At 42.3% G+C, this 288,358-nt stretch overlaps 1 protein-coding gene across 1 annotated transcript; it reads left to right on the top strand.

Annotated features, from left to right (window-relative positions):
- The first annotated feature begins 60,731 nt into the window (after positions 1 to 60,731).
- LOC146625992 (sodium channel protein type 3 subunit alpha-like) lies at positions 60,732 to 267,133 on the top strand. Its single transcript, XM_085363113.1, has 31 exons — positions 60,732 to 60,854; positions 61,034 to 61,177; positions 63,108 to 63,226; positions 72,904 to 72,993; positions 73,879 to 74,007; positions 85,526 to 85,617; positions 88,710 to 88,952; positions 101,365 to 101,428; positions 141,646 to 141,787; positions 142,369 to 142,566; positions 143,487 to 143,669; positions 143,747 to 144,004; positions 144,359 to 144,484; positions 155,499 to 155,619; positions 161,055 to 161,293; positions 173,310 to 173,483; positions 176,894 to 177,055; positions 177,137 to 177,331; positions 191,783 to 191,923; positions 192,010 to 192,130; positions 193,570 to 193,757; positions 211,405 to 211,528; positions 239,294 to 239,448; positions 240,349 to 240,522; positions 245,064 to 245,186; positions 250,698 to 250,973; positions 257,349 to 257,402; positions 257,773 to 257,910; positions 258,102 to 258,206; positions 261,872 to 262,142; positions 265,830 to 267,133. Exons 1-31 carry the CDS (start codon positions 60,732 to 60,734, stop codon positions 267,131 to 267,133), a joined length of 5,976 nt encoding a protein of 1,991 aa, XP_085219239.1.
- The last annotated feature ends 21,225 nt before the right edge of the window (positions 267,134 to 288,358 follow it).

Here is a 288,358-nt window from a genome sequence, read left to right as displayed (position 1 = left end):
TCCAAGATTTTCAGGAGAGCGTTTTTGCTCAAAATTGCTGCTCAAATATTAACTTCAGTCTTCAATTTGTTTATTTGGGATTTTCTTTAATAATCTGACATGCCTCATTCGGTGTCTGTACAGAGGTTTGTAAGGTTGCCTCACAGTGAGAAAGTTCTGGGTTTGAGCCTTCGTGGGCGATTTGTTCTCTCTGTATCTCCATGTGAGAACTCAAAGGTGTTCTCCAGAGGTTTAGAGCAGCACTGGTTCTTCTAGATGTATTCTGACAAGTTCATCCTGTACCTGTCTTGCATATCAGAAAAGAAACAAGGTTTAAGTTTCTTTTCACCATTGCACTATGAGAAATTTGTTTTACAGCAACAATTCCCATTATAACAAGAAATACAACAGAAACTAATTACAGGAAATGGAAGAATTTCTACCAAGTAAGCAAAAAGAGCAAACGTGCTAGAGTAGAGACAGAAATACAAGCAAAGGCCTGTTTTCTATTAAGCATATTAATAACACTCAGAAGAAACGAGACATGGAGGGTTTCAGTCCTCCAAACAGCTCAGGGTAAAAACTCAAACTGTCCAGCAGTCGGTGGTTCAGACCAGCTCTGACTCTCTGTTCTTACAAATCCTTCAGTTTTAACTGCTTATTTATTAAAAGCTTTTATTGTTTATTTGGGGTGGGATTTCTCCATTCTCCCCACACAGCCAAACACAATCTGCTGATTCTCTCCTGGCTCTAAGGACTCAAAAACATGAAATTGGGTGGTTGTTACATGTACAAGATTCAAACTTGTAATTTGAACTAAATAATTTCATCTTTCTATGGTGAACGTAATTAAATCATATAGCATCTGCATGAACTTCAGCAACTTAATTTGTTCTTGTTGAGATGACCTGATACAATCTAGTAAGAGCGGTTATTTGCTGGACTCACGCAATTCACACGATCACATGAGATGTCAAACTGCAGGAAAATCACTAGACAGCTACACCCACACCACGTGTATGCTCTCGCTATTTATTGTGGTTTAACCTGTCAAGGACAAAAACGTACAGAGAAGTCTGCATCAAGCCTTGAAATCACAGCTTTCCTAGTTTTAAGCCTGGAGTGACAGCTTGGTGGTGTGATGGTCAGTGCTGGTGCCTCACAGCAAGAAGGGCCTGGGTTCAAATCCACAATCCAATCTAGAGTTATTGGTGATTCTAAACTACGCATGAATGCAAATGGTTGTCTGTCTCTATGAAATCATCAACCCCCATATTGGTTCATTAAGCAAGACTAGCCGTAATTGCCTTGATTAACAAAGTTGTTCAAACAACAAGATTTCATTGTGTTTTCCTGAAGTTTTTAACTTGTGCAGAATGAATTAAAACAAAATTCTGATTACATTAAACCACTAAATGCCAAACGTGTTGGTTTGACATGGTCAAAACTGGGTTATTGTACTTGGTTAAATCACGTGGAAAAAGGTGACACGATTAAATTGTGTTCATCCAACAACTGATTTTTTTGAGTGAGTGCAGACATGAGAAAAAGTGTTGAGCTGTCAGACTAGAAATGACTGGGTCATAAATTAATGTGGACCTGGTTTTGCACCTTTTTAACCTCCTGACATCCACCTGGTCACCATAAACCCCCCCTGAGGGCAAGGTTAGGGTTAGGTTGCATTTTAGCCACATGCTACACATGCATAGTTTCAGAAACTGGAAACAGTGGTGTCAAATTCAGTTCCAGGTCCGGGTGGCAGAGAAAAGCGCAGGGCCGCATAATTACGCTTAATAAATTGATTTCAAAATGTCTGCATAAGACGCAACATCCTCAACCGGCCCACAGGAAAAAACAGCGAGCGATGAAAGGAGCCGAACGATGGCTGTTTTGGAAGTTTGACTAATAACAGAAAAGTAAAAGATGGTAGTTTGTGCAGTTTGGCTGTAAGCTTTAGCTTTCTTTCTTTCAAGTTTTCAAAGTCTCTGAGTAATTGTGGTCGTGGTATTGACCATAATTGCAGCTATGATTTGTGCCCTGACTGAGCTGTTCTGCTTTCATAGAAGCTTTTTAGAGAAATGTTGGTAAACCAGTGCCTGAGAAACACTGATACAGCAAATGAAAATGCACCGATGGCTTTTTTGCGCTGCTGTGTGTGTGTGTGTGTGTGTGTTGCACTAACTGATCTACAGTCTCACACCTGCTTTGAGTTACCGTGGGAACCACTGTGAAAACCGCTGCATAAAGCTGACAAACAGATGCACCTTTAAAGATACAATAAATGTTTCTGACTTCTAGAAGCAGATTTGAAATCACCTCACGGTGCTGCTGAACACGTGCACCAGGTGTCGGTAACGGTTTAGTTTGCGCAAAGGTTCGAGGTTTTTTTTTCTCCTGAAAGGAACAAACGCAGCAACATTTAGAGCTGCAGTGTGTTAATTCAATTCACAAACTTTGACCTTCCACCTTCTGGATGAATGCCTCTCCGTCACAAACACCACCTGGCTGACTCGGATTATAATTCGCAGGTCAGCGGCGTGCAGTGTGACTGTTGTCGCCTGGTGATAAAATCTCATATAACTCACCTGATAAAGACATGAATGGGTTTATCATCACATGATTTATGTGCAGATTCATAAAATTAAAGAAGTGAAGTTAGTTTTATAACGTGAAAGCATGAGAATCAACAGTTTTATCTAGTTAACAGGAAGCGAGTTTAAATTATTAAAAGAATTATTATAAATGATTTGTAATCAACCAATTAACCATTTAGCTTATAAGAAATAAAAAAAAAGGCTAAAAATGTTGTTTCACTTCTTTTATTTTCTTCAACCACAAAGTTCAGAAACACAACTATATATTTGAGATATATTACTGCAGATACTTTCTCCACAATTTTCCATCAAAAAGTCTCAAATGGTGAACAGTAACAATATTTTTAATACTTTAATTGGATGAGTAAATAGATTAGAGCAGCAGTCCCCAACTTTTTTTGCGCCACGGACCGGTTTATGCCCACCAATATTTTCACGGCCTTTAAGGTGTCGCGGATAAATACAACAAAATAAAACTAGTACCGGTACCGATAAAAGAAGATTTATTCATAACACACGTGAAAAGACCCAGGAAAACCGAGTTAATGATAAAAACGATAACAAAATAACGCTGAAAACCGATAAAAACCCTGAAAACCAAACATTTCACACCTGAGCCTCAACTCTCGCAGCCCGGTACCAAACGACTCACGGACCGGTCCCAGGCCCGGGGGTTGGGGACCGCTGGATTGGAAGAAAAATGGCAGGTAATTAGCCAGAGTGCTATTTTAACCTCACATCAGGTCTCCTCTCCACTCCATCCCCCACCTCTGCGATGTGTCCTTGAGCGGGACGGCAGATGAAAGACTTGCAGCCTAAACGTGTTAACAAAGAACCAGGACCAGCTTTTGGACCACATAAACTAAACTCCCCGGCAGCTTTATCTTAATGGATCTCATTCAGCTCCAGCTGTGCGCAAACAAACTTTTTTTGTGATAAACTGAAGCACCTTTACTCCATTCCTGAATTCATCCACCCATTCCCATCTGCATATCTAATTCAGGGTGTGATGGGGCGAGAGGCAGGGTACAGCTGCGGCTAATTTAGCATCACTAACTAATCTAACATGCGTGTCTTGTGAGAGGAATCCAGAGTACCTGGAGAGAACCTACACAGGTACCGGGATATTATGTAAACTGCACACAGAACGGCCGCAGGCAGCAATCTCTCACTGCCACCTTCTAACCTCCCTGCATGGGTATGAAATAGTGCTGTTGTAGGTGTGAGGCTGTAGGTGCACAGGTGAGGTGTCTCTTGGTCGTTTGCTTCGGCTCTGCCGCTCTCAGCTTCAGATGTCCTGGTGTGCAGAGCTGCTTGGGCCTCTCAGTGCCTGGGAGAAGCTGCAGGCTTGCTGCTTCTGATACCTTATGGTCAAAAACACTGTTTCCTTTTTCATTTACATTAGACTTAAAACTCACGAGAATCTGCTGAAAAAGACAGGCAAGTCAAAGAAAATGAGAAGCTGCAAAGAAGAAGATTTGTTGGTGGAACAAACGCTGATGGAAGGTCAGAAAAGAATCCTCAGACTGAGAAGCTTCCGGTGGCACTGAAGATGCAGTTTCAGTGTCGCTTGGATTGCTTCAAAATATGTAAGAAAATAAATAAATAATCTGCAGTCCTGTGATCCCATTGCCTTCTGGATTCTGGATGGAGTGACGGTTACAGACAGAAGAGGCCATCAGGGGTTATTATACGCTTTACTGGAGCGTTAGGACGGCACCAGTTAGAGTGCTCGCAGAGAGTCTCTGGTCGTGATGTATTCAGCTCCACTCGCTTCTTCATCATGTTTTAGTTCCTGTTTACTGAACAGGATGTCTCAAAGCAACTGGCTTCTGAAGTCGATCCAGGAACGTCTGGGCACTAAGATTAATGAAGATATTTCTGTAAACGACGGCCGTTAGCTGAGAAAAAAATTAAAATAATAAAATAAAAGCGGTGTAGCTATTTTTTTTTTTTTTTTTTTTTTTTTTTTTTTGGAAAGAGCAGCAATATTAAAAAGAAATCTCAACACCTGACAGCCAAGAGTGTGAAACACTTGTTTGGGCTTCAGTGTGCAGAATGATGTGTGCAGCCGGTAAAGGAGTTTCAAACTAATCTGAAAGGCAAGCCTCTCGTAACGGGCAGTTTAGACCAGCATGAAGAGGAAACCTGAAACCTGTAATGTGCAAACATGAGAACAGACTGTCAGCGATACAGGGCAGGCCCTGCAGATAAAGTTTGAGGTGAAAATAAGAACCTTTATTTTTATAGCACTTATAAAAAAAATCAGTGTTTTACAAAAACTCACGTAACAGTTTCTAACAATGAATCATCGAACCGATATCAGTTTACAAAGGGTCGTGCTTTATAAAATATGATGGATTATTTATAAAAATTAAAATGTAGAGGGATACTACAGGGAGTGCAGAATTATTAGGCAAATGAGTATTTTGTCCACATCATCCTCTTCATGCATGTTGTCTTACTCCAAGCTGTATAGGCTCGAAAGCCTACTACCAATTAAGCATATTAGGTGATGTGCATCTCTGTAATGAGAAGGGGTGTGGTCTAATGACATCAACACCCTATATCAGGTGTGCATAATTATTAGGCAACGTCCTTTCCTTTGGCAAAATGGGTCAAAAGAAGGACTTGACAGGCTCAGAAAAGTCAAAAATAGTGAGATATCTTGCAGAGGGATGCAGCAGTCTCAAAATTGGAAAGCTTCTGAAGCGTGATCATCGAACAATCAAGCGTTTCATTCAAAATAGTCAACAGGGTCGCAAGTAGCGTGTGGAAAAACCAAGGCGCAAAATAACTGCCCATGAACTGAGAAAAGTCAAGCGTGCAGCTGCCAAGATGCCACTTGCCACCAGTTTGGCCATATTTCAGAGCTGCAACATCACTGGAGTGCCCAAAAGCACAAGGTGTGCAATACTCAGAGACATGGCCAAGGTAAGAAAGGCTGAAAGACGACCACCACTGAACAAGACACACAAGCTGAAACGTCAAGACTGGGCCAAGAAATATCTCAAGACTGGTTTTTCTAAGGTTTTATGGACTGATGAAATGAGAGTGAGTCTTGATGGGCCAGATGGATGGGCCCGTGGCTGGATTGGTAAAGGGCAGAGAGCTCCAGTACGACTCAGACGCCAGCAAGGTGGAGGTGGAGTACTGGTTTGGGCTGGTATCATCAAAGATGAGCTTGTGGGGCCTTTTCGGGTTGAGGATGGAGTCAAGCTCAACTCCCAGTCCTACTGCCAGTTTCTGGAAGACACCTTCTTCAAGCAGTGGTACAGGAAGAAGTCTGCATCCTTCAAGAAAAACATGATTTTCATGCAGGACAATGCTCCATCACACGTGTCCAAGTACTCCACAGCGTGGCTGGCAAGAAAGGGTATAAAAGAAGAAAACTAATGACATGGCCTCCTTGTTCACCTGATCTGAACCCCATTGAGAACCTGTGGTCCATCATCAAATGTGAGATTTACAAGGAGGGAAAACAGTACACCTCTCTGAACAGTGTCTGGGAGGCTGTGGTTGCTGCTGCACGCAATGTTGATGGTGAACAGATCAAAACACTGACAGAATCCATGGATGGCAGGCTTTTGAGTGTCCTTGCAAAGAAAGGTGGCTATATTGGTCGCTGATTTGTTTTTGTTTTGTTTTTGAATGTCAGAAATGTATATTTGTGAATGTGGAGATGTTATATTGGTTTCACTGGTAAAAATAAATCATTGAAATGGGTATATATTTGTTTTTTGTTAAGTTGCCTAATAATTATGCACAGTAATAGTCACCTGCACACACAGATATCCCCCTAAAATAGCTAAAACTAAAAACAAACTAAAACTACTTCCAAAAACATTCAGCTTTGATATTAATGAGTTTTTTGGGGTCATTGAGAACATGGTTGTTGTTCAATAATAAAATTATTCCTCAGAAATACAACTTGCCTAATAATTCTGCACTCCCTGTATATTCATATACTTATTTTTAAGGATTCTCACCAGACAAGTGAAGATTTTAATGAAAAACAGCACAAAGGTCTGCTTTATGTAAATGTTAACGTTTAAATAGTTAAATCATTTAAATATTTGCTGTGTGGCTGGTTTCAGTCAGGCTGTGTGGAGGAGGAGAAAGTTTCACATCCTAGAAATGATTATTTCTTGTCTGGAAATTGTGACTTTGTGGAGAATCAGTTGTATAGACCCAGATGGAGATTGTTTGCCGGTTCTTGTGCCACATTCGGTCTTACTTGACAGTTTGTCTCATTCAGACATAGGTCCAGCTTACCTGGACCAGATGTCAGCCATGGTTTCTGGGCCACATCTGGCTAACTCCACACTGGCTGGCACACCCAAAGTCTTATTTAAGGTCTTATTGGTATAAAATAGGTTATATTTGATAAACAGATGAAGCAACTCAATATCAGGAGCTCAGTTCATGAAGAAATGTGAGACTGGCCTATGCTCACCGTAATACCTGCAGATGGCACACATCTCCAGCTGTTTCCAGCTGTTGAATCAACGCCCCTGATATTCTTATGTAGAAGCCTCTCAGTGTGGTAAAGCTGACAGAAATTTAAATTCCCAACAGTTTTCTTAGACTTTCACAGGACTTTAGATCTACTTTGTAGACAGAAGCCCCAAAATTCACAAACTAAATATAGAATGACAAAAAGATGTTGAATAACCGATAAATGGCTTTTACTGCTATTTAAACATTCAGCATTTATTGTTGAATAAAATCATAATGAATAATTATTAGTTAAAAATTATTACTATGGTTAGAATTGACTTCTATTAATGAAAAAAAGCCTTGACTGTAAAAACTTAATAACTTGTGATACAAATTGTGATTTTATTTTGAAACAATGAAATATGTTGATTTATCAATAATGATGGGAGCTGAAGTCATGTTTGTGATGGTTGAGATAAAAAAAAAAGATTTGTAAGATGATACGAACGTTGTCTATCGCAGAAGCTTGGAAATGACAGCGTATCAACAGGAAATGCAACCACTGAAAGAATAAAGAAATACCTCAGTAAAAAGCTCAGATGTTATTGTAGCAAAATATTACTCTGTAATGTCATAAAAACTGCAATGAAAGCGCCACTTCAACAATCACTGTCCTTGCATATTCATATATTTTGCCAGGTGTGGTGTGGTGAGGGTGTGGCCTGTGTGCAGGTGCAGTAACAGGTGTAGGGGACCTTTAGAGAGCAGCGGTCAGTTTGCCTCGTCATGGTTGCAGCTCCTCCTCAAACAGCCTGTAGCTGCTGTGTCAACACCTCGCCGCCGCTCTGCTGCGGCCCACAACAGGTGTTCGAGTGCTGCACCGCCTGCCTCGCATGCATCACGTGTGTGTTTTTGTGTGTGTGTCTGTGCCTACATGGGTCCGTTCATGTCTGAACCCGTATTTGGTGCGTTTGTGTGTGTCCGGATGCCTCTCGGTGTGTTTCTGTGTGCGCGCGGTTGAAAAGCCCCACACGGCGTTGTGCTGTTTGTTCAGTGTTGGAGCAGCAGGCCTGACCTTTGCTGAGCAGGAGCTAAGACAACATGAGCTGCTGTTAGCCGGACGAGCTGCACTGCGGCTCTCTGACATCAGTCCTCAGGTTGGAACCAGCTTCCTGCTTATTACCTCTTACCTTTGTGCAGAAAAGGCACTACGGGAAACCCGAGAGCATCTCTATAGCTTTTATGGTCAAGCTTAGAAACCCACAGTCCACCTCTGAGCATTTGCTTAGCATTCATTTCCTTTGTTGTCTTCCTGCCGTTTGTTTTCATGGCCATTAACTCCCATGAAAGACGTAAATGTTCATGTCGTACCCTCTAAACAAAGCATGAAATGGTCTGGAACGCAAACCGCAACTTGTGGTTCCTGGCACTGCCGGCTGATTTCAGCGAAACAAACTTTTCTGAGAATCCAAACTCAGAACGATCACCTGCGCTCCAAAGAAATGACATTCGAACTCTCTTTTCATTTGGTCATATAAAAGCTTTAGGAGTTACACAAGTATTCACGGCAGGTCCATCTCAGTGTAGCAAATGCACTTTAAAAAGTTTTGCAAACTTTATATTCAAATGTAAAAATGTAGGAAGTGAAGACAGATTTAAACACATCAGTTATCTAAACATCTAAGAAGCTCATAAACACTGATTATTACCCATACCCAGCACACAGGTTGTTCATAGCTCATCCATAAAGCTCTATAGTTTATTATCAGCTGGTCACATATGAGCTCCTCTCATTGGTAGTTGCTTCAAACAGTTACCTAGACGTTTATCCCACAGTCTCTGGCTGCCTCGTCTCCATCAGCACATTGCACAATCTGCTTTCCAGAAGGAAACAAAGTCTAAACATAACTGAAGTAACGATCATGACACCGTTAAGCATTTTAATGTCAACAACAACAATAAAATGCACTCCTGCATCTCTACAGCATTTTCTAATCTGCTGAAGGACCTCTACAGTCTTTTAAAGGCCTTTTTGTCACCACTGCCAACAGTTAGGAGCTCTCTGAATAACTTTCTTCATTATCAGGAAGTTAGTCATACCTTTAAGCAGAAAATTGTCAAAAGAAAAACACATTCTTCTGAGTCTTAAGAGTCGTCCTTAAAGCTACTGTTAGCTGCTGGTGCTCTAGATTGTATTTATTGTGATTAACTGTATGTCACCACTTGTTGAGCTGCCTGGATTTCACTGCGTTTCCTCCAGCAGATCACCTGAGTCCCTGGTTCAGACCGAAGGCGGTGACTCAGCGGCACAGCAGCTCCGTGAGGAGGCTGAGTCAGGATGGACAGATCTGTTGCTTTAATCTCAGTGATCCTCTCTCCCAGAGAGCGCAGAGCTGACAGTTTAATTATCTGTAATTTCTCTGTTAAAGCAGCTTGCAGAGAAAGACTCTTAAAAGTGATGCCTTCTCTCCGTCCTTCAACAATTTTACTGCCCAAATCAGCAGAGCTTGTTTTTTTCAGATTAATGGATGCTCATATTGAATGAAATACACGCTCACTTGGCAGTTTATAGCACCTAGCTGAAACCAGCGCAGTCCAATCAAACGGCCCTGCAGTAAATCATGTTTCAGAGCTTTTAAAATTTAGTTCAATTCATCTTTGGGGCCATTATGGTCTGTGGTGCCGTTCAGCTGAACTGCATTATAAATAGAGGCGTGTCTTTTATTTGGATTGAATGGGATGATTGAAATAATAGCAACAGCACTACATATGCAGCCCATAAAAGTAACACTTTATAAAAGCAGTTCCAACAAACACTGAGCATTATAAGCTTCACGTAGGAGGATTTACTGCAACTGTATCACCTTCACGCACTCTGATGCATTAGTGGACATAAAATGAGTCTAATCAAGTTTTTCCAAATTAAAGTTAATTGTTAAACATATATATATATATACTTTTCAATCCCAGCAGGATACTTTCAAAGAAATACAAAGTGACATGGCAATATTCACTGTGATAACACGATGTGTCCTAATCAAAATGTGTTAAGAATCAGAGATGATCTATAGCAGAAGGATGTTTGAAAGCCTTAGTGTTAGACCTTTAGGGTGTTTTTTGGATCCTGAAATGAAAATATTTAGAAGAGCTGGAGCACAGGCTTCTTGAATTGCATTGCAGCCATATTATTGGTCAGATGATTACATTAAAAATGCTCCCAAAAGCTACAACAGCACAAAAATGGCCCAGAGGTCCAGTTTGGAGACCGTTAGCTGAGGTCTAGCAGGCAGCTAGCAGACTGTATTAGCATAAACCTGTCAGTAGGGTTGTCAACAATGCGATACTAATCGATACTAAAAATGACTTCTGGGTTACAAACTCGTCTTATTTGCAACAGTATTGATACCAACAGTGCATTCCTCTCTTCTATAATGTGTGTGTTATAAAAACATCCCTGTCCCTGTAAAGTTGCACAGGTCAGGTGAAACTATCCAAAGAGGCCAAAACAGTTTTTGCATCAGGCTGTAAGCGTGTTTATTTTTGCTGTAAAGTTGGACATTTGAACATGGGAGTCTATGGGGACTGACTCACTTTTGTGGCACTAGAGGAACTGCAGCGTTTGTGTTGTCTTTGTCTTGTTGGTGCTTGCTGAGCACCTGTAGCATCTTCAGAGCTCCTCATTAAGCTCCACCTGCTGCAGCAGACCATGAGACGCGGCTGAAACTCGAACAATTGACATTTTTTGGGTCTAATTGCTCTCGGGGCGGGTTACGTAACAACGCAGCCTCCGAGAATGTTCTCAGCCTGTACTTGAGACGTATTATCACAATGTCACAATCTTCACTGGGTGAAGACACAGTGAATACGCTGAATACATGGTGTCATGTGTCATCAGTGTGTGCGCATGTGTCTATTAATAAGCTACAGCAGCCTGCTGTTGTTTTAAAGCTTCTCAGCCTTTTATTAAAAACTTAAAACCACTTTTTATTCTGTGACTAAAAATAAAACATAAATACTTTGCCAGTACTGCCACCTGTGGAGTAATAGCATTGTTCTCACAGCACTTTGGACACATTGAAATTGCTGTTTTTTGCTTTGAAAGATCCACTTTCCCCCCCTCGTCCTGTAAAGGTGGGCTATAGATTTTTTTTTTTTTTGAAAACAAAAAAAAACTCTGACAGCCAAATCTTAAAGTCCCTTTTACTTATTGTGCCGCAATTAAATTGAGAGTACAAAAGCTTTTGTTTAAATGCTGCAGACGTTCTTTACAGGAGTCTGTGATATTCTTTAATGGCAGCTCCAAAGGCAGCTGCATCGGTGAGTCATATAAAGTAAAATACCAAAGAGCAGCATGTGTCAGCTTTAATAGAGGTCTGACAGTCAACATTTTTCTTAAGTGCCTGTTCAAGGCAGCATAAGGCAGCTTACGGAGGAACAAAGAGGCCAGATAGCTGCACCTTGAGCCGTTCGAGCTTTCGCCATAAAGGAAAACCGAACAAAAGGAAAAATCTTGGAAAGTATGATATTTTTTATTTTTTATTTTTTAGGAGAAGAGAAGGAAAAGAGGCATGGAAAGTATTCCAACCACTTTGCTTTTTTTAACACACCGAAACTTGATCCAAAAATAGATTTTAGGAAAAAGGTAAATCTCTACATGTCATTCTCATTCCTGACGGGTAAAATTAAATAAAATATTTCAGCGTTTCAGTTTTGCACAAGGTGTCATTTGACAGGGCTTATTATGGAGGGTCTGCCACTGCCAACTTGTTACTTTTTAAAATAAAGAGCACATTTTAACCAGAAACCTATCTGATTCATTTTTAGCACCTAAATCTGAGTTAATTTAATAGATCTAAGTTCACCTTAATATTTTTCAGAAAACACTCGAGGTGGGAAATAAGCTGCTTTTAGTTCAACAGCGTGCACATTGTTGAACTAAAAACTATAAGATCTTTGTTGTCTACTTGCAGTAACTTCAACTTCCACCAGGGGGCTCACTTCAGGAACCAGCCTGGACATGAGCTTTATGCAAATGAGGTGCTGGCAACTCAGTGCTCGTCTCAAAATACAACATAGTGTGTTGCACAGCTGGTTCACACACTCAGCAGGCAGCAAATCGGTGTTCCTCCCGGGATCAATAAAGTTTTTTCTGATTCTGACCCAGATGCTGGAACTGCCTCCTGAACTCACAGCTGTAATCAGTGCCAGCAGCAGACCCCCCCAGAGTCTTTCTTTACGTTCAGTGCGGGACTCTTTTCAATAATTCGGGATGAGCACAGCAGCGGCGGCGAGGAAGTGGACCGTGTTTGTTTTGATTACAGCGGAGACCCTGGGGTTTTCTGGCTTTTTAAATGAAGTTCAGTCACTTCAGTAACTTTATTCATTCTTTTATCTCTCTTCACCTTCGCTCTGTGTTTTCCCCACTCTAATCCTGTCAGGTTAAAACCAAGACATGGAGAAGGTGGTGAAATAACTGCTTTTCAGTTTTGCACACAATTACAGAACGTTAATTAAACCAAAGAAGGTCAATTTCATTTTGCATTGTTATTCTTTTCAATAACAATAATTATTACATCCTCTTTATTTATGTTCTCCACCAAATCATTACAGATAACAGTGAAGTGTAGCTAACAGTGCACATGATTTCTAGCCTTTTCTTTATTCATGACACAAAAGCCTTCTTGCATTTTGTTCGTATTGCTTTTCATGTTAAACAGATGTCACAAAAAACTTTGTGCTGAGATGAGGAGGTTGGGGCAGGTGGTGGGTTAATCAGGGGCACATCTGGCACATCCATGGACTCCTCCAACAATGTTCTCAATATATGAGTTCAGACCAGCTGTGGAGCGAGCTCGGGCTTGGAGGTCATTTTCTTGTACGGTCTGAAATGATCAGTCTAAGAAATGCTGAAATTACATGTTTCATATTGTTTCCAGTTTTAAAGGACCTTTGAGCTGCAGGCTGGAGTTCAAGGCTTCTCTTCACTCACTGTTTGAGTACGATCAGAAAAAGATCTTCTAAAAGGTTTCTTTGAAAAGCTGCTCGGGGGTTCAGAGAGTGCCTCCTGCACTCCCTGCAATGCTTAAGTATTTGTGGGAACAGGCCGCTCCCTGTCTAGAGTTGTCTGGAGTGTGACCTGGTGGAGATATTAGGGTGGAGATATTTTTGAGGAGCAAGACTTTTTTTTTTCCCCCATGAGTAATTCCACCTTTTATTGCTGGCTTCTTTAAAGTTGCCGACAACCAGCTTCAAATCGAGCTCTCATTTACCACAGCCAGTTCAAGGACTCCAGTAATGCAATAATCCAGTAATATTACAAGTCTGCAAACTAAAATCTGGAATAAAATTAATTTAAAAGTGCTTTTTAAATGTCGTTTTACCGTCATTAGATTTCTCAGAAGAACGATCTGCCTCTGATACTAAAAAATCCACGTTTCATTTGTCTTATGGGACCTTTATGTCTAATGGACACTTCCACAACGAAACCATCAGAATTATGACTTGTACAAAACATGCAAAGCATAAACATTTACGACTACATGGTTCTGTTTTATGTGGGAACAGGACAGTCCGGACGACCAGGAGTCAAATGAAGGACCTGTGAGGGCGGTTTGTAACCTGTGTGGTATTCTTGTTAACTATTCACTGGTCACTGGGTCAGCCCATAAAATTAACCTCTAACCTCTATTTGCACTGTCCCCCCGCCTCATGTGCAGACACCATCATCTACATGTTTGTTTACATGTGACACCAGCTTGTCATTAATCAAGACCAGTGTCAATTAAAATAGGAATGTGGGTTTATAATAAAGTGCAGTATACACACTACAAACCATAAAACTTTTTTAAAAAGTGGTATTCAAACAGTATTTTCTCTTTCAGTCACATATGTGTGTGAAGACATTTAAGGTAGCATGGCTGTGTAAACGACACAGGAAACAACAGATTTATTGTAGACTGTAGACAATACCTTCACCTTAAACACTCTCAAACCCGGCGGTTTATTGGCAGCAGCTCGGCCTCCGGCTGTTTGGTCAGTTGACCTTGGTGGCAGTTTGTCCATTTTGAGGTCTCGTGATTTATCAGGGACACATGGAGTCATTCGACCTCCTGTTAACACCACCCGCACTCCTTTGCTCCTCCTCCACCCGTTTAACCACCAGATGCCCATCCTTCTCAGTACTCTTCTTTCTTCTCAGAAATATTAAACCTCAATTCAGAATTTAGCTTTAATACAAGAGAAAAATCTTCTCTTCTTTGAACTAAATTGTTACTCTCAGTCTGTGCTGTCTGATTTTGGTAATAATGAGAACATTTAAAGGAGTTCTGCATAACTTCCAGAAAACTGCTCTGAACTGCAGTCGACATCCTGTAGCTCATGTTTGTCAGTAAGCATCGGTTAAAATAGATGGAGACATAAACAGGGCCGTGGTGCACTTACCATTGACTTTACATTTTGTTATGTAATTTTATGTTATGTTGACCTCATGGCCTTTTTGTTGTGCAGCATGTCTCTATGTTAGCTTGGTTAGCTATCATTAGCCAAAAAATATATATTTTAGGATCTGATTTGACCACAACTAAACAATCCATTCACAAATCAGACACCCTGCTGATATTGTTAGTTTTATTCTGTAGTTTTTTAGTAACCATGCACAAAAACATGAATCTTATAAAACGAAAAATGACATGTACCAAATTTAGCCACTTCCTGTTTTCCATCTGCAGTATTGACTGTAATTTTATGGCCACGTTTCCATTTATGTGGAATCTGGTCATTTGTTGACATTTGGACTTGATTTCTGAGGTGACGCTGCGTTGTTCAGTTTTAAGGTGGGATTGTTTCGAATTTTGTGGAAAATTCATCCAGATGATGAACCAGGAAGTGAGAGGCCGAGCCAAGAATGTCGTGGAAGGCCTTGTGTTTTCGCTACAGTCTGCTTACAAATTGGTAATAATAATATTAACTATGAAAAATATTTCTTATTCTGTTTTTTTTAAATTCTGTTTGTAATTTGAAAAGGTGGTGAGACATGAAACCATGGGACTGATGGGAAACGTGGTCTTCTTGTGTACCAACATTTGGTGGCCTAAGTGTTGCTCTGCCTGCTTTACAGTCGGCCGTCCGTCGGCAGCAGAAACATTAAATGCGACTCAGATCTACCAATGATTAAAAACGAACCTCATCGCAGTAAATCGCTGCTCTCAGCTGCAGGCCGACATTTGAAAACACTTTGCTGCTAGTGATTTATTTTGACGTGGGGCGGCCGTGTCAAACACTTCCGTCTCCCTCCTCTCTCTCCATGTTCTTCCTCCCTCCGTCTCTCATTTCTCCTCCTCCTCGATTTGTGAATCCGTAAAGAGGCCGCACATTTACACATGCGTCCCTTTCACTTATCGCCAGTTTCAGTCAGAATAAATTAGGGAAGTTATTAATTTATCAGAGAATAATTATTTCTACATTATTCTCCAGGGCCACACATGAAACTCCACGGTACTTTGAATTAATAATTCATCTTTTTTTTTAATGAATGAGTGAGAACATTTCAAATATGAAATAAGAGAATAAAATGTAATGAAATAACTCCACTGCAGTGGATATAAAGACTGCAAATATTGTTTGCTTTAGGAGGTGAAAAGCTGAGTGAATGAGCACAAATATAAATTAAAGAATTAATGACTGACAAGCAAATTTATAATGCAGGCAACATTGTTTGTCCAATAAGTGTGGACATTTGATATTTTCTCACCATGTCCTAATGTGTCCTACTGATGAGTCTCTCCACTATCCTTATCATTAATATTAAAGCATGTTGAACATTTGAGTAAGTTATTTGAAATTATAAAATTAAAAAATAAAATTTCCACGAAAGTAGCTGGAAAACGTGGTCACCGTAATATTTAAATAAATACTTAAATGTAGCAAACACTGACGATTAATACACCATAAAGTGAGGTATACTAGCTCGTTCATGTAACTCCTTGTTAATTACTACACACTCACAATGAACAAACTTGGTATACGTATAAGTTCAGAGGTTAACAAAGTCCAAGGAGGAGACGCAAAACAAAAAGAGCAACACAAACTAGGAAGTATAACAGATGCCTTTAAGGCCAAAGAGACGGCTGGACTATTTATACACCGAGAAGGCTGAAAGGGTAAGGCACCGCAGGGATGAGTGAGACACAGGTGCAGACAATCAGGGGAAAGCAGATAGAACAGTACAGTAACTAAAGACACGGGGAATGAAGAAGCTTTGTTTTGACTGCCCCCTCACTCACCAAGGGTCTCCACACAGATAGCTCCACATATCTGATTCTGACACAACCCCAAAGGGATATGTGTCTCCTCCTGGTCTCAAACCTGAGATCTGTCATCTCTAAACTGCTACAAAGCCACAACTAAACACACGAGGATTTACAAACTCAAAATAGAAACTGGAGCTAAGTGAAGGCCGAGAATTGAAAACTACAACTAGAGTAGTAAATGATGTAAACGGGTATCCACAACTTGATGAAAACCTGACAGGAACCAGAACTTCAATAATCCAGTAAGACTCAAACTCAACATTGTGAAGGCACCAAAACCACGAACCAAAGCAGAAATTTCATGTAGCAAAGACAGAAATCAAAGACAAAGAAATCTGACTTAAGTATAATAACGAAATCAGAACAGATGTCTAGAACTTCATAAATACCAAATTGTGACTAGAACTCAAATACCACAAGGAATAATACTCAAGATTACCTGTAGTCTATTAACTAGATAAGAACATTTAAATATCAAAGGTTAAAGTGCTGGAACAAAATCAGAGATGATAAAAACATGCTCTGTTTAATTTCAAACTTTATGCAAATATAATATAGTTATTTTTATAATCAATGAACTATTTAAACATGAGCGATGATTCAAGTTGACAGTAGAAATTTTATATTCAATGTTTACAGTCTTGGCACGGCACAGAGACCGAAACCTAAAGTTCACTAACATTTGATCAGATACCCTGAATATGATCACTGACCAGGAGCTGTTACTCACTACAGGGGTGTCAGTCACGGTCCTGTTAATCACAGAAGCTTTACAATATTTACATTATACATTTTGCTGCTGCATACACTGAACAGAGGCAGAAATACAGGTTTTGTTAACATTCGAAAAAGAACACAGACCCAGAGTCATAAATGACTGCAGGACTCAAAACCCTTACACGCAAGTGTTCAGAAATGGTGAGTGCTGTGAGTCTTTGTTTGCCATTACATAACATAAAACAAACTTACAGATTCATTCTTGTCTGTGTGCAAGCACAAAAACCAAGAAACAGAAAACTCAAAATAAGTTGGTAACATTACATTAACTTAAGTAAAGGGCACTAATTTAAAGGAAGAAAGGATATTGCTTCTCTTTTCAATGTAGATATTTTATATTAATATCCTTTTGACTGGTAAGCTACTTTTAAGTTTTACTTTCCTGGCTGCTGATGGCAGCATGTGAAAAAAAAATTGAATCTGGAAAAGTGAGACAAACCAATAACATGTTGGGTTTTTTTCTACTGTGCAGATTTCTGATCACACTTCAGGGCAGGAACTGAATGACAGTGATGATGACAGCAGTGGATTTGTTTGTAGCATCCTTTAAGGCCAATATATAATATATAAAAGACAGGCTGCTGTTTCTTCTTTTGTTGTTAGTGACCAATAAACACACAAAGTAAAGAAGTTATTCAAAAATGATCTTTACTTGTTATTCTCTGTCCTCCTCTCTTCTCTCACTGTTCTGTTTATTTATCCTTTGCACAGTGGCATCTGTAGTAAATGATAACAAGGACGTCAATCCAACAAGTATAAAGTAAACCAGGCAATAAAACCTAATCTCAAGTTAAATCATGTCTCCGTCAGTCTCCCCCAGTTTTTGACCTTTTCTCTTGATTTGTGTTATCTCTTTCAAATAACCATCACGGTGCACAATAACACACACGAGATACGGGAAGAGAAGAGCAATAACAATAAAAGCCGCTGATGACAATAAGAGTCAAGTTAAAAAGTGAGTGGCCATAAAAACAGTGCTATGATGGATATTATTTGAAGGTATCGGGTGGAGCAGGTGAATCGGTAATGCTGCCGGTAATGCTGTCGATTTGCACTTTGGCATTTTGAAGCTCCTCTTCCTTCAGCTCTGCGTCCCATGTGGAGGGCCGGTCGTTTGGCTGGCTCCATCACAGGCTGGGAGATGACCAGCGGACGCCAGCCAAACGCTGGTCCGGTTTTGGCCGCATTTGGGTTCCATTCTTTCCTGGCAGCCACGTTAGCGGCCTGCCAGCCATAATTTTGGAGTCCTAAAGAGGACTTCCAGGTGATGTAGCTTAGTCCCACTGACAGCTATGATGGAGGTCTGCTCTGGTGTGAATTCCAATTGTGTTTAGACATCCTATAGGAAAGATCAGCTGAGGAACTGGGGAAAGGGAGGCTGAAGACAGGCTGCTGCTTCTTCTTCTGTGGTTAGATTTGCTTCCGTTTGAGCTGCTGATGCTGCAGCAAAGTGTCTGGTTGGCTTCTAATAACCTTAAAGGTCAGACGGCAGCCAGCTTAGTGCCAAAGTTTTACATTTTTTACTGAAGCAGAGAAATTATATGCATCAAGGAAAAGAATAGAGGTCTATCAGAGCATTCAGTGGTGCACTTTGGCAAAGCTGTTTCTTAGACAGGCACAAGGTGTCCTTTGGACAAGAGCTCTTTGAAAAAGAACATGCGGTGTAGCTCATTCGAAAAGTTCTCCCCCATAAGCTCTTGTTAAGACTTGTATAAAATATCCAAGCTGTGATGGCTGAAATTCCTATGACTTACAGCTCCACTGATACTCCAACATCTATGGGCTCAAATTGTGGTCATAAATATTTTGTACTTGTAAATCAGTTTTGTATGTGTAAAAAGATTTGTGTGTGTGTCAAAAAGATTTGTGTGTGGACTTGGCCAAAAAATACGTGTGAAACTGCACTCAAGCCAAACACAGCTGTTCTCTGATTGGATTGTTAAACTTGTGATTGACATGACCTTGACCAATCAGATGAAAGGAAGAAAAATAGGGTCAAAATTCGTACTTGTAACTTGAAACTTGAGTGCAGAGTTTCACACGTATTTTTTGGCCAAGTCCACACACAAATCTTTTTACACACACAAAACTGATTTACAAGTACAAAATATTTATGACCACAATTTGAGCCCATAAACATCCCACACACATAGAAGAGAAAAGCCACTGACTGCCAGCCCCTTCTCGTTCCCGCGGTGTTAAATATTGTCACATCTAGCTGAACGCGTCCGTGCCCTTGCGTGCCGGGTTATGACATTAGTGAGACGGATCTGTCACTCCCAACTCGCAATTTTTCAACATGCGGTGTTACTGCTGTGAAGGGCCAACTCTAATATTTTTCTGACCCCTAAAAGATTAATTTCTAGTGAAAAAAACAAACAGATGAAACAGGAAGCATGCCATTATCTCTAGGCTGATAATCCAGCAGATTACATCACCTGCAAATCTCCAATTAGAGCAGCAGCATCAAATTACAGTTGTGCATATTGATGACATGCAGATGTTACACAATAGAGCTTTATTTGATATGCTAGGATGAGAAGTCGCTGGTGTAATGGCAGAGTTGGCAGTGCTCAGATGCATCGTACGGTTTGTTATCACAGTGTTTATGGGAGTAAATGTACTTCATTACTTCTCTTAGTTTGCAGCATCAGTAACCTGGATTAGCATGAGGTGTGTTCAGTGGCAGCAGCAGAGATGTGGATGTTGGGTTTAGCAGTTAGTAAAGCTGTCATGTTGGTATAGGGCTCACTCCTGTGTTTCAAAGATGGCTGCTGAGTGATGCTAAAAGAATCACACTGAACTGCATGAAAAAGGAGTTTTTGCAGTAGTTGTGTTAAATAAAGTGTTATACAAGGTCACTTGACTTTTCACAGGAAAGATCACAGGTATGAAAAGTAAAAGAATTAGTTTAGGAAATGGCTTCTGCAGCTCGCCTCCTCTGCCTCAGTACATCATACAGTGATGTAACAGCTGACCTTTGACCTTGGTTACTGACAGAAATGAGCTTAAGGCTGTGTCCCAATTAAGAGACCGCACGCTTGAAGTACACATTTTGAGTGCGATTACGTCACCGCCACGTGACGACGGCTGTCCCAATCCGAAGTGTACTTCAAATGCATCCTCCAAATGCGCTGTCGATTTCCCCAAATATCAAGCGTGGTCCGGTGCACGCTTCGTGGTCCCATATATTCCACAATTCATAGTGCTGCGGTGGGTGTGGATAATTTTGCCGCAAAATACGACAGAAGGGAGCGGACGAAGAGTGAACTGTCAAAAGTAAGTACTGAATATGATGTCACTTATTTATCTGCGAATTTTTAATAACGAAGAACATTAAAACATTACTGTTGGCCACATGTCGGCAAAGTTATGTGACATTAGCGATGTTTGTACTTTCAGCATTAACTTGGTTTTAAAGCCTCTACTTCTAAATATATAGATAGTCGACCTTAATCTTACAGAGAATGTGATGATTTTATGGATAATTAAAGTCAGTCATATATACACAAACACAACAGGCTGAAAGTCAGTGATGCTGCTCGGTTTGCAGTCCTGAACATCACGGCACAAGCAGGATTCACTGCACTGTTAATGTTAGCTGTGTTATATTGCTGCCTCTGTTCGGTGGTGTCGAGCCAAACGGACTTTAACGTGTGTTTGAACGAGCTGACGGTTCACTCGTTAAGCTGAAAGAAAGATGCTTTAATCACAGCAGTCACACATGTGTCCACTGCACCATCTGGGAACTCTTCTTGTTTCGTAATAACACAAACACTAAATCCTGCTTCTCTGTGCTGTTGTGTAGCAGTGTGTACACCTGAGACTGTCACCTGTCTGTCTGTCCTGCACTCTCTCTCTGTTTCTTTCTCTCTGATTGTGGAATAAAAGTATGAACATGTGTTTATAAGTTACACTTGTGTTTGAATCCTGCAGCTTATCACACATTTGATTTCCATGTGTGACGACTGCAAGTGTCCAGAGTGAGGACAGACTGAGGGACCCACTGCTGCACATCATCTGTGAGGCTTTGCAGCCCTGATGATCCACCAGGACAAACTCAGCAGTGTGTGAGGAAGAGGAGGAGGAAGAGCCAGCAGCAGCTGACAGATGGAGAGAATAGACAGACTGTTCCCTGTTTGTGAAGGACTGCTAGGAAAGTTTAACATAACTGTCTGTGCTGAATCAGTCTTATTAGGTAATGTTCAAATAATGTGATCATCCCAGTGTTTCCAGTGTGGGAGAAAGTACTCAGGGCCTTCAAGTTACACACTATGAAAGGCAGCAACAAGTTTAATGTTCAGAAACCTGAATATAACCTGAATGAGCTAAGTTGATCTATAGTGTTACATCATATTCTATAAGGATGTTATGTGTTTGTATACTTTCTGCCCAGTTTGACCCATTTAGCAGACGTCAGCCTGTTTAAGGCTCTGATATCTATTCTGTGTGACTTACAGCAGTTATGACATGGTCTGATTTTCTCACCCAATAAAGGAATAGTTCATATATCAGTCTACTCTTCATTCTATCAGACACAGTTATCACAGCTCGTACATTACGTTTTTACACATGTATGTAAGCATTGAGCCAAATGTAATAATGCCAACATATTAAAAGAACAATATTTGTCTCTTATATAAACATCTGTATACACACTGTCAAAGATACTTGTCTTTGAGTGAAGATTTAAGGTATAGGAAATATAAATAACTGCAACTTGAATCTTTGACACAGAGTTCAAGCTCACTGCTGTAATATTTCCTGTTATATATATATCTCATAATCATCATAATAATCTGTCATGACAAAAATGAATGACCAACAAAACATTTTTCTCCTTCATTTCTGTAAAACAAAGCTGTATGTAACGTTTCTCGCGGTTAGTATCATGGTTGTTAGGCAACCTGAACAGCACGACAGAGGCTAGACCGTCCCATTTCACAAGCCTCTCACTTCCGCACTTCTTGTACTTATAGTAGTGCGCGTACTTCAAGCGTGCGGTCTCTTAATTGGGACACAGCCTTAGTCTCTCTGTTGTTTGCAGTTTGCAGCTCTGTGTGCACTTGGAGAAAACTGCCTTGTGAATATCTGACATGCAGATGACATCACTTCCTGCCGTTGAGCCCGAGAGTTGGATTAAAAATACAAAACTGCAACAAAATAAAGAATTAACAGCAGACTGCGTGAGGCGGGTCAGGGCTGTTCAGCAGGGAGGAGATAACACGAGGAGACGGCTCTGAGTGTGTGTCTGTGTGTACCTTTGACATAACACGATAATATGTGGCTTCTTTCTGCAACATAAAACATTTTAGAACAAACTTTAACTAGAAAAACACCACCATACACATCATGTGGTTATTGTCTTCAACGGGAACAGGTCCTGGCTCATCTGCTCAAGAGACTAAAGTCTGAAGGGAACAAAACTCCAACAGCATGACCAGGATGAAGGCCCCACTCTGAAATGTGCTGGTCTAGCGTTAAAGTTAATCTATACGCTGTCGAGAAGGAGCAGGACACTCCTTAAACTCTTGTAGGAGAGTTGATGAAATGAACAACAATAGAAAACACTTAAGAGATGCATCTGCCAACAAAGACGAGCAAAATGTTCATATTGTTGCAACTTGGTCAAAAAAGAAGCTGTAATGTTACAAAAAGGTCTAAATTGAGTGATATGAAACAAGAAGAGATACAAATGTATAAAACAGATGCAATAAGAAATACAAATCTACCTGAAACAAGATCACATAAATACACTAAAAAGATACAAAGCAAACATAATGAAATACAAATGATCAACAAAAGGTGAAAAATTACAATGAAACATTGCAAGCTAACAGCTGTGTGTTTTCTTATCTGAACACTTTTACCTAACTCTGTCCTAAATGTGAAAAAAAGGCAACTCAGTGTGTCTGAAGTTCACATGAGACGCGTCGAAGGGAAAAGGGTGACAAAAGCAACGTGAAGCTAAAGCAGCAGAAATAAAATTGACCACAAGGTGACTCGAAACACAAGAAAACTGATCAATGATGGATGCAAATTGATCGTGTGATGCAGAAAGGAAAACAAACTGTTAACAAAGTGACACAAAATTATCACAAAGAGGGATGAAATCACTAAAAGCAAATTCAAAGACCCAGAAACAGGATGCGAAGTGAACATAAAATCGCAGAAGAAAAAATCATGGAGGGAACAACAACCACAGAGACGACTGGGACACAGGACACGTGTCTTCAGAGGTCTCAGGTTCTGTTCATGTATGTTGGCAGTGACATACAACCTTCAGCTGGCCTGTGTTTGTGTGTGTGTGTGAGTAGTCATGGGGTCATCTTGAGGTTGTTGCCGGGGTCGTTTGGGGTTAAGCTGGCGAATTGTCCCTCAGGACCAGAATACACTGCAGAGGATTCATAGCATGAGAAACATTAGCATTTATAGATCTCAGTGGAGAGCTAACATGCTAACCAGCTGACACACAGACACACACTCGGCTGAAGGTTCCTGAACGTGTCTCAGATTGGACAGGAAGCAGAGGTGACGCCTGCTGAACCTGAGCAGCAGAACTCAGTTTCAGACAGGAAGCTGTGCAGCCAGGCCACGTTTCACATCCTCACAGCAATAAGCCGAAGCCTGTAAATCAAAATTAATCTCTTTATTGATAAGTCTGCTGGGTCTCTAAACTGGATCAGAGGATGACTAAAGAGCAGTTTCTGTTTGCAGGGGCATTGCAACTCCAGGCTTGATTCTTCAATAAACATAACTGTGTGTGAATGTCTTGATTAATCACCATAAATTAGATTAATTAAAGTGTTACATGTCTCATCGGCTATACAGTTCAGTCTGTAGACTTTAACTTCGTCAAGCAACATTAATCATTATGCCTCTAATGTGACAGGGTGGGTATCAGCGCTGTTTGTGTCTTGCTGTTGGAGCCTTTTGGAGATTTCAATGCAGTTATTTGACCAGTAATATGGCTGCAGTGTGGTTCATTGTACTAACAACACTGTCTAACATGTCTGAGCTCCAGTGTGGGATTTTGTTTGGGTGTTAGCTGTAATTTCCAGGTACCTGTGTCTCTGTGTTTCAGCCATACAGTCTGTGGATGCAGCACGCCATAATGCACAAAGTGTTTCAAACCTGCCCATCACAACCCAGTGTGTGCTGTCACAGTGTCTACATCCATATTTTACGTTGAATCTGTGGTTGGGGATGAAAGATTTGACCTGACACTGTTTTTCTTGCTCCAACTTTCATTGTTTTCATCTGCTGTCAGAGCAGAATTAACAGCGAGCTAAAAAACTGTGTGTGTGACACGTGAGCGCAGCAGCAGCGTTTTAGAGCCGGTGTTTTCCTCTCAGAGCCTCATAGATGATCAGAGATGATGCACCGTGAGAGACAGAGATCGATGACAGGCAGCTATGTTCACCAGCATGCGATGGGCAAGGCCACCCTGTGTGTGTGTTTGTGTTTGTGTGTGTGTGTGTGTGTTTGTGTTTGTGTGTGTCCTTGAGGCTCATGTGAAGCTTCATCTGTTTACTGGTTCACCAGCAGCCTGAGCAGACAGGAAACAGTCAGTTAGACGGTCCTGAGTCCTGCAAATCATCCATCAGCTCTCCTACAGACTAACGATGTGGCCTTGTAGTGTGTGTGTGTGTGTGTGTGTGTGTGTGTGTGTGTGTGTACTACAAAGAAAACACTGTCTGGGATGGCGTCCTCTGCTTTATTATGGTTCTTTCTTGGTTTAGTGGTCTCTGTCTCTGAAACCTCTTAAACACAGATCAATCTGCCTTTTTTACACCACCTCTCTAAAGTTTAGGGTCACTTAGAAAGCTCTTTTCAAATGTTTTAAAAAGTATGCTGGTTTGTAAATTACAATTAATAATTAATGGAATCATTAACCATAAATCATTCATGTTTTTTTAATGGAATATGTGGACAGGCGCACAAAGCCCCATCACTCAGTGTTTTAATGGCACAATGTGGTCCCTCATTCATGTTCATGTTAATGTTGAAAGGCTGGCTGATCGTTAGGAAAGCCCTTCTCCAGTAATCTTCTCTGCTGATTAAATCAGTAGTAGAGCCGGATGCGTATCTGAAGCGTCGGCCTTCTCTGGTTCAGTTAAGGTCTCAAACTGGCCACAAGTGGAGCTTAACCCACAACTTGTGTCCCCGCAGCCAGTCTTATGATGCCATTTAAGCTGCCTATGGTTTCATCTGCAAGCTGCTTTGCAACCACTACCCCTCACCCTTTCTTTTTCTGTCATCGGCGCTGGTGTTGCTCTCGTTGCCTCAGACGGGGCCTCTCAGGCGGACTTCAAGCCAACATCAAAGAAATACGGCAGGAATGACTTCTGCACTGTGGTATCTGCAGCTGTCTGTGTCTGCGATTGCGTGTAATCCCCACCTTAGCCTTTACATGTGGCTACGTGTGAGAGTGGGAGGTCTCGGTATGGAGCCATACTGTCAGATAGAAATGACAAGCTTCTTCTGACTTTAGGGGTCCCTGTTAAATCTAGTCCAAGCTGAATATTTCATACTCACTGGACCTCATTCACTATTGGAGAATAGAATAACTTTATTTTATTCTACCACAATCAAACAAATCAATTCGGAATTAAAATACAGAGAAGTAAAATAAATAAAATGCTCAATAAAATTATCAGAATACATCATAACATCTTAATATTCAGTACACATATTCCCTCATATGCCTTTTTACTAGCTAGAAACATCCTATAATGTGGTCCTGATGAGGTTTGTTGTTGACCAGTGATTTTTCCTGCAGTCTGGGTTGTTGTTCTTTCCCACAGGCAGGTAACCGCACCAGACGTAAGGATGCTTTCAATCAAGCTGACACGAACTCTTTCCAGAATGTTTTGGCTCACTCAGAAGCCTCTTAACCTGGTAATCGCTTCCATATCGATGAACCATAAAATCCATAAAATTCATCTTCTCATCAATATATGTTCCCAGATACCTGAAGCTATTTAGGACTTCCTTAGGTGTGCAGAAATGTGCACGTGCAAGATTGTCTGATTCACGTGACGCGACGGCCAATTTTGTTCCTGCTTCAATGCGTGTTTGTGAGTCAGAGTCATTCGGAAGTCCGCCGACTTGTGCTTGCAACCTGTAATCTGGTACCGCCACACCCCCGACAGCAAATATGATGCTGACTGTTTAAACTGTTTCCATCTCTGAGTTTTAATTTTTGCAGAAAGAGATTTGAATAAAAACACTGGCAGCTGGGACGTGTTGACAAAACCGGAGAGAGAGAGATGGCGAGGGAGAGTGTGGTCCTAATAGAAACTGATTTAATCAGCCACAAGGGACGACAGGGAGAAGAACAAGAGAACAGCATGACACACACACACACACACACACACACACACACACACACACACACACACACACACACACACACACACACAGAAAGAATAACAGAATTGAAGAGACAAGGTGGGGAGGACAGGGACTCAAATAGGATGAATCTAACTGGGTCGCAGTGTGTGTGTGTGTGTGTGTGTGTGCGCGTATGTGTGTGTGTGTGTGTGTGTGTGTGTGTGTGTGTGTGTGTGTGTGTGTGCGCGTATGTGTGTGACGAGATGGCCAGAATCAATAGAAAGTCTATTAAGCTGATCGGCGTCACGCCACGGAGGTGCTCCCACATGAAACACGCGCTGACTCTTATCCAGGATGTAGCGTTTGTGACGACTTGTGCGTTTCTGCTCTTGTTGTCTCTTTGGTGACGTTTCTGCGGAGCTCCTGAACATTCGAGGAATAGTTTTGATATGAGGCGTCCGTGTGGTCCAGTCCAGGTGTAATTTAGGCTACTGCCAGTTTAAGGAAAGTCAGGCGGACATTATGGAGAGATGAAGGGGACAGCTCACATGCTGCATTCAGCTCTCATTGTTAAAGGCTGATCTCTGCTGCTGATGAGTTCCTGTATTTAAAAGATGGACATATTATTGGTCACAGCCACACCTGTTTCAACAGGTGAGCTATAAAAACAAATCACTCCTTGTACTGTTATTGTAACGGGGTGAACTTAGCACTCTGTTTTGTAGCTGTATGTGATATAAATTATAGGGGATCTCTATATGAGCACAGTCCCACCCACCTGCTGTTTAAACCTCCTGTTTGTGTGGGTCAGCCAATCACAAGAAAGCTGTCTTAAAGGTGCAGCAGCAGCCCACCTGATCCCGCCCGCTGATGGCCTTTTGTTTTGTATATCTAAAAAAACAAGCAAAGCTGTACCAAAGTCATACTATGAACATTTTCAGAGTTGCAGGCCATTGAAGTACAAAGAGGTCAGAATTTGGTGCTTTTATATTGTAATTTCCATCAAGTTTGAGTACTCGTAACTTCATAAATAGAGGTGATATCCTCCTGAAATTTTCAGTGTAGCAAAATATGTTTTAGCTCCTCTAAAATCAGCATTACAACTGCTCCCACTCCTAAACCCCAAATCTGTTTTGTTTGTTTTTTTCTGTGACCAGTTTCCAGTGTCAGTATCATGCGATCTATCACAGCTTTCATAGCAAAAGCACCAATTTAACGACCTGGGTGTAACTTTTTATGGAGATTAAAAGTGTTTTCATTTCTTTAAATTTCCCTGAAAATAGTGGCAAATTTTTACTTCACTATGAATTTCAATGGCCTGCACCTAAGAAAATATTCAGATTATAAAGTTCACAGTTTGCGCAGATTCATTAAATATATTAATGTTATTATAAAATGCTGCGACACACTGATTCTAGCAGGTCAGGTGGAAACTTCATTCAGATTTGACTGATTTTATACGGAATGACTCATCAGGATTTTAATGAACTCTTAATCAGTTTAAACTGCATGATTTTAAATAACAGTTTTTTGTTATTCTGCTGCACACTCGTTTGGGTTTCTCTGACGGTTATGGTAAGATCACAGATTTGTAGTTTAGTCAAAGTAATTTTTTTTCACTGCAGAAAGTGTGGCCTGTCGGAGCATTACGTGCATCACACTGTGCAGTAAATCTTAGCAGCAGCATCAGGACTTCTTGCTCATCCACCCGATACGATATTAGGACAAGCGTGCGAACAACAAGTTGGAGGTCTCTCTCTCTGTCAGTCACTCTGTGACAGCTGCAGTCGATTCACAGCCTCCTCCTCTGTCTTCTGCAGAAGTAGAGCAGAAAGACTGGTGTCTGCTTGAGTGTGTGTGTGTGTGTGTGTGTGTGTGTGTGTGTGTGTGTGTGTGTGTTAGCACGCATGACGAAGCTATAACAGGGTGATGAGCTCGCTCGTCTGACCTCCTTTGGTGCTAAATTAAAATGAACCTGAATATTGATGCCTAATGAAGGAAGGTGTGTGTGTGTGTGTGTGTGTGTGTGTGTGTGTGTGTGTGTGTGAGGCTGAGCGATGACGAGGCTTAAAGCCGGCCACTCTGGGAGATTACCTCGATATGAGTTTAAGGGAGAGGACACACACAAACACATGAGATTAGAAGCTTGTTTAGTTTGATTTTAAAAACACTTCCATGTTTGTGCTTTGGTTTGCTTGTTGGTGCACTTTGGATCTCGTTACCTGTCACAGAGGGGAAAATATTTACTTCTTTTATGCATTTTAAGCTGTAAACTCTTAACTTTGAAATCATCCCAAACTTAAAGTCAGCTATAAAATGGAGTCAGCTGTTTCTCCTAGCCAGAGATGATCATCCTGCTTGCTGACGTTTAGAATGATGATGATATATAAAATGAAATTAAAGTTTTATTTAGTATGACCTGAAATTTGCGAGCAGGCACATGAACTCATCAGGGAAGTGTTTGAGGCCGCAGAGCGATGAGCCACCGTCCAGTTTCTATGATCTATTAACAGGAAGTTATTTTGCAAGCATATGAGTCGCCCTCTGCTGGACAATAAAACAAACGCAGGTTTAAGGCACTTCTGGTTGGCTTCACTTGTCAGATTCAAAGCCACGCCCATCATTTATACAGTCTATATGGCCACATTACATGATATTCTCTAACCCTGTACAAACCCCACCATACTGCATTCCCTTCCTTAACAGCTACATGCTGGTTTGCACAGTTGGAGTTGGCTTTGGGCATAACCAGCACTGACTACCAAGATCCTCCATCACATTATATCACTCCTTTCCTATAGTCCAAGGAAAGGAAATCCTGTAGCAGAACACCACCCAGCCTCTATGTGCACCCCTCTTGCGGGGACTTTTTTGCATTCTCAAAATTATGCAGTGGGTGGAGTCGGGCTTGGAGCTGGGGGCGAAGTTGCTCTTTAATTTGTGCACACAAGTGCACATGCAGTGAACCAGCACAACGGACCAGGCTTTCTCCCCGAAGCGCGCAGTGCACCTGCTACTTAGCTGAAAAGTTATTCACATATTCAAACTTCTCAGATGAATAACTCATAAATGAAGGCTGGTAGAACACAAACAGCGTCTCTTTACACACTATGAGCAAAAGCACAGTTTAGATCGACACAAGCAGTTCTACAAGCTGAAGCAATGTTTGTAAAGTACAGCCAAAAACAGAGGCAGGCTGTGACAAATGAAAAATGAAAACACCGCACAGTAATGTCAGGAAAGCAGCACTGATAAAGTGACAAACCAGACATACAAAACAGGACAGAGGATGACCTGAGTGAGGAGGAAACGCACAGCAACACGATGCGAGCTGAGGTGAACTCAAGGCCCTCCTTTGGTTGGTGGACTGGTCCATGTGGCTAACTGGGCTGAACTCAACCAGACCCCAAATGCTATTGATGACTTTCTTCCCCCCCAGGCCTGGCTTATCGTGGGGTCTTGTGACCCCCATATGTGTGAAGTAACACCTGGTTTTTATCTTACCCAGAGCCAGTTTGCCTCGGGAGACCAAACCAGGTGCACATTGCACTGGACAGCATGGATTCTGGGATCACTAGGATAAGGGCACTGATATACTAATGACTGATGTGGTTGAAGCTGGGACCCGTCTGCATGTTGTTAGCTTTGTTACCACTGGATTAAAACTTTTGCTTCAGTGTGACGGCTGAATGTTTAAAATCATTTGAACTCAAAGAATCTGTAACTGATTGTTCAACTGGTTTGGTCGGGTACTGGTTTGTGACTCTTTCTTGGTAGAGTTGTAAGTGATGAGTGTCGGTAACAGTGAAATGTCTTGTTACCAAATACTGGAAACCAGCAGAGTTTATAGTGTGATCAGACATGATGTTAGACTGGCATTAACACGATTTACAGACATGTAAAGCACCGCTGCAGGTTCCTACATTTAACTCGCTTCAATCTGTTTTAACTCTTAAATACACATCCAAAGTAAAGTGGCTGAATCTATATGCAAAGGTGGGAAGTATTTATTTTTCCTGACTCATAACCCAAATATATGCGCTTTTAACACCATCGTGATGATGAATGAAACAAACTCTATGGTGGACTGGTGCTGGTTGGCTGTGCTGTTCATGGTCAGTGTTAGATTACATCAAAGCTGACAGAAATCCGTATAAAGTCATAAAGTTGCCCATCTTTTTACTGGCTTTATATAAAGGAGAGGTGGGAATCAGAGCTCATCTATCATTAGCTTGTTGAATTCACTTGACTGAAGCACAAAGGTCAGCTGATCACAGATGATCTACTGGAGCTCACAGTGGAAACTATTTGACTTATTCATGTGATTCTTTTCTCCACACTGCAGCGATCTTATGGTTCTCTATGTTTCTCATTATGTGTTGAGGCAAACTCGCCCCTTTGTTCTTCTCTGCTTGTGTTCTCAATAACAGATGTTCAAACTGAGAACACTCGTTAGAATATAGGTTGAAATAAAGCCGTATTCCCCTGCATTAATATTATTTTATTATGGTATCAAGATGATATGAGGTTCAGTTAGCTTAGCTGGTAGAAATGTCCTCCAAAAAGATACTTTGAGTACCTTTCAGAGCCTCTACTTTTCACTTTTACTTGAATAAATAATCAATACTGTAACTTTTACTACAGTATTTCACTACTTAAGTGAGGAACGTCTGTACTTTTGTAAGGAGTAAGGAGATGGAAACCTCCTCAGAGTTGTATGTGAACGATGTCAGAAAGACTCCAGGTGATGCAGAGACTGAGCAGCACCTCTTTGAAGTGAGGAGAAATTAAAAACTGAGGAGAAAAATGTGCTTCAGAGTAAATAACTGCCAGTGGCTTTGTGTCGGCGTGTGTCGAGGACAGCGTGTGGAGTGTTGTAAACAAAATGACTGCCTCAGTTTGGATGAAAATCTTACAAACTACGGGAGACGGTGGCTCTCCTAAGAGGATGTTTGGAAGGATTTATGGGAAGCAAATGATGTTCAAGGAATTTCTTTTATATCAGGTATTCAGGCGCTGTCAGAGTGAACGAATGTTATGAGACGGTTTGTCGGAAATGCAAATCTGTCCTAAAACCAACAACATGACCCTTTCCTTTCCTTTCTTGCACTGTGCAGAACATTTATACTTTATTTTTTTCACTACTTACGGACATCACAGGAAGACAAAGTTTGTGATGCAGCAAAATGTTCTTCAAGCGAACGTTGAAGGACAAAAGCTGAGAACTGACTGAAGGGGAAAAGCGAGTGGGTGAATAAGAGAGTGAGCGGATGAATAATGAATGTGTGAATGTGTGTCACTTTGTGTAAGCACCGCTCACCGGAGCCTGCGGGGTTCACCATAAATATCAGCTTTCCGCCGCCGGGCGTCCCGGCTCGGGGCCCGAATCGGGTGTGGCTGTGATGTCACAGTGTAACCTCACCTGAAAGGTGGTGCTGTTGGGGAAGGACAGACAATTCCATCACTTCCTGCTGCTCATCTGCAGAGCTACAAAACCTAGATTCCAACACACTAAATGCTTCAAAGCTTTAATTTCTTTTTAAATTAGTGGGAGCAGCAAGGTCACAGTCTCCTTCACAAGACTACAGAGTGTTTCCACACAACTCTTCTCTGGTTCTCAGGTTTTCACGTTTTAGTCTCCAGAGGCGATAATTGCCTCTCCTTGTCTCTAGCATGTACCTGCTGCCTTCTGGTGTGCGTGCACCTTGCATAGTTGGCTAACTTTAGTTCTTCCTAACTGAAGCTGGAGGCTGTTTTTAGCCACGTGCTAACAAACGTGACGAGTGAAGAAAAAAAGGGGCATCCCTGTCACTGAAGGCCAAAAACAGAAAGGTAGTGTGGGGTTGCCAGATTGGTGCAGGTGCCAGATTTGAGGTTATTATGCTTGGTACTCACACACACACACACACACACACACAGGGAGAAGCACACACACACCTCCACCTCTTCAGTATCTCAGGATGAACAAACAAACAGCTGCGGCATGCCGGGCTGCCAGGCCGATTTAGTTGCCAGGCTTTTGTTTATCCCCCCTTTTCTGTGTCAGGGTCATTTCTTCTGGCACGAGCTCCTCTGTGCACACACACAGAGTCATGTTTGTATCACTTCAGAGGCCATAATATTAACTCTCATTTATTTTCTGGAGAATTCTGCCTGTTACCGTGTTACCCTGAATCTAAACACTGAGCTTTACAGCAGTTTGGAGTAAACAGCAGAAGTCATGCAAACACAGACACGAGTGTAAAATATTCTGCAATAATATCGAGAGCTACAAAATTGAATTGAGCCCCGCCTGCAGCGAAAAGTAGAAATGGTGAGTCTGCTCACACCAACTGTCCCGTTCTGCTTCCTCCAATCAGCAAAATGTGAAAGGAATTTTTCCGAAAGCGTGTTTTGTGTCTGCAGCATGTGTGTTGTAGAGTCTGCAGAGGTGACATGTTGCCACGGCAACCAAGAGAACAGAGGTTTGTTAAAAAAACAAACAAAAAACAAACAAACCCCAACAGTGATCTTTTTCTGAGAGTAGTTCTTAATGCTGAAGTCTGAGCAGTTTTATTAAACACAACTGAGGAGTTTGTATGATCCACACCTAACACTAAAAACTATTAGTGTTACTGACGAAGCTTAATAAAGTAGCACAAAGGGCACACACTGATGAAGTAAAGCCAGAAGGAGTTCATGTATTCATATGTGAGTGCTCGATCTGAGACACACACACACACACACACACACACTGCAGTTGTTGTGAGCAGAGTTCCAGTCAGGCAGAAAAAATCTCTTCATGCAGATTTTCATCATTTTTTCTTCTTTTTCTGCTGCTTTTGGACATGATGGTGTTAATTACCCAGAATGCCATCTCCCCGACTGTGTGTGTGTGTGTGTGTGTGTGTGTGTGTGTGTGTGTGTGTGTGTGTGTGTGTGTGTGTGTGTGTGTGTGTGTGTGTGTGGTGACTGCAGGAGAGTTATTCTCCAAAATCAGCAGCTGATGACAGAGAAGCTGTTGGTAAATTTAAGACCTCCTCTTCAATCTCTCCTCGTTTCTTTTTCACTCCTTTTCTCTCCACGTGTCGAGTGTTTCCTCTATTTCCATTTCCTCTCACCTCCTTTGTCTCTTCTTTTCTTTCACCACTCTTCCTCTTTGGTTTCTCATTTCACTCTTTTCTCTTTCACATTGTTTTCTTTCCTTCTTGCTTCTTACTTTTTGCTCTCATCGCTTCCTCTGTCCTCGCCTCTCCTTTGTCGTCCTCTTCCTCTTCTCTCCACAGCTGATTTTATTCTCCGTTCTTTTTTTTTGACACTTCCTATTTTGTTTGTCATATTTCTGTTTACTTGCGCTTCTGTTTTTTCTGACACTTTCTGGGTTTTAAATGATTCTTTTCCTCTCTCTGTTCTCAGCTCGTCTCTTCCTCCCTTCTCTGCTGCACTAGTTGCTGTTATGCTTCCACTTCTTTTTCTTCCATCATCCTCTTTTTCTGGTTGTAATCTTTGATTTTTGCAAAAACAAAACAAAGAATCCCCTTTTTTTATTGACTCACAAATTTTGTTCCTTTGATCTCTGATGTTCCTTTTATAAATTCTTATTCTTACTGCTTTCTTATTATATTTATGTTTCCTCTCCTCTTGTCCTGATCAGTATCAGCCGGTCTTTTGGTGCTTGATTTGAATTCTTCAGCTATTTCCACACCTGTGGACACTGAACATCCACTCAAACATTCCAGGTGATTAAAGGTGTGATTAAATGGAGAGTTTAAGGCACATAACAAATTATGAATGTTCAATTATTTCAAACAACAATACAAATAACTAATAACTATTTCAAACAGAGATGACTTTCACTGTGGGTGGAGCTTCAGGCAGGTGACTAACAGGTGTTTTTACCTGGAGACAGAATAAATTGTTAGAACAACAAACACAGTTTGGATGAATGAGACGTTGAAGATGTCGACCCTGCGCTGTCTTAATGAAGCAGGAGTCAGGACCCATCTCTGTAGACCTGAGACAACAGAATGAACTAACTGTGAGCTCGTACTGGCTGATTTAAAGTCGATAAAGGAGCAGAACTTACACAAAAGCCAGGAGATAAATCACAAGACAAAATACTAAACAAAAAGACCAGGAAGTGAAAGTCAGCACAGATGTAAGAAAGGGAGGCAGAAGAAGAAAGAGACATGAAATAAGCAGAGTAAAAGAGAAAACGTGAACAGAACAATAACAATAATAACATTAATTTTAGTAAGTATATGAGTATCTCATCTAAGCTTCATGTATCTGTCCACACATCACTGTCACCTGATCTGCTTATAGACTTAAAGCATTCTTATAGGAGCTTATTTCAATAATTTGATCGATAATCCTCTTCTCCGTCTTGTCTTTCTTTTCTGTTTCCTTCCATCATTCGATGTGAAACGTTTCTGCAAACACACACATCTTCTTGGCCTCATCATCTGGATGTTTCCTGAATCTTTTCCAGACTCCTGATTGGCTGATAGCAGGGAGCCACAGGTGTCTGAGTCCTTGCCGTCTGTGTCCTCCTGATTTCTGATTTCCCCTGAGAACGTGTGTGTGTGTGTGTGTGTGTGTGTGTGTGTGTGTGTGTGTGAGAGAGTGTGTGTGTGAGTGAGTGAGTGAGTGAGTGAGTGTGTGGGTGTGTGTGTGTGTTAATTACTGCTCTGGTTGTGTCCAGTACCTTCATCCAACTGAGGATGGCTCTGATTTTCTAAATGTTTCTTGAATCTGAGCACGAGGGCAAAAAGTGTCTCTGCTGTGGGGTGAAGTATTAAAAATCTTTAGGAAACATTAGCTAGCTTGGTTAGAACGGTACATCCGGTACAAGCCGGTCGGAGTGGCACGCTCCATTTTGCATAACTATTTTTAAACCCCTGTAGAACCGGAACCACATAAGCTAACGCAATAATTTTTTTTTGCATATGAAACCAGAGGAGTTGTACTTACATCTTATGCCATCAGCTTGTCCTCAGTCACGGTTTCCTTCCACATATAGCTTTGCAAATATTACATATAAAGCGCTTGCAGGAACAAAAACATAATATTCCAGAAACTCCAAAACTTTGCCGATCTGATCAGCTGTTCGTAACACTTCCCACATTGAAACAGACGTCAGCGCGAACGGTTGCATGTCCACCATGACCTGCCCGAAACCAGAAGTGACGTCATTTTTGCGGAAAATGTAGTTTTTTACTTGTAGGCCTTAAAAGCCTATACTGGTGTTTTTATAAGTCATGTTTGACTTTATGCTTTTCTGAATAGTTGCTGGGATGCTTAGAACTCAAATTGCACTGATTAAAATAGTTTATTTTGATGCACATGCTGTTTTCTTTGCAAATTTGCATCATAGGATTGTTTTTCATTTTTCCTGCAGTATATAAAAATTGGTGTATCTCAAAAATAAAACTATAAAGACACTCAAAATAAATTTCCTGTTGTTGTAAACTATTTTTTGTAACTTTTTTCTATTTAAAGTTTTAAATTTCTCCAAGTAGAAATATATGTAAAAAAAACAAAAACGATTTTCAATTTTTTTGTAGTTTATTGCACTTTTTTGCAATTTATGTAGTTACTATGGACTTAATATACTATTAAAATATGGGCTATAACAGTTGTATTGATGTATAGCAACTTGAAATGCTCACAAAAATGGCACTACAGCATGTAAAAATATAAAGTAAGCTCTGGTGGCCTTGGTAGGTCTTAAAGGGTTAAAGTTGAACATTTTAACATGAGAGGCTGGTGGAACTCCATTAGAGGAACTGCAGTTTTTGGCACTTTAGTCATTCAGGGAATCCAGGAATCGAACCACCAACCTTCCGATCAGTAGATGACCTGCTCTACCGCCTGAGCTACAGCCACCCCACAGCTAAAAATTGACGCCTCTGACGGAGTGCAAAACAAGAAACGATATGTCAATAAAAATCAGCACTAATAGTAAGAGTCCACATAATAATGATGATCATGATGATCGAGGCCATGAGTCTGTTAATATGTTAGAAACTTCATAAAATCCAGCTGTGAACATCTGTGGGAGGTTTACTGATAGGTCTGAGAGGGTGGTGAGTATGAAGTGCAGTTTCTTGTGTTACCTGTAGTTATCAGAGATATCTGTGTAAGGAGGAAATGATCAGTCATGAGGAAGTTTAGAGACGGCTGCTAGAAGAGCTCAAGTTTTAACGGGAGCAGCGTGAAGAGGCAATCTCAGGAATGGGAGTTGGGGTGAGACCCTGGAACCTCGAGTGATTTACAGGTTACACAAACTTTTATCTCTTTTAGAAGTCAAACTGCAAACAGCAGCTTTGTGCTACCTAACAGCACCCGGTGTGTTTTACTTAGTTTTACTGCCAAAAGTCGGTTTCATTTATATTTCTGTAGTTGAGTGAAAATCTTACTTCGGTAAAGAAACGTGTTTGTGAAAGAAATGAGGACGAGCACCTTATATTCTAACAAGAAAAAAGGGAGACTCATGAATGTTTCCAACAAACATGCTAATAAATGATCAGCTGTAATTGTTAAACAGCTGAAAAAGTCATATTTAGTGTAATAATTTTGCAGTGATAACCACATCCCTCTGTTCATGAGGACAGACACAGAGAAGATCAAACACACTCACAGAGTGATGCATGCCTGCAGTACATGCAAGGACAAATAGCTTTCTATTTCTGTGTCTGTATCTCTTATTTCAGCCTGTTGTTCTCTCTTTATTGATTCACTTCTGCTCCGTTCACATTCATATTCGTATTTTCACAGCTGTCAGTCATAAACCAAACTCCTGAAGCTGTTTACAAAATGTTTTTCCATGTTGTCGTGTTCCTGTGTGAACGATGATGCAGCAAGTTAAAAACACAGACTTCCATCAGAAAGAAAGAAGAGTGCGGGTTAGTCTGATACTCGACAGCTGCAGCCTGAGACACTGACGCATGTTTCCTTTAATTTCAGTTTAACACAACAAACCTGCAGCTGAGCTGATAAAAAATACAGCGATAAAAAGTGACGATAAAGAGCATGCAAACAAGACACGCTAATGACTCAGATGGTTAGATGACGCTCAAGACAACCAGAGGTTCAGACAGACAGAGAGGAAAGGAGGGGCGGAGGAAGGAAGGAAGAGAAGTACAGAAAGGGGGGTGGAAGGTAAAGAGGGGAGATGAAGGGTTACAAGAAAGGAAGTGAAGGATGGAGGAGGGATAGGAGGGAGGGAGAGTGAAGGAAGGAAGAAGGAAGGAAGGAAAAGGTTAGGTTTAGGGCTTGAATACATGGCTGGAACGTGTATTACCACGGGACCGTCATTCCACTGGGATTCTTCCATAACCCAGCGCGTACCATAAGAACGCGAAAGGTGACCTCAGGAACGCTACGGGACGTGACAAAACGTGGGTATGCTGTGCCCGGGGAGTGAGAACGGCCTGAGGAAGGACAGGAGGAAGGAAGGAAGGAAGGAAGGAAGGAAGGAAAAGAGTGGCGATGAAGGGTTACAAATAAGGAAGGGAAGGATGGAGCAAGGAAAAGTGGAAACGTTTAAGCAAAGAAGGGAGGAGAGATTGGGCTGTAATCAAGGAAGCAAGTGAGGGGGAAAGAGTAAGAGAAGGAAGTAGAGGTGAGAAGAAGGAAGGAGGCAAGAAAGGAAGGGAGGAGAGATGAGGAAGGAAAAGGGAATGAAAGGAAGGAGTGGAGGGAGGAAGAAAGGAAAGGGAAAACGAATGAAAAAGGGGAGTAAGGGGGGGAGGAATAGGAGGAAGGGAGAGTGAAAGATGGAAGGAAGGAAGGAAAAGAGTGGAGATGAAGGGTTACAAGAAAGGAAGGGAAGGATGAAGCAAGGGGAAGTGGAAATGTGGAAGCAAATAAGGGAGGGAGGGAGGGAGATGAAAAGATTGGAAGAGAAGGAAGCAAAGAAGGGTAGGGGAGGGAAGCAAGGGAGTAAGGGAGAGAAAAAAGAAGGGAGAAGGAAAGAAGAAAGGGAGAAAGAAGGACAGATGAGAAGGCAGCAGGGAGGGAAAAAAGAGAAAAAGAAAAGAGGGGAGACGAAGCAAGCAAGGAAGGAGAGATTTGGTTGAAAGAAAGGAAAGGATGAGGAAAGGAGGAGACAATGAAGAGGAGATGGAAGAATGAAGCAAGCAAGGAAGGAAGGGAGGGGAGATAACAGTAAGGAAGGGAGGGAGGAGAGGAGGATGGAAAGAAAGAAGGGATAAAGATAAGAAGAGAAAAGAGAAAATGAAGGACAGGAAAAGGGAGGGATGAAAAACAGGAAATGAGGTAGAAGGAGTGAAGGAGCAAAGAATGAAAAATAGGACGGACAGAGAAAATTAAGAAAAGGTAGGACAAGAACTAAGGAATGGAGGAAGAGGAAAAGGAAGGAAGCATAGGAGATAATCAGAAAAACAGACGAAATAAAGAAAATGTGGAAAAGATGGAAAGGAAGACTTAAAAGGGAACCAACAAACAACAGAGGAAGTTATGATGGAAAGAAGGAAGGAAGATCGGACTACAGCTGCAGGGAGGGAAAAATGAAACACGAAAGGAAACAACAGCACAAAGGGAGGAAGAAACCAATGAAGGACAAGAGGATGTGAAGAAATATAAAGGAAACAAGGACTGAAGGAAGGAAACAAGCCAAAGGAATCAGAAATGAGAAAAGTGTGTGTGTGTGCGTAAATGAATTTTAGCTTTGCGAGGCGTTGAATGGCTGCTTTTTAGTTCGGAGGGTCGAGTGCGGTCCTTTACCGTCTGATGGGGATTTGACGACACCTATAACAGCTTTATCTTCGATACGACCTTGACCAGAACATGAACTGATACCAGCGCTCCGTCATTGTGTGTTAATAACCACAGACACACTCAGAGGAGACACTTAACTGAGACAGTGGCGGGAACTAATATAGAAATTATGATATGATGTGATTGGTCTGCACAAACACACCTTGATTCAAGTACACGCAGCCTGTGTGCCTAATGTCACCAAAACCACTGATCGCCCATTACAGCCTCCTGTAATATCGCACGGCAGGAGCAGCCGTGAGCCGAGGCGGGACTCTGAGGTGTCTTGTGCAGAGTTTCCCACACACGCTTCACATGGGTGGGCCAGGCTGGATTTATTAACAGCTGCCAGAGTACATTTGGTGATTCACCAAAGCATTTCCCTTTTTATCTCTCTGACAGAACAGCACCTCATTTGTGATCCTCTGGCTCTTATTTTGAAAGTTCATTTCCTGCTATCAAGCCAGTACTACATGTTTCCTGTCATAGCAGTCCTTAATATCTTTCAGCTGCTTTTCCAAGGAGTCTCTCATACCGTGGTAAATATAACTCCGACTCCCACCCCATCATAGCACTGAGGGCCGCACTATCGGTTGGAGCAATGTGCGGAGCATCGACCGCCATCTCCAGCTGCGGACTCCACAGTAGTGGAGTTATATATGCGCTAGTATTAGAAGGAAGCAAGAAAGGAGGTAAAGCAGTGTTAAGGAAAGAAACAGGAATGACAGAAGTAATTAGAAAAGAAAGGGAGAAAGATGAATGGATGGAGTATAAATGCAGGGAGGAATAAATAAGAAGAGAGACAATGAGCCAACAAAGGAAAGAAGAATAAGAAAGGGAAAGAGAAAAACAGGGAAAGCTAAATAATGAATGGATAAAAGGAAGAAACAAATTAGAAAACACAAGGGAGGGTAGGAGAGGAAAGAAGGGAAGTAACGATAGAAGGTTAGGGATAGATAAAGTATGGATGGAAGGAAGAAAAAGGGGAAGAATGACAGTTTAAGGTTGATAGATGAAAATATTTAAGGAATGGAAGAGGATACAAAAAGAGAAAAACAAGGACAGATGAAGGAGGAAGGATAAAAAGGGAAAAAGGAAGGTAGGAGACAGGATGATGGAAAGATAGAGGGAGGATGAAAGAAGAATAAGAAAGAATGAAAGAATAAGAAAAAAGGAGGCAGTAAGATGAGGAAAAAGGAATGAAGGTAAGAAGGGAGGGCAAATAAGCAGTTAAGAAATCGTGGCAGAGGCAGCAGTGATGGAGGAGACAAGGAAGGATGAAAATGGTTCTGGTGCACATTTTGTAAGTAATGTTTGAGTCAGGGGTTTGAAACAGTTTAGGCCGGCCTTCTTTGATTCTGAAAGGATTAAGCACCCTGTGTGAACACTGCAGACGACCGTGAAGAGCGACAGGTAACAAACAGCAGGACGGACTTGATGCTAACACGTCGAGAGCTCTGCGCCGGCCAGCGCACAGCTTCTAGGATGAAGTCATCGGCGTCCGAGCCGGCGAGGCCGGAGGACTTGCTAAACTAATGAGTCAGGTTGGCTCAGTGTGGAGGCGAGGGCCAGGACTGTCTGCAGCCCAAGCAACAACAAAGCACAATGAACCAACTACTGGCAGTCAGGGACAATCAGTCAACCCCACCGAGAAACAGAAAAGCACCTTCAGCAGCAGACTGATCCAACTCCCTCTGACGGGCGGGACGCAGGAAGCCAATTTAGGGCCAAACTGTCTGATAGAAGAGAATAGAAGAGAGAGCAGAGCCCTGTTTTTTAAAAAGACAAGATCACAGCTCTCCGGATCAGAAACTGGAGGAAGTGGAGTTTATATAATAATCCATTTGCAGGCCGACGGTGTTGCATTCACAGGTCGCTGTGGAAAGACTGAGCACATTTGTTGTGTTCTTTGCAGACCGGACTCACAGTTTAGCTCGGATTCAATGTTTTCCAAACAGCCTCTTTACCTGCGTTGCTGGATCATCGTTGTTTAGAGAAACAAAAGTTTTGACTGTTTTATTTTTAGTTGAATGTGAGACAATCTGAGAAATGAGGATTTTTCTTTAAGCACATAATATTGTTTACATCAGTTTTTACTGTTTGACCAGCAGAAACTATTTCTACATCCATTGTTTAGCTCCTCCTGTCTGTTGCTTCCAGGAGCTAGCAGCACTTTGAGATTTTTTTCCTTCCTTCTTTAATACAGAAAAGTCTGCAGAGGCTCCACATTGTACTTTATTAGCCAAAGCACGTAGCAACTGAATCCCTAGGACACAAGCCAACATCACAATGGCCAGCAGTGTGATATGTGATACATAAATGTAGCACTTAATTCATTAAAAAAGGTCCTGCATGAATGTAATTTTCAGGAGACAGGGTTCCACAAATGGCCTGAAATATGAAAATACGAAAGGGCGCATAATCAAAAGCACAGTTTATGTTATGATGGCGACACCACCGAGCCGAGGTGCGTGCGTCTGAAGCGCAAACACTGGAAGGTGGATTTTAAGTGTGTGTAGAGGTGTGAGGGACTGTCATCCAACACGCAGCTCTGACATGACACACGGAAGCGGCCGCATGTCAGGGTCACCCCCCTCATCTTTACCACCCACCCCAAACGGTCCCAGTGGTCCTCTGCCAGCTTGGCTTGGCGTTCTGCCCAACGTCAGTGAATCATTCCCTGTGCCGGGCAGCAGCTCCGCTGCGATCGCAGCAGCGGCACGGTGACAAAATGCGTTTCCTCCTCTCAGGCTAATTGAATTGAAGGTGCTGCATATTCACTGCTGCTGCTCCTGGACGGCGGCGTCCTCTCAGCAGAGGTTTTTCTGTGGGAGTTTTCGCTCTCCATCACCGAGCTGTGACAGGATGCTCTGCTTTCAGAGCCGAGCCAACAGAGCTGATGGGATTGGTCCTGAGTGCTGCCACACGTGCTCTGAGCTGCTCTCCTTCAGCCTCGTCTGTGCTGTATGGAGGGTGTGTTAAGACAAAAATACAAAAACAGAGTCAAAATTGTAGTTAACCTGCAAGGGAAGATCCGGAGAAGCATCCTGAAGTGATACAAATTCAGCCAGTGTCCATTTGTTCTGAGTTACTTTAACTTTGTCCCTTTTTTATGAATTAGAAACACAACATTAGCACTGTGGCTGTTTAGGTGTGTTTAAAGCAGGATTCCTGCCAATCAAACATCACAGAAACGTGATTAATGGTGTAAACTGATGAAGGCATTTATACCATTAAATGTAGAAGCACAAATTGTCATGGTCCTGGGTCATTTTGACCCAGTGTTCTTAGTTTTTCTGTAGTTTTGTATTTTGTTTCTTATGTCCATTGGATTGTTTGGTTTGGTATTTGGATTCCCCCTGTGTCCATGTTTTTATTGTGGTGTTTGCTCTGGTACCGTGTTCCCATCCTATGTGTTCTGTGTTCTCCTCATCCCCTCGTATTCATCCTTCTTCTCTGCCTCTCTCTCTGCCTCTCTCTCTCTGTGCTCATCTCTGTGTACTGTGTTGTGTTTAAGGTCCACATCTTGGTGTCAGTATCGTCAGTTTCGTGTCCTCCCTGCTCGGCCATGAGTAATTGTCTTCAGCTGTGTTCCCCGTGTGTTCCCACTTCCCTCGTTACCTTCTGTGTATTTATGTCAGAGTGTCCCTTTGTTCTGTGTTGCGTCGTCCCTCTAGGTTGTGTGCATTTTCCGTGTCTTCCCAGCGCCTCAGCTTTTAGTTGCTCCCAGTATAGTTTTATATGACTTCTTATGTTCCTGTTAATAAAGACCGGCCTTTGAGTTCATCCCCGTGTGTCTAGAGCCGTGCCTTTGGGTCCTCTCTTGCCTTCACACAGCCGCCGCATGACAGAACGACGCAACCACGAAATGGACCCAGCAGGCTCCGCCCGTGAGGGAGATATTCTCCGTGTACAGAGTCTGGTGCAACGAATAACCCACGCCTCGGACTCACGGACAATTTCCGTCGGACTTAACGCCATAAAGGCAATAATCGAGGGAAACCCTTTCCTTCAGCAGCTCACCTGCTATGAAGGCTTTATCGACGAATTGAGCCGAGCTAAGGAGGCATTACAAGCCCGTGAGCTGGCAGACAATGTCCGTTCCCGGGATTCCACGCCACAGCGACTGCAGACGGAGATCTCCGCCCATCAGCCGCCGCAGCAGCAGCAAACTAAGCTCGCCGCGACGGTACCGCAGCAGCAGACGGGGCTCTCGGTGTCGCAACAGCAGCTGCTAAAACGAGAAGGTTTTTTGGCGCCGCTGCCGCAGAGCCCTTCTCCATCCCCTCTCAGCTCTGACCGTCGCTCTCCCGCTGCTCTCCTAGCAGCGATGTGGTCGGATGATGAAGAGGAGACCGTCACCCCCGCATCATCACCGGTTTTCCCCGTCACCTCCGTTCCCTCATTAAGGAGGAGACGCCGTCGCCGGTCCTCTCCTCAGTCGGATTCCGGGACTACTGGGCAGCCGGCTGGGGTGAGTGACAAAGACACTTTCTCTGTTCACTCTGAGGCTAGTTCTCACTACTCTGAATGCAGGAATGCAAACTCTGTGACTCTTGCCGTAGACGCTAAAGGCTCACGGTCTGTAAACGTTGAATCTGAACCCGAACTTCTTATGAACCATTGTACTGCCCGGAGGGTCAACTCAGAGACAGTTTCTCCTACGTTTGGACTCATATTCGAGAAAGATCATCCTTCGCTAGTGTTTCCTAGGTCTAAAAACTCGAAGTCAGCATTTCCTGAGTTAGAGACACCTGTCTCTGTGCCCTTTACCTGTGTGTCTGCTGAGGATGATTGTTTTGCAGTTAAGCTCACCCCTGGGGCTTTACTACCTGCCCCCTTAGATGGTAAAACAGTAAAATCCAAGACTGTAAATGTTCCTGTGATAGCTCGACCCCAGCTCGTTGCTTCTGAGCCATCACCCCCGGGGATTGTCCATTCTGACGTATGTACTGATTCAAATGTTCTTGAGTCAGGGGGCTCTACACCCACCACTGTTTACCCTAGGTTTACTGCTTCCGGCGATCCGGTGGTAAAAGACTTTGTTTCATCTGCCTCTCCGGTGCACAGACCTATGTTTACATCGGCTATTAACCCCTCCTCTGTCAGTATAAGTACGGTTAGCTCCGAAGAAAGAAGCTCTAAGACTGTTGGTGCATCAGCTGATCACATTTCTCTAGAGTCTGTACACACTGAAGGTGATGCATTAGTGCCTGTAAGCTACAGCTTTAGTACACTTAACGCTACGAAGTCAGAGCGCTGTTCCTCATCCGCTCACTCAGGGCAGGGAATCGATCTCTTGCAGACTGTTCTTTCTAGGCCCGCCTCCCAGGCCCCTTGTGTTCTAGGGATAACTGCGGCCCAGCACTCACCTGCACCTGTCTCAATTCCCCAGGTGAGGGGGGCTGGCGCCCAGCTGGTCCCTGTTCCGGTTTCCGGGTCAACTGAGGCTCTGCTGGTCCCTGCACCCGTATCGGCTCCTCGGGTGGGGATAGCAGCCGCCCAGTCCCTGCCGAAATCTGTGCCAACCGCTGAGGTGGGGCCCGCCAGGACCCAGCCAGTCTCTGCACCTGTACCTACTCCTCAGGTGGGAGCGACTGGTGTCCAGCAGGTGCCTGCACCTTTCAACTGCGTTGTAGGCCCAGGGGAACTGACACTGCCACCTGTCCTACATCCGCCCCCACACCCATCATTGCACTCAGCTGCACAGGATGCCCCTCAGTCAGTCATTCGACCCATAACCCTGCCATTAATACACTCTGTAGCTGAGCCGTTAGCCGCCCGACCCGCAGCCACTTCAGCCACTCCTCCACCCGTCACACCTCCACTACAACCATCACTGCAGTCTCTAGCGCAGTCTCCTGCAGCTCTGCTTTCCCCAGTGCAGTCTCCAGTGTCCCCAGTGCAGCCTCCTTTAGCACAGTCACCCACTCAACCACCAGCACCACAACCATCACTACCTCTAGTTCATTCCCCTGTGAAGTCATTAACTCCACCACCTACTCCACTCTCACCACCACCGTTACTACAGACATCAGTTCAGTCCCCTGTGCAGTCATTTACTTCTCCACCGTTAGCAGCTCAGGTCCCCGTGTGTCCAGCAGCTCAGGTCCCCGTGTGTCCAGCAGCTCAGCTCGCACCTGAACCTTTGGCCCAGTTCCCCGTAGCAGTGCAGTTTTCTAGCCAGCTTAACGTTGAGCCCGGGGTCCCAATTCTCTCTGGCTCTATATCGGCTCCTGCTGGAAGCTCGGATGAGCTCATCCAGCACTCCGCGGCTCCCGTGCCGCCATCTACCTCGTCCGCTGGGGGTTCCAGTGAGCCCAGCCAGCACCTCCTCGTCTCCGCTGGAGGGTCCGAGGGGCCCGTTCAGCCTCCTGTCTCCGCTGGAGGGTCCGAGGAGCCCGTTCAGCCACCTGTCTCCGCTGGAGGGTCCGAGGAGCCCGTTCAGCCACCTGTCTCCGCTGGAGGGCCCGAGGAGCCCGTTCAGCCACCTGTCTCCGCTGGAGGGCCCGAGGAGCCCGTTCAGCCTCCTGTCTCCGCTGGAGGGTCCGAGGGGCCCGTTCAGCCTCCTGTCTCCGCTGGAGGGTCCGAGGGGCCCGTTCAGCCTCCTGTCTCCGCTGGAGGGTCCGAGGGGCCCGTCCAGCCTCACGCCTCGTCAGCTGGAGGGTCCGAGGGGCCCGTTCAGCCTCCTGTCTCCGCTGGAGGGTCCGAGGGGCCCGTTCAGCCTCACGCCGCATCAGCTGGAGGGCCCGAGGAGCCTGTCCAGCCGCCACCTGCGACCGCCTCGTCGTCGCCTGGTCCAGCTTCATCCGAGTCTTCGTCATCGCCTGGTCCGGCTGCATCCGAGTCTTCGTCATCGCCTGGTCCGGCTGCATCCGCCTGTGCTTCTGCTACGTCTGGTCCGGCCGCCTCCGCCTGTGCTTCTGCTACGCCTGGGCCAGCCTCTGCAGCTCCGCCTGGTCCAGCCTCAGCCTCTGTAGTTCCGCCTGGTCCAGCCTCAGCCTCTGCAGCTCCGCCTGGTCCGGCCTCCGAGTCTCCGTCCTCGTCTGGTCCAGCCTCCGAGTCTCCGTCCTCGTCTGGTCCAGCCTCCGAGTCTTCGTCCTCGTCTGGTCCAGCCTCAGCCTGTGCTTCGCCTTGTCCGGCCCCCGCATCGCCACCGTCTGGTCCTGCCTCGTCTGGTCCTGCCTCGTCTGGTCCTGCCTCGACTGGTCCTGTGCCCACCAGGCCATGGCCAGCACGCCTGAGACTGGAGGGCCGCCGCTGCCTTCCGCGCGGTCGGCCCCCTGAACTGCTCCGTCGTCTCCTTCGCCGCCGCCGCTGCCTTCCGCGCGGTCGGCCCCCTGAACTGCTCCGTCGTCGTCCCCCCCTTCGCCTTCACGGCTGCCTTCCGCACGGCCGGCCTCCGGACCAGCTCTGTCACCTGTGCCACCCACCTGGTCGGCCCCCCGACCGTGTGACCCGTGAACTCTTGTGCCTGTGGTCTCTGGGTCGGCCCCCTGAACTTTCTTTGACCTTTGGTCTTGTGCTCCTGTGTTTTCTGTTGTTCGTTTTTGTTTTTGTTCCGAGCCCTCCGTCCTAGGCCCCCGCCGCCCGCCCTGGGTCGTTTTCTGTTTGGTTTTTGTTTTCCTGTGTTTGGGCTGTCTGGAGCCAGCCCTTGAGGGGGGGGTACTGTCATGGTCCTGGGTCATTTTGACCCAGTGTTCTTAGTTTTTCTGTAGTTTTGTATTTTGTTTCTTATGTCCATTGGATTGTTTGGTTTGGTATTTGGATTCCCCCTGTGTCCATGTTTTTATTGTGGTGTTTGCTCTGGTACCGTGTTCCCATCCTATGTGTTCTGTGTTCTCCTCATCCCCTCGTATTCATCCTTCTTCTCTGCCTCTCTCTCTGCCTCTCTCTCTCCGTGCTCATCTCTGTGTACTGTGTTGTGTTTAAGGTCCACATCTTGGTGTCAGTATCGTCAGTTTCGTGTCCTCCCTGCTCGGCCATGAGTAATTGTCTTCAGCTGTGTTCCCCGTGTGTTCCCACTTCCCTCGTTACCTTCTGTGTATTTATGTCAGAGTGTCCCTTTGTTCTGTGTTGCGTCGTCCCTCTAGGTTGTGTGCATTTTCTGTGTCTTCCCAGCGCCTCAGCTTTTAGTTGCTCCCAGTATAGTTTTATATGACTTCTTATGTTCCTGTTAATAAAGACCGGCCTTTGAGTTCATCCCCGTGTGTCTAGAGCCGTGCCTTTGGGTCCTCTCTTGCCTTCACACAGCCGCCGCATGACACAAATGACTTGATCTTTTTATGTTCTTCTTCTAAAAATACTAAAATATTTTGGCATACATTCAGCTTCTTGTTAAAAATGACAGTAAGTCATCCCTGCAGTTTATTACTGAATGAGGAATTCAGTAGTGAGAGAGAAGTATGTGAGGGTGGTGCAGGACATGGTGAGGTGTGCGGTTGGAGGGACAAATGGATTCAAAGTGGAGGCGGGATTACATCAGGGATCTGCTCTGAGCCTCTTCTTGTCTGCAGTGGTGATGGACAGGCTGACAGATGAGGTCAGGCAGGAGTCTATATGGACTTTTATGGACTCGTTTGCAGACGACACTGTGATCTGAAGTGGGAGTAGGGAGCAGGTGGAGGAGGTGGAGGTATGGGCTGGAAAGAAAAGGAGAAACAGTGTGGAGGGCTACAACAAAAGACACCAACAATGTTCTGGAGGATGAGAACGATCTGGTCCTCGCTATCCATCTCACTGAAGATCAAGCAAGACATGCTTCCCTGCGAGAGGAAACCCGTTAAGTGTTTGGAACAGAACATCAGCTGGGACCAGGACCTCTGCCAAACTCTGGAAAGGTTGGAGAGCGTTGTTGTCTGATGTGACATCCAGGAGGCCGGGATCATTTTGTCTTTTTTCTCCATAAATCCTGGAATGTGGTGACAACATCATAATAAATTATTCTTTGAACTAACATTAACAGTGATGTTGTACAAACTGATATCCTGACAGCTCCGGTTTGAAAACACTTAAGAAACACTTACAAACTTTAGTACTTCCCAGGAGGGAGGTTAGCCCGTTTCTGTACAAGCAACGGAGCGTCCAGACAAGGTGAAGCCGCTCTGCACTGGAGTAGCTTCATGTTAGTTAGCAGAAGATGAAGCTTCACTTCCAGGTGAATTCCTGCGGAGTTTGCTCGGCTGCTCCCAGTTGGAGTTTGCATGCAATGTTTATAAACTGACAAAGCTGAGAATAAGCAGCACCGACACGACGGTGAGCCCGAATCCAGACGCACACTTGCAGTCTAAACTCAGCCTTCACCCTCCTAAATAATCTGTCCATGAATGCTTCATAATCTCCATCCACTGTTTGTTCACAGCGCGGGAGTCTGTGTAGTTTTGTCACTAACGAGCCTCCGTACTCCGGCAGCAGGAGCGCACCCCTCGAAATGATCACGTCTCCGGCCACAATAACATCTCAGTCTGAGTATTTAATTTACGTTTCTGTAAAGAACAGACATCTTTTTGTTTTGGTGTTTTAGTTTGACCTTATTCCACAAACAGGCTTCAGACAGGATGTGGAGACGCTGCACAGATACAGAGTTTGTAGCTTGCCAGAGGTTGGAAGAAACGCTCGAAGGAGAAAACAGCAAACCAAGCGTGCGGCCTTTCTACACACACACACACACACACACACACACACACACACACACACACACACACACACACACACAGCAGGGGGCGCACAGAGGCAGCTACTGTATCTGATGAATAGCTGAAATGGTATGGAAATAAAGGAGGACAGAATATGCATTCACCTAAGCCCAGTGAATACGAATACACACACACACACACACACACACACACACACACACACACACACACACACACACGGCTGATGAATGCCTGAAAAATGGAAATAAGGAGGAGAAACTCACTAAAGGAGCATTCTGTTGTTTTCAGCCGACTCTGCACGTCACTGTGTCTTTAACAGACTTGTGTGATGTCATAGAACAGCACAGGTGTGTGTCTTCATGCAGCAGGCGTGACCGAATGTGTCCCTCACCTTTTTATGAAAAAACTAGCTTCACCATGCAGAACATTTTCTTTGATCTTGTTGGTTTCTTGTCCTGTGCTTGAGTGTTGGAGCTGGATGCGGTGCTCAAACTTACGAAAGAAATTTGAAAACTGCTTCTTAACACGACAGGTCAACATGTTTTACTTTGCTTTATTTATTCATTGTCTTTGGTTTCCTGTCACAAACGACTTCAGCCGTGCTGTTTGGATGAGTGCTTCTCGGGAAAGCTGCCGTCTGCAGGGCCACGGTTTAAAGAGCTCACATTCGCTGCTAAAACTGTGTGTGTGACGTGTTCTTAGGGAGAAATCAACACGTCCTTTGTATGTCCTTTGTTGCTGACATTTATTGATAAAAACAGTACAAAAAACCAACCATTTGTACACATATTTACAAATGGCCTGCTGAGTGGTGCATGGAGCATGTTCATTGGTTCATGGACCTCCCTGAACTAATGGCATTTATGGCAGCAACAAAAGCGGTTAGCTTCCTTTTGTGTTTCATCTTGATGCATTCTCAATCATCCAGGGAAACAAATCTCCAAAAGTCACCAACTTGGAGTGTTTCAGTTTGCCATCTTAGGGAGAAATCAACACACATGGGTGTAGGTCCTTTGTTGCTGACATTTATTGATGAAAACAGTACAAAAAACCAACCATTTGTACACATATTTACAAATAATAATAAAAAGTGAGTGAGTACATTTCAACATTTTCAGCAATCACTCACAATCCTGGCACTGCCACGGTATCTGTCGTCTGCATTTACCACATGTGTACCTGTAGCAGTGAACACATCGCACAGTGGCCTGATTTTTTTTGCATCTGTGTACTTGGATTTTAGGTCGCAAGCCACCCAAAACTTGCTCCATGCACCACTCAGCAGGCCATTTGTAAATATGTGTACAAATGGTTGGTTTTTTGTACTGTTTTCATCAATAAATGTCAGCAACAAAGGACATACAAAGGACATGTGTTGATTTCTCCCTAAGATGGCAAACTGAAACACTCCACTCCCCCACCCCCTCAATCACTCACCCCCACTCCCCTCCCTCCAGAATTCCTAGGTAACGACCTAATATACATATGAATGACTCCAGCATTTGACTGACTGCTCTCCGGCTTTTAAAGGTAGAAACGCAAAATGATGACTCCGCAGGGGTCTAAGGTAGAAAACCAAAATGACTGCTCTCCGGGGGTCTAAGTGTTAACCCCGGGCCCTCCACATCCACATACACTACAGTGCTAACTTAACTCTAAGGGTTCTCCACTTTATTTACTGGTCTGATGTCCGTCAGTGAACAGGCCACAGCTGGACAGATGTCATTTTCTTCATGCATGTGTCATTTTTAAGCTTTACAGTTTTCTGTAGCAGCAGCAGTTTTTCCTTGTCAGGAACGACTGAAAACACACGGACTAAATACACACAGGAGACTAATGAGGGAAGTGGGAACACACGGGGAAACAGCTGAACACATGAACATAACGACGTCACGAGAGGTGGAGTAAAACTAAAAACATTAAACATAGGAACACAGGACCCCTTCAAAATAAAACAGGAAACATAATGAGACGCAGACATGACAACCTGAACTTGACAACGTAAGACACAGACATGAAACACATGAAGGGCTTAACAGGGGTTGGAAGACACAAGGGGAATTGAATAACAAATGAACTAGAAAAACTAATGAGCTTAACCATATACTATAAACATCAAAATAAACTAAAACTCAAAACACTTGGTCATGAGACCCAGGGTCGTGACACTATGGCTGCTGTTTCAATAAGTGTGTTCATTTCAGTTCCACCTCAAGGAGCCTCAAATAGCTTCATGTTGTAAAGTGAAGCCTCTCCAATATTAAAGAGAACCCTTAAAATCAAATGATTCTCTGCAGTATGAACTTGGCGACAGTGTGGAGGAAGAACTCCCTTTTAACAGGAAAAAACTCAAACCAGCTGAACCACTTGAATAAGCTGGTTGGTTGGTGAGATGGAAGATGGCACATGACCTGATGCTCCTGCTCATTCAGCAGGAAGGACTTTAAATTTAATGGTGTTGGATCATCTGAAGCTCACTTTTTGAGTTTCTTCATTCGGTTTCTTCTTCATTGATTATTTGCTGTGTGTAGTAATAGTTTCATTGTTTATTTTGAATAATTTTAGAGCACCACTGACATCGTTTCAGTCACTATTTTCACCCACTGTTTCAGCTTTGGTGATTTACCCTGAGAATGTGCCATCATGCTCATCCCCAGGTCTTCACCACAGACTCTGAGGTAACAAGACGTGATCAGGCAGCTGCTAGGGTTTGGATTATTTATCTGAAATATTATTTTTGAAACAAAAAGGAGATACAGTGAGTTTAAGGACATCAAAGTTGACTAACAGCAACCTATCTGATCTGAATTTACTAGCAGTAAATGTAGTTAATGGTGTCTGTGATGGTTTCAGAAAAGGATCTACTCAAATAAAGCGACTTTCCAATTTAAGATTGTTCATAAAGCCTCTGCTTTGCATTTATAATTATTTATAATGGTCTGATTGATGTATATGTAGGAAATAAACTGGAGGTGTTTTTTGTAGCTGCAGGTTTATTAACCAATGTTTCAGCCCTAATGTAAAAGTTGTGAAGCTTGTTTGCATGTTTGTGCTTGAATGTGACTTTCCTCGTGCATATTTGCATGTGTGTGTGCGTGTGCGTGTGTGTGTCCTTCCTGAGGGCGACACTTGTTTGGTTGTCTGTGTTGGCGTGGTGACCCAGAAATTCATCCAGTCTCCCCCATCTTCCTGTTTCATAACATCTTCACTTTTGGTGTCTGTAGTAAAAAAACCTCTGCTGTTGTTTCATGTTGTGCAGAATTAAAGCCTCAGATTGTTCTTGAGCAAGGCAGCCGAATGCTAATGGGCAGTCCTCAGTCTAGCTTCAGAGGTGAAACAGCTTGTTGCTGTGGTTGTACTCTCCAAGTTACTTTGTGGTTTTTGGCTCACAGAGGTTTAAATGTCTGGTGATAATACTGAAACTTAAAATAAGGATACAAAAACTGACTTTAAAGGGAAGCATTTTTGTTATTTTCATGTTCTATGTGCACATATATTTAGCAATTTTCTAGACTTACTGACTTTGCAGAGGAGGATGACTTTTAATTGTTGGAGGAAACCCACCAACACAGCCCAGCTGTCCCCAGTAGGAAATATGTTAATTATTATTAGCATAAGAAAAGCGATCTTTGTTGCGTTATTCACCTCTTAAGTGGATAACATTTCTAGATCCAAATGCTCCTTTCTTTTCCAAAAGCAACAAAACTCTGTGGCACCACTGACAGTTAAAAAAAACAAATCATGATTGCAATAAAGTTTAACATCAAGGCATCCATGAAAAAGAGTATTTACGAAGGTGGTCAGATAGCTAGTCTCAATCTAAAGATGATGTTCCAAATTCTGACTGATGATTCCTAAAAAAACACTCAGGAGACTGAAAGACTTTACCAACCCTCCAAACAGCAGTATAGTCAGCATAGGCAGTGGTAAAGTCAGACTGGTTGACATATAATGTGCTATCAGGTTCCATGATGTAAAATACTGAAAATCAACCAAATTGAAGCCAAAATAACGTCAGAGATTATCCAACCATAGGACGAGATTAGTCCTTAACACGTTGGTGCACGATTTCTTGCTACGAAAAAGTCCTGACCTTAAGGTTAAGGTCCGCACTGCAGCGTGCTAACAGGATGAGAGCCTCATCCAACACACGGCCGACACGTCATCACTTATTAAGGGGATTGCAGCATGCAGTATCGGCATTAAGCATTAGTTGGTTCAGCATTTCCTGAAACCTTAAGGTCTTGCTGTAGTGAGGAGCTGCAAAAGAATTAGTAGTAAACAACAATGCAAAGACACAATGAGCAGGGAACATAATTAAAAGCACGAAACACAGTTGAAGCTCTGCAGAGCAACGGATCTGTAATCATCTGTTCAGCCATTTGAAGTTTGTAGCAGTTCATTGTGGTTTAGCCTGAAGCTGCTGGAAGCAGTATGGAGGCTGATTAGTGTCTGAAAGAAGGGTAACATTAAATATATGACTCTGTCTGACTCTGAAGAAATATTTTCAGGTGATGCCAATTAGAGCATTCTTTGAGAGAAGTGCCTGGAAAAATGGCCAGAAGCCTTGAAAGATCAGAAGATCAGCTTGTAGGACTTTTACTGTGTTGGCTCATCTGTGTCTCATGCCCGTGCACCCTGCATCTTTTTCCAGAACGTGAAAGGACATGGGAGGAGGTAGTAAAGGAAAACAGACAGAAGGGAAAGGGTATAGGCAGGTCCACGACTATGAAGAAGTCAAACAGGAAGTTGTTAATGAAAAGACAATGGTAAAAAAAGGTGTAACAGGGTGCTGAAATATATGAGACGACAAAATAGAAATCAAAGAGTAAAGAACATTATAATGCATTTAAATGTCAGACGGAAGCGGTATTTGGTCTTTGCTTCTTAGGCACCATTACTAAAATGTACTAAAAGTCAAGTGTGACCAGTCACTGTGTTGTAATGGTTCTCCTGGCTGGTAATTTCAGAGCTGAATGTTCCTCTGATTATAAATTAGGTACAATAAATGTAGGAGTTTGTCAGAAGGTTGCTGGAAACAATCTTGTGGTCTTAAAAGGTCCTCAGAAAGCTGTGTGACTCAGGGAGCGGAACATTTTAGGCCTCTTTGATGTAATTTAGAGTTATGAATCATTCATAAAACACATGCGTCTGACAGCTTTCATTCACAACGTGGTTAAAATTAGGAGCTGACAGTGAGGTGTCCGAGATAAGATTACAGGCTGAATGCAGTGAGATTGTAGGCATGCATCGTGTTTTTTCAGACACGATTCAGACTGTAGACATTTAATCTGGCCCTGGCAGCATTTACCTTATTTAATGTGTATGTATTTTCTGTTCCAGTAGTGGATGCTCATATCAAACATGGCCAGAATTTTAAATATTGAGGTCAATGTATAGTGAACCAAGAACTCAGCGGTCATCCTTCTCTAACTACTCAGTTTAGAGCAGCTATTTCTTCTAATGGAGCTGATGGCATAGAAAGAGGGTATCTCCCATACTGTTATCTCAGGCAAATAAGCCCCCACAGCCTGCTGGTCAAAGAGAGAGGAGCTAAAGTGAAATCCATCCATCTTTTATGGCTGATCTGGAATTAGGCTGTAGAGGTAGCAAGTTAATTATACCATTCAAATCTTGTCTTCCCAAGATGTGTTTTATAATTCATCCTGATTGCAACATGATACACCAAGCAGTCAGCTGATCCCTCCATGAAACTCTTGGTCTACAACAGGACTTCCTTCCTCCAAGAGAAAGTTGCCAGGATATATCCTTATTAGATGTGTGGACACAATCATCAGGGCCTTTTTGGCATAAATTAGCTCCACTACAGCCGAATCACATTCTCGTTTTTTGGTCACTACTGTGAGCTAATGACCAGAACTGAGATCGACTTGCTCTTCGCCACGTTGGTCTGGTAGACTTGTATTACTGCAGAGCTCCATCTTATCTCGCTTAGGTTAGGGTAGGCTTGAAGGTTAAGCCCTGTAAACAAAGAAACTGATTTGCTTGCCCCACATTGCTTTAGCTGAGGGTTTATGGATGGTGGACACTCAAGCTGTTTGTATGTATGTATTTAACCTTTTAAAGCCGATCGGAGCAGACACGCTCCGTTTTGCGTAACTATTTTTAAATCCCTGTAGAACCGGAACCACATATGCTAGTGCAATAATTTTTTTTGCCTATTAAACCTGAGGAGTTGTACTTACATCTAATGCCATCAGCTTGTCCTCGGTCACGGTTTCCTTCCACGCATGGCTTTGCAAAAGCTGCATAAAAAGCGCTTGCAGGAACAAAAACATAATATTCCAGAAACATACTTTGCCGATCCGATCAGCTGTTCGTAACACTTCCTACGTTGGAATAGACGTCAGCGCGAACGATCACATGTCCGCCATTACCTGCCCGAAACCGGAAGTGACGTCATTTTGCGGAAATGTCGTTTTTTACTTGTAGGCCTTAGAAGCCTATACTGGTGTTTTTATAAGTCATGTCTGACTTTATGCTTTTCTGAATAGTTGCTGGGATGCTTAGTTAAAATAGTTTATTTTGATGCACATGCTGTTTTCTTTGCAAATTTGCATCATAAGACTGTTTTTCTTTTCCTGCAGTATATAAAAATTGGTGTATCTCAAAAATAAAACTATGAAAACACTCAAAATAAATTTCCTCTTGTTGTAAACAATTTTTTTCAACTTTTTAAAGTTAAAGTTAAATTTAAAGTTTTGAGGGATAAACCTCTTAAAATTTTCCAAGTAGAAATATATGTAAAAAACAAAACAAAAACGATTTTCAATGTTTTTTGTAGTTTATTGCACTTTTTTGCAATTTATGTCGTTATTATGGACTTAATGCATATTATTAAAATGTGGGCTATAACAGTTGTATTAATGTATAGCAACTTGAAATGCTCCCTAAAGCTCTGGCGGCCTTGGTTCTATGGTAGGTCTTAAAGGGTTAAGGTTGTGGCTTGTGTGGGTTAAGGTTCTTCATGGAGTTACTGGCTGCCAATTCCTGTGGTCTGGTCAACAGTATTCCTCTAACTTTGAAATGCATCACTGTTTTCCTGTAAATATTCAAGGACAATGAATATGAGTGTTAGGTTTAGAAAAAGCTGGTTTGGGTTTCCATTGTAGCGTGTCCCTGCTTTGTCTGTACAACAATGCTCCTGCAGACACAAAAGTTACTTCTTATACAAACAGATTTCTTACAAATTCCTGCTGACTGTGACGAATAAAAAGGATTCAATTGCCTCCATGAACATGAGACAACTTTGGGACCTTTTTCTTGATGATTTCTGGTTTTCTTGTGAGACCTGTTTGAGAAGAAAAACTTAAGATTTATTTGCTTTTCCAGCCTTTTTGTCATCTTTCAGTGTCGCTGATCTTTCCTAACTCAACTTGGGGAATTTTATTGTTTCAGCTGGGAGGGCCAACAAATCTCATGATGCCAATAAACGTGTACGTGACCAAGTGATGGAGTCAAATGGAAACCAGGACCAAGCAGCTCATCGGGAACTACTGTAGTTGGGGCACGTGTGTGAGAGAGAGACTGAGTGGATGACAGCTTTTGATAAGAATGGAAAACAGAGCTAGATCTTCCTTTGATGTGGACACACACACACACACACACACACACACACACACACACACACACACACACACACACACACACACACACACACTCTCTTCAGAAATCAGATTTGGGAGCTGTGAAGAATAAATGCATGAAGGGTTGAAAAACGAGGGCTGTCTAATCATTCAATTAGGATCCAAGGCAGATGGTCTGGACACACACACACACACACACACACACACACACACACACACACACACACACACACACACACACACACACACACACACACACACACAGACCTGTTACACACTCGCACTTTGTCAGTCTTGCTCTCTTGAAACTCTCAGTGTAATCCTATAGTCAGTCTCTCTCTTTCTCTCCTTCAGTGTAACCCTATACTCGATTGCCCCGTTTCTGAGTTTAATGAGACCATTGTTGGTCTGCACTTCATTATCTCAACTTCCCATAATTATCGGACTCTATACATGGAAACAAAACACCACACAAATAGCATGCTTTCGGAGTGTGTTTTCTTGTCTTTAGCTTCCTTTCAATATTAACTGCACCACAGTGACCTTCTTGCAGGAAACAGTCCTCTCCAACCTGCACATTAGCCCCTGGGCAGGCCTGGTGGACTCGTGCAGACTTCACTGCACTTGTTTCAGCTTACAACTAAACTATAAACAAGATGGATTTGATCTGTTTTATTAAACATACTTTTAATGGGTGTATGGCTGGAAAAAAAAGGAGGAGCAAATACAAATGTACACTTCAAATAAGTTGGTGAGGTGGATGAAGGGCGAAAAGAGAAACCCAAAGATTTCGTTTCACCAATCACATGGATGCTATTTCCTGAACAGACTCTTTTAAAAGCTCAAAAGAGCCAAAGAGAGTTTTCATGTTATATATTCCTGTTACACATTTTTCATCATTCAGTCCTACGTTATGTCTATTTCAAGGACTTTGTCTTCTTTGTTTTTTCCCTCTTTCCCCCTTTTTTTTGCCTCACTGACTTTCTTCAGTCTAAATCTGATGTTTCTTTTCTCTGTTTTAATATGTTTTCCTCCCATAGGGGAGCTCAGTTATGGCAAAAATCATAAATGCTGGAGTTTGTCTGGGAGATAGGCCGAGACTTGTGGCGCGTCCCTTGGAAAGGGCAGCTGTGTGTGTGGGTGCAGATGTGTGCAATAAGACCTGTGTGGTAGCTACATGGAGCAGTCCTGATTATCTTGTTTTCATTAATCATTAACAGGCAGGATTGTAATAGAGATTAAAACCTGGCTCTGGCATCCTGTGTCCTTTGTTTGGGTCCTTTCCCCCTGTGACCAATAACAAGTAGAGGTTGGCAGACCTGCAGACTCCTCTGGATCAGAAAGGAGGATACTTATCTATATTTATGTAATGCTTCCTCCTTTGTTGACTGCGTAATGATATTTAGCTTTAATTATTTTACATATTACTGTAAAACATGCGTGGCTTCTTCTCTGCAGTGATGAAGGAATGAAATAACGTCCCTAAGAGCGCTGCTGCTTCTCAATCTAAAGTGTAAATTAGCTTCGTCTGTGTGCTGTCTGTGAGTTAATTGTTTAATGTGATGCTGTCCTTGCTTGCCGTGAATGGCTCCATCAGGGATCAATAAAGTATTTGATTGATTTATTGATTGATGGAGAGGGGATTGGACTCTGGCTTGCTTTCTTCTTCATCGAGGATTCGCCTCCATGCAGCCTGTTAATGAGGTCTGGTGCCTTTGTTCAGCCATCAGTTGGTGTGTTTGATAGAGCTGAGGTTGGCGCTCTGTGCAGACCAGTCCGGTTCTTCCATCCCAAACTGGGATTGTATCTTCATGGAAACAGGCCACCATCATGTAGAAAAGGAAAAATGAGCAGTGTGATTGTCTTACCTGGACTAAATATGTAAAACGGATCAAAATCGAAAATTGTGCTCCTGTTGACTCGGTGTTCCATGCAGTAGTGTCATCTGGTTATTTGTAAAACACCTTGTGCAGCTGTTGACATCGCAGAGGTGTCAGGCAGAGTGGGAGGGGGGGCAGGTGTGATTGAGCTTCATCAGGTTGGAGTCGATCGTGGAGAGTTTTTCAGGCTGATTGCTGCCCTTTCAAAGGGCCCGAGCGGCCACTGAATGATGAGCGAAGTGAAGCTGGGGTTGTCCTGAGTGGCAGAACGCCGTCTCAGAGGACGTAATCATCCTGCGAGCGACGAGGCCGTTCAATCACAGCTCTGTCCCGATGCCCATAGACACTCCTGGCACTCAAATCAAACGCTCGTCAGCTCATGACTCGAGGATTCAAAATATACTCAACAAGTGTTTTCTATCATCAGTTTTGACCTAAAGAGGGAGGCCGCTTTTATTTGACTTCTTTACTAAAGCCTCTGCATCAGCACTGACGCATTTCGCAGCTCTATTACCATAAAATATGGAAGTTACAGCGTTATAGTCCTTAATTGTAATGTGCTCGGCAAGTTTATGCTTTGCAAATGTCACCAATGATTTTTTTTTAAAGTGAAGCTGAAATGGACAGATGTGAAAATAAAATTATGTCAAAACTAAAGTGATTAATCCCACAGTGGCAAACACAGTAAGCTGGATGTTGAGCATGCTCAGTGACTTCTTTACAAACAGCTGCTCTGAGATTCATAGTCGTTAACCCTTTAAAGCCGGTCAGAGCGGGCACGCTCCGTTTTGTGTAACTATTTATAAATCCCGGTAGCTCTGCAATCACGTGAGCTAGCGCAATAATTTTTTTTGCATATGAAACCGGAGGAGTTGTACTTACATCTGATGCCATCAGCTTGTCCTCGGTCACGGTTTCCTTCCACATATAGCTTTGAAAAAACTGCATAAAAAGCACTTGCAGCAACAAAAACATAATATTCCAGAAACACGCTTTGCTGATCCGATCAGCTGTTCATAACACTTCCTACGTTGGAATAGACGTCAGCGCGAACTATCGCATGTCCGCCATGACCTGCCCGAAACCGGAAGTGACGTCATTTTGCGAAAATGTAGTTTTTTACCATCAGGGCCTCATGAGCCTATACTGGTGTTTTTAAAAGTTATCTTTGACTTTATGACTTTCTGTGTCGTTTCTGGGATGCTGAGGACTCATATTGCACTGCTGGAAATAGTTTATTTTGATGCATATGCTGCTTTTTTGCAAATTTGCAGTATAATATTTATTTTCGTTTTTCCTGCAGTGTATAAAAATTGGTGTATTTCAAAAATAAAACTATGAAGACACTCAAAATAAATTTTAAGTGTCTAGTTTGTGCAACTTTTTTGTATTTACAGTTTTGAGGGATAAGCCTCTTAAATTTCTCTAACTAGAAATATATGTTAAAAAAAACTAAAACGATTTTCAATTTTTTTGTAGTTTATTGCACTTTTTTGCAATTTATGTAATTACTATGCACTTAATGCAGACATATTATTAAAATTTGGGCTATAATGGTTGTATTGGTGTATAGCAACTTGAAATGCTTCCATAAATGGCACTACAGCATGTAAAACTATAATATAAGCTCTGGCGGACTTGGTTCTATGGTAGGTCTTAAAGGGTTAATATTGGGAAAAATTATGATTCATAACACAACACGAGGATGTTGTTCTGGTGGTCAGTCAGCTGTTTTTTTTCTGACTATATGTGAGACGTCAGCAGATTTTGGGCTCGTGATTTACTTTTCAATCTACAGATTTCATATTCTGGTTTAATTTCAGCATTAGCAGTAAAAGCTAAAAATAACAATCATCATAATAATCCTGCTGTAAAGTTGAAGCTGCCATGCTGCTTATAATTATTAAAACCATTAAAGCTTTTGTAAACTTTGGAGAGGACTCAACAATGAAATGTGTCAGAAATATCTGAAATACTTCGTGTGTCATCTCTACATTTTTGATGTTTGCAAACATGCACTGGTTTAAATTTTGTTAAGTTTAAACATAATCGTATACAGCACAACTGGATCGATTTATATTTTGATTTACTGAACTGCTACAATGCTTTGCATTTCTTTTTCCTGTGACTTGATGAACGAGTTTCCAGCAGCAGCAGCTCTGCTGGGTTTTGGTGACAGTGTGTTGAAGTGTGTTCGGTTTGATTCAGCAGGTTGTGGGAATAGATTACTATGTTCAAACTGGAAGTTTAAAGTAGGAAGTCATTTTTCATAGCTAACCTCTGTCCTCTGTCCTCTGTGTGTGTGTGTGTGTGTGTGTGTGTGTGTGTGTGTGTGTGTGTGTGTGCGCAGCTGGTATACTGGGCCAGTCAGCAGCAGGATCAGGATGAGAAGATGGCTGGCTGTGTGTTTCCAATGGGACCAGAGAGCTTTCAGCGCTTCACGCCGGACTCCCTGGCGGCCATCGAGCAGCGCATCGCCCAGGAGGAGTCCCGACGCAACAAACACTACCAGGAGGTGCGTCAAAACAAACACACACACACACACACACACACACACACACACACACAGCTCACACACAGCTCACACAAGCACAAGATGCTGGAGGGTAAACGTGGAAATAAAGAAGTGAGCCGTTATAAGCAGACAGATGTGAGATATTTCAGATGTGGTTTGTGTGTCTGTGTGTGCGTCAGGACCTGGGCGACGTGGAGCTCCCCCGGCCCCGGCCCGATCTGGAGGCAGGAAAACAGCTGCCACGCATCTTCGCTGACATCCCATCTCATCTGGTGGGCGTTCCACTGGAAGACATCGACCCATACTACTTCAAAGACAAGAGGGTAGGTCACCCAGAGAGAAAGTGTGTGTGTGTTTCTGGATGTACCTTCTCCGCTGTTGGAGAGGATCCCTGGAAGATTCTCTGAGGACCACAGGAGAGTTACCTAGTGTGTGTGTGTGTGTGTGTGTGTGTGTGTGTGTGTGTGTGTGTGTGTGTGTGTCCTGGATTGCTCAAATCTGTTTACATGGTAATATTGTGGAGACCATGTAAATAGGACAAATCAGCTGACTTCAGACTTCATGTAACCAAAAATATTTAGTCAAAGCCGATCGATTCCACAAGCAAGCAGGTGGAAGCCATTTTTTATTCTTTTTTTAGTTATATTTGATAAGTTATCTGATTAATATCGTGGGTTGATGTGAGATACAAACCATCCCAGAAGTCCGTGCTTTGGTTTTGGTGAGTGGATTTCTATTATTTTTTAGTCTGCAATGGAGCAGACACTCTAGGACATAGGTGTCAAACTCTGGCCCGCGGGCCAAATTTGGCCCACAGCCTAATTACATTTGGCCCGCGAAGCCATACCAAATTACTATTAGAGCTGGCCTACTGGTATTATACAGCTAATATATATATATTGTTTAGTATTAAGCTTTGCTTTTTCCATATTCAGTTTTTCAGCTAAACGTGTTTGAGTCCATAAGAAAAGATTCATTCTTATATCTGGAGGAATAAATATATTTAAATAAATATTAACGTTAGCCCGCGACTTTGTTCCAGTTTTGAATTTTGACCCACTGTGTATTTGAGTTTGACACCCCTGCTCTAGGACGATATCCTCTCTGTGATTGGGAAAAGTTGGTGATTTTTCAGTGATTGCATTGAATTTTTCCTGATTCTGAGACAGAAAAGCTCTCAGACAGATTGGCGAAGGTTTGGAAATAACTGCCGTCTAACAGACTAACATGTTTCAGTCGGTCGGAGTCAATCTGCACCGATGAGCACAACTCATCTGCAATGCATCTCTTTGAAATAGTTCTCGATTGGTTGGTTCTGGTTATTTTCTGAGCCCCTCAGGAGGAGGCTCAGAAAATAACCTCTGTCTCAGATCTGAAGTTCTGGTTGTGAGTAGCTAATGTGAATTGCTTTTTGTATGTATATTTTAAGATTTTTGCAACACATCGCACAGTTTTGTGATTTTTGCCAGTTTTTCACAGTTAAACATGGTTTTATCACAAACTGATTGCATGTATATTTGCCAACTTAACCCCCTTCAATCACAAACTGATGGAAACACACTGATAGCACACCGACTTCATCCTGTTGCCACTTTATTGGCGTCTTGGTGAAAGTTGCTTTAAAGGATTTAAAAGTCATTTAGCTTAAACGTTTATTCCACATGGCTTTGATTGTTTTGGTTTTTCTGCAGTTGCCAGCCACTGTTTTCTCGCTGTAGATGTAGCTGTAGCATTATTTAGCACTAATTAGCCAATATGCTTTTCTCTAGCTAAGACTGTTAGCATTGGCCACAGATCTCCAAACCAGACGCTGGCTCATCCAGGTCTTATTCAGTCTTTGGGACTGACTAACTCAGCCTCCAGTAGAGCCTGCCAGGAACAATCTACATACTATTCTCAAAATTTATGTAAACTAAACTGCAAATCTACTGTTATAGAAAATACTACATGTATCAGATCTTATGGTTTGTTACATTTCAGAGAACTAAAATAATTTAAAGTAGATTAATCACTTCATTATTTACAGAAAGATTATACATGAAAAAATCTTAAAGCCATAGAGATGAACAGTTTACCCACCCTAAAACCACAAACCCAAGACACAGCACCCATATTATTTAGAAATAAATTCTAAGGAATAAAAATGGAGGCCTTGGCTCCCCGGTTCACTGCTTTAGTGCCTTTTTTGGCAGCACAGTGCATTATTAATAAAATCTGTGTATTTATGTATTTTTCTGTCTGGTTCTCCTGCAGACGTTCATAGTCCTGAACAAAGGGAAGGCCATCTTCCGTTTCAGTGCCACATCCGCCCTCTACATCTTCAGCCCCTTCCACCCTATCCGGAGACTCGCCATCAAGATCCTCGTGCACTCATATCCTTAAGTACACAAACTCTGCTGCTACTGTCTGTGCTTGCCTTATGATCTGCAGGGAAATGGCTGCGGGTGGGGGTCAGGGGTCAGTTACAGAGGAGCCTCCAGTGCTTTCAGTGTGTGCTGAAGGATGCTGTGTGAGAGAAGCCAGGCCACCCTGACGGCAACAGAAGCAGTTGTTGTGGTTGTTGTTCTGCCTTCGTCTGCTTCACTGCGTCTCATTGTGACTGACGGGGCAGCGATATCTCGGATACTGTTTTATTTTGATCACAACCATCAACACGCAGTCCCGTATAAAGAGACCATCACGCAGTTTCACAAGTAAAGATTAGAGGGTTAGAAAAGCTTAGCTTCATTCTTATCAGAAAATATTCAAATTAAAATCAGAAAATAAATATTAATATAAACTAAAAGTCAAGTTTAAAGAGCAGGAGGGTCTAAGACAAGGTTGCATCATGGGAAATGTAGGCTCCAGGAGATTTGAACGTAATGTTTTAGTCTCTGCTGCTTTTCTTAAACAAAGTCCAGTCACACCACAAACAAACAAATAGATAAATTAGATAAGGATTTTAATGATTAATTGTTATATGTGAGTATTTATTGGTAGTATAGGATTTCAGGTTGTTGAGCAGTGTTAGGATTTGTCATTGTTTCCTTATTTTAGAGGTACGAGAACGCGTGAGCTGATCACAATAACAATCCCAGTTGCACTGATGATGATAATTATTCATTATGCTCCTGCTTTTTACAGAATTTGCTAGGGCAGTTATGTGAGCATTGACTGTACAGCAGTACATCTAAGGTCCTTAAAGATAAAAGACAGGGGACAGCTTCCTGGTGTTCGTTGAATGTGCTGATTGGTTGGCACCACAAAAAGTCAAGATCCTGCAAATCTACGTATACATACCGTGTATGCATGTGGGCCTGGCACACAGCCTGATTAATGATGCTGTATGTTAACTGAAGAGGTGAGAGATAAAGGTTTAAAGGTCCAGCTCTGTGCTGACAGGTGAACGTACACAAAGTCTGTGTGATGGGTGGCATGCTAACTGCTCAGCTTATGTTATGTTGAAGGATAGCAGAACTAATGCTAACACGCTTTCAGTGTAAATCAAAACTCATTATTCTGCATGCCTGCTGGAAACACATGAAACGTATTTAACAGTTCGATAAGTTCCTCTCTCTGGCCAGAAGAGGGCAGCTCCTCTGGAAACAGTCACTGTGAACACAACCGTACTACTCACTTGATTTTTCTCTCTTAGAAAATATTTAATGTCAGTAAAATACTCAAGTAAATGTACTCTGATTCCTAACGGTCCTAATCATGCTCTGGTGTAATGGTGTAGGGGATCATTTGGTGTGGCAGCACCAGCCAATCATATGTTTGAAAGGAGTGGAGGTTGCTGCGTGTGGTAGGTGGGGGACTGTGCCACCCCCATGGTGTGGTGTGGATACTTCCCTGACAGTAGAGTAAAGCTCACATTTGAATACTCCAGTTGTGTTGGTGAACGTATCTTGTTAATTAAGGCACTAAGGTTCTCATAGCTTTCAAAAATGTTCCATATTTCACTGTAATCAAAGTTGCGTACGATTAAAATATCTGTTAGCTTAACTCACAGATGTGTAAAGTTAAAATAAGCAAGTGTTTGCTGTCGGTAGTTCAGATGATTTTTTTTTCAGCGAGGTTAGTTAAAAACTGCCATCCTCATTAATATCAGTTAAAAGCAGATGCTTTTTGCTAGCCAAGCCAGCTAGCTGGTCCAAAAGTGACGTCTAGTTTCAGACTGCTAAGATGATCCTGGGCTAAACGGGTCGGTCTACACAAAGTCTGTGTTAAGCTGATTCTTAACAAATCAGATCTGGCTGTAAACAGTCAGGGGATGCCTTTTATGAATAAAGTGAATACCTTGACCTATTCAGCTAAAGGCCAATTCCTGCATTTCTGTGCTCAAAACTCTTTAATTTCACAGATTAGAGCTTTTCTCATTGTAAAAAAATGGAAGCAGAAAAACAAAAATAAAGCGTTTTATGGAAAAAAGTTAAACAAATGTAAATTATTAATGTGAAATAAAAAGACTTTTTATTTGATAAAAATACATAAAATAGCATCACTCTTATCAGAATATATTTATGCAAGACATTACAGGTCTGCATACCAATAGTCATCAGATATTTGTCGGAGACATTAATGGTGTAATCGTTGTTTGGCTGCTTTAGACAGACAGACGTCTCTTTACATCCTCCAGTGGTGAGTTTATACTGGGTCCCACAGCTGGACGGTCTCCAGGCACACGCACAGTAATGACAGCATATTAAGCGATCATGTCAACTGACTGTGTGTGTGTGTGTGTGTGTGTGTGTGTGTGTGTGTGTGTGTGTGTGTGTGTGTGTGTGTGTGTGTGTGTGTGTGTGAGAGAGAGCGAGATAGAGAGAGAGAGACAGAATCAGAGGGCTCGTACTGTCGGTCGTATTTCTGAGCCAGGTATCATCTTGAGCTGTCTGGTGAGCCGTAAACATGGCCAGTAAATACTGCACAGCCTTCATCAAGGTGGCACACATGCACACACATGCACACAGGTGAATATACAGGCATTACAGGGACACACACACACAGAAATATTGTGACTATAATCTCTCTGCTGACCAAATCTCTGAGTTTGTTCCTGGAGGAGTGTCGACCTTTGACCTTTGACTTATAGCCTGTCAGGAGCTCTTAATATGTTTGCTTGTTGTGGTTTCTTAACACCTGTAGGCAAGCCGGAGTGTAGTCTGGATTTAAAAATTAAGAAGTCGTGAAAAAATCAGAAATATACATATCGTATATATACATGTGACAAATTAAAGGAAAATCTGAATAAATTAATGAATTTAAAAAAACCCACAATGAATGCAGGTGTTTCCACACAGGTGCTCTGCCTGTTGTAATTGAGCAGTTACCATCCATTCATGCTCTGTGGAGTGTGCACACCCAGCTGATCCTGATTTTGTTACAAGCTGTCATGAGGAAAAGGTCTAATTGACTCTGAAAAGGGGGCATTTATGTGACGAGCGTCACTGTCAGCTTCTGGCTCAGCTGCTTTCAGCAGGAATATAGATGGAGCTTCTGGGTCTTAAAACTGAATTCTTTCAGTTGCCACCAGGGGGCGATGCCTGCAGTTGGAGAAAGACTATAAAGTCTACACAAAAGCCTTTCCCTGACTTGAACTGACTTGAACTCTGTCTATGTTGTCACCTCAGTCGCTCATTTTGGGTCATATTGAAGGAAAAAAGAATCCATTTTTATAAATTTTATTTTAAGGTTCAGGAAAGAGGATTATCTGGGATCAGCCAATGAGCACTTGATTTCTCAGTAAGACCCGCCCATCTCTCGTATTGATGGGAAATATGAGTAATACAAAACTCCAGCATTCACAACAGGACTTAAGAAACTATAGTGGGTGACATCAGTGTGGCTGCATCAGGTCAAATTCAGATTTCACATTCAGATTGTCACGGCTAACGGGGTGAGCCGTGTAGAGGAAATAAATGAGGATACACTCACATAAGACACGGACCTTCACAATAAAACAGGAAACAATTCACGAGGACGCAGACTTGACACCAAACTAAATATACACTAAACACGAGGGCACAAGACACAAAACCTAAGAACAAAACCCTAAACCAGAATAAATTGAAACATAGGATATAATATTCAAAACAAGATAACAAAAGAATCATAAGTCATAATACAGAAGAATACTAAAACATAAGGAACTGAATGAAATGACCTAGAACCGTAACACAGATTCATTACATCACAGATCCATTGCTGAGCAAAATTATGTGACAAACAAGAAAACCTCCATAAAAACTGGAGCGGGTTTAAAAAGACTTTAAGGCAACCAATAAAATAAACAAATTCGTCTTTCATAGCATCTGTATTCCGGGACAATTTAAGCTACCGGTAGGAGTTTTCACCGTCACCATCCTGGTGTTTGAACTGGAAATGCAGACTGAACACTGAATGCTCATTGGCTGATGGAATATTGTTTCCTTTTTGACAAAATAACCGCCTAAAACACAATGTTGTGTTTACAAATACTGAGCTCTTAAAATCAAAAGAAAACAGTTTCCTTGAGGTTACAGGAAGTGAGGAGTCGCCCCCTGCTGGCAATTAACAAGAATGCAGAATTAAGTCACTTCAGTTTTGGGATCTGTAAGCTCCAACTTGGCGCTACTGTATTGTGGTATTGACTAATTTTTGCGGCCACACTCAAGAGGCCATTCGAGGAACAGAGTCAGCATGAGGCTGTCGTTATGAAAGCAAATGCACGTTTCGAGTTCAGTGGTTTCCAAACTGCAGATGCACTGGTTTACAAAAACCTGGGGAAAAAAGGCGATGAGTCATCGTTCTGCATACACTCGGCAAATCTGCGACTTCATGTGCGGCGAAGAGAACGATTCAGGCCTGAACGCTTGACTTCTGCGGTTAGGGGTCGAGGGTGACGGTGTTGTTCTGTAGGTGGGGCTGGTTTGGTGGTAAGAGTCACTTCAGATCAATTGTTGACCCCACCCCCTCCCCAATGTAAGGGGCACTTTCATTGTTTCTATAGATGCTACAGAAACCAGCTGGCTCTCCACAGAGAGAAATGATTGGTTCATTAATCATAGTTACTGGCAGGAAGTTTATGGCAGCAATTATGATAACATTTTTTAAGCACACAAATCACTCGATCCAGCCTCTGAATGGTGAAGATGTCTTAGTTTAACTTTCCCAGTTTGCTGTTACAATAAAGTCTAAGTTGTATTTTTTGTGTGTGGCTGCTATATGACTTTATTATGACTATATTTGCATAGCTAGATTATTAAAATAAAAGACACATGATTAATTTGCATAAAAATGGAACTAAACCACATTAAATGACTTTACAGTGAACAACAGCAGGTGATATGATCAGGAAAATGTACCCTTAGTGTTAGTTACAAAGAAATCCCAACTTTGGTTGTGTATAGTTTATGTTGGCCTGTTAGTTATACAGATCTGAGTTTAAACCCAGAGTGGAAAACATGCTCCACCTATAAGTGTGTAATCCAAACTACTGGAAAGATTTTCAAAGTGTGAAAGCTGCTTTGAAGAATTGAATATCTTCAAATTTTCAATCAAATTAATTATTAATGCTGGTTTCTGGTAGCAACAATAAAGCTACACGTGAAGGTTTTGCAGCTCCACTGAGGACTGTAAAAACATGTAATATGAAATTAACATCGCCTTGAAATTAAGATACCGTCATTAGATGTGAACCTTTAATTCTAAACGATGCACGAAAGTCAGCTTTTTCCCTACTGGTTTTACTGGTTGGTACCACGTATGATCAAACTGGGCTTTATGTTGGTCAGGGTTAAACTGCAACAATGAGTCATATCCTGTCTGGTTTCCATTTGATGCCATGAACGAGAGGAACTGAGTGACACACCGAGGACATGGCACACTCTGAAGGAAGCTCCCATCTTTAAGCATTCTCTGCTCTAAATGTCATCATAATTTACAAATGAAACATTTGTTTTTTATTTAATAAGCCTTTCAACTACAGATTAAGACCATAAATTCATCAGGAGAGCATTCACTGAGGTCAGAGATCAAGTTGAGCAGCAGGCTCGTTTTCTCATAGATTTCCATACCAAATGACTCGCCCCCTGCTGGACATCAGGAGGGTAGCAGTTCTAAGGCACTTTCAGCTAGTTATCTAGTTAATTTCAGACTTCAGATGATAACTGCTTCCATTGTGGATAGATTTTTTAGTTGAGTGCAGGGGCTGACATTAAATGTGAATCCAGATGTACTTTAGGACGCTTTACTGACTTTCGAAGTTAGAGGCTATAGCTGTGGGTTTTTGGCCCGTCGCCCGTGCACCAGCTCCACGCTGGCGTCCGCCTCAGGCCCCAGACGCCAGGCCAACATGACAGCTATTACTTCACACCCAAAACTCAACCCACCCCCCTTATCCTCACCTCACACCCGTCTATTTTTACCGTGGGAGGCGGCTGCTGGTGTTGAGAGACGTTGAGCTGGCGGACACGCTGCTGTTGTCAGGGGAATAAGTGGGTTCAAGAGGTCATCAATGGAGGTGCGGCGCTGCTGATGTCCACGTTGTGTGTGCGTGCTGTTCTGAGAGATGAAATAAAAATTAGTGTGTGTTGTGTGGAGGAGGTGCACGATGTAAGGGTACAAGCTGCGGTGCTGAAGTGGAGTTTTAGTACGTGTTTGTGCTTTAGAAGTGTTTGTGTGTGATCAAGTGTGTTCTGGATTTGTGCCCAACCACAGTGGCGCCACTATGACAAGCTGCTGTTTGAGGTGGACACACACACACACAAATACACTCATGAACCGCTGTGATATTAGAATACAGCGATTGTGTTTTTCTGAAGGCAAACCGTGTTATTTCCCATGGGGCCTTGCCCCTGAGGACAGTCATTTGATTTTTGCATCCCATGAGGCATTGCTGTGGGACTCAGAGCTGCTCTGCAGCCACCAGCTGCAGTGCCGTTGTGTTTTAATTGTGTTCACCAAAGTGAGTCAATAAGCTTTGTGTTTGTTGTGTGTTGTTGCTGAGTTGTTGTTGTGGATTTGTGTGAGCTTTAAAGTCATGTCTGTTAAACCTCTGAAGTCCAAGTCATCATAGTTGGTAACCCAATCCTCGCCCTATATTTTGGAGAATTGCGTTTTGGAAAGAAAAAGTGATTCATGTCAGTCAGAATAATTATTTTCTTTATTTCATGATTATCAAAATGTTGGGAGAACAAATCAATAAAAACAATATTCTGATTTGTTCTTATATATTATGACCAAAGTTAGGACCTTTATTTTTTTATATTAGCTTTTGAGGCAACAGAGAAAAACCCAACAATCATATGACCCCCTATGAGCAGCACTTTGGCGACAGTGGGAAGGAAAAACTCCCTTTTAACAGGAAGAAACCTCCGGCAGAACCAGGCTCAGGGAGGGGCGGGGCCATCTGCTGCGACCAGTTGGGGTGACAGAATGAAGTCAGAATAAAAGACATGCTGTGGAACTCTTCTGAGTTTATCCTTTTGGAATTTCCTCTTCCTAGCCCCTCTTTCAAAATAAAAGCCTTTAGGACAGGCAGTGGCATATGTTTAACTGGACAGCTCAACTGAAAGAGAGAAAAAATGAGGGAAGAATGGCGGAGATGGACAAATGTGGAAAGAGGGAGAGAAAAAATAAAACCGGGGTAGATTATAGACAGGAAGACAGATCCCGTGGTGGGTGTGGGAGGTATAATGATATTACCGGTATGGTGGCCTGGGAAGTCCATAACAGCAGGTCTATCATTACCCCATAATTAGCTTCTGGCTCTGTGGCGGCGGCGGCGGTGAGGGGACATTTGCGTTGTTTGTCAATTGGTAACAGTATTATCTCGCCGCCTGCCACAACGCTCCAGCAACATCATTACAGCCGGCACTCAATCAACAATTACCCCGCCGCTCAAACAAGTTTCAGCTGGAGTTTGGGCCGCTTTCACACAGGGAGTATGTTCCTTCTGCCAAATTACAATAATTATGATTCATTTATAGCTGTGATTGACAGCTGAGTGAGGTCTCATGAAGTCTCTCCCACCTCATCGAGCGCGGTGTGCTGAACGTGGCAGGTGAAGCTGATATTTAACATGTACTGTTGCCTTCTGACAGTTTGGAAAGTTACTGCTCCCCATTATATGATGATTAGACAAGAGTGGGCCTTTCCTCCCATCGCCGCTGTTAATGGCATATTAATTTGCTGTATTGAATGTGGCAGGCATTGGAGGGGAGCGCTGAAACACACATGCTAACTCGACACAGCCTTTCAGTTCACTTCATCTTTATTTAAGCCCTAATGGGAAATCAGTGAAAGGTATTTAAAAAAAAACGGCACATGTAAAATCACTTCAGCATGTTGTGGCAAAAAGAGACATTTTTACACTTACATTTCAGCCGTTTAGCTGACACACTCCAGAGAGACTCACAATGAGAGAACAAGTCATAAAAGCCTCGGTTCCTCGATCACCAGCGTCACACTGAAGTCATTTCCATTTTACATTTGAGCTGCTGCTTTTATCCGCACTGACTAGGAGCTGAAAATCACAGAAAAGTATACTAAATTGACTCTCTCGCAGTTCTCTTTTGTTCTCTGTGCTAAATTTCGACCTCTGTCCAGCCAACACACTTTACAAGACTATTTGCAAATTTAAGGTTGTTGCAGGTAAAATATCTGACTGTTTATCCCATCCAGGCTGTTTATCAAGAGCTTTGTAACACAAACTCAAGAACTATCATTTAGAATAGAATAGAATAGAATTCAACTTTATTGTCACTGCACATGTCACAGGTACAAGACAACGAAATGCAGTTTGCATCCATCCAGAAGTGCTTAAACTATACATATATAGAGAAACTATAAAGAATATGAAATAAAAAGCTATAGAGAAATGTGAACTATGCAGGTTATAAACAGTTGTAGAATTAAAAATTATCGTATGTACAGAATGATTATTTAGACAGTAGTGCAGTTAAGATAAGTGAGATATGTGGATAATTCCTACAGAGGCTATATAAAGTGCTAGTGGTTGTGTGTGTATGTTCAGTCCATGTGTTAACGTGGGTCAGATGTCAGGAGGCAGAGTTCAGGAGTCTGACAGCTGTGGAGAAGAAGCTGTTCCGGTACCTGGTGGTCTTAGTCCGGAGGCTCCTGTGGCGCCTCCCAGAGGGCAGGAGGGTGAAGAGTCCATGTGATGGGTGACTGGGGTCTGGTTGCTTTTGTGAACAATTTCACCTGATGACAAGCAACCTTCAGCAACCAGCTGCCAAACAGTTGGGGACTGGGTGCTGGTAGGGAGTTGGTGACTGGTCACTAGGCCTGGGTGACTGGGGCCTTATTAAAGTCACATATCAAGGTTGAAACACCTGGGAGGAGCTGATGGTTGATCTGTTCAACTGTATTAAAATATCTGATTCTTTATCACGAGTATCTAAATGACTTATTTAACATAAAGTTTAAAACACAGACAAAAATATTTCAGGTTGTACAATCTGCTCTTTTAGATTTTTTTTTAACATAATACACTTGATAATTCAGCTTCTCTCCTCAGCTTTGTTGGCTGTGCTGCTCACTCTCCTGGTTGCCAGTCTCTGCCAAACAAACCACTTCCATGTTGTCTAGATAGTTGTGTTTGGTATGTTTTCTCTCCAAAAGATACTCTTTTGATCAGCTACCATTCCTTCTGAAGGACACACACAGGAAACAAACTAAATCATCTGTGACGAGTAACCAGACATTTTTTCCCAGGCAAAGCAGTTGGGTTTAATACAGTATCATGCTGGTGTATATAGCAGTATACCAGGAGCAACTATAGTAAATTATGGGATTATGGGACCGTTTCCACTTTTACAGGTGTAGCTCGAAGCTAAAGTTATATTGAAGACTTGGAGTACTTCTACTTCTTGTTGGGAATCCCTCTATAATGTACAACAGGCTACGTAAGAAGACAGCAGGACCCAGATATAGTAGCAGGAGTCACTCCCACATTTGATGCCACTAGTCTTGATTTCTCCACACAGTGTGGGCTTTGTACTGAACTCTGATTCAAATGTAAAGTGTTTATTGTCTGATGGGAAATCTTTTCAGTCCTTAACCTGTTCACGTTATTCAGCTTGTTCATCATGTGCACCATCCTGACAAACTGTTGCTTCATGGCCATGTCCGAGCCGGAGTACTGGGCCAAATACCTGGAGTAAGTACACCTGGGATCTTTTCTTTCTTCTTCATCAGCCACAGGTGATTTATGTAAATTTACATTTAATCAATGATATTACTGGATATGCATTTCTTTCAAGTCATAGTAGCTATTGCAAAGTAATTCGAGGTAACAGAGGTAAATGGTTTGCAAATTTTAGTGTGTTTGTGTCAGTCGCAGACCCTTAAACTAATATGCTGTTAATGTTCAAAGTGCACTTAAGATGCTGCTGAATCGAAAAGTAAAAGCACGTCTTTGATGCTTTGGGACTGAATTCCATTTATTTCAATAGGACAGTTTTTTAAACTAAAGCTACCTTTGCAGCACATTCAGGGATCATTGGAAAAATGCATATTTTTGGTGAACAGACCCTTTAATGTACAGTAGTTCATCGCTGGCTTCCAGCTGTGGAGGCTGCTGCTGCTGCAGCTACTCGGTCAGGCCTAACGTGACAGACTCTCTGCGCTCCTGCCTGTCTTTGTACGGTTGAATTGTCACGAGTCGGGTCAAACTTGTTTCTGGGGACAAAATAAATAAGTGAAGGATGTGTGGTGGAGAGTTTTATGAATATTTATTCTGGCTCTCTCTTCCACTCGTCCAGCTTTCTTTTCTTCATTTTGTCTTTCTTTGTCCTTCACTTCTTCCACATCCGTAACTTTCTCTTTCTTTCTGCCCTGCTCTTCGTCTGGACAAGCATTTGTCGTATTTTCTTCCTTTACCTTGTTACTGTCCAGTTCTGTGCCCTCATCCTTCCTCTTTTTTCTCTTTTTGTGATCCTTTCTTTTATTTTTGCTGATTCTTTTCTATCCTTTTCATTTTGTTTCATCGCAACATGACTCCCTTCCCCTCCAATACTGATAAACGTTATCATCCCTCATTCAGGTACACCTTCACAGGTATCTACACGTTTGAGTCTCTCATTAAGATCCTGGCCAGAGGTTTCTGTGTGGGACCGTTCACCTTCCTGAGGGACCCCTGGAACTGGCTCGACTTCAGCGTCATTGTCATGGCGTGAGTCAAACACACACACTCACACACACACACATAGTATTATATAAAAGCTCAAAAGATTTAAAGTGAGAGTTGTTATAAATGAATGCCATGAACAGCTGTAATTAATCAGTAAACTTCCTGCATACTGCAGTACAGAGAGAGGGTCTCAATGCTGTGACCACCCCTTGCCTTTTAAAGAGCACCAGTTCTCCTGAGTATACTTTCACACAGTATTTTGTCTGAACTTAGTTCTTTATGACTCTGCCTGGATGTTTGGGCTCTTTGTGCTACTCTAGAATAAATTTGGGACCAATCAAATGCCTTCCTGATGGATTTGCATGTGGTTACGTGTACAGTTTGTTCTCAGTGACTGTAGAACAGCTGCAGATGGAGGTCAGCGTCTTCATCGATTGTGATTGTGAACCTGCACGAAAAACTGCAAATCGTGTTTACATTTACTGAAACCACTGAAACTCATAGGTAGTCTACTGAATGGACCAAAAAGTCACAGGGTTTTATCTGTGGAACGCGAAAAGCACCGGGCAACATTTTGTCCCTCGGTGTTTCTTAAATTATATGAGAATGAAAACAAAAAAAAATTGCAACTAGAGTTTGTCTGTTGAAATTAAGGTTGAAATTTGGTATCAGTGACACCACACAAACTACACAAAGCTCCTTTGAAGTCAGCATAGCCATAATCGGCAACTTCTGGGACTTAAAGTGTAGCCAACGTTCAAGTACCAACAGCCGCAGTTCCTCCAGTGGCCACTCGAGGCTCCAAAGGTGAATCATGTTAAAATGTTCAGATTTACATAATAAACACATTTACAGCCTGTTCCAATTTTTTTTTCTATGAGGATGATATTTTTAAAGTCAAATTATTTCAACTTAGTTAAGGCTTAAAGTTTGAATTATTAGGGGCGTGGCCTTTTTGACTGACAGGTAAATGGTGACACAGGCGGCTGCTAGGCTTCACCTCAGCTAATTGGGGTTCTTGAACTGGAGCTGTGGAAGCCCTAAACCTGCTTCAGCCAAAGACCAGTGGGCCTTACTATGGCTATATCTCCATCCTCTGATCACTAATATGCAGGTTCTGGTTGCAAATGATATTATCAGTATAAAATGGAAAGTCCCATTTCCAAGGTGCTGTGGTAACTGTTTCATGTGGTGATCAGAAAAACAAGCAATGGGTTGTGAAAGTTGAATGCACTCTGTGACGATCGGCTGATGTGACAGTGGCAGCAGGACCGCGTGATGAAATAGCAGAACACCAGTCATCCACCTGCCGTTCAAAGTGTGGCACCACCGGAGTCTAAACCTCAGTTCTTACATGAAAGTTTGAGTTTGAGCAACAGCAGCATCACAGATGAAGTTCAGCTTGTGTTTTTAGAAAAACGCTCCTATTGCACACGGATATTTTAGCAAGTTCATTTTCACAAAATCAAGAAAGAAAGATGACAGAAGAAAGAAGAAAATACAACAGAAGAAAACTGCTTGGATATAAAAGAAGCAGATTGAGGCGGTGGGCTGGTAAAACATGGCCTTGCTGGATACACAATTTAAAACTCAAACAATAAAAGATGACCAGGAAATTGTAGTGATTCTGCTATTTCATGCTTTTAATGGAATAGAAAAATAAATAAATCTGCAGAAATGACCAGAGTTAATCAGACAGCATTTTCCTTTTTTGAAGAGAGGCTCAGAGCTGCAGAGCAGCGTGGATGACGTGACTCTGTTGTTGTTCTGAGCGGATTAATGCTGCGGAATTAAAGAATAAAGGCGTGTCTCACACGAACTTAGATATATGTTCAGTTTCCAAAGCTAAGCAGAAGACACATTTGCAAAGTAAGGAGAAAGTCTGACTTTGTGCTGCCAGTTCAAACTCTACGCCGTTAATAAGCATAAGCCTGACCGGCGACGACTATCGCTGCTTCTTGAGCTTCTTCTTCACTGGGAACAAATGACATAGTACATTACACTTATTTACTGATTCTTATGCTCGTCTCTTTTACGTTCCTCAGCAAAATATACTTGTCACTACTAAATCAGCTTCTACAGCCAGAATATTTACACGACTAATAAACTGAAACTTCTTATGATGATGATCACACACAGCCTGTATCGTTTTACTGAAAGTAGCCTTAGAGACGTGGTTTCCTCTCTCAGAGTAAAAACTGCACCTCCTTCTGCACCAGACGTTATCGGCTTCTTCTCCAAGCTTCACGAAGCTCAGCTTTGAGGTTCGGGTGTAATTGTACAGACGAGCAGACAAACATACATGGAGGACTAGCATGACATCCTGAAAGGGGACAGTTTCCCTATTTAGGCTTACTATTGAAAACTTAATTATACTTTATAACTATATAGTTGTGTAACATTTTAAAAGCTGGACGGGGCTAAAGCATCTACTTCCACTCCTGCAGAGGTGGGGTGACTGGAAAAGTGGTGGAGCCATTTTTAAGGGGGTGAACAAGCTCAGCCTGTACACACTATGCTTTTTCAATTGATTTTAAACAATGAGTCCTCCTAATACTTTAAAGATTCACTGTGAGCCTCTTTTTTTCAGCCCTGTAAGTGGACTCAGTGACAGATTCACTGGAGTCAAAGAATCTGTGATTTCTGTTTTTTCACCCTCTCCTGAGGGCTGCTTATCAGCAGCTCGTTAGAGACAAAAAGATTCGTCTTCCTCGATTCTCTTTTGCTTTTTGACGCTTTTCTAAACAACCTTGAGATTTCTTTTCACACTGAGGTCATTTTCATCTGACCAATCCGACACGCACTCTGATGAAATGTTTTGTGAAGCCATTATCTCTGACTCTGGACTTCATCTGTTTTCTTTTGCTAAAGGACAGAGTCGTGGGTGCTGGAGGAATATTGGCTGCACTTTTTGTGGATACAAATGAGCGTTCACCACTCGGGCATTTAATTAGAGAGATTTGGAGAATGAGAGTTGGAACAACCAAATTAATTTTGCTCTCTTTATAGTCTTCGCGCTTGTGTTCTGCAGGTCTTTTTCATTTATTTCATGGAATGCGTTGCACTTGCATACACACCACAAAGGAGAATTTCTTAAGACTTCCTGCACTTGCTAGTATAGGATTTTGTTTTAAATCTTAGGTTGGATTTTTTTCTTATGATGGTGAATATTTTAACACGACCACAGTATGAGTAAATGATGGCTTGTTTTGTTGTGCAGGTTATTGTTTGGGGTTCGTTTTTAAACTTAACTTGAGAACACCCTTCTCTTTCTAAAACACATTTTTCACGTATACTAAAAAAAATTTTTTTTGTAGGAAAGACATCACAATAACAGAGGTGACATAAATACCGTCACCAATATTGACTGCATACTTGTTTTAAATTGGGGAAATAAAAATTAAAATCTTTCAAATAAACATCAACAGCAAGAAACAATAAAAGGCACAAAAGAAATGTCGCCAACAAAAGAGACAGCAGATCCAAAGCGAGATGAGTGAATATTTTATTGGCTGGATGCTACTTTTAGTGAATAAAGCCATTTTACGGTGTTTTCATAGAACAAAAAAACAGTGAAGTGGTTTCCTCAGTGACACTCTTGCATTTCCCAAATTACAGGTTTAAAAAGCACGAGGCTTCTCAAACCCCTCAGCACATAATCGACTGTCAAACCATCAATTCAAGTCAAGAAAAAGACTCCAAAGCTCTGAGCCTCTTATTCCTCTTAACAATGTTGGTGACGCCCGCTCTGTGAACGACATCCTGCCGCTTTGTTTCACAAAGAAAAAGAGCATGACCCATCCACATCGGCAATTGACTGACTGATGGAAAATCGCTGCAGTTTGGTTTGCTTTGTTATGAGGTGGCGATCAATCAGAGAGTCGATTAGCAGTAGGCCTGCGGCGAGGGTCGCCGGCGGGTAGATGAACAGTCAGAACGAAGCGATCGGATCAACAGATGATCCTGAGGCTCGGCTCGCGGGTTACAGTGTGGTGTAATGAAGCGCCGTCACCCCTGCCGTGCACACTGTAAATTGAAACATTTCATGAAGGTGCCCTCAGATGATGGGATGCCAAGTCTGTCGAGTCACATAGTACAACCCTGATGAGCTCCCATGAAATCCCCCAAAATGGTCTCACTTAAAGGAGAAACTCCCCATTAAATACAAAGATGATCCGAATTCCTGTCAGCGAGTCAGAGGGTTTAAGAAAACGCAGCTGTTGTCTGGATTACATTCACTGATTCGACCATGTAAGGGAAGTGAAGTCCTTGGCATTCCAGAGCAGGAACACGTGAACATTTAAGTGTATAATCATACATTTTGAAGACAGTCCTAGAGTTATTGGAAGAGTTGATGTAATTTTTTCTTAGTGCATCAACTATAAAGTTAAGAGAAAGAAATTATAGTTGGAGCTGGAGCTGTGAACTTTCAAGCTCTGGACTCAACCAGACTAGCTTTGCATGATTCACAGTTCAAAATAATCCTTATTTATCTTACGCAGTGCCTAAGTGCAGCTCTTTAGCTCATCTCTGTCTGAAACAAGCCAGTTGACTCCAGCCCCTTTTTGTAGAAACAACTTCCCTCTGATTGGCTGCCTATGGTGACTGTAATGGGGATATCCCTCCAAGTGTTTGTGAAGCCAGTCTTCTGGCTCTCAGGTGTTACCTGAAACATTCAGTCATGATTAGCATGAAGAGGCAGCTCCAGAGTGGAAGCTATAAGGCAAGAAACAAAGAAAAGTTAAACAAGGCTGAGAGGTTACACAGAACAAATGAAAATGAGTAAAATAAGACAACCGTGTCCTTACTCCACCTCCACACACACACACACACACACACACACACACACACACACACACACACACACACACACACACATGTCCTTGAACTGAGGGATGTCCTGCAGTCAGATGGATCTTTAGCAGGACAAGAACACATAAGTCACCTCTTCATACATGACACACATGCGCACACACACACACACACACACACACACACACACACACACACACACACACACACACACACACACACACACATGTCCTTGAACTGAGGGATGTCCTGCAGTCAGATGGATCTTTAGCAGGACAAGAACACATAAGTCACCTCTTCATACATGACACACGCGCACACACACACACACACACACACACACACACACACACACACACACACACACACACACATGTCCTTGAACTGAGGGATGTCCTGCAGTCAGATGGATCTTTAGCAGGACAAGAACACATAAGTCACCTCTTCATACATGACACACGCGCACACACACACACACACACACACACACACACACACACTGAGAGTGAAGAACATGTTAAGTGCATATGTTAATACACACACACACACACACACACAACATGTCTCAATAAACACACACAAAAGAACTCCGCCCCTGACACATCACCCTTATGCTCCAGAGCTTTATTAAAACCAGAGTCATGGTCAGTAAACACACACACACACTTTTTGATTGATGCCTTTGACCCCTCCCATCGAGTCAGGATTCCCATAGTAACCAGGATCATCCCCCCCCCCCCCCCCCCCCCCCCCCCCACACACACACACACACCCCTGTGTTACTGATATTGCTGGAGTAATGACATGTTAATGGCTGCCATCACCACACCGGCAGCAGCAGCAGACTCCACAGTCATTTCCACAGCATTAAAGCTGCAACGTTTGATGCGTCGTATTGATCCATTTCTCACACTAAATCATCCATGATTTAATTAAAACACATTTGAAATTACTACTGTAAAGAAACGAAGCACTAATGGAGCTGAACAAGCACCATCACACGATCTCTTACTTTCATTCTTCAGTGGAAACTGATTTAAAGCAGAATTTTCCTCTTTTATAGCACAAAACAGATGGAGGAACTCAGATTTAATGATGCAAATTCTTGAGGTATAAAATGATATTCACACTGGAAGAGGAACAAATTCTGCAGCAAAGACAAAAAGGTTGAAAACGTTGCCGGTTGATGAGCATTTAGAGAAAAGACAAAAAGATAAAGGCTTAAAATTACAGACCTGGACTACAGTCAGTACTTTAAAAATCATAATTATGATCAGTAAAAATGAACTTTGTGTAGTCCAAACTTGTGATACTAGAGCAAACAGGAGAAGAGTAACGTTTCTGATGCAGGAGTTCAGTGAAAAGTTCCTTTTTAAATAAACATCTGTTTGAAAATTAAAGGGAACTGAAGGTTTTTATGGTCCATATTATAACTGCTAAATAATCTGAGAATTTGAGGCTTCCAAAAATTTAAAAAAAAAATCTAAATGGTAACATTATATTATAAATACTGTTCACATATGCATTTTTAATGAAATATTTGATATATAAGATAAAATATTTTTGTTCATTTAGTTTAAAAAATCTGTATAAAGTTTATCATCTCTGAAAACTGCTAATAACCACTTAAAATCTCAACTTACACAATAAAAATCTTTATTTTTTACATTTTAGTCTGTATAGTGTTGTCATGACAACAAAAATGCCAATACTTTATTTACCAGTATTTATTACTAGCTTTTTTTTAAAAAAGCTACTTCATGTTTGGTCTTCAGAAGCAAATATGAGAAATCGATCAGTGTTCTATTATTTCTACTTAATAGAAGAATAAATTGTAAAAAACTGAAAAGCATTTGTCATATTAGGTATTTTTCTGATTTGGTAAAACTGGAACCTTTCAATAAAATGGGATGTGGTGTTACTCGTACATCATTTTTATCACTTGAAACAGAGGAAGAAGGAATTTAATCTAATTTCATATTCTCAAGATTACATTTTTAAAAGACACAGTAACAAAACAACAAACAAAAATAACAACAACAAAACAACCAATGAGGTACATTCACATAAGGCCTGAACTGGTTCTTTGAGCCCTCCATTGTGAAGTGTCTCTGCTGCCACTGCTTCCATCAGCTGGTCGTGACTTCTTGCATCTAAATGGCGTGTTCTGACAGCCACACCTCTCGACGCCTCCTTGGTAATTCAATCAGCCTAACAGTCAAATCCGGTGAAATATGAGCCGTAATGGAGGGCCGTTAGCAACTGAGTATCAAATGTCTTGAGCTAACTGGGGCCCCAAAATGGCCGCTGTTGCCTGGCGCCTTTTGGCTCTCAGGGCTTCGTCTGACTCGATCTAAAGAGGGCGTTCATAGCTTGGGTGTGGCTTATGTCTCTTGTTATAAACTTCTTTTTTTTAGGTTGTTGTTAAAGATTTGATGTTTGTTTTATATCGAGTGCAAGAGCAGATTTTAGTAGTTTTTTCCCCCTTGGAGATTCATACTGTGGATGTTGATGTAAAAGTAAAAAAAACACTTTTATTCTAAGTTTACCTTGTGCAGACTGCAGCTTGATTGAATTGATGAGTTTTAACAGGTATAAAAACCAAAGGAAACACTGTTGCTGAGATGCCTGAAACTCCTTGTTTGTCATCCAGGATTGTCTTCTGTTACCCGTCTATATCACCAACACTTTTGGAAAATCCCTCCATGGCTAGCAGTTTAGCAGGTGCTGATAATCAAATTGGGGCTGGGTATCGTCACTGATTTCTAGAATCAATTCGATTCGATTCAATTTGAACCGGTGAAATTTTGCCTCAGACAGTCAGAAATATTATAATTCAGATCATGCATCAGTACATTTCCATATTTTTATATCTATAAAAAGAAACCTGACACATGCGAGACTTTATCAAAGTGTGAGCATCACAGCAGATGCCTTTGTGTCAAAGTACCTGAGGATAAAACAGAAAAACATGAAGGAAAATTAAGGATTAAATTAAGGATTAAATTTGTTCAGAAGCCTATTGAACAGCAGAAATGAGGCTTTCTTTTTGGAAGTAAGTAAAAGGAAAAAAACAGCGTCCGACAGCGCTGTAAACAGTAGACTGATGTGTAACAAGCAAGCAAATAATGCAGAAAACAGATTTTTAGAAGGGAAACTGTTCTTGAAATACAGAGAGAGAGCTGTGCATGAAGTGTGATTTTATGGTGGAAGCAAAACAGGAAAAGTCAGAGGGAATTCATGACGATGTTTATGTGAAGCGTAGTTTGGATCTTCTTTTGCTGCTGGTTCAGTCAATATTGTTTGGAGAGAGATCAAACAGCTTCAGAATCAGCGCAAAAAGGACGTAAACACAAAGCGCGGACCCGCCGAAACATCAGAATCAGCGAGCTGTCAGCTTTCAGCCCCGACCGTGTCCGTGCCGTCGGGTGAGAAAGGCGACATCTCACTGATTCTGATCTGTCGGCGGGTCCGCGCTTTGTGTTTACGTCTTTGTGCAGAATCCGTGTTCCTGCTCTCATTTACTGTTTTAGCTGTTTGGTGGTTGTTGAAATTTTGTGAGGTTGAACCTGAGCTATAATAGACAGCGCTTCATTTGGAGAAAACCTAATGCAGCATCTTTGGACAAACACCAACTCTAAAGCATGGTAGTGGAGGCGTGATGATCTGGAGACATTGCAGTCATTGGGTCAACTATCAAGTCTTCTGTATACCAAAGCATTCTAGAGTCAATTGTGAAGCCGTCTATTTGATGCCTTAGGGTTGACTAAAACTGGTACCTCGTTCCAAGCATGGCATCTACAACAGAATGGCTGAAAAAGAAAATAATCAAGGTGGTGCAATGACCCAGTGAAAGCCCAGTATGGGCAGAAATCTGTGCCATCAGAAACTGAATTTGAATAAGTTAGATTTGAATTTGAATTGCTCGGATTGAATCTGAATTGTAACTTGAATAAATGCTTTTAAAAATTGAATTTCAATTAGCCTAATTTGAAATTCAATTTATTGGTTTGAAAATGATCATCACTAAATTGAAATTGAATTTTATATTTTTAAAGTGAATTAATTTGCTTTGAAACCGTATCTTATCCTTTAAAAATTTAGCTCTCGAATAATTTCAGATTCACTTTCAGTTCTACAATTCAATTTCAGTTAGACTAACTATTCACTTTAGCTAAAGTTATTAAGTTAGCTAAAGAGTTGGGATGCTGTGTAAGACATAAATAAAGCTAAAACACAAAGGTTTGGACACCGTTTTGCATGTTTCCCTACTGTAGGAGTCTCTGCAAGCATACAGAGGGGGCACTCTGAGAGGGTCCAAGATGACAACTTTGAAATTCTACTAGAAACAGTCGATCATAATCCAGGGCAAACTACGCTAAATTAGCGTTTTTAGCTAACAGCTACAATAAACATAAAAGTTACCTTACGGCTATCATTTGTTAACATGACGCTTGTTCTTATATATGCAATGCATTTATTACCAACCTGAGAGTTTATCCGCTGGTCATTCGACATGACGAATGACTTCTGAAGTCTTAATTCAGCTCAAGATGCTGTAGATTCCCGTCAGTAACACTTTCAGTCCGCTAGTAAAACGTAGTTCTATTAATCTGCGCTTGAACCGGAACCGGATTAAGTCCCAAAAAACTGAATTTTGGAACTGAAAATGAACGGTGAGAAGTGAATCTGAAATTATTCAAGAGCTAAATTTTTAAAGGATAAAATACGGTTTAAAAGCACATGAATTCATTTTCAAAATATAAAATTCAATTTCAATTTAGTGATGATCATTTTCAAATCAATAAATTGAATTTCAAATTAGGCTAATTCATATTCAGTTTTTAAAAGCATTTATTCAAGTTACAATTCAGATTCAATCCAAGCGATTCAAATTCAGTTTCTGATGGCACAGATTTCTGCCCATAGTCCAGACCTCAACCTGGCTTAAATGCTCAGACAGATCATCAAAGGTCAAAGTAATGGCCACAAACCTCAATGAGCTACATCAGTGTTGTGAAGAAGACTGGGTCAGAATTCCTCCACCATTTGATAAACTGATAAAGTCATATGGAAACAATTGCTTAACATTATTGCTGCTAAAGATGGTTCTACAAGCTTCTGAATAGTTGTGTGGTGTACTTGGTTTTCCACTAGTCTACATAGAGTCCTGGAAAAATGTTTTTATATGGCTGTATCAATTTAAAGAAATTGTAGTCAGTGCTAACTGTAGCCAGTTGTATTGTAGTCAACTCATGTCAGTTTGCACTGACATGAGTTGCATAATCCTTTTGGGTGTTTTTTTTTTTTTTTTTTGCAACTGCTAGAAAATGTTGATCAATGAATATCTGATCTTTTAAGCTATAACTCTGAGCTGAATTTTAGCTTAAAATATAGGTAATTTGTTTTTTAAGAGCAGGTAAACTCAATAGGTAATAATAACAGTTTTTCACAATTGTTTGGATGTAGTGTGGATCATTTAGGACTGGCTTATGATTAAAAAAAAAGTTTAAAAAAAAGTAACGGTTAAACACAGAATAATGTGATGTTTAGAAAATTTATAAACAAAATGTAAACGTCCTGTAAACTTGACTTTTTTAAAAAACTTCTTGGAAATTTTCCTTTACAGGTGTGTAACAGTACACCTTAATTGCATGACCTGTAGGGCTCACATATTCCAAATAAGTCAATTTTGGGTGGTTTAAAGTCACGGCAGTATTTTCAGACTTTGTTGTGTTTCTCTTCCTTTGTTGTTTGTTGACAACCATCACACTGCCCCCTACAGGCTGTTAACAGAGTTTATCAAAGTAGGGAACCTGCAGGCGCTGAGAACCTTTAGAGTGCTGAGAGCCCTGAAAACTATCTCAGTCATCCCAGGTAAGGGCTCACCACCACCACCACCAGGGGGCGACAAGAGACATAAAACAAACAAACTAGGAGACAATTGTAATCGCGTTGTGAACGTCCTCTCTTGTTCGTCCCATGTCTGCCGTGTCTTGCAGCTCCAGACCCCACCCACTTCCCACTCCTTGCCCAATCGGGGACCATAGGTCCAATCACCTGATCTGCATTAAAGGAACAATAAAGAAGGAAAAATCAGATATGTCTAAAAGTTTGTTAACAGGAGAATCGATGGCAACAAAATGCCTTCAAGTTGGGATATTTGCTAAAAAAAAATCTGACGCACTAAACTGGTTAATTCAGTGTCCATTCCAGAGCCAAACACAAACAAAAGCATTTCTCATGATGAACTCTTAAAAACATGTCCTGTTTGCTGGATTTCTGTCTTTTTTGGCACAAAACTGAACATTTGATGTTTGAAGTTAGACAAAAGCAACCCAAAGGCATTTTTTTGGTTCTGGTATCTGATGTTGAAAACACCACTCTGACATTTAAAATGTAACTATTTATCAGTTAAAGTTTACTATGTGGATACCCAAAAATACTATGTAAAAAAAACCAAAAACCTTACAGGCATTAAAATATTAAAGTGCTTGACCGAGTTGCCTTTTCTCCAGTTTACATCCAAATCCATAGCTTTGAATACCTGATTTCCCCTTCTTAACAGTCGAGTCTCTGGCTTGATCCTCCAGTGTTGCCATCCGACCTGGCCTGTCTCTACTGTATCTATTTCTGTCTCTTGAGGTATCTCCACCTTTCTATCCCTCTGTGCTGGCTTGCTGTTCAGTGTGGTCATACCCTTCTGTGTGTGTCTGTTTTTGTGCTTTTGTCTCCCGGCTTGTTGCAGATATGTGACTGAGTTTGTGGACCTGGGTAATGTGTCAGCCTTAAGGACGTTCAGGGTGCTGCGAGCGCTCAAAACCATCTCTGTCATCCCAGGTGAGACCGCGAATGCAGGGGAGTGAATACCAAACGCACTCCTCCCAATCTGCTGGAAGCACTAAGTGGCTGTGTTTGAAATCTCATCCCGCATACTACCTACTGATAGCTCTCTACTTCATAACAACCACTTTAACAAAGTAAACAGAGGTAGTATGCAGGAAGAAGCACCAAGGTTTTTATGCTAATTGGTTGTGAGTGGAAAACAGAGGCTTAGCAAACAGAAACAGCTCTTGGCCATGAGTCAAGTAATGGCACAGGAGAAAGGACTTCCAATATTTAATGCTTCACCATACAAATCAGCATAAATTCATACTTAGCTTTAGAAAACACAACTATTGTCTACAAGGTGTGATCACGAACTTTTACAAGACTCAAAAGACCCTACCTGATTTAAATTTGGTTGAGCGTCCCTTCAAGGCCATACCCTTGTGCACCTCTGGACTTCCACCAGCTGTTATCCAAATTAGCATTCCCCAGAAGACCACAGCTCCCTGAAACGTTGTCCTCTTCCCATAAACCAATTCAGATTGTAGGGCAGTAGACATGCTGGGAGTGGTCCAGGGTCACACTAAGGGACTACCTGAAAAAGGTTAAAGGTCAAATTTAAATCAGTTGTGATTTTTGAATGTTCATTTTTTCCATAAAGTTGCAAAACTTTATGATTGTACCTCGTAGAAGTACACTAAATGCTTGCTCAGTAACATCATGTCAGTGCTAAATCCTGCAATAAATGTAGGATAATAATCCTACATGCACATAAGTTAATAAACTAAAATGGAAGATATGCCATCATGTGAGCAACTGGGATAATATTCTGATCCTGTGATAAGGAGGATAGAGTGTAAGTAATTCTTTTTCCACTGCAGAAATTTGAATAACACACAAAGTGGGACAAACAGATACAGAACTGACCACCTGGTGCGTCCCTTCACCCCCTCTGTTGCTTTTGTTGTGGAAAATTCACCAGATTCACTACTTGATGGGGTCTTGTGGCCATAAAATTTCCAGGGGGGGTTATTTGTGTTCTTGGACAAAAGCGTTTGTCTGTCCAGCCTCAAACCTAAAAATTTGTTCCTGTACACAAAATAACACTTTTAAAGGACAAAATAAATCTGGAGAGGTTGTTGGCCGAGTGAGTTATTTCAGTGAGTTGAAGTCAAGAATTTGACAGAAGTTTTAGTGATTACTAATTATCATTAAAACAAAGTTGGGATTATATATTGAAATGCCTTGGTTAGGTTTAAGTTGATCAAAAGTTTGCCATAAGTTGTTGCTATAACTACAGATCTCTGAAACTGAATGCCACTATTGTTGTGGTGCATGTGCAAGCACCCTCTTTGAGAGAAGATTGCTGCTTAAAAAGGCCATTGAGAGGGCAGGTGTACTCTTCGAGTTCGGCCAATCAGCACTGTGGCCCATCCAACTGTTTTTCCAGGGGTTTTCAGAAGTACCCACGCTGAAGAACATATTTGCTCACCTGCTGGTTTCTGCAGTGGAAAACAACCTGCTAATTAAGCTTTTTACGCTATTCCAGTAGTGAAAATGCTGACTATCCAAAAAATGGCTACCCATTTTTTGATCCAGTTGCTTATGGAGTTTATGCTTGCCAGATACAGCTGACATAATCTCCCCTAACCTATTCTGCTGTTTTTGTTTCAGCCTGTGAAGGAAAAAGCAGCAGTCTGATATTAGGAAACACTGTATTAATAAGACAATGAGTTGTTTTATGTGTTAGGGACTTGCACTTTTTACTTTTGTTGGTCTAAAATTACACACAAAAAGCTTAAAATGAGTAGCCATGACACATAAAAGGTCGGGGAACATAGCAACACTCTTTGCTAATGCACTTAGGAGATATCTACGTCACTTAAACATTCCCAGCACACTTCAGGAGACACCAGTTTATGTCCACAAAGACACAAATCAATATGCAAACTGTGCAGTTGGTTATTCAGATGTCCTGCTGGCTAGCCTCTGTATGTTTCCACTGTGCATGTTAGCATGCAGTGCTAACAGCATTGTTAACATGTGATGAAAACATTATCGTGCCATGTTAGTGGCTATGTTATAACAGTGTTTAATCACATGTTATAACTTTAGTAAAGTAATAGCACCATGACAGCATGTCAGAACTGCAGCTTAGCTTTGTCTAATCCCACTTTTCATTAGTTTACAGACACCTCCAGGTTAACAAACAAAAGTTGATTCTGTGAGACAAAATCTTTGAATATGAAAAAGTAATAGAAAACCTATTTGAGCTGTCTGTTTCTAATGAAAGAACTAAGTCAAAAAAAGTGCTAAGAGGTGATTTAAAAATCTATAAGAAACTGGTGGTTTCTTTGGTAAGACTTGGCTGATAACAGTCGACTTGTCTGCACCCTTTGTGTTCTGAGTGTGTTTTTGTTCCTGCTGTTTTTACCATGTGTTCATGTGTGTGTTAGTGTTGTTATTGTAGTATTAGAATGGGGGAGTTTGTGGTCTGTTTTGCTGTATTTTGATGGTGATTATTAGCCTACAGTGACTTTTCTTCATCAGCTGCTCATGGGTGAAAACCTGACTGTTTCCCCCAAAATTTAACAATGATTGACTAAAACTTTTACAAAATATTTAAAATTATTGTCATCTGAAGGAATATTTTCAGGTTTTCACCTAACAGGAATGGAGTATTTGCATTTTTTATGCTTTCAGTTCATTGATTTGTTTTTTCCACCTTCATGCATAAAGATGGCTGTCGTTTAGTTTTACTTTTGTACCTTGCCTGTGCATAAAAACAAAAACAAAATAACCTTTACACTCCAAGTCACAACTGACAATAAGGAACTGTTTGGAGAAAATCCCCTCTTTGCAATTTTCAAAGAGCCATTAATCTCATATAGAATCATACCTTAGACGTAATTGGACCTCTGAGAGGTTGAAGTTAAATATTTGAAGGCATACTGCTTTGATCATGTCATTTAAGCTGGCTGCCATCTTCATCAAGTTAGCAGGTTTCAACATACCCGCCATTCATAGACCAGTTACACCAGTTCTCAAAGACTTATTCAACTATTAACCCTTTCTGCATCCCTGCGCCCGCGGCGGTCCCTCAGGACTGAAGACCATCGTTGGGGCTTTAATCCAGTCGGTGAAGAAGCTCGCTGACGTGATGATCCTCACGGTCTTCTGCCTCAGTGTCTTTGCACTTATTGGCCTGCAGCTCTTCATGGGAAATTTGCGGCAGAAGTGTGTGCGGAGCACGGCACACTGCTTCAATGACACCTTGCCAGCCAACACCTCCTTCTACTGCAACAACAAGACCTGGGCCTCAATCAAAGACTTCACCGAACATGAAGGTGAGCATTTAATAAGTGAACGAACAAGTTGCTTGATTGATTTTCACATAAAGATGTTTAATTTAATTTGTTGCACTGGTGCAATTAGTTAGAAAATAGAAAGTTCATCTCTTGTGTCATTACTGAAGAAATTGATACTAGGAGGTAAAACGTGACATGGAACCAACTTCTGACCATCTGGAGTCTGTTAAAGTATCACCCCAACCTCTGGGTTAGCGCTAAGACCTCTTGTTAATCAGGGCTTGTGTGGACATGGTGTCTTTAGATGAGACTGAAAAAGTTTCTTCAGAAAGCTTTTGATGGATATCTGTTGTGAAAGATTGAAGGAAGTCTGTGTCTGGCTGTCCATTGGTCTCCCTTGGATTGTGTCTTAATTATGCATATTGGGTTTGGGTTTAAAATAACATATTTGGATGACTGCATCCAGCTTCCCTTTGTGCTCAACAGATCAGACCACGAACCTTGAACTCTTTATAGCTTGTGGCATTTTTCTTTTTATTCTGAAACCTCCAAATACGCTTTTTACAATTTCCAGGGTTTAGACAGATCCTGAACATGGAATATTATTTAGAAATATTTAAAGTTAAATACACTTTATACATCATTGAATTTGAAGCCTTAAACATAACGTTGGCTTCCACTTAGGCTTTTGTTGTATTGTCTAAATTTGTTAATTAGTATATGCCGTATGTTGCTTTGCATTTGTTTCACTTTTTATATGCTTGTATGTTTTATATGCTTGTTATCTAAACACTCTAACTAAACACGTAAGAGAGCTATACATACCAGTGGCTGTTACCAGTACTACACCCCAACCAAGTTTTGTTTATATTAAGGAATATTACCTCAATGAGGGTCTATGAACCGTATGGTCAGAAAGGGTTTCCGTGTTAGACGATTTGAACGTATCAGTACTTTTGGATTCTCTGTGAGTGAAAATGGAAATGTCAACTTGTCAACTCCATCTTTGAAGATCAGTCTGTATGACTTAAGAATGCAGTGCTGCTTCAGCTCGGTCAGGGTGGGCTCCTTTTGTTCCAGTAATCTAACTTTGTTAGAGCTAGAACAATGTTTCAAAAGTGGAAAATAGATAAAGCCACCATAATGTTACGCACTGGTGAGTGCAGTCCAATTTGGACTCACCATCTTGGTGTTTTGAGCCCAGATGTAATGATCCAGGGGTGGATATGCCTGTTAAAACCACATCGTCACTGGCTCAGGACTTTTGATTGACAACATCGCTTGGATAAACCTCCTCCCTGATACAAAATCGAGTTTATATTTTATTCAATATGATCCAAAATGAATAACTGAGACCATAAACTCAACTTTTTGGAAAAACAGGTATTGTCACCTGGTAGCAGTAGTTAGCTTCACTTCTTAAATCCAGAAGCTACGTCTGCAGTCTATACCATCTACTGTACTGTGCAGAAAATGTCCAGTGCACTTCAGGAAGTGTGGCGTTTTTCCAGGGAAGCACAGGAGCAGCCCTTCTCTGAGCTGGTGGACCTCATTTAGAAACATCATTAGAATTCATCTCAAGTTTTAAATGAATTGAGAAGAAATCAAATTTGTCCATGCTTTGTACATGATAGCCCCACAGCTCACCCAGTGTCCTCTACACACCACAAATTCTTCATCTTGTGGCGAGATTTTTACATTCCTGCTTTATTAACTTGCTGCCATGCAATAATATTTTTTCCATGTCACCACAGGGGCTCTGTACCATTTGCATATAAATAGATAAACATTTCTGTGGCCTGCTGGGGACACCACAGGGGGCTCAAGAGTTTTAAATCCTGGTATCTGTGGTTTACTGCAAAAAAAAATTGCAATAAATAAATAAATAAAAGGACATTGCAAACACCAAAATTACTTGTTGGCTGGAAGATGAGACGGTCACCTGCTTGTAGTATGTTCTGGAGAGAGGGGTGGTGTAAGCGTGTGTCATGCTGCCGTGGCGACTGCTGTTTCTTAACGGGGCTGGACAATGTCATGTTGCTGCTGTAGTTACAACTGACGTCAGTGAAGACACACACAGACCATCAGGGATGTGTTCAGCCCGTCCGACTGGGCACTTTACACACACGGAGAGGGCATGTGCCAGTCATGTCATAACACACATTATGTGGACTTCCATACATCACACGCAGCCACAAAACCCACACAGAGACAAGCTGAGGGCTCAAATTGTGGTCATAAATATTTTGTACTTGTTAATCAGTTTTGTATGTGTAAAAAGACTTTTTTACACATACAAGACTAAGAAGAATTTTGACCCTATTTTTCTTCCTTTCATCTGATTGGCCAATGTCATGTCAATCACAAGTTTAACAATCCAATCAGAGAACAGCTGGGTTTGGCTGTCGGAGGGGTGCATTATGGAGCTTCAGGTCCTTGAAGGGAATAAATGCTCTTTTACATGCCAGCCCAGCGTTTTCCTTCATCACCACGAAGGAAAACAGTCTGTGGTTTGTCCGAGTTTGGTGATTCTTGTGTCACAGGTTTACGTGCTTAATACAGGGACCTCCAGCGCCTTTTCAACAGCGCTGTGGACCTCGGGGGTGGGGGTGGGGGGCAGTGTTGTGGAAATGACACAGTCTTCACTAGTGGGGATAGTTACAAAGCTTTCTTTGTGATGAATTAGCAAAACATGTTTTTCTTGAACATTTGAAGATAAAAAAACAGAAACTCTTGTAGAGGACATAGAGCTCGATGTGAAAGGACCTTTATGCTGCACACTGTGAGCCACAGCCCTGACTTTGTGTTAAACTAATCCTAAAGTAATAATGGTATTTCTAACCACTGATATACCACAACTTTATCCTTTCAACAGCCACTGAAAGTTAGGGGACCTAGCTTCTAGACATTTAGAGATCCTCCAGTTTTAAACTGTATTACCCTTCAAGGGCCTGCAGTTCCCCTCCGACAGCCAAACGCAGCTGTTCTCTGATTGGATTGTTAAACTTGTGATTGACATGACCTTGACCAATCAGATGAAAGGAAGAAAAATAGGGTCAAAATTCGTACTTGTAACTTGAAACTTGAGTGCAGAGTTTCACACGTATTTTTTGGCCAAGTCCACACACAAATCTTTTTACACACACAAAACTGATTTACAAGTACAAAATATTTATGACCACAATTTGAGCCCATACGAAACACTTAACCTGAGCTGCACGCTGTCTTTGCTGCTCAGTGAGACCAAAATACACCAACGTACACAAAATATGTATGTAGCCAGCGTGCAGCTACAACCGCCTGTGTCACGATGCACCTGTCAGTCAAAGAAGCCATGCCCCTAAAAATCCACTGTTATGCATTAATAAGTTTAATGCAAGTAAACCAAACTATGTGTTTAAATGTAACTGGCACATGGTGTGCTTTACTTTCAGCTTAACAGAAATTATTTTAAACCAGATTTAATGATTTCAAATTCATCATTTTTCATTAGAAATCAAACATCTGTTTAATTGTTTTCGTTTTAGACTCAGTTCTTCCTCAGCAGATTTTTTTTTTTTAGATCAGCCTCACAGTTCTGACGTCTGTAGTAATGAAATGTCATTTATACAATTTTAAAAAAATTTTAAATAAAATTACTCACAGTTAAAAAGGGCATCTGGGTGTGGCTCCTGTTTTCATACCTACCTACAGTTTAATGTTCACATAAAAAACATGGACAGACACGCCAGCCAGTGAGGCCTTATGTAAATGCTCTAGGCTTTCTTTAAAGATGCAAACCTTTTTTTAATGCAATGCATTAATTACATTTCCTGTTACTTTCTTCTACATGAGCCAGCATAAAGGGCAAAACCGCCAAAATCAAGTCAGCTTTTAGCCTGTTCGTCAGGACGGTGCTGCCTATCTCTAATGTGCTGCCTATTTATTCATTTCCAGTCTGCTTTGCCATCCATCACGTCAAACAAATGTCCCCTACAGGCTCCCATATCGACCTCTAAAAGCTGCCGTGAAACCCGAGAGCCGAGGCAGCGGCGATAAAGCTCAGCACGTTCAGCTGATCTGAAAACAGCCCTTGGTGGGAGATCAATGGCGGATGGTCTCGGTGCTAAATATTTCCCATCAAGCTTTGTTTGTTCTGTCTGGTCAGAGCTGTCTGACGGCAGCAGACGTCCCCGGTGCTTCAATAAATTCATTTCAACTGGCATCATGTAAGATCTATTTCACTGCTGCTTCATACAGGAAGCATAACATCTCCATGTGGTGTAAAAATTGACATCTGAAGACCCTGTGTATTTCACTTATTCTCAGCCCTGCTGACTAGTACATCCACCCTAATAAGTCTGCTTACACCATCCTATCATCAGCAGCTCCAACCTCACGATGTGGACGTTGTAGGTGTTTTAGTCTCAGTATCTCCTGACATCAACTAATTACTTTAAGGCCTTTTTTAAAATTTGCATTTAATCAATTTTGTTAAAATTCATCAAATGGGCAGAAATGAGAGAAAATTTGAAAGATGTCCCTTAAACACATTCATGGCTTTCACAACAAATGGAATAATTGCAATCGAGCGCATAGGCAAACCCATGTGTTTTTTACAGCTTGTCCAAAACTTTTATATGATATATAGTTTAGTAATGAGTCTGTGTCTTAATTATGTCAGAGGTCTGGCACTTTTGTTGAACTGGAAACGTTGAGATCGCTAAGAAAGTTTACTTTCATAAGTGTTTTGGAGAGCAATGAGTCATCAATCCAAATTTCATTTGCAAGAAAAAAAAAAGGTTAAAAAAGGTTAAAAAGAACAAAATAATAGGTTATTTCTTTGGCAGACACCCCCTTCTTCTTTTTATCCCTGTCAAGGCTCAGTCTCAAGTTTCTTTTAAAAAAGTGACGAGAAAAGAAAATGAATGCGCGTTTTCAAACCCAAAGAAAACAATTTTTATGCTGATCACTGTAAACAAAGCAAACTTTTAGCTCCACTTGTTCCACGACAAAGTGAACACAGCGTTTGATGGATGGATGGAAGTATAAATGAATCACCATCTGATCCCTTTCCTTCATGCATCAGCAGATTAATAGTCTAATTCACTTTGACCAATAACTCTCGTGTCATACCTGCAGGTTTTCTTCCTGTAAATTTATCTCTTGCAGATGAAAAAAAGGACGGGGGGAGGGTGGACGTGTGTTTAGACTTGACAGAGTAATTTGCAGCTCTCGAGTTTTAAAAAGAAATGAAATTAAGCCCACTCTCTCAATATCCCACAGAGACAATTTTCCAAGTTCCTGCAGCTCAGTGAAATCTTCCCAGATGGGGGTCGCTCAGAAAAAAAAAACCTTTATTAAATGTCAGATCGTAGGCTAATATGCATACATATGGGGGGAGTGTGGAATCTGAACGATGAACTTCAGGTAATGACTGCTCCTATCTGCTTTGTATGAGAATAAAATGCTTCAGTGGCTAATCTTAAGTGTTGCGTAAAAGGCCTCGCGGTTACTTTGAACCCGTGAACAAAAGCACTCCAGACTTCAGAAGTGTTTTTTGTTGGCGAGCCGGGATGCAGTCTCTCAGATGTACTTGATAACAAATGAATGGCTGCAATCCTAAAAAGCTTAAGTGCCTTTGGTGCTGCGGCGGTCAGACACGGTCAGAGGCAAACACAAGCGCCACACAACCTGTTTGTTTGCCGAAAGGAGAAAGTTTGCATGTGCGCAGCCACTGTCATGGAAAGAAGAACAAGGCTTTTGTCGTGTTTGTAGACTGAAATGCTAAAATGCTTTGTTTCTCTTTGACAAGTCAAGGTTTTTTTTTAAGGTGTTTAAACACTGCTTCTTGGGGTCCACCAGCTTCTTTTTGTTTTTCTGAAAACTCTCAGGGAAATGCTATAAGACGTCCTGGCCTCATGGAAAACTGCGTAATAGCTCTGTTGGTCCCCAGAACAGTATTTCCACAATAAAGCCTTTAAAAAGGCGCGATTGATTTTTTTTAAGGAGTCTTTTATCTCTTTAAAATATGTGGCATGTTACGCCATACCTTTTCCAAAACCAAACCATCCATTTTCTTCATGTTTACATAAATCTAAGAAAAGAGATGACTGCATAGTGCAGCTGGATATTTAGTTGGTTATTTTTATAAAACTCAAAGTCCTTAAAATTATATTTATTCTCCTTTGTGGCTAATCTCAAAAAGAATAGCAACTTTACATTTATGTTATGTGTACATACACATCGTTGACCATAGTGTGAGCTTTTGCTAGTGTAATGAAAAGATTATAACTGATCTCAGAGCAGGGAAAGCAAAGTCAGGGTTAGCTTCTCTAGCATACTGGTCTCCTGTTAGCCTCCTATCAAAGACTAAAGAGGTTATTGACAATATAAGTAAATATGAATGATCTCTGGTCTGGTCGGTAAGCACAGAAACTGCTGGTTTTGCGTTTTTACCAGCCGCAGACTTTAACATAGATGGAAAATGACAGAAACTAAAGTTTGCATGGGCTCCATAGTTACGCTAGCTTCCACAGACAACTGAGGCCACATAATGGTGATAATTTACAGAATTAATTTAAATAGGCGATGGTAGAATGTTTGGAGCTGCAAAGAGAGAAATGATTTGCCTTTGGTACGTGTTAATTGCCTATATTTGGATTTCACAGGGAAAGCACTGCTTGCCTTGCTTGTCCTGACAGATCGCTATGATGTAAACACATTTGAAGATGTGAACATTTGTGGCTATTTGTGGCTAGTACTTAGTACTTTGCCAATATTAGTGGTTGGTGCTTTGATGGCACATTATTCACTTTTAAAGAACTTACAGAATAAATGTTTGTTTTCATCAAACAAAACAATTCACACACCAGGAACGACCTGCAGGGCTCACTTTCTGCGTGTTCACAAGCCTATTTTAACCACATCCACATACAGTCACCCCTATTATTATTTGGTGATTTTATTTTAAATAACATGGGTTCTGTTTGTTGGCAGCAAAATGTAAGACGTTCAGAACAGGTAGTACAATACAAATGCTTCATTTGCACTCATGTAAATATCACACTCTCAAAAAAGATGTAAAGAAATTTAATCGGGCTGATTTTGCAGAAAATTTAACCTGACAATGAACTAAACATATTTCTTATTTCGAATTCTACAACTACAGTATTTTTTTCTAGTTAGTTCAGTTTTAGAAATTTTCATTCCAGAAAAACTAAAATGGTTTTCAAACGCTTTGATCGATACTTACAAGTGGAGGTGAAAGTAAAATAACAAAACTAATGAAAAAATTGGTGGAATTCAGTAACATAAAAAATAAAAGCTGTTACATAAGCCAGCAGAGAATATGAAAAACAAAACCTGTGGTACGTCAGAACTGTGAAGCCTAATGCTGTGAAACAAACACAGGTGTTACACCTTTGGCTGTGGCACTGGATTGAAGAAAATGACCTCCTGTTTAGTCCTTTCTTTTGCAATGTTATGTAATCGCTTCTAATGGCCAGAGTTAAATGAGTGTGGCCTGAATTATGTGTTGAATAAAAGATGAGCATCCTGTACAGTTGTTCTCGTAAGGCAAATGGATGAAAATGTCAAGCCAGCATTTAAGGTCACTATTTCTCTACAGAGTTACTCACGGCACAGTTTCCCTGCTCGGCTCGCAGAGGAGCAGCTTTTCACAATAAAAGTACAACTGCTGCTACTCTGATATATGTTTCCAGACAAGCAAACCACCAAACCCCAACAACAAAATGGTTTTCCTGTTTAAGCAATGAAAATGTAAACAACCTAAAGCCAGCCGTGTGTCCAAAGGGTCAGACATGGTGCATTTTCCCCCCAGAAAACTGACTCTTGCTGATTTTTTTTCTTTGTGCCATCATAGAGGTGGTTATGTGGGAAAATGTCAGCAGATCAGCAGGTTCTGAAATACTCAGACCAGGCTGTCTGGCACCAGTCACCATGCCACGCTCCAACTGATGCTCAGTTTTAACTTCAGTAAGTTGTCTTGACCATGTCCACATAAATGCATTCAGTTGCTGTCTTGTGATTGGCTGATTAGATATTTGCATTAATGACCAAACAAAAACTACAGTACCTCTGTAGACTTGATGTGGCGCAAAATAAAACGAGGACATCACATTTTCAGATGTTTGGCCTTGGTTTCATGCTGAAATATCGCTTTCCATGACATATTCTACAGACACAGGTTTACTGTGACACTTACCTTTCGTGCAACAGCAAAAACCAGAATGGCAAAACGAATTTGTGCTCTTTGTTAAACTGTTGGTGCAGGGGACATGCTGACTACTGTACTGCTGGGTTTTGCAAGAGTGTCTGTCTATTGTGGGTTGTGTGAAATTGTATCAGCACAGCAAAGAGGGTAAGGTAAAATTTGATGGAATGAAGCTACTAATAAAATGGCATTCTCCATCTGTGGCTCCCCAGGTCCACATTCCCTCAAAGGTCAGTGCTGTCAGCGTGGTTTACGGTTTAAAAAAAGGAAGATTGTACTTGTTAAAATGCAGTTGTTGAGTTTTTAATATGAACTCAAGGGAAAGCACTTTGTAATTTTACATTACCTGTCTGATAACAGTGATTCTGTTTGCAATGAAGTGGTTTATATCCAAAATTTGCTGGTGAAAATTAAAATATGAGTCCAGTTTAATGACACTGTCTATGTTAGGAGTGTGTGAACAGCAGTGCACCTTCTTTCTCCACCACACCCCTTGTTTCTCTTGTGTGAAAGCTCTGAATGCTGTTTGTTGGTTTTATCGAAGATTTTGGTCTTTGTCTTGCATTTGAAAACAGTAAAAATGTAGGAGCTGCTGCTGACAGACCTGCAAGGACCTGCAGTTCCTCTAATGCCCACTTGAACCTGGATTCGAAAGTGAGTCAGTCTTCATAGACTCCCAGCAGAAATAAGCATGTTTACAGCATATGGCAAACATCAGTTTTGGTCTCTAGCTAGTTTGTCTTTATAGGAACTGTATCCGGGATGAATTTGGTATTTCTAAGTTCAATTCAATTCAATTCAGGTGGCTGCTAGCTGAGCATGTTTGTGCTGTTGGTGCCTTTTGGAAGTATTTTTAATGCAACAATCTGACAAATAACACGACTGTGCATTCAATTGTTTTAAAAGATTGTCAAAAAAGGCTGTGTTCCAGATTTGGTGAGTGAAATTCTAGAATTTTCTACAACATTCTTGTCACATTTCTGAAGAGAGGACCCAAAAGCAGACAGAACTTGATCTTAACAAAATGCAAGCTGTTTATTAAGGGCTGATAGAAGATCAGACAATGATACAAAAATAAAGGGCAATGAAGGCTTACACTAACCAAAACTAGACTGGGAAAATCCACTGTGAATATGGGGGGAGGTGAACTGATGTTCTGCCAAAAGACAAAGACGAACTGACACAATATACACAGACAGGTGATTAGTACAGTAGAGACGGCTGGGAAACACAGCTGGAACAATTAGACACAGAGCCAGGGGAAGCAAAACTAAACACAAGCATATGAGCCAAGGACTATCAAAATAAGACAGAAAACCCACTGAGACGCAGACTAAGACACACAACTTGACGTGGGAAGACAATAGGACACATGGAAAACTGACATGGTAGAGGAGAAAGATGGAGAGAGCGAGGCATACATGAACAGAAGGAAGAACCAACATGACACATAGAGGGAATAAACAGAGACATGACAGAGGACATAAATAAAGCACATGACTGACTCTCAGAGGAGACACAGGGATGAGACAAAGACACAAAAGGAACTTAACAGACAAGAACAATGAATCTGAAATACAAATAAACTCAGAGAGACTAAAAGAACTAAACTCAAGACTAAACTGTACAAAGCTTGAACTTAAATCATCATCATCATACAGATAAACTCTAAACGCTGGGTCACCCAGGACCATGACGCTTCTAGGACAGATGGCAGTGGCAAAGCTATAGTTGAGGCTTCAGTCTGGTACTTTACAAATCAGTGGGTCCCTGTGGCTAATTCATGTGTTTGTATAACACTTATCTACTTGGCACCAACATTATGTTATTTTTTTAAGGGTTTGTCTGATTCCTCAAGCTCACAGATATTTCTAAGCTATGTTCTTCAGTGAGTCCTCTTGTTTAGAAGAGGAATGGTAAAGGTTAAATACATTAATTCCATCGTCAGGAGGGACTGCTGTATCCTCAAACCACAGCTAAAGTTAAGAAGTGCTTGTTTTCCTCCTGCAGACTTGCATTAAAAGCTTTTGAGCTTGTTATGACGGATACTTTTGTTCTCAAGCGTGTCTGGCACAAAGGAACACCCGAAGTACTTCATGTGATGATGTTAAAGTGTATTAATGTACTTGGAAATGGCTTGTGGTCAGATCTAAGTGTTGAATAACTGCTCAGCAAACTGTGTTTGCTGTAATGGTTATGGTTTTACCACCTCACAATCTGAGTTTGATGAGTTTATTGATCGTGCTGTAGCACAGACAGACAGAAGTGAGTGGGAGGTGAGCACAAACTTCCACCGACACAAAACAGTCAGGACGAGTTGACGGAGCTCACCTGAATCCTGATGAAGTTTGAACATTTCAAGTTTTTATGAGGAGCTAGCTTATTGTAGCACAGATGTGGATAAATGTGTGCAGATTAATCATGCAGCTCATTGGTTTTTGTGACCTCAGTTCTCATGGTTACCTGACAAAAGTGATTTCAAAATGATTAACTAATGTTGTGCAGTATCAAAAATAATTAAATAAATAAATAAACATGACACAGAGGTGGAATATAAGAGACCGATGTAGATGTCGTGTCGCCACATGTTGATTTTTGGAATGTTATGATTTTAAATTAACATATTTCATCTATTTTCAAGTGGAATTTAATCTTTATTTTTACAAGTAGTCCCACTGAAACCCAATGTCTCATTTGCAAGAGAGAGCTGTTCCAGACAAACATTAAAATTACTATAATATGTCTAATGTAGTGAGATAGGAATCCAAATCCATGATCCAGTAAGAAGTTCTATTGAACAGATATAAAAAAACAAACCTGTGCAGAGAATAGGCAGGATAAAGTGTGTCCGAACAGAAGGAAGAAAGAACTAAACTGAGGTCCATGGAAACAAACAGGGAACAGGTTAGAAACCAGGACAAACATGATGGTGAACAACAGACTCAAACAAAACAAAGGAGAAGACATTCATATACTTGGAGGACAGAGGGGTGGAGACCGGCGGGGAACAAAACACAGGTGAAGATGATCAAAACAATAAAACTCAAAACAAGAAGAAAGAGAAAATTCAATCAAATCAAAAGCAAAACAGGAAAAACGGAAATGAGCAGACATAAATGAAACAAAGAAAACATGGAAACATAAAGGACATGCTAAACATAGATGACCTCTGTCAGGAAGAGTGACTACGCCCCTAATACTAGTATTCAGGTGGCGTTATAATAAAATTCACGGAGGTAAGAGTCGTCATGAAATGAGAAACTATGCATAGGTGACAAAGCCATTTTTGTATCAGATTGTAACCTGTTTATTTCTGCTGTAACATTAACATGGCAGTCTGTGGGCATTGAGTCACTGCTGGCGTTTCAAGTGGACGTTAGAGAAATTGCAGTTTTTTGGCACTTCCTTGTTGGCTTCATTTTTCCAACCTGGAAGTCGCTTCATGCTGAAACTGAGCATTTAGAGAAGCATGAAGTTTTGGCTCATAGGGCTTATTTCTGTGTATTCTGACGTCATTATGTAACAGTTTCACATATTTACTATGAGCATCCATCATTTTAACAGTACAGTGTATGGCAGGAAATTAAGAACAGCAGAGCAGGTCCACTTTAGGGTTCGGGGAAATCAACCTCGACTGATGACAAGCACCAAAAATATTCTGACATGCCACATTAGGAATAAGACTGGTCTAAATTACAAAATAAATGGTCCCTGAATTCCATTTAGCAGCTTCAACATCACCATTTCCCTCCAACAGGAGACGACACAACACATTCTTAAAAATATCTCGTACTTTAGCACAATTACAAACCCAGTTTTTATACAGTCTGGCGTTTGTTTTTCCTCTGTGAACACGTGGCTGAAACTAGCTTCACAAAAAAGTTTAATATTCTTTCTGCAAAGGTTTGTCTCTTGCTGTAAAGGTCTCGCAAGCCTTAAGTACAGTGTCATCTTTCACTGTATTATTCATCCTCATTACATCTCAGCTAGTGCAGTCTATCAGGTAAGAACGATGAAGAGGAGTTCCTGTGCAGTGCACACAGGAGGAAGAGGGACATGTCAGCGAACGCCCACGTAGTCCTGAGGAGAAGCCTGATCAACATGATGACTGAAAACACCTGTGTGGCTCAGTAGGGGGGGAAAGGGGGTGAGGAAGAAGAGGATTCTCCAAAAGCTAGTTTCAGATTTAAATCTCACCTTCTTCCTTTTTTTTAATTTTTATTTTTTTTATTTTAGACAACTTCTACAAGGTGGAGGGAGCCAAGGATGCCTTAATCTGTGGGAACAGCAGCGACGCAGGGTGAGTCAACAGTTTCTCTTGTTCCGCTGTGAAGGTGGGAGACGTGGATTTGCCTGGGTGTGATTTGATTCTGAAGTTCATGGTTACACTGAGTGTGATTACAAACCACTGAACCAGTCAGGGCCACTCACCCTGAGCCTGGTAACGCCTGAAGTTTAAAAGAGAGTTTTAACAGACAGTTGTTTGGTTTCCCTCTGTAACCACTTGGGGGTTACAGAGATGTTCCCCTTGTTGGTTTGCCAGTCATAGCAGATAAATGTAGCACAGTTTCAAGATGTTCTGAGGAGCGATGCGTTACTTCAGGCAGAGCCTTGGGAAGAAGCTCCATGGAGTGGGGGGGGGGTGCTGTGGAGATGATGTAACATGTGTTGGGTTGTAATTTTTTCACAACCCATATGAAGAAGAGCAGTATGAAAATAAATGCTGTGAAATGTTTTCTGATATGAAGATGGATAAATATAATATTGTTGTATGAAAGCATAATCATCTCTGAAAACATCCAGAAAATATAGGCTGCATACATGCATATGGTGACCGACCACTGACTCACAGCAAAGCTGGATTGGAGCAATAAATGACACTGACACTGTAATTTACTCAGAAAGTTGACATGCGGAGACAACAGCACACAAATGAGGACTCCCTCATTGGTTTAATATCAGACGACTCTGTTGTTTACCAGCAGAGCAAACACAGCTCTGCGATGGCTAATGAGAAAGTCAGATTTACAGAATATCTGGATGGTCAGGTCCTTAACACTTATTTTCACACATTAGGTAAGAACTGTTGGATTATTGCCCAAAATTCAGTAACAAGCTGTGTGTGTTTGGTGTTTGGATGTTCAGTGGTTGCAGTGGAGGATGTTTGTGCCTGTGGAAGTCTACCACCAGCTCCTTGGTTTTATTAGTGTTGATCTGAAGGTAGTTCTGCTGGCACCTGTCCACAATGTCTTGGGTCAGTTCTCTGTACTCCCTGTCGTCCCCATCAGTGATGAGGCCGACTATTGCAGAGTCGTCAGAGCACTTCTGCAGGAAGCACTCGGTGGAGTTGTGGGAGACGTCTGCAGTGTAGATGGTGAAGAGGAACGGAGCCAGGACCGTTCCCTGTGGGGCCCCCGTACTGCAGACGACCCTGTCCGACACACAGCCCTGAGTTCTCACATACCGTGGTCGGTCAGTGAGGTAGTCCAGAATCCATGTTGTGAGGTGATGGTCCACTCCTGAGTTCTCCAGCTTGTCCTTCAGGACCGTGGGAAGAATGGTGTTAAAGGCACTGGAGAAATCAAAGAACATGATTCTCACAGTGCTCCCAGCGGTCTCCAGGTGAGCGAGGGAACGATGCACGAGGTGAATGATGCCATCATCCGCTCCGATGCCAGGCTGGTAGGCAAACTGAAGTGGGTCCAGTGATGAGCCCACCAGGCGCCGAAGCTGAGTCAGGACCAGCCGCTCCAGGGTCTTCATCAGGTGGAATGTCAGAGCCACCGGTAGCATCACGCTCGTGTCCGGAGTTAGCGGTGTTAGCCAGGACTCCGTTAGCAAAACAATGCTACATCGCTGGTATTCCCCCTGTGACCAGGTTAGCGACGTGAGCTCATCTTATTGGGCAGCGATGTTACATTTCCAGTGATTACAGAAGGGAGAGATGGTCTATAACGTCTCCTTCTTGGGTGACAGCGCTCCCTCCCAGCACGACACCCACGTCTTTTCCTCCTCAGCTCAGTGGGAATGTCGTGTCTGTCCGCCGGCAGCACTGCTGTGGGACACAGCGCTAACAGCTGATCCCTGCTGTAAACAAAGCATCCATATGCTGGGTTCCCAAACATGGGTAAAAAATGGTGTGAAAGAAAAGAGAAAGACAACCAAGACTAGCACAAAATGGTAGTCCATGATTGCAGAATCTAATTGCTTAAACTTTAGTTACAAAAAAGAGAAAGTAAAGAGGAGATACGAAAGAAGCTCAGAATGAGCGGAGCTGCTGTAACAGGCTGCCACTCACGGGGGGGCGCCGGAAGTCAGAAAGACTTCACTTCCTAATAATGATAAATTGGTCTTACCTTTATCCAGTTGCTAGCGTAGTAAGGTCCCAGTCACACAGACTCGGGGACAATATTTTTCTCCTACCTTGCAGCTGCTGGTTTCTGAGAAAAAAACACAAACTGGAAACTGAGACCGTTTGGTTTCAAAGTGAAACTTGTGCCTTAGCTCTAAACTTTTACTTTGAAAGGCCTCTATTCCAGCTTGCATCATACTTTTTCAAATTTCACTAGCACTTGGCTCATTTTCAGGTCCCTAACACCCGAAACACTCCCAAAGAGGTTTTGGGGGCAACACCCTCTTTGTGGGGAATTCATCTGGTGACTGCCGTCAACCTCAAGCAATCATTTGCCAAGAAATCAAGATTTTTTTCCTGTAGCGACTGGAAGTTGAAGTCTCTGGGCCTGCATGATTGGGGCATAAACATTATAGCTCACGGGGGTATCCTCATGTGAGGGTGGTAGCAATCTGGTGTCAGGGGGTAGTGTTAAGTGGATTTATCCCAAAACTGTAGTTTGTGTTTTGTTCCAGGTGTTTGGTTAAAGTTGGAGCACAAGTTGGTTTGGCTCAGGATTTACAGTTATTACAGTTGGCGCACTAGGTCATTAGGGTCATTTCAATAAGTGCTGATTGGCACTTTTTAGAAGTCAGTAGCATTTTTGCTTGCTGGGTTGATGGGCTTCATTGTTGGTGTATGCAGTTGCAAGATGGTCTCTTGTTTATATAATTTTTTTCCAGTGGTGTGGGTGCTTGAACTGAAGGGACACAGCGTACGCTGCTGTGAGCGGGTTAATGATGTGATGTAAGCATCATCAGAGCAGCATCACAATCATGGGCTAGGTTTTGGTGAGGTGGCGACGGATCAGGCTTTATGACATTTATCTATATTCCTTGTTTCCCATATGTTTATTATTATTAATATTATTATTTGTACATGTATGCCTTTGTTTGCTTGTCACATTAAAAGTCCCACTTTAACCATGTGCAAAATCATCCATCACCCCCAGTATATGACCTTCGGCTGCAGTTTCCAGCTTTCTGCATCCTGAGGTTCAGCTGAGCTTGGGGCTAAAAATACATGTGTGAAAAGCTTTGGCTTCACCACGACGAAGAGCTGAAAACATCAATCTCTCTTTACTTTCCTGTCAATCATGCAGCATAGCAGTTTGTCCCTCACAACCTTTAGTTATCACTTTATTGAATGTTCTTCACATTCGAATCTGTCTGATGATTTTTCATACTTTGGCTGACTGTTTCGAGCTGTTTGAGGATGTAAACAACAAAGAGGGAATGAGATTGGGCTTCATTTTGTTCCCGTCTCACCTGAGAGTCCAAGTAAACAGCAGGCTGAGTCTTTAGTTCTGCAAATATTTTTCTCAGACGGAGGCAGAAATGATCTGCTGGTGGGGTTAAATTTCAGTGGAAGGAGACAAAATGCAAAGATTTTCTCACTAAACTGTCCTTAGCTAAAGTAAAAACGTGCTTGGTGGCAGTAGACACTCCATCTTTAGAAACATTTATGCTTTTGCAGAACCCGTGCATGTTGGTTTAATGTAACTTCATCATCCCGCTATGAATGCATCTGAAATTACCTCCTATTTTCTGTCATTTGGCTCCAGACCGCATTCTCATATTTTAAAGTTGAATCTTTGACTTATTTCTTCCTCTTGCACTTTGAGACCTCAGTGAGAAATTCTGCTTTTTGACTGAAGATGGATGGAGGCTGATAGAAACATGTTAGCTACTGCATGTGGAGTAGGCTTTTCTGGACACCACAGAAAGACAATCACCAGTTTGCAAAGGAAATGGAAAGAAACAACCAATCTCTCCATTACCAACAGTTATATTTTAGGTCTCATTTCACTCATACACAATATCTGCTTGTTTTACTGTTTCTCTTCCAATATGGGAAAGGTTGTTGGATAATCTCATTAGAGCAATGTTGTCATGTCAGCTGTAGCTCCTGCTGAACTTTCTGGCTCCATTTTTGGCCTTTTTCTTGTTTAAAATAAAATGACCTAAAGTCTAAAGTGAAATCTCATGTTTGTAATTTCCAAACCTTTCATTAGTTGCTAATAATTACTGAAGTTGTGTGTGATACCTCCAAGTGTCAATGTGTCCTTAGTCGAGACTCCTTGGGACTCAGAAGTGACCATATTTAGACAAGAGGCTGGACTGTGAAGCTACCAGCTAATGCAAGCAAGCTGCATTAGCTGGTACTGATCAGGAAGCTGCATTCATACGTGTGCACAGCACATCTGCTGATCTGCTAATTAATGCTAATGAAGAAAAATTCACTCACTCAAACAGAAGCACAGATATTGCAGGCAGGCTGTAACGCACAGGCTGTCACCATCCACCTGTGACTCCTGTGAGTCGTAGCACCCACTAACTTTACACCTTAGAGAAATCTGAATGCATGAGTGAATAAAACCCCTGCACAGTTAATGTGTTGGAGGAAAATAGCGCTGCAGGCTAAAGCAGGGATTTTTTTTTCACATATCAGGCCGTAAACATGATTATTTCTGCTGAGACATTTTAACATTAGAGCCTATAAGGACTGACTCACAGCTGAAGGCAGCCTCAAGTGGACAGTAGAGGAAGTGCAGTTTTTGTCACTTCCTCATTGGCTTCATTTTTCATGTTGCTGCTCTTCGATCCTGCCTCAGCGTGATGAGATGGTATGAGCGTGTCTCATCGTGTGTTTGGATCTTGCTGCTGGTGTCGTGTGCTGGACTGTTGTGTGACATGTCAGAAAGGAGAAGCGTCTGACCACGCTGAGAGCAGGACACTGAGTGACACAGCTATGACAGTACTGTGTGTGTGTGTGTGTGTGTGTGTGTGTGTGTGTGTGTGTGTGTGTGTGTCAGAGAGAAATAGACCATCACCCAACTCCAAGTAGCTGTTCCTCTGGGGAGACGGTTAGCCTGAAGCTAACTGACCACGTTATTTGAAACTGATGCAAACAGGACTAGGAGGCAAGTGAAACAGGAAGTAAACAGAAACATACCATGGCATGAACCCGATGAGGAGGAGGAGGGGAGGAAGATGAGATGGTGCAGGAGAAGTGAAGCAGAAAGGAGGATGGGTGGAGGGAAAGAAAGAGGAGAAGATACAGAGGGCAGAAGATAAACGAGGGAGGAGATGGACAGAAGGCTATTAGATGAGACGGGAGGGGGAGGAGAAGAGAAAACAGAGGGATAGGAAGACGAACGAGGGCAAGGCAAAGCAGAGAAGATAACAGAGGGAGAGAGAGAGAAAGCATGTGAAGAGAAGGAATAAAGAAGAAATAAGAGATAAACAAACATAAGGTGAGGAGAGAGAGGCAGAGAGATGTGTTCAGTAGAACCAGGCAAAGAAACATCTTTTAGATCCACAGAGAGAAACAAGAGAGAGGAAGTAGAATGAAGCAAAAGGAGAAAAGTAAGGAGGTAAAAGAAAAAAAGACACGTGGGGAGAAAGAAAGATGAGGAGGAGCAGGAGAAGAGGGGACAGTGAGAGGTAAGGATGATGAGGTGGATCATCAAAAAAGAAATGAAAGGAAGAAAAGAGGATAGAAAACATAAATGAGTGAAAACAAGCACGGGAAGGAGGTGACCCGGGTGCAGAAGGTGAAGTTGAACAGAGCTTAAAACTCCAACATAATATTATAAAAACACAGTGAATCCGTGCAGCTTGCTGCATCTGAGGAGTTAGGAGGGTAGGGAAGTTTCCCTTATCCTGTTTGTCAAGCTAACAAAGCATTCTCATCCCGAACTGGCCTGTTGTTGTCCCTACGCAAGGTGTCCTTTGGTGTTCGTTTAAATAAAAGGGGAAAAAGGGTTGAAGCCCATGTTAGGTAGAGGTGCTGCTGGCATTCATCACCTGGTTTGTCCATCAGGTGACAGGAAGCAAACTGCCGTGTTTGTGTTTTGCACCTGATTCTTGTCACTTTGCACAGCTACGCAGTGGATTGAGTTTGCGCTGCATGGATTCATTCATTCATTCACTCATGCTCAGCTCAGCAGGGTGTAAGTGTATATATATTATCTGCTAATGGAATACATCTTACAGCAGTCAGTGAAATGTGGCACTGATAACTGAAACTCTGAACCCATGAGGTGCTGTAGCCCAGGTTATGTGTTCAGCAGTAGTTGCTATGGTGATAGAACCAGGTTATAAAAGAGACCCACCTTCCTGACACCGAGACTCCTGAGTAAGGGCAGCGTTTCATGTTTGAGAGGAGTACCTTTGTTAGTACGATCAACAAATCGACCACTTAAACATCTCATAAGGCAACATTAGGGGTGCAAAGATACACAGAATTCACGGTTCGGTTCAGTTCGATACTTTGGTGTCACGGTTCGATATTTTTTCGATACAAAAAAAATGTTCATGCCTTTTTAATTTGTCATTTATTAAAATTATAAATGTATATTTTAACTCAAAAGTACAGTTTTTAAATTTAATGTTGCTGAAACAACCAAGTAATAAAAAAAATAAATCTATCTGATCGAGGAATCACTCATCTTTGGAAAAGAGAGTTTATTACAGAGAAATGTCTCTTTCCAAAATAAAAGCTCTACTATACGCTTCTTCTGGGCTATATTCTCAGCAGCATATTAAACATATCAGGTCCCCATAAGGAGAATCCTGTGCTAACAGCTGTCTAAATGACTCGGGTAAAGTTTGTAGCATGCGTGCTTGTTGTTTTTGTCTGCTTCCACTTGTCTTTGCACTAGGATGATGTCGAGTAAATGTGCAGTCATATTCGTTGTGTTCCTACTAGTGCTGTCAGCGTTAATCTGAAATGACGTTAAAGCCACAACACGGCAAATCTCCGTTAACCAGCTACCGCGGATCGCCCCGTGCGTGGGGCTGGACGGCGTCAACACGTTAACAAGCTAACTGCACTAACGCACTAGTTCCCACCAATGTAACTGAGCATTGCGTGGCACATCCAACATACTGTTTTACTTTAGTCCATGACGCGCTTACCTTCAGGGTCATACGTCACATGAAAACCAAAATAGTTCCAAACGCCAGATCTGAATGAGGTGGGGGAGGTTCAATTTGCCATGTTGCAAGGAGAGCTTAGCTTCTGTCTCGCTAGCTTGCCCTGCGCTCAGTGAATCTGCGTTCGACTACTCCGCCTAGGCTGCACTGTCGAGAGCAGATTCACTGAGCGCTCAACACAGACAGCATCGTCAGAAGGAAAGTTGATAAAATAAATTAAAAAATTTGTATTGTTCGATACATATGCGTACCGAACCGAAAGCACTGCATCGAACAGTTCAATATGCACCCCTAGGCAACATGGTGACTCCTCGCAATGACCACCTTCTTCTTATTTTGAGCAATGATGACCTTGCATGCTCAGGATATTTGCATAGTGTGATCTGATTGGCTAGCAGCAGCACTAGCTCTTCACATATTGAATATTCCTCCGTTTTTTTAGCACCAGCAGCGCGAGCAGAGACGATGAGCCATATTCACATCACCTGTCACCTTGTTTTAACGTTGGAGCTGAATGTTCTGTGATTGCACTTTAGTCTGTTCAAATAAACGTGTCACCAGTCATTTATTCCTCTCTTTACCACAGCCTGGGAGTCCATATTTACCTTTCTACATGAACACGCACTTTCTGTGATGTTTTCTGTGCTGGTTTTGAGATTGGAAGCTTTTCTGTGGGCACAAAACGAGTCAACGGGCGAGTTATCAGAGAGAGAGCTGGAGGAGGGAGCGAGCGGTCACGGTAGCAATGTTGATCGCTGTGTTGTCTGCTTTCTGTGCTGAAGCTGCTCCGCTCGCGCATGATGCTGATTCGCTAAGCCTGAGGGCAAAGGTCACTGAGCTAACCCAGTCTGACATACACATTGTGACTCCTACAACCAGCTGCAACAGAGTCACAGGCACTTCATCAGACAAGCGCAGAGCATTTGTCAGGGCTGCGCAGTATTGGGGTAGAAGGAAATTGTCAGGCTGAGGGGCCATTTTGTTTTCGGGCTTGGTTCTGATTGGCTCTGATGTTACACTTTCAAGTAATGAGCAAAATGTGTAAAACTGTAATAAAAAGTGTGAGACACAGAAAAAGCTGTGTCTTATAAGCAGAGCTGGAGGCTCTTTCATGCCGCTCTCTCCCTGCGTCACACCCTCAGCTCTGCTCCGGAGATGCCGTGCCGACCTCACTCTTCACAGCATCTGGTCGGGTTAGGCTGGGAACGCTGCTGGCCTCGGGGGCAAGGTTACAAGCATACAAACATATGAAATATCTGATTACATGAAGGGGGGGGGGGGGGGGGAAGTTACGCTGAGGATGATGAGGGTATACACGAAGGTTTATTGGATTTATCGGCTGATGTTAAGTGCTTAAACCCACAGAGCACTGTCCGACTCTTCTTCTCCATTAGTTCCAGGTATCAGATTTGCAGGCATGTTTGATAGAATTATTGTTTGCAATCATAGTCTAAGTGCATGTTCAGAAAAGTTTTTGCAAGCTGAAACTATTGCATTAAAGTTTATCAGCCCTCTGTTTGTATTAATGCGATACTGCACACAGTACAACTTGTATGAGTCCGTGGATAAAGTACACCTTGTGCTAATTAATGCCAAGTCCACATTCGCCTTTTTTTATAAAAAGAAACGGACCAACTGCGGGCGCTGGGATATTATTTTTGGCATCTTAATAAGTTTGTGTGTCATTTTAAGTGATTTTTAAGTTAAACTGTTTGTGATATAACTCGTCTCGTGTTTCATCCGGGTGTGAAGCAGCTGGGATGAAAGGCAGCACCTCCAAACTATAAACTACAAGTATAACTATGAAGTGTTCCCTCTGGGATGGGTGGAGTTCTTGCCCTAAGCAAGGGAAATGAAAGATCTTGGGATCTTATCTGTTAGTGTTGAGGTAGACCTGATTGCTGAGGTGTGAGCAGTAATGTGGGCATTGTACCAGTAAGGTCACAAATACAAACGGCTGAAATGAGCTTCCTCCATGAGATGCGTGGACTTAGAGGTAGAATGAGGAGCTCGACATTCGGAGTGAACTCAGAGTGAGATCTGGTTAGCATGCCTCCTGGTTGCCTCCCTTCAGATGTTTTGCAGGTATGGCTGAAATGTAGGAGACTCTGGGATGGACTACGAACCAAATGGAGAAGTTATATATGGCCGATCTGGCCGTGGGACACCTTGGGATCCCCCATTGAAGTGGAAAGATGGATTATCCTGATGCGTTAATGCTATTCTGCGTGCTATTTTCATAAGATTTTTTTTCTTGGTTTTTGTTGCTGGAAATTTTTTGATTTTTACTTTATGGTCTCCAACTTAGAGTAAATCGCAGTCGAGTTGTAAACCGTCTGTGCCAGGAGTAAGAAGAGGGATAGTATTTGATGAAAAGCAACCTTGAAAACCCCCAATTTTGCTTTGCATCAGCTCATTTAACTAAGTAACTAGCCATGTTAGGAAGCAATGGAATTGGACTTGTGAGAAATCTCTACAATTTCAGGACCGGGACCACTCCTCCTTCACGCCCCTTCCGACCTCAGACTATAAATGCCCCCTTCTCCAATACCCGTTGTTCTCATTTCCATGCCCCACCCTTACCCCCCTTTTTCCCTCTCTTCTCCTCTTCTCTTCTCCTCCCTTCTTTCATTCATTTCTCGTTAGTACATGGGGATCTGCCCTGCCCGGGAGCCATCGCCAGTCCCCTTCGAGGCCTTCCCCAAACCGCAGCACCAGTTCATACTTCCTCAACCCTCTTCGCTCATCGTTTCTGAGGATGTGGTCCCAGCTAGTGAAACAAGATCAGTAAAATCTTAAACTCAAGTATAAAACTTCTAAAAACAAATTAGATGTATCGTGTTTATCTTGCCATGGTCAATGTCTACTTAAAGAAACTCCTTCTGCTCTTAATGCTGATGTTGTGTCACATCAAATCCAAGTCTAGAGTCGGCTCCGAGCTGTGTCTCAGTGCTGTTATAGAATAATGAATGTTGTGAATTAGGCCTGGTAGTTGTCCACAGTTTTTCATTTCCTCTGGCTCACAGTCAGAGTGATGTTCTGCAGATAAATCTCTTTCTGTTCGGAGCTGAAATGAAATACATGAATGACGGATAAACTGGAATTCAAACGAGGTAATCCCGCTGAGCAGAAACTCGTCGATTGGACAGATTTCAGTCATTCTTTAGAGAGGGAAGCCAATCATGACTGGGTTCAGACGTATTGCCTTTAATTAGTGCTGAAAACCATCACAAAAAAGTCTCCAAGCTATGACTGTAAATGTTTTAAGAAGAAAATGTGGTAAAATATGAGAGTGCAGTCCATCTGACATGCCTGCAAAGCCCCGACCGACAGCAGCAGACAGCTAAGATGCAGAATGACAGCCGACCCAACGGGCTGCCTCGTTACAGATGCTAATTAGCTTATTCTTGTCACTGGAGCTCGATGGCATGTAGCATGTGACCCATGAGGTCATTGGGAGGAAGTGGGTTTGTGCTGGGAGGAAGTGATCTGAGGCAGCCTGATTCTCCTGCTTCTGCTGCTCTGAGGATTCAGCAGAACCGCATCCAACCAGTCCCGCTTGGATCTGGATGCTCGTTTTCACCTGTCAGTTAATCATTTTCACATTTCAGGCAGTAATGAGTGTGTTCACAGTCACAGGAAGATTTAAGCCAACATTTTCATGGAAAAAAAACAGAATATAAAAAACAAGTTTTTGAAGTAACGTCCAGAATCCTCAAAGAGGAAATATCCCGTTTGTATGCACTCAAGTATAGTTTTAACTCCTTTCATAAGTTCCATCTTGAGCCTGCACACTGCCACTGTACATTCAATGTAATATCTTTTAAGATAAGCACGATGGAGAAGTCTTTAGGGATTTGGTAAATGCCGTCATTGCAGCTCTAAGTGCAGTCAAATCCTTTTTCCCTCTAAGTTTAACCTTATTTTCAGCATAATTGCTGTCTTATTTCTGAGAAAGGGATGAAACATCTTTCAGACAGACAAAAAACTGCATATTATTTATGCATGGGTCAGAGTTCTTCAAGTGTTTTTAGTCTGGATGATCCATCCATCTTCAGCTGCTTCTTTTAAAGCCCAGATGTCCTCCGTGTCCTTCAGCTCGTTCCCAGGCCGGATGGGATTTAAAATACCCAGAGAGTGTTCTGGATTGCATCCCAGGTGGACTCCACAGGGAGCCGTCCAGGAGGCGTCCTGATCGGTTCAGGTTTAACAGACTGCTTTGGAACACGAAGGAACGGCAATCTGCTCAGAGCTCAGAGCTCCTCACCTCCTCTCTAAGGGTGAACAGAGACTCATCGGGAAGGAAGGAAATCTTGGCTGATTGTGGTGGTGATCTCATTGTTTTGGTCGCCAACCAAAGCTCGTGAGCAGAGGAGACAACTTGCAAGATAAGACTCTGACCTTTTCTTCTTCACCATCTTCAGTTACTATGATGTTACGCCCCAGTCTAGGGGTACAGGAACATAACATAAGAGTTGAAAAGGATTGACCCCGCCTTGGTCCCCAAAAGCCTACACAGAGGGAAAACCAATTTCTTCGTGAACAGTGGTTTATTGTCTAAACTGAAGCGTGACTCCGGGGTGAACAAAGGCCAAAATAACAAACAAAACCAGCTTAATCAGTCAAGGAGGTGCTACCTAAACCCTACGTGATGAAAAGAACAAACAAAAGACAAATGTTATGCCTAACTCCCTAACTGAATAAACAGGAGGAAACAATACAGAAAACAACAGGGCAGCTCACCCCTTCGGCTTCAGTCACTGTTTACAAGGTGCTATTTACAAGTGAAGGCTAATTTACACACTATATACAAGCTCAATAGGTCACGAGAATCACAAATATCACAGCGTTTGGAGGCCAGGGTCAGGTCTGCTGCTGCCCCAGGACAACTGCTAGTGAGGAATTTTGAAAGCAACCGCATGAATAGGGGACCAATCAGCAGCCGTCAGCTTATCCAATCAGGGACCTGCAGAGACTTAAAGACACAGAACAAGAAACAGCCACCAAAGCACATTATGGGTTGTATCCCAATTCAGGGTCTGCAGCCTTAAAGTACGCAGCCTCAACGATCCTCAAGGGCCGCGTACTCAAAGACCGCTAAGGCCGGAAGTGCGAGGCTTGTGAAATGGGACGGTCTAGCCTCCGTCGCGCTGCCCAGGTTGCCTAGCAACCATGATACTAACCACTGGAAACGTGTCATACAGCTTTGTTTGACAGAAATGAAGGAGAAAATCTTTTGTTCATTTGTTTGTTGCTACATGAGCTTTGATCATTCTCTGTGACATTAAGTTCAGCTATTGAACGGCGTATATTTTAAAGTAAAGGCTTTAAAACCAAGTTAGTACAAACGTCACTAATGTCACATAACTTTGCCGACATGTGGCCAACAGTAATGTTTAATGTTCTTCGTTATTAAACATTTGCACATAAATAAGTGACATAATATTCAGTACTTAAAGTTTACTCTTCGGCCGCCCCTCATCCGCCGTTTTTTTCTGCAAATTTATCCACACCCATCACCGCGCTATGCATTCTGGGATATGTTGGGCCACGAAGTCTACACTGCCACAGCCTTACAATTCAGGGAAATGAAGGACGCATTTCAGGGCCGCATTTCGAGCAGCCTTTGAATTGGGACAGCCTTCGGCGCGCCGCTGTGACGTAATCGGCCTTTAAATGCGTACTTTAAGGCTGCAGACCCTGAATTGGGATACAGCCATGGCCAGGGCCATAACAGGGACGTTTGGTCTTTTTTTGCTTTTGGACAGGAACTGTCACATCTCAGGTGTATAGTCTCCTCAGATCAAATCTAATCTGGCATCTAAGTTGACATTAGTGAGAGCTCTTACTGTTTGCTATAAGAATATGATTTGGGGGATTTCAGTGAATTATCCAAAAAAGTCCTTTTGTTTGTCGTTAACACACATTAATAGGAATACGTGTTGGTACACAGCAAAATCTCCAGTGTTAAATTAACACTGGAATATTTCTAACATTTTGAGTTATTTTCCAGTGTTAGAAAATCAGCACTGCTCAGTGTTAGCCATTGTTAATCTTCAAAACTGACTAGGTTACTTTTAAACATATAACACTGTCAAAAGTGTTAATTTAACACTCAACAGTGTTGTATTTAACACTCAGAGGTGTGGGCCCATATAGACACTCTCTAGTGTTAATTTAACACTGGAGATTTTGCTGTGTACTTGGACCTCATGGGGAATCCCACCTAAGCTTCATGAACTGTGTGTAGTTACTAGACAAAAAAAGTTAGTGGACGGCTGATTCAGGTAAAAGAACTGGGTTATCTATGAAGGGAGCTGTTCCCCCTTTAATGATGGAACGCACTAACTTGAGGAGGGGATAGGCCTCCTGGATGCTTTCTAGGTGAGGTTTTTGAAGCATTAACAGATTGGTGGAAGCTCGGGGAAGATGCAGGGCACACTGGAGAGAATATGTCTCTGAGGTCACTCGGTATCATCTGCAGAAGAGCTGGAGAAGGTAGCAGGAGAGGAGGAAATCCAGTAAGTGTTAAAAAAATACCTGGATGTTATTCTGCCCAATGAGAAACTCAGATCTACTTCAGCCTCACGTGCCTGCAGTCCCCAATAAGAAAATCCAGCTGTGGCGAGAAGCTGTTTTCTCATTAAACCTTGAAAACAGCTCGAGCCTCTTATTTGCCCCATAATGTGACCAGAAAACACAAAAGCAAATTCAAAAGGTGGAGGTGTATGGCTTTAATCATCATTGACCCAGCTTCCTCTTAGAGAGACTCTGCTGTCATCGGAGCAGTTAGCGAGAAATATGGCTTGACCCAAGTCTGAGGAAATAGCTGCCGGGGGGGTTGAATTTCCTGGAATACACTGCGTCATATAGCTGATATTCATCATTCCATTAGCCTAGCGTTCACTGCTGGTGGTAGCCACGTCTCTGCCGCACAACTCTGTGTGTTCCATTAAATTAGTTTAGCATTAATTTCTGCCGATGCATTTCCAACTCTGCATCTGTGTGTGTTTGTTGGCAATTGGTGATACACCTCCATCTTCACCTGTGTGTGCATGTGCGTGTGTGTGTGTGTGTGTGTGAGAGAGTGACTGAATGTTGCACATGCCATAAAGCTCTCAGTGCACTCTCTTTCTGATATAAATGGTTAAAACATTATGTTAAAAGCTGCACTGGTCAATAACTCAAGTACAGTATTGAGAACAGTTTTCAGAATGCAGGTTGATTTTGTCTGAGTGCCCGTGTGAGTGTGTGTTTCTGCCTCCCTCCGTCTGCTGTGGGTGTGTTTGGTTTGAGTTATGAGCTCTCCGGGAGGCTGTGAATGTGACATCTGTCCAATGTTTAGCCAAAGACACAAAAGAGGCTTCCACCACCTAAACGCTGGTCCACGGGGAGATAACTGAGAGAGTGTGTCTTTGTGTGTGTGTGTGTGTGTGCTGATAAGAGGCAGCACTAAAGCACTCTCAGTTCCTCGGTACAAAGAAAAAGAACTTTGATGAAACCCGCTCCTTTATCTGTGCAGCAGAACTGTTTGATCTGCGTTGGATACAAAGCAAATAAACTATTATTACTGCTTCTTCTTCCACTCCCAAAATATTGGTCCGATTAATGCAACGTGGATTGTATTTGTGAAAAAAAACAACTATATTTAATGTATGCTGTGCTCTTATAAAAAGGTTATAACCAGCTCACCAGCCACAGCTACAGCCTCTCCTCCGCTTCATGTCACTATAAGCTGTAAAAATCCTCAGTTATGAGATATTTAAAGACATTTTTTGGACACTTCATTGGACAACTTAATTTGTAATTATGTTTAGGGTGTAGCACTGCCTCTTTGATATAAAGTATATTAAATAAAATGTAATGTTTTATCTTAATACTATGAGTATTCACGGTTATAGTATCGAAGTTATATATCGAAGTACTCCAAACTTGGACCGCTTTAAACTAATTTCCCAGATATTTTTCAGCCCTCCTAACTCTGTAAGTACAGGATCTAAAACCAAAATGACCTTTGTCATTGTTTTATTTAACCATCAAAAAAGTTATAGCATACATGAAAGCTCCTTTTATTTTGATACCAGGCTTATCGTCAAGTTGTGGTTCTTTGTATAAAAATAACTTTCTATCTGTCATATTTATAAACAATCAAATATGTGTTGCTTTGTCCCCCAGAAATCTTAGCTCTGTGTGAAATATGACTATCGTAGATTATGGAAGGTAGTGACGAACATTTGTTCCCTCAGTTTGTTCTCAGCACTAACAGGATATTTACGTTGCCTAATGTGGCCGGTGCTGCTGTGGTTCTTCGCAGGTGTTGTGGTGGTTGGTAACATGTGATACATGTGCTTATGTTTTTGCTCCTTCAGCGTAGCCTCTAAAGTACTATTAGATGCTGTGGGGGTCTAAGGCTACGTTCACTCTGCAGGTCTTGATGCTCAATTCCAATTTTTTTGATCAAATCCTATTTTTTTGTCTGCTCGTTCACACTACAAATAAAATGCGACAGCAAACGCGCTCTAGCTGATAATTGGCGTCTGTCTTGTGTCAGTGATATAAAAGACGGATTTAATGCGACATGACCATCAAACAGCAGTCGTTTTCTAAAACATCAGATATGTATCGGATTCAGCACCACATACGAAAGTGACCCAGATCGGATTTGAAAATATCGGATTTGTGCCGTTGACACACTGTCATGCCATGATTGGATATGGGTCGCAGAGGGTCAGAATAATTGGATTTAATGCGCTTTCGCCTGCAGTTTGAACGTAGCCTAACTGCCTTTTTGATGGTTGTAAATGGTTATTTCATGTGTTTAGTCCAACTGGACTTTAGCATCTACACCTTTGTGCTTTAGAGTCGTGTCCAGGAGACTTATTACAGGAATGCTTTGACTGACTTTCATGTAACAGGTTCATGTACTTTACTTAAAGGTTGGGTATTTAAAATGAGGCTGAAGAACCAATTTTTTTTTAAGGAAAATGTTTCTACACCTTAGAAACTTAACTTAACACATCATGGCCAACTGAATTAAAATGTCTTGCCACTGGGGATTTTTCCCAGTGCCCGTGAGAGCTGGCTGAGTGTGCCCTGAATAAGCATGTCTTTGTGCTTTGAGGTCAGCTTTGTGGCCGTCCCTGATCCCTGGTTGCTAAAATGTGTTGTTTGTGGCGATATCTGACGAGCTTTATTTGACAGTTTTAAAATTTGAGATTCATTCTCGGTGGAAAGCATGTTGAATTTCAAACATAGAGACACAAGTAGATAATTAAATTGTGTGTTAAATTAAGTGGTCCTTCAGTGTTGTTTTTATCCTGCCTTCCTCCCCTTACCCCAACCAGACATGGCCGATGGCCGCCTGTCTGTGAGCCTCTTTGTGCTGGAGGGTTCTTCCTGTTCAAAACAAGGTCTTCCTCCCCACTGTTGCCAAAGCATTTGCCCCGTTTTCTCTGTATTATTGTAGAGTTTTCATCTTTATCTTATAAAGCGACTTGAGGCAACTGTTGTTTGTTTTTGATTTGGCGCTGTTTAAATGAACTGAATTGAAGTGAACTAGAATTTAAATTATCATTAATTTCTTCTCTCTATAAACTAATATCTGCATATCCTCCAGCATATTCATTTATGTATTTGTTTTTGGTCTATATCTTTTAACTTATTTGAGCTACCCCTACTCCTGGTCCTGGTGACCTAAACAGAGGACATGCTGGGCTTTCCATTTATATAAAATGTTTTTGGGTGGCCTCTTTTAGCTCCAAAGAGGAAGGAAATCATACAAAAGTTTTCCTCGGTTCTCAGGAGGATATAGTTATGTAGATTTTGTAGCTTCCATTTCTAGTCCGTTTGTAATCTACTGAGCTTATCTGAGCAGGCTCTGATTGCACACACGTAAGCACATGTTTCCAAAGCCATTTTAGATAAGCAAGAAAATGTATGAAATGTATTATCAGACGCAATCACAGCTGGAAGATCACATTCAAAGCACAAATTTGATGCTACCTGTGGTTTTAGGTTTCTTTGTTTGAGTTATACCATACACACTCACAATCCTACAAAACCCAACTTCTCCCTGAGTAAGGAGAGCTGCTATCGCTGTCCCTTTTTTCTTGTTTGTCCTCTGGTTACCCATGATTCAGTGTGTGTGTGGTGGGAGGGTTTGGTCCATCAGCACAGCTGACATGAGGGGTCATGATCAAGATGGTCGGCATTATCTTGTCTGAGGGAGTTGAACGTAGGCTGGAAGAGAAGGTCACGGTGTCGACTCTGATGCTGTTTTTCATCCGGTGGGTGTGTTCACACGCAGCTGTCTGCTGACAGTTTTATTTGTGCTCAGCTCAGGTGTCACCTGTCCTTTTGTGTTTGGACTGTGTGCTGTTGGTCACTTCTTGGAAGAAAAAATGCCTTTTTCAAAGAAAGTCTGCAGAAATCCCAGCAGTGTTATTGCCGTTTCCATCCCAGTAGGTCATATTTTTCTTGGTATTGTATTTTAATTAATGTTCTCTGACTCCATCTCGCCTGGTTCTTCAGCCTACGCCTGTGTTTCCACTGCTGCTTTGACCTAATTCTGCCCTTAGGGATCAATAAAGTTCATTTTATTCTTCCAGTGTGGGTTGTTCTTATAACTGAGTGTTGTCTGTAAGTAGCTGGCTTTTAATTTGATCCAGTTTATTCATCCTCCTCTGCCTCTCTACCACCAAATAATTATGAACAAATGTAAAGCTTGGCAGAAAACAAGCGATAAAGAGTGAGTTGTGTCTTTTTTGTCATTAGGAGGAGAAGCAGTGGTTAATTAAGTGTCTCCACTGTGGTTGTAGCAGCATAAGTGGAGCTGAATTTGCTTTGTGGCCAGAACAGATTAATTTAACCATAAATACAGTCGCTCCACAAAAATCTTAACTGAACTGTTGTATTAAAGAGGCTTTATTATATTTTATGCAAGAGATTTGACAAAGAACAGCAACAGTTACACCTAACAGTGTATATCTGAGAGAGTGAAGGTTCTCTTGAGAGGGGAAGTCTAGCAACCCATCATCGAGTCTCCTGATGGCCTCTGAAGGTGGATGGATTATCATCACTGCAGACCCGAGACACAAAACTGCCACAGGCCCGCCTTCCAGTCTAAACACTGCATATACCGTTCATAACATAATACACAATAACACAAAGTAGTTTACAACTACATCTTTTATTAGCTTGAAGTTATATTATTTTGACATTTTAGGTTGTGTTCTGTTACCTTCCACATATCCAGTGTGCAGTGCAAAAATAATATTTCAATCACGCTTATTAGAGTCTGAGGTCTTAACAGATGACTTCCAAGACGATAACATAAACTTGACATAAAGATTTTTAAAAATAATTCATGGCTTAAGTCAGTGGTTCCCAAACTTTTTTGCTATGCCCCCCCCCTTGGGTCTTTTTTCCCCTTTTCATACTGCGCCCCCCGTAGGGGGCGGGCCCCACACTTTGGGAAGCTCTGGCTTAAGTAAAACAGGATTCAATTAAATCAAGAGCAATTAGAAAATAAATGAAAAGTAGTAGAGATAAAATCAATAATAAAATAAAAAATTTGTCAATCGAACTTGGGCTACAAATGGGAACCAGAAAGGTTCCCTTACCAGAAATCTTAACCTTTTCCAACCTTTTATGTATGTGTGCACATCTATTTGAGATTTCCCAAACCATAACCTTTGTTAAAACAGTTTTCTCCTTAAACCCGATTAAAGTCAAAGCTTTACTTTCCAAAAGTCGTAAAACAAAAACACTAAGATACAGTAATCTGCCTTTCGTTGTTGTGTATGTAACAGTGTGAGTAAACAGTCTGACTGCTGCAGAGCTGATTCTAGTGAAATTATGGAGTCTGCATGAAAAATTAAATATGACAAAGTCCACCCTGGAGACCAAGGAGGAAGTGCTCTCAGAGAAATGAATATTTATTGATAAATAGGTTTATTGACATGGAATGCGTGGACACTGTTGACATGTGGGAGCAGATGGTGGCCATACACTGTGCATGAGCTCTGATCGATATCGTCTCATGCCTGGCCAAGTGATGTGACTACAGAGACATATGGCCAGCAGGAAAGAATAAATACAGATAAAATAAAGTAGACTGTGTTGATGTGTCTGACTGAAGCTGAAATTATCCTCCATCACTTGATACTCTGGTCAGATAACACCTCATAGTGGATTTATAGTTTAGCGACAGGAAGACACAAAATTTTCCATTACTTGATATCAGACGGGCCCGTATCCTCTCTGGAGACTTTGGAAAGATTTCACGTAAATGGGTGTAAATGCAGCTTTATGATGCGAAGTTCTGACCAAGGTTTAAGTTAAAGAACTTCATTAGATTAGTGAAAATGTTGCTATCCACAGATAAAAGTACAAGAAATGTAGCCAGTTGTTTTAATGGATCTGTGAGATTGTTGTTTGTCAATTTTAGAAATTTTTACCTGAAATCTTGTCAAACTAAAAACCTAAAACTGAATTTTAAAAGTTTTGCAGTCAAGGGAAAGTGGATTGTCACAATTAAATGAGCTGTCTCTGAGAGTCTTTGTAATGTAAAGCAAAGCTTTTCATTTACAAACTGCCAAGGATGTGATAAATTTACTAACCAAGTGTTAGTAGTGTGTTAGGTAATTCTGCAAATAAACAGGAAGAATTTGTAGCCATGCGATTGGATTTTTGGGACCTGAAGTCTTCTGGTTGTCTTTTCTTTAGCTATGTAGTCTGATGTGTCAAAGTCCAATCGTGTTTGAACAGTTTTTGTTACCATGCTGGTAAACACGTTGCAGAGAGCAATAAAAAGACCTCCTGCTATATTGTTTTAGCTTTTCCAGCTGCACAAGATTGTTGTGATGACCTTCCTACTTTGACTGGACCTACCCTTTGTTTCCCACTATTTGTCTCTTGTGTTGTGTCATAGGTTCCCAGTAGGTAGACTTCATCAGCCCAGCCGAGAGCACCAGGCATTCTTTCTGGAGAGTATAAGAGCTAGGTGTTGTCAATCTTTGCCCCTGCGCCATCCTTCCAGCACTATGTTGGTGGTTTTTGGTTACTTCCAGCTAATGAACTATGTTCTGTTTGGGGGCTCGTCCGGGATTTGATGCTGAGGAGCTGCTGATTTAGTTCACAACACAATGGGTGTGTGGTCACACCTATAGTAAAAATTATCCTGAACTTATAATTGATATTCATATCATATAAAACAAAACATAGTGCTGTCAGTGTTAATCTCGTTAAAATGACGTTAACGCCATAACTGCATTAACGCGGCAAATCTCCGTTAACGAGTTACCATGGATTGCCCCATGTGTGGAGCTGGACGGCGTCAACGCGTTAGCGCAGTTAGCTCGTTAACGTGTTGACACCATGGTGTTAACGTCATTTTAACAAGATTAATGCTGACAGCACTAAAAAGACTAACTGCTGAATAAGAAAAGACCATGCTTTGTTAGAAAAACATTATAAAATTCCCAGTGATGCAAATGACTAAGTAATTTCAATCCTTTTTATGATGATATTTTTTGTTGGGGGGGAACAATATCTGAAATCTGTACCTTTGGAAGCAATGGGAGAAAAACCCCAAATAAAATCAAAATTAACTGGGCCTGCTCAGTATTTTCATAGCTAACGCAGAGCATTAATGCATGTTAAGTCTTTAATTTTATTAGGTGGTGCATCTGTGTGGAAGCACCTACATTTCTTGTTTCTACTCATGTATTCATTCAAATTACTTTAAAAAAATAAAAAAGTATTTACATTTATTTTAAAGTTTAAAATCAGTTATTCAGAGCTTAAATTTCTTGGCTGCAAGAAATATTTGTAAGACTGTTTTTTCAGTGCTGATTTCATTTTATACAAGATCAAAAGTTAATAATTTTTTATCTTTATCATTGACACTTGCCAAGCTCGGTGTTCATTCTGAATGCAACAAATCTGCTCCTCAAATCTGAAGCTCAATAGTCTTTACCGTAAAGATACTGAGGTACAAGGAGATATGTGGTGTCTCTCACCAAAATGAAAAAAAAATTATTAAATGCAAATACAATTCATTTCAAGTTGGTGTGATCATATTCTAGTCCTTAAAATCAGTTCTTTGACCGGGAGGTAAAGAGGAGTGTGATGGAGGTGACACCCTCAGGAAAACTCTGCTCTTCAGACTGTTGTCGTGAGCTTTGAATGCCCTGAACCACCTGCCAGATGGCAGTGGCTTGAACAGGTAGTGGCCAGGGAGAGCAGTGTCTTTAAAAATACTGCTGCTGGCCGTCTTCCTCACTCGGCTGGCATAGATGGTGCCAAAGTCTGGGAATGATGCAGGCCTCTCCTTCCAGCAGATATGCAGCTGGCTGCCAGTGTTGGTGAAAATCCTCTCTATGTTCCCATAGAACTGGACCAGCAGTCCCTGTGGGAGCTGGGCCAGTTTCAGCTTTTTAAGGAAGTAAAGTTTTTGTGTTGGAGGTATTGGAGGTCAGTTTGATATATACACTGCAATAAGCTTTAATTTTCCACTGCTTCTCTGTTTATATTTAAGAGGAGGTGTTCTCTCCCTTTCACTCCGTTGAAATCAGTGGTGATTTTCTGCCTTAGGAATGTTAAGCTTCAGATCGTCACCCTTAAACTGTTTCAAACCAGTAGGCTGTCTCCTGACTGTTGTCTGAAATCTGCCCTCCTGCTGGACAAATCAATACATTTGAAGTTGTGACTATTTCACAATCTGCCATCACAAGCACAGGCAATTATTAACCCTAGGCTGCATTTTGTTGACCAGTTTGTAGGGCGTGATGGTGCTAAATCCAGAACTGAAGTCCACTAATAGCATCCTCATGTAACGCTTTGTACTGCTGGATGTCTCAGTGTGCAGAGGCTTCTTCTGTAGAGCAGTTTAGTCAGTATGCAACTTGATGCTTATCTATATCAAGTGAGATGATGTTTCTGACACATGATGGCATAATTTTCTCAAAGTATTACTTGAATGTCTATTTTAGGGCCACCAGGCAACAGTCTGCTTCTCTCTAGTTGGACAATTGTTGAAGATTTCAAACATGTTCCCTGTAATGATGCAGTTGTAATAAAGTTTCCTCCGCCTCCACATCACTTAACCACCATGTATATAAAACATAAAGTCCAGCTGTCATGTTCCAGTGGACATCATTACATTCACAGCATTATCGCCATTTAAACCAACAATTTCACAACATCCGATACTGCAATGTGTACAAACCTGAGACATTAACAGCTTTACTTGTCAGTTCCATCATAATGTGTTTGACAAATGCACTTGTACATCAGATTCTTTCATTAAAAACCAAAATTAAAGGAAGATATTTAAAGAGTGGGGGAAAAGGAAAAATTAAGCCAGCAGGTCAAAAAAGACGGAGAAGCCTGAGAAGTATGTGTAAAGAAGAGCAGAGATAAGAAGAGTGAAGTGAGTTCTCACAAGTTTCTCTGGAGTGAGAGTTGATCCACAGTGGGACTGACAGCCAGATCCAGCGCTGATCTCAAACCCACGGCTTCCTTCCACAGTGGGCTCCCCGTACCGCTGAGACGCCGTCCCCGACGCCCCCTCAGGCTCTATTTCTGTAGCGTCACATTATCCCTCGCCGCTATAAATCATTCGGACGCAGCTGGTGAAATGAACATGACTTAGCACTCTGCAGTATTCTCGAGGAACGCCAACAAGTGTCTGAATCAAAGCCAACACGACTTCTTCCCATACCAACACACATAGCTAAGTAATGAGCCACTTGAGAGCTCGTTTCACAGGGATTTTACAGCAGCCGAGAGCAGTTGTCAGGCTGCTCCTCTCTTTCAAAATACATGTAGAGGACTGAGGTCCCTCGGTGAAACCAGAGCTGGGGAAAGTAAACACCATTCAAATCACACAATGTTAAACCTTTATATTAAAACAGTTAATGGAAAAAACTTTGACAAACAAAATCTCCCTATCAGCTCATTACTCAGATATCTCAATATCTGTATCTATATCTATGTATCTGTATATTGTTAACACCAGACTGTGTTTGAACTAGTATTCCTAATGTCTTCATGTTTAAGTCTTCCCTCAATGCCCAAGCCTAGTTTTTGTAGCTAAAATGTACAGAAGTCTCTAAACACATCATATTAAATATAATAAAAGTATATAAAATATTAAAATATAATATAAATATAGTATAAATGTAAAAAAGACTTTTAAAATATCAAATGTTTCCAATGTTTGACACATTGACAGGTCTGTTCGAGGGATAGATTTAAATTTCGAGCTAGTAAGTCAGGTTTCGGTCAGGATCAGGGTTATTGTTTGGGTTCTCTTTTGAGAACCCCTGAAGAATTTTAGAGCGAGAACATGCAATTGAGGGCCTCACTATATAAAGCAGAACAGCACGTGTAGTCTGTGTGAAGACATGGTGGTATTTGTTGGTAACTATGATTTACATGCTGGTTTTTTAGTCATTAGTGCCGTGACATTTCTTGACACCAGCTGTGTTTGTCAGTGTAAAAAACGTTTGGTGTCATGACTGAAATAGAAAAGTTGAAACTGAACAGAAATGCTTTCTTGATCTTGCTCTGTCCTGCTAAATGCTATATGTGTTATATCATTGGGCCACACAGCAAGTTACCAAGAGCTGTCATCGGCCCAGCAGCCTCACTGTGAGTAATGTAGCTGTAGGGAGACAGCACAAAGAACAACTTATAGCAAAATATGAGATTGGTTCATCCAAATTATATCAGTACCTGCATTGTACTTACTTACAGTTTTTCTCAGTCGCTTTGGTGCGTTTCTCAGATCAGAATTGAAATTCTCATAACTATTAGTTCAACCTCCACAACACTCAGTCATTTGTGCACATCATAGTAGCAATTTCTCCTCTCTCTGAACAAACTGCAAATGATTTTGGACATGAATCAGTTGCTTCCATACATTTCCCTGCTGCTTTCTGACATCTCCATTTGTTTATGTCATGTCAGTCAAAAGTAATCATACCTATGGATGCTGAATAGCCGTTCCCAATAAAACTAATAGTCATACATCCATTGCTTGAGTCATCACACACAAAATTGTTGAACTAGTTATCACATGCCAAATATTGGCCATCTGTCAAGCAAATCCTATACCTTTCTGTATCATTTTTCCTGGAAATGTCTCCGAAATTGAACAATTGATCTCAGGTGAATTACAGCTGTCACTCATGAGGAGGCTCTACCAAATGGGTGATTTTATGTTTACATGTATTCTACAGTGAACAAGTGACTGTAGCATATTTTTCTTTTGCACAATTCTGTAGGATTACAAACACTTCTACACAATGGAAATGTGAAACGTACGTATTCAGTGTCTCAGTTACTCCCAAGACTCCCATAACATCTACAGTGACTTTACTGCACATTTCAGATGGCTGTACAGGTAGGCCATAGTGCTGTCGTCAGCATTTTCAGGTGTCACCAATTGCTTTTGCAATGGGAAACACTGAAATTATAAACTGTCATAGTGGAAACATGACAATGCCATTTGACTATCTTGTTCATAAAGATGGTGTCAAGACTTTTCATTTTGATGGCACTGACAGTTTCATTGACATGGATACTTGCTTTTGAGGTATGGATAATCAATTCTGTGCATGTGACGTGCTTTTGCAGGCTATCCACTAGGTTTTGCAGTTTGCACTAATTGTTTTGGGAAATGCACTAACTGCTGTGCAAATGTTAATGGTGTTCTGAGGAACGCACCAAAGCGACTGAGAAAAACTGTAAATCCCAGGCAGCACACACACAAAGTCTGAAGTGGTTGTTGAGTGAGGCAAAGAGCAGATGGGCAGAAGTTTCTTCATGTAACCAATGACACTCCCAGAGAAAGCAACCCTGATTTGTTTCTTCTACAAATTTACAAAAGCAGTTTAATTATTATAACAGCGGAGGCATTCAGTTTTGTAAGATCTATACATGGTTTTCCATTCCCTTTAAAGACTTTTGGGAGTGTGTGTCTCTTTCCCCCTTACACACAGAGTGGAGCACATCAGCTTGTAGCCCAAAACATCAGAACTGCTCTTTCATTGTACAGCATTACAACACCAGGCAAATTTGAAGCAGTTGGGATGAACTGAAAAATGCGATGGTTGGATAGAGCCAGGAGGTTCAGGAATCTGCCAAAGATGAACTAATAAATGTAATTTTTAAATGTAAAGTCCACATTTTGAAAACAAGCAACTTTCAGATACTTGAATATTAAAAATGCTGACATATGGACTATAGTGAAACCACAGTTGACTGATCACAGATGGGTTCAAAGTCGACTGCTGATTAGACTCTTAAACTGCGGGATATTACAGCTGCATGCATCACTAAAGCTATATATGAGATTCTGCCATCGGTGAAAGGCAGCAGAACCTCCTAACGCAAATGTAGAACACACAGAAGAGCCTTAAAGCAAAGTTGGACAATGTTTTGCTGAAGATAATGAGATGTGAGACAGTCCAGAAAAGGTTAAGTAGCCTTTATTCCCTTTCAGATGTGCCTGACACTTTTCCTGCAGACTAAAGATGCCCTCCACTGCAGCTTTTACACTCTTTGGCATGAAAAGCTTTTGACAAACGAAGGACATAACATGTAAGATAAATTTCATTTCTATTTACATCCAAAGTTCAACTTCAGTCCCTCTCTGTGTGTCTGTGTATTCAGTAAGACTTGACACTTGAACAGAAAGTCATCAGAATCAATCCAATGAGCCAAAAACAATTTTTTCCGAGACTTCTATACCACTGGCCCTGCTGGCCATTAGAGAAGACGAAGCTGCATCTATTTAATCCATTTTTTTCTTTTTACCATCATGTGACCTATAGCACAGAAATATTCCAACAACCAATCTCTGCAGGGACCAAGCCTGCCATCAGTGGTGTTATGTATAGACTAAATGCTGATTGGTGGAAAAGTCGGCTTGAACAGGCAAAGGTGCAACAGTGAAGTTCACCACCAAGAGGATCAAGCACAGATGGATGTACCCACCAATCAACACCCACTGATGTTAGAATCTGTGTTCTGAACCTTAAACATTGGCAGCCCACGAGTCTGCAAAGGTCTTCTGGGGTCTCGTGATGTAAATCTCGCCATCAGACTTTGTTTGAATGTTGATGAGCTTGCCTGTTTCTTGTGACTGTGCAGATTTATCCATGGAGAATTTACATTAAACTGCACCAGCTATGCACGCACCCCAACTTTTTGTAAAACTCCTGTAAATTTTGTGGTTTGAGGATAGACAAACAATGATCACTCACTCGTTTACAGTTAGTTCAAAATGCCACTGCGAAATTACTGATCAGGCCAAAACACAGAAACTGCTTTTGCCAGTGTGCACCGCACTTACAGTCCTTGCACTTACAGAACTGTAAGTGCAAGGACTGTAAGTGCGGTGCACAGTCAGTACTGTATGTATTTAAAGCCTTAAATGGCCTTGCACCTGCATATGTGGTAGAAATGCATCCCTCCCTGCATCCCTCAGAGTCTTTAAGGTCTGCTTCCCGATGAGCATCTCACAGCCAAAGCTCATTTAGAAACAGGGTCGTGCCTTTGCTGTTGTTTGTTCTGGAACGATCAGATGAGCATCAGCTGTGACTGTTTTTAAATCCAGTCATTTTAGTCAAGCTTTCAGAAACATGAGTAGTTTTATATGAATAGTCTGAATGTGTGTAGACAGAGTTTTAGCAACACTTTTTCTGCCTTTTTATTTTTGTTTATTTTGGAAAGCACTTTCATTTTAAATGTGCTACATAAATAATATTTCTTAATGACTAAATAAGCAAACAGTTTTACATTATTAGTAGAGTTGTTTTTTACTTTTTGTTTTCCCTCTTGACTTTTTGAATAGTATAAAGAAAGCTTTTGCTCATTTTTGCATCTAGCTTTACATTTACACAAAGCTTTGGTTTTTGTTTCTGCTTAGCAGCTGCAGATGGTAAATTTTGGCCTGACTGTGTCACTCAGCTTATTCTGAAAACAGAATTGGAGCTTGCACAGCTTAAGGATTTCTTTATGTCTGTGAATTATCAATTTGGTTGTTTTAAGGGGGTAAGGAACATGAAATCACACCCTGAAATTGACTCTCTTTAGAGCAGAACACAGTAAAACGCTGAATTTATGCTTGTTGAGCTTCATGTTTCTCTTCAGCGGTTCCCTGTTTAACTCCAGCGGGAGTGCTGATGAATATTTTTCTTGGTTACTGTGAACAAGTTCATCATGATCAGGCCGGCCTGAGTGCATCAGCAGAACACAACACTGCATGTGTGTCCTTGTGAGTGCCTGGTAATCAGGATGGTTTAGATGTTCTAATGATAACACATTGGAGACGACTCTGTTATTAATGTGACCAAATGTGGTGATCAAAGTGCCACGCACGCACGCGCGCACACACACACACACACACACACACACACACACACACACACACACACACACACACACACACACACACACACGCACATGCAGTAACCGTTCGGCTGTGATCAAAGCGCTGGTTCGGAGCCAGGCCGGTCTGTGCTGTGATGCTAACTGCTAGGCGACCCGCCTCCATAGTTTAGCTGCTATTTCAAGAGCTGCTGTGTCACTGATGAGAAATTAAAACACAATCAGAGCTGCGGGGATTTTCTCAGCCCGTCTCATGGAAACACTGAGAGCACAACGCTGACCTTAAGTTAATGTAGACCGCTTCAAAACTTCAGAACCTGCAAATCCCTTCACCCTCCAGTGTAATTCATCTGGTCTAGCAGAGGTGGGACCTCTGAAATCCCCTCTGTGATGTTTTATGTGTTTAAGGAGGGAGTTTAAGGTTGTTCTCCTGTTGCCAACACTCACATATTCTCAACCTAATGAAAGCCTCCTTGAAAGATGAGGAGAGAAACGACTAAATTAGAGTGGATTAGATAAAATATACTCTACAATGCTAGAATAATATAGAATTTCCTAGATTAGATTACATGAGATTATATTAAATTAATTAGATTAAGTTGGAATAAATTTGATTAGGGTACATTCAATTAGACAATGTCAAAGACTAGATTACATAAGGGTATCATGAGATTAGATCATCAAACATTAAGTTACATTGTATTGCATTTCTGCACATTGACAATAGATTGTAGGCAATAAGATATTTCAAATGGATTTTGATGGCTGTATGATGACCTACACTGATGTCACTTCAAGTCATGTGATCTTATTCACTCTAAGAGTAGATTAATCAAAATGATGTATAGTTATTAATTTTTTATTATATATTTATTCATCATACAGTCGTTTGTTGAGGCTCTGAGGACCCAGAGACTGAAGCAACTTCCAGCATGTTACCAAGTTTGAACATGCCAGGATCATGAAACACGTAAAGACACACACATGAAAACATGGTCTTTCTGTCTCCCAACAGAGGTGGCACGAAACAGTCTCCCCCAGCAACCAGAACTAGGATACGGTTGCTATAGCAATGCTAAGTACTCTCTTCCTCCTGAACTGGAGTTTACCTGAGTGTTATAATTAGAGGTGTGTGTGCGTGTGCGTGTGTGTGTTTGAGGTCATAGAGAACAGAGTGGAATGTGGGGGGAACATGAAGTGAATGCACACAGAAATCCCCAGGATGTCTCCTAGAACAGCCCCAGCCTGCGTGCATGTTTGTCTTTGACTAAGTGTGTCAGTCTGTCCACCTCTCTGTCTCTCTGCTTTTTTGTCTATTGATGTTTGCATGGTCAATGCACTTTAGTCCCTCACAACTGAGCTCTCAATCACCATCTTGCTATTAGTGACTTCTGAAATTCTTTTTTCGTTGCACATGACAGATTTCATAATGTAACAGAGATAAGAGATATGGCATTTAGTCAGAAAAGGCATAAAAAGGAGAAACTTGGGTGGGAGTGGGTTGCAAAGGGGCTTACAGATGCAGCAACAAGACTCACAGGCAGCTTAAATCTTGCCTCTTGTATCAAATTCACCAACTGAATACATGAGGTGGTTGACTCTGGCTTTGTGGCCTCAGCATGAAATTCAAATCAAATTTTCAAATTCAAATTTTATTTGTCACGTACACAGTCATACACAGTACGATATGTAGTGAAATGCTTGGACAACTGCTCGTGACCTAAAGAGAACAAAAAAGGAAAAGGCTATGAATAAGATAGGAAATAAATATGAAAAATTAAAAAGGGTAAATTTAACTAGGAAGGAATAAAATATAAATTAAGGTTAAAAATGAAATAACTGTACAACACAAATTAGAATGAAGGGTAAATTTAACTGGGAAGAATAAGATAAAATATATAAATTAAAGTTGAAAATAAAATAACTGTACAACAAAATACACAATACACAATATAGAACTATATAAGAATGTATGAAGAAATCTAAATATAAATAAATATATACACAATAACAGCAGCTGTACAAGTATTAACTGGAAATGAAGAATATAGTGACCAGTGTTGTGCAAAAACAATGTCCAGAAAGTCCAGTGTGTGTGTAAGAACCATATGTGTGGGTCAGGACTGTGTGGTGGTGTGATTGAGAGACCGTATCGCCTGCGGGAAGAAGCTCCTCCTCAGTCTCTCTGTGTTGGTCTTCAGGGAGCGGAATCGCTTTCCTGACCTCAGCAGAGAGAACAGTCTGTTGTTGGGATGGCTGAGGTCCTTCACGATCTTCCTGGCCTTGGTCCAGCACCGCCTGCTGTAGATTGAGTGCAGGTCAGGGAGCTCGGAGCGGATGGTGCGCTCAGCTGACCGCACAACCCTCTGTAGAGCTCGTCTGTCCTGCATGGTGCTGTTCCCGAACCAGGTTAAGATGTTTCCCGCCAGGATGCTCTGATGCAGTCCCCAATTATTCATCTCACTGGTTTAAAGTGAGTGCAGCTCATTTAGGAAAAGGTCACAATCAGAATTTAGTAACAGAATAAGAACAGTTGCTATGACACCGGGAAACAAACTGTGTATTCAGTGGACTGAGTATCTGTGTAGAGAAACATCTTAATTTAGTAATAATTGCATTTGTATACATGTAATGACACCCTCTATTTCGGAGGTGGGCGGAGTTAAAAAGAGGGCTTCTCAGTCCACCCAACGCTTGTAAGAATGTCATGACTCAGCATCTGTCTGGAGACCAGAGACCCACTGAGTTCCACTTTTCTATGTTCAGGAGAAAGAGCTTTCACAGTTAGAATCAATGTTCTCTCTAAGCTGCGCGCGTGCGCGATTGAGCACTGCTGGCATGGTCTCTGCACACAGAAAATCTGCGTTGTGCACAAAAAAAAATCTAACCTGAATTGAAATCAAATGAAAACTTTAACAATTCTGTTTTGCAGTGTGAGTCAGTGACTGGCTGCTCCTGTATGGGATCAGAACGATGCCACATTATCCCATAGTGCAGCCAATAATGCGATTCACATTTGTATATACGCAGCTAATCAACGTCGCTGACAGGCTGTGACGGCGTCCTTATGTGCCGACACCGGTGTTTTAGCAAAGCGGCTGATGTGGAGTGAAGCCACGTTAATGACAACGTGTACAACCATTGGAGATGTGAGCAGGACAGACGGAACAACTGACGGACAAAGTGTGGACTTTATACCAGTTTTTAAATTGTGTTGATCGGCCACGTAAAACCAGAGTTATGATAAAATATCTGCAATGTTTGGTTTTCTTCCTGAATACTGTCTTTATAATATATATATAATATATTTACTTTATAAGGAAAACGATTGAAAGCCTGTGAGCAAAGACGAAACCAATAAAACTCCGCCCTTTCCTATTGGTGGAAAAATGTACCATGTCGACCAATCAAAAAATGATATGGCAACATGGCATTTAGTTGTTTAGGAAGGGGGAAGTTTTAGGAGTGACGCCGTGTTTTGAGATGTGAGAGATTTGTGACGTTTAGCACAAATCTTGTGTAGTTAGTGTGTAGTTAGTGTGTAGTTAGTTTGTAGTTAGTTTGTAGTTAGTTTGTTGTGTAGTCAACAGTGTTGTTGTGTGTCAGAACAATGAGGCGACTGCTGAGTGTTACAGGTGTTACAGCAGTGACACATCTGCTGCTGTCAGGCCTGCAGGTATCAGGCTGTTGTTCTCCTTCATCTCATAGTGGACAGAAATTATTTTTTGGAGTGGCACAAATAATTTGTGTGGCATCAGATTTGATGCAGAACAGCTGATTGTTCTGTAAATAGTTTGAAATGTTTATTTTAAAAACGCCTTGGCTGCATTTTTAGGTAAACAGCTGCAAAAAACTTTGTTTGCGAAACTCAGTAACTTTTTTGAAGAAGTAACTATGTAATTAATTGCCCAACATTGGTCATTATTTACTGTATTTTGCAGACAGTTACAGACTCTCTCCCAGACCACAGACTCATAATACAAGTCAGAGCTTTATAAAATATATATATATATACATATTTACTTCCAATAGTGTTAACATGCTACATGTCATGAACAAGACTTCTTCTCATTGTAAGTGGGCTAAAGCAGTTAATTAAAAATAGTCTAACATAAATGCTGTAATTCGATTATTTTAATAAACATGTAACTTGGATGCTGGCGTGACCACAGTGCACACGTCTGATGTTGCTCACAGTGGTCCAGGGGACGCTCAGGGAGTTTGTGTGTTCAGACACATGAAACATTAGAGGGAACATTGGTTAGAATCCTTATTATATCTATTAATGAATCCAACATGAAACTGAGAGCTCCAGATTTATTCACATGTGGCACAGAGCCACGAAAACTGCTGCATAAAAGCAGTTGCAACACAAAATAATGCAAAGATTTAAAAAAACTATGAAGAAAGAAGCTGAACAAGTGTTTATGTTTGCCTGCTTTTATTACACCTGCCAACAGAATAACCGTGCAGAAGGCAGCTTTCACCTGCCTGTGATGACAAAGTCAACATTAGCCCCTCTCGTCTCAGTTGTGATGCTAACTAGCTCCATAGTTGATCTGGTTGGTGAGACTAAAGGAAATCCCTCCTCAAAACTAAGCTTGTACATTTGTTTGAGTCATCGCGTCTTATTATAGGTATTTTGATTTTGACAGTTTATTTCTTGGTGCTTTGAACATCTCTAGGCCGACGTTTCCTTTAGCCACACCTCTAAAACTTTCCTGTTCACACAAAAATGTCTATTAACAGCACTGACAGCCAGAGGACAGTAAGTGATTCTGGAAAGAATGAATTGTATTTTTAAAAAAACTTTTATTCCAGTAGTCTTTCTAATCTTTTAAGTGTATTTTATTAGATTTGGCTGGTGTAGTGGGTTCATACAAGGATTTTTTCCTTCTATACTTTTTCAGTGAATCCCCATCGGTTGCTTCCATTAATACACTAAGCTCACTGTCTGTACTGGCTGGTGTAGTGCATGACATCTGAGTAGTCAAGGCTGTGTCACGGCAAATTGTTCACTTACTGGAAATGACAATCGCATTTATATACTGCTCAGCAGATTCATCTGTAATAATATAGCTGATTGTAGCGGCTTCCTTTTCCCCCCCCTCCACTCCACAGTGGGGATGGCAACCATTGAGGGTTCAAAGTGTCCAATGTCCACACTCACCTTTCTGACTGTTATGACTATACAACCCTCCACCCCCACTCCACCCTCCCCACTAGACTAAAGTACCATTGCACGAGAGCACAGATAAGACTGTGGCTATGTAACAGTACATCTACTGTACTCAGATTTCATGCACTTCTTTTATACTTTTCTCTTTTTTATTGCTGATAATGCTGCCAATTTATTATTTGAGTTCAGTTGTTGCACTTTGTACTGAATACTATTTATTTTTAGTTTTAATGACTTAGTTTTAAAGCATGAGCTTGAAAATATTGGTTTGCAGACCGGTTTTCTAACTTACAAAATTCCTGTGCCTTGATTGAAAACTCCTGGAAACACCCCTGTTGGGTACTTGTAGTACACGTCATGCAGCCACAGTTCTCTGTGTAACTGTGTGTACTTAGAGTAACAAGTGTAAACACGCGATTGCAAACACACCATTTATGTGCCGGACACGTTAAAAGATCCCTGACTTGAAGGACTTATTGCTGAGTCAGGTCTCAAATGAGCTAACTTTAATTTTCTATCAAACGTGGCTGATCTGCACGCTGAGCTGTGAAGAATGAAGATGCTCGATTCTCTAACTGAACCTAAATTTGGCACACGAGTGTTTGAATCTTTGTGCTGCCACACCAGCAGACTGTCTTTTGCTTTTTAGTGTGTGTGTGTGTGATGTAAGTGTGTAAAGTGCCGGACAGAGGGGGGGCCTCCCTTTGGTGTGAGCTGGGGGGGTCTGAAGTGGCGTCCCTCCATTAACACAGACAGAGGTGTGTGTGAGAGATAACTGCCAGCTCTCACACTCTGACACCTCACACACACACACACACACACACACACACACACACACACACACACACACACACACACACACACACACACACACACACACACAGTCTATACACCACACAGGACCTCCTGTCTACATTTCCCAAACCTCTCACACACACTTTTTTATGTCCTTCAGCCCCTTGAACACACAGACGCACACACACTAAGTCAGTCCATCACACACACTTCACAGCCACTCTCCCCACTCGCATGCCACCATGTTGACTCACTTGCCATGAGATGGATGGATGGAAGTGGAAGAATGACACACATCACATCGCTGAGTGTGTGTGTGTTAGACTGAGTGGCCTCGTTCACTGTTGGTGTCAGTCAAACTGGCATCATGATGACTGGTTTTGCATGACCAGTTAGTCGTGTTTTGTGTGTGTGTGTGTGTGTGTGTGTGTGTGTGTGTGTGTGTGTCAGCAGATCAGAATTTTGTCCTCAGCCACTGTAAGTTTCTGTTACTGTAACGTCATCGCCGTGAGCTCGTTTTCACTCAATCAGCATCGATCGCTGTTACCGTAATGTTTGTAGCAGCAGCTCCATATAGCTGTGTTATCGTGTTACATCACTGTGCTGCCAGTCTAAAATCAGCTGCCAGTTAGAGGTGTTAGCTATGTTAACAGTAAGGGTTGGCACCAGCGTTCAGACAAGCAGCTCAGCTCTGTGCTATCATGTCAGGTATACGTATGACACATGCCGCGGTGACTGCCACTGCTTTTTCCCTCATTGAAGACTCTTGATTACATGAACTTTTCTGTTACTGTAAGCTGAAACGTGTCAGCGCTGGTTGGCTCTGTAGTGTGTTATTTAAATTTAAATGGATTGCTGCTGTTAGTACAGCATGTCCGTGTGTGTTCTCAGTCATGCAGGTCGTGGCAGTCTGGAAAAGAAGGCGACTGGATGTCTTTAACTTTTAGTCAAGCCACTTTGTTTTCAAGTACTTAGATCAGAGGATTGCAATCAGTTGGTCCCTCCGTCTGGTTCCTTACTCTGATGTCTGGATTATCAGCCTCGTTTGCATCTTTTTATTGCACCGACACAGATTTGTGTTGCAGTGATGTTGGTGTAGACAGTTACTCTTGTAGCTTTTTCTGTTAGATTATTGCTGTTTTTTTCTGTTGGGCTCTGTTCTCAGCATGAGAAGTCACTTCATTTACTCTGTAATGCATCTGTAATGGTGAAAATACGTTAACCAGATCCCAACAAATCAAAAGTGAGACAGAGAGATATTTGTGTGGAGCAATGTGGGACTCAACAAATCTTACTGTAATGTGTGGCCGGCTTTTAAAAACGACACACATTAGAATATACCGCTTTAGCTCTCGCATACGACAGCCTGCTGGCACTCATGCATTCCCTCTTTCTACAATAATACTTCTTAAAAGTCTCTTGCATAAGTGTTCGTCTAACTGATTTAAAAAAGAATCAATGAAACTCAGGGTGAGCCCAGGCTTGCATATACAAAGATCCACTTTCTTCTACTTGTCGAGTTCAGAGCTGTGGTTAGGCTGGAGTTATCCCAGCTGTCGCAGGGCGGGAGGCGGGGTACACCCATTACATACGGAGAGACAACCATTCAGACTCGCATCCAAACATGCGACCAGTTTAGAATCACCACTTAACCTGCCGGACATGTTTGTGGGAGGAAGCCAGAGTACCAGAGAGAACTCACGTGGCGCGGTCGTGTGGTGGTTAGCGCAGTTGCATCATAGCAAGAAGGACCGTGGTTCAAGTCCACTTGACAGCTGAGGCCTTTATTTCGCAGTGTTCTTCACATGTGTCACATTTAGATCAAGGAACTGCTTCAACTTCTTCAAGAAACAGATCTAACAGAAAAATAAGTCCAGTCGCCTTTAGCATAAGTGCTGATCTGAGGGATTGTCTGGTAAATGCTGCTGTAACATTATCAGTGATCTGTTTTGATCTGATTTGTTTTGAAGCTGAAATCCACCCAAATAAATGACCTCATCACTTATTAGGACTCACATAAATGGTGTTGCTCACATTTTCTCTCTGGTTGAAGATGGCAAAGATGTTTACATAAAGATTTTTAAGTGTGAGAGTCTGAAAAACCGTGCTGTCACAGATCAGACAAGCATCCGTCATTCTGAGCTCCACTCCTGAGAGTCCATGTTCACAGAGCCACAGTCCTGCACATTTAAAGCACTTAAAGCAGCGGTCTCCAACCTTTTTTGCGCCACGGACCGGTTTATGCCCGACAATATTTTCATGGACCGGCCTTTAAAGTGTCGCAGATAAATACAACAAAATAAAACTAGTACCTGTACTGAAAAAAAGAAGATTTATTCATAACACACGTGAAAAGACCCAGGAAAACCGAGTTAACGATCAAAACGATAACAAAATAACGCTGAAAACCGATAAAAACCCTGAAAACTATACATTTCACACCTGAGACTCAACTCTCGCAGCCCGGTACCAAACGACTCACGGACCGATACCGGTCCGAGGCCCGGGGGTTGGGGACCGCTGACTTGAAGGACCGAGCTCGAGGAGTTTTTAGACCCCCGCAAAGCTGTGCTGGGTTTTTAGACAAATCATAACAGCTACGACTGATAATTAGCATAATTCCTGTTCAAAAATAGATTTTTTCAAGTCATTTGTGGTTTGTTTGTTTGTTTTTTTGTTGTTTTAATGCATGATCTATATTTTAAAGTGATTATGGATTATGTTTAGAAAGGTCTATGCCAGGGCTCTGGGAGGGAGCATCTATTAGTTGAACCTTGGAAAGTGTGTATTGTGTTAGTTTAATGACAGAAAATTAAATGTGAAATATCAGTGATTGTGGGATCAGCTGCTGAACTTTACAGGTTTGAATCTGTGCTGAGTTAAGATTTTTGCAATCAGGCAGATAAATGGCCTGTATTTGTATAGCGCTTTACTAGTCCCTAAGGACCCCAAAGCGCTTTACACATCCAGTCATCCACCCATCCACACACTGGTGATGGCAGCTACATTGTAGCCACAGCCACCCTGGGGCGCACTGACAGAGGCGAGGCTGCCGGACACTGGCGCCACCGGGCCCTCTGACCACCACCAGCAGGCAACGGGTGAAGCGTCTTGCCCAAGGACACAACGACCGAGACTGTTGGAGCCGGGGCTCGAACCGGCAACCTTCCGATTACAAGGCGAACTCCCAACTCTTGAGCCGTGATCGCCCCTAACACAGAACCTGAAAGAAGAACCTAAGTAGCATGTATGTGTTGGACTGTGAAGGCTTGACATGCAGATGATGATGATGATGCAGATGAAGATGATGTTCAAAGTTATAAAAGGCAAAGGAAAAAAAAAGGCCAAATTTAAAATTAGGAGCTGTTAAGAAAAAGCTTTTGAAAATGGGCCCGCGTCGGTTGTGGAGACTGTAATAATTACTGACCAATTACAGCCTGGCGTGGGTCAATACAGCATGTCTTCAATGCAGTGTGATGACTCACGCTGGTTTGTGTAAATATTTAGGACTAAGGCGTCCTATCTGCTGCATTAAACTGTAATGCTTTATGAATTTCTCCATCATTTACCTGCTACAAACCACAATTTCTGCCTTTTTTGTTAACCTGTAACGGGCTCTTCCTGTAAACTCATGCAGCAAATCAACTTTAATAAATTCAGATGTTACTGGCAGTCATGTTGAAATGCATTAGTTGCCATTATCTACGTTGCGTAAGTGTTTTTTCGTTTGTTATGGATGATTTTTAAACTACAGTATTGTCTTTTTTGTGCAGAAGTAGAAGCGCTCCCAGCTGCATTATGTAAACCTTATGTAACTGGATCGTTTATTTACACGTGTCCTTAATGAATTACCATCACCAGCACTCACCAAATGTTGGGGAGTAAGGCGATAACACATACAGGCGGGTTGGCCGGCAATGAGTCAGCGGCAGCCGCTACTCAAAAGCATCCCAGCTGTGGTGGCAGCGGCCCAGCGGGGGCGGCGCCAGCCAGGCCGGGTCACCGCAGCGGGCTTGTGACCGTGTGGTTGTCGGTTTGATTCCCCAGATAGCTTCTGCACAGCGGCAGTCTTTTCTGTGACTCAGCTTGAAGCTCCTCTGTGACTCAGAGCTTTGTTCAACCAGAGCTTTGCTGATGGCGTGGTGGTCGTGATTCTGCTAATGCCACGCTCGCCTGCATGCATCATAACTCCTCCACTTCTGTACCAGGTAACAAACCCACAGGTGTGACACGTCTTCAACTTCTGAACACGGTTTGGTTCTTCGGTTTAAAAGTGAACAATCTACATTTTTTGACATGAATGACTGAATTATTTAGGGCATTGTGACAAAATTTATGCTCCAGTTGTTGAACATTTGCACAAGACAGTCTGTTTCACTCTAATCTGTGGATCGTACCATCATATATCCTCCAAAAATCTGCTGACCTCCATCTGAGCCCAGAAAGGACCCAAAGATTTTGCCTTTTCTTGAGGACAAATTGTATGTCTAGAAAAAAAACCCCATTGGGCCCTGGCATTTGGGGTTTTGTGCATCTGGCATAAGAAACCTTCCTGCTCTGGTAACTCTTTGTTAACCAACTGAAAGTGGCCTCATTTTTTTAGTTATGTATTTATTTATTCTGTTTTTGAATGTGGGCATACAAACAGCTGGTATGTGCAGACATGGATGGATGGATGGATGACGTTAGGATTAAAAACTGGTATAAAATGTGAAGTTTGCACTTTCAACACAGGTTGAAACGGAGACCCAGCGAGGCTGCATCTCACAGCTAGGTCGTCTTAAATCTCTCACGTGACTCGGACGTGGTGATGTGTCCGTTGGCTCCAGAGAATTAAATCTTTTCTTTTAAATAACTGGGTCGTTTTAATGCTGTTTGTTGTGCACCGTGTTTTATCTGTTCGCCGATCATTTTATGCGTGTTTAGTGAAAACATTAATATGAATCAGCATACAACATTCTGACTGTGGATCTGAGCTGTGTATGGAAATACTTGTGTGTCTCTATTGTGATCTCAAGTGATCTGTCACTCTGCATCCGCATCAGTCTGTCAGCTTGTAGCTGCTGGCATTGTTTTGAATGAATTATTGTTTAGATGACTAATATACTGTATAGCATAAAATACAGAAGACTGTGAATGTTGTCCTTGAATTGAAGACAGCTGGTCTTGTTGGTGTTAGGTGCATAGTTACATTTCACGTCTCAGCTCATCCCTACAAATGTAAGTACACGCTGTGTCAATGCGACCTGCAGCTATTGCGATTGGCCTGTTCAATAGCGTTGATTCCTCCTGTGCATGTCCAGATACTTTTCTGCTCAGTCTTTGAATTTACGCTTCAGGATTTAAAAATAATAGTCATAGCATTATTATAAGGACTCAAACTATTGGACTAATGTCAATAAAATTAACACATAGAGCATCCGTACCAGCATAAATGCTGGCCACAGTGTTTGCTACTTATATAGGTTATGTCTCAGGCTCTACAGGAAGTCTAAATCAGGCCTTAATCCTGGAAAGTACTTGGCTGCAAACACAGATAGCTGGAAACCTGACAGAAGTCCGCTGCTTGGGTGCACGTGTAGTTGATGCATTATAATGTAAATTCTCAGTGGACAAGTCCGTGCAATCACAAAACACAGGCAGACCCTCTGTCTGATAATGTCATTTACGTTTCAGTGACGCAAGCGGACCCTAGTTTAGTGGGCCTTTAACCTTAGAGGTGGTCCTGAGAGGCATTGAGCCGACCCACCATCGTGTGACTCAGTCACATGGGTCAAGGTGTGAGTTGGGGTTGAATTGCCTAGGATCTGAAGACCGCCTTATATGTGGCTGATGGTTGTAACATCTCAAACGCTCGTGGTTGTCGGCTGTCTAATCAAACTTCTGGGCTCACCCTCTAATATTTCTGTGTGTGGTGTCTGCAGCTTTGCTCTCTGATTTATTGTTTTGATTGCAAACCTCTTCTGTCTGATTGCATAATAAAGGCCAAAAAAGTAACTTTGTTCAGTTCTGAGTCACAGCAGAGTCACTTTACCTAAAATCTGAATGAATACTTGTTTTTGAGTTTTGCATGATTAGTCTCCGGCGTGCCTCGTTTAATCATCAGCGATATGAAGGGATATGTTCAGGTTTCTGTACCTCTGACCTTTTCCCTCCTACTTAATAATTTCTAATCATCTGGTCTCAGTGTCTGTCCCACTGTAAGCTGCTGTGGGCAGCAGCAGCCTTCCCTCCACTGACCAGCACGCCACCCATGGGACTGCTGCGCATCAGCGGTTCAGATGTGACCGCGTGGGCGGCGATGAATGTGACGGGATATGAATGTGGAATATCAATTATGATGAATGCCTTCCCGGTGCTATCTGCCCCGTCTCTGCGGCGACACGTGTGGGCGGGTCCCAATCGCACGACCATAACAAGCCTTCGGTCGTAAACACCGATGAGGAAACAGAGCGTTTTTTTGGTTTCTTGTTTTTTGCACAGAATTAATAGAAAGACGGATTGAAAGACGGCAGAGAGACACACAGACGGTGTTTTTGAATCCTCTGAACTGTCTCAGCTTTCAAAATGTCCCTACACCTACTTTCTGCACAAACCAGTGGTGTTAGATTTCCCAAAATCACACATTTCAGAGAAACAGTAGTTACAGTTACATAACCACCCACCCCCGATCACATCATGATTGGCAACTCCAAAGTCCTCAAAACGACATCCTGAACATCCACAAAAAATATTTATATGTAAAAATTTCTGCTGATAATAAGTGAAACAGATTTTAAGAGTCACGTTATGTTTCTGTGTCTGTGCTGCAGAAAGTGTCCGGACGGGTTTGTCTGTCTGAAGGCAGGAAGAAACCCCAACTATGGCTACACCAGCTTTGACACCTTTGGGTGGGCCTTTCTGTCCCTGTTTCGTCTGATGACGCAAGACTACTGGGAAAACCTCTACCACCAGGTAAGCCTTATGACCAATCGATCAGTTAAAGTCAGAGAAAACCTGGATTGAAGTTTATAAAGTGTCTCTTCTTCCAGTGTCTAATCTAGACTGGGGCTAAGAGCCTACACAGACATCTAGACTGTGTCTAATTCAGCGTGTTCTCATCCTGACATTATGTCATTCTGACACAAGTTTGGCGTCAGACTCTCGACTCAGGGCTGAGGCTAAAGGCGGGGCCGGGGGTGGCACTGTCCCTTATCCAGAATTTGATTGGCCTTCTCACAATTGTGATGTAATGTCAGTGCAACCATGGGCAGAAACCGCAGGCAAAATGCATAAAAAGAATTTTCTGTGAAACTTTGGTGTCCTCAGTGCATCACTGTAACTATGTTTAATAATACTACATGCAGTGGGCATGTGTTCACTTTCCACACAGTGAACAAAGGATCTGTGAGCCACTGTTCTTTACTTTGACCACTCTGTGAAATGAAGCATATTTCTTGTTGTAGCCAGCTGGGTTTTATTAGTCGTGTTGCTTCACTTTTAATGTTGCACTTCAGTCAGCATCGATTTTATTCCCGCCACGTGTGCGTCTTCAGACGCTGCGTTCGGCCGGTAAGACCTACATGGTGTTTTTCGTGGTGGTGATTTTCCTGGGCTCCTTCTACCTGGTCAACCTCATCTTGGCCGTCGTCGCCATGGCGTACGAGGAGCAGAACCAGGCGACCATCGCCGAGGCCTGCCAGAAAGAGCGGGAGTTTCAGCAAGCTATGGAGATACTGAAGAAAGAGCAACAGGTAACTGATGATCTGATGTGCTCGATTATCCAGCATGTGGTGCGGTGTAGGACTGTGGAGGTCAGAAACTGCCAAAATATCTAATAAATTGATTCAATTCAATTTTATTTATACAGCCCCAAATCACAACAACAGTCGCCTCGAGGCGCTTTACGTTGTAAGGTAGACCCAATAATACATACAGAGAAGAAGGTTACAATCATATGATGATTAACAAATAAATATTGAGAAAATAGTCAGCAAAGGTTTTGCCTTGTGGGGTTGTTTGTTTGTTTGTTTGTATTGTTTTCCTTTTTTTTTTTTTTGTATAACACTTTTCAATTTCCAGGTTTTTTTTAATGGAAATTAAAATGTATATTACTCACTGGAAAAGTTGGCTGTTTTAATCATTTGCATGATTAATCATACATACAAAATGAAAATGTCAAAAATAATAACAATAATCATCATAATAAGGGAAAATGAATCTAATTTTAAAATTAATCGAGTCAAATTTTAAAAGCAAAAGAGTGTTTTTTTGTAAACTGAGACGATTCATAAACCAAATAGGAGATAAAATAATATCCTTAAAAAAAGGTAAATATTTACAAATAAACACACAAGTGAAAGCAAATATCAGTTTAAGTCATAGTTAATAAATCAGTGATTTTTTTAATATTGCTCTTTTAAGAGTCACATTAATGGATTATTTTTATTTTTGCAGTTTTGGTCCTCTGTACAGGAATTATAAGTAAAATAAATGATATAAATCCAACTCAGTTACTGCTGTGTTTCAGTGAAAATAATACAGCAACAAAGGTGAACTAATGAGTGTTTAAATAAGTGTTTTCATGGCTTCTGTTTCACCTTCTGTCCTTTATTCTCATTTATGAATGAAAATGTATTAATATATGAGTATTAATTATTAATTCTTTCATCAGGGTGCCACCCAAAAAGCTACCGACTCTGACTCGTTGATGTCACCAGACCTCTCTCCTTTCGGCCAACCAATGGACAGCTTTGAGGAGCGAAGGCGGAGCCAGGCGCTTATGGGCGTGGGGGACGTGGAGGCGAACCTATCTGAGGAGAAGCTTCTGCAGGTGGACTTGACTGATGGTGGAAAGGTCAGTGGAGAAAGATCTGATTTAATATTGTTTATGTTCGGTGCAAAACTTTACTTTACTCCCCCCTCCTCCTCCAGCCGCTCCACCCACTCCTCGCACGCTCCTTTTCCACAAGGACGCGGAGAAGCAGTCAGGTCTCCTCCATCTTCAACTTCCGACTGAGGAGCCGAGGGTCGGAGGGAGAGATGGCCGATGACGAGTACAGCGTACCGGGCGACGTGGTGGAGGGTGTCGGTAGTCGAACCTACAGCGGAGGAACCTTCAGCGGCATCCTGCCCCAACCGTGGCTCAAACGGAGGCCGAGCACCTACAGCACGGCCAGCCGGAGCTCCCAGGTGAGCGTAACAGCTCATGTGTGGCAATGAGAGCTTTTTAATGAAGCATTTTTATTTCTCAGATTATTGTAGTTCTTCCCAGAAAGTTGATTCTGTTCATCTGGGCGAAATGTTTTCGGAAACGTTGGGAGAAACGTTCCATCGTTCATCCAAGTGACTTCTTCAGGCTGTACCATACACCATATTAATCTAATCACATAATTAAATTCTAATTTCTTTTCTTCACAAATTGTAAATGTATCTATAAACCGAGAAATTCTTCTGTTTTTTTCCACTTTATGGAGTTTTTTCTTTACAATATTTTGTCCCTCCTGGGGCACTGTAGTTATGCTTCTGTGATTTTTGTGTTTCCAGGTTTTTTATCCGACTCTAAACATCAACGGGAAGCTGTTTGTTGCCATGGACCAGAACGGGGTTTCCCCACCGCCACTGCAGGGGCAGCTGCCTGCTTGCACCATGGAGAAGGTCAAGGAGGAGAGTGTGAGTTCTGTGTGCTGACTGTGTGTGTGTTCGCTGCAGTGGAAACAATGGTGGAGCCTGCAGCCATCCAACACTCAGACATGTGAATTATGAATCAGCGCTTTGCATAACTCCACTCTGATATCATGGGTTAAAGACACACACACATACACACTCATATCAACCATCTCAGATAACAGTGCCATGGTATTCCCCCCATCTGCTCATACACGTGGGCGCACACACACACACACACACACACACACACACACACACACACACACACACACAAGACTATTTCCACACACACTCTGAACTTTGTGTGCAGTTACCGACATCATTGAAGAGCTAACTGATATAGATTCATTCAGACTGTGTGTTCACCTCACACAGTGATAAATATTTTACCAGGAGCCAATCAGGTGTCAGAAAGTCCAAATTTGGGCAAAACTGTTGGGGAGTGTGGACTAAGCTGAGGTTGATCTTGATAGGTTGTGACATTTGTCAAATGAAGCAAAAGTGCCTTCAAACCTTATACTGTATAACAAATTGTATGGATACACAGAGCTGTCACTAGGAGACACTTTTGAATCGTTAACTTTTGCAGTTTGACAGAAGCTATCTTTGGTTTTTGGTGCCAGAAGTCACCAACACGGTAAATGAACTGTATCACACAGATAGCAGCTAACTAGTGCTCGCTGGCATCCAAATAAAATAGAGCTCACACCACAAATGTTATCAAGAGACAGCTGAAAGTGGCCATAAAGGAGCCAGGAAAAAGCTGCAGTTCCTCTAATGTCCACTTGAAGCTCCGTCCAAAAGTGAATCAGTTCCCAGTGACTCCCATATTAACATTCCCAACTTTATAGCAAAAATAAACATGTTTATAGCCTGGTACAACTGTGAGGGGGGAGCTGGGTTGCCTGTTTAAATTGCAGTGAGGTTCAAAGTTTGTATTATTTGGGATGTCTCTGACAGGTGGATGCCAGCTAGCCGCTAGCTGTCTGCTAGGCTTAAATTCAACTAACTCAGTCTCTGAACTGGACCTCTGGACCATGTTTGAGGTGTTGGAGCCTTTGGAGCATTTTTAATGAGCACTGGCTCATGACTCAGCATGTGGTTAACAAGCTAAAGTCTACAAACGAAAGGTCGATGTCAAGCTAGCTATGTCCACATGTTTTTACCCCAGTAAACTGCCCAGTCTGTCAACACTGATGTCTATTGATGAGCCACAACATCGAATGTACAGTAGGCTCAACAATTATACTGAAGCCAGAATCACTAACTCAGCATTAGACAGTATTCGTATTTAACAGGACTACAAACATGCACACACGGGCTGTGCTGATGCCACGAGTAACTAATGTACAGTTTTCACTTGAAATCCTAAAATAGGCTCATTCTCGTTGCTTCCTGCGCTGCACATATTTTTTCACCAAGGCTGTTGACATCCGGCAGTCAGCTGTGCGCCTGGAAACATGCAGTACATAGATGTATCCCGGGTCATGTCCAGTCAAGATGATAATCAGATCACACTCGTTCTGCATGACTCACTGACCAAACACATGCAGAAAAGGTGAGAAAGTCTGCCTGTGCAGATGTGTTATCCAGAAACAGGTGTTTACGTGCTGCTTTGCACTTTTTTTTTTTTTTTTTGGCTAAATGGGGACAAATGACATAACATACCCAGCACGAATACCTGCACAGTAAGAATATCAGCATATGAATCTGTAGAATCTGCAAACAGGCAACAAGATTCTTGGTACCAGAAGCTTTGTGGTTTCCTCTTGTAGTCCAAGTGCTGTTCACAAATCATATTTGGACAGGGTTCTGTCTGATACAATAGGATGGTGTATGCACTTTAGTTTTTGTCTGTGTAGGAACCCTGCACACCATCAGCCATCTGTAACCCCGTCTTGAGATCCCCTCCCAGGTGATTCAACCCCAACTTACACTGAGACCCATGTGACCTCAGTGCTGATGACATGGTTGATCAACAACTTGCAGCATTGCCTCCATGACAACCTGGTTAGAAGTTAAATAAGTGGTACTCTCCATCAGTTCTTAGAACTGAAAGGGTGAATGAGTGGTGGGACATCTTCAAGATCCTAAAAATGTAGTCCAGTTTCCTCCAACTGAAGTGTTTAAGAACTTCTGAAAAAAAAGTCAGAGTAAATAAGTAAGTAATATAAATTTATTTGTATAGCACTTTTCACAGATAAAAATGAGAAAGTGCTTTACAAAAAAGAAAAAGAAAAATGAAAAGAATGGAAATACAACAAATAACAATGTAAAACAGTAAAATACAACAAATTAATTAAAAGCTTGCCCATATAAAAATGTCTTCAGCTGCTTTTTAAAAGAATCAATGGAGTCTGTACAGCGTAAAACCAGTGGGAGAAAATTCCACAACCTCGGTGCCACTGCCTAAAAGGCCCGATCACCACGAGTTTTAAATCGAGTGCGTGGGGCCACCAACAATCTCTGATCTGATGACCTTAGAGCTGGGGAAGAACAATGTGGTTTCAGCAGGTCAGATATATACTGGGGGGGCTTGACCATGTAGGGCCCTAAAGGTTAAAACTAAAACTTTAAAAAGAAACCTAAAACTTACAGGCAACCAGTGAAGGGAGGCCAAAACGGGAGTGATATGGGATCTTCAGAGAAGCAGAGGTTGATTGTTGCACTGAGCACTCACAATGTCGTAAATGACCAAAGCTAGTAACAGGAAGCTTGGCTTTCTAGTTCTAACTGAAGTCTGTAAGCTTGTCTTGTGAGTTATGTGGTGTTGCTACAATGACCAGTATTTAGTATTTATTTATTTATTGTCATTGTCAAGAACAATGAAATTGCGTTTGGGGCTTCCATACAACCCAAAAAAAAGAAGAAAATAATAAATACCCCTTAAAACCCAAGTGTACATATTTAACCCAGTGTGACTCCAATGCAATAAGACAATCCTTAGCAATAATGTTCGTAGAAATTCAGACAAAGACCTGAGAAACATGACAAAATACAACAATGCAACCCATTCAATATTATTGTACTGTGAGATATGATATCAGATATGATAGTTATCTATTTAAGAAAGAGGGGGGGGGGGGGGGGGCAGGAGGGGGAAGAGAATAAAGATATGATGCACCAATGCAGACCAGTTCATAGCACACGAGGCACGCTCACTGTTAAACACTGAAGGGACTCGTATGTGAATCCTGCCTCTGCAGCACTGAGTGGAGAGCTGCTTCCACATAGATGTTTGTTTAGAAGCTGAATTTTGGTTACTTGCAATCTGTTGTCGTTAAAGGAAAAGTAAGGCAATTCAGATAATTATTTGTTTGTTAATGTTTATTTAACCATGTGTAACAATATGTGGACCTGGCATCACATTTTGGGTTATTTAGACCAAAATACTCAATTTTGCTCTACAAGGGCCTGATATCCACTTACGATAACATCATGCTGCTACTGTTCAATCAAAATTTTAAACGAATATCCTCATATGAGGCTCTTATTTTTCTTAAAAACAAAAATAAGGTAAAAAAAAATCTGGTAATTCTTCGTTCTTACATTCATCGGGCCCCAATCAGCCCAAATATCAAAGAGAAATTAAAAATGCATGTCGTGGAAGAGTTCGGGTCTCAGGAGGTTAAACACAATGTGAAAATCTTGAGAGTAAAATCTCTTTTCAGGAGAGTGTCCTCGGCTAAGATGGCATGTTTTATAAAGGTAGAAACTGGATCTCCAGGACCAGCACAACCATGGGAAAAAACATGCGAATGTGACATAGAGAGGTTCTGACAGGGTTCAAGCCCCAAGCTTCTTGTTGTGACGCGTTAGTGGTAACCACTGATCCACCGTGCTGCCTGTCATAACCCTGAACATAAAGAAATGAACCTGTCTGGATAACTAGATCTTAATCACTAGAAATGTGAAATTACTGGCTTGAATGGTAAACTCATGGAGTCAAAAAATGGAGTTACAAATTAAATATAAACATTTTTTTGTTTCAGAGCTCTGATCTTTTGATGATTCCTTTAGTCAAAGTCCTGATTCTCCGAATATCAATACCATTCCTGGTTTTCACAGTTTCCCGTTGTTCTTGAAAAGCTTTTAGTTACTCTGAAATGACATCTCGAGTTTGTAAGGGTGAGAATGGTTTTTTCAGTGTCTTTGTCTTGCAGCACAGTGCCACTTGAAACAGCAGCTTTCAGACACTTCTGTCAATTTAACGTTACCTCGGTTCCATCTTCACTCTCACAGCAGAGCCTTATAAAACCTGTGGCAGCTGAAAGGCAGCGAGCTCCACGCCATTAGGGAATGCACTTATTTTAATACTTGTTTACAGTGGTGTCTTTTCCCTGTCAGGCAGTGGGTTTAGAGTATCATCAGGACAAACACAGCAGCTCCACGCCTGGAGGTGTTCAGTCACCTCCACCTGCTCATAACCCGCTTCCAGACCTTCACTGTTATACAACAAGGAGGAGGAAGAGGAGAAGAACAGGGCAAAGTAGTTAAATACACTCAGAGTTCGCTTTATTAGGTAGACCTGTAGGCTTGAATTCGGTGTAGGGTAAGTGTTCTGCCAGGAAGTTTAGTTTTATGATGCTGTGCAGCTTCATGATTAAACCCACTGTTACTTTGTTTATTGTGTGTTATGTTTTAAATAAAGACACATACAAGAAGAGCAGTTATTTACAATATGTGATGACAATATTTCATAATTTTTTGTAAATGCGATAACTCAAGAATGAAGCAACCTAGCAGTTTCAAATTGAAAACATAGGTACATCTGCCAAAAATCCTGGATGAATTCAAATCAAGTATTTGTTTGAGGTCAAGTATTCTTAAAATCTTTTAAGAATTCTTAAAATCTCTAGAAAGAAGTCACCCAGGATTCTGATCATCTAAAAATACTTTCTGAAAATAGAATTTGCTGAAGCTACTAAGGAAAGCAGCACTACTGATACTTTGTACAGTGGTGAATGTTTAAATGACAATAGTGGGGTGTTTCTGAATGCAGGTTTTTCTGAATGGAATTTTGACGTGTAGGTCCTCAGTCATCAAGTTCATGGGATTCTAAGGACCTTAAGTCAAAGGCAAATGGACTTACTTATCAAGTTCTCTCTTATCTAAAAGGGTTCAGGTCTAAACGTTGATCAGGAGTCCTGAATTTCTGCAATTCAGAACCAGCAACACTCCCAGATAACAAAGTGGTTCAACCCAAGACAAAAGCATCCACTCCCAAACTAAGCAACGTCATGCATGATGTGCAATGCAGTGAGGAGTGGTTGGGATATAGGATCACCCAAAGGACCACAGATACATGACACACCATAGTAGGGTCCACATCTACACCTAAAAGAGAGGAGACACTCTTGAGGAGACAGATGTTCACATTTTAAATTGAGATGATATGAGAGCAGAGTAACTGCACTGCAACCACGTGAGCTAGCGCAATAATTTGTTTTGCATATGAAACCGGAGGAGTTGTACTTACATCTTATGCCATCAGCTTGTCCTCGGTCACGGTTTCCTTCCACATATAGCTTTGCAAAAACTGCATAAAAAGCACTTGCAGCAACAAAAACATAATATTCCAGAAACACGCTTTGCCGATCCGATCAGCTGTTCATAACACTTCCTACGTTGGAATAGACGTCAGTGCGAACTATCACATGTCCGCGGAAATGTAGTTTTTTACCATGAGGGCCTCAAGAGCCTATACTGGTCTTTTTAAAAGTTATCGTTGACTTTATGACTTTCTGTGTCGTTTCTGGGATGCTGAGGACTCATATTGCACTGCTGGAAATAGTTTATTTTGATGCATATGCTGCTTTTTTGCAAATTTGCACTATAATATTTATTTTCGTTTTTCCTGCAGTGTATAAAAATTGGTGTATTTCAAAAATAAAACTATGAAGACACTCAAAATAAATTTCCTTTGGTGGGAAACTATTTTGTGCAACTTTTTTGTATTTACAGTTTTGAGGGATAAGCCTCTTAAATTTCTCTAACTAGAAATATATGTTGTATATAGCATTCGTATTCTATTTTTATCTTATTGTATATTTTTATTCTATTTTATTCTACTGTATATAGTATATTATTTTATTCTATTCTGTACAGCTGTGTACTGTATTTATTCTTATTGTATTCTAATTTTTGCGTCATAACTTTTGCACTGTCCACTTCCTGCTGTGACAAAACAAATTTCCCACGTGTGGGACTAATAAAGGTTATCTTATCTTATCTTAAAAAAACAAAAACGATTTTCAATTTTTTTGTAGTTTATTGCACTTTTTTGCAATTTATGTAATTACTATGCACTTAATGCAGGCATATTATTACAATTTAGGCTTTAATGGTTGCATTGGTGTATAGCAACTTGAAATGCTCCCATAAATGGCACTACAACATGTAAAAATATAATATAAGCTCTGGCGGACTTGGTTCTATGGTAGGTCTTAAAGGGTTAAGCACCATCCATTCCCCGACCTATATGATCTAGGCATGTTGGGACTTCTGTGTGACAGCCCTGACCAAGGTTAATAACTTAGGCTCTGCTTTAGCTTTTGGAACTGATGAAGCCAGAGCTGGAACCTCTTCAGGAGCCTGAAAGAAGTCAATTGACCATCGACTGGAGCACTTTAGACTACTCATAGAAAGAATAAAAGTTTAATTCTAAGTAAACAATATTGATGTTTAACCTTTTACCTGGACTTTTCTTTTTTTTGGTTGTGTGATGTGACTTAAAGCCTGAGTGCACTTTTAAGGCTTAGCTAGCATTGGGCCGCTGTGAGCGTTTAATCATTGTACTCGGGTACAAAGGAAACTGAAAAGGTTTATTGGAGTCTATGAGGAGTGACTTACCTCTGGAGCCAGCCTAAAGTGGCTGCTAATGAGAAAGTTCTGAAGCATCTGCAAACAGTTAGTCTAATTCCGTTCAGTTCAGTTTTATTTCTGTAGTGCCAAATCTCAACAGTCACCTCCAACAGCATGTCAGCACATTTTGGTAATCTCACCTTTTCTGTCTGGTTTCTGCTGCTGCCAGACAAAATTCCCCTTCATCACAATTGAAAACTGAAATCTCCTGCAGTGTGTAGAAAAAGTTACTTCTTGATAAACTGAATGTAAACTGCAGGGGTTGTGTGGGAGCTCAGAGCAGCTCTGAGTTCAGGTTAGAGTTTCATGCTTTGAAATGAAGTATTTCTGCTTCTCTTGTCCATCCATCCATAAACCTGTTGTCCTGCTGCTCAGACTGATGCAGAGACGAGTGGGAGGAGGAGGAGGGGACGAGAACTCACTTATTTGCCATGGAAATGTCCCCATGGCAACCCACAGCAGCCAGCGGAAGCTAAAATGGCTGTGTGTGTGTGTGTGTGTGTGTGTTTCCCTGGTGCTTCCCTGCCTGGCACACAGACAGGATGTAGGTGGTGTTGTGGGCGGCGACCTTCAGGCCTGTGCGTCATGCTTCATTGGAAGAACACTTAGCAGGAAGCGTTATGTAATAACACCTGAGCAAATGAGGTTCATGCAGGTTCCTCTGTGTGAGGGCCGAGGAGTCCGGAGCTCACCGGGGACTGCTGTCAGGCCTTTACAAGGCGAGCAGCTGAGCACCGTTCAAACCTAAACAACTTTATTTAAAAGGCAGTTTTGCAGCAGCAAAAGGACTTCTATTGGGAGCTCCAGCAGTTTTCCTTGTGTCAGCTTAGCTGTACTGCGGCGACAACCAGATAAATGGTAAATGGCCTGTATTTGTATAGCACTTTTCTAGTCCCTAAGGACCCCAAAGCGCTTTACACAACCAGTCATCCACCTATTGGTGATGGCAGCTACATTGTAGCCTGGGGCGCACTGACAGAGGCTGCCGGACACTGGCACCACCGGGCCCTCTGACCACCACCAGTAGGCAACGAGGACACAACGACCGAGACTGTCCAAGCTGGGGCTTGAACCAGCAACCTTCCGATTACAAGGCGAACTCCCAACTCCTGAGCCACGATCGCCACGATGCGTTCTGTAGTTTTTAAGCAGGTGTAACTCGAGCTATCAGACCTGCTCTTATATCATTTTCCATTTGTATTCATGTAAAGCTTCTATAATTAAATTATAGAATTATAGAAGCTGTTGGTAAAATGGTAAATTTACCATTTTAAATTAAATTATCATTTGATTTCTTGAATAAGACATCTCACAATGTGAAATACACAAATAACTGTACCAACAGATCCAACATTGGGTTAAAAATAATCCAACCAAACTCAGCAGGTCACATGAACCTTTGAAATTAAAGTTTCTATTAAACATCACGTGCTGTGGAGTGGCCTCTCCATCTCCGAGAGCAAAGTTCTGACATCCAGGAGAGCCTTCAGCTGTCTGAAAGGTTGGATCTGAAATTACCTTCCACTAGCTGTGCTTGGGTCAAAAGATGACTAACAAGAACACAACTCTGACATCTGCTTGCATGAATGACCGGAATGAGAATTTAAAAAGGACACATGATTAGTGTAGAGAGGACTTTCTGAACTGTTGGTGAGGATCTCAGTGAGTAGGCAGTAAGGAGGCTCTGATGGTTAATCCAACGCTTGGATTTTGGTAGGACAGTTAGAAGTACAGCTTACTCAAAAAATGTGCTGCAAATTTAAACACAGAAAAGAACTGAAGGACTTTGTCTTAAAAACCTACTCGGGCAAGTTTATTCTTTGAGGAAAACTTTAAGTCCTCATTAGATCTGACACAAATCAGTCCTGGATGGCTCTGCAACAACAACCTGCTTTTTATTTCCTGTTATATGGTCTTGAAGGCTGTTATGGGCACTTTAAAGACACTTCAAAGACAAACTTTGTGAGCTCAATTCACGCAGCTCGTCTAATCTAGTTTAAGGCAGTACAACCTTATCAGCAAGATTTCCTATACTGTCCAGGAGGAGAGCATTCTTGCACTGTAAATTGTAGGGCTTTTATTGTGAAGGGTAATAACAGGAGGATGCATATATTACACATTTGTATGGATGCAGCACTGACAGCTCCTCATGTTTTAAGATAAGATAAGATAAGATAAGATAAGATAAAATAAGATAAGATAGAACTTTATTAATCCCTCGGGTGGGTTCCTCTGGGAAATTCGACTTCCAAAAAAAGCACAGCAACGACCGAAGTTACAGTTACAGAATTGTTATATATATATATATATATATATATATATATATATATATATATATATATATATATATATATATATATATATATATATATACACACACACACACACACACACACACACACACACACACACACACATATATATAAATACAGAGACAATATAAATAAAATATACAAAGGGGATAAATAGAATAAATAGGAATAAAAAATAAAAATACAAGTGAATTGCACATTTCAAGTATTGAGTCTATTGCACTGTTGACTATTTACAAAAAGTATTGCACAAGGTATTGCACAGTGAGGTGAAGAGGCACTACAGCTTAGTTGTTCCCCCCTCCTTTGTCCTCCTGTCTCCCCTCCCTCTCCCCTCCAGAGAGGAGTTAAACAGTCTGATGGCGTGTGGGACAAAGGAGTTTTTAAGTCTGTTAGTTCTTGTCTTGGGGAGAAGCAACCTGTCACTGAACAGACTCTTCTGATTGTTTATGGCCGTGGGCAGAGGATGCCCAGCATTGTTCATAATGTCCAGCAGTTTCTTTAATGTCCTTTTCTCTGCCACTGTCACCAGAGTGTCCAGCTTCATGCCGACCACAGAGCCAGCCTTCCTGATCAGTTTCTCCAGCCTGGATGAGTCCCTCTTTGCTGTGCTGCTCCCCCAGCACACCACAGCATAGAAAAGTACTCCAGCAACCACCGACTGGTAAAACATCCTCAGGAGCTTCCTGCAGATGTTAAAAGACCTCAGCCTCCTGAGGAAGTACAGTCGGCTTTGGCCTTTTTTATACAGGTGCTCTGTGTTGCATGACCAGTCCAGTTTATTGTCCACCCACAGCCTGAGGTACTTGTACTTGTTGACCACCTCCACCTCCTCCCCCTCCATCTGAACCGGCAGTGGACCTTCTCTGGACCTCCCGAAGTCCACAACCAGTTCCTTAGTCTTTGAGGTGTTGAGTTGCAGGTGGTTTGTGTGACTCCATGCGACAAAGTTAGTTTCTGTTCTGTGGAGCTGAAAAACACTATCAAAGCCTCACAGGCTGACATGTGCCACATGTCATTTACTTTGATCAGCGTTTTAGTTTCATCCCCCTATTTCTTGACATTTGTCTGAGTTTTACTCGATGTAGTACCAACACGTTCCTCCTGAGATGTTCCCAGACCTGATGGAACATACTTTATAATCCGTCTGCTCGCTTTCCAGTCAGGAATGGCTTCCATGAGCCATGATGATCACTACCAAGAGCTCAGGATAATCAACAAGGGTTGCAGCAAATTAATGTTGAGCGCCAGTTGATTACTTAGTATAATTTAAACTTTGAATTTGAGAGGCAGCAGCTGAAGTCAGGCTTTAAGAGGAGAGTCGAGTGGGTGTTTTAGAAGTTCAACCCTCGTGAAGCTCATCTGATACATGAAAAAAAATCCAGCAGTGCTTTTTAGTGAGGATGAAAGAGATAAACAGACGCACAGCAGCGGCACGCTGATTTCTCTGATTCATTGAACACCAGTAATCACCTGCTTCTCTGTTGCCGTGGTGATAGACTGAATGCACTCACACACACACACACAAAGAAATCACAGCACTACGTTTGACCCATTTGACCCGACACAAATGTGTGTTTATGCGATGTTATCACAATGGTAACAGAAGAGTCCAAGGCAGCTCATACTCAAGAATGAATGATGAGCATGTGTGACAGCAGGCTCAGTCAAATGAGGATGTCTTTAAAACATATCTTGGAGGAGCTGGTAGAGATCTTTAAGATTGCTTCTTAATCCCAGACCAACTCCATGATTGTTAGGATGTGTGGGGTAATACCATCTCTTATTCTCTGGTTGCATCTAAAGATCTAAAGTAATCAGGATGACTTCCATCTTTTTAGGTTCCCACGTCCACCACAGAGCTCAGCACGATGCTACTTCCTCGGCCTTCGTCCATGCAGGACTCGGAGCGCAGGGGCAGGGCAATGAGTGCTGCCAGCTACCTCACCGACGTCATGGAAGGTGAGAAGCAAAGTGAGCCACGCTAATTTGAATGCAGGGCACACACACTAAATATGATGTGAGTTGTTATAAACCAGGGTATGAATTCAGTATATTTAACCCTACAATAGCAAAAACACGTGGGAGTCCTCATCAGCTTCTACAAGTGTTTAAGCTTAGGGCTGCTCAATTAATCGAATTTTAATCACGATTACGATCTGGGCTTTCAACGATCATTAAAAATGACTGAGCCGATTATTAGCCCCTCCCTCATTTATCCGCGACACCTTAAAGGCCGGTCCGTGAAAATATTGTCGGGCATAAACCGGTCTGTGGCGCAAAAAAGGTTGGAGACCGCTGATTAAGAGGACCCGAGGGAAGCTCGGAAAGCTAAGCAGAAGTTATTTGGAGAGGAGAGTGACTGCTGTTGGTTGAAAAGAGAGGTAAAAAAAAAACTTCAGTGGTGTTGCACACTATTTTATATTATTTTTTAAAGTCATTGTTAACCCTTTAAATCCGGTCAGAGCAGCACGCTCCGTTTTGTGTAACTATTTTTAAATCCCTGTAGAACCTGAACCATTTGTTTTGCATATGAAACCAGAGGAGTTGTACTTACATCTGATGCCATCAGCTTGTCCTCGGTCACGGTTTCCTTCCACATAAAGCTTTGCAAAAATTGCATAAAAAGCGCTTGCAGGAACAAAAACATAATATTCCAGAAACACGCTTTGCCGATCCGATCAGCTGTTCGTAACACTTCCCACAGTGAAACAGACGTCAGCGCGAACTGTCGCATGTCCGCCATTTCCTCCCCGAAACCAGAAGTGACGTCATTTTCGCGGAAATGTCGTTTTTTACTTGTAGGCCTTAAAAACCTCTACTGGTCATGTTTGACTTTTCTGAATAGTTTCTGGGATGCTTGCACTGCTGGAAATAGTTTATTTTGATGCACATGCTGTTTTCTTTGCAAATTTGAATCATAGGATTGTTTTTTTAGTTTTTCCTGCAGTATATAAAAATTGGTGTATCTCCAAAATAAAACTATGAAGACACTCAAAATAAATTTCCTGTGGTGGGAAACTATTTTTTGCAACTTTTTTGTATTTAAAGTTTTGAGGGATAAACCTCTTACATTTCTCCAAGTAGAAATATATGTAAAAAAAACAAACAAAAACGATATAAATTTTTTTGTAGTTTATTGCACTTTTTTGCAATTAATGTAGTTACTATGGACTTAATGCATACATATTATTAAAATATGGGCTATAACAGTTATTTAGCAACTTGAAATGCTCCCACAAATGGCACTACAACATGTAAAAAAATAATATAAGCTCTGGCGGACTTGGTTCTATATTAGGTCTTAAAGGGTTAAATAAATATCGTCAAATAATCGCGATCTCAATTTCAGTGAAAATAATCGTGATTATCATTTTTGCCATAATCGAGCAGCCCTATTTAAGCTTCTCAGATGAGAATTGAAACATCTTCATTACCTTCATTAAGAAGTCCAGCTCCCATCAGTTTAGCTACCAGCATGCCTCTGTCCTGGGGCCTCCACATGATTAAGGTGTGGAGAGCAGCAGCAGGTTTCTTAGCTTCTTAGCAGACACCAAAGTCAGGGTTGCAAAGTGGCTTGCAGATGTGGCATGAGCCGTAGGCTGGCTAAAATAGCTTAAACTGAGTTTAAACTTTAGCTGATGTTCTGCTGAGCTTTCTGAATTAATGGTCCACCGTTTGTTCTTTTAGAGGGAATAATTCAGCTGCTATAATTCATTGACTGAGTTTAATGGAGGCATTTTAATGTCTGTTTTCATGCCCGTGCCCTTGTTTTTGCATCTGCAATCGACTTTGCAAACCGCTTTGATCCCATCTCCTTGTTTCATGCTGTACTGTATCTGACTTAATGTGATAGTGGTTGCATTTATATGACAGTGTTAGTGTAGAACAGATGGCAAAGTGGGGAAAGAGAGAAGGGAAATGACACACAGCGAATGACCAGGGGTGGAGTTGAATCCAGGCTGCTGCCTCGGTGCATGGGGCATGTGCTCTATCAGGTGGAAAAAATACAGATCAAAACAACTTATTGATTCTACACGTGCAGTTTTTATGCCCCGGTGACCATAGAAATCAATACTAAGTCTTTATCCACGTTCATTTAGATGGGGACTTCCTAATATTATCCCAAATACCCGCTCAGCTGAGGCTGAGTGGTGAGACTTCTTTGATTTATTTAGCAGACTTTGATAGCAGCGAAACAAAGTGAAGCTAATCTTAATCATTCTTAAAATAATCCCACACAGGATTAAATGGATTTCCTTTCTTTACAGAAGCTTCTGTTTTACTTCATTTCTACCAAATGGCAGAGCGATTTAAAACAGGCTCATTACCTGGAAAAAACAAGTTTCTGCATCAGCTCCAGCATCCTTTCACGTTTTATGTGTTTGCGCTTGTGTGTCAATATGGGACTGTAACCTTGCCTGACTTTGTGTCTCAATATGTGTGTGTTTGTGTGTGATTGTGTAACCACGTATTTGTCCGAATTATAACGCTTTTGTGGGTGCGAGAGAGGAGCGTGTGTGTAGCTGTGTCTGAGTTTGCTTCAAAGACAGTGTGTGTGTGTGTGTGTGTGTGTGTGTGTGTGTGTGTGTGTGTGTGTGTGTGTGTGCTTCAAAGACAGTGTGTGTGTGTGTGTGTGTGTGTGTCGCTGCCCTAGTCAACCCCAGGGGAACACAGGCTTTGTTTGCGCCAGGGACTTGGGAAAAGGGAGAGAGACACAGAGAGAGAATGATAGAAACAGAGAGGGAGAGAGTGTTATCCTGGTCACCCTCATTAACCGTGAGATCATTCCAACTTGATTCCAACATATAATGTAATTACAAGGAGGTATTTCTGTAGTCTATTGATACTAGATAGTGGAAAAGGGGTGGGATTAAATAAGCTTATGCTTCTTCCTGCTCCTTTTTGAACATGGACGTTATTTGGAGTTGTGGTTGCTCGTTTTCCTTTTGTTTGCTTTGTTCATTTGTCTCTTTTAATTCTATTTTTTTTTTTATACTTTTTCAACATGTTCAAAATAAAGATTCAATCAATCAATCAAAAACTTCCTGTGTGTGTGTTTGTACGTGTGTGTATGATATCGGTGTGTTACATTTCTGGATTCATATCAAATCTGCACCCGTGTGTGTTCTAAGCGTGTGCGTGCGCGTGATAGGTCTGCTGAGTCACAGTCTCTCCCCTCGGCAGTCGCTGCTCTTACAGAACAGATCATTATACAGGAAAATACAAAATCCCACTGCTGTCCTCCCTGCATCCATCTGCACACCCTTCATCCCTCCGTCCCTTCTCGGCTCCACTCTTTGATTTATTCATGTCATTTTTAAAATTATCATCTGTTTCCCAGGAGACTTTCCTTCAATTTAAAATAAGCTTTATGAATTTATTTTGCATGGTTTAACTTGAGCTCTTCTTTGGATTAAAAAAAATAAAAACAGCACTACGATCCAAAATGTTCTTACCAGTTCAGATTAACTAAGCAATCACCAGGTGGCGTTTGGTTGTATGGAGGGGGAAAAAGTGCAAAAATAAAATAGAAATATTAAAATAAATCGAAACATAAATTGTAATTTTATAAATATTTGCTTCAATTTACTTCTGCATTCTGCATCAGCTATGATTTTGTCATAATTACAAAATATTCAAAGTACGTCTGGTAATAGTCGGGAAACCTACACGGGAGGTAGTCATAGGGCATTTTCACAACTGAAAAACAATTTTGTTAAAACACTGTAACCCAATCAATTTTACACCCACTCCAAGTGTCTCAGCTCAAAGAATAAACAATCAGTTCAGCATAATTTTAATAAACTGCATGAAGATGATGTCAGTGATGAAGGGGAACAGAGACGTTCGTAAATGGTCTGGTTCTTATAGAGCGCTTTTCTACTCAAAGCGCTCTATACAACATGCCACATTCACCCCATACACACCCATTCACAGAAGCACTATTATCTATATGGTGAGTGCTTTCTAAATATCATTCATACGCATTCATACTCCAATGGATGCATCAGAGAGTAAGACGGATATTTCATGTCCAAGGATATTTGGCATGAAAACTGGGATCAAACCACCAACCCTCCTGAACTACAGCCACCCCACCTCGTACCTGAGGAGTTTCTGATGGTTCACTGCAGAAAGTTTGGCTCAACTTTAGTTGGCTGCTTAAAACAAGTTATACCATGTGGAAAGTTTTTACTTAATACGAGGTTCATTTTTCAGCCATGACTCTTTTTGTGTGAAAATCATTTTCTAATCTGATCACATGTTAACTGTAAATGTAGCTCAAAGCTGTGAAATGGAGAAACAATAACAGCGTTCACGTTTGATATATCAGTTTGGAGATTTCCCAACATTCAGACAACTTTTGGTCCTGAAGAAGGTTTTCATGAACCTTGAAGGGCCTGGATAATTTTATCTGATGCCATAATCGGAAATGGTGATGAAGAAGTGCAAAGAGAGCATCTATCGATCCTCGCTCAGCTCATGTAAATGTCTCTATAAGGGCTCTTTTACAAAGAACAGTTTGGGAGTGCGACTCCTCTCACTGCTGCCATAATGCCGTCGGTCATCACACTGACACCAGAGGACACCTTGTAAACATTTAGGAGTACTCCAGCCCTGTGACTTTTCACAGTCGGCATCTTCGAGGCTCCGTCACTGAACGAGACGCTTTTTTACTTTAAATAAAAGGCTGCAAATCCGCCAGTGCTTTTTTTCATAACATGCCTTCACTGTTTGTTTTACTGATCTTCTGATTAATTAGTTCATGTGTTCAGGACTGTTTGCCATCAAGCTTTGTGCCACACAGCACAAGTATTTTTGTTATCGTTGTTGTTATCGACCAACATAACTACAGGTAATGCAGTCTGAGCCTCTGCTCCACAAGTATTTATATAGAAAGAGCTTCAGATTGTAACACAACAGATACATTTATCAATCCAAAATTCCTTTTAGACCAGTCTTTGTTCCTATTAATAATCACATTTATCCATTGATTGGTATTCTTTTCACCTTGCCTCCATCCTGCTGTATCCGAATCATCTCTTGACTTAAATCACTTCTGTTCTTGTTTTAATCGAGCAAAATGTTAGATCAGAGTCAAAGTCGGCAACAATCCCAGCAGATCAGCTGATCTTAAAGATAATTTGAGCAAATTTTAAGCCAAATCTCGTCTTTTAAGCTTGCTATGTATTAATTTGTCATCTGTTTCAGTCATCATTACACCTGGAAAATCATACACAGGGCCCAGTATTTTTGCACCTTTAGTCTGTTCCACAATCAGCTTTGTAACTTATCCCTTTCCCAGCTTCTCAGTTGTTCCGTTTCCAGCTTAACCAGTGTAACTTTGTTTATGCAGAAGGAAACCTCCTGACCACATTTTGTTTCCTGTGCAGAACTGGAGGAATCCCATAAGAAGTGTCACCCCTGCTGGTACACGTTTGCCCACCATTACCTGGTTTGGGAGTGCTGCCCTATGTGGCTTAAGGTGAAGCAGCTGGTGAAGATCATGGTGATGGACCCCTTCCTGGACCTCGCCATCACCGTCTGCATCGTCCTCAACACGCTCTTCATGGCCATGGAGCACTACCCTATGACTGATGAGTTCAATGGCATGCTCACCATCGGGAACCTGGTAGGAACAATGGATGAATGAATGCGTGGATGCTTGGTGGGAAAGCAGTAAAGCATGGTTATTGGTGGAGATATGTGGGTGAGAGACACATAGACACAGGTGCACTGTTCACCCAAAACAATCACAGGAATACAGAAGCAAACAAGATCAGATATTTGCAGAATAATCAGCTCAAAAACTGCTGCTTAACAAAGGCTCACAAACTGAACCTAAATAACAGATGGGGAAACCCCATAAAGGTAAAGGGGGAAACCACAGGGACCATAAAGAAGCCCCATTTCCCCCTGTGCTTATAGCAGATGGTTTATTTTGCCCTTGAGGCCTGTTTATTTATAGCAAGCCCCACCCTCTGCCTCCTCTTTTAATAAACCAGGAATGACTGGAGCAGCAGACAGGTAACTCAAAAGACAGAAAAAGTAATTAACGCAGCTCATGAAAGATGAAACATCGTGAACCAATTGCTTGAGCAACATTAAATGATTATTTGCAGCCCTGTCATGTTTAAATGTGTTTGTCTGAGCTCAATTAAACTGGATCTGAAGCCCACACTGTTGTCTAAACCTCCATTTAACAGCTATTCATTTAAATGTTTCCTTAATGTTTAACTAATAGTTTTAACAGGTTATCCACACTTTAACCTTCAAGAACCTACTAGGAGTAACCCCTGAAGCTCTTTTGTGAACTGAGCGCTTTCTATTATATTTCAGGCCTGGTTATAGGACAATTACTAGGCACGATGTGCCGGGAAAGCAGTGTTCCTCCCAGCTGTAGTAGGTCTCGACCTCCCGTTAGCTTCGAGCTAACGGGAGGTCGAAGGAGGAAGAATGCGGCTAAAACTTTTGCGAGATCCCGAGTTAGTTTTGCGAGATCTCGCAAAAGTCCGTCTTAATTTTTTTTCTCCCATGTCCCCTGCGGGGCTCTGTAACAAATAGTATGGATTTAAATTTGAATTACAAATTTCCTCACCTTTATTCTTAATGACGAGTTCTGATACCATAGTATATATCCATAAAGACGACCAATAGAATAATTTCCAGGTTTTTCAAATAATACCTCCATAGACAGACCATCCTCATGAACACACTCCCGGCTAAAACTTTTGCGAGATCCCGAGTTAGTTTTGCGAGATCTCGCAAAAGTCCATCTTAATTTTTTTTCCTCCCATGTCCCCTGCGGGGCTCCGTAATTTGTTAATAATTTAACTGCTAGAAATGCTTTAGGTTCTGTCATTTTAGTTCATTTTAGCTTTTACATCTTTCAACTCTTTGTACTGTTTAGCTCAACATGTTTATCTGCAGTGTTAGCTTCAAGTTTCAGCTGTTAATCATAGTTTAGCTATCTATTTGACTGCTGCTGTGTCTTTACCAACTGGCTGGTGAGTGGTTACCATGGTTGCATGTAGATTGCATGAAAGACACCGACTTGTCTGTAAACATTCCCCATTTATTCTCTGAGCTGTCATAAAATGTGTGATACAGTACAAACCGGAAACGAAAAATCTTTACCTTAAGAATAAAAGTTGTGCCTTATCGCTTCAACCAACACATTTCAAAAGATGCAGCTTTTACTTTGAAGGCAAATGTTGTTTCTGATTTCATCACACTTTTCACAGTTTCACTATCTTTTGTGTAGCAGACAGGTGCAGACAAGTTGATGCCCTCCATGCAAACTACTGGTGGCTCTAGCAACCTGATAGCAACCAAAGCAACTGCAAGGATATTTCCAGTGGATCAGCATGCCAGTTTCAAGCTAGCAGCTGCCAGTAACCAGTTGCCAACTAGTCCCGGAATACACACTTATTCCTAGCAAGTAAATAGCTAGCAAGTTTCTTAGCCAACAGTTACCAGAGGGTCACTGACCAGTATTTTAAGGCTGCATGCCTTCAGATTAGCAGTTTCATGTATTTTCCTGCAACTACTCACAGTTGGTGAGGAAAAACCCAGTGGGTGCTGAACGGTCGCTGGCAGGTCTCTCCTGTGTGTCTGAGGCCTTAAGTTAGCTGAGTGCGTCTTGTCATGTACTACCTACCTATCCATTGTTGTCTTCCATAAACTAATAGCATGGTGTATGTAAAGAAACCTGATAATGTCACATCCAATATCCTGTTTCATGCTGGGAAAAATGTCAGGACTTTTACCTGCCACATTTTCAGAGATATGTACTTTATCTCTTTGTATTGTAACACAAGGTTATCTCTAAATCGCTGAAATGAGAGATTCAGTCAGTTTCGTGAATCTCACATCATGCAAACTTGTCTTGGAAGAGCAGAGTGAAGGAAGCTCCTCACTGGTTGTTTACAAGCAGGTGTGGAAACAAACTTCGGGCGGGTTGACGAGACTGTGACATTTTCCAAAAGTGACAAAGAGCGTGACGGTTTGGGAAACCCCCGTCGGACATTTGAAACCACAGCAAATCTTTTTGGACAATTTCAAATCCTCAGGATTCAGAGAGGAAAAATAGAAACTAATTTCATTGCCTTTCTAGAAAAGTCTGTTTTTTTCCTTTTGTAAAAAAAAAAAAAAGGCAAGGTGGGTTTCAGTATTAGAGCTGACAGATGCGGGTCAGATAGCTTTAAACCACTGTGACTAACTCCAGTGTTTGAGCCCGCAGGTGTCCCGACTATCTGACAGGAGCTGATAGGTTGATGCAATATGGTAATTGGTTCACCTGAGGTGTGAAAGGCCCTCAGCCAGAGTCAGCGTGCTAATCACACCTGTACACACACACACACACACACACACACACACACACACACACACACACACACACACACTTGTTTCCGTCCAGTGATGTCAGGTCTCCTCAGCTCAGGCTGCAGGCAGAAAATGGTAATACAGTTTCTAAGTAGAAACAGTGATTTTGGCCTGCCGGCAGTAGTGGTTCAGTCAGTGGGGCCAGGCTCAAAGGTGGGCCTCTGTGGGAGAGTCACATGGATTATGAGAGATGCTTTTAGTAATGCTATGATGCCCCAGCATTCATTTTCCTCTGTAAACAACCAATCACTTCAAAGAGTAAGTAAACAAAATGATCTTCAGTTTCAACTGAGGCGAATCAGCAGAGAAATACGGCACTGCTTTATTGCTTCTTCTGATTGGTTGCGCAGCCACCAATGCTCACGCTGTCTTTTCACTGTGTTCAAACTACAGAAGTGAAACTCATAAGCTGCTCTAACTCTAAATTTTAGATTAACCAGACACAGTATAAGGATTGCAAATGTCGCTGAATCCTAAATAGAAATCTATGGCACAGTTCTGAAATGCCAAAGATGGAAGCTGTCCTGTCACAACCTCCAGAGGCCCAATCAATAGCTGCATGAGTTGATTGTGTTTGCTCAGAACAGGCTCGCAGCAGCTTTAACTGTGTGCTGACAGACATATTTGTTACTGTAACAAAGGCGTACTTAATTGTCTGTATTCATTTTCTTGGCTCACTATAACCATACAGTGAGACAGAATGTGTCATGAATCGCTGTGCGGCAGGCGGGAGTTGGACCCAAAATGCAGGACTCAGACTCGAGGGAATGAACTCAAAACACAGCTTTATTTGCCGGTAGAACAAACATACAAACTAAACTAAACTGGGAAGCCACAAACTAAGAACTCACAGCGAGACACAGGGAGATCCACACACAGCATGAGGGACGACGTCACACTGACTCAGAGAAACACAGGGTTTAAATACACTGGGGAGTAACGAGGGGAATGAGACACAGAAGGAGGGCACAGCTGGGAGAAATCAGGACTGACGAGACAAGCAAAGCAGGACACATTCACATAAGAAACGGACCTTCAAAGTAAAACAGGAAGGATCACACAGAGACGCGAACTTGACAGTGGAGACGGCAACTAAGAAACACAGAGACATAACCTATAAGGCAGAGGACTCTAAGAACCGAGAGACACAGAGGGGAACACAGGTGACACTGATAATCATAACGAGACAGGGCGGGGTGAACTGAACATGACATGTACAGGCGTGAGAGTCACAAAGTAAACAGGAAGTGCACAGAGGTTCAGACAGGAGGAGAGAGAGCACGGGGAAAACACAGACATAACGGGATGGGGAAACATGAAACAACCACAAAGGGAGACGAGGGCTCATAAATACACAGAGGGCACACAGGGGGTAAAAGCCATGAAGGGAAAACACTTAGGGAACAACACAACAGGGCAACTCAGAAAACATGGCCTAAATAAGGAATAAAATACAAACATACAAGAAAACCAAGAACACTGGGCCAACATGGCCCAGGACCATGACAGAATGGGGAGAAGCCGGTCCAAAGCCAGGAGATGTTATTAATCTCTACCCATTAATAGAGCAGCTTTACTAATCTGAAGAAGTTGTATAATTTATGGGACAAAAAAAGCTTTTAAAATTTAAAGTCACCAAAACTTTGAATGGATCTTCTGATGATTTATCTGGTGAGTGTATTTGGACTGCAGAAAATATGGCAAAATAACAATGAAATGACCCTTTAAGGCAGCGGTCTCCAACCTTTTTTGCGCCACGGACGGGTTTATGCCCGACAATATTTTCACGGACCGGCCTTTAAGGTGTCACGGATAAATACAACAAAAATAAAACTAGTACCGGTACCGAAAAAATAAGATTTATTCATAACACACGTGAAAAGACCCAGGAAAACCAAGTTAATGAAAAAAAACGATAACAAAATAACGCTGAAAACCAATAAAAATCCTGAAAACCATACATTTCACACCTGAGCCTAGACTCTCGCGGCCCGGTACCGGTCCGAGGCCCGGGGGTGGGGGGCCGCTGCTTTAAGGCATCTTTTGCCCTGGTTTTTGCTGGAAGAGTCGCTCTCTGTTACTCTTGAAGAGTCTTACTCTTATGTGCTAAGTGTATAGGTGTGAGAGTGGATGGTATTTGATAGCTCACCTCTCTCTGTAGGATTGAGCAGACAGAGCTGATGGATCGATAGTTTTGAAACAAAGTGATTGATTCGATTTATATAATGATGTTGTGTACGTTAAGCTGGTCAGCTGTGTATGCCCACATGTTCAGACAGCTTCAAAACCCCCAAGGAACGTCAAGGAGTCAAAAGCACGAGCTGTTGTATAATATCCCTCTAATGTTGCTGTCATCTTGCCTCCAGTTTAATGCAGCTATATACTTTTGCAACGTAAACAGTTTGAAGCGCTCCTCCATTTCAATTCAGAGGCGCTGAAGTCTCAGATAAACGCCGCGTCGTGTCAACGGGATCCGATTGCACTGTGGAGTCGCTAAGTTCTTTATAGGCTAAAACCTCTAATCCTCACAGATGTTTACATAGCATTTAGCTAGCCTTTCTGACGGACAGGAGAGCCTCTGCTGTGTGTCTCTTTGTGTGTGTGTGTGTGTGTGTGTGTTATGTAAGGATCATTTCAGGTCATTTCTGTGCTGACACAATCGATGTCAGTTTTCACTTTTTGTAGCTATTTCTCGTGTGCTCTTCAGCGTCGCTCTCTGGTTTCACTTATCAATATTTCCATGTGTGCAAAGATCTATAGAATGCATACATTCACTGAAGGCTTTTATCCACAGAGCAGCACTCTGCATCAAGGGCACAACTCATCCTCATTATACTTAACCTTTAATGTCTCTCATCATAGAAGCACAGTATGGACTTTAGATGGATTTTAGATTAAGTCTGGTTTTTTATTTTAATAAATCTGAAAACATTTATCTGATTTTAAGGTTTTGAGTGTATCCTGAATCACAACCTATGACAGTATGACAGCTAGGATACGCTCCAACGAGAAAGAAGATGGATGGATTGAGTTGTCAGTCTGAGAGGGACTAGCAGCTGAATGCTATGTTAACACTGTTTAACTAGGAAATGATAGCATGCTAATATAGCATGTTAATATAGCATGCTAATATAAAGTCTTTGGGTTGTGGCAGTTTCACAGAATTTATGAAATATAAATCAAACATAGTGAGTTCAGTGAGACTGAAAACTTAAGCTCTGTCAATAGAATAGAATAGAAAACCCTGGGCAGATCATATTTACATATACAGGTAGAGATATATATATAACTGACCCATGCATTTTGCAACTGGCTACCCCATTTACATTTCTTTTGATTGCCCTTTTGATTGCTCTATATTTGCAAGCCACTTTGCAACCCGCCACCAACCCAGCTCTTCCCTTCAGGCTGTCTGACTCTGTTGTCATTGGTGCTCACAGGGTTTTCCTGCTGGTCTTCTCACCTCTAGCTTTCTATGTGTCTGCATGGAAAAGTAGGCAGGTCACATAACGGAGGTGTACTACAAAATAAAGCAAATTATTGCATATGAACTTTTAGTTGCTCTAACAATGGAGTGATCGAAAAGTCTTGCGGAACAGGTCTATAAGTCTTGGATCTCCAGGATGAATATCATTCGCTCTACAGTTAATCATATAATCATAATTAGCCAATATTAATCTCTGGCTCTCTTCCACACTGTGTCTTTTTTCATGTCTCCTTCCCTAACCCTCCAACCAGTTGCAATAGATGGCAGCCTAGTTCTGCCTGAGGTTTCTTCCTGTCAAAAGGGAGTTTTTCTTTCCCACTGTCACCAAGGGCTTGCTCATAGAGGGCTGTCTGATTTTGGGGCGTTCTGTGTATTCAGGGGTCATCTTGATGAACAAAAGACTCCTGAATAAAAGGAGGATCATTTCACTTGACACGCTTCTTTCAGTGCTTCTTACCATTAAGTCATTCATTGATGTTGCTCCACAACATTCACGTCTTGAGTCTTAAACCTAAAAAGTCAAACTCTGTAACTCTTCCAATTCTTTTCCGACGTCGTGTTAGCATGTAGGTGAAGAATGAGACGTTTCCTTGCTCTGATGAAAGGTGTTTGTTGCGTGACAGGCTTCTTCTGTGGTGTTTCCTCACAATAACACACAGTCCTCTGCTGTAACCTATCTAATTTGGTCAGCATAGTCCTGCCCTTGCTAACAGGCACTAGGACAGTGATGGGGAAGACAAAAACTCAGGGATGTAAAATGTTTTAAAGTAAAATTAGCGTATAAACAGAATTTAGGAAAAACATTTTAAAAACTGATGAGCTTTAGACTTGAACAAGCAATTTATCATCAGGAAATCCACATGGACACGGTGTCTCTGACCAAAGCCTCTGTGTGTGTGTGTGTGTGTGTGTGTGTGTGTGTGTGTGTGTGTGTGTGTGTGTGTGTGTGTGTCCCGCTGCTTACTCATTACATCTGCCTGGTTGTGACAAAAATAATCATGTGTGTCTCGCGCACACACTCACACAGTCCATGTCATCCTCTCTCTGCTGATGTTACTGTTATTACTGAGTGCTGATGTCGACAACCCCTGTTTGGGAGCCAGCAGCATTCGCACACACACACACACACACACACTTACTTGCTGACCCGAGTAGTTTTTCATTGCTCAGTCAATGAATCAGCACGCGCAGACACACACACTCAGTGGAGAACACAGTGTCTAGACCTTAAACTTGCCATCTCTTCGTTCTCACAGACATAACTGTTTGGTGAGGAAGCGAGCGAGTCTGCTGGCTGAACTGGATCTCAGACCTAGATCTCGGCCCACAGACTAACGCCTGTTTCACAACAAAGTGTGGACAGTTAGTCGTGTATAATTTTAAAAAGCAAGATGTCTGTGAAGATTCTCAGTCATCCAGGTCATCGAGGAATTCGCATGATAAGGTGGGGCCAGGTTTCACAATGAACACACCCGAAACTCTGGCTGATTGGGACCCACGCCCAGTTTCACACCTTGGCTCAGGCGATTAGAGGATCATCAGGGGGTCCTTTTGTCCCTCTGTGGGGGGTCACTCCCACTAGGTTTATATCTGGGACTCTCCACCATTTGACCTTAGAACTGAAGAAGCTTCTCGGATGAGAGGTGAAACGTCTTCAAGCAACTTAAAGAAGTCCAGACGCTTTTCTTTCCAAGCTCCTTTAACTTTAAAAAGCAAGCTAAACGTAACTCCTCTGATTTGGAGTAAAATCGCAGAGTGCTAGGATTAGGAGATGAAGCAAAGTAACTTACCTGATTAAAGTGTGCTCTGAAAAGTTCAGGTGAGACATGTCTGCCTTTAAGACCCTCCACACAGAACTTGTATAAAAAGATGAATGCAGTCAAACCACTGTTGATGATGTCGCACTCAAATTAGTGATTTGGCTGCTGCAATGCTACCAAGCTTGGTTAGTGGTTCGTATCAGTAAACTATAGAGTTCAAATGCACAGACACTCAATCATTCAAAGTACAGGAGCTCAGACTGTTTGGCAGGAGCCATATTATTGGTCACATGATGTCATTAAAAATGCTCCAAAAGGCCACTCAGCTGAGGTGAAGCCTAGCAAACAGCTCCAGCTGCCTGTGAGGTGGAAGTGAGCCTCAAGTGGACAACAGAGGAACTGCAGCTTTATCATTTCTGTGTTGGTTTCCACTTGTTTTATTTGTCTAATCTTCATATTTTATGGAGACCTAAAGCATTATTACGCTGCACTTTATTGTGGCGGGATTACTCGCTACCTGACTGGCGAGTTTTGTTCACAGCCAATGTCAGGACAGCTGTTTGTAAAGTAACCTAAATTTTAAACTGTATTATTGATATTTATTCTCATTGGCCTATTTTCAGTATTCAATACAACCCTCCACTCCCCACCCCAAAACCTAAATAAATTGTACAATGATTAATTTAATAACAAAATGCTAATGAAGCAAATGAGATACAAATGAAAACTAATATATGCAAATTAATATTGTCCTAATTTTCAGAGCAAATCTATGCATATATGTATCTCTTAAAATAATAGAAAGGAAGGAAAACTGTGATCTGTTGATTTCTTTTTAATAGATAGATAGATAGAACTTTATTAATCCCTCGGGTGGGTTCCTCTGGGAAATTCGATTTCCAAAAAAGCACAGCACCGACAGAAGTTACAGAGTTACAGAATATTACACACACATATATATAAATACAGAGACAATATAAATAAAATATACGAAGGGGATAAATAGAATAAATAGGACTAAAAAATAAAAATACAAGTGAATTGCACATTTCAAGTATTGAGGTCTATTGCACTGTTGACTATTTACAAAGGTATTGCACAGTGAGGTGAAGAGGCTGTGCAATAGACTGATTTATGGGAGAAATGTACTTGTACAATGTAATGTAATATGTTTACTGGTTTAATTTAGGTTTTTTTTTTCATGCTTGAACTTTGCCATGATTTCTGAAAGTTGTATGAAGTATTGCTGTGGTTGGTGCACTCCATATGGTGTTCCTGTTCATTTTGTCTTGCATTTAAAAACTTTAGAAATAAAACAGGGGGAAAAAATCAGTCCATGTGTTTTTATAATAAAAATAAATCCGAGTGATGTTCGCTGAGCCTCAGCGTTCAGAGAGTTTACCAAATATTTCTTGCATAATAAAATAAAGCGTTCTGAGAAGTGATGTGATTTTTAGCTGGAGCCCAAAGGCAGCTGCTGACATTTGACAGCTGAACTGTGTCTAACTTGATTAATGTCACTCCGCCTGATGTCAGCACACCGTTACACTCTGTGCACCAATCAGTAACACACACTCTTTAAAAACAGAGCGCTGATAAATGTGACTGCTGAACCCACAGAACATGCAAACTCAGGCAGGATTCAAACCAGCAACCGCCTCTTTGTCCTTTGTCCTCCACATCCTGACCCTCCTCCTCCTTTCTCTTTTCCTTTATTCTTAGTTTTATCTTCCTCATCATTCTTCTTTTATTCTTCCTCTCCTTCTCCGTTACCCCATTTCTCGTCTTCTTCTTCACTTCTCTTCCTTTTTCTTTCACTTCTCCTCTTTAGCTTCCTTCTTATTCTTCTCTTCCTCACCTTCTCCTCTTCTTGTTCTCCTTCTGTTAAATTTGTTTAAATTTACCTTTTTTTCAGACTGATTCATTTCCTCTTAATCTTTGATTCTATGTATTTCTTCACCCTTTGGTTCTGAAAGAGCCTCCTTCATCATTACATCAAACACACACACACTTTACCTGTGTGTGTGTGTGTGTGTGTGTGTGTGTGTGTGTGTGTGTGTGTGTGTGTGTGTGTGTGTGTGCGTGCGTGCGTGCGAGCGAGAGCAAGAGAGAGGCTCTCCTGATGCCAGTAATAATAACAGCATGATTGTTGAGTAGCTAATCAACGCACTACAGAGTTAATGAGCCCATATAAGAGGATCGAGGTGTGTGTGTGTGTGTGTGAGTATTTTAGAGAGAGGTAACCCCAGAGCCTCTGATTTTCTGTAGCACCCAAACACAGAAATAAAACTGAAGTGAAAACTCACTTTTTAGGAGACGTACATGCACACATTTTTCATACAAACTGGTTGTGAAACACACACAGGCTGAAAAACACACATGCACGCACACACACACACGTGTGTCACGTAGCTTGTGTCACATCGAGGATCCCCTCAGTCTGGAACAACAAGCAGGGAGAGGAGCTGCTGCAAAACACGAACACACACACACAGAGTGGAATAAACCCACACTTTAAATGTAGCAAACACACAGACACACGTGTGATGTACAGCAGAGCGAGGCAGACCCTGGATGAGCTGAGGTCTGCACTGAGAGGCAGACAGAGAGGCTTAAGAGATCAAACCAGAGGAGCAGCCAGCTGAGAAAAAGTCTTATTAGACTTTCTAAAATCACCAAATCAACACTGAGAGACTCTGTCTGTCACACAGGTCTGTCACCAAGTCCTCAGATCACTGCTGCCTAAAAACTCACACCACTCAGCGATGTTGCAAAGAGGGGAATTAGCTTTAAAGTCCGACACTGTTACTTGTATCAGGCTCTAAACGTGCTTCCTTCTGCTGTAAAGCCGAGATTTGAACCTGGGAGTGTATGGGGACTGACTCAGTGCTGGAGACAGCCTCGAGTGGACATTAGAGGAACTGCAGTTCGTGGTACGTTCTGTGCTAGCTTCATCTTTCAGCTGTTTGAAAGATGCTACACTTCATGCTAACTGACACACATGCTAAAGTTAGCATAGCAGGTCAGTGTGCTGGAACGTCCTTTTATTCTGGAGCAGCTGAAATCCTGCTGGTGTTTAAAGAACTTGTGTACTTCAGCAGCAGTTATACGAGGTGACGTGTGTGTGTGTGTGTGTGTGTGTGTGTGTGTGTGTGTGTGTGTGTGTGTGTGTGTGTGTGTGTGTGTGTGTGTGAACCTAACCCAGTCTGAAATGTCCTACCCTTTGGCTAACTCTGCCCTTCATTTAGTTCTTGTATCTCTGTGTGGTTGTGTGTCCTCACCTGACTGTCTCTGTCTCTACCTGCACATGTCCACGTTCTTTCCTTTGTGTTGTGTGTACTTTTGTGACTCAGCTTCCTTTGTATTCTCAGTACTACTAACCCCAACGCTTTGAAGTGTTACAATTAGTTTCAGTTTTTGTGTACTCTCAATACAAGAACATTGTGTTGTTACTTTGTAGCTCTTGTATCGTCTAATTGTGTGAAAAGCATTTTTCCCATGGGTGGTGGCTGACTGTCTAAGCCGGTCATTTCCAGCTTTATATTTTCCCTCTTGGACTGGTTAGAGTAGCTTTGCATGATTGACAGTTCAAAATAAGCCCGATTTCTCTCATCCTGGGGCAGCAAAGTGAAAGACAAAATATAAAAACCTTCTCGTCTCGACGTCTGCTTCAGCATGAGCACATGCTGCTGCCGCTGTCATCGTTCTCCATGTTAAATATGTTTTCACTTCCTGCAGACACAGGCAGAGGCTGTGATATTTCAGAAACACTTCTAGGTCCTTTTAATCATCTTTAATCAAAATAATATGGACACACAGGGCTTTGCTGCTGCATTTACGATCTGCTGCTAACATAAACATTTACAGGAATACCGTTTTGTGATTCAGAGCGTGCTGCTGTAAAAACAGTCTCGGAAAATTATGTGTGTGTTTAAAGAATGCTAACATAAAACAGCGTTGCAGCGCTCTCCCCACGTCCCAAACCTAGCTTACATTCCTTGCTGTGTCTCTTTCAGGTGTTCTCCGGCATCTTCACAGCAGAGATGGTGTTGAAGATCATCGCTCTGGATCCATACTACTACTTCCAGACGGGCTGGAACATCTTCGACAGCATCATTGTCTGCCTCAGCCTCATGGAGCTCGGCCTGTCCGATGTGGAGGGGCTCAGCGTGTTGCGCTCCTTCAGGCTGGTAAATCACACCGATTGTCCCACATTTACCACCAAATTCAACAAAGGGGTGGCTTGAATTAAAATGTTGTTGATCATTACAACACGTAGTTCATCAGCCAGCTGATTTCTGATTGATTTGGAAGGACTAAAAATCCTGAAACCCAACTAAGGATGTAATTCCTGAGTAATTAAATTAAATTTCAATGTATTTTATTTTGAATAAAAATCTAATTTTATTTATCTACAAATACTTAAAGGTAGGTACATTAGAGTAAATGGCTAACAAGTCAGTTTTTACAAGAAACAAAGAAATGCACTTGTTACATTTTGTCAGATCTTAGCAGGAGAAATAGTTTCTAAAACATGTTGATAGAAAGTCACATGGTGTCACATTACCCTCGTACAGGCAGTCTGACATTAGAAAGCACATTCCAATGTACAAACACAAGAACAGCTACATCCGCTCTCTGTTTCATTAGGAATTATTAAAGTGGACATCGCAGTATATTCATAGTCGGGAGATAATAATTAAGCTGGAAACTCAGCTGATGGGCAGCTGAAGGCCCAATGAGACGGCAGTGTTCAGCGGGATGTTTCGCACCTCGCAGAGGACGTGATGATTGGCTGATAATGAGCGGTGTCACTCAAAATATAAGTTCCACTGTGTCCAATTTTGCTTCACCGGCAAACAAGGAAAACAAGATGAGGACAGTAGTGGTCACACACACACAGACACACACAGACACACACAGACGCACACACAGACACACACACTGACACACACACAGACACACACACACACAGACGCACACACAGACACACACACAGACACACACAGACGCACACACTGACACACACACAGACGCACACACTGACACACACACAGACACACACAGATCCTCGCAGGCTGTCTTCATCAGTCTGCGTCGATCTTTCTAAGTGTCACTCTGGGTATTGTCAGGTTCTACCAGAGGCAAACACACTCACACACACAGACTCGCACACACTAATAAAGCCACTCTGATGTTTGAGCCTTTCTTCTGCGCCGGCCTGGTTTCTTTGTTTTTTCTTCCTCTGTTCTGTTTCTCTTTTGTTCCTCTGTTTTCTCAGCCGTGCTCTGTAATTTTGAATACTGTTTTTTTTCTTTCTCTCCTCTCTCTCTGATGCTGACCTTAATTTTGTTTCATGCTTTCATTGTCTTTGAGTCTTCCTCTCTCTTTCGGTTGATTTATTGAAAATAAAGAGAGAAGTAAAAAAACACCTGTGAGTCCAAAAACGACACAAAGCCCCATCTGTGGCAATATGAGTATGCAGCTTCAGACACGATCGTCAAATGAACTTCAAATAAATAAAATCAGCAATTTTCCTCAAATCTTCGATTTAAATTTCTGTTTGTTTTGTCAGACTTGTTAAAGATCCAAATATCTCTCAATCTTAGAGACATTTACACCATTTACTTCAGACAAACATGACATTTCAGGCAAAGCTGATGAAATTTAGCAGATGAACACGAGGCAACTTGGCTATCATCCTAATAAAAATGGAGGCTAGGCGCTTGGTTACTGCGGAACTGCCGAGCATATTAACCATGACAGGCCACACCAAACTCTCCTCAGAAATCCTGTATTGAAGTTTTACAGACACCCATCATGTGATGTTAATTATTCTTGACATGTGACCATAGGATCAGATGAATAAGGTCCCAACCACACAGGCCTAGAGACCAGTCAGTGACCAATGAGTGGTTGCTAGGGAAAAAGGTGTATTCCCCGTAGGGCTGGGCGATATGGCCTAAAATTCATATAATGATATGATATAATTTGAAGCACGTGCGGTAATAATATATATCACGATATATTCTTTTCTTCTGTATAACGTATTTTCCACACTAAAAATCCTTTAATTTTCTCAAAAATCGAGAGTGTGCCTTATGTATGAATTCTGGTTGTGCTTACTGACCTCAAACCGATTTCTGCGTGCAGAAATCTGTTAAAAAAAATGTTTTAGTACAACTTTGGTAAGCCGCACAGCTTGATGGATAATCAGAGCATTATGGCTGCCGTAGTGAGGAGCTTCGCGAAGTAATCTGGGTCCAAAACTCCGTCAATTTCAGGTCCCAAAGTCAAACAAACACTGAGAGTTAAAAACGGTCTAAATTCTTTCATCTTTAAAAGAATCATCAGCGTTGCTGCTTTATCGGGTGTAACAATTAAGTTTTACATCGATGCATCCATGAAAACAGAATTTATTAAATTTAACAGAGACAGAAGTTAACAGGAAGTTAGCTCGCTAGTTTACACCTAAACATTTCATACCATGTTCTGACTGAGAGATTTCTGAAACAATTCAAACGTACAGCTCTGCTATCACTTCCAACATAAATGAAGACAGAAACTAAACAGCAGTGGCCTTTGAGGGGTTACTGAAGTTTGACTACCTGATATATAATGTTGTGCTACATGATTGCTAGCGACACAGCTATGTTAGCATAACATTAGCACAGTGAAGCTGGAGGATGAACGCCAACTTTTTTTCCACTCATTAAAAGTTAACGTGAGGGATTCTGGTGGTCAGGGACAAATGCAATCGCATAGCAGGATGCTGTACACGGGCCAAACTTCAGTCAGGAGAACAACTGAGATTATTCATCCACAATACGAGGTTAGTTATTAATATACTGCAACAACATGGGAATAGAGCAGCTGTGAGAGAATTCAACATTAATGAATCAATGTTACGGAAGTGGAGGAAGCGCAGTTTTTGGCTTTCCCCATATTTCAAAAGGGCTTCATCTCTTTGCTGTGACTGTCGCCGGCCATAATTTGCAGATGATAATGGTTTTAGCCACTGCGATGCTTTCGACCAAAACAGGCGCCGCTTGATGACATCATCAACATGCGCTATCGCGATAGAGCGATATAGTCAAAATCTCTATCGTTGGCCAAATTTATATTGTTTCTATCGTATATCGTTTATATCGCCCACCCCTAATTGCCCGTCCTCCTTGTGATTGCTTTGACCACCAGTATGTTGCTGCAGTTGTAGTTGGAATGGACGTCATGCACCTGCCCACAAACACTGCTCTCTGGGCTGCAGTCAAACTGTGCAAAGTGTGACACAAACCAGAAATGAAGAGTTTACCTTCAAAGTAATAGTTGTGTCTTTGCAACATGTTGGCTGCAGTGCTGAGGCACAACGTTTAATTTGAAGGAGAATGTCTGTGTGGTTTTTCATGTAGCACTGTCTTCACATCTGATTTAACCTAGAAACAGCCATAGGAACCACTGCCAACTTCCATTTTTCCCTAGCAACCGATAGCTCAATTACATCCAATATGGCAGACAACTCTTGAGCAATGTGCTCATGACATCATCTGAGAAACCTGGTTTTAGCTCTGCTGTCTCTTCCTTTTCCTCGCTTCCCTTGCAGCTACGTGTTTTTAAGCTTGCTCGCTCATGGCCAACTCTCAACACGCTGATAAAGATCATCGGGAACTCTATGGGCGCTCTGGGCAACCTGACGCTCGTCCTCGCCATCATCGTCTTCATCTTTGCCGTGGTCGGCATGCAACTGTTTGGGAAAAACTACCAGGTAACACTTCTGACCCAGACTAAGGTACGGGCCTGACGTCGCTTGTTCAGAACATTGAGCTTCTTTCTGCCGCCTCTGCAGGAATGTGTGTGTAAGATCTCCAAGGACTGCACTCTTCCTCGTTGGCACATGAAGGACTTCTTCCACTCGTTCCTCATCGTCTTCAGGGTGCTGTGCGGCGAGTGGATAGAGACCATGTGGGACTGCATGGAGGTCGCAGGGCAGCCGCTCTGCATCCTCGTCTTCATGCTGGTCATGGTCATCGGAAACCTGGTGGTGAGTTCCTACCTGCTTAATCAAAGAATCCCTCTGGAATTTTGACTTTTAGGAGGTGTGACTGACTTATACTGGGTATGATCATCTATTGGACTAAGCTGGAATGTCCGTTGTGCTCCAGCCGGTCAGTTGGTGTTGGCAGTCTGCAAGTTAAAACAAATGTTTTGAGGAGATGTAAAACTTTAGCATCATTAGCAAATTAGCGTCATTGGCTAGCTATTTAACATTGGTCCATGTAGTCTCACGGTCATTGTCAGTCTCCAGAGACAGTCACTTTAAATGACTCGACATTGGCAAACTGGAATGTTGTTCAGAAGGAGGAATGGCTGCTTTTGACCTAAGTTGGTGCAATGATGTATTCAACCCAAACACAAAGGTTTTACACTTCGAATACTGCTGTAAGATATTATCATAACTCACCATGAAGTCTAATGATTTCTCTCACTTTTCTCAAGGCCGTGTCCCTTTGTCCCCCTGGGTCAATGTGAAAGAGAAGTTAGACCCTTGAAATCCTGTTGTTGTCAGACAGCGTCCATAAGCTTCTCCTTGGATTCTGATTGTCAGGAGAATCTCAGCTGATGAGTGTTTCAATGCAGTGTGAGGAAGATTTTTCACAAAAGTTGAGATATTTGCTTCAGTGTAGTGAGAGATGCTGGCTAACTTTGCTCATAACTGTGAGCAAACTGAGTTGGTAGTTGTGTAGTTGTGTGTGTCTGTGCAGGTTCTTAATCATCCAGGTCATGGTCCAGTCCAAAGTGCTTGAATCAAAGGCCAGCTGTCTTCTATCCAAGCACTTTGGACCGAGTCTACAGTCGTTAGGGTTAGAGTTAACTGTAATTCAGCATTTTGGCTAAACAGAGCTCGTTAAAAATAACTGTTGGGCAGAAGAGAAAGGCTGTGTTTTGGTCAGCAGGTGGGCTTTCCTGACCTGACTTAGCCATGTGCTACCGCGGGTATCGAATCCTGCTTCGAGTCGAGGCTGAGGGATGAAAATGTGACAGCTCAGCCAGCTCGGAGAAGACTTGTGGTCCACAGAGGAGGGATGCTTGCTGATTTTGATGGCCTTCACCATCACAACATACATATCCAAAAAAGTCATTTATTTCATCTTATAACTTTCATTATTAAGAAATTTCCAGAGCAAATTCTTGAAGCTGAGCTCCTTTGACCAATAAATACATTTCACTTGTTTTATGCTCGTTCCATTTTTATGTGTTTTGTTTTTACTTGGACTGTATTAGCAGTTTAATTTTTGTGTAGACTAAGTGTTATCTCACACACACAGACCAATGCAGGGAGCACTTGACAAAAGGAGAACAGAAAAGATTTCCTTTCTTCTGATAACTATCTGCCATCTCATCTTACCCAGCACCCCCAACGCACACACACACACACACACACACACACACACACACACACACACACACACACACAGAGAGCTCGTTTTACCTCTCTTACTATACAATGCAACCCCCTGCTAGCATGAACACGTCACCTCTGCACGTCTAAACACATCAATCAATCAGAGTGTGTGTGTGTGTGTGTGTGTGTGTGTGTGTGTGTGTGTGTGTGTGTGTGTCTGTCTGTCTGTCTGTCTGTTGGGGGAGAGGGATTATAGTAGTACGTAACTGGAGAAGAGAAAGTTCCACGATCAGATGGTCAAACGCCCCCCCCCCCCCCCCCCCCCCCAAACACACACACTCATTCAAGCACACAAGTCATAGCTGAAGTGAGACGATATTATTCACCACTTTGTCACATGCAGGGTGTGTTTGTTATTACTTTGTTCCGCAGCATTAGTAAAAAAAACAAAAGTACTGGTCACTTGTGAGCTGGCAGAGTTGACACGTCTCTGAAATAATAATGAGTAAGTTCAGCAGTCAAACTACATCTGAACCAGATTTTGAGTAAATATTAGTAAGTTTTCCTCTACAGTAAGATTTCAATACACCTGTCAGGACAGGTACTTGGCACACCTCCTTTATGCCTTTAATCATTTTTAAAAACCTTATCATCATACACTCATACCCCGTTTCATCAGGGCTAGATTGGGGTTCAGTACCTTTTCCCGTACTTCGAGTAGCTGAATGTCCAGTAACAACCTTGTGATTAAAGCCTGACTTGCTCTACCTCCTCAGCTATAGAGGATATTCCTCTGTGGAATAACGTGGGAGGATATCTGACTGAAATGAATGCAAGCAATAAAGCCGGTCATCAACTTGTGTTTGGCCTCACCGGACAAAAATAAAATCCATAATAAGCTTTTATTTCAAGTAGTCTGAGGTGAAGCCTGATTCCTGCACCTCCTCCTAACTTTGGTTTCAAGACTGAGCTGAAGTTAATTTTCTTCAAATTCTGGAATCCCCCTTACTGTAAACATTAAAAACACTGAAATAAAATCCCAGCACTTGAAAGTGTTACTTTAGCTTCTTCTGCTGTATGCATGATTTCCTAGTTTGTCTCAGCTGTTGTGTTTCTGGCTCTTCCCTAATTCTCAGTGGATTGTAGATGAATTTATCCCATAAATATGCTTCTGCCTAGAACCGGGATCTCAGGGTGACATTACTCACAAAGACGAATACAAGATTTTCTTTTTTTTAAATTAACCAAAGTACAACAGGTCAAACAGATAAATCAACTCGTGAACAGGAGATGTTTGGGCAGCAGAGGAAACTAGGTGCTGCACCGATGCTACCTTTTCTTTTTTGGAATAAAAATATCTTGGATTGAAAGTTTTTAGTTTTTTTCTGGATCTGTGGAACTAGATCCATCTCAAAATGTTTTATTGTTAACAAACAGTACATCATAGATTTGTTGGTATGGCTCCATAATCGTTGATGTCCCAACATGAGCCTGATGCAGGGAGAGCAGCAGCCAAACAGATTCAGCAGTTTATAGCATTATTATTCTAAACTGCATTTATGTTTTAGCAGCAGCAGGTGTCTGAGTAGCAGTCAGATCTTAGCGTATATATATCCCAACACCAGAGTTTGGGGTCCAAATATAACTGGATAAATAGAATATATTAAAGAAATATATTTAAATAAATATATTTAAATAAATATATTTAAAGGATGCTTTACATGACAAAGAAAGCAGGATCAACAAATGTGGAAAAAGGAGCTTGAATACAATTTAATTTTACTCCTTAATTTCCGTTTTTATCATTTTCATTTGTTCCCTGGGCTCCTCGTTCTGTCCCTCCTCTTCCTTGTCTAGTCTTCACAGCCTGTAATATACTCTGTAGTGGATTCTCATATTCACCAGTCAGTGGATCATGAAATGTGTGTGCGCGCAGCAATAATAGAGTCTCACTCATCTATTTAGCTTAATGGTCTCATGGATATTTAATAATGAGCTTGATAGGCCAGACAGCTCACACACACACACACACACACACACACACACACACGCAGACAAGCATGCCGTCAACAGCCTCTTATTCCGTCCTCAGTGACAGGAATTGTATCTCCTCCTACAGAGGGATATGCTGACCTGAGTGAATGAATGTGTGTGTGTGTGTGTGTGTGTGTGTGTGTGTGTGTGTGTGTGTGTGTGTGTGTGTGTGTGTGTGTGTGTGTGTGAACCTTTGCTATTCATGTGATTTATCCTTTTAGAAATGGCCCCATTGTGCACACCTCAGCGTGCTTAGGTGTGCACATGCCTTGCATGCGTTCACGTGTTTGTATGTGTGCATGACTTTTTTTTTTTGGTGGTGGTGGTTATAGGATGTCACGTTGTCAGACCTCATAACAGGCAGTGAGGAAGGAGGAAACAAGTGAAAGCATGTCCAAATACTGTAAACAGACAGGAAGGAAAGCAGGAAGGGTAATTCAAGTTAAGGTAATTCGAGGTGATGCCAAAAGGAATAAAGAGGTGGTAACAGAGACAGAGAGAGAAAAGATCAAAGGAAAGGACAAGAGGGAGATGCCATTAAAGAAAAGCAAGAGAAGATAAGGAAGGAGCAATGGGAAGAAAATAGGGAAGGAAGAAGGAAAAGGGGAGGAGAAAAGAATAAAAGGGAAGGAGGACAAAAAGTGGGAAAGGATAGGAGCAAGAAGAGGAACTCACAAAGTGAAAGAAGTGAGAAAAACTCAAGAAAAGAAGTTGTCAGTAGAACAAACAAGAAACAAATTCAAAGAATAAAAACAGAGTTAAAGGATTATTGCAGAAGGATGAGGAGAAAAGGTAAGGGGTAATAGAGACGTAAGAACCTGAGGAAGAAAGTGATAAAACTGATACAGTACAGGAAAGAAGGAGAAAAGTTGAGGAGGAAGAAAATGAAGAGGGAAGAAATGCAATAAAATAAAGAAGAGGAGAATTTAGAAGCACGGGGTAAAAGAAAGGAACAAGAAAAGTAGTCTCATATGTAAAGACAGGAAAAGGGAGGAAATGGTACAAGGAAACTGAGGGTATAAAAGGAAGAAAATAGGTACTAGAGAAAAGAAAAGATGAAAAGAAAAACAGAAAGGAAGAGAAGAAGACAAAGGGAGAGTACGAGAATAAAAGAAATGAAGGAGGAAGAGAAAAGGTGAGGAAGGAAAAGGAAAACATTTTGGCAAGAGAACTAAAGAGGGAAAAGTAGTGGAAAAACTAAACAAGGAAGAAGGAAATGGTAAATGGTGAGAGGGAGAGAGCAGAAGAGGAAAGAAGAGAGGAAAATAAATCTGACACAGTTTCAAGAAAGAAATCAGAAAAAGCAAGAACAAGGCACAGAGGGAAGAAATTAAGCTTCCTGCTTCCTGTTTAAATAAAAGGAAATAAGGAGCAAAAGTAAACAGAAGAAGGAAAAGATGGAAAAAGTAAAAATGAACAGCGAGATGGAGGGGTACGAAGAACCAGAAAGGAAAAAGAGGAAGTAATAGAAGGAAAATGAAAACAAAAGGAACGAGAAAAGGTAAGAAGGAAAAGGAAGAAGTATGATAAGAAAGGAAGGAAGGAGGAAATAAAGAGATGGAATTAAAATGAAAGGGAGGAATTTAAAAGATGGAAAGACCAAAAGGGGGAAACACAGAAGGAGAACGAAGAGTGGAAGAAAAGTGAAAAGTGCAAAATAAAACCCTGCAGGTTTTAGATGTGGCCTCGAACCAACACAGCTGATTTAAATGGCTAAATTAGCTCCTCAACCGCTGTATTCCAATTCAGCGTCTGCAGCTTTAAAGGCCGCATTTTAAGGCCGATTACGTCACAGTGACACGACGAAGGCTGTCCCAATTTGAAGGCTGCTCGAAATGCGGCCCTCAAATGCGTCCTTCGTGGCCCAACATATCCCAGAATGCATAGCGTGGCGCTGGGTGTGGATAATTGTGCCGAAAAAAAACGGCGGATGAGGGGCCCCCGAAGAGTGAACTTTAAGTACTGAATATTATGTCACTTATTTATGTGCAAATGTTTAATAACGAAGAACATTAAACATTACTGTTGGCCACATGTCGGCAAAGTTATGTGACATTAGTGACGTTTGTACTAACTTGGTTTTAAAGCCTTTACTTTAAAATATACGCCGTTCAATAGCTGAGCTTAATCTTACAGAGAATGATCAAAGCTCATGTAGAAACAAACAAACAAATAAACAAAAGGTTTTCTCCTTCATTTCTGTCAAACAAAGCTGTATGACACGTTTCCAGTGGTTAGTATCATGGTTGCTAGGCAACCTGGGCAGCGCGACGGAGGCTAGACCGTCCCATTTCACAAGCCTCGCACTTCCGGCCTTAGTGGTCTTTGAGTACGCGGCCCTTGAGGATCGTTGAGGCTGCAGACCCTGAATTGGGAAACAGCCAACATGTCCTGAAGTTCTCCAGAGGCCTGGTAACAAACTCATCATGTGATTCAGGTGGGTTGACCCAGGGTGAGACCTAAAACCTGCAGGACACCAGCCCTCGTGGACTGAGACTGCCCACCCCTGGGATAGATAGTTTGTCATTAAAGGTAAATGTGAAGTTGATTAAAGTTGTAAATCACTGGATTATCCTAATAGAGTAATGGATTCATTCATGTAGATCTCTGTCCTGATGTTCTTCAGAAACAGTTTCTGAGCTGCCTTTGTTCCTGGGCTTTTATTCTGAAAAGTGTTTCCTGCTACTTCCTGCAGACTGTGTTCCTGAACTGTGTGTGTCTGTGTGTGTGCAGCTGCACAGAGGGAACCAGATGTTTCTTTGCTTTTTCTCTTTATGACAAATGAGCGGCTGAATGTGTTTTCCTGAGCCAGCACTTGAGCAGCAGCACACCTGCCTCTGCGCTCCTCCTCCTCCACCTTCTCCTCCTCTTCTTCTCCTGTTTTTTTTCCACTTCTTTTCCTCTCCGTTCATTTATACATGTACATTCACTTTTATCATTGTCATTTTTAGCAGGGCCTCCAAAGCTGCTCAAACAGCACAAATCAGCAGTTTGAATTGTCTGACCGATTAATTACATATATGCTGGATGGATTATTCTTAGTAGAAGAAACATCTGGTGGTGGTCTTATATGAGGCGCTTCAGGTCAAAGCAGAAACAACACACGTGCGGAGGAAAATAAATGGTGGGATGCATCAACTCTGTTACATTAAATGTATATTTTTCTAAGACGAGTTTTATTATAAGTTAAAAATAAAACAACAGGATTCAGAACACAATGAAAAAGTGGACAATTATGGAAACCAGGACACGTTGGGCTTGTATTAATCAGTCCAGTGGAGATAAAGAATATTAACTCTTAGCACTAACAATCTTTTTATTTCCTCTGTGTCCGGAACATGGAGTTTATAATGATAAACCCCAAAAGCGCTACTTTTTGTGTAAAATGATTAAATGTCCATGCTGTAAACACTGAGAGGCTCGCAAACTGCATCCTCTCAGTGTCCAATACTGATGTTTAAACCCAGTGGATCGCACAGAACTATGAGCCTTATGATGGACTGAGAACCTGTCCAACCTCTCGTCCTGTGACAGCTGTGACAGGCTTGCCTCCTAACAGCACTCTACCCCTGACACCCCCACAGAGAGCACAGCTATCCTATTAAACAACCGTACAAACACCTGGTTGGATAATTATGACTGAACTGTTTTTGTTTGTTCATAGTTGTCCTAAAACATCTCCAGTACGTGATACCTAAGAGACAAACCCAGGGCAGAAAACCCAACACATCAGTTTCAGTTGCACATTTAGAACCACGTATGTGATTACTGACATGTGTAAAATAGGTTCCATCAGCAGCATGGATGCATGGATGATAGATGGACATATAATATGCTGTTCATCCAAGGGAGACATATAGGGCACTTGTGAAAGTTGCTTTGTATGTAAAACATTATATTCACCCATATATTATAAAATTTACTGCAAGCTTTTGTGTTTATTACTTTATTAATTACAGCCTTTTGAAATTGGGTCATTTCTTTTGATTTCTCATTGGTTTCCTTAAAAAAATAAGCAATAACTACTAAGATCAGTAGTTATTACCACGGTTACCACAGAAACACTGAAAGAGCTGAACTTAATTTTAAGGTAAATGTTGAGGACCGAGTTGAAAAACAGGAGTCTCAGGAATTATTAGAAAAACATGGTTTTCATTTATTTAACCCCCTAAAATCATATTTACAAAAGTAATAAATGTTGAGCTCATAAAAGACGTCAAATAAACAAAACTTAACAAACCAAATGAGTGCCCAAACACACATAACTGACCCACACATGAAATGACGCACAAGGGTCATACAATGGCTGAGCAGACCACTATGACACACGAGGGGTAACTAAACAAAACACAATTGTAAACAACAAACAATGCAGTATACTCTGGTTTGTTAATAAACTAAACACCAAAGAAGAAAATCAAAATCATTAAACACTAAACGCAAATATTTAATTAAATACAAATACTTTGTTTTTAAATGAAAGAAGACACACATTGTCCCTTTCAGCAGGAAGTGGTGGTGCGGTCCAATTATCCCTCTTTGTATTTAATGGCTTTAAACCTTGTCTGGCAACTCCCCGGGATCATCACGTTCCCATAGCTTCAGGTTGGGAGTATTAATCTGAAACACACTGAGTCTTATTCTGAATGCAAAATCCTCAAAACGCTCCAACCACAGATTGTGGGAAATGACAGACGGCACGTCCTCCTGTGGAAATGTGACCCTAACATGTCTTTTAATGATCAGTCTGAGGCTCCAGCGTTTCTGTTAGTGATTCTAAACCGTTTTAGTACAGCGTCCATATACTTTAGTTCACATCTCGCAGCCTTCTGCTTCTGTATTTGTACATTTTAGGTGTCCCTGTAACTCACTTTGTCCTCCCTGTGTTCAAACATTATATAAAACAATATTACAGGCTAAGAGATAACCTCGTCCTCTCCTCGCCCGCTCTCTTTCTCTCCTCTTCCCTCTCTCACCCTTCTCTCTCGTTCTTCATCTCTCACGTTGCAAACGTTTTTTCCCAGGGGGCTTTGCTCACAGGGGTTTGTTGTGACGAGGAGAAGCACCAAAAGCAGATCGTGTTACCTACCCATTCATCACCACCACCTCCCCCATGTGTGCGTGAGTGTGTGTGTGTGTGTTTGTTGCTCATGAAATTATCCAGGACAGCAGCAGCTGATTCTTGGGCTCTCCTCGACTACCCGAGATGAACTTCACTCAGAGCTGAGCGCTCCTGTATGCACAGTCGGTCTTTAATGATGAAAGTATTCAGCGAGTCAGCGACAGCGACCGTGATGAATGACGGGACTCTGTAGATCTGAGCGAGATGCTCGCTTTATTTCACAACAAACAACATCCAGCACATGCAAACTTCATCCGTGTCTCTGAAACGGACCCAAAAGCAGACACCAGAGAGACGAAGCTTTAACCAAAAGTCAGCAGTTTATTAGCCGAAGTCCAAAACAGAAAAACAAGGCAAGACTGAACTGGGATAAACTAAACTCAACATGAAAACATTGACGTGACGTGAATCTGAACAGGCACCTGTAAAAACTATGACTCGAAACATGAATAGAGACCTAAACAGACGCGTGAAAACAATCCAGAAAATATACTGTGACACGACACAAGACAAGCAGACGGACCAACACTGAGCAGAGAACGACAGAGGGCTTAAATACACAGAAGGGTAACGGGGGAAATGGAAACACCTGGGGAAACACAGCTGACACAAATAATCATGACACCACAGGGAAAAGTACACTAAGCACAAAGAGCATAGAAACAAGACTTTCAAAATAAAACAGGAAATGTGAAGAGACATGAACTGGGACACGCAAACTTGACACGAGATAGAGGGAGTGACAGAGGGACACAAGGGGAACCTACACAGAAGCATAGAAAAAACACACCAGCAAACCAAACTTAAGAACAGCACATGATTTTAACATAAGAGCATAACACAAAATCACACAAACGCCGGCTCACAGACCCAGCCCCTGACACATTGTGAATGATTAAAGATTGATCATTGTGTGCATCTCTAGGTCTTCCATAGCTCGTCTCCACTTAGTTCAAAGCTGCTAACCAAAACTAGCCGATGCTCACATATTACACCTATCCTTGCATCCCTTCACTGACTTCCAGTGAAATTCAGAATCCACTGTTACTAACACAAAAAGCTGTACGTGGACACGTTCCTGCCTTATCAACGCAGCCGGCTCTCCGATCGAACCCTTCTAACGGTCCCTCGCTCTGATCTTAAAACCAGAGGCGATCGTGCTTTTGAGGTTGGAGCGCCCAAACTGTGGAACAGCTTTCCTCAGTCAATGATCTCTGATTTTAAAATACACAGCAGGCAAAATTTGCTGTAATTTGTTTGGGCAAGAAAGATGAAGCTAAACCTGCAGTTCCTCTGATGGCCGCTCGAGGCAGGCTTCGACAGTGAGTCAGATTCCCACAGAGTCTCATGTTAACATGTCTGTCAAGCTTAGCTGATAACTCAGCACTCCACCCTTTCATCAACACAATGAAGTGTCTGAAACACCACCATGAAGGTAAAAACTGTGGCGTTTGAAACCAACAGGTGGCGTTACAGCCCATCGTTTGGGTTGTCTCTGATTTCGAGCTGGCAGTTTGACCCAAAATGTGCTTTTTGAAGTTTATCCAGGTTACCAGCATTTCTTTCGGTTCCTCTGCCTCGCAGACATCATGTTGGTGCACGCCTGTTATTGATCTCTTTTTAGTTCATGCCATGTGTAAAGTTGATTTGGTTGGTTGGCTTTAAACGCCTGTACAGACATTATGAGGACTCAATGATGGAAAAATAATGCAGAATAAAAAGCGCCACATTTGTACTTCTACGGCCTGTAACTCTCAATATATTCACGGCATGATTTTAAAACTTTTCATTAAATATACTAAAGTTACTGTATAAAAATATGAGTTAATTTCAGATTTGACTGACCGATGGACAAATTAACTGGACAGACTGGTTCCAAAGATGGCTGCTGACTTTCTTCTAGAAGGACTTAGCTTGGGTTGTCTCGCCAAGCAGCTACAGGCAAACCTGTCGTCTGTTCGTCTCCGCAGTCTCACTTTTTTGTGCTGGTCTTCACCAATGTATACAATATGTGTAGCTCATTTGCATGTAGACATCGAATCATGATGTGGGCAGAACTCGATCAGATGTTTTTCTTCCTCACAGATACATTTGCATCCAGCTCCACTGCTGTAAGATAATAGTTCTTATTAGTACATTATTAGATTTTATATTCATGAAGCACTCGCAAAAAGAGATACAAGGTGTGTTACATAAAAATGCAGCCACTGAAAGCACAGACAGACACAATAAAATCGATACAAACTATGTTTGTAATTTGAAGAAGTGATGTTCTGCCTCGTTCACCTGCACAGAAACTTTAGAATGGATTTAAACCAGCATCACCAACATAATGAAGCAGACAGTTAATGGAGTAGAGATCAGTGCGGCTTTATCAGTGCGGCTTTTTGAAGTGAAATAAAGTGAAAGTAAAGCAGACGCAGCAACAGTGAGAAGAATATTACCTGAACTTTGAAAAGAGGTCAAATTAGTCTCACATCCAATCAGAAATACATGGAAATAAATAACAAAATCTTTCTGCCGCCCGTGTGCTCGACCAGTGGCTCAGCTGTGCCTTTAACTTTCTGTGTGTGTGTGTGTGTGTGTGAGAGTGAGAGTGCGTGGATGGTTGGCCCAATCCCCAGGCTAATTGCTACGATCCGTTTAACGAGTTAAACGAGGTGAATTTGGGGGGATCAGGTGGTCCAGAAATTGACACGCGCTCCCACACACAGATGGCTCACGCTGTCACCAAGCATAAACACATCCACGGCTGATGCACGGACACACTTATAAACCTTCTCCCTCTTTCACTGTATCCACCTCACACACTTCCTCATCATAATACATGCAGCTGTTTCACGGAGGGTTTTCCCTCTCACAGCAGCAGGGCTTTAGTCCAGTTTGACTGTCCTGCTGGAACCAAGCGGACACCTGTCACATTAGATTAAGTCAACATGGCTCCACATTTCTGGTCTCTGGCCTGAATCGTGTTTTATTTATGCAGGTTAGAAGTTTCGTATGATACTTGTGTTTTGTTTTAGGAACTTTTTTAATTCAAAATAGGAAATTGAGCACCGAGTACAGGATTTCCAGATGTTAGTCTGTGTGTTACAGCTTCTGGTCCAAATCCTGACTGATAGAGAGCAACTCATACCTTGGATCTTCTTTGTTTACTATTCCTGATAATTTATTAAATCTTATCAATCAAAAAATCTATTATAGCCGAATGAATCAATATTAAATTACTCAGCTGCAAACAGCTGACAGAGACAGTTAGTGGGCAGCTGGTGAACCATAGAGTGGAGTATTCACGAGCTAAAGAGCCAGATATTTATTTTAAATGTTGGTAGAGACCAAGAGCAGATATATACTGTTGAGACAAGCGTAGCTGGAAAAGGACGGGGGTGTTACGCTAAACTTCTGGGTGTGCAGTAGGTGTAGGAGGTTGTTTCCTCACTTTTAACGGCGATATTACTGCCCCCAGGTGGCCAAAACTATACTTAAACATAATTAAGGTTGGGCATATTTTGACCTATAAACAGGCTTAAATGAATAAACTGATAAAACAGACTTCTGTCAGCAATCTCCTATCGACTGTTGGAAAGCAGCAAGGTCACTGGTTGACCTGGCAAGGTATGTTGCCATGTTAACCAATCAGCTGCATTGATCTATTGGTGTTTGAGTCAAGGGCACAGCCAATCAAATTCCAGCGACCTGGGCTGGTGAAACTGGGATTGTAACAGCAGAACGCTGATCAGTACTATAAACAACAGCACACACACCGCCACCACCAGCTGGGATCAATGCACACACACACACACACACACACACACACACACTGTAACCTAGGTAATTAAAAATTTCAGTTTAAAGTAAAATAATACTTTTTAGTCACAGCCCTTAAATAATATAATTGGAGAGTTCACAAACCTGCACAAAGCAGACTGAAAACTTTCTCAAGAAAAAAAATGGACAAATAAATAAATATAAATGACCGAGGATTTATTAATTGGGGGAGAAGTCCTGACAACATGACTGCATGCGCTGCATCATGTCCTCACAACACGAGTAATGCATGCCTGCACACACATGTCAGAGTTCTGCTTCCTGGTGTCAGATATTGACCCACTGGCCCGGTTTCCTCTTACACAACCAGAAACTGGAAAGCTGCCGGATCCAGTTGAGTCGTTACATAAACACAACCAGCTGCGGGACGTCCAGCCTGCGGGGTGTGTGCGCTGCTTGATTCATCAATAGCTGTGAATGAGACGTGTGAATGTTTGATAGATGGGCCGAGGCAGAAATGGACGGCGAGATAATTATTATGAGCTGGACTGGACCAGGATGACCTGAGGACACAGGGCCCATACCCAGGCTGACATCGGAAATATTTTTAACAGGAAGTAGCAGGGCCTCAGCATCGTTGTTTGACATACAGGGATTCTCGTTTAGAGTTTAGGATGCAGGGTAGATTTTAAAACCTTCTGTGATTCTTTTTCACTTCGTTTTTGGGTTCATTCTCGATTCTTTGGTTAGGGTTGGGGTTTGGCGTTAGATCTGTAACTCAACATATGTTAAAAGACAAATTTGTTCCATCTGCGAGAACTTCTCCAACATGTCTTTGGTTGACTATGACGATAACCCTTTGCTATTGGAGAAAATTTGCTCAGATGGTCTCATAAACCATAAAAATACATTTAATACATGTTCCTTCATTTGTCTGAAATTGGGTCACCCTTCTACCCAACAATGTTTTCCAGTTATTTCTGGGTAATCCCACGCTTGACAAGATATGTAATCTCTATGGAGAGTACTCCGGGGTCTCTTCCCAGTTGGATGCACCCCAAAAAACTCCAAGGGGGCGGGCATCCAGGACCGTTATGATCTAAAGCACCTCATCGGGCTCTTTATCAACACAAAGGAGCAGCGAGTCCTCATCTTACATCTGAAGATAAACCCTTTATAACTTTTCCAGCTTCACACTTTGCACACTTTGATCTGGTAGGCTGTTCTGTTAGACAGACCCGTGCTGCCGGTTGTGGTGCTCATGGTGTCATTTATGTTACAAGCATAGCAAGGCCTGCCGAAGTGCCTCTGAGCATGAAACAAACCCACCTGTCTGCTGCTGTGAGGTCTGCTGGCTGAAATCAGACAGATGCAGGAAGCTGCTACCTGAGCCACCTGACCTGTCACCACACACACACACACACACACACACACACACACACACACACACACACACACACACACACACACAGAGTTGTGGTTAAAGAGAAGCAATCTGGCTAAGAGCAGCACTCCGGCTTGGTGATCAGTTACTAAGAGCCTCAGGCATTATTCAGCACACACTGAGCAATCAACCTTCCGTGGACACTGTGACGCCACACAGGCTGTGTGTGTGTGCGAGTGTGTAAGTGTGTGTGTTTAATGAGTTAACTAAAGAATAAAGGATGAGAGAATGGAAGCAACTGGGAACATCTGGGTGACAGGGAGGGTTAATGGCTCCTGACAACCTTGAAGATCTTCACACATTCATGGTCTCCAGAGGATAAATTGTAAAAATGGATTAAAACTTATTTATGTCGAAGTACCTGAAATATTAATGAGCTTCCCCTGAGACTCAGCTGGATTTGTGCCATGCTCTGTCTTTGTTAGCTTTAGAGGTCAGTGCAGACAGCAGCGAGGACGCAGATTTAGCCTCTGAGGAGAAACCCTGGTGTTTCGGTGCTTACTGGCGAAGTCAGCAAATATCCATCAGTGCTAACTAATGAAGATCATTTTTGAAAAAAGAAAGCCTGAAAAGTTTTCTCAACGCTCACACCGCACCCACAGTTCAGTTCAGCAAACCGTGACGTCAAAGAGAACATCCTGACGCACGTTTGAATCTTGTCTTACAAACTGAATTTCTAAACTCAGCGTCTCTCCCTCGCTGTCTTTCTCTGTGTCTCCAGCTGTTGAACCTCTTCCTGGCTCTGCTCCTCAGCAGTTTCAGCTCTGACAACCTCTCGGCTCCAGACGACGACGGGGAGATGAACAACCTGCATATCGCTATTCACAGGATCACCCGGGGCCTGGCCTGGTGCCGCAGACAGGTACCCGTCTGTGCGTCACTTTTTAAACTACCACAGAGCTCGTTCTGTCTCACACTGTGTTTTCCTTCATGTTGTCTGTGGTTCAGGTGGTGGATTTTTTTAATGGGAACCTGAAGCGTCGTCGTCAGAAGCGAAAGGAGGCCAAAGCCATGATGAAGCTGAAACGCCTCAGTACCATCCACACGGAGGCCAACGGTGCTGTCATAGGTGACATACCTCAGAGATTATTTCTGTCGCACACTAACACAGATCGGATGTACTCGTCCTCTCGTGTTACCTTTGTTAGAATTCACAATGACCTCCTCATCTGGCTAATTTCCACCTTTCAGTAACCAGCCTTGGACTGCTGTCATGCAGCTGCGGCTGTATTCTCAGTTTAATGCATGTAAGGCACTGTGACATCTGAGATTTAAGAGTAAAAATATCTGGTATTTATAAGCTGCCGATCCATAAAAGATATAAACACATTAATTTGCCATTTGATGGTTGTGTGCCAAGCATCTTCTTGGGTGAGAGCCACTCAAAGCCGACCAGCTTTGTTTCCAGGAAGTTCCTGCCCTCAGCCAAGAAGCAGTCACACATAAACAGCAATCAGCCGTGTGAAGCAGTTAAACAACAAACATCTTTTCAAAAAGTCTTTGTACATAATTAACAAATGAGATTAAGCTGCTAAATCAATTTCTTTAAATAAGATTTTCATCAAAGGTCACCGTCAACTATTATTGACAGGTGTGTCTCTTAAAATTAAACCAAAAACATGAAACTTCCAGGTCTGATGGCAAAAGTGAATGTTTTTAATGAGCTGAAGAGAAGTTTCCATGAAGTAGTTTAGTTCCCTCCCAAATAAATCAGTCTGTTAGAGGAGCAGCAGAAGTCTGATTGTGCAGAAGTCTCTGAAAAAATGGCCACAGACCCCAGGAAGGACTTTCCTGATGTGGATATGGTCTCAGTCACTACGCTGAAGTCTTATCTGGTAAAATATGATGGGATTTTTAGTAAATTAAGCTTCCATGCATGTGGCATTCATGCAGTTCCATCTTTGAAATGCATTTAAGACTTAACTTGATCTATTTAAAGCAGCGGTCCCCAACCTTGTTTGTGCCATGGACCGGTTTATGCCCGACAATACTTTCACAGACCGGCCTTTAAGGTGTGCCGGATAAATCCGACAAAATAAAACCAGTACCGGTACCAAAAAAATGAAGATTTATTCATAACACACGGAAAAAGACCCAGTGAAACTGAGATAACGATAAAAACGTTAAAAGCCCTGATAACCATGAATTTCACACCCGAGACTCAACTCTCGCGGCCCGGTACTAAACGACCGGTACTGGTTTGTGGCCCGGGGGTTGGGGATGGCTCCGACAGTCTCGGTCGTTGTGTCCTTGGGCAAGTAACTTGGTGGAAGCAGACCCTCTAATATGTAGACATGAAGTTCATTTTATTGAACTTCTTAGAGAGATCTTCTAAGTCTTAGACTGTTACGCGGCCCCGCTGTCTGACCATCTACGGCCTTGAGTTTGGATTTTCTAAACTGTTTAGAAATCAACTTTCATAAAAAATCAAATAAAACAAATCCTGCAGAAAGGTAGGGATAAAAATATTTCCATTAGTTCATCCATCCATCTTTTTCTTCATCCCAGGGCGTCACGTGGAGAAGTACGTGGTGCCGGAGGATGACAGCTACATGACGAATCCCAACCTGACCATCAGCGTCCCCATCGCCCCCGGAGAGTCGGACGTAGAGTTCCCAGAGGAGGAAGAGGATGGGGAGGGAGAGGAGGAGCAGACTGAGGGTTCTGAGGAAGAAGAGGAGGAGGAGAGGGAGGAGGTAGGGAGGAGAACTGACTCTGTGCTGAGCCAACTGAGGTTTTCTGGTTCACACACACACACACACACACACACACACACACACACACACACACACACACACACACACACCTGTGTGTGACGTAAGAAGCTCAGGTGTGAGGATGAGTCAGCTGCTGTTCCCCCCCGAGGTTACCTTCTAACTGGCTGTCTGTCGGCTGGTCTGTCTTCAGGTCAGTTCATTAACCCTTACAGGTGCACCGCTGTCTACCACTCAACACTTACAGCTCATCTTAAAAAGCCAGACTTACATATTTAAGTAAATGCACAACAACATATATTTAACTAATATTCTTTTCCATGCATTTCATTGTTTTTTTTATCCGAAGGACGCTGATTGAGCTGAATTTGACCCATCTGTGCTGTAACAAGCTTCAGCTGGTTTTTAACCGGTGCTCATGGAAATGATGTTGTGTTACTGTAACTGTTTCACTGGTGCCAAGTCTGTAAATTTACAGTTTTCTAATGTCCAGCAGGGGGCGACTTCTGTGCTTAGAAAATGAAATCTTGCTGTGTAAAAGTTGGTGGTAAAAACACACAAATTCTGACTTCAGTGAACACTCATGTTTATGGTTTAAAGATTTATTCAACACATCACGATATTTATCTTGTATGTCATGGTCCCCGATTATGCTGGGCTTACACTGTGCGATTTTTTCAGTCGCGCGATTCAGCTCCTACTCAAACTGTACGATTTACTCGCAGGGGTTAGAAGTTCATAGGTCACGATGCAGGTCTCACACTATACGGCCCGATGCTCTGATGCGACCTGAGTGCTCACACTGTGCGTCCATAACATGAAGGTTATAACAGAAAATCTGTCGCTCGCGCTCTCTCTGTGTCTTTCACTCACACAGACACACCACCACCATCAACTTTGCTAAATTGCTAATGGAAAACGTTGATCAGGCAGCTGTGATTGAGCAGCAGTGTAAATCCAACTATTTTCACGGTTGTTGTGGTCGTGATAATTTTGTGAGGCCACATCGAAAAGGCTCGGATGAGCTTTCCAAAGTTCTACAAGTTGTGCCTCCATCGCTTGTGTCCAGATCACACGCTGCACTGCCGTGCTGCGCCGTCTTTTTCGCTGACATTTGTGTTTGCGCGTGCGCAGTGTGACAAACTGCGGTGACACCCTCACGACCAAGCGATTGATGATCGGGAGCTGGTCGTGAGGTGTCAATCGCTTCTCGTTACCCCACGTATACTACACGATGCACGACGCAGGCCAAAATCGGGCCGATCGCCAAAACGGTCGCACGACTCAAAAATCGGCTCAAAATGGGCCAAAAATCGCACAGTGTGAGCCCAGCATTAGGGTCAGAAAGGAGCGTAAAGCAGGGAATGATTTACAGTGCGATGTACAAGTTGCGTACGGACAGCGCCCTCTTTTGAGCCATCCCAAGATATTTATCATACTAAAATGATTTTTTTTAAAACATCAAGAGGCAAACAGCAAGAACTGCTCACCTAGCGCACCAAACTGGGACTTCAGGAAACAGTGGTCATCTTTTATTTACAGTTTATGGCTCAGACCCCTCCTACTGGGAAAAATGTGTAACTGCAAATATGACTACAAGTAATATAATAACAACAGTCGCTTAAAACACCTGTGCTGATTAAAGTTAAGTAGACAAAGCCACACACAAAAGTATGAGTTATCCTTTCTTTCTCCTTATGAAGTGAAACATTTGTACTTTGTGCAAAACTTTACCTTTTCCCGTCTTTCAGGTAGAGCGCTGCACAAAAGCCTGGCGTAACATCCTGAGTCACGTGAAACGATTATTAGAAGAAATATTCACAGTTACTTAAAAGTATTCCATTATAAGTTACACAGAAAAAAGCAGAAGCACTGACCAGGCAGCAGATTTATTGGATTATTAAAACTTAAAGTGCTAAAGTGTTTCCAGAGGAAATGTGAATTTACTTGATGAAACACTAATAAAAAGGTTGTAAGCTTTGATCAGTGCTGCTGCCTCCAGTCAATAACGTGCGTAATGATTGATCTGAGCATGTGCAGACCATTTTTACCACGGCTCATGTGCTGCTTTCATGTGTTGTTTTCATCTTCTAATTATCCCGTGCAGGCTCGATGTCACTTTTCAGCTCGACTAATCTGTGCAGCGCGTCTGCGGCGGCTCAGCTGCTGGCAGCACGCTCAGCCCAGCAGCTGCCATCTCATCGTTTCTGCTGAGTAAAGCCGAGCGTCCTCCCAGTACGTTAGCATGCAGTGAAGACTTTACTGCTATTAGTTATAGGCAGTTTAATAAAAACGTGGCTGCAGTCCAAGAGCACTTTGGACGGCACATAAATCCCAGCTGACCTGGAACTCTCTGAGATTCCCAGTGAGGGCTGAAGCTCACGAGTCCCTATTGTTGAGTCACAACAGCTCAGAGCTTCAAATGCTCTAATAATCGAAATAAGTCAGGCAGGTGCGGCGCTGTTGGCTTATTAGGATTATTACTTTGAGCTCAGCTGTCCTTCAGCTTTACTCTGATGAACCGTATGCTCAGTACTGCATGTTACTCCTGTTTGTGTAAGTCATTACATTTGACTCTTCACCAGAGATGGGCAGTAACGCGTTACTTGTAACGCCTTACTGTAATCTGATTACTTTTTTCAAGTAACAAGTAAAGTAAGGGATTACTATTGCAAAAACGGTAATTAGATTACCGTTACTTTCCCGTAGGAACGCTGCGTTACTGCGTTACTAAAACCGTGATTTTTTTGCGAGAATGTCTCATGACAGTGACGTAAGCGAGAGCGACGTTCGTGACAACAGCTGTGTGCAGATCAACAATGGATCACATATCGAGTGCAGGAGAGAGTATGAGCGTGCAGCGTTTAAAGTGTGGAAGTACTGACCTTACTTTGAGTTTGATTCCATAAAAAGTGACAAAAACATTAGTGTCCGCTGTGCGTGGGAAGAAAACTTCTTTTTACAGCGAAAAAACCCCTAAACTTCCAACAAGCACCGAGTAGCTACGACGTAATGGGAAACTCACAGAGAAACTCGCGGATTCTTCCACTGACCGCGGCACACCTGCACCAGGGTAAACCTCTGCCTACCCTGCTCCTGCTTTACAGGTGAAAATAGAGCAACAGGACCGCTGAGTCTTTGACTTTATTTATTTTCTGCTGTGTTTTACTTGCATCTATTTGAAAGACTGAGTGTAAACACAAAAAATATTTTATTTTATGAGCTGGAATGTGCAGAAAATAGGTTTCAATGTTAAACAAATTTCTTCCGGTCAGAGAATGTTGCATATAATTAAATTTTTGCTTGATGCATAAAGTTAAAAGGTTAAAACTAATAAAACAAGTTTTAAAAAGAGACTTTTCCATTTGATTACATTTTGTATGATGGATTATGCAGAAAAAGTAGAATTGGGCTGAAAGATCTATCGCTTTATCACCTACTCAGGTTGTAAATCGTGTTTTTAAAAAGTAACTAACTAACTAAGTAATTAATTACTTTTGAAAATAAGTAATCAGTAAAGTAACGGGATTACTTTTTTGGGGAAGTAATCAGTAATTAGTTACTGATTACTTTTTTCAAGTAACTTGACCAACACTGCTCTTCACTGTTAAAGGTCAGGTTTAGGTTTGACTACTTTCAAGACGTTTTCCTAAAAAGCTATTACATCACAGCGTGACTGACGTTTGCACTGGAGCATTAATACGATGCAGGAGCATCAAAAACACAGGAAACTGTGTAAGGAAGCACTTTCTTAAAATCAGTTTCATTTCCACAAACTGTTTATCTGCAACTTCTAGCAAACTTTAGCAAGATTTCTGCTCAATATCTGTAAGAATAACTTAAGATGTTCCACAATCTTTCTATTCGCTGCGTGCACGCACAACTACCTCGAGCTGGGATCGCTTTTTTAGGGTCCTTCCTCCAGGCTGGAAATGATGGTGATAGAAGGACATGGAGGGGGAGGGAGGGGGTGAGAAGGAGAACAGGTGCACAACATGATTAAAGAGGAGAGGTGATGATGAACCGAGTCAGCACAGGTGTGTACACACACGCATAGACGCACACAGGCAAACACACATGACACAAATCTGTCATTTCATGTTAGATACAAAGAGAAGAGAGAGGAAACGACGAAACATCTCCTCTTCCCTCTTCTTCCTCTCCTCCTTCCTCGGTACACATACACACACACTAAGAAATTTTAGTTTTATGAGTTTTGTTCCTAAAGGAGATATTACACTGTTTGAAAAATGTGACACAGAGTCGTACAAAGAACTTACAAACACACACAGACACACACGGTGTCTGCGGCTCAGTCGGACTTTTTGTCCTATGAATAGATGAAGTGAGGCAGGACACACACACACACACACACAGAGGCACGCAGAGTCTGAATAACTTGCATCACTACCACAGATGCACACACACGCACACTAATATACACCCTTTTAGCACAAACACATCACACACGCAGCACAGCAGAGTGAGAAAAATGGTGGACCATAATGCACTGCCGGAGGCCTCCAATTCTGTCTGAGGGACCCTCTTACTTTGAGTGTGTGTGTGTGTGTGTGTGTGTGTGTGTGTGTGTGTGTGTGTGTGTGTGTGTGTGTGTGTGTGTGTGTGTGTGTGTGTGTGTGTGTGTGTTTCGTCTCAGTCCATCCATTTCAAAGATAATTTTCATAGAAAGAAAAAGGAAGACTGTGTGTTTGTACCGTCTAGTAGTTCGAGATCTCCACATTAACCATTTACTTTCACATCAAGCGCATGTAATCACAGGCTTTTTAAAAAAGGTTGCTTTATTAAAAATCCATAGCTCAGTTCTCTTCACAACATCGGTCTTTTCAAGCTGCCTCATATTGAAAAATAAAGGCCGTGCAGTATTAGAGAGAGAACCTCAACAATCACACGAACTTTGAGCAGCACTTGGCAACAGGGGGAAGGAAAAAAACCCTTTTGACAGGAAGAAATCTCCAATAGAACCGGCCTCAGGGAGGGGCGGCCATTGGTAGCCATGGCTGTAGCTCAGGGTGTTAACATAACACAAGCATGAAAAACAGGTGAGAGTCACTGACTTGTTTACAAGCTCTGAACACGCCTACAAACAGCCGAGTACCAGATCTCCTCTGCTCTGCTCTAGCTTTACAGGATCTCTGTATCCACTGCGTGGTGCAGTAGACATTTAGCCGCGAGGTGAAACATGCAAATACAGTGAGAGCTGCGGCACATGTACACACAGATACACACTGTGACCTAATGTGAAAGGGCAGCATAAATAGAACAAAGCTCAGGAACATATTTTCCCCCTAAATCAGCTGCTGTTGAGCCAGAGAGGGGGATGGGGGTGGTGGTGTAAATACATGTATATGTTTGTGAGGACGGGTCTGGGTGAGGGTCCGATCACCATCTGCTGGAGGTTCAGAGGAGCCGTCCAAGCGTCCGAATCTGGTTTTAGAGCAGAATCATTTGGAGGTTAGCGTCGTCCTCACAGAGATGGATACGCTAACGCTGTTTGAGACGGGAGGCTGGATTGGAGGGCGGGACAACAGAAAGAGAGGGACTCAGAGCATCGCTGCTTTCAGAACTCCTTAGCATCAAGCTTTGTTTCCTGTGTGTGTGTGTGCGTGCGTGCGTGTGTGTGTGATGCAAGAGGGCTGTTTTCTCTCTCTGCCACTGCTGTAACATCTCATTCCCTTTATTCCTTTTTCTTAATTCACTTGGACATTCAGCAGAAAAGAGAAGAACAGGCACGCACTGATGCATCGTTCCCCGTCTTCCTCCCGTTACCTGTTACTCTGCTTGTCTCATTTCCCCTCAGATCGCCTGAAATCCTCCCAGCTGAATGCGAGCGTTTGTAAACTGAACGGTGCTGACTTACCGTCAGCGAGCTACGACGTGTTTCCTGACGTGACCAACCCTCTTCCCGAACCCCCTGAAATATTTAACAATTACGAGAGACAGAGAAGGAAACAAACACTCTCCAGCTGTGAGGTTTCCATTGTTCTGAGTTTAACAAGCTCGTTGGTTCGTCCACTCTGGTTGTGGGGAGGGATCACCACCATTATAAAATGACCCTGTTTTTTCCAGCATCTCTGTTTTAGAAAGTTTCTTTTTGGGGTTTAATTTGGGGATGGCCGTAGCTCAGCACTTCCTGTAGCACTGTTGTCTTATAATGAACGCGCATCCACACAGGAAGTCCGTTCACCATGCATCCTCAGCAGACATTCTGGGCCCAGGCAACCCTTAAATGTATTTGTCACCCTCTCATAAGTCAATCAACGGCATCCTTCGTTCTCATTGGTTGTCACTTCTGTCGCTTGCCTCGAATCTGGGATAACTTGAGAAAATGTGGGTTGCATTGCCAGTCACTAAATGCTTGTGCTCACACTCTGGACAGCTCCTTTCTGAATGCTGGTATTAGCTGGTTTCCTTTTGTTTAGAAGAACTTTGGCTAAGATGACCACATAAGTGAAATCATTTCTCTTTGACATCATAAAGATCTCAGAGTAGAAAAAAAATGTAGTAGCCAGTCATTTAGAGCAGTCTGAGGTCTGAGCTTTTGACTGGCAGGACTCAGACGTAGACTGAGATTGAACTCATTTGAACTGTAACAAGACTTATTTAGTTGGTTTTTCGTGTTGCCAGAGAAACGCTTTGTTTTTGAAAAAGTATTAAAGACATTTCTTTATTGCAACATTTAGTTTGCAACAGATCCATGAGCCAGTCACAGCAGCAGCTTCCCCCTGCCAGGACAGCTCCTCCTGTGAGGCAGAGCTGAGGCAATGCTGGAAGCACTTTATTAGATTAGATGAGTATTGATCTATTCTGCTTGTTTTTAGCTGCAATTTTTTATTCTTGGATCTACTTGGAGTAACTTTGCATGATTTAGCTTTTTTAACTCATCCTGGACCCAAGTGCAACCCCTCAGCTCGTCCCCTGTCTGAAAAATAACATTTTACATCCTTTCCCTTTAAGGCTGCCCCACCTTTGGGCCAACTTCCTTCTGATTGGGTGAAAGTTAGGTCTGACATGTTAGGGATCTAGCAGGCAGCAGCATCTCTCTCTCTCTGTGAAGAAACCTTGGAAAGAGTCAGCGTGACAGCTGATATACATCCACTCGATCGCAGCGATGTGTGACTACAATCAGCACAGGGACGTGGATGCTAACCTGCTAATGTTAGCTGCACTCAGCGGCCAATCTGGCGCCTGAGAGTGTGCACACTTCACAAATACAGTTTATGATGCACAGTCTTTGTACAGGTGGTGTTTAACCTGCCCGTTTAATCTGTGCTCGGCTGTTCTGATATTTTTATGCTTTATAATCGAAGAAGCTGGTGTCCTGCAGCATCCCCAATCACCTGCATGCTCAGAATTTATCTGCAGATGAGCGGAGGCAGCGGCGATGTGACGTTGTTCAGCGTCATCACCGACTGTTAGTGTAACTGTGCTTTAAATAACGAGTCTCAGACAAAGCCACACACACTGGGGGTTTGACCATGAGTAATAGACATGGCTGCTGTGTTTTTGTTAAATACGTAATATTTTGACATCTAAATAATTCATGCCGGTGTTGTTTTTGGCAAGCCTTCTTGCTGGCTCAGCAACATGAATGAACAATGCTTTTTTATTATGTCAGACAATGCGTGTTGGCCAGCTCGTGACCTAGTTACGCAGTTAAATAATGCACCAGCAAGAAGGTGTTGGTGAGATCTGAACATTAGTCAGCAGCTGGGGTCAGGTGTAGCTCCACGTCGCTCTCTCTGCGATGTGTAGTTAGGCTTAGATGAACATGAGCTGTCAGCGCTGACCGGACCAGTCTGTGGTTTAGTGTCGGGGTCAAGGGCGGGAATCCAGTGATAAGAAGTCATATTATTCCCCGTTTCACTGCAAAAAGAGAATGAATCTGTTTTACTTAATGCCCAGAATGGAAGTAGCGGTTCTTGATCTCTGTCTTTTACACTGTGTTTCATGTTTCATCAAAGCTGTGGACATCTACAAAACCTGCAGTTCTTCCAGTGTCCACTTGAGGCAGGCTCTAAGAATGAGTCAGTCCTGTCCAACTTTAGACTCTATAAAAACACTGTTCTGTACTTCTGTAACGTGTTCCCCAATGGTTCCAATCCCTGCTCAGCCATGACGTGGCATGTTGGCTCAACTTTGACTTGACTTTTATGATTCACACAATACATTTAAAGGAGAACAACTATCATAACCACGTTGTGTGTTCTGACTGTGATATTTAAGATAAAAGTCAGACAGATATGAACCTCGCTGAGAGCAGTAAAGTTAAGCCGGGGATGGAGACAGTGTGATCGGTGTAGCAGTTGCGTAGCAGTCTGTCACTCAGAGCTCGGGTTGCAGGTGGCTGATATCTGTTTGTTTTGCTTTAACACCGACCTCAATCCACAGCTAACACCTCCATATTAACACTGAGCCTGGGTTTACTTATAGAGATTCACAGACCACGTGACTTTTGTGCATTGCTTTGTGGGTACCCATGGCAACAAAATCAAAACACTGCATCAAGCGCTAGTATTTCCAGCACCGGTTTTAATCCCTACTTGCATTTTATTTGCCCCAAAAACAGTGATGTACAAAACGACGGAGAACACGGCAGCTCCGTACAAAGACAGACTTGACGAAAAGGCAAAACAAAAAAAAGTCCGACGAAAAAATCAAAGGAGTGAAAGGGTCAGACCCATACAAGCATACAGAGTGGAGTAAGGACGTTAGCGTGCTGCCCAGCTTTCATCACGCACATATTTATTATTATATGGTCCTAAGTGTGAGTGCATACACTCACAAAATGTTTAGTAACTTCAGATCCCTGCAACAAGCCCAGGTCCAGTTTACTTTGGTGATTTGGACTATTCCATTTCACAGCTGTTGTTACATTTTTGTCCTTTATCTCCTGTACAGGCCAACGCAATCTAATTGTTGTTTCAGGTTGTAGTGTTACACAACATTTCAGATCTAATAGAAATAAAATGAGTTTTGTAATTCATTCAGTTATTATCTTTGTTTATAACTGGCATTATTGTTTCATTCTATTATAGAATCTTATAAGAAAGATGCAAAATTGTATTCAATGGTGCTTTATTAGCTGCTTCGATGAAAAACAAATCAACAATGCAAAAAAACATCCAACAACATTGCAAAACAACATACTGGAAAACAGTTAATCATCACTGGATTGCTTCAATACAACACTTGGACACATATATGCAGGACTTTTCGTGGCTGTTTTGATTTCGCTCTCTCTCTTAACCGATCAAATCTGGCTATGGTAGCAGATTTAAACTCTGTCTGACCCAGGTTGATAGAGGGCGCCAGTCTGGATCACATTCCAGCATTTTGTAGGCTGGTTTTCCTACAAAATACAACAAACATTAGCCCGCAAAGCTATAGTGAACAAAGCAGCATAGCGCAACAAATTCAATTCAAATAAAGACTTATTTGTAACCTACATCAACAATTATGTTATGAAAAATTACGTAATAACTACAACAGCAGACTTACCTTTGTGGAAATGCTTGGAGCAGACTAACACGTGAGCTGGAGTGTTCTGAAACGTCATATTTGGTCTGCAATCCAGGCCGTCCGTCGGCTCTTTGTTACTTCGGAAACGTGGCTCGAACAATTTCTCTTCAACGACGTAATCCGATAAAAACCGATCACTTTCCCTGTCGGCTTCCTGTGGCTGTCATGCGACCGGCTATTGCAGTTAATAATACAACAGCTTCATGCCATTCTTTGTGTTTCTTTTTATCGCTGTGTGACTGTTTTCATGTGAAAGCCTGCGTGCGCTAGTATCGCCTGCCACTCGTTCCCACAATCCTTTGCGGTTTTACCCCGGAATGACGTCACATTTTCAATCTCTATAGCACCCTCTCCCTCTGTGGGTCTTTCAGGGTGTGTCTCTGTCTTTACAGTCAAAGTGGCGTCTTTCATGTTCAGCTTTAGCAGAACAGTAGAGATTAGCTGCAGATTGTTCTGGCCCGTTTCTTGATGATTCAGAGTCAAGGTTAAAGTTTGGGACGGGCTGATGTAGGCACTCATGAGTCTTTCATGTTCATTAGTTTGACAGAAACGTGTTTTCTCCTGCTGTGTGGTGAGAAGCTCGCAGTCCACAGACTTCCACTCAGGAGACGAGGGTTTGACTTCCAAGTGGGGTTACCATTTTATGATTTTTAACTATTATTTATTATCACTTTCACTCACTCTTTAGCCGGCCTCGAATATCAATAATTGTATAGAGTCTGTTATGTAACCGAATAAAGGCCAAAATTCTTTATTTTAAATGTGCAGCTGCGACAGCTGATCAGTCGTAGTGAAGCTAACAAAGCCACCGCAGCCATTCATCTCCCTCTTGTTACGTCTCTTCCAGCTGTAATTCCTTGTTTTTCCCCTCTGCTGTCGTCCTCTCTCTCTCCTCTGCTACTCTCTATATCTCTCGGCCCATCTCCCCACTCCCGCCAGCTCAGTTGTATGTAATTTATTTCCAGTACACAAACAGCTCACTGTAAATAGAAGCTGTTAAGCCGCTCCGGCACTCCAGTTTTAATAGACCCTTGGTTTGGTTATGTAATGATTAAATAGCTGACCGAGCCTTTAATGGTGTTATAAATCACTGAATGTGGTTTTTTACTGTCTTGTAAAAGATTGGAATCAGCTGGTCGTCATGCCCATGGTCAACAGCTAAGGTCAAAGGTCACCAAAGTGGCAGTCATTGGCAGTTGACCTTTAGATCCTTTTGCTCCGACTGGATGGGAAAGTTTTAAATAATTTAAGAGTGTTATTAAGACGGCATTGTTCTCGCCAAATAAAAGCTCCTGTGATTTATTGTTTGCTTGTGTTTTCTAAGCTCGGTACTTCAGGTACGCAACGGCTGCAGCCTGGATACCATCACGAAGCTTCATAATCATCTGCTGTAAAGCATTCTGGCTCCTTTTATAACACCTCTCGACCTCCCAACGACTCTAATGTCAAAATTGCTCTTGTTTAAAAGCTTCATAATTCAAATGGTCCAAAACATTTCAAGAATGCAGCGAATCCCTGCAGCATCACTGCAGCCTTTTACACGCTCGTCCTAAACAACTCTAAATGAGCTTTACATGTTTCACTGCGGTTAAAATGTAACCGTGTAGATTTGCATAGATCAGCTGCGTACAGGGACACTGCTGCTTTAAAAACAAATTCACATTAGGATGGTGGCAGAGACACAAACACATCCGAGGATTGACACAAAAGCTGAAACTGTCACTGTTGCTTTGGTTTAGGCATAAAAACTCCGTGTCCACGCTGTGATTTGGGCTAAAACAAAGAATCCAAGAAGCCTGACATGTCTGATTTCTCCGAGCTAAAGACCAACACTGTTGTTGGAAAACTATTGAGTGAGCCGCAGCGCGCTTCTTTATTTAGATCATTTAGAAACAGCTCCACCGTCAGGACGCCTGCGAGGCAAACGCTGGAGTCGGACTTTAGGTTAAAGCTCCAGCTCCGTGTTTTCACTCTGTGACTTTACTACAGCAGCTTTGCACAGTTCACACTGATCTCATACTGGGCTTCGATGCAGCCCCTCAGTTCTTCCCACAAAGAGGGTTTGAACTGCAGGTGGGCGGAGCTTCTGTGCCTGAGACGACCATATTAAGGATGTCCTGTCTTTGTGACATCATATAGAGCAGAAAGCAGAAAAAAGATCGCTTGCTGATTGCTTTTCAGTGCACTGATGTCATTTTTTGAAGCTTTGGCCATGTTTGGTCTGAACATCCACCAGTGAAGCAGGAGACAAATAAGCAACATAAGGAAAAGCACGAGTGGACTGAAGCTGGTTGGCTCTTACAGGCATGAATGTAGAAACAGCTGAGCATGTGTGTGACTTTCCTCTGTTTGTGCCAGCTGTACCCTGTCCTCACAGCTGTTTGAGTGTGTGTGCGCGCCCTTAAATGTCAGCTAGTAAAACTCACTGTGACCCCGACTGCTACCACAGTCTCAAGCTGGTGACCTCTGACCCCGGTATAGTTCAGGATCCCCGCCAGCAGATGTCCAGGTGCTGTCTGCAGAGACAGGTGGTGGGAAATGGACGCGGCGGCCTGGCTTTGATTTCTCCTGTCTGTTATGAAATGGCCGACATCAAAACCTCCCGGATTGGATGTCGATGAGCTCTCGAGCTGCAGCTCTGCAGAGTTACTTCAGAGAAACACAGAAAGGCATCCTCACCCACAGGACCAGCACCGGACATACGGTTTCATCTAAAGAAGCAAAGATCGGTTTTAACTCCTACGTTTTCAAACTTCTGCTGTTGATGTAAAGACACAGAAACCCAGGCGATCATGTGACATGATCCCCACATTAAATCAGTGTATATTAGCTTCGTTTGGGTCCTGGGACTGCCATGCATTGAAAGAAGGGGAATTATGTTCTAGTTTGCTGTCAGTGACTGGTGGAAATGTCATTTTAATAAAGCTCCAGAAGCTTCTACAGCAGCTGCATGAGCAGCACGAAACATGCAGTGATTCTTCAAAGCTTTCTCTGTAAAAAAGGGTTTTTCCTTCTCACCTTCGTTAAGGCTTGTCTGTATTTTCAGTTGTGTTTACCTCACAATATAAAGCACCTTGAGGCAGCTGTTGCTGTGATCTGGTGTTGTACAAATAAAACTGAAGTGAATTGATTAAATCCAATGCATTGAACATGGTCTGCCTTCTCTGTGAAGCATAAACCGTCCTGCCGTATGTCCACGTTCACCCCGACCGGCCAACGCGCCGTGTGTTTCCTGACCTGCTCGCTCAGCTGTTTTCTGCATGTGTGATGTCATTATTTTGTGCTGCAGAAGATGTTTCTCCACTTGGAGCTGCTCATCTGCCTAAATGTAAGAGTCTGCCCTTCTGCCTGCATCCATCTCTGCTGCCTTCTCGCTTGTTTCCCTCTCTCCGTCTCTCTCTCAGCCTTGTGTAAATATAAAATCTATCTTATGTCTGCATTTGTTGGATTGAAACAAACAAAAGGGCAGACTGCAGGGAACAAACAATGTTGTGTTGGTCCTCGTTAGTAGTGGACATGCCATTCCTCCTGCCTAGTGAAGACGAACAATGCGACACGCTTGGCTTTGCTGATGAATGAATGAAATGTCTTTCACTCTGGCAGCTACCTGCTGAACAAACAACTAAACACTCCATTGTTGTGGATTTTCAATTTATTGTCTATTCAGAGGGTTTCAGACGCATAGACTGTATATAAAAGATGGATTACGCCTCTGTGACATCACCATCGGTTTCAGATTTCTGCCTTTTGAAGCTTTTGTGTTTGGGCTGCCATCTTGTTGAGTTTAAGATAAGAATTCAGTCGTTTGCTTATTTTGGGCTGCAAAATATTTAATTTTGGCCCATAAACTGTTGAACCCCCAAGTGTTTTCCCTGTCACCATCTTGGTATCTAGAAACCACCAGCAGTGCCAGACCGAGGCAGCAGATGATGAGCAAACCCTGGGTTATCCTAATTCTGATTCTAATAAGGAGCATAAGTTGGAGAACTATTATCACATACCTGAAACAGTTAAATGACTGATTCAGAACGGCTGTGAACACAGGAAGCTCGGCGAGGAGACCGGACACAGAAGTCTGAAGAATCCAGTCGCACAAATGCAGCTTAGAGGAAACTCAAACATTATTTTAAATCACGCACTTTGTTCAAAGACACTTTCAAAAGCTGTTTTCCTTTTGTTTGCAAACAATATTTAACTGACAAGAAAATAACTTTTTATTAATATTTAATTATTATTAGAGTACGCTCCACGTCATTATGAAAATTCATAATAAACATTCTTGAAATGCTTTCTTTATTTTACTCGACAGCCAGTTGTTGATCGGATAAAATACTTCAAAATATTTTGCACTGAATTGTAGTGCATGGCAAACTTTATGATATTCTGGACCTTTGTTTGAGGACGTTTCTCTAACTGGGCCTCCTTAAGTTTAATTGAGTATCCCAGGACTACAGGATTTTAAAAAAGGAAAAACTCCAACGCTGTCAGGAAAGCTAAAAGCTCAAAATCAGAACATAACGCTAACAAATATGAAGAGCTCATACAGAAACACGAAATAATCCAGAACACAGAGAGCAGACTACAACAAAATACAGAAGGACAAATAAGAAGAGAACCATCACAGGAAGCCTTTCTGCAGCCAGAGGAATCGCCCCCTGTTGGCCACTAGGAGAATGCAGCTTTAAGTTATTTCCACGTCAGCTTCACTTTTTGTTGTCATTAAATTAATAAAGTGGACAAAAACAAAAGACAAAGCTGCTATCGATGGTCTTTGTTCACGTGTCTTCTTTAACCCTTTAGAGCCGGTCGGAGCGGGCACGCTCTGTTTTGTGTAACTATTTTTAAATCCCGTAGCACTGCAATCACGTGAGCTAGCGCAATAATTTTTTTGCATATGAAACCGGAGAAGTTGTACTTACATCTGATGCCATCAGTTTGTCCTAGGTCACGGTTTCCTTCCACATATAGCTTTGCAAAAACGGCATAAAAAGCACTTGCAGCAACAAAAACATAATATTCCAGAAACACGCTTTGCCGATCCGATCAGCTGTTTGTAACACTTCCTACATTGGAATAGACGTCAGCGCGAACTATTGCATGTCCACCATGACCTGCCCTAAACCGGAAGTGACATCATTTTCACAGAAATGTCGTTTTTTACCATCAGGGCCTTATGAGCCTATACTGGTGTTTTTAAAAGTTATCTTTGACTTTATGACTTTCTGTGTCGTTTCTGGGATGCTGAGGACTCATATTGCACTGCTGGAAATTGTTTATTTTGATGCATATGCTGCTTTTTTGCAAATTTGCACTATAATATTTATTTTCGTTTTTCCTGCAGTGTATAAAAATTGGTGCATTTCAAAAATAAAACTATGAAGACACTCAAAATAAATTTCCTGTGGTGGGAAACTATTTTGTGCAACTTTTTTGTATTTACAGTTTTGAGGGATAAGCCTCTTAAATTTCTCTAACTAGAAATATATGTTAAAAAAAACGAAAACGATTTTCAATTTTTTTGTAGTTTATTGCACTTTTTTGCAGTTTATGTAATTACTATGCACTTAATGCAGACATATTATTAACATTTAGGCTCCAATGGTTGTATTGATGTATATCAACTTGAAATGCTCCCAGAAATGGCTCCACAGCATGTAAAAATATAATATAAGCTCTGGCGGACTTGGTTCTATGGTAGGTCTTAAAGGGTTAAAAGAACATCATCAGAATCTTTCAAATCAGCAGATGTCAGTGATGAATTACAGAAAGCTTTTTCTACTGAGTGAAGACGTGTTAAATAAACCTGCTGATGCACTCAAAGCACAGACGCTTTTCATTAATTGTAATTTTTGTTTTTTATGTACTTGTTCTCTTACTTGGATTACAGTAATCCGATTACACGTGACTCTAATGTTCGTGAATGTGCTGCCTGCTGCTCCTCTCTGGCTCCACAATAGAAACAGCTTATGACTAGAAATACATTTAAACCGCTCATTATAGACGTCAACCGTCAGGAGGTTTTGGCCCAAGGCTGCTGCGTGTGTGTTATATTATCCACTTTATGTGTGCGTCTCTTCATGTGTGTGTGTGTGTGTGTGTGTGTGTGTGTGTGTGTGTGTGTGTGTGTCTGTCAGAGATTAGCCGTGTATTCACGTCTGTTTAGTTTCACCTTTGCATGCGTGTGTGTGTGTCCAAGGCTGGCATTCGTCACAGTGGCTGCTTTCTGTTCCCAGACTCTGAATGTATTCATGAGTTAGCTGTTGACACAGGTAGTTAGCTCACCTGTCCACACACTCACACACACTCACACACACACACTCACACCCCTGCTGTGTCTTTTGTCCTGACAGTCAACAAAACTTGCCAAATTTCCTTCCTCAGGCCTCAACAGAAAACCTGTTTCCTATCCCTTCATCTCTCTCGTCCCTTTGTAGAGTTAAACTCCCATGATGCTTAGCAAACAGGGACCTTTGAAGTCCGCTGGGATGAGGGGGGACGTAAGAGGTGGGGGTGGGGGGGGATTTCCTAACGTCTAGTTTTGCCCAGATCGAACAGACGGCAGTTTTCCTAGCGGTGGGAGGGAAGGTTTGGAAGGTGGCGTCTCTCTGTTTTCTCAGCCAGGATTCCTGTCAGTTACGTAACATTAAATCTGACTCATTCAGCCTCGACTGTAGCAAAGTGACAATCGCACAAACAAAAAACGCGCAAATACATACAAACAGCTTGAACAGCGCTCATAGTAAAACAAATTCAGATGCGAGCAGGAAGCCTTACTTTACTGGAGATGTGATTTCTTATTGTCAACAGATGAAAATGTCAAGTGTGTGTGTGTGTGTGTGTGTGTGTGTGTGTGTGTGTGTGTGTGTGTGTGTGTGTGTTAGAGCTCCATTGTTGCCCAGGGACTATTAAAAACACACTCTGAAATGTGTTCCTTTATTACAGAGAAATGACAACACCGGTTGGAGCTAAAGTGGAGTTATTTAAAAGCCTTAAAGGCAGGGAGGAGGTTTGGGTGGATGGATAGGTGGACATAACAACAGAGAATGAGAATAAGAGGCTGCTGATAGTCAGCACTGGTTGGTCATTAACTGTGACATCAGCACACCCCTGTAAGTATTTATAGTTAATGATAGATCTGATCCAGCTTCAGGGCTGGAATATGATTAGAAAAGCGATTGATTTTGGCGCATGCCTCAGTTCACAAGCATGACAACACTGAGCCAGCGTGGAAGTACCGTTAACCTTCTTTAATGGCCAACAGGGGGCGACCTGTAGAAGACTCATCTTTCTTTTCCCGTTCCTTCAGTAGGGGAACTCCTACTGGATTGATGGGTTCAGTCACTAGTTTTGAGTCATAATTAATACAACATTAACTCAGTTTTGTTAATTAAAGTCAATCTAAGAGTCAGAAGGAAGAGTAACCAGGATTGTGTGTGGTTTCAAAATCTGTTCCTAACCTCAGTTGTCAAAGTGAAAACACTCAGCTTGACTCTTCATAACAGGTCTGTTCTAACCACTACAGCCATTTTTATACTGTTAATGAGAAAATATTAAATAGCAACTGAAAAACCTCACTTTTTGACCTATCAGTTGGCAGCATGTTCAGACTGATTAGCCTTTAGTGGTTTGGCTTAAACACTCTGAGTCAGAATGATTTTTGTTTTCATAAATACAAAATAGAAGAATAATTTAAAAACAGCTGACGTGTATTGATTGCTCACATTAGTGCTATGATTGGCACTAATGAATACTTTCACTCAGAGTTAAACTGACTGTTAGCATTAGATAACATTAGTTCAGGCAAGACGCAGAGTTAAGCTCAATCCTGTTAGCTGGTACCCTTCTGCATGCATTCAAGTGGTAGCTCCAGTATAGGGCAGGTTACATAATTGTCTTTAACCTTCCTACAGTAGTTGTTGCATCTGCAAGCTGCTTTCCAACCCACCCTCACCTAATCTGTGCAGGCGTTTTCTATTCTTCTTTATTTATTTATTCATTTTAATCGTGAGTAGGTGATATTAACCAGTCTCAGGTCGATGTGGTGAAGGTGACGAGTCCATGACTGGTTGTTTGTTTTTGTTTTATTCAGCCGAAAGACGACATCAGCCTATCAGAGGGCAGCACGGTGGACCTGAGGAAGCCTGGAGAGGAAGAGGATGAGTACTCAGAGATGGCTGAAGAGGCGATGGACCCTGACAACTGTTTCCCAGATAGTAAGCACACACACAGACACACACACAATTAAAGACAAGCGCCCTAATTTAAAGGATGATTTTGATTGGCTGCTGCTGTGCATTTGAGCATGTGTTGTGTCCCTGAGATGGACTGGCAGCATGTCCATGGATGCCTCCCTGTTGGAAAAGTAATACTGCAAAGAATAACTTCCTTAATCTCCCCATCCACAGATTTTTTTTGTCCTTGTCAGCCTTTATTCATTATCTTTAAACTTCAACAACTCCGATGTCAAAAACGACTAAATCTGCTGAAAGAATTCTTGTATTTAATTAACCCTCTGGGGTCTAAATCTTCATAGGTGATGACGCCATCCCGGTCACTGTTAACCCCAGTCATTATGTTCCTTATAGATGTTCAGCATCTATAAGAGTGGGAGTGTTTTTTATCCCTCTGTTGCTTTTGAGGGGTTCTTCTGTTTAGCTCCATCTCATCAAATCACCGCACATTCCAGTAAGCAACCTGTGTGTGCGATAACCACACCGAGACCATGTCTTTGGACAGAATGCCTATATTGTGCTGTGAATGTGGTGGTATCGATACAAGTACCAGTAGTGTTAAAGCTCAATGTCAAACCTGAGAAATCAACAGTTAATCAATAGTTAACCAAATAAAGCAATCAAATGTATCTTTATTTTAATGGAATAGTTCGAAAGCTACATCGTTTGTTACATTTTTACCAGAGTAATTTGTAACTTGTTACAACATTCCCAAAACCACATCCTTACTGCAGCTCCACCATGATGCACATTCACAAGATTGTTTTCCATCGTCTTAGTTTCTAAAACAGTGTACTTTACCGTTTCACTTCATTAAGCGGATTTCTTCAGTTCCTTCTTTTTCCATGTTTTAATCCAGCTTTCATATCAAGTTGTAATTCTACCACCATACTGGTCTTCACCAGTACAATCATTACATTTCTGTATCTCAGGATCTGTTGAAGCTGTGGAGCTGTATCCTTTCAGACTCTCGTGGTTTCACTCGCCATGAGAGCCCGTCCACACCTCCCACTTGCCCCAAAACTTTCAGCAAGAGATTTATGATCCTGTTCTGACTAACCCAGGTGAAAAGCAAACACCTTGTTTCCTTCCTGACTCAGCCGGTTTCCTCCTGGAGCGCAGAGATTTGTCTTAGACCCCGTTCGGCGCAGGCTAGTGTGGCAATGATGCAGAGGCACAGGGGAGCAAGAGAGACTGGGGGAACACTGGAGTTTTATTGGGCTAACATCAGCCAATGAAGGGCAAGCTCATGGAGAGCGGAGGTGAAATATGATGTATTATGTTCTAACGGTAGCTGCAGAACTTCAGGCACATTTATTTCTGTCTGTATGCAGATGACACACAGCTGTTCATTTGCATATTGCCAGATTTCATTTTCTTCACATGCACTTTACACAACGTTGTACCGAGATAAGAAAGATAAGGCGGAGCAGGTCATTATCAGAGCAAAAGAAGAGAGTAGCTGTGATTTATAGGAGCTACAGCGGGACAGATGGTCATCAGTCAAATAACCTGAGGTCAAACATCATCCTTGCCTTTGCTGCTCTCTGAAACAACGCTGCAAACCAACGCACAAAGACGTGCAGTGCCTGACTTTCAAAATAAATGTCCTGGGGTAGTTATAGGAATTGAATACATATTTTCAAAGTAAAAGCTGAGATAATTTAAGCTTTGATGTGGAAAAGCCTCCAAGCTTTTTGCTTTTTGTGATACAGCTACATAGTCCAGTTCTTTTGTTTTGCTGTACACTAAAAGTTTAATGAGTCAGATTATGAGAGTGACACTATTGATGCAGCATTTAAAATGCATTCCACAGATTGTACTGCCATCGGCCTGTACACATAGGATCTGTGGGGGTGTCCTGTGGGGCACTTCAGCATTAGAATTGGATCCTCTGAGATAAGATCTGTTTTATTGATCCCAATAGGGAAACTCATTCCCTGCATTTAATCCATCCTGAGATTTCAGAACTGCAAAGCCTGGGGACCATCTGCAGCTGTAAGCCAGTACTGTAGTCAAGAGCACCGTCACAGGTGAATGAGGCAAGTTTTTGATGGGAGGAGAGACCAGAGCTCCCCAAGGAAACCCATGCAAGCACACATAGAAGGTGCGAACTTTTCACAATAAGTCCCAGGATCCAACCGCTGAGAAGCAACAGTGGCAACCACGTGCTTCAGGGCTTACGTAACCGAACGGCCTCCACGGCACAACCAGTTCCAGAAAGTCTCGTGGATTCTTGATTAGATTGGGGTTTTGAAAGTATGGGGGGCAGCTCGTTGGCTATGATTAATGTCATGTTCCATGAGTCGTTTAGCTGTTGTTGTAAAGTTTGGGTGGCTGCATCCACATGAAAACCACGATGCACAGTTCACTTTAAATTGAATCTGCATGGATTTTTTTTGTGGTTTCAAGTTCCAGTGAAAGCATCTTTTGTATTATGCAGATATGAATGCAACTTAATTTGATTAGAGACGTGTTTAGCTATTTTTCTTTGTTGTGGTAGTACTTATACATTCAATTAAGTGCACTCCCATCTGGTTTAGTTCACGTATTTCCCAAAATGATGGTAGAATCTGGACATGTTCATCTATTGCTGCCCTTTTGGTCACGAGCTTGGTTTAAAGTACAAAGCCTCTGACTTGCTGGGAGTGGAGATGCATCCCTGCAGTCACATAATGGTTCCACTAACCACAAGCCCATCCCGCCACCCACTTGCCCCAATACTTTCACAACGAGATTTATGATCCTGTACGGACTAACCCAGGTGAAAAGCAAACACCTTGTTTCCCTCCTGACTCAGCCGGTTTCCTCCTGGAACGCACAGATTTGTCTTAGACACAGTTCAGCAAAGCCAGCATGCCACAAAAGAGACACATGAGCTGTCGGGGGGATGGTTTGCACATGTTGGTAAAATGACTCAAAATGCATCGATAACTAATTTAATTTCGTCAAGCTTTTCAGTTAAACCTTTATGTCTGTATTTGGCTTTGGGAGGTAATGTGAGGTTACAGTGGGAAGAGGCTCAGAAAGAATCAGGCCAGCCAGCTGGAAAACCCTCTCTGTGGAACACCTGCAAAGAATTCATTAGTGAGACTCCATCGTGTAACATGCAGTGTTTACAAGTGACAAACATCTTGAATGATTCAGAGCAATTAGACAAACTGTAGATTATAACAATGCAAGCCCCATGCTTACAAAAAAAGTATCTACTTTTGTGTCTATTTATCAGTTTGTTAATAGATAATTAAGAATACAAATAAATGCTACTTCATAAATTGGACTGGATTTTGCCAAGAGACTCTTTCCAAGACTATGTTTTCTGTCATGTGTGCCGTTACAGTGTTGGATGCTCTTGTTAAACATGGCCAGGATGGACATAGCCAAGGGGTCAGCATTTTGGCTGCCACAATTTTGACTTGCTACTACCAAAGCTCTGTGTCCAAAGTGTGAAGTTGCCAATACCTGCATTAGTGCTACGTAACAGACTGCTAAAATCCTTGAATTTAACTCACTGAAACTGAAGCACAGGCTTTTTGTACCATCTGCTAGTACAATTACTGCACAGACAAGCCCTTAACCTTGAGCCTGAATTGAATCTGTTATGAAAAACTGGCTGAAATTAGCCACAGAGGCCAAACCGTTCTTCATAGCAGGCTGTAAACATGTTTATGTCTGCTGTACTCTTGGACATTTTGACATGGAAGTCTGTGTCTGTGACTACAGTTACTTCCACACTGGCTTTATTCTTCACCCACATCGACTGCCATTTGATAACCTTTAATATGTCTAATATGGTCATTTCAGGCTGTGAAAGCAATACAGAAGCCACACTCACCAGCTCTTCAAACTTTCTATTTAAAGGAGAGCCAATAAGAGTGAAGCGGGCTTAAAGGAGTGTGTTTCAGGCACCATTTTTACCTCCCCCTCCCCTTCAGAGTGAACTGAGAGGCTGTACCAAGGTCTAGTGTACGGTAAACAAGGATTATTATGAACTATGACTTATGCAAAGCCACTCTAGTAGAGTTCAAAAAGCACAATGGTTAGCCTTTAAGATCAACAGAAACAGTTTGACTTTTACACTGTTGGTTACCGAATGAAACAGTGCAATGCACGAATGGCCCACATATTATGATTCCCCACAGGAAGGAAATAGGTTTTACAGCTTAAATACTACCCAGTAAAGACACCCTGCATGCCAGAAGCACTGGACATGAGACTGTACTGCCACACAATTGAGCACTAACCATATAGCACATGGACATGAAAGCCTTCCCAGAGCGTTCTCACTCCCGAGTCGTAACATGTCGACGTTTTGTCACGTCCCGCGGCGTTCCTGAGGAACGCGAAAGGAGACCTTCGGCGTTCTTATGGTACGCGGCGGGTTATGGCTGGAATCCAGTGAATGACACTCCCGCGGTAATAGACGTTCCAGCCCTGTATTCCAGCCCTAAACCTAACCTTATCCCTAGCCCTAACCATAACCTTATTCCTGACCTTAACCAGGTCTTTAATGATGTTAAATAGCGTGTTTCTAAGTGATTTGAAGAAAAAGCGCGAACATGTGTAGATTCAGTCCAGACGGTTCTCATATGTCCTCTTTTTTCCGAGGTCGTCATTTAGGAACGTGGTGGGTAGCCGAAAGCGTAATATGGTGACGATTTGTCACCTAGCGTAAAATGTTACGCTTTGGGAGTGAGAACGGGTTGGCCTTCCATACATAATAAACATAATTCACTGTGACACAATAGAAGAAAGGCTCTTGATATTGGTAATTCTGACCCTGGTGTCGCTCGGTACTGGATCATATTTTGCAGAGGCTCACTCTCCATCACTTTCCAGTGTTAAACCAAAGCGGGGCCCGTTCCCAGCGAGCGGTGCTTTGTATGAAAGCGGCTGCCAAACAGCAGATGTTGTATTAGCTTTGATTCATTTAGAAGATTGATGCGTCCATCGCGAATGTCCCAACACGCCACCCGCTTCTTCCTGATTCAGCAGAGTCCTTCACAGCAGGCAGACGTTTGTCACCGGCTGGACTCGGATCAGCCGCTGGAGCAGCGACAGCAGAGAGATGAACACGAACGAAAGTCCTTCTTTATGCTGCAGTCCTGTCACCTGTGTGTCTGTGTTAAATACTGATGAAAAAGGGAAAGAGGAAAATCAAAGAAGGAGAACATGAAACCAATAAGAAGAAGAAACTGAACAGAGAGGAGATGAAGGGAAGAGTTGCTGAAAAACAGAAAGGGAGGAGAAAAAATTCTGTGAGAGAACAAGCCTCTTACTGTCGACCCATCTGAGGTTAGCTTTTGTTTAGGTCTAATGCTACAGAGCTCCACACAGACAAAACTGTATTAAAAGGGCTGGAAACTAACTCTAAGATGGTTGAGTTTGAGACCACGTGTTACTCTGAGTGACCTGGCGGGCCATGCGTTGCCACTGACTCTCCTCTCCAATCGGTTTTAACAAGAAGAGTCATCGAGATATTTTCACCTCCCTGACCCTCGATGGGTCGCCGGCAAGCGGGTGCATGATAAGAAGCTATAGACGAGAGGAGATTAAAAACAAATGAATAAGATGTGAAAAGAGACAAAAGGAAGTGAGAGAAAGTGCAAAACAAAGCGGACCTTGACGGTATGAACCTCACTCTCCGTACCTCTTGGAAAAAAATGTTGTTCTGGCTGATACAGAAGATGTGATGATGAAGATCGGAAGGGTGAAGATGAGGATAAAATGTGCGAGAGAAAAAGAAGAAAGAGCTGCTAATTAGAATGAAAAAAAAAAGCTCAAGAGAACAAGTGAGACGAAAGGAAAACAGAAGAGAGAGGAACAGGAAGCGAGGACAGAAAGGCCCAGAAGGAAAGATGATGATGATGATGGTGGTGTTTGACCTGTTGACCTTTTGACCTTACTGACATCAACAGATTTTTGGATAGAGAAACAGATTTCGACCTCCGGCGTGCTGCCGCTGTTGCCGCCTGGCTTCCCTCCTGACTCAGCTCACAGTCCCTTTACACACTGGACCAGTACCACCAGTATGCTGACACAGCTATGTGCTGCTGTGTGTGTGTGTGTGTGTGTGTGTGTGTGTGTGTGTGTGTGTGTGTGTGTGTGTGTGTGTGAGGGGAGCAGTGGTTCCGGCGACTCGGCCAGCTGCTGCAGAAGTAGGCCAGGAAAATGACTAACAGCAGCAGGCAGGCACCAGCTGTGTGTGTATATGAATACGAGGAGGAAGCAGTTTACTTTGCTGTGTGTGTGTGTGTGTGTGTGTGTGTGTGTGTGTGTGTGTGTGTGTGGCCATCTGGATGTTCAGGACAAAGGCAGAGTCCCGGGAGTGTTTTAACATCTCCACGCTGCCCCACGTTTAAACCCACGGTCAGGCGGTCCCCACTCGTAACAGCTTTATATGGATTTATTGTAAACAGATCTCCATCCTGATCTTCTCACAACTCATCACACATGGTCAGGGTGTGATTACGCTATTGTAATCACATTACGTTTTTCAGTTACCATTATGTCGTTACTTGCGTTACAGAGGCTGGGCAGATAGAAATGGGAGAGACACATCAAACAAACGTGCTTTTCTTTCTGTGCTGCAGTCAGCTCGTTTCAGTTTGCGTGCTGGCAGGAGGGAAATGCCGGAGCGTTACGCCGATACAGCTTTTGAGGAGCTTATTTATCTTCATTACTTTTATTTTTGTTGCACAAAAGGACGAGAGCGTGATGGTAAAGTGGAAACTGTCCAGGACAGAAACCGCCGCATCGTGCCGCTAACACAACTTCAGCTCTTTGCGAGCATCTGCACACGGACGAGCTAATGCTAAGCTAGCAGAGCGATCTTACACCTGAAACAAAGGTAACAAAGGTAACAGTGATGGGCAGTCGGGCCCAAAGGTTTGTAACCTGTTCGTGTTTTTATAGTAGAATCACCATGGTGATTGATTGATTGATTGATTGAATCTTTATTTTGAACATGTTGAAAAAGTATAAAAAAAATAGAATTAAAAGAGACAAATGAACAAAGCAAACAAAAGGAAAACGAGCAACCACAAAGTGATGGCTTTGAAGTGTCTTTGTGCTGGTTTTGTTGTTTCCTTTGTGCTTTGTGTTCATACAAAAAAACTAATAGAAAGATTGTATGTGGGTCGTCATTAGGACAAAGTTTTGTGTTGGTGTGTGGGTCTGTAGCTTAAGTGTCATATTGTTAAGTTATATTAGAGCACTAACTAACTAACTTTCAGGCCACTTTAGAGATGATCGGGACTGGAGTGTTAATGCCACAAGTAGCGTAACAAATTACTTTCTTTAGGAACTCAGTGTTTAACGTACTGCATTACTTTAAAAAACAGGAAGAAGTCATGTGAAATATTACCTGATGGACTTGATGTGTTCTGTAGTTTTACTGTTAATCCTGGGTTTGAATGTACACATGACAACAGTGAGTAAAGAGTAAAAAGACATATGAGGAAAGATAAATAAGAAGAAGGAAGGTTCAGCCTCTTTGAGAACATTAAAATCGCACAGATTCAAACTTTTCTTGCTAACATGCAAATGCTGGAGCAGTGTTTTTAATCCTCACAGCGCTGCAGTGTCAGCTTTGAAGAATTGTTTCTGTGCGTCTTCATGTCTTTGTATATATTTATATACATGTGGTACAGTGGGGCAAAAAAGTATTTAGTCAGCCACCGATTGTGCAAGTTCCCCCACTTAAAATGATGACAGAGGTCAGTAATTTGCACCAGAGGTACACTTCAACTGTGAGAGACAGAATGTAAAAAAAAAAATCCATGAATCCACATGGTAGGATTTGTAAAGAATTTATTGGTAAATCAGGGTGGAAAATAAGTATTTGGTCAATAACAAAAATACAACTCAATACTTTGTAACATAACCTTTGTTGGCAATAACAGAGGTCAAACGTTTACTATAGGTCTTTACCAGGTTTGCACACACAGTAGCTGGTATTTTGGCCCATTCCTCCATGCAGATCTTCTCGAGAGCAGTGATGTTTTGGGGCTGTCGCCGAGCAACACGGACTTTCAACTCCCGCCACAGATTTTCTATGGGGTTGAGGTCTGGAGACTGGCTAGGCCACTCCAGGACTTTCAAATGCTTCTTACGGAGCCACGCCTTTGTTGCCCGGGCTGTGTGTTTTGGATCATTGTCATGTTGGAAGACCCAGCCTCGTTTCATCTTCAAAGTTCTCACTGATGGAAGGAGGTTTTGGCTCAAAATCTCACGATACATGGCCCCATTCATTCTGTCCTTAACACGGATCAGTCGTCCTGTCCCCTTGGCAGAAAAACAGCCCCATAGCATGATGTTTCCACCCCCATGCTTCACAGTAGGTATGGTGTTCTTGGGATGCAACTCAGTATTCTTCTTCCTCCAAACACGACGAGTTGAGTTTATACCAAAAAGTTCTACTTTGGTTTCATCTGACCACATGACATTCTCCCAATCCTCTGCTGTATCATCCATGTGCTCTCTGGCAAACTTCAGACGGGCCTGGACATGCACTGGCTTCAGCAGCGGAACACGTCTGGCACTGCGGGATTTGATTCCCTGCCGTTGTAGTGTGTTACTGATGGTGACCTTTGTTACTTTGGTCCCAGCTCTCTGCAGGTCATTCACCAGGTCCCCCCGTGTGGTTCTGGGATCTTTGCTCACCGTTCTCATGATCATTTTGACCCCACGGGATGAGATCTTGCGTGGAGCCCCAGATCGAGGGAGATTATCAGTGGTCTTGTATGTCTTCCATTTTCTGATGATTGCTCCCACAGTTGATTTTTTCACACCAAGCTGCTTGCCTATTGTAGATTCACTCTTCCCAGTCTGGTGCAGGTCTACAATACTTTTCCTGGTGTCCTTCGAAAGCTCTTTGGTCTTGGCCATGGCGGAGTTTGGAGTCTGACTGTTTGAGGCTGTGGACAGGTGTCTTTTATACAGATGATGAGTTCAAACAGGTGCCATTCATACAGGTAACGAGTGGGGGACAGAAAAGCTTCTTACAGAAGACGTTACAGGTCTGTGAGAGCCAGAGATTTTCCTTGTTTGAGGTGACCAAATACTTATTTTCCACCCTGATTTACGAATAAATTCTTTACAAATCCTACCATGTGAATTCATGGATTTTTTTTTCACATTCTGTCTCTAACAGTTGAAGTGTACCTCTGGTGCAAATTACTGACCTCTGTCATCATTTTAAGTGGGGGAACTTGCACAATCGGTGGCTGACTAAATACTTTTTTGCCCCACTGTATATGTGTGTGTTCCTCCATGCTGTGATTACAAAGCACAAAAAGCAGCGTGCCTCCCTGCTGCTCCCTCTAGCTGTCAGGAAGACAGAGTGTGTGTGTCGGCCTGAATGGCGACGCTCCCCTGCCGCTAATTATTCATCAGGCGGGAAGAAAGGTCGGTCGAACGGGGAAAGCTCAGCGAGTAGCGCTAACGAGCCGGAGAACGGCAGCATAAAGAACCTCCTCAGATGAATGAAGGTCATCGGTTCGCTTTCACATTTCCTGCTTTTACCTGATCAAACCAAACAAAGGTCTCTTTATTTCTGCTTTAAAGGGGAAATAATTACCCGAGCATTCAGTGAGGGGAAGACAGCTCCAAAAGATGTACTTGACCCTGTGAGACCTGAGCTCTGAAGCAACACTCACACTTTCTGAGAGGAAGTTCACATGTGTGCAGTTGCAAGTGGGATGAAAGGGTCAGTGTTTATCTGCGGGAGCTGATAAAGGTCGCGTGTTCGCTTTTTTAAAGCACACACTGAAAACAGAATCTCCTCCTTCTGCTCAAGTGTGAATCGACTTACATGATCACCTGACATACATTACATGAGATATATTAAAGATGACTTACATCCTCGAAACAGCTTTGAAAAGGTTAAAGTTGAACATATCACAACAATCTGCCTGAGCGAAACAAACCCAGCAAACTCAAAGTAATCCTATACTTAATGCACTTCATAATAAACATTGTGCGGTCCTGCTTTACAATTTAATGCAATAATGCAAGAAAAGAGGAAAATTTGAGGCCAATTCAGCTCCCAGACTCTTGTAGTACTGTATGACACCGTGCTGTGTGAGTAGTTGCATTGTGCAGTTTAGCATCGTCTTGCTGACATATGCAAGCCCTCACTGAAGGATCTGAGAGGATCTGTTGCCTTTCCAGATGTGCAGCCTGCTAATTCCTTACACTCCCATCCAATCAGAGATTCGGGCTTTTGAACTGAGCGCTGATAACAAGTCGGACGGCCCCTCTCTTCTCTTTAGTTCAGAGGATGTGCCGTCCACCTTTTTGACAGCAGTGTTTCTGGATCGCGTTCCCATGTCCTTTCTTCTCTGCACAATGACGCGTTAACCTGCGTGTGTGGATGGGATGGTGAGCTGTGTTCCCAGACAGGGATTTCTGGAAGCATTCCTGACCGCATCACAGAATCAGGTTTTAAATGTTGTTCTGCCTTTTTGTTTAGTTCAGATTCTGATTTTTTTTATTGACATGAAATTAATATGATGTGATGGCCCATTTTAGCCCATATAGAGTGGTTGCTAGGTAACACAAAGATGTCATAATATCTGATATACATCAAATCCTTCAGGGTCCTGCCCGTTAGGTCACTCGGTTCCTGCTGCTGTGTAGTGTAGTCAGGATGGTGACTTTTAGCACGTTATATCTCTCTCCACCACATTTCTCTCAGTGCGTGTTCTTCATGAGATTGCTCAGTGGTTTTATTTTACTGCATTTACTACCAGTCTCCCTCTGGCTTTATGTTTTGCTTCCATCATTGTCATCAAATTAAAAGTAAAATGTGCAAAGTGAAGTCTTTTGGGGGCTCTTGGTGGAAAAAGAGACCCACATCAGAGCAGGTTTGGTTGCTTTCAGTCGTCTCCAGGTTGCTGCTGTAGTTTCAGTATTTTCCCCGGGCCCAGAGCCGACACACACGAACAGGCTCTGATGTCCTGGCACAAACATTCACTCACTCTTATCTCCACACACACACACACACACACACACACCCACACACACACACACACACACACACACACACACACACACACACACACACACACACACACACAATGTACATATATGTGCTTTACAGGTGTGCACACAGCAGGTCATCATTTAACATGAATGCAGAAAATGTATCAGCTCCACTGAAGATATAAACACAGACATTCACTGATTCAAGTCGGACTCACTCTCTCCCGCTCACACACAAACACACAGACAGACACATCTGTACTAACAGTGAGCGTTAGATTAGCTGCCTCATTAGTCCTCTAAATGCCAGCTCATTGGTTAATGTTTTGATGCCACGCGACACACGATTGAGACAGAATATGCGAGTGTGTTTCTGCCTCGGTGGGCAGCGTGTGATGCCTGCAGAGGCGGCAGCAGCAGCGTTTGCTGCTCCTCTAACTGAAAGGTCTCAGGTATGAGCCGACACAAGGTGGCTGCTGAAGGGCCCCTGAGCAAGGCGCGAACATGCCGCCGCCTCCTCTGTCACACTGTCGCATGGATCTTTTAGCGCTTTGTCTTGATCATTTAAACGCTTCCTCCTAATGTGAGCCGAGATGCTGAGGACAGCATGTACTGAACCTTTCACCCACCAGAGGTAAATCACTGTGGACATCTACTATTAAACAGACCCAAAACTGCAGTTCTTGTTTAAATATTTAGTCATTTTGATCACATTATTCATTTTTTGAACCACTTTCCTCCTCACATCTTCAAATTACAAGGGTTCAGTTTGAAATGTGAAACTTTCCTGCAGCCGACTGAAGCCTTTAGTTGATTTACGTCCATCAGCAGCTTTACTTAATCTGTATCAGAATCAGAATTGTTAGGTTAGCTGGATTACACAGATGGATTACGTGGCAGAAACACACACGGACGCAGAATAGTTGGTGATGCAAGTTTTATATATACACAAGCAAGGGGGAATATTTACAAGGGAAAGGGGCTATATACAGTGATAAATAAAAATGTGCCAGCAGGAAAACACCGAGGCGATGAGATGGAGCCGAAGCATACAGGTAGGTAGCAGACGCACCGGAGCTACCTGACAACAGGGAACAAAACAGGGTTTATGGCATACCGTTGATAGCCGAACGTTAAACACAAGTGGACGGAGAGAGTTGGAGAGCTTACTTGACCACCCAAACCACAGCCGCTGCGGTGATCGCCGCCTGATGGTACGTAGCACTCCGTCGCGGATCCAGAATAGCCAACACAAAATCCTAGGTAGGCGGGCAGGCGATGGAACAGGCTAAGACAAAGAAAAGTAGGCGAAACGTGGATCCTTTAAAACATACAGCTCCACAGCGTAAAATCAACAGATGCAGCCTGTGCTAACTCGTTACCACTTGTGACAGCGATAATACTCCGACACCAGACGTCCGTGACTCTGCTCCCTAAAAGCGCTCACTGATGACGTCCGATGCGTCGCAGGTGTGTTGGAATGCCATTAAGCCCCGCCTCGCCTACCTATAACCAAAAGGAAAACAAAACCCAAACAACAACAGTACACCTACCCACCACCTCCTAACAGTATCCCCCCCTCAAGGAACGCCACCCGGCGGTCCTCCAGGCTTGTCAGGATGCCTCCTGTAAAAATCCACAATAAGCGCTGGGTCCACAATGAAGGCCCTCGAGACCCAAGAGCGCTCCTCCGGGCCATAACCCTCCCAGTCCACCAGAAACTGGAAACCTCGGCCACGACGGCGCACATCCAGCAGCCGCCGGACTGAATAGACAGGACCCCCGTCCACCACCCGGGCGGGCGGAGGAGGTTCCACGGGTGGGCACAGCGGGCTGTGAGAGACTGGCTGCAGTTGAGAAACATGGAACGTAGGATGAATCCTCATAGAAGCCGGTAGTTGCAGCCTCACAGAAACAGGATTGATGATGCGTTGGATGGTGAAAGGATCCAGGAAGCGAGGGGCAAGCTTCCTGGCCACGCACTTCAAAGGAACATTCGCAGAGGACAGCCAAACCTGTTGGCCCACGGTGTATGGAGGCGCAGGCGTTCTCCTCCGATCAGCAGCCCGGCGAGTCTGAGACATGGTCCGGAGCAGCGCCGCCTTGGTCCGGCGCCAAATCCTCCGACTGCGACGTAGATGATCCCGCACGGCCGGAACCGCAATCTCCGCCTCCTGAGAAGGAAACAACGGCGGCTGATATCCCAGACAGACCTCAAACGGAGAAAACCCCGTAGCTGCCGAGGTGAGAGAGTTATAAGCATACTCAATCCAAGCAAGATGACCACTCCAGGAAGCGGGGTCAGAGGAGGCCACACAGCGCAAGGCGGACTCCAGCTGCTGATTGGCCCTTTCAGTCTGTCCATTAGACTGTGGGTGATAGCCCGAGGAAAGGCTCACCCCCACTCCCAACGCGGTACAAAAAGCCTTCCACACCCGAGAAACAAACTGAGGCCCCCGGTCCGACACAATGTCCAAAGGAAGTCCATGTAACCGAAAAACATGATCCACGAGCACGCGAGCAGTCTCCAGGGCAGAAGGAAGTTTAGACAGAGGGACAAAATGCGCCGCCTTGGAGAACCTGTCCACAATGGTGAGGATCACCGAGTGACCAGCGGAACGTGGCAACCCGGTAACAAAGTCAACTGCAATATGCGACCAAGGTCGACCAGGGACAGGCAGGGGATGCAGCAACCCGGGGGGGGCCAGGTGACGGCTCTTATTGCGCGCACAAGTGTCACAGGCCAGCACATACTCGCGGGCATCCCTCGCCAAAGCGGGCCACCAAAAGGAGCGCCGTAGCAGGGAAACCGTACGACGCACGCCAGGATGACAAGCAAAACGAGACGCGTGCGCCCAGTGCAAGACACGCGCGCGCACGGCCGCCGGAACAAACAGTTTACCCTGCGGGCCCGAACCCGGGTCCGGATCCTGCCGCTGTGCCTGGCGCACCAAGCTCTCGATCTCCCATGTCACGGCCCCCACCACGCAAGACGAGGGGATGATCGGAACCACCCCCGTAGACTCAGACGCGGGGGAAAACTGACGGGACAAAGCGTCCGGCTTAACATTGCGAGAACCCGGGCGAAACGAGATCGTAAAATGGAACCGGCTAAAAAACAGCTGCCACCTGGCCTGCCTGGAGTTAAGCCGCTTCGCACTCCGAATATAAGAGAGGTTCCTATGGTCCGTCCAAACCACAAACGGCTGTTCCGCCCCCTCCAACCAGTGACGCCACTCCTCCAAAGCCAGCTTAACCGCCAGCAGCTCACGATTACCCACGTCATAGTTCCGCTCAGCCGGAGAAAACCGCCGCGAAAAAAATGCGCACGGATGGAGACGGCCATCATCGGGCGAGCGCTGCGACAACACCGCCCCCGCACCCACATCAGAAGCATCCACCTCCACCACAAACTGTCTGGCACCATCCGGGTGGGCGAGAACGGGCGCGGAACAAAACAACTCCTTCAACCGAGCAAACGCCTGCTCGGCCTCAGGAGACCAACAGAAAACTCGAGCCGAGGACGTAAGCCGGGTGAGCGGAAGGGTGATCTGACTGAAGTTCTTAATAAATCGGCGATAAAAATTAGCAAACCCCAAAAACCTCTGCAGGTGTTTGCGCGAGGAAGGAGTCGGCCAATCCGCAATCGCCCTGATTTTGCCAGGATCCGGCCCCACCCGCCCCTTAGCAAAGACATAGCCCAGGAACGACACAGAATGAGCATGAAACTCGCACTTCTCCGCTTTCACAAAAAGTTTGTTTTCCAGGCGGCGCTGCAAAACGCTGCGCACCTGCTGAACATGGTCCTCAAACGACCGCGAAAAAACAAGGATGTCATCCAAATAAACGAACACACACCGATTCAAAAAGTCCCGAAGCACATCATTAATCAACGCCTGAAACACTGCCGGCGCATTCGTCAGACCAAAAGGCATTACCAAGTATTCGTAATGTCCACGGTGAGTGTTAAAGGCCGTCTTCCACTCATCTCCCTGGCGCATGTGCACCAGATGGTGCGCATTGCGAAGGTCCAGCTTCGTAAAAATGACCGCGTCCTGTAAAGGTTCAAAAGCAGAAGAGATCAGGGGAAGAGGATATTTGTTCTTCACAGTAATGTCATTAAGACCCCGAAAATCAATGCAGGGTCGGAGAGATCCATCTTTCTTATCCACAAAGAAAAAACCCGCCGCCAACGGCGAAGATGATGGACGAATCAGGCCCGCCTCCAGTGACTCCGTAATATACCTCTCCATGGCTGCCTTCTCTGGACCAGAGAGGTTATACAGCCGGCTGGTGGGCAAAGGAGCTCCAGGTAACAGTTCAATGCCACAATCATAAGGGCGATGGGGAGGAAGCGAAAGCGCACAGCGTTTACTGAAAACCGCCGACAGATCATGATATTGTTCGGGTACAGACGAAAGATCCACCTCCTCGGGCGCCAGCTTAGACGAGCAGACAGGCGAAGGCGGAAGAGCAGACTGTAAACAGTGAGACAAGCAGTGGCTACTCCAACTCTCAATGCGACGGGAGGACCAATTGATATGAGGATTATGACGCTCGAACCACGGATACCCTAAAACGATGGGAGACTCCGGGGAGGAAAAAACAAAAAAACGAAGAACCTCACGATGATTACCAGAAAGAATCAACGAAACCGGTTCAGTCTCATGAGTGACGGAGGGCAGTAACTGACCGGTGAGAGCCACAACAGAGACGGGAACCCGCAAGGGTATAGTCTTAATCCCGAGGCGCCTCGTGAGACCGCCGTCAATAAAATTCTGCTCAGCGCCAGAATCCAAAAGCGCGTTAGTAGAGAAAGCGCCAGACGCGGCATTCACGACAGCAGGAAGTTGCATGCGGGGAATTTGGGAAAGAGAGGAAGTGCCACCCACCAGTACCCCCACAGTTACTGGTGGGCACCGCCTTTTGACCGCAACGGGCAGGTGGACACAAAATGGCCCGACTGGCCACAATACAAACACAACCGTCCCTCAAACCGCCTCCGACGCTCCTCCAGCGTCAGCCGTGTACGACCCAACTGCATAGGCTCCTCAGCGGCGGACGCCGGAGGAGACCGTGCGCGGGCCGGACCGGGAGGAGGAGGACGGAATATTGTGCGCACCGCGGCGCGCTCAGCACTTCCAGCACAGACCCGGCCACCCCTCTCCCTCTCACGCTCGCGAAGGCGATTATCGATACGAATAGCCAGATTAACTAGAGCCTCGAAACTCTCCGGTTCGTCACGAGTGGCGAGCTCATCCTTCATGCGATCGTCCAATCCAATGACGAAAGCCCCGCGCAACGCGTCCTCACCCCACCCCGTCTCCGCGGCTTTAACCCGGAAATCAATAGAAAACTCCGCCACCGACCGGCCCCCTTGGCGGAGCCCGTGCAGTTGCCGCGCGGCCTCATCCGAGCGCAGGGGGTGGTGAAAAACCGCCTTAAAATCCTGAACAAACTGCTCATACGTGACAGTCTCCACGGGATGCAAAGCGAGATAAGCCTCGGCCCAGTCCAAAGCACGATCACGAAGGGCACCGATAACATGAGAAATCTTAACAGCATCATTGGAAAACGCTTGGGGATAACGCTGAAAAAGCAAAGAAACCTGAATCAAAAAACCCCCGCAACGGCCCAACTCTCCCGTAAAAGGCACCAGAGCCGGGGGAGCGGGGTCACGAACAGAGCCCACACTCAGTGAGGCAGATGGTACGGGCGGGGAAGCAGGAACAACGGGAGCAGTAGGAGGAACTAGCCGAGCCAAAGTCTCTTGAATGGCCGACAGGGTCTCATTAACTCGGCCTGCCCATTGCTCGGACGCCGCCAACTGCCGAGACAAACTAGACAAAGACTCCTCGTGTTTCTGGAGTAAATCGCCGGACGCGGGACCTGTGTGTTCTGCCGAATCCATCAAAAATGGTCGGAGTATTCTGTTAGGTTAGCTGGATTACACAGATGGATTACGTGGCAGAAACACACACGGACGCAGAATAGTTGGTGATGCAAGTTTTATATATACACAAGCAAGGGGGAATATTTACAAGGGAAAGAGGCTATATACAGTGATAAATAAAAATGTGCCAGCAGGAAAACACCGAGGCGATGAGATGGAGCCGAAGCATACAGGTAGGTAGCAGACGCACCGGAGCTACCTGACAACAGGGAACAAAACAGGGTTTATGGCATACCGTTGATAGCCGAACGTTAAACACAAGTGGACGGAGAGAGTTGGAGAGCTTACTTGACCACCCAAACCACAGCCGCTGCGGTGATCGCCGCCTGATGGTACGTAGCACTCCGTCGCGGATCCAGAATAGCCAACACAAAATCCTAGGTAGGCGGGCAGGCGATGGAACAGGCTAAGACAAAGAAAAGTAGGCGAAACGTGGATCCTTTAAAACATACAGCTCCACAGCGTAAAATCAACAGATGCAGCCTGTGCTAACTCGTTACCACTTGTGACAGCGATAATACTCCGACACCAGACGTCCGTGACTCTGCTCCCTAAAAGCGCTCACTGATGACGTCCGATGCGTCGCAGGTGTGTTGGAATGCCATTAAGCCCCGCCTCGCCTACCTATAACCAAAAGGAAAACAAAACCCAAACAACAACAGTACACCTACCCACCACCTCCTAACAGTATCCCCCCCTCAAGGAACGCCACCCGGCGGTCCTCCAGGCTTGTCAGGATGCCTCCTGTAAAAATCCACAATAAGCGCTGGGTCCACAATGAAGGCCCTCGAGACCCAAGAGCGCTCCTCCGGGCCATAACCCTCCCAGTCCACCAGAAACTGGAAACCTCGGCCACGACGGCGCACATCCAGCAGCCGCCGGACTGAATAGACAGGACCCCCGTCCACCACCCGGGCGGGCGGAGGAGGTTCCACGGGTGGGCACAGCGGGCTGTGAGAGACTGGCTGCAGTTGAGAAACATGGAACGTAGGATGAATCCTCATAGAAGCCGGTAGTTGCAGCCTCACAGAAACAGGATTGATGATGCGTTGGATGGTGAAAGGATCCAGGAAGCGAGGGGCAAGCTTCCTGGCCACGCACTTCAAAGGAACATTCGCAGAGGACAGCCAAACCTGTTGGCCCACGGTGTATGGAGGCGCAGGCGTTCTCCTCCGATCAGCAGCCCGGCGAGTCTGAGACATGGTCCGGAGCAGCGCCGCCTTGGTCCGGCGCCAAATCCTCCGACTGCGACGTAGATGATCCCGCACGGCCGGAACCGCAATCTCCGCCTCCTGAGAAGGAAACAACGGCGGCTGATATCCCAGACAGACCTCAAACGGAGAAAACCCCGTAGCTGCCGAGGTGAGAGAGTTATAAGCATACTCAATCCAAGCAAGATGACCACTCCAGGAAGCGGGGTCAGAGGAGGCCACACAGCGCAAGGCGGACTCCAGCTGCTGATTGGCCCTTTCAGTCTGTCCATTAGACTGTGGGTGATAGCCCGAGGAAAGGCTCACCCCCACTCCCAACGCGGTACAAAAAGCCTTCCACACCCGAGAAACAAACTGAGGCCCCCGGTCCGACACAATGTCCAAAGGAAGTCCATGTAACCGAAAAACATGATCCACGAGCACGCGAGCAGTCTCCAGGGCAGAAGGAAGTTTAGACAGAGGGACAAAATGCGCCGCCTTGGAGAACCTGTCCACAATGGTGAGGATCACCGAGTGACCAGCGGAACGTGGCAACCCGGTAACAAAGTCAACTGCAATATGCGACCAAGGTCGACCAGGGACAGGCAGGGGATGCAGCAACCCGGGGGGGGCCAGGTGACGGCTCTTATTGCGCGCACAAGTGTCACAGGCCAGCACATACTCGCGGGCATCCCTCGCCAAAGCGGGCCACCAAAAGGAGCGCCGTAGCAGGGAAACCGTACGACGCACGCCAGGATGACAAGCAAAACGAGACGCGTGCGCCCAGTGCAAGACACGCGCGCGCACGGCCGCCGGAACAAACAGTTTACCCTGCGGGCCCGAACCCGGGTCCGGATCCTGCCGCTGTGCCTGGCGCACCAAGCTCTCGATCTCCCATGTCACGGCCCCCACCACGCAAGACGAGGGGATGATCGGAACCACCCCCGTAGACTCAGACGCGGGGGAAAACTGACGGGACAAAGCGTCCGGCTTAACATTGCGAGAACCCGGGCGAAACGAGATCGTAAAATGGAACCGGCTAAAAAACAGCTGCCACCTGGCCTGCCTGGAGTTAAGCCGCTTCGCACTCCGAATATAAGAGAGGTTCCTATGGTCCGTCCAAACCACAAACGGCTGTTCCGCCCCCTCCAACCAGTGACGCCACTCCTCCAAAGCCAGCTTAACCGCCAGCAGCTCACGATTACCCACGTCATAGTTCCGCTCAGCCGGAGAAAACCGCCGCGAAAAAAATGCGCACGGATGGAGACGGCCATCATCGGGCGAGCGCTGCGACAACACCGCCCCCGCACCCACATCAGAAGCATCCACCTCCACCACAAACTGTCTGGCACCATCCGGGTGGGCGAGAACGGGCGCGGAACAAAACAACTCCTTCAACCGAGCAAACGCCTGCTCGGCCTCAGGAGACCAACAGAAAACTCGAGCCGAGGACGTAAGCCGGGTGAGCGGAAGGGTGATCTGACTGAAGTTCTTAATAAATCGGCGATAAAAATTAGCAAACCCCAAAAACCTCTGCAGGTGTTTGCGCGAGGAAGGAGTCGGCCAATCCGCAATCGCCCTGATTTTGCCAGGATCCGGCCCCACCCGCCCCTTAGCAAAGACATAGCCCAGGAACGACACAGAATGAGCATGAAACTCGCACTTCTCCGCTTTCACAAAAAGTTTGTTTTCCAGGCGGCGCTGCAAAACGCTGCGCACCTGCTGAACATGGTCCTCAAACGACCGCGAAAAAACAAGGATGTCATCCAAATAAACGAACACACACCGATTCAAAAAGTCCCGAAGCACATCATTAATCAACGCCTGAAACACTGCCGGCGCATTCGTCAGACCAAAAGGCATTACCAAGTATTCGTAATGTCCACGGTGAGTGTTAAAGGCCGTCTTCCACTCATCTCCCTGGCGCATGTGCACCAGATGGTGCGCATTGCGAAGGTCCAGCTTCGTAAAAATGACCGCGTCCTGTAAAGGTTCAAAAGCAGAAGAGATCAGGGGAAGAGGATATTTGTTCTTCACAGTAATGTCATTAAGACCCCGAAAATCAATGCAGGGTCGGAGAGATCCATCTTTCTTATCCACAAAGAAAAAACCCGCCGCCAACGGCGAAGATGATGGACGAATCAGGCCCGCCTCCAGTGACTCCGTAATATACCTCTCCATGGCTGCCTTCTCTGGACCAGAGAGGTTATACAGCCGGCTGGTGGGCAAAGGAGCTCCAGGTAACAGTTCAATGCCACAATCATAAGGGCGATGGGGAGGAAGCGAAAGCGCACAGCGTTTACTGAAAACCGCCGACAGATCATGATATTGTTCGGGTACAGACGAAAGATCCACCTCCTCGGGCGCCAGCTTAGACGAGCAGACAGGCGAAGGCGGAAGAGCAGACTGTAAACAGTGAGACAAGCAGTGGCTACTCCAACTCTCAATGCGACGGGAGGACCAATTGATATGAGGATTATGACGCTCGAACCACGGATACCCTAAAACGATGGGAGACTCCGGGGAGGAAAAAACAAAAAAACGAAGAACCTCACGATGATTACCAGAAAGAATCAACGAAACCGGTTCAGTCTCATGAGTGACGGAGGGCAGTAACTGACCGGTGAGAGCCACAACAGAGACGGGAACCCGCAAGGGTATAGTCTTAATCCCGAGGCGCCTCGTGAGACCGCCGTCAATAAAATTCTGCTCAGCGCCAGAATCCAAAAGCGCGTTAGTAGAGAAAGCGCCAGACGCGGCATTCACGACAGCAGGAAGTTGCATGCGGGGAATTTGGGAAAGAGAGGAAGTGCCACCCACCAGTACCCCCACAGTTACTGGTGGGCACCGCCTTTTGACCGCAACGGGCAGGTGGACACAAAATGGCCCGACTGGCCACAATACAAACACAACCGTCCCTCAAACCGCCTCCGACGCTCCTCCAGCGTCAGCCGTGTACGACCCAACTGCATAGGCTCCTCAGCGGCGGACGCCGGAGGAGACCGTGCGCGGGCCGGACCGGGAGGAGGAGGACGGAATATTGTGCGCACCGCGGCGCGCTCAGCACTTCCAGCACAGACCCGGCCACCCCTCTCCCTCTCACGCTCGCGAAGGCGATTATCGATACGAATAGCCAGATTAACTAGAGCCTCGAAACTCTCCGGTTCGTCACGAGTGGCGAGCTCATCCTTCATGCGATCGTCCAATCCAATGACGAAAGCCCCGCGCAACGCGTCCTCACCCCACCCCGTCTCCGCGGCTTTAACCCGGAAATCAATAGAAAACTCCGCCACCGACCGGCCCCCTTGGCGGAGCCCGTGCAGTTGCCGCGCGGCCTCATCCGAGCGCAGGGGGTGGTGAAAAACCGCCTTAAAATCCTGAACAAACTGCTCATACGTGACAGTCTCCACGGGATGCAAAGCGAGATAAGCCTCGGCCCAGTCCAAAGCACGATCACGAAGGGCACCGATAACATGAGAAATCTTAACAGCATCATTGGAAAACGCTTGGGGATAACGCTGAAAAAGCAAAGAAACCTGAATCAAAAAACCCCCGCAACGGCCCAACTCTCCCGTAAAAGGCACCAGAGCCGGGGGAGCGGGGTCACGAACAGAGCCCACACTCAGTGAGGCAGATGGTACGGGCGGGGAAGCAGGAACAACGGGAGCAGTAGGAGGAACTAGCCGAGCCAAAGTCTCTTGAATGGCCGACAGGGTCTCATTAACTCGGCCTGCCCATTGCTCGGACGCCGCCAACTGCCGAGACAAACTAGACAAAGACTCCTCGTGTTTCTGGAGTAAATCGCCGGACGCGGGACCTGTGTGTTCTGCCGAATCCATCAAAAATGGTCGGAGTATTCTGTTAGGTTAGCTGGATTACACAGATGGATTACGTGGCAGAAACACACACGGACGCAGAATAGTTGGTGATGCAAGTTTTATATATACACAAGCAAGGGGGAATATTTACAAGGGAAAGAGGCTATATACAGTGATAAATAAAAATGTGCCAGCAGGAAAACACCGAGGCGATGAGATGGAGCCGAAGCATACAGGTAGGTAGCAGACGCACCGGAGCTACCTGACAACAGGGAACAAAACAGGGTTTATGGCATACCGTTGATAGCCGAACGTTAAACACAAGTGGACGGAGAGAGTTGGAGAGCTTACTTGACCACCCAAACCACAGCCGCTGCGGTGATCGCCGCCTGATGGTACATAGCACTCCGTCGCGGATCCAGAATAGCCAACACAAAATCCTAGGTAGGCGGGCAGGCGATGGAACAGGCTAAGACAAAGAAAAGTAGGCGAAACGTGGATCCTTTAAAACATACAGCTCCACAGCGTAAAATCAACAGATGCAGCCTGTGCTGACTAGTTACCACTTGTGACAGCGATAATACTCCGACACCAGACGTCCGTGACTCTGCTCCCTAAAAGCGCTCACTGATGACGTCCGATGCGTCGCAGGTGTGTTGGAATGCCATCAAGCCCCGCCTCGCCTACCTATAACCAAAAGGAAAACAAAACCCAAACAACAACAGTACACCTACCCACCACCTCCTAACAAGAATATATTATGAATCCCTGAGAAAGTTATGAGGTATTAAAGCACAAGCTGTACCTAATGAAGTGACCCCGTGAAGGTATATATAATTCATTGACAAAGGGGATAAGTACAGGATCTATTACAAGGAGAAACTAAAGAAAATAAAAGGTTATTAAGTGTATAATTATTGTAAATGCATGGTCATGGGCATCCTCCAGCACCTTCACAGCCTCTGCTCTTTATGTCTTTACTTAGTTGACTTTACTACTCGCCCGACTGTTTATTAACCTTTATTTTATTTTAAATGTGACATTAGTTTTATATATGAAGACGAACGTAGTATGCAGAGCGTAGGGAGCTGAGGCTGATGATGTCAGCTCATTCATTCGCCCATCAGACACCTTTTGGAAGAATATTCACATTTGAACTTTCTAGAATTTCTGCTGATATAGTATAGGTGTGTGTGTGTGTGTGTGTGTCTGTGTGTGTGTGTGTGTGTGTTGAGATTGTGACATTTATGTGGAGGCAACAAGGATCAAATGCAATCACCTGGCAGGAGATCATTCAGGAGCGTTTTCTCAGTAGCGTTCAATAACGGATCAATGGTGTGCACAGCAGAGATCGAGAGTAACGAAGGAGGCGTCAGGTTGACCAACAGGTGATGTAACGAGACATTCAGTAAGAGTTTATAGCAGCAAATGTGTTTATTAAGACTGCAGTCAGTACAAGCAGAGGGGGTTTCCTAATGCACACACGCGCACAGATAATAACTCTTGCCAAGTGGGCTGATTGAGTGTCGGATTACTGTTCACTTGTTTTCATTGGATTATCCGACTGACATATTGGAGAAAAGCCTATTAGTAGCCATGGAGACAGAAAGCCGGGGTAATCAGAGCTCTAATTACAGGCAGGCGAACGCGGCAATCAGCAGAGTGAAGAGCAGCTTGTGATTTTTTTCATTCTGTTTGTTATAGGAAACAACCATGAAACCAGGAGAAAATGTTTTCACTTACTGTACATAAATGGTAAATGGCCTGTATTTATATAGCGCTTTACTAGTCCCTAAGGACCCCAAAGCGCTTTACATATCCAGTCATCCACCCATTCACACACACATTCACACACTGGTGATGGCAAGCTACATTGTAGCCACAGCCACCCTGGGGCGCACTGACAGAGGCGAGGCTGCCGGACACTGGCGCCACCGGGCCCTCTGACCACCACCAGTAGGCAACGGGTGAAGTGTCTTGCCCAAGGACACAACGACCGAGACTGTCCAAGCCGAGGCTCGAATAAAGTGACATGTGACTACATATTTATTACGGCTCATCTTGATGGCAGTACTGGGGTGCCTTAAAGTTGAAGGCATTAAGTCTTAACAACTAAAATGAAACAATGATAGAGTTGAGCTGCCTTTCTGTAAAAGCACAGTAAAAGTTTGGTGTTCATCAGGGCTCCACTCTTGGGCCAGTTATTCCTCTTCCATATAAATGGCTTAAATCCAAATATATAGTTCTCTTTATATTTGCAGATTTTCCTTTTTCTTTAAGTCTAAATTTCAGTCATTGAAAAAGAATTCTGGTGCAGTTGAAACAAATTTTAAAAAAATATTTTTCAGAAAAATTCACTGACAGTTCTTAAATCATCAACTGGTGTTAACTGAAAATCGGTTTACTTCATTTTTTTAAACTGTACCCAAACGCTTGCATTGTTTCCTATAATAATACGTTTGAAGGAAACAGAACTACAGAATTTGCCTGAGAATCCCAGGGTTTGCAAACAAGCTGGCATCTTCCAAGCAAGCTACAGATGATTTCAGCAGCTTGCTATCAGCCAAATAGAATGCAAGGAGGTTTTTGGTTGCACTTATAACCCTTCAAAGCCGGTCAGAGCGGGCACGCTCTGTTTTGCACAACTATTTTTTAAATCCCGGTAGCACTGCAACCACGTGAGCTAGCGCAATAATTTTTTTTGCATACGAAACCGGAGGAGTTGTACTTACATCTTATGCCATCAGCTTGTCCTCGGTCACGGTTTCCTTCCACATATAGCTTTGCAAAAACTGCATAAAAAGCACTTGCAGCAACAAAAACATAATATTCCAGAAACATGCTTTGCCGATCCGATCAGCTGTTTGTAACACTTCCTACGTTGGAATAGATGTCAGTGCGAACTATCACATGTCCGCCATGACCTTCCTGAAACCGGAAGTGATGTCATTTTCACGGAAATGTAGTTTTTTACCATCAGGGCCTCAGGGCCTATACTGGTCTTTTTAAAAGTTATCTTTGACTTTATGACTTTCTGTGTCGTTTCTGGGATGCTGAGGACTCATATTGCACTGCTGGAAATAGTTTATTTTGATGCATATGCTGCTTTTTTGCAAATTTGCAGTATAATATTTATTTTAGTTTTTCCTGCACTATATAAAAATTGGTGTATTTCAAAAATAAAACTATGAAGACACTCAAAATAAATTTCCTGTGGTGGGAAACTATTTTGTGCAACTTTTTTGTATTTACAGTTTTCAGGGATAAGCCTCTTAAATTTCTCTAACTACAAATATATGCTAAAAAAACAAAAACGATTTTCAATTTTTTTGTAGTTTATTGCACTTTTTTACAATTTATGTAGTTACAATGCACTTAATGCAGACATATTATTAACATTTCGGCTATAATGGTTGTATTGATGTATAGCAACTTGAAATGCTCCCAAAAATGGCTCTACAGCATGTAAAAATATAATATAAGCTCTGGCGGACTTGGTTCTATGGTAGGTCTTAAAGGGTTAACCAGCAACTGCCAACAATGTCCAGACCACTCACCAACTGGTTGAGGAATAGTTATTTTTCTGTAGGGACTGGGAGTCACCAGGGGGTCACCAAAAAGTCTCTACGACTGTGTGACTGAGGTTTAATTGACATCCGGTGGTTCATAGCAAAACAAACTGTCAGCAACTAATAAATACTCAAAGAAATCAAAAGGGGGGAAAAACATTTTTTCATGTTTTAAGTGCCAGCTTTTTATAGCCCACAAGTGAGAAGTACCCACAGTTCATGTCATACCAAAGGAGTATTTCTTTTCAGCTCTCACCATCACAGCATTCAAACATTACCAACTCACCAGCACTTGGTTATCAAAACCGTGAGATGCCCTACCCCTAATTCTTAAATGTTAAAATAATCCCGCTTAAACCTACGGAAGCAGTTTCAAATGGAGGAAACACGAACTCTGTCCATTCATCCATCATGCAAGTGGGAAAAGGCCTGCATGAAATAACATTTGTTAACAGATGCTGGGGTCTTGTCTGATTTTAGCAGGAATGAATATAAAACACAAGCATCAAATTCACATGGCTGAGAAATTGCCATTAGTAGAAAAAACTATAGTTGTGTAGCTACTCCTGGAAAAATATGGATGGGGAAGTTGTTGCACAACAGATCATAGAGTTGAGTCATGACCTACCCCTCTCTGTGTGATGTCACCGCTGAGCCATCACTCTCCACTGACCACATGCACTTGATCAAGTTGTCAAGCTCATTCCCCCATCTCCACTGTCAGTTACTAAGCCATCATCATGTCTTGCCAAAGGGAACGTCAGCATCCCTAACTCAAGCAATCATTGTCTTGAAGTTCCCGGTCCTGATTGTGAGTCAACATCAGGTTGCAATCTGCTGTTCTAGTAGCCCAAACTGGCTGAACCCGGACATGCTAGCAGCAAGCGTTTAATGGGCGATAAAGCAGGAATAACGGGAATCTGATCCTCGCTTCATCAGCACTTACTCATAGGATGATGCACGGCAGTAAGTAACTGGCTGAGTGATAATATCACTGCATTTCAACGCAGCTCAGCAGTACTCAGTGTACAAAGTGACGACACACACTGATAAAAAAAGAGAAGCACAAAGCTGTAGTGTGTTTTTCATTTTAGGATCTTTTTCATCAGAGTTTAAATGACAGACGCAGATCAGAAAGTTATACAGGAAAAACAAAATAACTAGGATCTGTAACTAAGCACCAGATTTTATCTAAACTTTACATTTACAATGTAGCTGCCATCACCAGTGTGTGAATGTGTGTGTGAATGGGTGGATGACTGGATATGTAAAGCGCTTTGGGGTCCTTAGGGACTAGTAAAGCGCTATATAAATACAGGCCATTTACCATTTAATTTATTTATTTACCATTTTATCTTGTTCACTTGAAAACTTGAAAAACTAAATTAATTTGACAAAATTCATCTTATTGGCTCAGGTTTCTTTTTTGTACCACTTCACTATCATTTTAATCACCCACATGAAATCTATATCATTTCATATAAAAATACCAAATATTGAATTCAGTCAAATAATGTATTTTCCATAATTTCCTTGTACATATGCAATGACAATAAGGTGCTTAGACAGCTTAGTAACTGAATCTTTGGCCACGTTTAATATGAACATCGCATCTCAGTGGAACAGGAGAAATATGACAGGAAATATGAAGAAAGACACAAAAGGTCATTTTAAAGAAACATGAAAGAAACTGGAAAGTGGATTGAAAGAGTTAAATACAGTTTGGAGCAGAAAATAAATCTGCAGCAATCTGCTACCATCTTCACTGCATCACACACGCACGCACACACACACACACACACACACATGCACACACACACACACACACACATGCACACACGCACGATCATTGGGTTGTTGTGGGAAAGCGGAAGCTTAACATCTGCCGAGGAGTCGGGGCTTATGCAAGAGAACACACACACAGCACTTTAGGCTCCGGGTCATCTGCATACTACAAAGCAGGCGTGTTGTGGTCCTGAGTTTCTGTTGTAGCGATGACACCAGCGTGCCCCGAAGCAAGGCACAACTGTGAGTTCAAACTCACACAAGCTCAGTTTGTTAAACTTCGTGCGATCAAGGAAAGAGTCGACGGGAGGAAAACCTCTCATCTTGCTCCTTTGTTATACCTCATTATTATGATAAGGGCTTCAAAGTATCTGACAGTTAAGGTGTAATGAAATGAATGTGCAGTCATTTTTCTGTCTCTTTGTGCGCTTCTCTCTCGCCCACAGTGTGCGTGGCCAGGTTTCAGTGCTGCGACATCGACACCACCGTAGGTCTCGGACAGATGTGGTGGAGGACGAGGAAGACCTGTTACCAGATTGTAGAGCACAGCTGGTTCGAGACCTTCATCATCTTCATGATCCTCCTCAGCTCCGGAGCGCTGGTCAGACACACACACACACACACACACACGCACACGCACACACACACACACACACACACACACACACAGTCTCCTTTAGCTTCATTCTAACTGTAATAAAGATAATTTTTTGCTAACTATTGTTTTATTTATTGCGGTTGTATTTTTAACTTTATGTTTTTGTATCTTAATGTACTTTCATTTATACAATAAATGAGCTCTATTTACATTTATATATTTACTCAGTAAAGTAACTGAACTAAAGAAATCCTCTTGCTTCAGTTGACTGCAACTGTCTAATGAAGGCAGCATCACTGAATTAGTTCAATGAATACCACTTTACTTCACTGTACTTTAGTTTATATCACTTACTGTGTTTATTTGTGTTTATATACACAGCATTACTAATATATTCTACTGTCAGACCCATTTTAGTTCATCGGCCCCATTTAATCTCAAATGAGCCAGACCAGTAAAACCATTAAGCATTCATAAAAACGTCTTTGTTTCTTTGTCTCCTGAGTCTTTGTGCTGAAAAATAAACCGTATGAAAACATTCACTTTTTATCTGGATGAAGTCAAACTCCGGCCTTACACAGATTTACATTTAATGAACCGTCTAATTACAGAACAGATGATCAACACATTTTGAGTTCGCTTTCAAAAATTGAGACAAACAGCAGCAACATAAATCCGTTCTTTGTTCTGGATTAGCAGTGATTTACACAATTATCTTCATATATACATAAAACACATTTCACTGATCATCAGCACAGCTGTTTGTAATAATATAATGTAAACATATAATGTATGCAGTTGATGTTGGAGATCCAGGACTACATAGCTGGAGTGAGCCGCTAAAATCTGAGACTAAAAATTGTTGAAGTGAATCAAATCAAAGCTCTCTCCACCCCCGTTCAGGCTTTTGAGGACATCTACATCGAGCAGAGGAGGGTGATCAAAGTGGTGCTAGAGTACGCCGACAAGATCTTCACCTACATTTTCATCCTGGAGATGTTGCTCAAGTGGCTCGCCTACGGCTTCAAAAAGTACTTCACCAACTACTGGTGCTGGCTGGACTTCCTCATCGTTGATGTAAGTTATTGATTTATTTATTTATCAGATTATCAGCCAGTCACTCACTTTAGCTTTTATGTTGGTGACACAAAAAGGCTACAAATTTTGACTAGGGATGGGTACCGGTGTCTGGCATAAACGGTAGTAACCAGACTGAAAAGCAGTGCACATTTCGGTGCTTTATTTCGGTGCTTTTTTTTCTGAGATGTCATACACTTTGGATTCTAGCCAATCATTTTACCTTTCCAAGAATAGGAGACGGGTCCAGGTACATACGTTCTTTTAGAGCAGAGCTACGGATCAAAAATGTCCAAGGCGAAGCGGTCAAAAGTCTGGCTGTACTTCACAGCAAAATATGCAAACTCAGCAGCAACAAGTGCTTTAAGCTGATACTGTGATACTGTCAAAGGAGGTAACACCTCGAATCTGATGAAACACCTGGCGACGCATAGCGTTTTGTTAAAGCCGAGAAATGCGCCGTATTTGATAGCTTGCTGCGAGACTTCACACCGAGCACATCTACTGTGGGTGTGGTGCCTGTTATCAGACCCGGAGTTAGCAACATCCCAACATCCGAAGAGGAGAGTCCTGGCCCCTAGCCCTGCCAGTGTAGCAGAAATGATGAGGATGATGATGCAGCAGCAGCCGTTCTTCTCTGCGTGAGTAGCTTAATGTTGTTCGTGTGTAATTTACGTTGAGTAGGCTAACCACGTTATTACATTAATGCAGGTAAGGTGAACTAGCAAACATCATCATAGCTACATGCGGCTGTCTTCTTGTTTGATGGCAGATACTCCCTTCACCCTGGCCAAAAAGGCTAAAATGACCAAAGAAAAAGTGGAAAACAGTTAAACATGAGAGGTTTAGGACAAAGTTTGTGTTTTTTCCATTGATTAAGCACTGCTTCCAGCCAAGAGTGATGCCATATATGCCCCATAGCTGCAGAAAAGGCTAACATTGTTATCTTTTTACAAAAAACAGCTGAACATGAGAGGTTTTTGGACAAAGTTTCTGTTCTCCATTCTTTAAGCACCGGCACCGTTTCAAAAGTACCGGTTTGGCACCGGTATCGGATAAAACCTAAACGATACCCATCCCTAATTTTGACAGACAGCAAACTGTGATGAAGAAAAAATAAGTATAATAAGTATTTTGTACAGACAAAAGTAATCTGAGTATTTTATTGACTGCATGTATCCATTGTGTTGTCATAGATGGTATTTTGTCCCTGTTAGTCTACAACTTGGGAAACACTATGAATGCTGTGATGCAAAAGTAAGAGTGTGATCAAAAAGTTCCAGAGACTGACCTCTAAAAATCGGGCCCCTGATTTAAAGTCCCAGCAAACATTTTGAAATTCAATAACCATCAGGACGTGTTCTCTCTACGTCTCGTCATGGTTGGAAGAAAGCTCCAGAATAAATGTTGTTGCGATGTCGGAGATAAAAACTCACTGTCAGTTTGAGGTGTTTATTTAATGTTTAATGTTTCCTGGACGTCAATCTGTCTGTAGTTCAGTTTCTGCAGATGTTCCAGGGACTTAACATCAGGGTTTCAAACATCTTTCCTGGGTTTGACTGTTCAAGATCATCGTCTTGTGAACCTCAGGATGACTTTCAGTACAACATCTATTTTTAGATCTCTCATTCTGTCCCGTTGTACCTCTATGATGCATTCCAACAGTCTGACTCCTCTCCTTTGGACAAATTCTGTTGCACAGGTTTGGTTGTAGCCGAAATCTCAGCTCTCATCACTACGAGCTTCCTTACACAATTCAGGTCAGTTTCTATGCAGGTTTTCACAGTAAAATCACAGAGTGCACAGTAGCGAGCTTGGATTATACTCTGTTGTGGACACGTACAGCTGGAGACTCGATGGCCGAGTGATCATTCCTCAGTAATACTTCTTTTAGGTTCGGTGCCTGGGCACATTTGTAGTTGGTGCGCGTTTTTTTGCATGGGCACAAAAATCAGGCAGGTATGTTTCACGTCCGCTCAGACTCTCGCATTCAAACTCGTCAATGGACAGTGAGTGAGTCACGTCACAGGGACCCAAGCGAACCACAAATGTGGAAACTATAATGTCAGAGATGTCCTGGAAGAGATCTAAAAATAGCAGCGGTGCTGGGAGCTTCTTGGGCATTCCTGAGAGGATGACTTTGAAGAGGAGATTGCCAAATTTAAATCAGGGAAGGGTTTCGCTTGTGATGGACCTGCTGTCTGAACTCTTTAATCACACTTCATATCTATTTTTTACCCTTGCTGTGTAAATTCTCCATGTTAAACATGGTCTATGTTAAATGTGCAGTTTATGTATAAGAAGAGAATGATTCAGTATTTCTCACTGTCAGCAGTGTCACAGTTGTTGTCTTAGTGCAGCAACTTCCCACTATAAATAAAAGAGTGAGAGACACTGAGCGACAAAGAGAGGCACAGAGAGAGAGAGCGAGAAAGAAGTTCAAACAGCCTCCGGACAAATAATCAGCCGTGGCTTTTGAACCTATACACACACACATACACACACACTCAGAGATGTGTATGTTTAGACGCTCACACTTTCTTCCAGTGTTCTGGGCAAGTGGCACACAAAGTTTATGATGCACACCATACATATGCATGCACTGAGTCGGAAATCGACCCACTCCCCCGTCTCTCTCACTCCGGGTGTTTTCCGCCTAGCCGTCTTCATAAATGACACTGACGTTTTTATCTGACTGTAGTGGCCTGAAGGGGAACGAGAGGGAGAAATCTTGAGTCACCGAACTAACCAAGCAAAGATGAGACAAGAAACAGAGTTTTATTAACACAATCGGAAATGGAGAAAGAGAGAGACATGCTTAAAGCTTCAGGATTTCATTTTTGAGCACTAGAGGGCAGAAAAGCAGCAGAAGATGATATAAAGTAATCAAAAGAAAGTTTTAGCTTCTTTAGATTTTTTTATTTGCAAATTACTTAGTTATCTCTGCTGTGTTGCTTTATCATTATTTTGAAAGAAACTGCTTGAATAAAAAGTTTTCTCTTTCTAAGAAGCTTTTATTTTGAAATGTAAGAAGTAAGTGTAGCTATTTATTGGCTCATAGCTTAACACAGAAATTAAGAATTGTGAACTTAAACTGAAATTAATTAGGGAAAAATAGTAAGAAAAAACAAAAAATAACAGAGTAAGAATTTAAGAAATGCTAAAATGTCTGTTACTTTTTCACGGGAACCTTTTCTGCTAAGTTCCTGCTCTGCATTTCGAATATCTTCTTGGATTCTCTGAAGTAGCTTTGCATGATTCCTAGTTCAAATTCATCCTTATTTGTCTTACTGGTGCTGTTGTAGCACACATACACTGTATAGAAAAATGGAAAAGTTCCAGTAATGTCCACTTGAGGACATTAGTGGATCTGCAAGTTTTCCAACCCCAGACGTTGTTGGTTGATTGCAGCCTGTCAGCTCATCTTCAGTTGGAAACAAGTTGTTTAAGCTTCTGCCCCTCCCTTTAAGCCAACTTTCTCCTGATTGGATGCCCATCTTAAACTGAAGATTTAAATAGCTGGTGGATGGAGCTTGCTCACAGCATGGGCTGCGACCTCATTACTTATTAAATTATAAATGACAGAAAAGCAGAGGACGTCCCCTTTATTTCGATCATGTTTTTGTTCTTTGCACAGTCTGAAGCTACTTTGTATTTATGTGTAGAAATGTTGTTGTTTACTGTGTAACCGAACCCTGTAGATCTCAGTGTTGGGTCTGATGGCTCAGTACATCTCAGTGGACCACATCACCACCATGCGTGTGCTGAGGACATTAAGAGCTCTCCGTCCTCTCCGGGCTGTGTCCCGCTTCGCTGGTATCAGGGTAAGAATGAGCTGCGTTCACCTGCAGCTCGACCGACCTGAGACCTGCTGCTCGGTGCTGGAAATCATATGTGTCGTGGCTTTAAATGTTTCTGGGTTTGATTGGGAGGTGATGCCATCCTGGCTTTAATCAGAGGTGATATCTCAGACTGTTGTGGATACAGGTAGTATGTTTAACACCTAACCATCCCTTTTACAGCTAAACATAAACCCTGAAGCTGTTTAAAGCAGTCGTTCAGTGATCTGCACATCCATCTCTATAAGCACTCAGTGGCTTATCAAAGTGTCACAAAACAGTCTGCTTTATTGTCTTGTTTTAAAAGCCATGGATCACTCAGGACTCACTCGACCAATCAATAAACACATTTATTCTTTCTCATTTCTCCGGTTCTTTGTGCTGGCTTCCTAGAAGAGTCTGTAAAATAACCATTTCCTTGTCTGCTTGCAGCTTCACCTGAGAAAGGTTTCAACAATGATAAAAAAAATTGTAGCAGTGAGTCCTTCGTCATGAACTCAGTGATCACAAACCATCACCCTTCCTTTTTCAGGCATCATCATTCAACTGCAGCTTCGTCTCCTGGATCAGAACTTTCTCTCACTTTCCCTTCATTAGAATAGAAGTTAACTGTCCTGCTTCTCTTTTCTTTCCCTTCCTCCTTCTTCTGTCTCTATATTCCTGTCCCTATCTTTTTCTGTCCTCTCTCTCTCTCTCCTCCAGGTCTCATTGGTCAGTTTGGTAGCCAACACATTGGGTTATTCAGACTTAGCAGCCATCAAATCCCTGCGGACGCTGCGGGCCCTGCGGCCCCTCAGAGCCCTCTCCAGATTTGAAGGCATGAGGGTAAGAGTCAGTATTATCAAAGCAAACACATCTGGGCATCAATGTCGAGAGTCCAGCTGAATGTCAAAGGATTTAGTGCACTTATGCTTTAATTTATCACTAAAAACGGGAAAAAGTAAAAGATCTTGGGTAAAAAAAGAGCTTCTCCTCTACATATATTTTCTTTGCAATTACATAGTTCACATTAAATATACAAAAAAAAGTGTGTTAAATTTATAATGATCAACAAATTAGCAATTTTTCAATAACATAGGCATTGGCATTTAAAATAGACGATAAATACAAATTTCAAAATAAAAGAGATATAAGAGAATATATATATATATATATGTGTGTGTGTGTGTTTGTGTGTGTGTATACATATATATATATATATATGTGTGTGTGTGTGTGTATACATGAAGGTATTTGTTGTAGATTTTCTGCCGTGCTTGGGATTATTGTCCACTTTCATCTCATCTGTCCATTGGAAATCCAGAAGTCTTGTGGTTTGTTCAGGTGGAGTTCAGTGTTTTTCTGATGTGCTGTAATGGACTTTAACATTTAACATGCTTACTGAGGCCTGTAGAGTTGAAGATGTAGAAGCAGAAGGTGAAGCTCTTGGGGGTTTTGCAGTTTCTTTAAGATAAGATGAAATAACCTTTATTAATCCCACACATGGGAAATTTATTTTGTTACAACAGAAAGTGGACAGTGCAGCATTGCACGGTCTGACCTTGGGTTGATTTTCAAGTAAAGTGGCTTTATTGTCATTTCAACCTTGTGCGGTGGTACAGTACACAGTGAAACGAGACAGTGTTCCTCCGGGACCATGGTGCTACATATAACAGACAATCAACGCTGGACTACATAAAGTGCGAGTGTCCAAAAATTGCAATTATTTGCCGAAAAATTCCCATCTGGGAGGATTGTGGCATTGTGTTAACTCATACACACTTTTATGGAGGAGCTCACACTGATGATCATCAATTAATCAAGTGTATTTCATCAGCAGCATGTGGCTTCTTTTAAGTCCTATGGAGGTAGTAAGGATGTACTTTTACATGACTGTGTACTGCTTTCTGATTGGTGAGAAAAACGGATCAACAATGGAAAACTCATCAGGGATTCATACCGCTGCATATTATTGATCTACAAATCAGAAGAAAAAAAGAAGGGCAACTTAGTTAACAGTTTGTGCAGGCTGCCCGATGGCTCAAAATTTAGATCTATTAATATATGATTCAAATAGAAAAAAGTAACTGATCTATCAATAAGTTAAATTACAGTAAAAGCAATAGTAAAAATCTATAATTTATTGTATAAACTGTTTTTACAGTTTAGTACTTCTCCATAAACAGATCACAGTTAATGCTTCTGAATTAATAAATTAAACTTAAACATTTAAATTTACAAAAAGAATGTGTAATACAGTAGCTTTCTAAAAATATTTTTTCACGGAAGATATTTACATCATTCGCCTGTAATTCACACATAACAGCAAATTACTGTAAAGTAAATGTATTATTACAGCAGTTTTTATTAGTGTAACACAGCTAATCTGTTCTCTGGAAAATTCTAGAATTACTGACTGAACTGAATTATTTAGATATAAAGGAAGATAAATCAACTAACTGAAGTGAGGACATGTTTGTGCCCAGGTGTGTTTGTAATGAACATCCCCTCAGTGTTTTCTCACCGTGTGTCATCCTATCATTTCTTATCTGTCACTTCATATTAAACTTTACTCTCTGCTTCCTGCTCTCTGACGGGTTCATCTTCTTTTGAATTTAGTTCTTTCTTTCTTTTTGCTGTGTTGTTTTATTGCCTCCTGTGAATTTGATGTGTATTTTTTCTGATTTCTCTTTCATGTTAACTTATGTCCATCAGCCTTTGTGAGCAGGAGACAAATATCAAGTTACTGTTTGTGTTTCTGTCACCAGTATTACTGTGAATAGCACAGAGTCGGTGTCCTGCAAACACAGTCTCCTGAAATGAGGACGAATGTTCCTGACAGCACACTCCTTTCACTTACATTCAAATATTAGCCGTAGCTGTGGGTAAATATTTGGAAACCACGCCCCTGTCCTGCAAAAAGACTAACGTCAGACTTTAATGACAAATTTAGAAAACACAAAACTATATTTGGTTCATAGAAAATCATTCTCACAATTTTGATTTCAATTCTTTTGTGTAGAAATATATTTCAAAACATGAAAAACAAACATAAAACTTACAAAACTAAGTAAATGGGCAATGTGAATGGTGGGAATTTATGAGGAAAGCTTTTATGTATCAAAGCTCTCACAAGAGAATATGTGGCCTTATAATGTTTAAAAACATGGAATTAATTTTGGGGTTAACATAACAATTATTTAACACATAACATAATTGTTTTTTTATTAAACCTAAAGAATACTTGAACTCTTCGGTTCATCAAACAGCAGCTTGGGGTTTGCAGGAGACAGACTCGCTCTCTGGAAGACTAAACAGATGATTTTCTGTGTTAAATTTAAAAATGCTCAGCACTCAGCATCACATTGCTTACTCAGCAAGGCATTCTGGGTATAAAAAAAACACAAGACGTAAATGTGCTTTGTGAGTGCAGATGAGGACGACCAAACACACAAGCTGACTCACCGCCGTCTATAGATCTGCAACAATAGGAAGCAGGACGGTGGATTTCTCAGAAAAATAAAAATCACATAATGAAGGAGAACCGAGTGATTAATGGCACTGCATTTATTTCACATGGGAGCAGAATTTTCTACTTCTTGCATGTCAGGACTCATCAAGTAATTGGCGAAAACAGTCATGTGAGTTCACACTGCCTTTCCTTTTTTATAAAAGGCTGATAAAATAAATCAAATCATGACGTACAGGATTCAACCTAAACAAGTCACACGAGCTGCATGGCTGGTTTCAAACCAGTGGACACTGTAAGGTCAAAGGCAGAATTTAGCGGGTGAATCTAATCAGCATCATCAACTTAAATATAAATTAATGTCTGCTAGATTTGATGTAACCTAGTAACAACCCTAGATATAAGCAGCCCGATACTGCATCACTGTAATCTTTGTCAGAACACTGCAAACTAACCACTTTAACCTGCACTGAACTGCATAGTATCTGTATGCAACCCTTAAATAAAACAAACTTCAAGTACCTTCAAGTCGGGTTTGCGTCACATAAACCTCTGTGAACATTATGTATAGATCCACTGTCTGATTTTAAAACTCCAAAATGAATTAGGACGTTCAATGCCACACTTAAATGTAACTTAAAGAAGTTGGGATTTTAAGGTTGTAAAGAAATGCTAGCAAATAATTCCAGAGTGTAAATCAACATAAACATGTCGGATGAATCTACTCAAGAAATTCACATTTTTAAGTGTTGAAAAATGTCAGTTTCTTGAAAAAAAAATGAAGACATACAATTAAAAACACAAATGATTAACTAGTAAAATAATGTCACATTAATTAAATACTGTATGTATTTAGAAACTGTGTTCTCTCCCATATTAGGCCTCAGTTTCACAGGCTGGCGATCTGCTGTCAGCATCAGGTTGCTTGTGAAAAATGAGTATTCTCAGACTGGTTGGGGAATGGTTGCTGGAAGTTGCTGGCTGTTACTGTATGAAATCGGTTGCACAATCATGAAAAATGCCAGCTTTACTGCAAAGGGATAATCATTTGCCTTCAAAGGTGAACGGTTTCATTTTGTGGTACATCTGTTAGTTTCAGCGAGTCAGGATCTTCCACATAGAAGACCAAGAAAAGCACTGTATACCTCTTTCTGACCAATTCCACTTAGCAACAGCAAGCAACAACTCACCAACTGGTCACGAAATATACTTTAATAAAGCAACCGATGGTTACTGTAGTGATTTACAACTCTGCAGCCTTTTCTCGACCCAACGTCGAATTTAAACTGTCACTTTTTTCCTCTGTCACATCCGACTGAAAGACAATAAAGAAGGTGGACGTAGCCTCCGAGTCCACAAAGTGAAGCAAATAAACACTTTCCTGATGAGTTTATTAGGGGTGCAACAATACTTGTATCGGTATTGAACCGTTCGATACAGTGCTTTCGGTTCGGTACGCATATGTATTGAACAATACAAAAAATTTTATTTATTTTAGCAACTTTTCTTCTGACGATGCTGGCTGTGCTGAGAGCTCAGTGGATCTGCGTTCGACTACTCCGCCTAGGCTGGACTGTCGAGTGCAGATCCACTGAGCACAGCGCAAGCTAGCAAGACAGAAGTTAAGCTCTCCTTGCAACATGGCAAATTGAACCTCCCCCACCCTCATTCAGATCTGGCGTTTGGAACTATCTTGGTTTTCATGTGACGTATGACCCTGAAGGTAAGCGAGTCATGGACAAAAGTAAAACAGTATGTCGGATGTGCCACGCAATGCTCAATTGGTGGGAACTAGTGCGTTAGCGCAGTTAGCTCGTTAACGTGTTGACGCCGTCCAGCGGTAACTCGTTAAGGGAGTTTTGCCGCGTTATGGCGTTAACGTCATTTTAACGAGATTAACGCTGACAGCACTAGTGGGAACACAACGAATATGACTGCACATTCACAGCGACATCATCCTAGTGCAAAGACAAGTGGAAGCAGACAAAAACAACAAGCACGCATGCTACAAACTTTACCCGAGTCATTTAGACAGCCGTTAGCACAGGATTCTCCTTATGGGGACCTGATATGTTTAATATGCTGCTGAGAATATAACCCAGAAGAAGCGTATAGTATAGCTTTTATTTTGGAAAGAGACATTTCTCTGTAATAAACTCTCTTTTCCAAAGATGACTGATTTCTCCATCAGATAGATTTTTTTTTTATTATTATTTTCTTGTTTCAGCAACATTAAATTTAAAAACTGTATTTTTGAGCTAAAATATATATTTATAATTTTAATAAATGACAAATTAAAAAGGCATGAACATTTTTTTGTATCAAAAAAATATTGAACCATGACACCAAAGTATCGAATCGAACCATGAATTTTGTGTATCGTTGCACCCCTAGAGTTTATAGGCTTGGTCGCTCATCTGTAGTCATATTGGGGGGAAATGAAGTCGGTTTTGTACATTTTGGTCCATGAAAAGTGTCACAAAGGAGGATTATACACTTTCACAGTCAGATACACCAATCACTTGTCACCAGTTTTAAAATGCCAGTGCTCATCTTGAGGGTTCAAAACAGGACTTGATGAACCAATGGGTGACTCACAGTTTACATGTCCATCTTTTATACTGTCTATCATCCAACTGCATGGCGTGCTGTGTTGTTAAAATTAATGTGTTGGTCAGGTGGTCATTCATTGTTGGCAACACTGATGTTGTCTGGTCTAACTCTGGTCTCTGATCAGTTTCTGGGTTCATCCATCTGTTTGAGCATGTTGATTTTGGTTTGCTCCGCCACCACCTGATCAGCAACACACTGAAACCTTAACATTTACTGTAACTAGAGACCACATGTAAATGGTTTGTCTGTACGTATGAATGCTGGTTTCCGTGCAGGTGGTGGTCAACGCTCTGATCGGCGCGATTCCCTCCATCATGAACGTGCTGCTGGTCTGTCTCATCTTCTGGCTCATCTTCAGCATCATGGGCGTCAACCTTTTTGCCGGGAAGTTTGGCCGCTGCGTCAACAGCACGGGCCAAGTCTACGACGCTTCTGCAATCACCAATAAGTCGCAGTGCGAGACCCACAACGACACCTCGACGCACTACTGGAGCAAAGTCAAGGTCAACTTTGACAACGTGGGTGCCGGGTACCTGGCCCTGCTACAAGTGGTAAGATACTTTATGTTTACTTATTGGAATCAGAGACTTTTATGATCTCCACTTTTTTTGTTTTTGGCTTTTCAAATTTGTACTTAGATTTCTTTGGTTTCCATGAAAGATTTATTTTCAGTTTTTACTGGTCAAACGTGTGCCAAGGTTCTCTCTTTTACTAAGGTATAAAAATACAGATGTACACACAGATCCTGGTTAGTTAAATAAAAGAAAGCTTCTAGTAGCGGCTCTTTGGCCAACATTTTCACGTTTGCATTAATTTAATAAGGTAGCCAGATAATTATGATGCACGGTGAATATGCACAGACTTATCATGCATAATGAGGCCAGAATGGAAGTTTCCCACATTTCCCACCGCTGCCTGTGCTTCTGTGCTCAGTAGAGAGAAAAAGTTGGAGCACTTTTTTTAAAAGCCATTTTCACAGTTGGCAAAGAGAGATGCCAGCTTGGGGTTTTGCTGCACAGTGAGTCATGATTCATTATGTGACCTTTCACAAAGGTCACTTTTAAGTTGTTATTAGACACCTAAAAGCACCCCCAGTGCTTTATTTATGGCGTGGGTCGCAGCTTTCCTTGCCTACTTTGTGTTTTCAAAAAATGCATTCAGACCCAGAGACCTGGAGAGAGTGACACGACAGGAAATGTGTAGGATGTTTTCAGACTCGCCACGCCAGCCGCGGTTCTTTTACTCTTTTTATATGTCCTGTTTGAAGACGCGTTCCCTGGGAAGTTCTACCCCCTACAGATCTCAGTGTAGCTGTGCAAAACAATCACTAGCACACACACACTGAAACAGGATCACGAGGCAGAGCCGCAGATGAAAACGAAGAACAAAATTCTGTCATTGCGGCGCCTGTGTGAAGCTTTGAGGGAAACAAACAGGTTCGAGTGAAGAAATCGAGGCACAAAGTGAAAAATCCTCTCCTTCAAAACAAATTAAAGCTGAGAGTCTCCTCCACATGCCGTAGGAGGATTGACTTTTCCGCTTCTCCCGTCCCTCTCTCTCTCTCTTGATCTCGTCTTTTCGTTTCATCAATTTGTCGCCTTAATTTTCCTCCCACACCTGTTCTTCATTGCTCTTGCTTTTGTCTTTTCCACTTGTCCACTCTGCCTGCCTCTCTTTGTCCTGTTAACGTTGCTGTCGTTCCACAGCCTTCTGTCTTCTCTGTCATTTATGAGAGCAGTTTTAAACCTCACATTGCCTACAGTAAGTGGCAGGTACACAAACTGCAATTTGAATAAGTAACACATAAGCTGTGAATAACTGGGAGGTACTGATGGGAAAAATAATTGAAAATCTGTTGGGAGGTTATTATTAAAAAAAATAATACCTCTCACGGTCAGTCACAGCCGTTAATCTTCATCTGTGTTTCCGGACATGAATTTATTTAGAGTCACATATTTTTGATTAGTTATTTCCAACGAACAGGTTTTGTTGTTGGCAGCGTTTTCATGCATGCACCTCACTCTGTCTGTAAACATGATCAGTGGAAAACCATTGAATGAATTCTTTTTTGTAAACATATATTTATTGAATTTTGGTTTCATAAACATCAAACACTTTAAACATATGGCAGTAAGAAAGCAATAAAAACACAAGACACTCAAAAAACAAAAACAAATTAAAAAAATTATACTTAAAAAATTAAATATATATATATATATATATAAAATAAAATACAATAAAAACAGTAGAGGTTACTTTATACATTCCCAAATTTAGTTACATATTTTCATTACCCCGCTCTCCCTCCAGTTCCTCAACTTCCCCAGTCTTTAATAGCTCCAGAACAACACATCCTCACTCCCGAGGCGTAATATATTACGCTAGGTGACAAATCGTCAACATGTTACGCTTCTGGGCAACCAACAATACATGGGCTGCAATACATGGCTGAACCGTGTTTTACCGCGAGAGCGTCATTTGACTGTATTTCACCCATAACCTGGCATGTACCATAACAACGCCGAAGGTCGCCTTTCGCATTCCTCAGGAACGCTGCGGGACGTGACAAATCATCAGGTTGTTACGCCTCGGGAGTGAGAACGGGCTGTCCAGAAACATCTTCCAAATGTATGAAAAATTCTAGTGATCTTTTCCTAACCACATAGGTCAGCTTCTCAAGAACTAAACTTGATTTTACATTATTTAACTATTGGTCAAAAGAGGGACCAGTTGAATGAATTCTGATAAAACTGTGGGGGGATGTAGAGTGGACTCTTAACAATGGATTCAAATTTGGCTGACATCAACCGAGGTCAAAGTAAAAATATTTTTATAGAGCTATTTCACTATATTTCTTACTGCCATTGTTTGTGACACCACGTAGGGCTGTGCGATATGACCAAAATCTCATATCCCGATATAAGAATTATATCGTCCGATAACGATATAAATCACAAAAACGTAACATTTTCTGTAAATTCTGTGAATCTCGGGCAGCTCGACTTGCGGGAAGTGTTTCCAGCTGGGCGCCATGTAGCTGGAGTCGAGTGTTTTAACTGATGCATGAAACGATACATTTTTAGACATAAGTTGTAACGGACGCCGTTTTCTTTGTGAGTATTTATTACACAGCCTGCTGCGGGGAAAAGCCTGTTCTAACGTTTGAGTCTAAGGTTTATTTTTTAGCACCTGACGGCTCTTTTTTTACTTCTCATCCGTAAATAATCTGCTCTTTCACGTGATTCAGTTTATTTTGAAAAGTCTCAACAGGATCTTGAGCTTTATTGTGAAAGGTTTATGTGGCACATAAATGAGCGGACACGCGATGGTGTTACCGTCGTTGTTGCTAACGTCAACACATAAAAACAGGTGCTTATCCGTCCGTAGTGTGGTTATATTAAATATAAGAGAAAGAGAGAACTTTAAGAAATGAATATAGCCACTACAGTGACATCAGAACCATGAAAACATATTGCCGTAAACAGTTTATTTTGCGACACCACGAAACAAACGATAGCGTAAAATGAAACGATGTTTTTATATCGTCATCCGATATAATCGTTATATCGAACAGCCCTAACACCACGTATCATTATATGTGAGGATCAAATCACACATCAGACACATACAATGTTCCAATCAATTCTTTAAAATGTATTTACCACTAAACATTTAAACAACTGTTGCAAATTCATTGTTTAGACACAATAAATATTTTCCACTTTTATAAGGCAAAAAAGGTCCATATCTGGAGGCTGCAGAGATTTGTGGTGGAGCAAATCATTTGGCCCACATGTCAGAGACGCACGTTTAAGTCAAATACAGCACAGATTTGATGAAATAAATATGTCTCCTAGTTCAGTTTAAGCATGAAAACCACTGGGTTAACTGTCTGCGGCTGCGTGTCACTTGCTTGTTTTCATAATTAGATAAAAATGACGTTCTGTTGCTGTTACTCCAGCTTTTCAACAACACTGTAAGATTTACTGCACATGTAACTAAAAGTCCAACGCAGGTACATAATGAGATATGAAATGAAAAGCCTTTATACTTATTATATTCAGGATACAAAGAGACTGGCAGTGGCATGCCTGCCTGGAGCATTAGAGTTAGAACGACAAACTTCACATGATGATATAAAAGAATTTACGATGAGTTTCTTGCTCTTCATCCTTTCGCTCTCTTTTCCTTTTCTGCTTTTCCATTTCTTTCTTTGCCTGTCCCTCCTTCCTGTCTCTCCATCTTCTGTTATTCAACACAACACGGACAGGGCAAAATACTGCAACTACAACTCCATTTCCCCCTCCGTCCTTTATATCTCTCCATCACCTTCCTTGCAAACCTTCATTTTCTTCTCTCTATCTCTCTGTCTTTACTTCACTCACTCCTTTTTCCTTCGTTCTCGCTCTCTGACGCCCACCACGGGAGTCCTGAGAGCCTCCAATCAATCAGCGTCTGAGAGGCTTTTATTTTTAGAGCGACTTCAGCCAAGTGGGAGAGAAATGCAGAGATGGAGGGAGGAAAAGTGCACGTAGAATTAGAAATATTAAACTTAAACAGCAGTGAAAGAGAAGGCGAAGATGGAGATAAAAGGACGGAGAGGTTGGAGTCGAGGGAAATGTGGTGGATTTCACAGAGGAGGAGGCGAAAGGACCATAAAAAAAGTTGTGGAACGGCGTGCTGCTGCTTTCACCGTCAGCCTCCCAGAACTTAAGAGTTGCCAGAGTACGGTCGCCTTGGCAACCAGTTGCTCAGCACATCTCTGTTTTTGGCTGGTCGGCGCGGCAACAGTTGGTGGGGGCAAACCTTCTATTAGCATCTGGAAATATCTCCACACTGCAAAAAGTGATGCAGACACTTTACTGAGATTCTGAATCCAGTGTGTTCTCTCAGTTAATCATCAATAAATAATATTATACGATATGTATGATTTTTAATGGTCTCCTGTTAAAATTCAAGTTAGCACAGCTGAAAAGTGTCACTTCACGCCATCACCTTCCCCAAAATAATGGGTTGGCACCGCTTCCTCGTGATGTCAGTGAAGGTGCTGCTTCTCATCAAAGTCACTGTGGAGATAACCCAACAGCACTCAGCACGAAGCTCTCCATTTACCGCTCAATCTATGTTGCTTCCTCACCTACAGTCACGAGCTCTGGGTGGTGACCAAAAGAGAGAGGTTACAGATACCAGGGCCAAAAAGGACTCTCCTTCTACCTGTGGCTGGGCACTCCCTTAGACACAGGGTGAGGAGCTCAGCCATTTGAGTAGCCCCTGCTCCTCCACATCTAACGGATCCAGTTGAGGTGGTCTGGGCACCCGACTAGGATCAAAGACGGAGTGACCAAAAGATAATTTAAGATGACTGTGTTACGCAGCTGGCTGTCAGTGGTGGGATTTACTTCTGACCGGGCGTTGTTTATGACGGAGCAGCTCAGTTATGGAGACTCAGCACTGCGCTTCAAAAACCACACAAAATAATGTTCAGCAGCCACCCGTAAATGTCATCGCTGACTTTTTAACATCCTTTTACAGCGTGAACCCTTCTCACTGACAGCCCATAATAACAACATGTGGTAACCCGCGGTGACAAGCTGATTTCAGGTCTAAATGTGACAGACAGCAGGTGCCCACTCAGACCAAAGTATCCTGTTTCCCTTCTTTCTTCTCTGTTCCCTCCATCTCACATCCTCTCTCGGCGAGGACAGAAGTCCCTAAATGGACCTGTTGATCCTTCATTGAGAAAAACGCAGCAGCAGTACTGCTCTCTGCTAATTTTCTGATAAAGCAGGAGGTTTGCTTCAAGACCCTTTTTGTTCAGTTATTCTCTTGAGTGGAGGAAATGTGCACAACGTCGCCTTGGTGACGTGGGAACAGAGAAACTCGCTTGACATCCCCAGAAACAGAAAGAACAGGAGCTGTGATTTTTTTTCTCTCTTTTCTATTGATAAGCATCTGAAAAGTAGAGAAGAGATTTTATTTAAAGCTGCAGTCTGTGCAGCTAATGGCTGCTTAAAGTAGGCGGTCCGTTTAGCACATTAGCATTGAGTGTAGCCTCATGTAGCCTCATGTAGCCTCATGTAGCCTCATGTAGCCTCATGTAGCCTCATGTAGCCTCATGTAGCCTGCAGGTGTTGCGAATTGTGATTTTACTAAACTGAAAACATGAAGTCAGTGCAAACGGCTCAACCTGAAATCCCAAATCAAAAATGCAGCCTTCTACAGCTGAAGAGACCAAACACCCCCGACACCCCCTTCCCTGATTTTGCACATGCACTAACATCTGCCGCAGATTCCCACCACCCATTCCTTTTGGATCATAAAGCGAGGACAATCACTGGATGTCTTCCCTTCATGTCAGGTTCATGTAAAGCACAGGTGTCAAACTCCAGGCCCCGAGAGCCGGTGTCCTGCAGGTTTTGATCCAAGACAGCTGATTTAAACGGCTAAATGACCTCCTCAACATGTCTTGAAGTTCTCCAGAGGCCTGGTAATGAACTAATCATTTGATTCAGGTGTGCTGACCCAGGATGAGATCTAAAACCTGCAGGACACCGGCCCTCGAGGCCTGGAGTTCCGCACCCCTGATGTAAACGAACATGTTTCAGTCCTGAGTGTTCAGCTAAGTTATTCTTGCCTCTCCCAGAGAGTCATCTCGGACTTTTAAGTCTCGACATCTTAAAGTCTTTCACATGCAAACATACATACATCGGGTCAGTGGGTATCAGCCTTCTGTCCTCAAAAAACTGAATAAAATTTGTACTTCGATCACAAGTTTGCATGAACATGAACTGAATAATTGTCTCTTATGGAGTGGGAAAGTTGTACATCTCCCTACACTAAAGAAATCAGTGGTTCTGTCTCGCTACAGTTGGTAAGGTTAAAGTGACAACAGTTAACTCATTTCTGTGATTTTGTTTGGTTTCAAGGCAACGTTCAAAGGCTGGATGGATATCATGTACGCAGCGGTGGACTCGAGAGCTGTGAGTAACGACAACATTTTGAATGTGCACGTGATTCTGAATCTTTTCACGTTCTGAATAGAGTAAGATTCAAAGTGAGTTCAGCATCACTTTTAGCACCTCCTCTGGACATTAGAGGAACTGCAGGTTTCGCCACTTCAGCGTCATCTTTAGTTTTCTTCTGTGGATGTTGGCGCTCGATTAGGACTGGAAACAAAAAAGGGTCAAATTAAAGTTCAATGAAAAAGAAATCTAAACAGATTGATATGATGTTGTGTTAATAACTGATAATGTCTTTAAAATGTCAGATGTGAACAGGATTAAAGGTGGAACAAACATTGAATACAGTCAAACTGAAACTCAGAAACAGATCCGTGTGTTCCCTGAACAGGTGGAGGAGCAGCCTATCAAGGAGATCAATCTATACATGTACCTGTACTTTGTCATCTTCATCATCTTCGGCTCCTTCTTCACCCTCAACCTGTTCATCGGTGTCATCATCGACAACTTCAACCAGCAGAAGAGAAAGATAAGTACCACGGCTGACACCAGCGTCACACATGGCACAGGAAATGCACGTTTACTTTCTACAGCTTCGCATTTTAAATCAAAGCAAAAGCGTCTGAATATATATTAACAGGTTTGCAGGTTCTTTGTAAGAACATTAGATGGCAACCTTAAGTCTTATAAAATAACATAGATGTTGCTTGGTTTGTTTACTTAGGAGGACAGGACATCTTCATGACCGAGGAGCAGAAGAAGTATTACAACGCCATGAAGAAACTCGGCTCCAAAAAACCTCAGAAGCCCATTCCCAGACCGATGGTACCGACACACAGCACGTCCACCTTAAAAACAGATTCAGTTCTACATGATACGTCCAGAAATGGTTTCATTGGTATTGTTTCTATTCAAACAGATTTTGAACACTCAGTTTTAATTAACAGTTTATTAAGTATGTTAAAGTTAACTTTGTAAGGACAGAAGCGTTTTTTATTATCAAGTCGAAGCTGAATGGAGGAAACTACCTTTAAATATGTATGTAATCATTCCAATGATGATCTAAAATTAATTTTGACCACTTTTGCTTTTTTTCAATTAATATTTGGCTGCAAACACAATAGTTAGGTTAGTTATTAGATTTCACTTTTCCTCTGTACACCACCACAGTGGATTCTTTCAGCTTTAATTTGAGGGGTTTCACAAAAGTGTTGCTTTAACTGATTAGGAATTACAGACATTTTCACACACAGTGTGAATTAACTGGATAATTGACTGGCCAGCAGTCCTGTGGCCAGTGAAGTATCAAAGCGTTAAGTTTGTATTTTATAGCTTTTCACTTTAAATTTAAATATCAGGCCGTGAAAGATGTCGATGGAAGTGATGCCATCGTTAGGCTGGAAAGACAAAACAAGACGAGTCAAACTTTTAAGAGTGGCTCAACAAACAGTCTTAAAAATGATGACTGCACTGACCAGCTCAACAGTACCAAAATGCCCTAAAGGACAAGAGAAGTGGATGATCACAGAATTCTTTCCTTAGTTAAGAAAAACAATTTGACAACATCTAACTGAATCACGAAAACTCTAAAGAACGTACGAGAGCCATAATCAAAGTCTTCAATTTAAAAAAAAAAAAACATAATAAAAGATGCAAACCACTGGTTACACTCAGCAAGGTCTGATTAGGCTTCGACAGAAAACATCTGAAAGAGACAAGAAAGAAAGAAAAAAAAACCTAAAGACCGAAGATGAATTTGTCCCAGAATGATGGGAAGAGAAAAAATGGCAGTTTCTCAGGATAAGAGAAATTGAGGAGAAATCAGAAATGGGATCTTCTTAAATGGCAAAGTCAGTCTCCTGATCTCAACTCGAGACAATGTTTGCCCAGTTAAGACCCACAAAGACCCACAGCTTCTGGTGATGGTCACAGTTTCTAGACTTCAGGCTGTCATTAAATGCAAAGGAGTTTCATCCAAGTATTAAAAAAATGAAATCTGAACTTGGATCACATCATAGTGATCCAAGTTCAGATTTTCATTTTTTTAAGAGTTTTTTTAAGCAAAATTAGAAAAATTGTGCCACTGTGCAAACAACATATGAACCCAACTGTTCAATAGATTAGAGATTGCGTCCTGTGAACATCTGAAATGTGCAGGAAGCGTTGTTGGGAAAGTGTATGACAGATGTAGCTGTAGTAAGACATGTATGTCATCTTCAGTTTATCGACTGGCCTTCAGAGGAATGTTTGACTTACCAGCATATCAGAAAACAGAGCAGCCTCTCACTGAAGAATCTGTTTACTTAAAAAGATCTGGACCATTAATATGAGTGTACTTCACAGTGACGCACAACATGCCCTTTATACCTGATAAGAGATGTTATGATATACACCTATAGTATACCTCTGTATGTACCTCAAAATTCACCTGAAGATCAGCTTCTACTGCTCCAAGAATTTAGACGAGCCTTTCTAGGAAACTGATAGTTTATGAGCCTTTTTTTTTTCAGTTAACTGCTACGTTAGTGGGTGCATAATAAATGTAGCCACAACCACACTTTCCATTTCAAGTAATCAGTACCAAACTATGCAGTAATTATGTTTGTATTATACATCTAACCTCTTACATTTCTAGGAAAAGAAAGAGTTTTTGTGGAAATTGAACAACATGAAATCAAGTGTTTTTGTCAAGGTTTTCTTTTTAATCACTAATCATTAGCTAAACTGTGGCCGGGGCTCAACAGCAGTTGATGTTGAGTTTAAAAAGCAATCTAAAAACTTCTATTTTGTAAACTTCTAATTAATTTAAACTAAGATTCAAGTTTTAAAACATTTTCTTCTGATATTTATAAAATTCATATAGTGGAGTTTCTTGTAACTTGCCTGAGAAGCATAAAGATAAAAATATAAAACTATGCAGTGAGCTAATATATCTAATGTCTGCCTGACAGTTATCTGTCAGCAGGATGGCCATCCGGGCAGTCTTGATGTTTATCCTGCACAAAGGTCATCATTGCTCACATTACAGCAGAACTGCATGAATCTTGCTGCTGTGTCACGCTCCAGCTGTTTACTAACATCAAAGTAAAGAAGGCGACGGATGACAAATTCTCCACGTTCTCACGCCCCAACCATGCACACGTACAGAGATTCCTTCAGTCCTTTACTTTTGTAGAAATGTAAGTGTAGAAAGGTGTTAGACTCCTTATTGGTGCATGTAAACACAATAAGAACAATAAGTCAAGTTTAGGATTTGTTTCAAAAACATACATGATACACATAAGCACAAATATGGGCGTCCCCCTGAGTATATGTCTGAGCTGGTACACTTTTAAATCGCAGGCTGTTTTATTTACATCAGCTGAGCAGCAGCTGTCAGCAGTCCCAAGAACCACGCTCTGAGACACTTGAACTCTCCCCCTCCAGATCGGGTCATCGACCCTCTCCAACAGTCTTCAGATCTAAAAACGCACCTCATCTGAAGGTCTTTTTCAGTCCAGGTTCAGCTTACAGGAGCGTCTCAGCATCATTAATCAGCCTGCAGGTTCCATGTCCTCTCAAAGTCCATTATTCTTCTTAAAACTGAATAATTAAATGGTCGCTTTCCTGTTATAGCAGCAAGAAAAGCATCTAATAACAGAATAATACGATAACTTATTAAAGCAGAATAACTCTCAGAATACAATAGACAGAATAGAATCCCCAAAGTAGAATTACTCAATTAGAAATGAGATTCTCGAGAATTTGTTAGAGTTAAATGTCTCTATAAGGGAGAGAACAAAGTAGCTGGTAAAGAATAAGAAAATCAAATGGAAATAAAATATTAACTTAACAAGTACAACAAACAAACGTGGCAGTATAAAATGAAAATAAGATGTGCTTTTTGCTGTTACGTTTAGCATCATTTGCAGTAAATTACCTGCGACAAACCTTCGGACCTCATGTTCACCTCACTGGCACACACTCTCTCTGACTGAGTCACCATGCCAGGCTGGTTGTCTTGTTGAGAGGATGGCGATTAATTGCAAACCTTCGCCGAGCTCTTTGAGAGGGATCCCAGTCAGGTTGCCTCTCTCTTCTGCAACCTCTCAGAACTCTAAACTTTTGGGCAACCAAAAAGTGAATACAATCACTCTCCAGCTACCAGTTTTTCCTGCTTTAGTGTGACTGAAGGCTAAGGTGTCCCTTGCATGAACGTCTGTCACAACCCTGTGCAGCATATTAAAGAAGCTCGGCGCATGAAAGTGTCAGATTAAAATTGAAGTCTCAAATTAGAGAACAGATTATTCTCGTCTGGACAGAAAGTTGTTGAATTAAGTGGCAAAAAATTCTGCATCTGCCTTTGTGGCAGCGAAGCCTGTAAATGTCTGCTGTACAGCACTTTGATTGGCGTCTTTAATGACTGGCTTATAAACAACCTGACGTGGCTTAGCAAAGACAGAAACACTAAATGGGGGTTTATCGGCTAACCGAACATTCTTGCTTCTTAGAACGCTCTGCAGGGCTTCTTCTTCGACCTGGTTGGGAAGCAAGCGTTCGACATCATCATCATGGTGCTGATCCTCTTCAACATGATCACCATGATGGTGGAGACGGACGAGCAGCCGCCTCAGATGGAGAAGATCCTGAACAACATCAACCTGGCCTTCATCATCATCTTCACTGCCGAGTGCCTGATCAAGATCATGGCGCTGCGTTGCTACTTCTTCACCGTTGGCTGGAACATCTTCGACTTCGTGGTGGTCATTCTCTCCATCGTGGGTGAGTTCGGCTTCAAAAAGATTTTGAGCCAGATTTACTAAACGGGGTAAAAAGCAGATGGTCCCCAAATCCATAAACAGTGCTCACAGGTGCGGTTAGTTTCACACAAAATCTGCAGTGTTAAGCACAGGCACATTCAGTTCATTTTAATAACAGAAAGAAAAAAAGAGCAGTGTCTTGTGAGTGCAGAGTATTTAAAACACAGACATAAATCAAAGTATAAACCAAAGCTTCCTAGAAAGTTGTACATTGTGTTGATCTATTGAAAAATAATAATTGCAGTTCCAATAATGGCCTCTTGAGGCAGGCTTTATTTTATGAAAATGCTCAGATTCACAGCATTAAAAAGTAAGTTAACAGCATGGTAAAAAAAACTTTTATTACGTGTTTAGATATCGGTAAGGTTTAAAGATAAGGATCTCCAACTGGAGCAAAAATAAAGACAACTTTATTTTAAATGCGGTGCAGCAGAAGGACTGATGTGCAAAGTTTCCTCTAAAATAAAGTGACTAAAATCTGTCACATTTTTGACGAATCAACTTCTAAGAGTTTTTTTCTAAGAAATTTTGAATTAAGGAGACATTTCACTTACCTCTGACATTACCGGTACTCAACAAAGAGCTGCTCATTCATCGTAGCTAACTTTAAGGAAATAGTTTCTAGGAAACTAAAATGTTTTCTTAAGGTTTTTTTTTAAAACTGCTGGTGATTAAACTACAATACTGAAACTGTGAGGCAGTATTTCAAAGTTCTTCTTTTGTTCTAAACTTAGTTTAAAATCATTTTGACCAAAATACAAGCTGAAAGGAAAGATTAAACAAATCATCTTGCTTTCCTTCATTATCAGACATGACATGTGTCAAACTTATATACTGCTGTTTCACATAACTTACAGCTGACATAAGGCTTTGTGTGTGTGTGGAGCTCATGATACCCCGCATGTATACACATGTGTGTCAGCCATCAGCTGTGGCAGCAGAAAACAATGGGACGTCTGCCTGACAGTTATCTGTCACCAAAGTGACCATGTGGTTGGCCTTTATGTTTAACCTGCACCAAGGTCTTGTGCGGTCATGTTACAATTACACACACACACACACACACACATACACACAATAACACACATGACAGGCAGTCTGCAGGGACAGCACAGAGTATCCCAAGCAGTTAATTCAGCTATCAGTGTTCATACGTCGCGTGTGCTGCTGCTCCTGTTCGCCTGACAAGATTGGGTGTATGTGTGTAATTAAGTGTGTGTCTGTGTGTGTGTTAGTGTGCACGCTGAGGTGAGGCTGCATGGGGGAGGTGAAGGTAACAGCAGCAATCGGAGCTGCCACAGGGCGGTCCCTGAAGACAAATCAAACATGATTGCGTCTGTTCTGCGTCTGTGTGTGTGAGAGAGAGATGTTAGGATGGAGGGCATAAGCTGAGTTGATGTACGATGTGATGGTGATTCCCTCTCGACTCCCTCCACTCCTTCCTTCCATCACCTATAACTTACACAGGGAGGTGAATGAAAGAAAACAGTATTTGTGTGTGTGTGTGTGTGTGTGTGTGTGTGTGTGTGTGTGTGTGTGTGTGTGTGTGTGTGTGTGTGTGTGTGTTTCCCTCTCCGATAACAAGGAAAAGACGGATGAATTACAGCGTTTGACTTGCTGTTAGTGGGAAAAGACGCCTCAGCTCTCCAGATCCAATTAGTCAAGTTGTAATCACAGCAGACCTGCCACATAAACACTGAGAGAGCCAAACTGAGAGCTTTTAGATGATGTAACTCACAGGAATGCCAACACATTAAAGAAAATTCAATAGTCTGGAGGTAATCAATTCTTAGTTTGGTACATCAGAAAACAGTTCCTTTTCAAGTATCACTGCTTTTTATTAATTGTTATATTTAAGCCAAAATTATCTAAATTAGGCACTGCAGGTAGAACCAGTGACTAATAGCTAAGACCATGTGATAGATGGAATGACCACTTTTAAAATTATAGTGTATAAACGATGGGCATGCCCATCTAATGTCAAAGACTGGATGATGATCACTCCACTTTATGGACATCTCTTTAGAGCCAGAAGTGACCATATTAGGCCCCAGTCATGTATGGTAAAGGACTGGCCAATGACTCCATGGTACCACTGGTCACTAAGGAAAAATATGTGTTCCCCAACAAGCTGGCCAGTAGTTGCAGGAAATGTCTCACCAAGTGACATTGGTCACAAACATATATATGATATTTATTCAGCATTAGTTGCTGGTTGGTTGGTAAGTAATAGGACTGGGCGATATGACCCAAAATTCATATCTCGATATTTTTTAGCTTGATGGCGATATACGATATATATCTCAATTTTTTTTTAAGCTATAAGGTAAGAACAAAAAGAGAGCTCTTAGTCAAAGCTGTGTCCCAGATGTCACACAGGCACTTTTATTAACATACAGCGTAGATGTACATGAAGAAATTACTCAAAAATAAATTATCAGCCTCCGTGAGGCTCCAGACTACAGTAGCCGTAATGCTCCAACAATCCATCAAGCGTAGCTTACCAAAGTCATACTAAAACATTTTTTGACAGATTGCTGAGCACCGTGTACCATATAAAATCGGTTCACGGTCAGTAAGCACAACCAGAATTCATACATAAGGCGTGCTGTCGATTTGTGAGAAAATGAAAGGATTTTAGGCCATGCAGCCCCTGTGGGCTAGCTTGTTAGCACGGTTAGCTCATTAGCACGGTTAGCTCGCTAACACGTTGACGCCATCCAGCCCCACGCACAAGGCGATCCACGGTAACTCGTTAACGGAGATTTGCTGTGTCCATCTTGTCATTGCCTGCAGGTGAAGCTATGGGGGAGTTGTGTTCAGTGAAGGACAGGCGAGGCCGAGTAACGTTGCATAGAGACAAAAGTGGACGAAAGAGAGGCAAACTTGCGGCTCCACAAGTATAATTATAACGTAACATAGACTATATCGATATAAACAATATTGTCACATCTTATATCTCGAATAAAAATATATCCATTTTTTTTTAACTCAATATATCGCCCAGTCCTAGTAAGTAACTGCTGACAAGTTGGAGCCTGGAGCAACCAAAGCAATAAGAAACAGGTTTTTGGTGCTACAACCTTCTTGTGGTAGATAACACGCTGCAGTATCCAGCAACCACTCACCAACTCATTGGGGAACAGTCTATAGGCCTGTGTGACTGAGGCTTCAGGATGACGTACTACGCTGTCAGCTAACACTGGCAAGCTTAGTTAGCACCCTGTGTCCAGAAACTGTATTGGTGCATCCCACAGATACCAGAAGGGTGCGTGTTCAACATAGTCAGACTTTCTTTACATTAGCTGGCTTGACTGAAGTCAGACATAAGCGGTGTCATGATTGTTGTAATCAAATTGAACCCAAGATTTCTACTTCAGGATCTGAGCACATTCACATAAAAAGGGGGGATCAAACATATCGTTTCACTCTTACTCCCAACAAAAACTGGTAACCTTTTCCAACCAGAGACATTATCAGAGAAACAAGTGATAGAAGTGGATAATGAATAAAAACAAAACACAATTCTTTGTTTCACAGACCTAAAACAAGAAACAAATCAAATTAGAAGCTCACCCAGGAGTTGCAAATGTTTCTATAAATGCATATAAGTGGTGTGACTTACATCTTTGTTGCTTTTTGTTTTCAGGGATCGTGCTTGCTGATATCATTGAAAAGTACTTTGTGTCACCCACACTGTTCAGAGTGATCCGACTGGCTCGTATTGGACGAATTCTGCGCCTCATCAGAGGCGCTAAAGGAATCCGGACGTTACTGTTTGCCCTCATGATGTCCCTTCCTGCTCTCTTTAACATTGGACTTCTCCTGTTCCTTGTCATGTTCATCTACGCCATCTTTGGTATGGCCAACTTTGCCTACGTGAAACGGCAGGGGGGGATCGATGACATGTTCAACTTTGAGACGTTTGGGAACAGCATGATCTGCTTGTTTCAGATCACCACCTCTGCAGGATGGGACAGCCTTCTCAATCCCATTCTCAACAACTCCCCTGAGGAGTGCGATGCCAACATCCCCCACACTGGCACCACCGTCAGGGGGAACTGTGGGAACCCATCAGTGGGCATCACCTTCTTTGTCACCTACATTATCATCTCCTTTCTGATTGTGGTAAACATGTATATCGCCATCATCCTGGAGAACTTCAGTGTTGCCACTGAGGAAAGCACTGAACCCCTCAGCGAAGACGACTTCGAGATGTTCTACGAGGTCTGGGAGAAGTTCGACCCGGAGGCCACGCAGTTTATCGAGTACTCCAAGCTGTCCGACTTTGCTGACTCGCTGCTAGAGCCGCTGCGCATCGCCAAGCCTAACAAGATCAAACTGATCTCCATGGACCTGCCCATGGTCAGTGGAGACAAAATCCACTGCCTGGACATCCTGTTTGCCTTTACCAAGCGTGTCCTGGGCGAGTCAGGAGAGATGGATGCCCTCAAGCAGCAGATGGAGGAGAAGTTCATGATGGCGAACCCGTCCAAGATCTCTTATGAACCCATAACTACAACTTTGAGGCGCAAGCAGGAAGAAGTCTCCGCCACCATCATCCAGAGGTGTTACCGCAGACACCTTGTGAGGCGACAGCTGAAGGCCGCCTCCTACATGTACCGCCAGATCACCACACCTCGGCATGCGGGAGGTGAAGGTGAACAAGGAGGTGAAGTAGTGTTTGGGGAGGATGCGCCTGAGAAAGAAGGGCTGATTGCTACCATGATGAGAGAAAACTACGGCTCAAGCATGTTAGGGATCGAGCGCTCAGAGACGATTTCCTCCACCTCATCTCCACCTTCATATGACAGCGTAACACGGGCCACATCCGAGATCTTTCAACCGCTCGCTGTCAAGACAGAAACTGTTGCCGACACTGCGGGCAGCGAACAAAGTGAACAATCACAGTCAGAAATCACCCATGACAGACAGCAGGAAATGACGCCATAGCAGGAACAGAAAAGCAAAAAAATAATTAACAAATGAGGATTTTCTCATTTGAGGTTGGCCTGTTTATTCTTTTGTTTACTGGATGTACCATAGCTGAGAACGCTGAAGCGGCAGCAGAAAGAAGCTATGAAGAACTATGAGGAGCCTGCAACATGGAAGAATTACTACCTTTAATGTCATTTCCTGTTCCCTGGAGAAAGTGTTTTGGGAGTTTCCTGAAAGGAAGCAAAGCAACTGCAAAACAGAGAGGGTAACCCTGTCTGTCAGGTCAACTCTGCCTTTGTTGGAGTAATAGACAGTAAAGGAAAACCTACTCTTGGGTCAACCAGAACCGGGAGTTTAGAACAATGACCTTTCACCAAAGCTACAGGTGGTCAGAGGGGGCAGAGCAACTATATCACAAATGTATCCATCATTTTTTGGCCTGGGGAGTTTGTGCCTTCCCACAGTTGATCAATATTCTCAGAGTATGTTTTCTTGTAAGAGTGACGGCGGTGTTTCTCAACACGTTAAGGGTCGGTGGCGTTCTGACTGACACTCGAGAGAGGAGGGAAAATAATGACAACGTGATTTCAAAACAATGTTTTCGTAGTAAAAGTACGTTGTTGATGTTACCAGTCTTTTAATAGCGGTACAATTATTACTATTTTTTATATTTTTTAGAGTAAGTTGAAGAAAACCAGTTAGCGGTCTCTCTTTTGACTTCGGAGTGGCACTAGCTATGAAAAAGTGGCTGAACTACTATGTTGTAATAGATGAGAGGAGAAGGTGCGGTCAGGAAAAAAAAATCTCAACAACCTGAATCTTCATCTGTTTTTGTTGGCAGTTTTGCACTTTTTGAGTTTGCACCTGCTCTCGCTTTACCGCACCTGGGCGAAGGCACAGTGTAGAAGAGCCTGGGATTTCATTATTTTTCTTCTCAAAACTTTTTGCGATAACACCAAAAAAATGACACAAGTGCACAATGAGATTTTCTACACGGTCCCAAACTCTTCTAACACGCATCTTTGCCCAGTGGTGGACGCCCTCATACTCGGCAGTTTGTTGGCTTGTGGGTGATTTGTCTAAAAGTCATGTTAGATATTCCGGCTTCACTTCCCTATAACATGAAGCAGAAGAGTCCTATTTCACTGTCACCACACTGAGTGGGGAGAAAAATGAAGCTTACTGGCTTTCATTGATTAAGGATGCATGATTTAGGAATAAGTTTTATGGAATGCTTTGAAAAACACCTGCCTGGGTGGAAGGAAAATAAGAGGCTTGTCAACTGTAGTGTTATTCTCCTATGCCAAAAATAGTCAAGACTGCAGGTGAATTTACTCTTTTTTTTATTATTCAGTTTAGTAAAAGCATCAGACTGCTGGTTTAACACCAGCCTAGCACAAATTCAAAATAGGTTTAAGCATGCAGCAAACCACCAGTCTTTGCTTTTTAACAACTGAACAAAGACATGTAATAAAAATAATGATGATGGTAATAATAATAATAGTCGTAGATTTTATATAGCTTTTTCCTAACAATGTTACAAAGCGCTTCATAGAAAGAATCAAAAAGCAAAATAAAAACATCTGAACAAAGAGGTTAAAAAAACATACAAAAATGACCACAGGTCAGAAGTAAAAGATCAATTCAAAAGGAAGCAAGACAGCAATAACAAGCGCAGAACACTGAGATTCATGCAGGACACCTGTTAGCCTATTTTAATGCCATAAATGCCTCCTTTCATTTTTTTTCTTTTCCTAAGAGCATTTGATGTCTCTGTACAAACTGAACATTGTCAACTTTTATGACAAATCACCCGCTGTCATTCAGCATCTGTCTGGTCTGAGTTCGGCTCGGCACAAACCGGCTTTAAGGTCCTGGTGGTGTCAGCCAGCTCTGACTACAGAGCGACAATCAGCTCAGCACATCTGCATCAGGATTTCTCCCCATTTGGTTTCATGAAAAGCTTAAAAGGCCACGCTGACTCTCGTGTTTGACCATCACCAGTGTCCTGGAACAACCTTATCTTGAAAACTCAACAGCAATATGACAACATTGAAGAAACCAGAGACTGCACAAAAGGCAATGAAACTCTGTTACTTTGCCAAAGTTTTAGTATTTTGTTCCTGACTAGCTGTCAGTGTGACAGAAGTATGAATACTCTTGGTACTGTCAATGAATAACGCAAGAGGTCACACGCCTCCCTGCGGAGATACATTTCATGTAAATGAGGCTCAGTAATTCACACACATTTTGCTTCCCATTAACCAAATTTTATCGGAATTTGGTTGCAATTCAGTCAGAGATCCAGAAGGGGGCGCCGGCAAGACTGTCTTTAGTGAAAAAGGGTGAATGGAGCTAAACAGCTAAGTTAATGACTTCCACCTGCTTCTATTCAAAAACATCTATATTACTTTTCATAAATCCAGCATCAACAGCATGTCTGAGATTAATCAAAACAACACTTATGTTCGGTTTTTCTCACAGTTAAGCTGGTTTTGCACATTAAACACTAGCATGCTGCTAATGGGTGCTGATTACTTAAGCAATTGGGATGGAACGTCCTCCCGCCATGGCAGCAGAAACCCCGTCAGAAGTTCCTATGTGGTGAAGTTGTGAATCTCTAATAATCACAGGAAGAGATTCTACTACAATAGAAACCTGTAAAAAAAAAAAAATCGAACTCCACTCATTGTCTTGAGCCCTTCTACCGAAAAAAAACATGCAAACTTCGGGAAGAAAATTTTTTCCTCGAAAATTTAAAATTTTTGTTTTACTGCCAGTTCACTCTGGATGAGCTCAACACCGCCCCCTATGGAGCTAGAAGACCACAGAGCTCTCTGTGGTGCTGGACGTTCAGCTGCCAAAATATATGAACTATTTACAGCTTCAGATTAATCCATAAACCATAAATAACATCTTTCATTTTTTTATCCCAGTTGTTCAATGATTATACATTTCGGGTTTATCCAGGACACTGAAAGCTTTTCTGCTTCATTCTTTCTCCAAATGAAGCATTTCATTTCAGTGTGAGGAGATAAATTGGTGAATTCTGACTCCTACGCGGAGAATTTATAGCTTTAGTTTTTACTGAAAATATCAAACAATTCAAAATGAACCTTCTGTGGTGAAATAGGTGTGCCCATTTTTCTAGGTGCAGATTTTATATTCAGCACATTGAAGACTTTGCTGATGTCATTTTTTTCCCCCAATGATTGAAAAATCAACTCTTCAAAACCAAAACACTGCTTCATTTATTTATTTATTTATTTATTCATCTACTTTTTGGGAAGATTTTCAGGTCAATTGCTTTATTTTTATTTATCTTTTTTATGATAATTATTTTTGCATTTTGGCTGGAGGAGGAGAGGAGGTCGAGCGAGACGGCTCTTTATCTACTTTGCACAGAGAAACAAAAAAAAAACCTAACAAAACAAACACAAACCGCGTCAAGCAATAACGGTTTGCAGATACCTTTTAACTGACTTCTTGAGTAACGCTTGACTTCACAGATGCTTTTTCTCACTGTATGTGTCTGTGGATTAAAGGGAAAAATCCCACACTAACACTTTGAGCATTTGGTGGAATCTGATTAGCCGGATGCAGCACTGATGGCGTTACTGTGGACTTACAGACACACGGGTCCATACAGTGGCACGAAGCCGACGTGAAGCAGCGTTACCGCTTGTTTTTATTAAGACGAAGTGTCAAAGTGTGCGTGTACAGCATTTGTTCAGTCTGCTTCAATATTTCAAACAACCTCTCTCTCTGTCTCTGTCGTTGTGGTCACCCGAGGGATCTTTACTAAACGCTTTCCTAGACTAATTTTAAAAAGGAAAAAAAGTAGAAAAAAATTTTACTGGCACCGTCTGGACTCTATTTCTACTAGATTCTATTGAGAATAGATAACGATATAAACTAGGTAAATACTAATACACTGCTGAACTGTGCTGCGAGGCGTATTTAATAATAATAATAATATTTCAGGTTGCAGTTGTGCTGAAGGGCTGTTTTCAGTAGCAATAGACCCAGAGTGTGCCTGCTACACATGAACCCCATCACTCCAAGCCATGCTTTACCATTGGTTGATTGATAATATGCTTGACTGATTGATGAGCCAGTTGATTTTTCTGATTTCTTGACTGGTTTCATGTTTGGTTGGTTGATGAATTGATTCTTATGGTTTTTGATCATTAACACAGTCTCCACAGTCCCCTCCCCTCCATCACTGCTGTGACTCTTCCTCATAACCTATCGAACAAACAGCACAGAGAGCTAACAGGCTGACGTCACTTTTAACTGTCAAAAAGGTCCAGATTCACTAATGTCTGCAGGGAAAAGCGTGCAGTGTTGTCAGCAGAGCACATGCTGGCATGTAATTCCATACTGAGATGTTAAAATGGAGACAGCTGAATAAGAAAACATCCAGCTGTTTAATTCCCATAAACTGCATATAAAAGATGAACATGAAATCCCTTACTGGCTTGCCAAGTCTCATTTTTCAAGTTTCAAGCAGGAAGGCTTGTCCATCTTAAGTTTTTGAAATGTCTTGAGGCAGGCAAGCAGGATTAGGCCCTCACTAACCTGTATGCTGATCTGACTGTTTCACTCTAATAGGGCCACAGTTTTCTAAATGAACACCATGTTTTGTTCAATAAGCGAGTGAGAGAAATAAATTCATCAGGAAACTTTTAAGCAGTTTAAGTTGCCGCACCCTGTGATTGCTTTGGTTGCTCATACTTTGCATGAAATACGTCCACTAACACTTGCCAACTACTCACAAGCAGTAATGAAACCAAGACTGTGGGAACTTGTGGCCATCTTGGTAAATGGCCTGTATTTGTATAGCGCTTTACTAGTCCCTAAGGACCTCAAAGTGCTTTACACAATCAGTCATCCACCCATCCACACACACATTGGTGATGGCAGCTACATTGTAGCCACAGCCACCCTGGGGCGCACTGACAGAGGCGAGGCTGCCGGACACTGGCGCCACCAGGCCCTCTGACCACCAAAATAACGAGGGTGGGATTAGGTGGATTATGTTTTAAATAGATTGCTTTATTGAAGTGATTTTTATTGGTCTTATTGGTCTCTTTTAACCACCACCAGTAGGCAACGGGTGAAGTGTCTTGCCCAAGCACACAACAACCGAGACTGTCCAAGCTGGGGCTCGAACCGGCAACCTTCCGATTACAAGGCAAACTCCCAACTCTTGAGCCACGATCGCCCTGCAATCTTCTAGCAACCAAAGCAATTGCAGTAAAGTTTTTAGTCCAACAGCGTATACCTCTTTGAAATTGAGTTCACCTGGAGATGTTGGGTGAACTCTGTGCAAAAGAATGCAAATTTTCCTGTAGCAACCTGGCTGGTCTCCAAGCCTGACGTCTTAGGTCTCTGACAGCAAAAATCTGGTTTTCTAACAGGACTATCAATTATAAAATGAAGATCATGTTTTAATCTGTAAGACTTGAAACTAGCGGCTGTGATCATAAAGGATAAGTAAACCGTTTACTGAGCTTATAGATCAAATTTCCAGTAGACCTGTACACTCACTACCAAATTTGGAACAAAGACAGCTTCACTAGAACTTTAAAAGAGGACGGTGATTTTCTTAGAGCTGGCTTGAACCCTTTCAGAGGACCAGAAAGAAAAACGGACTTTCTTCAGAGTGTTTCCAGGTCAGTAAAGATATCAGCAAAAGAACAGTCATCAAATTAAAGGCTCAGTTATTGGCATTAGTCTACTTAGATTTCAAACAGAGATCTGCTCATGAAGTCTTGAATCCCGTTTTCAAAGATTGTTTAAATCCTTCCAAAATTACCTAAAGCTATCAACACAATGCATGTAAAACATCAATACTGTGCTCGAGAGATATCAGACGAAGTTGAGCTGTCTTTGTAGTGAGACAGTGCAGCCTTTATTTAACCAGGTGAGTCACTCAAAGCATATTCGTATTTACAAGGACAGCCAGGGAATGGCAAAGCCTCAAGAGTTTACAAGAAACATACTCTAGTTGTTGCCCCTGATCATGGACGTTTCAGTTCAAGTTTACAAAGGTAATTAGAAATAGTTCATTTAGGATTTAGGATTCATCAGTAAAACAGGAGGCCCAGCTTTGAGACAAATCCGTTTTTATGCTTTGAGAAGCTTCTTGAAAGCTCAAACCTCCGGGGTTTGCTACTGGAGGCATCCTGTTAACAGCGTTGTAGTTTGTGCCAGTCTACAGCTCCAGGGTGATATTACTTGGTGGGTACTGCTTGGCAACCTCATCCTGACATATCCAGCTCTCTCAAACTGATATTCAGTATTTGCTGCAGTGGAAAAAAGAAAACTGCACAAGCTTTTGTCAGAGTGTTGCTTCAGTGAATCTGGACCTCAGACTTTGGTTTGCACTGAGCACAAAAACACATTCAAACACTTACTGCAATCACTGGGACAGTTGGCTGCTCAGAAGTTTGTTCACCTGAAACAAACAATGAAGCAATTACAGCAGCAAAACAAAGAGCAGCTTTGTCCCTGAACAGTCTGTACAAGGGAAAGTAACAAAGCCTTCTAAATAACCTCCAAAATGTTTGAGCACTCAGAATGAAAAACAGAACAAAAATCTGTCTGCTTTATGATTTTTCCTGCTCTGATATGATAAACTGTTCAAAGTCTGAGCAAATTAAACACCATCTTTGCTCCAAGCTGTGGGTCAGACCATGTGGTGCTACTGAGGGGTTTGGAAGAGTCCATTTTATGAAGGGAGGGGGGTGTTTAAAACACAAACTGAGAATCTCTGCTCCTTTTTGCCTTCTTCCCCTGTTTGAAAACCAAAAGCTGCTTCATCATCCTCGAAACAAAACGACAAACACCCACACGGAGGAAATGCACAGAAAACCAGAGGTTTCATTGTTCTCTATTATTGCTATTCTTACTATTAACTGTGTGATAAATGCAATACAACAGTTGTGTAAACAGGCAGTGAGTGATGTTGTATCTTATTTACAGTATGAGGATAATAAAAATGATGCTTTTGGGTTTTTTTTATTATTATTATTTTTCCCGCCGTCATGGGTTTGGTTTTTCCAGGCATCTTCTCACTGCTTAAACCACAGTCGTCCCATTTACACCGTCACTGGTTTCACAGCGGGTGGCGAACTGGTTTGCAGATTTCCAGTGTCATATCAGTCCCAAAGAAACCTCATATCTTGAGAAAGTTGCCTTTTTCTTAGGAAAGGGGGGGAGTTTGAATATTTCCCTTTCTGACACCTCTCGAATCCTCTTTTATTCCACACGAGAAAAACAGGAACATTTCTCTTATTGCCACCTTTGGGATAAAATGAGGCCACAAATAGTAGAAGTTGGAAAATATGCTTCACTAAGTTGACGATAAGAGGTTTCATGATACAAGTAGTTTTAGTGCTTTCGCTGGAAAACATTAAACTTTATAGCTGGAGGGTTAAAACCTTGTAACTCCTGAAATTTAAGGCTTGAATATATACGGAAATTAAGAAATAGCAACGTAATGAGCACAACTTTTAAAGTCCAAATTGGAACAGTGTCCATCACAGTTGTGTCATTTTCTAAAAACACAAAACCCAAAAACATAATAAGTTACAACGTTTTCCTCTGACTTCAGTGGTACTCGCCGGTGAAACCTCGGTGTAAAGGAGGCGAAAGCCGTGCCTCAGTGACCCCACCCTGGTGTTTTAGAGACAATAATATTTACAATTATAATTATAATATGAATATATATAAATATATATATACTTTTTAGTACTTTGAGTTGAAATACTTTTTAGTATTTTGCAAATACATGTCTCTGTATATAAAAGAAAAGCCTCCTGTAATAAACAAGAAAAAATTTAATACTGAATCTGTTGTGGTGGTTTTATTTTGTGTGCTGTGTGAAAAATGGATATATGTGTGATCCAGGTCCACCACCAGGGGACTAGTAACCCATCTATAGGTAGGTGTACGATTTGGCAGCAAAGGGTCAGCCTACTTCCTGGTGGGTAGGCCACGCCCTCTAATGGCCACGAGCTGTGAGTAACGACGGAAACGGTGAGTTTATGGATGCCAGCAGAGTAAATGAGCTTCCTCTGGTGCTTGCTGGTGTCTGGACACAGCCTTAATGATAGGATGAGGAGCTTGTATATTCAGGAGGTGCTCAGAGTAGAGCTGCCGCTCCTCCACCCCACACAGAGCTGGTGGAGGGGGTTCAGCATCTAACCAAGGTGCCTCCTGGACGCTTCCTAGGTGAGGTGTTTTTGGCAAGCCATACTGGAAGGAGACCCCAGGGTAGACCAAGGACACGCTGGAGAGATCAGGAAATCACATGATAGGGTGGGGCTAGGTTTCACAATGAGCTCACTCGAAACCCTGGCTGATTGTGACCCACACCTGTTTTCACACCTCGGCTCATGTGATTAGGTAGAGAATCTTCAGGGGGTCCTTTTGTCCCTCTTTGGGGGGAAACTCCCACGGGGTTTAAATCTGGGACTCTCCACCATTTGACCTTAGAACTGAAGAAGCTTCTCGGATGAGAGGTGAAACGTCTTCAAGCAACCCAAAGAAGTCCAGACGCTTTTCTTTGCAAGCTCCTTAGACTACGAGGACCTGGATGACTGAGAATCTTCACAGACCTTGGACCTGGAACTACTAAATCTTTAACAACAGCTGCTTTCACTAAAACACAGAAAGCAGAGAAGACTTCAGAGCTGACTCAGTCTATACACAGACTATCAGCACGATAAAAATAAGAAGAAAAGAACAGCTTAAACTGGTAGAATACATATTACTGCAGAAGCAGGAAGACACAATGAAAGCCTGTGTTTCGGTCTTATCCTTAAACTAACCAATATAATGTCTTTAGAGTACCTTATATTACTACCAAACACACCTGTCACAGCTGTCGAAGTCTCTGTAGTTGTGGGGTCCTGCAGAAGTTACCACATTTAATGTCAGACACATTAACAGTGTTCATTAAGTATTGGAAGTACTTGCATTACGTGTGCACTGTGGTCACGCCAGCATTGAATCCATCCAAGTTACATGTTTATTAAAATAATCTAATTACAGCATTTATGTTAGACTACTTTTAATTAACTGCTTCAGCCCACTTACAATGAAAAGAAATCTTGTTCATGACCTGTAGCATGTTAACACTATTGGAAGGAAAAATAACTCCAATTTTGAAAACACAACTTTCTTTTTTTTTTTTATAAAGCTCTGACTTGTATTATGAGTCTGTGGTCTGGGAGAGAGTCTGTAACAGTATATAAAGACCAATGTTGGGCAATTAATTATATAGTTACTTCTTCAAAAAAGTTACTGAGTTATGCAAACTAAGTGTTTTGCAGCTGTTTACCTAAAAATGCAGCCAAGGTGTTTTTTTAAATAAACATTTCAAACTATTTACAGAACAATCAGCTGTTCTGCATCAAATCTGATGCCACGCAAATTATTTGTGTCACTCCAAAAATAATTTCTGTCAACTATGAGATGAAGGAGAACAACAGCCTGATACCTGCAGGCCTGACAGCAGCAGATGTGTCACTGCTGTAACACCTGTAACACTCAGCAGTCGCCTCATTGTTCTGACACACACAACAACACTATTGACTACACTACACACTAACTACACACTAACTACACACTAACTACACACTCACTACACAAGATTTGCGCTAAACGTAGCAAATCTCTCACATCTCAAACACGTCGTCACTCCTAAAACTTCCCCCTCCCTAAACATTTAAATGCCATGTTGCCATGTCATTTTTTGATTGGTCCACATGGTACATTTTTTGCGCATTTGCGCACACGCACACGCACAGCTTAGAGGGAACATTGGTGGGGACTGAGTTGCTTTTGGAGCTAGCCCTGAAGAGGACACCAGGGAGCTTCATGTTTCAGCCCTGGAGGCTGATGCTGAGTGGAGGAGGCATTACCAACTTCAGTTCACTATGTAATGAGCTAAAGTCAGTAGAGACAGAGTCAGGTGTACAGAAGGCCACACAGCCTCTCAACATCAAGGTTTTAATTGTTGGTAATGTTACTCTGTCTTCATTTTCCTAAAATAACGTCACCTCCACATTGTTTGTGAGCAGATGAGTGGAGCATCCCGGCTTCATTTCCAGGTTGGACAGACGGGTGGGCGGACGTGCAGGTTTATGGCGTCGGGTAGCTCTCTGTCCTCACAGCGGACTGTTTTTGCACACTACTGTGTGCATCCGTCTCCCTGCGCTTCCTCCCTCCATGTCGCCAGTTCGCCTCTGCACGTCATGCCTGCTTACGCTGCCCACTTTTGTCATGAAGCTGAACTCGTGATCTAATGCTGTGTGTGTGTGTCAGAGCAGATTGAGGATGACACTTGAAGCTGCTGTTGGAAACCCGTCTGCTGTGTTACCCTCTGCCTCTTTGTGGCCCTCCTGTTTCACCTCCCTCGTGATGACCCTGCTTCAACAGTGTTATGAGGTATTGTTTCATTCAGGAGCCTTAGACCACCGCACAAAGGTGGATTAATCTGCAGGGGAAAACAGTTCCCAGGAGAGTGCCTACTTCCAAGTGTTTTAGGAAATTACAAAAAAACACAGATGTTTTGCACCAAAGGGCAGGGAGCTGGGAGTTATAGACACAAGTAATGAGACATGCATTCACAACTGATTTAGGTCTTTTCATGTCCTTTTTTAAGCTGAGTTTTAGCGAGATTTCCTCTCTTTGTCAACAGTGGTGCTTTCATCTCTGTCTGGTTTGATTTGAAGCTTTGTTTTTATAAGATATGACAGTTTCTGGCATTCTGCGGGCTAAGGGCTCCGGCTAACAGTTACACATCCTGGGTCCTCTCTGGATCCAAGGACACACTGGAGAGATTACGTCTCTCAGCTGGCTCGGGAATGCCTCGATATGTCCCGGGGCAGCTGAGAACGCTGGCCCAGCAACCACACGAACCCCAATGTGCAGCAGAGGATGAATGCATGGATCATGTTTAAGCTACTAACATGTATCTGCATGTAAATCCTCTGACGTGGGCACAATTTTCATTTTGGAACAATTTTTCAACCAAAACCAGACACAAAGCGATCAGGTGTCAGTTATTCAAGGTCAGAGTATTTGCTGGGTTTAGCCGTCATGCTGTGAGCGGTTTGACTGAGGAGCCGGCGCACTCGTGAACAAAGCTTCTCTGTCTTTTTGAAAGGCTGAAACTTCTGTTTAAAGCCCACCAGCAGCTTTTCCACTCACTGAGTTGTTGTTTGATGACATAGATGACTGCGTTTAAATTGTTTGCTTCATCCGGTCTAAAACACGAAGACGTTCTGATTTCAGTGAAATGAACCTGCAGGAACGTCCTCGCGTGTCAGAGGCTGGAAACTGCTGTTGGTTAAATAGCTTAAACAGTTCTCATTTACCTTCTGTCACTTAATAGACTTGCTTCAGCTCCGCCAATGCCCTCAAGCACACGTGAATACAGACTGAACTCAGTGAACTGCCTTGTTGTTGCCCTTGAGCAAGGCACTGAACTGAGAGAGAGAAATAAAAAGCGTGTGTGCTGACTTGTTTACGTAGTTACATAACCTCATCTCTAGCCCTGAAACGCAGAGAGGGTGCCAGAGTTCCTCAGCATATGTTAAAAGGAGCTTCCCCATCTGTCTGCCTGCCAAAAAGCTCCAATCTTAAAGGAACAGTTCGCTTTAAACGTCGTACGTTTCTGACCACCTTTAAGAATAGTTCTTCTCAATAAAGCCCTCCTTATGTTGTTTATATTTGTTGTTAAATCATCAGCAGCTACTTCTCATTTCATAATATGAACCCACTACCCAGTTAATGTATGGCATCTGAATACTCACCAGAACAGCACCCTCTACCAGCTGTGAGTAAAACAGCTATTTGATGCCTGAGATCCTCAATCCGGCTTTAAGTTAGTGAGGAGGGACCATCCCGGGGCTCCGGTTCATTCTTACTATCTTTTCAATTCATGACGTGATGTCCAAACACAGTTTTCCAACGATGTAATTACTGGAAAAGTAACTCCAACAACATATGTAATAGAACAGAATAGCCCTGGGTGCTCCACATCAACTGTGTGGAATGAAATATAAATAGTAGAAAGCAGGAATAATAACAAAGAGGAGAAATATGCACAAAATAAGAGAAAGGCGCAGATTAGAGGACAGGTTAAAAATATTAACCTGAGGCACCGACCGGAGGGCAATAGGTCAAACATGTGATGGGCCTGGCTTACCTGAGGCAGAAGGATCTGGCGATGGCCTCCAGGGGTGGCAGAGGGCAGCCAGTGATTTTTTGGGTGGTGTTAATTACGGTCTGTGCAGCCTTCCTGTGGCCCCTGCCTACCAAACACCGGGCAGCAGGAGATGACGCGCTCCACTGAGGAGCGACAGAGGGCCAGCAGCAGCTTCTGCTCCAGGTTATTCTTCTTTAGGACACAGAGGCGCTCCCTCACTAGGGCGATGGTGTTGTGGGTCCAGGCGAGATTAGTGGAGATCAGGAAGACAATAAAAAGGCATAAAAAACACAAAGATGAACGTTAGTTGGGATCTCCGTGCCGCTGCACCCAAATCTACCTCTGGAGGGTGTGTGACAGCAGGAATACAGGAATAAATGGGGTTTTTTTTAGCTGATTCTTTTCTGTATATTAACTTTGGTATATTTAATGAAACCACACAAAGGTTACCTTCAAACTATAGTACTTTTTCCAACAGCTCCTGTTTCTCAGGTGGATTTATAACTCTTCTTCTATATGAAGAGTTTGAAGCCTTAAAACAAAGTCAAACATGAAGGAAAAAATAAAGGAAAACAAACTAACAAAAATAAGACTGTGTGAATGATTACTGTTTACAGTGAACTACTCATCCCATAATGCACTGCAAATCCCAGATTCCATATCCAGTGACTTCCAGACGTTATCCTGTTTATTATCACAGCCTTGCACGATATTAGCTTGAACGTGTTTGTGTTTGTGTGTTTCTCCATGGTAACAGCCAATCAACCAATCAGAGAGGTTTCAGTTGTGATTTTTGGATCGTGTGTAGTGTCGCTTCTTCAGTGACACTGCAAAAAACAGACTTGTTGTTAAAATGAGGTCGATGTCGTCGTGTGATGGTTTGCACGTTCACCTAAGGAGCAAAAACTATCAGCTTTGATTCTGGGAGCAGGAAGAGGCACTAATCCCTGTGGCATCAAGAAGGACGCCCAGCACAACAATCTGCCACATCAAACATGTGGGATGAGTCTTTGTCAATCATTTTTTACCTTATAAAGTGGTGGTTTCTACAGGAGCATCACAGCTCATACTGGCTCGTACTCAAACCTCCAGAGATCATGAATGACATTTTGACTTCCAGAGTCTCTGTGTTGAGCTTGTATATTGTGGCGGAGGTGTGGTCCCTGGCTCAGCTGCAGGGAAGGGGTGGTGCCAGGCAGGTGAGTGGACAGGTGGTGGTGATGGCACAAACAAGCTCTGTACTGCTTTTAGTGACGCGAGCAGTAAGGAGGGAAGGTTCTTCCATCAGACAGTTTGCACAACGCTGAGAGAGAGAGAGCGGTCAGAAGTGTGTGCCAACCCAAAAGGGACATTGCTGTGGGTCGATAATAAAGCGTGTGTGTGTGTGTGTGTGTGTGTGTGTGTGTGTGTGTGTGTGTGTGTGTGTGTGTGTGTGTGTGTGTGTGTGTGTGTGTGTATACAGGCCCTCGAAGTGGGTTCAGACTGCTTCTTTGTACACGTTGTTTCTCCACGAGTGCAGGACACTATTCATAAAAAATTCAAACTTGATTTTTGTTCACAGCGATTTCTGAGATATGTCATACTTTCTATGGCTGATTCTCTTCAGAAGGAATCGTGGCTGCAGGTAGCACGCAGATTAAAAGGAGATCTTCCCTTTGTGGCACATTGAAGTTTTACCCAGAAAGCATGTTTTAAAGTTTTCCTCTGTGCATTTTCAAAAACAGAAACATTCCAGGTATCATGTTCGTTTCTGTCCGTCCACATCATAAGCGTTACGTTGGTGCTCTTTTCCAAAGGTTTTTCTTTCTAAAAATGTTCAAATTACAGAAAACTTAAAATATTAACATGTAATGAAACTGGTTACCCAGCGATGAGCACACCTTACACTGCGCAAGGTCAGTCTCTCCTGTGGGATTGTGGGTGTTTTCCTTCCCTGTGGTGCATACTGAGGGCGCCCAGAAGAACTGAAGGCCAAAGATGAGCAGAAGATGCTTTGATGACAAAAAGCTGCTTTAACTGCAGGGACGTGTTTCCATTTTGTCCCCGTAATGTAAATCGATGTATGAATGAAGACGTGGTTTAAGACGGAAGTCTCTGGAAAGTTTTACTGTAAGTCAAAGATGTCAGCCAAATGTTTGCTCCTGCATCAATATGAGTGTGTTCATTAGGGAATCGCAAATTTAGTGTATCAGTAATTATTCATCACTAAGTGAGTAATAGCAGATATGGGTTTTATAGTTTACTGCAACCAATCGATGCAAACGACATTATAACAGATTCATTTAGAGGAGCACTTTGCCATCTTTCAGCCTGATAGAAACGCAGGGGTTTCATTCCCCTCTGCTGATTTTCATAATCTACAAAAACTGAATCTTTTTTTAAACTGAAAATTATTTTCTTTTTGTCATTAAAAATGAACAATAATGGAGAAAATAATTAGCCAATTCCAGCAGACCTTCAGTGGTGAAGAACTGTCGGCTTCTCGTCTTTTCTCACATCTAAATGTGACATCAAACTGAAAGATGTGCAAATGTCTGAGAAGCGATTTCTCCGTCTAATGGATGTCCCAGTAATGACATCTAAACTAAATAAGTGCCTGGAGGTGTTTTAAAGATGGCATAAGCCTGTTGTGCAAGTTCTCAAAGTGAAAAAAAGGATTTGGGGTCATGAGAGTAATAACGACATGTTTTTCTTCTTTTCTTGTCTGTTAGTGTAATAAATGTGGTGAATATAGGGATTGAACCAGCTAAGATAATTCTTCCTGCATTTTCCCGCACAGCAACATCCTTGCTGTTGGTCCAGCCAGAACATGTGCATGGGCAAAGCTTAACTAAGGTGAACTCTGAATCTGCACTTGAACATCGCACCAAAACACACCTAAATTTGTGTCGTCGGTGGACTTGAAAATGGCACATTTCAGTTTTGATGCTGTAAAACAAAGACAGGGAGCTGTAAGAAGCTGCTGAGCTCCACAGAGCAGCTCACGGGTCTCCATATTTAACACTAGAAGCATCATCTTTGACATTAGCGTCACTTTTAAACTCTATTAACGGAAAATCATATTTAGTTTTTTTTTTCTACAGCCATTTTCTCTTCTTCATCGTTGTTCACTGTGACTTTGCCTCTCTGCACTTGTTAGGATCAAAGCGCGACACCAGGCAAACACACTGCGTTATGAATACACACACACGCGCACACTCAGTATATGCAGGACAGTTGCCGATGCAGCATGAAGGAGCCAATCCTGTGATGTCATACGCTTCTTAGTCGTAAAACACACAAAGAGAGTGTGCGGCGCCGTATACTCTGTGGAAGGAAACGTCCTTTAACCCTCCAACTGTCATCTTGCCCTCCCCCCCCCACTCCCCTCCTCTGTCCTTCACATCTTTTGTAATAAGTGTTGGGGGTCCCACGGGAGACATGCAGTGTGTGTCCTCCATTGGCATGGCAGCGAGGTGTTGATGAGGTCCCGCGATGGCAGACGGGGGGAAGAGTGTGTTCCCCGACCTCAGTCTCCTGAGGGGTATCTCTCTCTCTCTCTCTCTCTCACACACACACACACACACACACACACACACACACACACACACACACACACACACACACTCACTCTCTCTCTCTATTTAAAGCTGAACTCATTGATTTATCATTCAGCTGTAATTTGGTTTTATTTTTGAAGCTTTATTTGTACCTCATGTTGAAGAGCCAACAATTCGTGCAGATTGTCTAAATAATAACCACATTTTTTTTGTTACAATGTCAGAACAAACATCAGCACATGCCAGAGCTCTTGCTACATGACAGGATTATGGTGCAACCTTCCACAAGGCAGGAAATCTAAAGTGTCCCCGGAGACCGTGGGAGTGTCCTGTGTGGACCTCGATGCTGTGCACTTGGTTTGTTTTTGTTGTTTTACTTGCTTTTTAGGATTAGCAAAGGATTCTGCTTTGTTCTGTCTCACAGTGAAAAGTGTCAGGTTGGGTGTGACATCTCCATCGCACTGATATCAAAGCCTGGATCATGACAGTCAACCACAAAAGCACACATTTAGGGTAACAGAGACATGCGTGAACTTCACTATTATTTGATGCATCAGGACTGAGAACAGCACAAAATTCAAATAAACATGATGAAGAAAGCATCTGCATTCAGCAGATGCTGTAAAGACAGCTGTAATATATCTCTGAGAAGCACAACTGGGGCAAAAATACAGTACAATGAACAACAGCAGTGATCGACCAAGCTACAGCAAGCCTGTGAAAAACCTGGTGGGAAAAACACACAGAGACAGAAAGCTCTGAGAACAGCATGATTCCCAGAGGGACTGAAAGGTAACAAGTATGTTTCCTTCTTAGAAAAATGGTTACCATTGATACCAGATCAGCTGGATCCCTGGATACCCCCGGAGATCAAAGAGTGCACCACATGCCTGGAAGGAAACCTCAAGAGGATCTTGTCACTGAATCCCTCAGCTACAAGAACACCGTCCAGGTGTTTGTTGCTATGTGGAAAACAAGGAAGGTTGTAAACAGCAACTCATGAACCATTTGTGTCTTTGACGGGAGCTCAAATGTGGCTACAACCAGACTGTCTAATACAGTCGGTCCCACATTTATTTAAAAAAAAAAAAAGTCTTCTGCTGCTGCCGCCCAAAGTTTAATGAGAAATCAAACTGAGCTTTCCTTCTTTATTTGTGTTTTCTCCTTGCTGAGGTCGATTCTCCACTGCCAGCTTTCCTCCTGCAGTGCAGCAGTGCCACTGCAAATATTTAAGAATGAGTGAAATATGATTCGTGTACAATGAAAGATATATCAGGACATCGTCAGCATAGAAGTAGATGACAATATTATGTTTTCTTAAATATAGACGAAAGCGGATCTATACAGAATTGAGCCACAAGTTAAGCTAACAGTGTTAGAAGAATGGTTACCAATGCTGGCAGATAAATGACCTGTTAGGTAAGATTTCATCCAGTTAAGGCAGAACCACAAACACCCGTACATTTCTCAAATTGAATTCAAGGGAATGATGTCTGATTTAAATGAGTTGGCTTTAAATTATCAAGGACACCAAGGCTGAAAGTGAAACAGGCTCAAAGTGCAACACTGAAGGTAGATAAAGTGGGTGGATCATTATTGAATAATGTCAAATTTACACAGTGCAGCCCGCCTACATTTCTCCTCGAGAAGTTAATTTCATTAAAAATACTTTGGTTATTTAAGCTCAAAATTGCTTTATGAAGCAGAGGCAAACCCGGCTTTATGAAGCGCATCAGTAAAGCAACATTTGGGGAAATTCACCTGTGCAGCACTGAAGCCCAGATATGGATAGTCTGGCTACAGCAGATACTGTGGCTCTGTGCAAACATTTCTCCTGTAAAGATCATTAAAACAAACGATGTTTTGGGACCTTTTCAGGTCTTTGGAGACCTGATGGTGCCAAACATGCTCATCTCAGAATCATAGCAGCTTCCCATTTGCTACATCCAATTTGTTTTGATGATTTTTATATTTCACAACTCTGAACACCTTTTACCATCCAAAGACCCCGTTGAATCAGAAGATCAATCCCTGTCACGTGTTTCACGGTCCAGGTGTAAAACAATGAGGGGCAGAGCTGTCACTATCAGATCAGCTTCGTCATCACAACAAGACAGAGCTGATGTGTGCTGCCCAGTCAGAGACAGACGGCCTACTTCCCCCTCTCCAAAGAAAAGCAAACCATAGAGGACAGAAGAGAAAGGAAAAGATGAAAAGAAAGAACGAACGAAAGAGAGAAAGAGTTGAATGTCAAGCCCACACTAATTGTTTCTATTTTAAAGAACTGAGCTGCTTTCAGACTGATTTAAGGAAGTTGGTGCAAAAGTGACCTAAAAACAAAGCAAGGAGCCAGCTGACGCTCACTGATAACACGCACAGACAGAGAGAGAGAGATCGTACACACAGACGCACACTCACACACTTACAGACACACAGACACAACGATAACATTCACACACATATCGTGATGTAATTAAATGTAAATTCTGATTGTCTTTTGCATCAGTCGACCCGTCCTGATCTTCAGAAAATTATCAGCTTCAATAAACACGCAGATAATAAAGGAAAGGGAAAGAAAGGAAGGAGGAGAAAGGAAAAAAGCTGAAGAAAAGGAGAGAGACGAGGAGGCAGAACAGTGAAAGGCAAAAAGGAAAAAGAAAAAAAGGTGCTTTTGTTTGCAAAAAGCTGCAGCTGTATCGGCCTTTCTGCAGATTTACACTGCCTCCTGCAGGAGGACAAAGACACTGCAGGACTGACACCAACAAAAAGTAGAATAATAAAGAAATATTTTATAAATGAAATTAAAATAAGAACATCTGAACCACTTACACTCAGTGTAGACTAGAGTATATGTTGAAACGCAGCTGACCCTTAAACTTCTAAAAAAAAAATGTTACCAAGAGGACTAAAACACAAAGAGTGAATCTGACTTCAAGTTTTCAAACATGCAGAGATCCTGTGGCAAATGAGAGGGACTGTTTATTCATGCTAAGCCCGAAGGTTCCCTCTGCTTATATGTAAAACACAGCTTTCTTATATTATATTATATTATAAAATTATTTGTTATTATAAATAAATATTATATAATATTATAAAAAAATATTAGAACCTGAATTTTTCTGAAGTGTAAACATAAAACCATAAAAGAAAGGTGGAGATAAAGGAGACCGCTCTGCTGCCCATAAAGCTTACTTTAGGTTCCTCTTCAGTCACTTTCTCTTCTGGAGTTTGTTAAAAGAAACAACAGAGGAGGAGAGTTAATAAATGAGCTTGATATTCCTTCCATGGGGCCACACTGCCACTTGCTGGACGGTAGAGGAACTGCAAGAGGAGAGGACACTACAAAACTGCCTGACTGAATGCATTGCTGATCACTGCTTCACATTAAGAAATCATTTTAAGAACCTGATATTTGAAAAACAATAATTTGGTGTCATCTAACCTTTTTATGAAAACACAGTACAGTGATATGGATGGATTTATGGCTCAATTTAATCTAAGCTGATGGTCCACTCACAGGTCGGCACCTCTCATCAGTCTGTCCCCAGTCCTGCTCAATACATGTTGTTTAGATGCGCGTGAGAAAAAAAAACTGAGCTTTTATCAGCTTCAGAGGGCGATTGTGGCTCAAGAGTTGGGCGTTCGCCTTGTAATCGGAAGGTTGCCGGTTCGAGCCCCGGCTTGGACAGTCTCCGTCGTTGTGTCCTTGGGCAAGACACTTCACCCGTTGCCTACTGGTGGTGGTCAGAGGGCCCGGTGGCGCCAGTGTCCGGCAGCCTCGCCTCTGTCAGTGCGCCCCAGGGTGGCTGTGGCTACAATGTAGCTTCATCACCAGTGTGTGAATGTGTGTGTGAATGGGTGGATGACTGGATATGTAAAGCGCTTTGGGGTCCTTAGGGACTAGTAAAGCGCTATATAAATACAGGCCATTTACCATTTACCATTTCTTTGTCTCTAGTAATGATTGAGGGAAACCAAACACAAAATACATCCAGCTTTTATTAGTTTTTATAGAGCTGATCTAACGTCACGCCAGAACTGGCTAATAAGGATTTTAACTTGGCAACCGGGACATCTCTGTCTGTAGAAGAGGTACAATAAATAGCAAAGTGTTCATTGCCTCCAGGACTGATCAATAAAAATATATTCAATATTTTTGGCAGACACACTGCAGTGAAGGAAGCCAGAGGAGAATCTTTAATGTAAATCAGTACTACACCACCTGTCATAGCGGTCCACAGTTAGGGCCAAAATCTGAGATCGGTTCAGTCCAAGATAGAAATGTCTGGGCAGCATTCATGCTCCGTTATGTGCAGGTAGTCTAGTTTTGTGATGCTTTGTTTTTCAAATCATTCAGTGTGTGAGCTTAGTCTGGTTCTTGGAGAGATGTCACTGTTTCTGTTATCTGTGATCAGTGTGACCAAATCAGGCTCTAATCCTGATGTCATCAGAAGACAGACATATCTGTGAAGGACTGAGGTTTATTGCCTTCAACATTTCTGAGCCTTGACAGTTTGGGTCCATCTGCTGAAAAAGAAAATGAAGTTTGTCTATGTCTATGAAACTGAATCAGAGAGAACAACATCAATACAGCCATGGATCCTCTCTGACATCACAGCAGGCTTTACTGACAAGAAGACCAAGGATAGCGTGTCTGTTTGCAAACAGTTATACAAATGCATGAAAGAGTCCAGTGAATCAAATCGGAGGATCATTTATTGTAGCAGAGAAAAGGCCACAAAGGATCTCCGGTGTCAGGGTTTAGAAATCCAGAGCTTAATGATGCAGAAACTGAAGGGAAACAGCGAGGGGAAGAAGTTGTTTTTGCAGGATTCACAGGAAAACATGAGAGCTGAGTCTCGTGAGTAGACACACTGATTAAACAAGTCACCGATCATAACAGAGAAGCTCGGCAGCAAACTGTGATCCATGCTGTGAATCCACCGAGCATTTTCTGACGCTGGAGGAAGCAAACTTATTCAAAATCGACGTTCAATATGGAGTCGTATTTCAGTTCCTCCACACCAGCAGGTGGCGGTAAACCACCTATTGATATTTGTCAACGCCAGAAAACAGGAGGAACGAGCGGCCCGGCTTCATCCAGCAGGAGTTTTCTCTCGTTTTGTGGCTCATCTAAAGGTAAGCACCGACCTAAATTTAGCCTGAGCTCAGTTAATCCCGAGTTTAGCTCCTGAAGAGGTCTTCTGCTGCTCTCCTCGGTGCTGCCGCTGTTCTGCATTATCTGCTGATGGTCAGACTGACGTGTGGGAGGTGCCCACAAAGCAGAACAATACAAATAATAATTAAAGAAAACACCGAATATTTCGTCTTTAAAATGCATTTCTTTGCTTTTCGTTTTTAACGCCACACAACAGTCCGCCGTCGCGCTGTTTTTCTCAGAAAAGTCTCTTTCGAGCCGCAAAGCTACAGCCCGATGTAGGTGTCCGCGCAGATGCCTGTTTAGAAATTAGCCAG

The sequence above is a fragment of the Diplotaxodon limnothrissa genome, linkage group LG9 (assembly GCF_057381915.1).
Source record: "Diplotaxodon limnothrissa isolate DT_005_m linkage group LG9, D_limnothrissa_male_GT1.1, whole genome shotgun sequence".
Classification (NCBI taxonomy): domain Eukaryota; kingdom Metazoa; phylum Chordata; class Actinopteri; order Cichliformes; family Cichlidae; genus Diplotaxodon; species Diplotaxodon limnothrissa.
This window is presented reverse-complemented; position numbering and strand designations above follow the sequence as displayed.

Excerpts from the sequence above, each read along its gene's own strand:
- LOC146625992 (XM_085363113.1), top strand. The coding sequence starts at position 60,732 with ATGGCTGGCTGTGTGTTTCCAATGGGACCAGAGAGCTTTCAGCGCTTC. Across the intron at positions 211,529-239,293 it reads TGACAACTGTTTCCCAGATA|TGTGCGTGGCCAGGTTTCAG; the intron begins GTAAGCACACAC and ends TCTCGCCCACAG. Across the intron at positions 258,207-261,871 it reads AGCCCATTCCCAGACCGATG|AACGCTCTGCAGGGCTTCTT; the intron begins GTACCGACACAC and ends CTTGCTTCTTAG.